Source organism: Leucopleurus acutus (genome assembly GCF_964270905.1).
Source record: "Leucopleurus acutus genome assembly, chromosome: 8".
Taxonomy (NCBI): domain Eukaryota; kingdom Metazoa; phylum Chordata; class Mammalia; order Artiodactyla; family Delphinidae; genus Leucopleurus; species Leucopleurus acutus.
This window is the reverse complement of record NC_139151.1, coordinates 93,838,369-94,126,726: the sequence shown is the minus strand read 5'-3', so window position 1 is coordinate 94,126,726 and position 288,358 is coordinate 93,838,369. Positions and strand designations below refer to the sequence as shown.

General features: G+C 47.6%; 2 protein-coding genes across 4 annotated transcripts; one reads left to right on the top strand and one right to left on the bottom strand.

The window, feature by feature from the left end:
* Nucleotides 1-98,032: 98,032 nt before the first annotated feature.
* ALX4 (ALX homeobox 4) lies at nt 98,033-138,039 on the top strand (the record flags this gene model as incomplete). Its single annotated transcript, XM_082843936.1, has 4 exons — nt 98,033-98,483; nt 128,951-129,261; nt 136,022-136,150; nt 137,716-138,039. The coding sequence occupies 4 exons, from the start codon at nt 98,033-98,035 to the stop codon at nt 138,037-138,039; spliced, it is 1,215 nt and encodes a 404-aa protein (XP_082700062.1).
* A 14,599-nt stretch (nt 138,040-152,638) lies between these two features.
* Nucleotides 152,639-287,692, bottom strand: EXT2 (exostosin glycosyltransferase 2). Of its 3 annotated transcripts, XM_082844361.1 has the most exons (15): nt 287,537-287,692; nt 277,025-277,590; nt 275,996-276,085; nt 270,550-270,666; nt 264,081-264,276; nt 262,127-262,266; nt 259,029-259,122; nt 228,649-228,780; nt 203,952-204,141; nt 196,401-196,567; nt 170,857-171,000; nt 169,067-169,195; nt 165,234-165,316; nt 153,857-153,960; nt 152,639-152,740 (listed from the first exon to the last, which is right to left on the bottom strand). In XM_082844361.1, the coding sequence occupies exons 2-14, from the start codon at nt 277,558-277,560 to the stop codon at nt 153,894-153,896; spliced, it is 2,085 nt and encodes a 694-aa protein (XP_082700487.1). In that variant the 5' UTR covers nt 277,561-277,590; nt 287,537-287,692; the 3' UTR covers nt 152,639-152,740; nt 153,857-153,893. The 3 variants fall into 3 exon arrangements, with proteins under 3 accessions (XP_082700487.1, XP_082700486.1, XP_082700488.1); XM_082844360.1 differs by lacking the exons at nt 152,639-152,740; nt 153,857-153,960 and adding an exon at nt 158,228-158,921; XM_082844362.1 differs by lacking the exons at nt 152,639-152,740; nt 153,857-153,960; nt 228,649-228,780 and adding an exon at nt 158,228-158,921.
* Between the last annotated feature and the right edge of the window lie 666 nt (nt 287,693-288,358).

The window sequence follows — 288,358 nt, the reverse complement described above, 5'->3', positions numbered from 1 at the left end:
GAGTGGATGGATGGATGGGTGGATGGATGAATGGATAGATGGATGGGTGAGTGGATGGGTGAGTGGATGGATGGATGGATGGATGGATGGTGGATGGATGATGGATAGATGGATGGGTGAGTGGATGGGTGAGTTGATGGATGGGTGGATGAGTGGATAGATGGATGGGTGAGTGGATGGGTGAGTGGATGGATGGATGGATGGAGGGATGGATGGATGGATGGATGGAGGGATGGATGGATGGATGGATGGATGGGTGAGTGGATAGGTGAGTGGATGGGTGAGTGGATGGATGGATGGATGGATGGATGGGTGGATGGATGGATGGATGGTTGGATGGATGAATGGATAGATGGATGGGTGAGTGGATGAGTGAGTGGATGGATGGGTGGATGAGTGGATAGATGGATGATGGATGGATGGATGAAAAAAGGAAAAAATAAATGAGTGAGTGGATGAACTTCCTGTCCCACTAAAGCTCCTGGGCAGGACAGGAGGCATGCCGAGGAAGGGCAGGAGGTCACAGAGGAGCCTGAGAACCTTGGCAAAGGCAGCAGATTAATGGCCATGAGATAAGTGGAAAAAAAAAAATGTGAAAAGAGAGACTGACAAACACAGCCTTCCAAGGGACCGAGAGGAGTGGGTTAATGAGCCCGTGTCTCTTGTCTCATCAGCTCGTAACCCGCTTGGTTTCCTGTCTTGAGGCGGGAGAATCCCAGGAAGAGGAATGTCCCTGTCATACTGGGGCGGTGGTGGTGGTGGTGGCTGCTTTTCTGGTGGGCAAGTGGCTTGGCACTGGGGTGTGCCTGACATGGCTTGGTTAACCATAAGGGTGTCTCCCCTTTGGGGCAGTCTCCCTCATTCATGCACCCCTCCCCCAACACACACAAACAGGGAATGGGAAGAGGTTTTCCTGGGCTCTTGGGCTAAGAGGTCAAACCCTCCTGAATTGTGAGTACTTAGCAAATTCCTCAACTTCTCTGGGACTCAGTCTCCCAGCTGTGGAATGGAGAGAGTGCCTTACCCCCTCCCTCTTCCTCCTCCCTTAGAGAGCAGTTCTGATCAAGAGGGAGAAAGCCCTGTACAAACTGTAAAGTGCTGCTCTAGTGTATCAAGACAATTGCTGTTATTCTACCTCTTCCTGGACTCTGAGGGCTTGGGGGGGAAGAAGAGGACAGAAGGAGAATGAGAGGGACACAAAGGCAATCAGGGACCATCCAACCACTGGCCACAAAAATCACTGCTTTTCTCCATGGGGCACCCAGCCCTCTCCCAACAGCAGCAAGGGCAACAATTTGATAATAGAAACCATCTAAGGCTTCCCCTTATCTCAAACTAAAGCTCCATTTCCTTAATCCAGCTTGTCAGATCTGTGGTGATCTGCTACCATTGACCTTGAACCTTCCTTACTCACCACCTCCCTGACCTTGAATCCTATAAAAACCACAGCCACCATTGACTTTCTCTGTGCCAGGCAAGAGATTTTATAAACATATCTTACCTAAACTCTCCTTTCCCCCCACACCAACTTTGAATTACTGCATTTTTTCTTTTTGAGACCTTGCTTAAGCGGCCCCTTCTCAGAGATGCCATCTAGCCTAGCCAAGGTAAGTCTCACTTGTTCACACTCCCGCAGCGCCCTGTTTGTTTCCCGCTTTGTCTGTGTCGCCACCTGTAATTACGTTATTGTTTACCTGTGCATTTTTGGTCTCTTTCCCCAAGCAGAATACAAGCTTCAGTGAGCTCTGTCTTCCTCAGCACATAGCCTGGGGCCCAACACTAAGGAGGAGCTCAACACCTGTCAGTTGAATGAGCGGCATCTTTCTGATATGATACCATCATCATCATCCCCAATTTTCAGATCAAAAAAGAACTGGGACTCAAAATGCAGGTCCTTTGCTGAAGACCACAGAGCTAATAAGTAGTAGACATTCTACATGACATCTCCTCGTGGTGGTCTGTCCTCAGGAGAGGATGGATGGCATTTCATACAGAGATGAACTCTATCATCACGTAGATACAATCTAAAGTCCCTTCGGTGGCTAGAAGGCTCTGCCGACCTCTCCCCTCTCTTTCCTCACCAGTTTCTCTTCACCCTGCTCCAGCCGCACTGCATCCTTGCTCTTCCTCAAATGCACCGAGCACACTTCCACTTCAGGGCCTTTGTACCTGCTGTTTCCTCTCCCAGGAATGCGTGCCCCAGACACCCACAGAGTTGTCATCAGCTGCTGTTTTATCAAAGGCCTCCCCGATCACCTGTGATATAAAGCAGCAGCCTTGTTCTCAAAACCCTTATCCTGCTTTATCGTCTTCACTGAACTTGACAATTTATCATACATTTATTTGTTCGTATGCCTACTGCTCCAGGAAGGCGGGGACTTTGTTTCTCCATTTTGTTCACTGATAGGTATTCCTTGTACATAGCCCCTGCCTGACTCATCATAAGTGTTTAGTAAATGCATAATGAATGAATCCATGAATGAATGAGCTGACTCGGGAGCAGGTAGCCAGACAAGACCAGGCCGATGGACGATGCAGGGAGAAGCTAAGCGGAGGGTTAGAGTGGCGGTGGGGACAGTGTGCAGGACGAGAGGGCAGAGCTGCAGAAGCAGGCAGGACTCAGAGACAGAAAATCCAGCAGAATTACAGCCAAAAGAATGAGGGAATTAAAAAATTCGCCCAATTCTTCTAGGCCTTCCTCCCCTTCTACTTAGCAGTTGTCTGGTGAGCAGCTCAAAAGGCTGGGGATCCACTTGGGTGCCCGGTTATGGAGACTGCCTAGGCCTTAGACATCCTTAGACATGTGGTCATCCTCTTGGTCCCAGCCAACCTCTGAAACTGCAGAGAAAGTCTTCGGGGGAGGGAGTGGATTACGTCACCAATCAGAGATTTGCAAAACAGTCTCAGCATCACGGAATTCAGGCAGGGAACTGTAGCCCCTTATTCATATGGCCATTAGAACCAAGCTCAATGAGGGCTGAACGGCATGCTGGTTGGACTCTTGACACGCATGGGTGTCTTGAAAGCCATCAAAGCTATCCCTCTGCTCCTGCAAAACTCCACCAAGAAGCACTTGAGGAATAATCCTTATGGCAAACATGCCCTAAAGTGACTCCCCCATGAGTCTTGTCCTTTTGTAATCCCCTCCCCTTGAGTGTGGGAAAGGACTTATTTCTAACCAATAGAATGTGGCAAAGGCAATGGGATATCACTTCCATGGTTACGATTCTTTAAAAAAGACTCCATCTTAGCGGATTACAGAAAGAGATGCTTTTGCTGCTTTGAAGAAGTAAATTGCTATGTTGCTGTGCAAGGGCCATGTAGAAGGAACTGTGGTGGCTTCTAGAAGCTGCCAGCAACCACCAGCTGACAGCCAGCAAGAAGATGGGCACTTCAGTCCTACAACCACAAGGAGATAGATGATCTCTGCCAACATCCTGAGTGCATTTGCAAGTGGATCTTTCCCCAGTCAAGCTTCTGATAAGACTTCAACCCCAGCCAACATCTGGATTAAAGCCTGAGCAGAGGAGTTAGCTAAGCTGTGCCTGGACTCCTGACCCACAGAAAACATGAGACGATAAATGTGTGTGTGTTTTTTAAGCTACTAAGTGTGTGGTCAATTGTTATGCAGGAATAGAAACCCAATAGAATCCTATTTTAACAGATCTCTAAGGAAAGCAACCCGATGCAATGCCCTTTCATCCTCATACCTTCACAACATTCCATTCTGTACTCAATTCCACCAATATTCATTTCTACCATGGCGCAAGACGCCACCATATTTTCACCTATAACGATGTCAAAAGTAAAGAATTCAGACTTTCACCTGGGCAACTTTAATTTAATTTAGAAGAAAGAAAGAGAGAGAGAGAGATGAGGAGAGAGAGAGATGTCCAGGTAGAAAACATGAAATACATACATATGTATACACACACACACACACACACACACACACACACACACACACACACACAGACACACACACATATATATATATATATGGAAGTATGCTAGTGTCTTCTTGAAAAGTTTTTCTCTCCCTGATAAAAGCCATGTTAGCAAGAGGAAAGATTCTTGCGTCCTTGCTTCTGAATGGAATCATGATGCAAAAGTCACTACAGCCATCTTGCCACCATAAGGCAACAAGCTCAAAGACAAAACTCCAGCACAGTAATACCAGAAGAATGATAAAAATCTGGTCTTTGATGATATTGTTTAGCTGTTACACCAAACTTAGAAATTTCCACTTCCAGATTTTTTTCCTTATGGGATATAATTAAATGTCTTTATTGTTGAAGTTCCTGTTAGGTGTGCATTCTATTACTCGCAGGTGAAAGCATTCCTAACAGAGACACAGTGTCATATGCGAGCCACTACGAAGGGCAGGGGAAAGTTGGGGAATGGAAATCTCTGCTAGAATCACATAGAACAGAGGGATAGAGATCCCCCAGAGGAAAAGAAAAGGGTGTCACCAGCAAAAGGGGAAATAAAAAGATGCTGAGCCCACAAGTCAGTAGCTGTCCATCTCCCACCCTGCCACCTGCCCATCCCCCCACTGCACCTCCCCAAAGGGGCTTCTTGGGGTACATGTTACTTACAGAGGGTCTAGAAAGAAGAGCAAGTCTGCATTCCCAGGTTATCACCTGGAAAGGAGACATGGTCCCTCCAGCTGGCCCCTTGCCCCTTATTCTCAACCCATGGGGGTGCCTCTGTGACCACAGCCAGGGCCTTCCCCGTTGGAGGTACCCGCGTTATCTCATGGTGCTCACCTGGACAGCAATGGCCAGGAAAGCAGCAGATCTGAGGTTTAAGTCTTGACTTTGCCGTTTGCCAGGTGTGATCTTGGACAAATAGCAGGGCTCAGTTTTTCTGCCTATAAAATGGGGCTACCCCATAATGAACAGGTTAAGTCATAGTAAACAAGTAGGTTAAGCAACAGGACGTACCTCATAGGGTTACTTTGAGGGTTACAGAGAATATCTGTAAGGCACTAGATGGGGCTGGCCTCGTCATGTTCTGGAAGGGAGTGCTATTATTATCCATTTCCAAGAGCCTGTGCAGTTCTGCACGTCGGAGACCCTGAGATTTCAAGTGAAGACCTGGGCTCCAGGGCCACCCCTTTTACAGCAGAGCAGATGGGCTCCCTCTGCCATCTTGGATTAGGGGCCCAGCTCATGCCGCTGGATGATGCCTCAGCCCATGGGTTTATTTTTCCAGCTGTGAGAGCTGCTCTGTTTAATAGCTCCCATCCAGCTTCCCTCCGTGATTGAACTTGAAAGAGTATGTTTGCTTAACACCCACAATGTTCCAGCTCCCATAAAACACAGAAAGAGCATGAGGCCTGCTTTGAGGGCTCTGCTCACTTCTGAAATTGAGCTGGACAATCATAATTTTGGTTTAACCGAAAGAACCGCAGGTTTCTCTCTCCCCATCCAACACCTTCTGAGGCCTCGCATCTCTGCATTGCCTTCCAGGCCCTCACCCCAGGCAGCTCTCTGGGGTGTGCTGGGGTTTGCTTCTCAGCTACTGTCTTTGAGTGATCAGAACTGCAATTACAGGAAGATGCGGCCCAATCCCAGATAGGCTGCCTGGGCAGCCTCCACTCCTACCCTGTTTAGGTTCTCCGTCTTTCTGGCTTTCTCTCCTCTATCTTTCTTTTTCTTCTTCTCTTATTCTGCCTCTGTTTCTCTGATATTTTCCCCCGACCCCTTTCTCTCTCTCTGACTCATTCTGTCTCACTCGCTGTCTCTCTGTATAACCATTTGTCTCTGTCTTTCTCTTTATATCTCTGGCTGTTTCTATCTCTCCTCTATCTCTATTTCCCTCTTTTTCTCTCTCCAAGGCAGAGCCCACAACTTCCGGCTTACACATGAGGTCCCATCCTCCTCCAGGAGGCTGTAGTCCATGACCACAGGAAGACCTGTGGTCTTCCCCAATAGCCACATTCAACTAATGATAAGTAAGGACTAGAACTCATCCTCAAGACACAGCTTTATTATCATGTTTTCCTACCTGCTATGGAGAGGCACCTCCTGAAGAATTCCCCTGGGACCTGGGAGCTGTGCTGCCGAAGCAAGGATGCTGAGTACCTCTTCATGGTCCACCCTGCCCTAACCCTGCCCTAACCAGACAAAAATTACATCAAAGTTCATGTGATTCATACCAAGAACCAGAAACACTTAGTTCAGCCTTTCCACTTTGCAGATGAAAATAAAACAGAAGTTAAAAAAAAAAAAAAAAAAAAACAGAAGTTCAGAGAGGTAAGCCTTTGTGACCCAGGTCACACAGAAGAGTGATGTCAGCTGTGTGACTGGAGAAGTGACAGGGCACAGAGTCTCTGTTTCTTCATCTGTAAAATGAGGACACCTATTGTGAAGATGAAATGAAACAATGCCCTTGTGTCAGGCACAGACCTGACACACAGTGAGCTCTCAGTATGAGCTATATTAATCGTTGTGATTGTTATTATATCTATCAGGGAGGGCAGAGCACAAGGTCCTGGTTCTTTCTCTGGCAGGTGTTTTGCAAACCAGAGCCCCTTCTTCACCTGACCTGGCAGAGAACTTTCCTTTGGGTCCTCACCACCAGCTCCTGCTTTCAGTTCACACCCCCAGACACATCTCAGAGCTCCCCCATCCCACTCCACTATGGCTTCCGCTTCTCCTGGACAAGAGGCCAGTTCAAAAGATTTCCCCATTCCTCCCGCCATGGACACAGTAGCCCATTCCCCCTGGTCCCTGAACTGGCAGAAGAAAGCACAGGCAGGAGATCAAACGTGGGCTGAATGGAAGACAGAAGAGACAGAATGAGGGGCGAGATGGGACAAAAAGAATAATGACTTCCATCCAAGTCTCTTCCCATAAACCCACAGCTCTTTGAAGCCAGCTTTCCTTTAATTAAATACATTGTTATTAATGACCCTTTCATTGGAAGAAATGGAAGCTTTCTGGGCAGGACAATGCCCAGCTCTCCGAGGCCTCCATGGGGCCTCATGCATGGGAAAGCACTCCATGGCCTGGCAGATACCTCCATGTGCCAAATGCCAGTGGGCATGTCAAAGGGGTTTGAGAGTGGGTGGTGACTGCACAGACACCCGCGGGTGCCCCCTGTATTTGGAGCTGCCTCTGTCGTCTCGCTAACAAGGCTCTTAGGCTGGGGCTGGAGTCAGCAGAGTCTGTACTGCTGCAGTCCAGTTGGTTCCTTTATTCCACAAATATTTATTGAGCACCTACTATGTGCCTGGCTCTGTGCAGAGTCTAAAGGGCAATTCAGACACAAATCCTGCCTTTGTAGAACACAAATCACAAAGCTTGTAGTCAGAACAGAAGAGACCATTTATAAGACAGAAGCCCGGGTGCTGAGAGGTATAGGGTCCCACATTCTAGACTTTATCTGACACTTTATATTCCCCTGGGAAGCTCCACAACTTTTCCTGGCCACCTCGTATCACGACGACGGTCTCCCTCACTGAACTCTCTCACGCGGTAGTCCAAACTCAAGGTCACTGATTATTTGTCACTTGCTGCAGCAGACCCTTGGCCTCCCTTCTGCCCACTCCCATCCACCCCCAACTAAAGGGATTGTCAAGTCACTACCTCTCTGCCGTCTCTGTGGCCAGCTGACTGGGGCAAGTGACTCCCCCAGAGAGTAAGAGAACGTCTTTTTTGGAAAGAAACAAATATTTTGCATTCTAATCCTGGAGGGAACTAGGAACTAGTGCCCATTCAATGCAGCAAATCAGAAGATGGAGGCCCCGGGCCACACAGCCTGCCTCTGACACACTGAACCTAAATGTAAGAACCTTTCTGATGGCTTGGAGGTGCTCAGCCCCGAGGGGACAGACACAGTGTCATGCGGGACTCATATTTGAGCCAAGGGAAGACTCTCCACGCTCCTCCCATGTTGCGGCCTTAAGCAAAAACACTTCCCTTCACTGAAGCTCTACTGGGGAAACGCTAGACCAGCCAGTGTGTGGTTACCACCTGCCGTGCGGGGGGGCACTCGACAAGCACCCTTGCTTAGTACAAGCACAGACATGGGCCGTGAGCCTTGTTTCTCCCCAATTACAGATGAGGAAACTGAGGTCCGGAGAGCTCAGGTATCTTGACAAGATCACACAGCACATGAATGGCAGGCCCGGGACCACGGCTGTACAGGATTCCCAGCACTGGGGTGAGAAGGAAGGTCAAGATTCTGGCCACCACCTCCGGGGAACTTGGGCTGGTCCCTGATCCTCCCTAGGCATCTCTTTCACCTTCTGTCAAAAGAGAGAATTGGACAATGAGGGGTCCATGGAAAGATTCTAGGGGGTTGGAATTCCTCTAAATCATATTAGAAGCTTTGAGGGTGTGTGGGTAGGAGTATGGACTGGAGAAAAGGACCAGAAACTTCATCAAGTTCTCCTAAAAGTGCCTGACTCGAGAGAGCTTAAGAACACAGAACTGGGTGATCTCCACGGGTCCTTTGTGTGTGCCGTTCTGTGATTCTGAATCCAAGGGTCGTCTTGTTCCTTCATTCACGCAAACCTTTATCAAGCTCTTACTTTGTGTCAGGCCCAGAGGGGCCCTTCTTATTCCCACATCCCCAGGATGGCCCTAGGAGTGGAAAAAGAAGGTAAAAACGTGAGCTGCCCATACATTTCTTCTGGTGAGAGCCCTCCCACTGGCCCACACCAGATCCCATCCCACGTCAATCACTTCCTCTGGGGCCTCCCCCTTATGGCGGCCTGTCCCTCCAGAGAAACCCTCCCCTCCCCTCGCACCTGTGCCCAGCTCCCAGATTCCTCCTCTAAGATGTGTTTTCTGAACGATAAGCTGCAGGACAGCGGGAGAAGAGTTGGTGTCTGTCCCAGCCCCACCAGCCTGGTCACAAGGGACTTTTGGAAATAATCAGTAACAGGCCAGAGACACCTCCCCAGCTCATTCATCCCACGGGGGTAGGGCTGGGGGCGGGGGGTTGGGGGTGGGGTCTGCAGAACAACGGGGTGAAGTGAGAAGGGAGAGAATGGAGCAACGAGGCCCCAGAAGGCCCTGCCTTGGCCCTTGATGTCCTGGTGGAGCATTTGAGCTCCAAGCTGCGGTCAAGGGGCAGATGCCAGCCTGGTACAGCCAGCGTTGGTGAGAGAGCCAGGAGCTGCCGGCCAACTTCCCAAGACGTCAGAGGCCAGCCTGGGCCAAACCTGCAGGGACAGAGAGGGAGCTCTGCACCCCGTTCCCTCCTGTCTACAGGGGTCCTGGTGCCATGGTTGGATGGATTGTCAGAGTGGAGGAGTGTCCCCGCGGAAAGCTGCCAGGAGCATATGAAGAGCAAAGCACTGGCTGCCCCCACATGGAAATAGTCCAAACCGCCAGCAGTGGAGACATGACTCATTATAGCTCCATCCACATGATGGAGTGCTACACAGTCCTTCAAAATGATGTCTGCAAGCCCTTTGTAGAGAAGCTGGGCTCCAGGCTAAATGGAAGAAGAATGGTGGACACATGTGATCTCTTTTTAGACACGTTTGCCTATAATTTATATTCAATCTGCATGGGAATTGCATTAAAAATCTTCAAGGACACTGACAAGGCCCCAAAGACTCTGACCCGGCTGCCCCTCTAGCCCCATCTCACATCATTCCTCTGTCCCCTTGCTCAGCTGTGTTCAGCCACAAAGGCCGCCTGTCAGCACCTCAACACACCCAAACCTCCTCCGAGTCCCTCCACTTTCTGCCTGACGCCCCTCCCCCACCCCTGCACTGCATCTTATTCATTGTCTTTCAGGTCTGGCTGAAATGTAACTTTCTCCTATTCTTTATGTTTATAAAGCTCCTGGCAACACATGATTATAAATTCAGTAGCATGTTATTTGGACCATGTGTGCCTCCACCCTCACCCCAAAGAGGCTGTAAGTTCCCCCAGGGAAGGCAACATGCTTGTTTTGTTCACCTCTGTATGCCTAGCTCCCCAGACAGCGCTTGGCACACAGTAAATGCTCAATAAATGTTAATCGAATGACTGAATGGGTTTGACACAATAGTGGCTAACATTTATTCAGCAGTTACCATGGGCCAGGTGCTTTATATGTAATAGGTCATGACATCCTTACAACCATTCTAAGAGGCAGGCACTATGGATGGGCTTTTCCCTTTACAGATTGGAAAACAGAAGAGTTAAGGAATTTGCCAAAACCATGCAGCTAGCAAGAGGCAGAGTCTGCATTTGAATTATAGCTGTCAGTCTGCAAAACCCATATTCTTAATCCCTCAATTCCCCAGGCTCTCCTAAGTGAACAAGGGAGGAGTAGGAAAGACAGGAAAGAAATATGGCAGCATGGAACCAGTGAGATCTCTGGGTGATGGGAAGGCCTTAATGATTTTATTGTTTTCTTTTCTACAACTGCATGTATTTTATTTAGTCAGAGACAACCAACAGTACAATAGTATTTCTTAACAAGAGATCAGCAAGCAGCCCTGATGGCATACTGTAAATTCTCCCAGAAGCCCCAGCAGCCCTATGGCCATGAGAAGACCATGTTGGAGCCCATCCCCTCCATGGGGCTGCCCAGGAGGCCACCCAACATCAGCGAAGTTCCCACTGGAAAAGTGGAGGATCCTTAGACCACCTGCGTGGCCTGCCCCCCCCCCCACTCTCCACCTCCTCACATTTCTCAAACTGAAGAAAAGGTGGCCGACAAGGAGAAGGCTGTCCTCTCCCTCACCTCCTCTCTCTCACCCACCCAGCTTGTCCTCCAGCCTTGACTTGTGGCCCCCCAGACTCGGGATGAGCAGCACAGCCCACCCCAAAGATCTTGCACATGATTCCGTTTTGCTTTATGCATCCCAAATGGTCTGTCCTTTACTGGCAGGGTTTGCAGCAAATTATTGCTGGTGAAAACAGGAGGCTGGGGTTTGGAAACCAGATGAAGCTTTTACTTTTACTGGCTATGGGGCCAGGGTGATTCCCAATAGGAAGCATCCTGTACAGACAAGCTCCATCCACTCATTCATTCATTTAACAGACACATGTTGAACATCTACTCAGTCCCAGGCACTGTGCCCAGCTGGGGAGCGTGAATGGGGAAGAGTGATGCAATCACGGTTCTCATGGAGCTGACGCTGTGGTCAGAGAGAAGAGACAAGATGCTAAGATGCAATATGAGGGTGGGGGAAGACTTGGAGAGGGTGGTGGAGGAAGCCCACCCTGGGATCTGAAGAGCAAGAGGAAGGGAGAGCTGGAAAGGTGGGGCGTGCCCATGGGGAGACAGCTGTGCCCGCGGGGAGACAGTTATGCCTGAGGTCCTGAGGGGCAAAGACACTGGTGTGTTCAAAGAACTGAGAGCAACCAAGCCTGCTTAGACCCCAATCAAGCCCACTTAGATCCATGCAATTGGCAAACATGAACGAGTCTGACCATATCAAATAAGGAAGGGGTCATAGACCATTCATATTTACAGTGGTAGACTTATGACTGGTACACTCATTCTGGAAAAGTTTGGCATTATCTCCTAAAGTTGAACATTTAAACCTATGATCCGGAATATTCAACTCCTGGTATACACACAAGAGAAACTCTGGCCACTGTATGGCAGGACGTACGTATGAGTGGTTCCACAGCAGCACTGGTCATGAGAGCAAAACCTCATAAGCAACCCAAGTGCTCAGCTATGGATGAAGCAACATAGTGAATTCAAAGAGTGGAATATCACCCGGTTGTCAAAATAAGTGAACCAGAGAGGAGCCATCACAGATGGGAGACTAAGGAGACATGACAACTAAATGCAGTGCTGTGTGCTAACTTAGATTATGGAACAGAAAAGCATCAGAGGAAAAACTGGTGAGATCAGAATAAAGTCTGTAGTTTCATTACTACTGTTGTACCAATGTTAACTTCTTAGTCTTGATAAATGTTCTGTGGTTACGTAAGACGTTACTATCAGGGGAAGCTGGGTGAAGGGTAGATGGAAGTTCTGTACACTTTTGCAACTTGTATGTAAGTCTAAAATTATTTCAAAATAAAAAGTTTAAATTTAAAAAAAATAAGTGAACCAGGGCAACACACAGTAATAGGGATGAATCTTAACAATAGAATATTGCCACGGTCTGAATGTTTGTGTCCCCCCCAAAATTCACATGTTGAAAACCTAATGCCCAAGGTGATGATATTAGGAGGCATGGCCTTTGGAAGGTGATTAGTGCCCTTATAAAAAGAGCTAGCTCACCCCTTCCACAGTGTGCGGACACAGCAAAAAGTCAGCAGTCTGCAACCAGGAAGAGGGCTCTCAAGAGAACCTGATCATGCTGTCACTCTTATCTTGGACTTCCAGCCTCGAGAGCTGTGAGAAACAATTTTCTGTTGTTTATAAGCTACCCAGTCTGTGGTATTTTGTTATAGCACCAAACAGAGTAAGGCAAATATTAAGTGAAAAGAGTAAGTTCCAAAAACGGTTACATTGCAGCATTATAACCATCTTTATAAAGATTAAAAAGAGATATAAGATAAAAATATATACAGGTCTGGTTCTGTGATGAATAAACTGTGTGCACCTGGGCAAGTTCTTCTGTTTCTCAGCTGGAAAGTGAGCTCACGACCCCACCTCTGCTTTGTTGGAAGTTATTAACCTGGTAGATTCTCCTTAACAGAGTTCCACTTGCCTGGTTCATGGGATGAGCCAGTGTTATCTCTGCTCTTGTAAACATCTGGGTGACGGGGGTGGCATGCTGAAGGTAAGTGACTGTGACTAACGTGTCCCTGAATTTCCTCCCCATCACTGACTTCCAGCCTTACCAGGAGGCAGTTGTGTGGTTACCACACCGGTCTGCGTATATCCCTTAAGCTCGATATCATGGACTTGAACTTAATATGAGGAAAATCATGAAATACAAGGATGAAACAAAATAATGTTAATATTTCTATGAATGCTTATTTGAACGTTTTGGAAATATTCAAAAAAAGGGTGAGTTCCCCTAAATCATGGCTTTCAAATTAGATATAAAGAAGATGACTGGGCTTCCCTGGTGGCGCAGTGGTTGAGAGTCCGCCTGCCGATGCAGGGAACACGGGTTCGTGCCCCGGTCCGGGAGGATCCCACATGCTGCGGAGCGGCTGGGCCCGTGAGCCATGGCCGCTGAGCCTGCGCGTCCGGAGCCTGTGCTCCACAGCGGGAGAGGCCACAGCAGTGAGAGGCCCGTGTACCGCAAAAATAAAAATAAATAAAAAAAAAAAAAAAAGAAGATGACTATAAAAGATGGACGTAGGGGATTATAAAAATCCAGGATTCTGCCATCATATTATTTCCAAATATCTGTAAGTTCTCTCTTCTTTTTAAAGAAATGGAGATGCTGCATCATGGGTGTACTTTATACAAGAAAGAGGAAAAGGATTCCAATAAGTAAACCTATATGCCAAGAAAACTCTTGGCCTCACATCAACATGGAGGCCCATTTGTAGTTTTAGCCAAGATAAAACGTGTATAACTGTTAGGATTCCCCTCTGACCAGCTGCTTTGATTTCCTAAAACGTTCTGGAAAGATGGTTTCAGGTGAGGCTTCTCTTCTAGAAAGAATTCTCTAGACAAAGCACCTACTATGCACCAGGTACTAGGTGCTTGACATGCAGCATTTACCATCTTTCCACTTAGTTACTAGTCATCCCATTTTATAGATGACAGAACCAAGGCTTAGCGTTCACAGTGACAATCCTCGTGCGGACAAAAATCATGGCGTGGGGTTACTTCCAGTCTCCCCCCAAGGGCAGTGGACAGAGACTTGGATTATAGCACTTGCTCTGCTCTCAACCACCATCTCTACAACCTTAGGTGGCTTCCTTTCTCTCTGGCCTTCGTGGTCTCCCGTGGAAAGTAGAAGGTTTGTACTTGTATTGGTCATCTACTGCTGCATAACATATGACCCCCCAAAACATAGTGGCTTAAAGCAACAGCACTTAATATCTTAAAGTTGCTGAGGGTCAGGAATTGGTCAAAGTTAATCTGAGTCCTCTGGCTCAGGGTCTCTCATAGGCTGCAGTCAAGCTGTCCTCCCGGGCGCAGTCATTCTCAAGGTTCATCTGGGGAAGGGTCTCCTTCCAAGCTCGCTCCCGTGGTAGTTGGCAGGGTTCAGTTTCTCCTTGCTGGGCAGCTCACAACATGGCGGCTGTCTTCGTTAGTGTGAGCCGGGGAGAGAGAGCAAGAGAATACCCGTAAGATGGAGGTCACAGTCTTTCCTAACCCAGTCACGGAGGAGACATCCCATCATTTCTTGCATATTCTATTCTTTAGCAGTAAGTCACCGGGGGTAGCCCACACTCAGGGGAGGGCATGACACAGGGTATGAATACCAGCAGGTAGGAATCTTTAGAAATCACCACAGTGGGGCTTCCCTGGTGGCGCAGTGGTTGAGAGTCCGCCTGCCGATGCAGGGGACACCTGCCAGCCTCTTCAAGTTTACGTTCTACCAGTTTAGCAATCGCAGAGGAAAGAAGGCTGCATAAATCCCAGCCAGGTTCCTCATTGGTCCAGCCTGGATCACATGACCGTCCCTGAACCAAGCACTTGGATAGAGAGTGGAGTGTGCTAGTTGGGCAGGCTGGATCACAGGCCCAGTCTTAGAACCCAAACAAAGTGAGGTCTATCTGAGCCTCAGGAGCCCATGGCTCCCCAGAGAAAAATCTCAAGCCTGTTCCCAGAAAGAAAGGGAGAGGAGAAAGACATGCAGGGCTGGGAAAACAAGGAACGCCCCCGACTTCTATACTGGGCGCTGGCATATGGCCGAGTGGGGTGAAGGCTCTGGAATGGCGGTTTGAGGCTCCCTGCCCTACTCTCACGCCCTCCGCCAAAGGATGACAGCGTATGGAGAATGATAGGAACAGTCAGGCTTGATTGGGGGCAAAGAGGGAAGAAAATGAAAGTGACACATCATATTAACCCTCACAACAGCCCTGAGAATTAGGTACTGTGATTATCCCCATTTTACAGATGAGGAAACTGAGGTTAAGAGAGATGAAGTCACTTGCCCAAGGTCATGAAGATAACAAGAGGCATAAAAGGGTAGGTGAGGTGTGTGCGTGTGTGTTGGAGGCTGTGGTAAATCAGCAGAGAGAAACTCATGTTTTGCAGGCTGTACCTTGGGATTCTGAAACCCAGAGTTTCAGAACTTTCTGGACTGTCCAACCATTATTCCAGGGAAGAGAACAGAGGTACTTGAAGAGAGGCTGGATCCCAGCCAGAGGGCTGCCGTAGGTTTCGGAGGCCTCAGTTCAGCTCTGCAGCATCACTGCAGTAGTTTGTAATTCGAGCCACCATCATTGGAACCAACAGAAGGAGAAAGCAGAACTGCCTCTTTCTCACTGTGGAACCCCTTGCACAGGGGGCTGGAGGGCAGCATAGATGAGAAGGATCTAGAACTCTGCGGGCACCTGTTCTGGGGCACATGGCCACTGGGAGCCTGGAGTCCAAGGGGAGGCGGGAGAGGGAAGATGGGCACTGATCGGGCAAGCAGACAGCCGTGGGCTTGCGTCTCAGCTCTGCACCTCCTGTCGGCGTGACCTTGAGGATCTTCCTTAGTGGCTCTATGCCTCAGTGTCCTCACAAAATGAGGATAACAGTAGTACCTATCTCAGAGTTCTTGATTAAATGTGATCTTGAATGTAATGTGCTTCATTTTCCTCCCGGAATCACCTGAGAATATCATGGGGCAGCTTTCAGAAGGTCCAGAACCTTCCATGGTCCTTTGCCGTGATAACTACTTTGGGACAGTTTCCTCAGCTGGCCCCTTGACCCAAAGGTCTCTTGCCCAACGAGCTTGGTAGGCAAAAAGCATGGGCCCCTGTTCGGTGGCAGCAAACATGGGCTCGTGGGTTTGCACTGACCCTTCGCCATGGGCCACACTTCAGGGTCCGTCCTACACTTGAGATTGGCCGTGAAGGTAATGAGGAAGGGGTCACTAGGGCCTCCCCACACTGCTTGGTTTCTGCCTCTGTTCTGTCCCAGGTGCCCCAGGTGCTGAGAGGGCAGCCGCCTGGAGTACAGGGTCAGGGCATGACCTGTGTCAGTGACCAGCCCTGCTTAGATACTCTATGGAAGCGCCCGCCCATTGCTCCTGTTGAAGGTAGGACGTTCGCTCGGGGCCCCATTTTTCCGCAGCTCATCCTAATGCGCAGCAGCCCGGCAGCTCCCATGCAAGGCTGGGTGGGGCAGCAGGGTGTGGGAAGGGGTCCCTGAAGTGTCACCTTGGTCTCCCGCCAGGCCCAGGCATCACAGAATGACAGCCGCTTCTGTTCCTTCTGGGGAGAAAGGAGTCCGGTTCCCCCTGCTGCTGCTCCCCGCCCGGCTGAGTGTGGTAAACACTTGTGCACCTTGGCGAGGTGGCCCCAACTAGCGAGGTTCCCATGGTGGGATCTGATGCCTGGAACTGACGAACCCCCGCCAAGACAGTGAGCTGCTCAGCAGCGCGGCCGAAAGCAGGAGGCTGGGGAGGGGCTGAGCCCCATCCAGGGAGCTCCAGCATGGGGGGGAGGGGACTTCCAGACAGTCAGAGCTACAGCCCTCCGCCCTACCTCCATGGGATGGGATTTCAAAGCCAAGACCCAGGAGGGGGTCCAGGGAGGAGGCCCACGCCTTCCATCAGGATTGCCTCATTAGCAGTTTTGCATTGTTGGAAATCTCTTCCTTGAGGGCCCAGGATTGCAGCAACGTGGGGTTTTAATCCAGGCTGGGCACAGGGACTTGTGGCCAGGAGCCCCAAAAGGAGGATCATTAATATCTGCAAAGCTGGTCCTTCTGATAGGCTCCGTTTCGCCTTACACCCCCCGAAGCAGGTCTCCTATGGCCCTGTCTGAACCACATGGCTCATGTTCTGAAAGGCTCACAGAGACGTTTCTCACAGCTTCTGCCTGTCTCAGCCTCTTTCACACCTGGAATCGTGAGGTCTCCATCACATGCTGAGGGGAAGCAGAATGCAAATTTGCTCACTGGACAGAATCTGGACACCATGGCACTCAGTGTGACCTTCGGCCTGCGAGCCCCAGACGGTCTCGCTCCTCACAGAAATCACTGCTCTGGGCCTCAGTTTCCTCAGGTACATATGAGGGGTTTGGAGCTAAGCCGTTGCTTTTCAGGGTTTTTGAGCCATGGATGCCTTTACCAGGGAAGTTGGACCTAGGACAGCGGATCCAATGGACCAGACCTGTGCTTCCACCTCCTTGAAATTCTTTCTCCTGGGCCTCAGGCCACCACCCTCACCCAGGTTTCACCTGACTTCACTGGATGCCCCTTCTTGGTCTCCTTTGCCACTTATCTTTAGCCTAACTGATTCCTGTCCTGCAGTCTCCTTCCTCTAAACCTCTCAAAGCAGCCCAACTGATCTTCCAAAAACTGTATATCCAATCGTGAAGCTCACCTGCTACTATGGACTGAATTGTGGTTCCAAAATTCATGTATGAAGCCCTAACCCCCAAGGCAATGATTTTTGGAGATGGAACCTTTGGGAGGTTTAGATGAAGTCATGAGGGTGGGACCCTCATAATGGGATTAGCACCCTTATAAGAAGAGACACCAGAGAGCTTCCTCTCTCTCTCTCTCTCTCTCTCTCTCTCAGCCATATGAGGGCACAGGAAAAAGTGCTCATCTGCAAACCAGAAAGAGAGGCCTCACCAGGAATTAAGTCCTCTGGCACCTGATCTTGTACGTCTCAGCGTCCAGAATGGTGAGAGATAAATGTCTGTTGTTCAAGCTACTTGGTCTATGGTATTTTATTATAATAGCCCAAGCCAAAAACCTTCCATGGGCTGAAAAACCTTCCATGGCTACTGCCTAATTCTCCAGGCCTCCACTCACACTCCCCCTCACACTCTTCATTCCAGCTTGGCTGGATATATATACACTCCAGTCAAATAATCCAGTCACACAGTCCAGGTGAAAGGTGCTTCTAAAATGGCTCCCAGTGATCAGGAACAGCTGTTTCCTTGGGACTCATACCCTTGTGGAATCCCCTCCCCTTGAGAGTGGGCCGGACCCAGGGACTCCCCTCTAACCACTTCTGACCAGCAAAAGTGACGGGTGTCACTTTTTGAGGTCAGGTCATGAAAGACTATGGCCTCTGTCCTGCTCTCACACCTGCTTGCTCTGATGAAGCCTCCCACCATATTAGAGTTGCTCTGTGGAGAAGCCCAACTGGGCCAACCCCTTGGGAAGAATGGAGGTCCTCAGTCCAACAGCTGAGGGAGAACTGAATCTGGCAAAAATCCAGTTGGTTGAGCTTGGAAGCAGGTCCACTCCCAGTTGAGCCTTAAGGTAACTGCAGCCCCAGCTGAGACCTTGACTGTAGCCTGTGAAAGATCCTGAGCCAGAGGACCCAGCTAAGCCATGTCCGGATTCTGGCCCACAGACACTGTGAGATGATAAGTATTGTTTTAAACCACTGACTTTGGGAGTTATTTGTTATGCAGCAATAGCTAACTAATACACCAAGCTTTGCACATGTTCTCCCCTCTGCCCAGGACACACTACTCTCCAGTCAGTTGCTTCCTCAACAGGATAGCTTAGTCTCCTCTGGCCATCAGGTGTCTCCTGAACCATCACTTTTTCAGTCCCCTAGACAGTAGTATCTGTTTTTCTTTTCCTAAATGCTCACCCTACTTGATTGTAACAACTTGTCCTTTAGATTCTAACTCCATGAAGACAGGGGCTACATCTGTCTTGTTCACTGCTACATCTCCAAGGTCTTGTATAATGTCAAGCACATAGTAAGTGCTCAGTAAACATGAGGAGTATGAATGAATGAGTGAAACTCGATGACAAAGATGCTGTTTTAAATGGGAGTGGAGCCTCCTCCTGGCCACTGAACCCCCTGAGTCCCTCACACAGCCCCAGATGTCCTCTCCTGGGCAGGCTTTTTAATTCAAGATTTGCCCTGCCCCTTTGGATAGAGACAAAGTCACAAAAAAACTGACAATCTCCCTGCCTTCCTGGAGCCTAGCAAGAAGAAGGCAGCCAAGAACAGAATAAAAAGAACATCCACTTACATACATGAGTTTATCTCCACGCCTTTCTAAAATGCCACTCAAACAGCAAGGGCAATGAGAATGGAAGAGGATAAACCACCAAAGATCAGAGGTAACAAATTTCTGGAAGATGGAAAGTGGAAGAAGGAGTGGGAACTGATTTTCTAGTCTGGAGAAACTGAAATCCAACTGCCAAGGGAAGTGCCTGAACAAGAAAAGCCAACATGAGCCACCAAATCCAGGAAAGGCCAGGAATTGGACACAGCAGATATGACTGAAGATGGGGGTGAACCAGAAAGACCCTGGACTTGGGGAGGCAAGAAGAAGGTTGAAGTGGAAGTGCACAGCCAGAAGGGGGAAGTTCCAGCTCCTTTTCCCCACTCAACTCTCAAAACCCAGGGACCCCAGTTTTTTCCCTCCCCACCAGCCAGGTGAAAGATTGGGTGATCCATCTCTGTAGGGACTTTCAGCCAAGGGTGGAGACCCAGAGATACTGATCTGGGGTACTCCCAATTAAAGGTCTGGGTCGCTCTCCAATAATACCACACAAACCCTGCCCATTCCCAGAGACTTCCAGTCCACTTTACAGAGTCTCACCCTTATACAGACAGCCACGATCACCAGGGACCTGAGAAATCCTCTAACATGAAAAGTAGACAACAAAACAAACAGAAGGAGAGGGGGCAGAGGAGGAGGAGAGGGAGGAGGAGAGGGGGGAGGAGAAAGGCAAACAGGGGAAGTGAGTAATTCATGGAGCAAAAGAAAATGTCAGAGAATTATCATTTCCATCCTCATAACATATGGGAAGATATTTCATCCATGAAACCATAGGCAGCTATAAAAAGGAACACATTTAGAAATAGCTCTTTGAAATTAAAAATGGGAGCTAAAATAAAATATTCAATAGGAGATAAAAATAAGGAAATAATTCAGAGAACAAAAAGACAAGAAAAGGTAGAAATTATGAGAGGAAACGAAGTAAAAATTAGTGGGTCAAACCAGGAATTTCTACAACCAACTCACAGGAATTCCAGAAAAAAGAGTGAAGAGAAAATCACCGTGTGGGAGCGGGTAGACGGCGAAGAGATAATACAAGAATGTTTCTTCAAACTGAAGCCCATAGATTATTAGGATAAATTTTGGGGAGAGCTATTATTTGCCCAGATAATAGATTAAAACAAAAATCACCAAGCGATGTCATCAGGAAATTTCAGAATCTCCATGATAAAGATATCCTAAAGACTTTTAGAAACAAAAAAATAAATGTATGCAAAGAATCAGAAGAGTATCAAACATCTCAATAGCAACCTAAATCTCTAGAAAACAATAGAGGAATGACCTAAAAATTCTGAAGAAAAGTTATTTCCAACCTAGAATGAAATTCCAGAAAAACTATCAATCAAACACAGGGTAGAATGATGACATTTTTAGGCATGCAAATACTTTTTAAACTATTTCCCATGCATCCTTTCTCAAGAAGCTACTGAAGGATGTACTCCACCAAAATGAAGGTGTAAACCAAGGGAGGGCAAACTATGGCCTGCAGGCCAAATTCAGCTTACCATCTGTCTTTGTAAATAAAGTTTTATTGAAAGATAGCTGTGCCCATTCATTTATATGATTTCTACTGCTGCTTTCACACTGCAATGGCAGAGTTGAATAGTTGCGAGAGACCATATGGCCAGCAGACTCAAAAATATTTATTATCTGACCTTTCACAGAAATGTTTGTCAGTCCTTGGATTAAACAACAAAAATAAAACTCCAACAAACAAACAAACCCCCCCACCCCCAAAACCCGAGATCTGGATCCAACATAGTAGATGGGAGGAAGACGTTTCTAGAAATACAGCTATGCTCAAAGAGCGAACAGCCCCCATTAAAGCAGAAGATAGGTGTGCTCCAGGAGCTATGTCTCCAGGAATTTAAAAACTAGAGGTGATAGACTACCTATACCGAGAGGAGTTTTAAATCTGTCAGAGAGTTTAGGAGAGAATTAATGATAGGCAAACAGAAAACTAAGAAAATGAGGAGGAAACCATAATTCAGAAAGATACATGCACCCCAATGTTCATTGCAGCACTATTTACAATAGCCAGGACATGGAAGCAACCTAAATGTCCATCAACAGGGGAATGGATAAAGAAGATGTGGTACATATATACAATGGAATATTACTCAGCCATAAAAGGAATGGAACTGTGCCATTTGCAGAGACATGGATAGACCTAGAGACTGTCATACAGAGTGAAGTAAGTCAGAAAGAACAAAACAAATATCTCTTATATGTGGAACCTAGAAAAATGCTACAGATGAACTTATGTGCAAAGCAGGAATAGAGACACAGATGTAGAGAATAAATGTATGGATACCAAGAGGGGAAGGGGGGTGGGATGAATTGGGAAACTGGGATTGACATATCTACACTATTTTATATTATGTATAAAATATATAACTAATGAGAACCTACCAGGTAGCACAGGGAACTCTCCTGAGTGTCCTGTGGTGATGTAAATGGGAAGAAAATCCAAAAAAGAGGGGATATACGTATAAGTATAGCTGATTCACTTTGCTGTACAGCAGAAACTAACACAACATTGTAAAGCAACTATATGCCAATAAAAATTAATTTAAAAAAAGAAAATGAACACAAGAAGCCATTTAATAATTCTCAGATCATTGCAGAAGAAACACAAAATTCTGCAAGAAAGAGAACAATGCTATTATTTCACATGGCTTATCTGTGAACAATATTTACATAGTAATGATCCTGAAGAGTTGAATAGTGAATTTTCCAAAAATTATGATAAATTATTCAAGGAGGATGGAGGGAAAGGACAACCCCGTGTATGCATACAACCATGTATGAGTATGTAAAAGTTGAACCATCAGTAGAAATACCATGAATTGTGAATAAAGTAGAAAAATCAAGGACTTCTAGTACAAGGATATTATTTAGAAATATAGCAGTAAATAGAAGCGGCAGCTAAAAGAACTAAAAATGCTTTGCCTCTGAGAAGCAGAGAGGAGGGGGGCAGGAGCTGCTGTATTTTATGTAACATTTATTTGAATGTGAACTTCTAAAGTCATGTACATATATTACTTTTTTACAAAACTAGACATTCCCTCTCAAAAAAGTAAATAAGAAAGAAAGAAAGAATTCCCTATCATCACACACCATAAAGAAAATAAAGCGAGTAATGAGAGTGACTAGTGATGGGGATGCTTCTTGAGATGAGTGGTCATTGAAGGCTTTTCTGAGGAAGTGATCTTTGACTCAGCCCTACATGAGAAGGTGTCAGCCATGAGAGGGTGTGGGGAAAGCATTCCAGACCCAGTGAACAGCACAGGCAAAGGCTCAGAGGTGAGACCAAGCTTGGATGTTCAAAGGACAGAAAAGACAGTGTGTGTGCACTGTGGAGAGCACAGAAAGGGGCTGGATTGAACTTGGAGAAGAGAAGGGGAGACTGGCTGCGGTGAGGTCAAAGGGGTTCTGGACTGGAAAGGTGGCCCAGAAGACATATCAGAGCTGGTAAGCCCACATGGGAAACTCAATTTGTAGATGGATGTTAAAAGTCACAGGACCAGAGATCAGCCGGGCAACGAGCAAACATCAGGTCTGCCTTGTGTACAAGAATTCCTGTAGGAAGCAAAAAAAATAAGTGGGGGTGGGGGGGGAAGAAAGAAAGAAATTCAGGCACAAGTGCCCTTTTTGCAACCTACAAAGATAAATATCAGAGAGAGAAGCTAACAGCCCCTAATGAAGAGTTCATCGATCCCTTAACACTGCAAACCTCTTCTACTTTTCGAAGCAATTCCCCATCTACTATCACTACTTCATTTCACTCAAAGAACGAACAGATTGAGATCAGAAATGTAACTAGAAACACAGCTCTTTTGCCAATTGTTAACCTGCCCAAGGGCCTTCGTTAGCTCCTCTGCCCAGCGCCCGCCCCGCAGGCTCAGCCTCCCTGATGACCCACTTCTTGGCCTCTTGGTCTCCTCTGGTTTTACTGATCTCTGCTCTAGGCTCTTTCTTTCTTCTGTGTTTTTGGTGAAACAGGCAGTTAGACACCGTTCCCTCTTGCTCCAACTCCAGCCTTCCCTGTCCCAAGGCTCAAATTCTGGCTCCCTGAATTTTCTACCCCTTCCCACCGAAACTCCACGACCACCGTCTGAGTCCTCAGCCCCGTCTGAGCCGGACATGGCTCAGACCTGCTCAGGGCAGGTGAACTACTTTGATAGAGAGAAGTGGGTTAAGGACAGAGACTGAGATCTGGGTGCTAATCCTACTCTACCACCCACTGGCTGGGGGACTCCTGTTGCCTTCCTCTTTACATTTAAAGGCATATTCTGATCCTAGGGGCCTATTCCAAGGAACAAGCTAGCATCAGCAAGCTAGCCTCTGGTTGCCACACAGTAATGGCTCAAAATGTTGTCCTGAATGAAAAAGTAAGAAAGCCTTGTTTTTGTCCTATGTTCAGAGATGGGGTGCCGAATGAATTTTATACTATGGTATATAAATGACTGATGTATTAGAGATTTTTCTTAAGTTTTGTGTCTTATTCTTTAAGGCCTCGCTCTGGGTCTGCCTCCTCTAGGAAGCCTCCCTTAACCACCCCAGCCCACAGGACTTCTCCTTTCTCTGAATTCAGATCTCTTGAGTGAGACAGTGTCTACACAACTTGTACAGCCCAATTTATTCTCACACACATTCAAAATAACAGACAACAGAAAACGGGGTAAAGTAAGCCTCGCTTTCTCAGCAGGACTAAAACTCCCAAAGGCAGGGACTATGTCTTCTGCTCTTTAATAATGCCCACTTTAAAATCAGAAGTCTTCATTTCAAATCCCAGGTCTGCCAGCTGCCTGTGTGGCCTTGGGCAAGCTGCTTATCCTCTCTGTTTCCTCACTGATGGAATGGAGAATCACTATTCTCTTCATGGGCTCCTCTTAGGAAGGACTGTATAGCTGCTTTGTAAACTGTCAAATGCTGAATAGATGTCAACTTACTAATTACGATTAATACACTATTCAGGTTGTTCAGAATTCTAAGTATTTAAATAAAGAGCTTCCAATGAGCTTAGGGCTGAGATTTCATCATGGAGGCTATATCACCCAAGGACGGTGGCCTAGAAAGAGGGGAGAGTTGAGGAAACCAAGGACCCCAGAGAGCATGTTGGCCTTGACCAAGGGTGGAGCTGGGAGCCATACCCAGACATCCCAACTCTGCACAGGCGGCGGGCCAGCAGGGAAAAGGCTCCTCTGATGTGGCTTGGGGTATTGTTCAGTCCGCGGGTTTTTGTTGTTTGGTGTTTTGTGTTTTCGTAGCTGTTGTTCTCTTTCTAATCCCAATAACAGAGGCAAGAAGCCCGGGCAGTAGAAAGGCATTATTTGGAAACTGGGAGCTCTAAAAACCCTACCGCATGGCTGGCAGGTCACTCCAACTTCTCCCTGGTGGAGACAGGAATGGTGTGGGGGACGGATCTTGGCCGGAAGCCTCCCGTGGAGGAGTCAGTCCTCTTGCCCACCCAGGAGAGGCTGGCCTGGGAGCCGGATGTCTCCTGGGGTTTATCGATCATCAATGCATGAGTTGTCGGGATGGAAGGCACCTTCACCAGCTCCCAGTCCAGCATTTCCCCAAAATGGGTTATTCAGGAACCAATTCTGCTGGATCTCAACACATGTTGTATGGAGGTAACATACCAGAGTCAAATGTATTTGAGAAATGCTCACAGTCAGGTATATTCTTTTTAAGTACAGGACTTCTCAGGACTTCAGTTTGCACATGTAATATTGTGACTGTCCAAGAAAAGCCCATGAGGTGTTATTGATTGAAAATTTATTTAACTTGATTCATATGATTTGTGTGTGTGAAGATCGTCCAGTAGCACTACTGTTCTAGGTGGAGCAAATTTGCCACAAACATGTAGTTTATTTCTCTAAAGCTACTCTAAATTTCCTTACGAGCTTGCACTGCATGGGTAGAAGGAAAGAAGGGAAGAAAAGAAGAAGTCAGAAAGGGGGGTGAGAGACAGAGGGAAGTTGAGTTTTGTCCAGTCTGGTTTACGACCCCCTCCAATCCAATCACTTTAACAATCTCTTTGCATCAGCTCATTCTGTTTACTGATGCTTCAATTCCTCCCCAGCTCTCCCTATTTCTCTTCAGATAGCGACTGGGTGTTTGGGGAAGGGGCTTGTGTAACCCCATGGCACACAGGGTGTGGGCAGTGAATGTGGAGCCAGACCCTTTGGGGGTGGGCTGGCTGATGCCCACCAAAGTCCTGTCCTTCTGGTGGCTGCCACTGGCTTTTCCAGTCAGTGGCCTCACAGTCACAGCATCACTTATTACCCCCCTTGAATCAACTCACAGATTATTAACATAAACACCTCTTTGAACCTTGTCTTCAGCATTAGTATCCTCAAAATTGCAGATTATGCAATTATTTTCATAATTATTTCATGCATTACTTTCTTCCAGGACCCATTTAAATCAATACATCAAAAGATGGCGGTGTGGGAAGATGCAGAGTTCACATCTCCCCACAACTAGGGTGTCTCCTGGATGCTGTTGGGGGACCCCAACGCCCAAGGAGATGGGAAGAACCCCCAAGAGAACCTCTGGGTGTCAGGCCGAAGCTCCTGTGGTGGGAGCTCCAAGTCCAAATCACTGGATTAACAGAGAACCTCAGACCCCAGGGAATATTCATCGGAGTGAGGTCTTCCAGAGGTCCTCATCTCAGCATCAAGATCCAGCTCTACCCAACAGCCTACAAACTCCAGTGTTAGAAGCCTCAGGCCAAACAACCAGTAAGATAGGGTCAAAATCCCACTCATAAAAATAAGGAAAAAAAAATGAGACCGCAAAAAAATATGTCACAGATGAAGGAGTAAGATAAAAACCTACAAGACCAAATAAATGAAGAGGAAATAGGCAGTCTACCTGAAAAAGAATTCAGAGTAATGATAGTAAAGATGATCCAGAATCTTGTAAATAAAATGGAAGCACGGATTGAGAAAATACAGAAATGTTTAACAAAGATCTAGAAGAACTAAAGAACAAACAAACAGAGATGAACAACACAATAACTGAAATGAAAAATACACTAGAAGGAAAAAAAAATACACTAGAAGGAACCAATAACAGAATAATTGAGGCAGAAGAACGAATAAGTGAGCTAGAAGACAAAATGGTGGAAATAACTGCCAAGGAGCAGAATAAAGAAAAAAGAATGAAAAGAATTGAGGACAATCTCAGAGACTCTGGGACAACACTAAACGCACCAACATTCGAATTATAGGGGTCCCAGAAGAAGAAGAGAAAAAGAAAGGGTCTGAGAAAATATTTGAAGAGATTATAGTAGAAAACTTCCCTAACATGGGAAAGAAAATAGTCAATCAAGTCCAGGAAGCACAGAGAGTACCATACAGGATAAACCCAAAGAGAAACATGCCGAGACACATATTAATCAAACTATCAACACTTAAATACAAAGAAAGGAAAAATGTTAAAAGCAGCAAGGGAAAAGCAACAAATAACATGTAAGGGAATCCGCATAAGGTTAACAGCTGATCTTTCAGCAGAAACTCTGCAAGCCAGGAGGAAGTGGCAAGACATATTTAAAATGATGAAAGGGAAAAACCTACAACCAAGATTACTCTATCCAGCAAGGATCTCATTCAGATTTGACAGAGAAATCAAAAGCTTTTCAGACAAGCAAAAGCTAACAGAATTCAGCACCATCAAACCAGCTTTACAACAAATGCTAAAGAAACTTCTCTAGGCAGGAAACACAAGAGAAGAAAAAGACCCACAAAAACAAACCCAAAACAATTAGAGAAAATAGTAATAGGAACATACAAATCGATAATAACCTTGAATGTAAATGGATTAAATGCCCCAACCAAAAGACACAGACTGGCTGAATGGATACAAAAACAAGACCCATATATATGCTGTCTACAAGAGACATACTTCAGATCTAGGGGCAAATATGACTGAAAGTGAAGGGATGGAAAAAGATATTCCGTGCAAATGGAAGTCAAAAGAAAGCTGGAGTAGCAATACTTGTAGCAGATATAATAGACTTTAAAATAAAGACTGTTACAAGAAATAAGGAAGGACACTACATAATGATCGAGGGATCAATCCAAGAAGAAGATATAACAATTATAAATGTTTATGCACCCAACATAGGAGCACCTCAATACATAAGGCAAATGTTAACAACCACGAAAGGGGAAATCGACAGTAACACAATAACAGTAGGGAACTTTAACACTCCAATTACACCAATGGATAGATCATCCAGGCAGAAAATAAATAAGGAAACACAAGCTTTAAATGACACAATAGACCAGATGGACTTAATCGATATTCATAGGACATTCCATCCAAAAACAACGGAATACACCTTCTTCTCAAGTGCATCCACAATATTCTCCAGGACAGATCATAACCTGGGTAACAAATCAAGCCTCAGAAAATTTAAGAAAATTGAAACCATATCAAGCATCTTTTCTGACCACAACACTATGAGACTGGAAATCAATGACAGGAAAAAAACTGTAAAAACCACAAATACATGGAGGCTAAACAGTGCGCTACTAAATAACCAAGAGATCACTGAAGAAATCAAAGAAGAAATAAAAAAATACATAGAAACAAATGACAATGAAACACAATGACCCAAAGTCTATGGGACGCAGCAAAAGCAGTTCTAAGAGGGAAGTTTATAACAATTCAATCTCACCTCAAGAAACAAGAAAAATCTCCAATAAACAATCTAACTCTACACCTAAAGCAACTAGAGAAAGAAGAACAAAGAAAACCCAAAGTCAGTAGAAGGAAACAAATCATAAAGATCAGAGCAGAAATAAATGAAATAGAAATGAAGAAAACAATAGCAAAGATCAATAAAACTAAAGGCTGGTTCTTTGAGAAGATAAACAAAATTGATAAACCATTAGCCAGGCTCATCAAGAAGAAAAGAGAGAGGACGCAAATCAATAAAATTAGAAATGAAAAAGGGGAAATCACAACTGACACCACAGAAATACAAAGGATTATAAGAGACTACTACAAACAACTATATGCCAATAAAATGGACGACCATGAAGAAATGGACAAATTCTTGGGAAGGTACAATTTTCCAAGACTGAACCAGGAAGAATTAGAAAGTATAAACAGACCTATCACAAGTAATGACATTGAAACTGTAATTAAAAATCTTCCAACAAACAAAAGTCCGGGACCAGATGGCTTCACAGGAAAATTCTATCAAACATTTAGAGAAAAGCTAACACCTATCCTTCTCAAACTCTTCCAAAAAATCGCAGAGGGAGGAACACACCCAACTTCATTCTACAAAGCCACCATCACCCTGATACCAAAACCAGAAAAAGATATCACAAAAAAAGAAAATTATAGACTAATATCACTGATGAACATAGATGCAAAAATCCTCAACAAAATACTAGCAAGCAGAATCCAACAGCATATTAAAAGGATCATACACCATGATCAAGTGGGATTTACCCCAGGAATGCAAGGATTCTTCAATATACGCAAATCAATCAATGTGATACATCATATTAACAAGTTAAGGAATAAAAACCATATAATCATCTCAACAGATGCAGAAAAAGATTTTGACAAAATTCAACTCCCATTTGTGATAAAAACTCTCCAGAAAATGGGCATAGAGGGAACCTACCTCAACATAATAAAGGCTATATATGACAAACCCACAGCAAACATCATTCTCAATGGTGAAAAACTGAAAGCATTTCCACTAAGATCAGGAACAAGACAAGGATGTCCACTCTCGCCACTCTTATTCAACATAGTTTTGGAAGTCCTAGCCATGGCAATCAGAGAAGAAAAAGAAATAAAAGGAATACAAATTGGAAAAGAAGTAAAACTGCCACTGTTTGCAGATGACATGATACTATACATAGAAAATCCTAAAGGTGCCACCAGAAAACTACTAGAACTAATCAATTAATGAACTGATGAACTAATGAATTTGGTAAGGCTGCAGGATACAAAATTAATGCATAGAAACCTCTGGCATTCCTATACACTAACAATGAAAAATCAGAAAGAGAAATTAAGGAAACAATCCCCTTTACCATGGCAACAAAAAGAATAAAATACCTAGGAATAAACCTACATAAGGAGGTGAAGGACTTGTACTCAGGAAACTATAAAACACTGATGAAAGAAATGAAAGACGACATAAACAGTTGGAGAGATATATCATGTTCTTGGAATGGAAGAATCAATATTGTGAAAATGACTATACTACCCAAAGCAAAAATCTACAGATTCAATGCAATCCCTATCAAATTACCAATGGCATTCTTCACAGAATTAGAACAAAAAATTTTACAATTTGTGTGGAAACACAAAAGACCTCGAATAGCCGAAGCAGTCTTGAGAAAGAAAAACGGAGCTGGAGGAATCAGGCTCTCTGACTTCAAACTACACTATAAAGCTACAGTAATCAAGACAGTATGGTACTGGCACAAAAACAGAAATATAGGTCAATGGTACAGGATAGAAAGCCCAGAGATAAACCCATGCACATATGGGCACCTAATTTATGACAAAGGAGGCAAGAACATACAATGGAGAAAAGACAGCCTCGTCAATAAGTGGTGCTAGGAAAACTCAACAACTACATGTAAAAGAATGAAATTAGAACACTACCTAACACCATACACAAAAGTAAACTCCAAATGGATTGAAGACCTAAATGTAAGACCAGACACTATAAAACTCTTAGAGGAAAACATAGGAAAAATACTCTTTGACATAAGCCACAGCAAGATCTTTTTTGACCCACCTCCTAAAGTAATGGAAATAAAAACAAAAATTTAAAAATGGGACCTAATGAAACTGAAAAGCTTTTGTACAGCAAAGGAAACCCTAAACAAGATGAAAAGAGAACCCTCAGAATGGGAGAAAATACTTGCAAATGAAACAACAGACAAAGGATTAATCTCCAAAATATACAAAGAGCTCATGGAGCTCAATATCAAAAAAACGAACAATTCAATTTAAAAATGGGCAGAAGACCTAAATAGACATTTCACCAAAGATGACATACAGATGGCCAAGAGGCACATGAAAAGATGCTCAACATCACTAATTATTAGAGAAATGTAAATCAAAACTACCATGAGGTATCACCTGACACCAGTCAGAATGGCCATTATCAAAAAAATCTAGAAACAAGAAATGCTGGAAAGAGTGTGGTGAAAAGGAAACTCTCCTGCACTGTTGGTGGGAATGTAAATTGATACAACTACTACAGAGAACAGCATGGAGGTTCTTTAAAAAACTAAAAATAGAACTACCATATGACCCAGCAATCCCACTACTGGGCATCTACCCTGAGAAAACCATAATTCAAAACAGAGACTTGTACCACAATGTTCATTGCAGCACTATTTACAATAGCCAGGACATGGAACCAACCTAAATGTCCATCGACAGATGAATGGATAAAGAAGATGTGGCACATATATACAATGGAATATTACTCAGCCATTAAAATAAATGAAATTGAGTTATTTGTAGTGAGGTGGATGGACCTAGAGTCTGTCATACAGAGTGAAGTAAGTCAGAAAGAGAAAAACAAATACCATATGCTAACATATATATATGGAATCTAGAAAAAAAATGTTACTGATGAACCTAGTGGCGGGGCAGGAATATAGACATAGAGAATGAACTTGAGGACACAGAGGGGGAAGGGGAAGCTGGGGTGAAGTGAGAGTAGCATTGACATATATACACTACCGTATATAAATTTGTTAGCTGGTGGGAAGCAGCAGCATAGCACAGGGAGATTGGCTCAGTGCTTTGCGATGACCTAGAGGGGTGGGATACGGAGGGTGGGAGGGAGGCTCAAGAGGGAGGAGATATGGGGACATATGTATGCATATGGCTGATTCACTTTGTTGTACAACAGAAACTAACACAGTATTGTGAAGCAATTATACTCCAATAAAGATCTATTAGGGCTTCCCTGGTGGCGCAGTGGTTGAGAGTCCGCCTGCTGATGCAGGGGACACGGGTTCGTGCCCCGGTCCGGGAAGATCCCACATGCCACAGAGCGGCTGGGCCCGTGAGCCATGGCCGCTGAGCCTGCGTGTGCGGAGCCTGTGCTCCACGACGGGAGAGGCCACAACAGTGAGAGGCCCGCGTACCGCAGAGAAAAAAAAAAAAAAAGATCTATTAAAAAAAAAAAAACAAATAGCATTCATAGTCTAAATAAATCACAATTCCCCTAAGTTCACCCAAATCATCTGTATCACTAATAATTCGTCCCCCACCCTCAGGCCAGCACCAGTCTGGACCAGTCTTGTAGTCTAGAAGCACCAGTCAATTCCAAGTGGGCCTGCGTCTGCGTAGGCACTTGCCCAAAAGAACTACTAATCTGACTCCAAAACTCTATGGTAGCCGCTGGAGCTTGACTGAAGCTTCTGCAGGGGCTCAGGGGAGGGGAAGTGCATGCAGTGAAACTTACTCGAAATCCTCCTTTCCCACCTCGCCCTCCCCCTGGTCCCACTTCCTGGCAGGTGTCAAATGTCTTCCTCAATTCCACCCAGTCCCCAAAAATAAGCCTCATTTTTTTTTTTAATTAAAGTTTTTGCAATCTCTCAGCCACACAGCTGCCCCTGGACAGAGCATTTTGATCCAGCTCTCCAGTCACCCGCCTCTGTCACAGCCTTCACATGTGTGGGAGCCCAGAGACAGAGACCCCTACTTGGAAGGTAAGAAAAGAAGGGAGGATGGCAAAACTCTTCTTTATTTTCAAATCCTTGTCACTCAGGAGACTGAGGCCTAGAGAAGGTAACAGAGCAGCCCCAAGGTCAGCCATAAACCGATGGCAAACCTGGGGCTGGAACCCTGGTGGCCAGATTCCAAGTCCATTTTCCCCAGTGGAGGCACTGAGCCCGGTCCCAGGCACGGCAGCAGGGAGAACCCAGGCCTTTCTCTCTAGGAAATGAAATGACCTCCTTTCTTTCCCCCCCACCCCAGTCCCTGCCTGAGCCCCACTCTAAGCCCCCCACCATAAGAAACAGGATTTACAAGCCAGCTGCTATAATCCCTTTAAAATGAGGTTTGGGGACTATAGGGACTCTTGGGGCATTTAATTTTTTCAAAACAATATTCCTGGCTCAAAAGCTAAGATTTCACCGTTCTCAGGGGAGTCAAGACAAAGATGGGCCAGGGTGGCCAGGGCCCCAGAGTCCCTTCAGGGGCGAGAGGACACCCCCTGAGTTTCTCCCGGGGCTCCCAGGGCAGGCTAAGTAGGAAGAGGTGCTATTGCTATGTGGGAATCCAGACATCTCTTTCCAGTGCCTGCCAGCAGGCACTGGAACAATTGCAACAATATCTCCGCCACCCCAAAAAAGCTCTCCCTTCCATGCTTAAAAATGAACTTCGGGCTTCCCTGGTGGCACAGTGGTTGAGAGTCCGTCTGCCGATGCAGGGGACACGGGTTCGAGCCCTGGCCTGGGAGGATCCCACATGCCGCGGAGCAGCTGGGCCCGTGAGCCATGGCCACTGAGCCTGCGCGTCCAGAGCCTGTGCTCCGCAACGGGAGAGGCCGCAACAGTGAGAGGCCCGCGTACCGCAAAAAAAAAAAAAAAAAATGAAGCTTCAAATGCACAGCTCACATACAGAAATTAGTTCTAAGGTGTTATAACTGACAGCTCATCCATCCTGACAGAGTCAGTCTTGATGGAGCAAGGGAGGCATGAGACCCCCCCAAAGATGGAAAATGATGGAAATAGGAATAACAGGAGATGGGCAGAGATGGAGAGGGAGGAGAGGGGGTGGGTGAGGCTGCCTAAGAGAAATACTGTGAAGCGCCCCCTCCGCAGGACTTGAAGACCCTGGCTCTCGTGGTTTGTGACCTGGGGCGAGTCACTTCAGCTGAGCAGTATTTTGGGAACCAGGCCTCTGCCTGCCAAGCCATCCCACTGGATAGCTATTATAGTGAACAACTTAGAATGACCAGCTCACTCGAGTTTGCCTAGGACTTTTCCGGTTGTAGTGCATCCCAGGGCAGCCCCTTAGTCCCAAGCAAACAGGATGAGTTGGTCGTCCTGAGCCACACTCACCTCCACTCTGGCCCCGCCCCCCTTCCCAGCTGGCCTGATGAGCCCTCACACAGCTCACCCCATCCTCTGCATGGCTGATTCAGCAGGTTTGGGGTGAAGCTCAGGGCTGTGCATTTTCATCAAGCTCCCCTGCCAGGAATTCAACTGGGGAAACACTAATTTAAAGGAGCCTCTAGCAAAACACTGAATAAATGCTGCCATTTACTGAGCAATGGCACGTGCCCAGCACCAGCCAGGCTGAGTGCTGTTCTCCTCTGTGCCCCACTGTGAGGTAGGTGTGGTTATCCCTATTTTACAGACGGGAAAACTGCCCAAGGTCACAGGGCTAGGAAGTGGTGTGTCCTCCCAGGTCTTTCTCATTCTGGAACCCACGTTCTTGTTTTCAGGGTATAAAGTAAAGCAGGGATTGGCAAACTTTTTTCTGTAAATATTTTTCAGTTTTCTGGGCCGTCAGACCTCTGTTGCAACTACTCCTCTCTGTGGTAATCGTGTGAAAGCTACCGTGGACAATACATACTGGAGTGGATGTGGCCATGTTCCAATAAAACTTTATTTATAAAAATAGGCATCAGGTGGGATTTGGCCCCCAGGCCGTAGTTTGCTGAGCCCTGGGGAAAGCACGCTCACAAGCTTGTCCACACCATCACCCACCACAGACACTCCTGAGAACAAGAACAGGAAGACAAATCCAGGTTGTCTCGCGGATCCCAGACCTGCCCAGATGGCCACAGTTGCCAACCCCCCCCACACACACCCCACTTTCTCCGCGTGGCCCTGAAGGTTTCCTTCTCTGAAGTGTTTAGACCCAGCCCCTGGGGGCAGACAGGCGCATATGCATGTCTTTCTGCTGGGCCCACTTCACTAGAGGATCAGGCTGTCCTGAGGTCAAAGATAGCTCTCTTAGCCTCCTGGAGTCCCCTGCACTCTGCCCCCAACGCACCCCAAACCCTGAAGGACTGGATTCTGGGACAGAGTCAGCCCAAAGACGCAAAAACTCAGGGCGCAGTAAACCCCACTAAGGCCACAGTCACTACGTGCAGGGGAGGTCTGGGGGAGCTTGCCTGGCCGTCACCATCGAGAGGCAGAAGGTTATGCCTCCGGAGCCCACTGCCTCCCCCGTTTATAGCCCAGGCTGCGGCAGCTGATGGTCTCATGGCCAAGAAGCTGTGACACAGTCCGTGTAAGGTTCCAAGCGTGGGACCTTTCAGCATCACTGTCCCCTCTAACCGCCTGCTAATGTGCTCCCAGGGTGGCAGGGTGCGGTAGCTTCAATCAGCCTGCTTAGTCCGGGGCTCACACTCCCCCTCCCAGGGGGCGGAGTAGGCACGGAGCTGCTGGAGGGCTATTTGCCCTCAGGTCCCGGGCCCACCTGGGAAGGCTCCCTTCTCCTCCCAGTACTCATTGCCCACCTCCCTTTCATCTGCAAGGCATCCTGTGGCCTGCCCCGTGGGCACCGATGCCAACCCCCAGCACACATTGGGGCCCGAGGAGAGCATTCATCACACTGCCACCCACCACACCCACATGCTGCTCGCACCCCTCTGAAGAGGCCTCACCGAAAAGGCCGGTGGAGGCGAGGAGTTGAGGTGCCAGAGGCTGCTGGGTCCTGGCGGGGCACACGTGCATCCGCGTCCCTGCGAGAGCCGCGTGTGTCGGTTGTGCCATCTGTGTGTCCAGGTGTGTGAACACATGTGCCTACGTGTGTGGTGTGTGTGTGGGTACGTTATGTGTGGGGACGTCCGTGTCTGCTGGGTGTGTGAACCGGCTCCTGGGGCCTGTGCGACAATACATGTTGCATATGGGGTGTGTAGGGGCCACGTGCACCTGTGTGCATCTAGATGTGTCTGAGCACCTCAGCTGGGTGCGTCTACATATGACTGTGTTAAGTGTGTGTGTGTGTGTGTGTGTGTGTGTGTGTGTGGTAGAGAGAGGTAGACCCCTGTGTTCACTCTCAAAGAAGCTCTGGCTTTAAAATAATTAAGTTCTGACTCAATGACCCACGGGCATCCGGTCTTATCTTGAAAATTCCTGGCTCATTCACAAATACATCGTTTCAGTCATAGCTTTTTCAGTCATAGCTTTTTCAAGTACTTCACATGGTGCCTTATTTCACCCCCCAAATGTGCTATGAGTTCAGTGATTGAATTCATGGCCCCAAGTAACGACCGGCCCTTTGCAATATAACTTTGTTTCAATTCCCATGCAGAGGTGGAGTCTATTTCACCTCCCCTTCATGTGGGCTAGTCTGGGACTCTTGCCTTGGCCAGTAGAATGGGGTGGAAGTGATGGAGTGCTAACTCTACACCTAGGCCTCTGGAGGCCTGGCAGCTTCCACTCGCTTGCGTGGAACTGTGTCGCAGCGCTGTGAAGAAGCCTGGGCCAGCCAGCTGGGGGATGGAGACATAGCTCTGCATGTGTGGTGTGCCAGGTGGCCTGTGCAGCATCTTCACATACGTGTGCCTGTAGCGACGTACCTGAAGGCAGCTGGGACCATTCCAGATCTGCCCATAGTCAGCTGACACCCAAGGACGTGAGGACCCAGCAGAGACGAGCAGAGCTGCCTGCTCAGCCCACAGCTGCCTGCCCCCCAGAATGTAGACTCATGAGCAGGAATCGATGCTCGTTGTCTTCAGCTGCTCGGCTGTGAGGTGGCAGCTCCTGAGGAGGCAGGTATCATTATTCTTCCCATTTCACAGATGAGAAAACTGAGAATAAGTTAAAACTTCCCAGGTTCTCATGGCTTAAATGTAAACAGAGGTAGGATTCAAACCCACCTCGTCTGGCCCCAGGGTTCAGGAGGGTCTTAGCCAGCCCAGGTTGCCAAATAAAACAGCACAGGCTGGTGGGACTTAAACAACAGAACTTGATTTTCTCACAGTTCTGGATGCTAGAAGTTCAAGATCAAAGTGCGATCAGAGTTGGCTTCTGGTGAGGCTTTTCTCCTGGGCTTGTGGACGCCACCTTCTCACTCTGTCCTCTCATGGTCTTTGAGCATGTGGAGAGAGATCTCTGGTGTCTCCTCCTCTTCTTAAAAGTTCACGAGGGCTTCCCTGGTGGCGCAGTGGTTGAGAGTCCGCCTGCCGATGCAGGGGACACGGGTTCGTGCCCCGGTCCAGGAAGATCCCACATGCCGCGGAGCGGCTGGGCCCGTGAGCCATGGCCACTGAGCCTGCGCGTCCGGAGCCTGTGCTCCGCAACGGGAGAGGCCACAACAGTGAGAGGCCCGCGTACCGCAAAAAAAAAAAAAAAGGACACGAACCCTATGGGAGTAGGGCCCCACATTTATAACCTCATTTAACCTTAAGGCTTTGTCTCCAAATTCAGTCACCTTGGAAGTTAGGGCTTCAACATATGAATTTGGGGGTGGGTGGGGTACAATTCAGTCTAGAACAAGGAGTGAACCCCTTTACCCAGCCACCTTCACAGCCACAGTGCAGGCCACAAGTAGGAATGATGACCTACATCTTACAAGGAACCTGAAGGCCCTAGAACTCAGCTCTGGGCCGCCGTGCGGGCGAGGAACACAGCGAGGATACCGCTCAGCCTGTGTGCTCACAGCAGCCACGCCAGTCCCAGCGTACAACATCCCTCTTCTGGTTCTCCTCGGGCAGAGAAGTCCTGAAGGACAAGGGGCTGCATCTCTGCACCCTCCATACTTGTGTTCTTGTGCCTGGCAGGAGCCTGGCCCGGGGTGGAAGCTTTGATCCAGAATCTGCCCCCTTCCCAGCCTTTCCCGGGGCATGTGCGACACTATTTCCCCAGATGAATTCAGTCCCAGTTGCCCATGGTAATCAGCTTGATAAGTCACCCTTTACCGGCTTCCTCCCCTTCCCTCTCTCAATTCCCCACTCCTCTGCTGGCGTTTCCTGGGATCACCCCATGCATCAACTACTCGCCGTGGACACCTCATCTCTGGGTCAGCTTCTGGAAGAACCTATACTTAGAGACCTCCAGAAAGGACATCTTTTCTCCCCTGAGAGCCTGGCAGGAACTGGTCCAGACCCTCATGTCTGAACTGATTCGAAGAATCCCAAGGTAGCATCCTCTAGAAGCTCCAGAGAGATGTGCTTCTGCTCACCCCCTTGACCAAGGCTGGAGACCCCCAAGCTGGGGGCAGCTTCATCTTGAGCCGGGGTCATTTCTCACGTCGGGATGTCCCACAAGAGGTCACACTTGTGGCCAGAATAGCTGGGAACAAGCACGAGCCAGTTGACCGTGCCAGAGGCCTCGTTCCTAAGACTTTCCTTTGCGTGTTGAGTGGCTCATACACAGGCCTGGACACAAGGCCACATCCGGACCAGCGCCTCTCTTGACCTGCCAGGTCCTGCCAGACAACGGGGCCCAGGGTTTCTCTCCCTGAAGGGAAAAGGAAAGTTCCAATGTTCTCTTGCTCTTCTCTCTCTCTGGGTCCTCCAGGGCCTTTCTGACCATTACCCAACAGATAAGGACTTTCTTACCTCAGAAACGCCCTCAGAATCAGCAAAACGCTGAGAACGTGCTGACCCCGAGCCCGCGCTGCTGGGCCCAGACCTCAGCCCGGGCTGCTCCCGGGAGCATCTCCTTTCTGTGGTGGCTGGATTTTCCCAGCCCTGCCAGGGATGGCCAGTAGATTTCTCGTAATCGGTTTCTCAGCCCATGTCCCTTTTTAACGTTATAAGTTTTTAAATGTTCTTTTAGTTTTTTAAAAAAGGGGGGGTGGAATAACAAGGGGAAAAACGGGCAACTATAAACAAAACATAAAAGTTGTTTAATGGACGACATAATGAGGCCGCCAAGAAACAGCTTGGCGTTGACTTTCCCTGGCATTTCACCTATTAAATTATGGACGAGCTCAGATTTTTTTCTTCTTCTTCAGTCCAGTAAGATACTTTAATGAAGAAAAAAGCTGCTGTTGTCTGTGCTCCGCATGGGCCCAAGTTCCTTGACAGGCAAATGGCGGTGCTTGGAGGGTGAGGGGGCCTGGAGGTATAAGATGCCTCCTGATTTGGGGACCTGGGGGTGAAGCCCAAGCCAGGACCTAACCCTGTAAGCCTCTGATGGGCTGTCTGGTTCTGTTTCTGAAGTCAAGGTCAGGAGCCTGGTAATGTGGGGGGAATCCTTTGGGTGGGGTTGCCATGAGAACACAGGAAGATCTAGAGCCAGCCAACTGCTTTCAGGAAAATCTAGGTTGGTAAGTCAAAATACAGGGTCTTGAAGTATAATTCACAAATCCTGGTACTAACCCTGTCAGGGAGGCAGTAGGATCCCCATTTAACAGATGAGGAAACTGAGGCTCTGAGACGTTAAATGACTTGCGGAAGGTCAAACATTGTGTTTAATTGGCAAAGACAGAATTCTCTTCCCATCCCAGATGCTTCCAAAGCCCACCTTCTTTTCATTACACGTGCTGCCACCATCTGCATGGCCCCAGGCACCAGGGAGCGGCAGGGCAGTGTGAGTAGCTGGCTCCACAGCGTGGGGCAGTGCCACGTGGAGGAGACGGCCACAGCCTCCCTGTCCTAAAAGTTCTCCCCATCCGTAGGGCGCAAACCCACTTCCTTTTATACCCAGTGCCCCCTTCTCTCCCTCTCTCATTTCCCTTATAAATCTTGTTTTCAGTGCCTTCATTTATAGAGAGGTGTCAACAGTTATTAACTGCTTAAAGTCAAACCTCTCCCAGGAGTATTTATATCTTGGAAAGGATGAAAGTCTAAAACTGAAGTCACAGAGCCGTGATATGGCGCTTCAAGCATGTGGCAGGCTTGGGAATAGACAACTTCAAGCCTTTTTGGCTGCTGAATAAGATACCATAGTTCTCTTGTGTAGGTCAGTCTGGGAGTGTGAGAGCCAAGGATGGTTACGGATCCCAGAAGGGGCAGCCTACGTTAGGTCTCCTGAGTCATTCTGCGCACATGCATGACTTTGACATGCGACTGACAGCGGGAGTAGGGGGAAGGGGGGGGGCACGCCCAGGCTCACGGACTCCAAGGAATCTGCTTCCCCCACCCTGACATATAGCTCCAATGGTAGGTATAGCCAGCGGGCCAGGACCATTCAAAGATTTTACCTACCCAAAGACGGAAGGATGGTCCTTCTGACGATCCAGGAATCGAAGCTTTGCCACTTCACCCTGAAAAGGACCTCACATGGACCAATAACCACCAAAAACCTCCAGACAGGTTAGAGCTGCCATGTGCCAGCCCCAGTGCCAGGTGCTCTACTTGCTTGATAGCACTGATGCCATTTATTCTTGACTTATAAATGGGGAAACTGAGCCACAGAGAGGTGAAAGAACTGGCCCAAGATCACACAGGCAGAGTGGGGACTTATTCTAGTTCTTCATGGTCTGTAACCCCAGACCTCTCCAGGAAGAGCAAGAATGCAGACTTGCCTTGCCCAGGAGGCCACACGGGCTTAGCTGAGGCTGCCCCTTGAGAGAAGGCTTTAGTCAGGAGGAAGTGGATCCCCCTTAGTAGGCTCCTGCTGTTTCCAGCAGTCCAGTTCTATGTCCCACTGTGATAACAGCACCACATTTTCCCCCTTTGACTCCCCAGCCCCTAATACGGGCACATGACCCAGGCCTGGCCAATCAGGTGACTTCATCTTCCCAGACCACAGTGATTGGTTCAGGAGACGGCATGTGGTAATTCAGGCCGATGAGAGTCAGGCCTGAAACTTTTGCTGGAGCGGCTGGGAAGGAGGTGTGCTCTCTTCCTGGGTTCGCTAGGCTGCTCGGAAGGAGATCCCGGAGCTGCTCGTGACTACCTTCATACTGTCTGGGAATGAAGCAAAACAGAGAAAAGCAGAGCCAGGAGACAGAGAAAGACAAATTCCTGATGGCATAATTAGAGCTCTGGGTAGGCTGCCCCCGACCCAACCGGGATCAGGTTCATTAGCCTGAATCAATGGGATGCTCACACTTACTTTCCCCGGACCTAAAATACAGGATTAAGATACAGGAAATTTGAATTTCAGATAAACAACAAAAATAATTTTTGGTATATCCCAGATATTGTATGAGATACACCTATACTAAAAAAAAGAAAAACAAATGTTATCTGAAATTCTGGGTTAACTGGGTGTGCTGTATTTTTATTTGCTAAATCTTGCAAACCCTCCCTGACCCCACAGGTAATAGTGCACTATGGGAGGCCCCATGCAGGCCGTCTCCTACCAAGGCCACTCTAGGGGACAGGGTTCATCTGTGTCCTCTGTCCCTCCTCCCCTGTGCCAGTCTTCCCGAGCATAGCTCCTGGAAGTGTTCTCCCTTCCCCCTTTCTCCCTCCACACAAGGATTATCAATAATTTGTTCAGTCCAGGGACGTAGATATTTATTTTCTTCCTTTTACAGATGAGAAAACTGAGGGTCAGAAAGGTTAACTAAGTTTAACAATTACAAGTAAATGGCAGAGTCCAAATACAGAATAAATGGCAGAATTCCATCACTGGCACTGAGATCTGCCCATTCCCTCATGGCTGCCTGAAAGCTTGGCCAAGACCTTGACACTCCCACCCTAACTCCACTGTATTGTCATCCACAGACACCGTAGCCCCAACAGGAGGCTCCCAGTGTCCTCTTCAGGCCAGTGACGTGATTGGAAGAGCCCTGGACCATGGATAAGGACATTGGGCTGAATTAGACTTTGCTTTTCAGCCCTAGGGTGACACCAGGCCAATCGCTTCCAGGGGTGGGCAGCCCTGGTTCATCTGCAGGAGCCCCCTGTCTATTAGAGCATCCTCACCACATTCCAAAGCACAGAGGGAAAAAAATCTCAGTGCCCTGCCTCTCCCCGGATGACCGAGGTGGGAACAGGATCCACACCTGCAAACCATGGAACCCCACCCTCCAGCCCACTGTGATTGGTCCAAGAATTGGGCTTTGCTACATGGATGCTGGCAGAGACCCATGTGAGTATCTCCTCCTCAGGATCCCAAGCTGTCAGCACCCTGCATGCCTCAGGCTTCCAGTGGGTATCTTTGCCACCACAGGGAGAAAGCTTACCTGAGAATGAAGCTACCCAGAGGAAAGCAGAGTCAAGAGGTGGAAGAGACAAAGACATAGAGCTCCTGGATCCAGCCGTGCCTGAAGACAGTGACCCCTGGACTTCCTGGTTACAGGTAAGCAGGGCAGTGTTTATATGGCCTCTGAAACCCAGACCTTAGGAGATCTAAGCCAGAGGCAAGGAATAACTGGACCTGACTGCTTTAGGGGGAATTTGAAAAAATAAAACTATAAAATCTTGATTTTCAAAATACCAATATATCACTTATTTTTTACTTCTCCAGCTGTGAATTTTGTCAAAAGCTGGGGTTTTGCGTATTTTTTAGTTTTGCAGCTTCTTTTCCTCAGTGTGGAGATATTTTGAAAGCCAATATTGAGGTAGATAAGAGTCCGGGGAAGGGAGATGAAGTAGAGAGCTACTCCAGGAAGAAAGGGGGTGCAATCCCCCAGACCTACCTGCCGCAGGCTAGGGGAAGCAGAATGCAGGGAAAAGATCCATGGAACACTGGAGACCATGTCCTTTACTCACGGCTCCTGGGTACCCAATGCCAGCTTAAGCTCCCCGAAAAACCTTCTCTCAGGAAAGGTTGGATCCCAGTTTTCAGCAATTTTGGATTAACTTTATTGTCATTAATATTAAAAATATTTTCACTAGTTTGGATTTAAGTGCAACAACCCAGCTCTCCTCTTCGCTAGGTATTCAGTCTGATCTCCAGCTGTAATAAAAGTGTTAGCACCTGGAAAAACAATATCAAGCCTCAGATTTGGTTGTGGGATTGTTTCTTTAGGATGAAGAGAACTTTCCTCCAGAATCCTTTGGGCCACTGTTTCTCAGGGTGTAGCCTGTGGACAGCCTGCAGCACAGTTACCTAGAGAGGCCTTAATTTCTAGGCAGATTCCTGGGCCCTACTTCAAACCTACTGAGTCAGAATCTTCCAGGAGAGGGCCCAGGAGTCTGCAGCATAATCATTGGTCCCCCTCCACCCTGACCCCTAGATGACTCTTTTTTTTTTTTGCTGTATGCAGACCTCTCACTGTTGTGCCCTCTCCCGTTGCAGAGCACAGGCTCCGGACGCGCAGGCTCAGTGGCCATGGCTCACGGGCCCAGCCGCTCCGCGGCATGTGAGATCCTCCCAGACTGGGGCACAAACCTGTGTCCCCTGCATCGGCAGGCGGACTTTCAACCACTGTACCACCAGGGAAGCCCCCTAGATGATTCTTAAGCAGAACAAAGTTTAAGACCTGCTAACAAAAGCCAAGAGGCAGCTGTCTCCCTGCCCAGGTCCACAGGACCCTGGCTGAGGTTAACATGGAGGATGGAAGTAAAAGGTGGAGTGACAGCCTGAGCATGTAATGCCTAGGAACCATGAGGCTGTCTTCCATCAGGATTGGAATCAGCCACATTCTCTCCACAGCACAGTTTTGCTTTGTTTTTTGGGTTTGTGTGTGTGTGTGTGTGTTTGTTGTTTTGGGGGTTTTTTTGTTTGTTTTGGGTTTTGGGGAGCTGCACCAAGTGGCTTGTGGGATCTTACTTCCCTGACCAGGGATCAAACCTGGGCCCTCAGCAGTGAAAGTGCAGAGTTCTAACCACTGGACCACAAGGGAATTCCCCATAGCACAGATTTAAGGTCACAATAGAGAACGTGCCTGATTGGAGTGATCCAGGAATGCAGTACCAGTGCCTGCTGGGCAGAGTCTGAGTTTGGTCCTGGCTCTGATACCTGCTAACTGTGTGGTCCTGGGCAAGTCACTTCCCCTTGCTGCACCTCCCTTCCCAGTTTGTCAGATGAGGAGGCTGGACTACGCTAGTCATTGTCAAAGGGTTTTCAAGCAGCAGAGCTTTTTCTCCAGTAAAGCCTGACATGGGCCCTGATAAGTGAAGAGGACCTACTCTGGTTGAGGCAAGCTGGGGAGCTGAATCAGTTAGAATGCAAATTCCCCTGATAGGAACCTATCTGTGTCTCTTTCTCTGTCTCTATCATCTCTATGTCTCCCTATCAGCTAAACGCGAGCATTCCAGGGCTAACTTGATGATTCCCAGTCTCCTTCTGCCGTGTTGCTCTGCCATCCCTAGGCAGCTGCCCTTGTCCTCATGGTCAAGACTGGATAACTAGCAGAAACTAACACACCATTGTAAAGCAATTATACTCCAATAAAGATGTTAAAAAAAAAAAAGACTGGATACCACCAGCAAGCTCAGATTCCAGCCAGTGAAGGGAAGGACATGCCCCTTCCTTTTAAAATCATGACCCATAATTGTACACATCATTTCTACTTATATCCCCCTTCTTTCTTCCTGGCAGGGCCCCATTTTATCAGGGGGTTATCTATCCCCTACAACTCAAACAAGCATGGCCCCATCTCCAGCTGCAAGGGTATATCCCCACGGGTCCAAGCCAACCACTGTAGTCCATTTCCCTGCCTGGGACTGATTTAGACATGTGCCCGTGACTCAATTCTGACCAGCAGGATTGAGGAGAAATATACTGGGGGTTTCTGGGAAGGATTTCTCCACTGCTTTACGAAAGACACCCTCTTATTCATCAGCAAGTGTCTTGTCTGCCTAGGGTGCCTGGAATTGCTACAGCTGCCTTGACCACCACGAGGGGAATTATCTGGAGAAGCCAACCCTCTGAGGATGCACAGCAAAGAGGTCTCAATCACTCCACTCCAAGGACTACCCTACCCCAGGGACTTTGCACATGCAGTGCCCACTGCCAAGAACACTTTCCCCAGATCTCTCTTCCAGCTCATTCCTGTACTTCATTCAGGTCTCTGCTCAAATGTCAGCTCCTCAGAAGGATTTCTCTGACTTCTTTCCCGTCCTTTACTCTCTTTTCCCGTGGCTTTTCTTTTTTGACATTATGTTATTTATATATATATTTTATATATATATATATATATAAAAAAAATATATATATACACAATGTGGGTATATAATATATATACACACACTCTGTTCATGTATATATATACACAATATATGATATATATTTATATAAATATAATACATATATATACACATTATATATGCACACTATATATTATACATGCACATTAAATATACATATACATATGTATGTATTGTATATATATGTATAATGCACACACACTATATATTAAACACACACACACACACACACACACACACTGTATGTTAATTATCAGTCCTTAACACAAGAATACAAGCTCCAAAAAGTCAAGGACCTTTTTTTCAGCACTGTAACCCCAGGGTTTAGGAGAGTACCTGGCATCTAGAAGGTACCCAGTAATATCTGATGGATGGAAAGCAGGAAGGGAGGAAGGAGACCTGTATTCTTGGTGACACTGTGGAGCCTCTAAATTAACCACCGTCAGGACGCCTGGTTGCTTGTAATGATAAATAGCCCTTACTAAATAAGCTGGTTGATTTGGGGGTTTTGGTCGCTGGCAGCTGAGAGCTCCCTATCGCAGGCGTCTGTAGAGCTCCCTCTGTCTGGGATGCCCTTCCCTAATGAGCCTCCCTGGCGGCACCTCCCCTTCCAGGTTTGGCTACCATTCTGTGTGCTCTCCAGGGTGCTCCGGTAGAAGTTGTCGCACAGGGGCTTTGGAAGCAGCAACATCAGGGGCAAATTCCATTTCCGCCACTCACCAGCTGGTGATCTCCGGCAAGTCACTTAGTTCTCTGAGCTTCAGTCCCCTTCAACTGTAAGAGGAAATTCAGTGAGGTACTGAGAGGGCCTCAGAGTCCAGTGGATCTGGGTAGAAGACCCCAGTGACCACTTTCGAGCAGTGCGGCCTGGAGCAGAGACTTCTCTCCATGCCCACTACTCCTGATCCATCAAATGGGGACAAAAACGGTGCTGACTTCAATGAATTAAATGAGGTGATGCGTAAGAACTGCTTAGCACAGTGCTTGGCACATAATAAGTGCCAAGTAAAAGATGAGGGCTTCCCTGGTGGCGCAGTGGTTAAGAATCCGCCTGCCAATGCAGGGAACACGGGTTCAGACCCTGGTCCAGGAAGATCCCACATGCTGCGGAGCAACTAAGCCCGTGAGCCACAACTAGTGAGCCCACGTGCCACAACTACTGAAGCCCGTGCGCCTAGAGCCTGTGCTCCGCAACAGGAGAAGCCACCGCAATGAGAAGCCTGCTCGCCTCAACTAGAGAAAGCCCATGCGCATCAACGAAGACCCAGCACAGCCAAAAATAAAAATAAATAAATAAAATAAATTTATTTTTAAAAAAGATGATTATTAGGTGTCCATAGGCACATCTGTAATCATCCCCTTTCAGGGAAAGAGGGACCAGAAGACGCAGCCCCTGCCTTCAAGAGGCCACAGAGGATGGAGCCGAAGAGGTAGGTAGGGCCAGCTCTTGTAGGATGTGCCCAGCATGGTCCCAGGAGACCTGGAGGGATTCATTTCTGACCCTCCCCAGGTGGGGTCAGCCTCCTCCCCGCCAAGGAGTCTGCACTAGGAGAGCACCTTACCCAGGTGGGCGGCCCAGAAGCCCCACCTGGCACTGACCTTGGGAAATTTCAGTCCCAGGTCAGCACCCTCCACCAGCCACAGGAAGTAGCCAGGGCCACTTGCTCATCCCTCCTCCAGGCTGGGTTTTAACTGAAGGCATTAGGTTTGCTAATCGCCTGTAATCACCTTGTTTGAATTAGCATGGCAAGTGCTTCCGACTAAACGGGTCTGTTATTCCGAATAACCCTCGGTGGTTTTAATTACGTTCCCTGGAATGCGCGGCCTCCTGGCCCTCGGCTTCATTAGGGAAAGGTCCTGTAAACCGCAGGATGGGGCGTGATTCCTGACCTCGCCTCTGCAGACCCGTAATAAAGAGAAGCAGGAGAAGGTATTTTACCCATCCAGACGTGGAATGCTCCCTCAGCTCTATTTTTAAACCCAACACAGGATGGAGGAGTTGACCCCACTGCCCATCCCCCAACCCACTCTTGGGTTCCATCTGCTTCCAGCAAGCAGCGGAGCTGTGGCCCACAGACCCGCAGAAAGCCCTCAGTCTGTTTCTGTTTGGCTTTGGACCAGGCCATCCCCATTCTCCCTCATTCCGTTTGGCTTATGCCAAGGCTGGAGAGCTCTTATTAACATCACCACGAGTTAGAGCTGCAGAGGAGAGGGCATGCAGTGGCGCGTGCGCCTCAAATTTGGGTGGTACAGAAGCACCTGGAGAGCTTGTTAAAATGCAGGTTTGGATGCAGTGGGTCTGGAATGATACCCAGGGATCCTGTTTCCAGCCAGCTTCCAGGTCTGAGGACCACACTTAGAGAAACAAGGTAGCTGTCACGCTGGATGAAGAAAAGGAAACTGACATGATGGAGTCCTCTCCCAGCCAGGCCCTGTGCCAGGCTCTTTACTGCGTTCACTCCCATTTCACGCCCTGGTCAACACCACTTGTCACCCTGGGACAGAGAAACGTTTATCCCCATTCCCGCTCCTGAGAAAGGTGAGGCTTCAAGAGCTGCGGGTGATTTTCCAGACTGGAGCCAGTAACGGGTAGGTTGGGGGCTCATGGCACACCCAGCCCCTGAGGTTGCTAGTGTGGGCATGGCGGAGGGGAGACCTTTCCTAAGACAGGAGAGCTGCCGGGATGCAAAACTCCGGCTCTTTCCCAGCCTTCTGACCCTGTGTCCCGTGCTCCATCCACAGTGTCTAACTAGCTTGCCAGAGATGCCCTTTACCAGAGCTCAGCTCTGCAAAAGTGGGGAGAGGAAGAAGAAAACATTCGTTCATTCACTGGCTGTTTCCTGGGCTCAGGGCCTAGCATAGAGGAGTGATTAAAGAAAGGAATAAGAAAGCCCCTTCTGTGTCCAGGACCTCAGCAAGATGCTGGACACACAGTGGTGAGCAGAGCAGACGCTGTGCCTGCCCCCATAGGGTTTACAGTCTGGGGAAAGGTGGGCAGAGTGCAGGGGCTAGAACTGAGGGCTTGCTACGTCCGGGCCATGTGCCCCTTGCCTTGCAGACCTCATCACATCAAATCCTCACAAGCACCAAGTGAAGTGAGTGTCAGCGTCCTCAGAATTGAAGAAACTGAGGGTCAGAGAGGGTGAGTCACTTGCTCAGGATCACACAGCTGCTCGTCCAATGGCAGAGACAGAGTCTGAAGCTGGGTACACCCCACAGCCTCTCCTCTCAGTGCAGCCATCAGAACCAGGCTGAGGAGGGAAGGATTCCAAAGTCTTCAGGGTAGAGCTGACCACAGAGGGATGGTTTTGCTTAATGGCATGGGAGTGGGGGAACATTTTCCCTGTCCCCACCCTGGCATCACGGTGAACCTTGAACTGCTAAATTGAGTGAGATGGGGCAGGGCGAAAGGTGACGGGAGCCTGCTCGCAGCCCACGGGGCTGGGGAAATGAGCTAATTAGGACCTTTCAGCTGTGCTGGCCCACAGCTGGGCAGCCCCAGCTGGTTCTGGGTGGACAGAGTCCTCCCTGCCCTGAGTTCAGAGGGTCAGCCCTGTCTGTCTGCTCCCCTGGGCCCACAGGTGCTGGGAAGAAGCTGGACCCACGCACCTCTGTGGAGAGATGGCTCGTTTTCATCCTTTTTCTTTGGAGATGCGTGTTCGTCGTGGGGATGGTGGGTTCCAGCAAGTGTCTGGTGGGGAGGCTTGTGCTCTCCTGCTCCCTGGTCTTGTTTTACCCTTGCCCATGAATCCACTGGCCCAGAGAGAGAGTTCCAGCGCTGCCAGGACATAAGGAAAGAGTCTGCCTGATTTACCACTGGCTCCCAGCACCCAACGTGGGGTCCAAATTGGGTGCTCAACAAATATATTTTGAATGAATTAAGAAAGAAACTAGCTGTGTAAATCACAAGGGTGTATACTAGCTTTTTCTGGGCAGTGTGGAAGTGACTTGGGTTTGGTTTTGCTTTGACAGGATTCATTCAACGAGCACTTACTGGTAATTATCTCTGTACCAGGCACTTGGAAGCCAAAGCTTCAGCGAGCCCCAAGGGAGCCACAGTCCAGTGATCAAGACTGTGCCTGTGTTCATAAGTATTTTCAGAGTTTTCAGTCTATTACAGAGAGTAAAGGAAGGCTTCTCAGAGGAGGTGGCCTTGGAGCACATCCTAAAGGGGGACTGAGGTTGATGGGATGGGGACATGGGATGGCCGTCAACTGCCAAGGCCTCAGCAGGAGCAAGGACACAGGGATCTTGTAGGTTTCAATCAGGAGAGAACATCCCTGCATGGCTCAAACCTCCGTAAAATGGACATGAAGTCTCCACTCTGTGGCCTCTGCTGCTATAGTCCCTGCTACACGGCTCTCAGGAGAGCAAGGGAACTTTTGATTTAATTCCGAAAAGAGACCCAAGGAGATGAGAATGAATGTTTATTAAGTACTTATCCAGGCCCTAGATCAACAGTGGGAGCGAAAACAGACCAGGCCTTGGCTTTCTGGGAGCTCTAGTGAGGAAGAATGATGTCAACCACTCACACAACACACAGTAGATACAAACTGGGTTGCTGTGAGGGGAAGACGCAGAGTGTGTCACAGAGGGAGCTGACCCAGTGGGGGCAGGGACATGGGAAAGACTTCTGGAAAAGCTGATGTTTGAGCTTCTCACGTTTACTTCTAGGCCTAGCAAAGCTCAACAAATGGGAGCAAATGCAATGTTCCTGAGAGCTCACTTCATCGAGACCACACCCAGGGAAGAAAGGCATCATGATGATGCCCATTTTACAGATGAGTAAAGTGAGGATCAGAATGTCCCACTGCAGGTGTGGGACAGATGGAGCTGGGATTTAAACAAGGGCAGTTTCCAAAACACACTGCCTCCTGTTTCCCCAAACGTTATTTTGGGAAAACGGATTAGATTTATCAATAGATCCATAAATTCTTTAAACAAGGCAATGCATAGGAAAGCTTCCAGCATAGGCCAAGCACAGGGAGACTGCCCAACAAATTTGAGGATCACAATTCTTGGGACCAGAAGGGCCCTTCAAGAGAAAGTGACTCAATGATGATTCTGGTTGTCTCTTGGGAACACTTTTCAGTTCTCTAAGGGAGTCACCATTCAAGGGGACAGGTAAGAGCACAGGTTAGAGCTTTTAAATGTTGTGATAGTCTTTAAATCATTACTGCGATTATTTGCAAACCCTTTGCTAAGTCTGGCTGAGAAAGAGCTGGGGATAGAAGCATGGAAAATGCTCAGGTCCTCAAGAAAATCATACCTCTAGCTAAGGAGACAAGACAGAAATGTCCGGATGTCTGAAAAATTAAATAATGCAAGAGAGAAGGGATGGTTCAATTTTTTTAAAAAGACAACAACCATTAATTGTAAAGAGAATGGTTCAGATTTAACCCTGGGGCTGGAGCCATCCCTGAGGGGTTGCGGGTGGAAGAGTTTCCCAAGGAAGGAAGGATGTTGCTAGGTCTTGAAGGATGGGGAAATCTGATTAGAGGGCTGGGTGGGGGGAGCCATCCTGTTCGCTTCTATCACCCTTGAAACAAATACCTTTGGCCGGCAGATCAAGCCACATCAGCTCTCCTTAAAAACAAGACGGTTTTTTATTAAGGAAAAAAAATCCAATTTGGGGTCATTGAGAAGAGAAGAGAAGGACAAGCAGAGAATGCCCTGTGCCTTCCTGGTCCATCCAGAAAATGACCCTTCCAGAGAAAGTGGTCCCCAACAGCAGGAAGGCTGAGCAGCCCCTTTGCTGACCAAGGAAAGATTTTTCCATTTTCCTAATGTTCTACAGGAAGCCTGGTCTCACAGAGAAGAAATGCCCCAAATTGGCCCAAAAAGTAAGAGTTTTCTGCTTAGAACAGCTCGAAAAACCTAGAACTTGGAGAGTAATGTGGCTCCCGTTGGGACTGGTTGATCATGCCTTATTATCATGCCCATGATAGGTAAAAATTACTCAGTTCACAGCTCTGATCATGACTTGAGCCCTCTGCCCCCCATAGGCCCCCCGCACCCCGGCTGCCAGGCCAAGGAATCCTGCTTTCCCTCCTTCAAGGTCTTATCTCAAGCTCAAGTCCCTTCATCAGGTGAGATGCATGCCAGGCTGAAAGCCCCCCTACCTACCAGGCTCCCCAGACACACCAACGCCCACCACAGACATGGGACCATGGGTGGGGGAGAAGAGAGCTGGCGGCCTGCCCTGCCCATCCCATCTCTGCAGCAATCAGTCCCAACAAGGCAGCGAGCAGGGGGCACAGAGTGACACTGGAGTCAAACCCTCACATATCAGTTTTGATTTCAGCTGGAATTACCTCCCTCAGCTGGATTTCAAAAGACAGCGTTACTAATGAGAAACACACAAGTTCTTGAAATGAAGTTAACTTCTTAAAAAAAGGGGGGGGCGCTTTTCTTTGGCTCTGTTGATATATATTAGAACCACATTGTCTAAGGGGGGAAAAAAAAAGCCGTTCTGCTTCTGAACAGAAATTCGGGAGTCCTATACTTGGGAAGATGCAGGAGGCTGGTGTCCCGGCCCATCGTATCTCTCAGGACTTGGAGGGTCATTTTTGGTTTTGGTTTTGGTTTTTCAGGGCGCTAGAGATTTGCAAGTTCCATTTAAAGCAGGAAAAAAAAAAAAGGAGGGAGGGTAGAGAGTGTCTGAAGTGGGCAAAAATGAATGCAAATGGAGTTAGGATTTTTAACGCACTAGTTTGATAACTGTTTTCGTGAGAAGCAGGCGGTGCAGAGTCAAGGGTGGATGGGTTGACAGCCTGCCCTGTCCCCTTCCGTTTGTGTACCGGGCAAGTCAGCGCACCCTGCGTACTTCTGTCTCCATCTTTCCACAGGACCGTGATAATACCTCCCTCACAGGGCCCCTCGGAGGACTTAAGGTGGCCCTTGAGGAAGTGCCCGGTGTGTGTGTGACGTTCCATCTGTGGCCAGGACATGGTACTTGGGTTGGGGATGTCATGGTCATGGGAGCTGTTGGACCCTGAGAGTGCTTTGGGGCTGTTTCCTTTGAGGACACCCTCATCTAGTTTTCTCTGGAACCCACTGGAGATGCGCGAAGCCCTTCAGCGGAGAAAGTTCTCCTGTTCAGAGCTGACAGAGCCCTTTCTCTTCCCAGAAGAGGAGGGGAGAAGGGCATTACCCCCTCTTCTTGAGCACAGCCAAGCCGAACAAGACTTGAGGAAGACAGGGACATCCTGCGTCTTCAGAAGCCGCAGCAGAGAGGCTGTTTCTGAATGTTCCAGGGGCTGGTTCCTCCCAAAACCTCCGACCAGGCCCCTGACTGTCCACTTCCTCCCTATCCACACCAGCTCGTCTCTGGAAAAGCAGTGTGGACTACTGGAAGGTTCTCCAGCCTGGGAGTCAGGAGCCCCACTCCAGCCCACACTCGGAAGTGCCTTCCCCTCTCTGGGCCTCAGTTTACCTGTCTGTGCTATAAGGGAGTTGGATGAGATGATGCCCAGGGTCTCTTCTAGAGCTGGTGGCTCACCAGTCTGTGAAGGGCTGAGATGCAGTCTGGCCTGCAAAGGCTTCCAGATGCCCAACAGGGGGACTTACAGGGTCTGGGCATCCCATCTGAGTCAGCTCACAACCTTCAGCATCTTCTGCAACTTCCTGATGTAGCTGGGCCCCTCGAAACACTGATGTAGTCAGGAGAGGGGTGACTCGGTCCCCATCCTGGGTGGGGGGGCCTTCCAGGGGATGAAAGATGCATTTGAGTGCATAGCTAATCAGAGATTCAATCCCAAGGAAAACCAAGCTTCCCAAGGGAAGAAAGTGGACTCTGTGTGTGTCCTAAAACACACTGCAGGGGCCCCTTTCCCTCTGGAGGGATGAAGACCAGTCGTGATGAAATCGGGCTTGGAAGAGGGAATGGGGGTCCCAGCATGATCGAGGGCCTGTTCTTGGTTCCATGTGGCTTTGATCTATTCCTTTAGCTTCCCTGGGGCCATAGTTCTAAGAAACAGGACCCTTGTCTTTTGTCAAAGTGACCTGAGGACAAATCACAGGCACTCTTCAACCCTCCGCTCTGCCCCTCCCTGCTTCGCTCCAGGCTGGGGCTCTTTTCAAGGTCTCTGGGCCTTTAGAGGTTTTCCTGGCATCTAGAAGGAAGTGGGGAGAGGCGATGTAAAGAGTTAGGGGTTTCTTCCCCTGGGATCAGAAATCTAGTCCCAGCCCTACTGCTTTCTCAGCCGAGTAGCGTAAGGTCTTAACCTTTCTGAACCTCAGTTTTCCCAGCTGTGAAATGAGAATGGCCACCTGTCAGGTCTATCCTGAGGACAAGTTCAGTGGCTGACTTTCTCTGATTGGGAGGGGCCCTTATTCAGATGCTTGTCAGATATTACACACTCTTTGCAAATCTGGAAATTGTCTAGTAGCAAAGTTAGGAGTCGAGTTAGGAGTTGCCCCAAGAAACCCATCTTAGCCTTCCCACCTTGGAAGGTTCTTCCATTTCTCAGGCTGGGCCCGGCATGTGTCATCTCTGGAGCAGGCTAGAATCCTCCAGCAGACCCCCCTTGTGCCCAAATGTAGTCTAGAGGCAGGCGGTGAGGAGGGGCTGGAATCTGCAAAGCGAGAGGAAGGCCACGGGCAGCACAGCACTGGCCCCAGGATCTCACAGCTGCCCCACCTCAGAGTCAGGGGTCTTTGGGAGTTGTCCGCCCCTGAGAGGGTCAGTCAGCTGGGCTGGCACCAGCCTCCTACCCAGCAGCTGTGCCACGCCTGGCGCCTCTGAATCTGGGGGACTTCTTTTCAGCCAAAGTCAGACCCTGACCCAACCAGCCCCAAACCCTTTCAGTCACCTTGAACGAGGAATGTTTTTTTCATTAACGTCTTCCTTCTCTGCTCCCCTCCCCAGCCCCCCAAAGAGGCCCCCAAGCTTGAGCTTCCTCTCCATGTCTCTGCAACTTCATAATATCCCCAGGCAGCTGGAAGGGAGAAGGCAGTGATCTCAGCTGACAGCCATGTGCTGCAGCCCCTGCCGCCCACCCCAACCCCTCAGCTAAAAAGCTGTTTTCCTTCCCTTCGCCCACAATGGAGACAGCTCTGCGCCCAGAAGACTTCCGCCCTGAGAGGGCTCCCGAAAGCTTCCACCCCAGAGATGGGCTCTGAGGCAGGAAAGGCAACCTCCGTCTTATCTGCCAGGCATGTTATGAGACACTGCCTTTTTTAATGCTCCTGTCCCCATTTGACAGATGGGGAAAGTGAGGTGTCTTGTTCTGACCTTCCTTCTGGAGTGTAGGCCTTTCTTGGTGGAGGTGGGGCTGGGCCTAGGCTCTCTGGGTACCGCCCTGGCTACTCCCAGGGGGCCGCGGCCTGTCCAGCTGCTCCGCGTCTGTGCTGACCCAGCACTTCATCCGCCTCTGCTCACCACCCCGTCTTCCTCTCTCCTCCCTTCAAAAATGCTGACTTTAGTCGACAACATAACTTTACTTTGGAGGAAACTAACAGGCCTGTGGCCTAAGGAGTCAGAAAAAAAAAAAAATGGAGAAACATAATTTGGCTTTAGAGTCTAATAGCCTTTGGTTCAGATTCGGGCTCTACCATTTACTGGCTCTGTGACTCCCCACAAGACACTTATCTTCTTCCAGTGTTGGTTCTCTCTCCTGTTAAATGAGTTTATTAGAAAAAGCACCTACATCCAAGGATTTGGGGGAGAATTAAGTGAGAATCTTAAGTGCTCAGAAAATGTTAGCTATGATGATGAAGGAAAAGAAAAAGGATGGAGAAGAGGAGGAAGAGGAATTTTTGAAGGCTCTGGATAATTATTGCAAATTGTAATCAACTACACTACATTGCTCTGAACTGCCTTCCCACCAACATCAGGAATGGAAAGAGGCAGCAAAGCCTGGTGGTTTAGAGCTGCACTGACCAACACAGTGGCCACTAGCCAATTTAGCCACTAAATTTAGCCACTAGCCACTAGCCAATTTAAATGGCTATTTAAATTAAAATTATGTTCAATCTAAAATCCAGTTCCTCAGTCACACGAGCTAGGTCTCAAGTGCTCAGAAGTCACATGTGGCTGGCGGATCCACGATTGGACAGCACAGAAAAGTCCTAAAGCACTGGTCTAAAACCTGGGCTCTGGAGCCAGGCTGCCCAGATTCAGACCTTGGCTTTGCCACTTAATAGCCATGTGACTCTGGGCAAGTTACTTCCTTTGCATCTACCTCAGTTTCTTCATCTGCAAAATGGGAGTGATAATAGTCCGTACCGCCTAGAGTTGTTATGAAGATTAAATAAATTAATATTTGTAAAGCACTTCATCAGCACCTGGCACAAAATAAGGGCTAGTCAATAAAACTGGATTACAAATTATGGAAGTTGGCACTGTGTCTCCATGTATAAATGTCAGAAGTATTGCTCTTCATACACACACACACACACACACACACACACACACACACACACACACACACACACACACCCCTCAGCACCTCTCAAATTCCATACCAAGTGAGTCATGCACATGTAATATTGCCTTTAATTTTAATGCTTGAACACAATTTAAGTGACAAATATTAAGGGAAAAGAAGAGGAAAACGTATCAGAAACCAGAGATCTGAAAGATACAGCAATTGAACGCTAGATCTTACCCAGAGCTTCCTGGTGGCCAAGGTGAAAAGGAAAACATGGCACATGGTTTTGTTCTTATTGTCTGATGATCGAATGAGCTCATGCGCTTTCTTTTATATAAGATCTGATCAAAAAGGAAATCTTGATATGTATGTGCATCAGTGTAGAATAAAAGTCTATGATTATACCTCTCTTCTGGCAAATTCCAGGGTTTCTCAGCTCCTACACACAAATAAGAGATACAAATCCCACTAGTGTGTGGCTTTGTCTCCCCATAACCTCTGCCCCAAAGAGGCAGAGTTTTTTAATAATCCCTGAAGTGTTTCCACCTGACCCTGATCCTACCCCCAAGCCCCTCTCTCACGAAATAAGCATAGTGTGTTTCAGCTGCATCAGAGCCTGGCACCATCTGTTCCAAGCACCATGGAGGAATCACCATAGAGCTTCTTTGTCATGCAATACAACAGGATCGTCCATTTCACAACCAGAGGAAATGGATTCACAGAGACTCAAGTTTCTTGCCCTCAGCAGGGAGCAAATCAGCTTCTGGACCTGTCAGAAATGGCAAGGACGCCCATGGCAGCATCTCTGAGGCCCAGAGATCTGTGCCAACCCTGGGCCTTTCTCATGTTTAGTCTGCCTTCTGCCTGGGAGTGGGCATCAAGCTCTGGGCAAGAGGGATGTAGAGGAGCCTCAGGAGATGCAGGATGTGGCTGCCAACAAGATAAGCCTCAAGCTCATGCCAACCTGCCCCAGTCTGTGGGAGGTCTGCCAGTATGCCTGTTTCACCAAAACAGTCTGCCCATCTTCTCCCCAATGCCCCACACACCCAGGCCTGGCAGCCTAGCGAGTGGGGAATGAGACTGACATTTACAGGCATCAAAGTCGGGTTTGAAAAGATCCTGCAGGAAATATCTGGGCCCAGGACCAGCCCAGGGAACACGTGTAGCACTCTGCCATCACTGGACATCCTCCCTGGCCAGTGAGCATCCCTGCTGGGTCTCTGTCCTCCATGAAGCCCATCCCAGTGACTTCAGCTAATCTCTGCTTTTACTTATGAGCTAGCTGATAAGAGGACAGCTCCACCCTAGAGACAGGCCCATTTGGAGAAGGAATTCTTAAAGCTCAAAACTCCTTCAAGGGCCAAAGCAAGGAAACTCTGCAGGTGAATGATGGGCAGGCAAGTTGCTTTGGTTCAAGACCCCTGTTATGGGCTGAATTGTGTCCCCACATGATTCATATATTGAAGTTCTAACCCCCAGTACCTCAGAATGTGACCATATATATATATGGAGGTCAGGCCTTTAAAGAGTTAATTAAGGTAAAATAAGGCTATATGGGGCTTCCCTGGTGGCGCAGTGGTTGAGAATCCGCCTGCCAATGCAGGGGACGTGGGTTCGTGCCCCAGTCTGGGAGGATCCCACGTGCCACGGAGCGGCTGGGCCCTTGAGCCATGGCCACTGAGCCTGTGCGTCCGGAGCCTGTGCTCCGCAACGGGAGAGACCACGACAGTGAGAGGCCCGCGTACTGCAAAAAAAAAAAAAAAAAAAAAAATGCCATATGGATGGGCCCTAATCCAATGACTGGTATCCTTATAAGAAGAGGCAATTAGGACACAGACATGCACAGAGGGGAGCCCACATGAAGACACGGAGAAGATGGTCATCTGCAAACTAAGGACAGAGGCCTCAGAAGAAACCAGCCCTCCTGACACCTTGATCTTGGACTTCCGGCCTCCAGAATTGTGAGAAGATAAATTTCTGCTGTTTAGGTCGCCCAGTCCGTGGTACTTTGTTCTGGCAGCACGAACAAACGAACACAGCTCCAGGTTAGTCTCCTGACCCTCTGCAGGCAATGGTCATTCCAGGGGGACGGGTCCCCAGCACATTTCCAGGGCAGCCCTCCCTTCAAGGAATGCTGAGGAGACAAGTTCACTTGCCTAATTGAAGCATACTTCTGAAATTAAATTTCTGGCATAAAGTGGCAATCAGGGGAAAATGCCCAAGATTTATTAAGTGGAAAAACATATTACCCAAGCAGGAGCACTGTAATGTCCACATTATGTTAAAAATCATCTTTGTATCATGTATATATACATATATATTAATATATTATAATGAACATTCATCCACCCTTCACTTGGTAACCATATCTTGATTTTTCTCTGGGAACACTCTCTTCCCCAGTCTCCAGCCAGGTACTTTTTAAATCTCAGTATAGCTTACATACAGTATGGTATAAATATGTTAAGGGTCAATTCAATGCATTTTTACATCTATCTATCTATCTATCTATCTATCTATCTATCTATCTATCTATAGATCTATCTATCTATCTATCTATATATACACATCTGCGTAGCTACCACCAGATCAAGATACAGAACATTTCCAGCCCTCCTGGAAGACACCCTGTGCCCTCTCTTAGTCAATCCCACCCCCCACCCCAGTTCCAGAGGTAACCACTTTTCTGACTTTCATCACAAAAATTTGCCCTTTACCAGGCCATATGCTCATATGCTCTGGGAAGAGTTGATGCCATGCCCCCTGTGGAGCACGTGACTCAGGCCTAGCCAATCAGAGCATCACATTCCCCTAACCACAACGATTGGTTCAGGGGTTGGCAGAAGGTGAGCAGGGCTGAAACTGACATGCCAGCAGTGGCAGGTACTCTTTTTCCCTGAGGTGCAGGTAGAAAGATAATGTATGAGCACCTGGTGCCACAGGAGGCCTCACATGGGGCCTCGAAAGAGTCAGCAGAGCAGATGACAAGGCTGAGAAATGGAGAGAAACTGGGTACATTGTTTGGGCCCCCAGTTCAAGCTGCAGCCATACGAGCCAATGCAACTATCTCTTTTGCTGAAGCCATCCCGCTACAGCATGAATTGATGCACGTGTGCACCAAGAAAAAGCAAAAAGAATATATAACAGGTGCAAGTTTAATCATACCCATCCTTACTTAAAGCAGTTTATGGCTTTCTTTGCTTTAGGACAAAGACCAAAAATTCTTACCATGGTCTTCACAAAACCCCAAATGCTTCTGCTGCTTCACCATAAACCAGTCCCTCCGGCCACAGTGATCGTCTCACTCGTGCCACAGTGCCTTTGCATGGACGTTTTTTCTTCCTTGACCACTCTTTCTTTCCATCTTCACATACTTAACAGATCCCAATTCCATCTTGACTCCCTCAGCAAAGTTTTCCCAGACCTCCTCATGAAAGTCCCTTCCCCCAATTTTGTGCTTTCATATCTCTTCTTTTCGATGCAAAACACAGTTTAATTTTTACAATGGTGCAATGATTTCCCCTCTTCCTTATTCAACTGTGAGTCCCATCAGGGCACAAATGTCATCTGTGTTTGTTCACTGTTGCCCTCCCAGTGCCTAGAATAGAACCTGACACTTAGTAGGTTTGAAAACAAATTAGAATTAACTGTGGTTGGTGGGAGGAGGACAGGGATAATATTGATATTCGCTTTCGAAGTCATGTACATTCCTATAAGTTCTACTTCTCCAGAAGTACCTATTACGTACTTTTGTAATCAGAGAACGAATTGAAGACATTTTTAAAGAGTGAAAACCAATGGTTCTTCTTCCCCCTATACATTGGCCAGATGTATTTGTTCCAGCATCAAAGCATATGAGAAATGGTCCTTTTAATTTTTTGTCATACTCACACACCTACACACACCCCATGAAACTAATGGACAGAATTATTTCCCTTTTCCATTTTGTTCCCACAGATTTTTCTAAACCTTCACTGCTTGCTGCTGTGTGTCTGCTAGGAGCACCTCCAGACAATAATATAAATGAACAAGTAGCCAATGGATATCAACTGAAAGACTCAAAAGAAAGTCAGTTTTGTGTGTTGAGATATTCCCACCGAGTATGTGTACTCGACGTTGTGATTTTTACTGCATGCATCTAGGAAGTCATGTCTTTGGCAAGTAAAATGATTCCTGATTTACAGATGGGATTAAAGCTTAGTGATCCCTGGAGCTTTTCCATGAGCTCCAGGACATCCAGGTGTTCGGCCACCTGGTCACAGCTGAGATGACGTGATGCTCTACCAAAACCAGAAAGGGGGGCTGGGCATCAGGAAATAGGCCCCGGGTGGGGGGTTGGGTCCCAGTCCTGTTGCCCTTTCACTCTGTGATCTTGGACAGGTACCGCTATCTCTGGGTCTCAGTTTACTCATCCTTAAAATGGGAAGGAGGTGTTTGATCAGACCAGCAGTTTCTAAATTTGATTTTGGATGGAAACCTTATTTCTTTTCAAACAAAATCAGGAGTAGAAGTTCAATATCTAAACAGGTAAAAGCGAACTGCTCTGCTTGAAGTGGGAGGGCGTCTGAGATCTGTCCATATGCCACTCCTTCCACCTCCCTGACCCCCAGACCCAACGCCTTGTGTGTGTGCACACACACTTGCACACATGTGCACATACACACAGGAGCACATGCTCACACATGTACACACACATTTGCAGCAGCGGCCTGTGGGACACCTCCACAGATTTCCCAGAATTCCCAGAGGCGCATTTCCAGGGCACCAGGGAGCACAGTCTGCAAGTTGTGGACTAGAGCATCTCTAAATGCCCTCCCAACTCTGACTTGCCACAGCATCTGTGATTTTGTTTATTTTCGTATTAACTGTGCCTGGTTCCTCTCTTTCTCCAACTGTTTTTTTTTTTTTTTTTGCTCATTTCCTCAGCAGCTATTTACTGAATCAGTGAAAAGGTGCATGTACCAGGCATTGTGCTGGGGATACAGCAGCACCCAAGAGGAGGTCCCCCCTGATGGAGCTCACAGTCTTCGGGGGAAATAAGTACGAAACCAGCAATGGCACGGATGGCACATGACTGTGGCAGCAAGCGCTATCAAGAGAAACTCCAAGGTCCTACAAGAACACACAACGCCAGGGCCAGGCTGAGCACAGGCAGAGAAGCGGCATTAAAGTACAGTTGTGGACTTCCCTGGTGGTGCAGTGGTTAGGAATCCGCCTGCCAATGCAGGGGACACGGGTTCAATCCCTGGTCCGGGAAGATCCCACATGCCGTGGAGCAACTAAGCTCGTGCACCACAACTACTGAACCTGCGCTCTTGAGCCTGCGAGCCACAACGACTGAGCCTGTGTGCCACAACTACTGAAACCCACCCGCCTAGAGCCAGTGCTCTGCAACAAGAGAAACCACTGCTATGAGAAGCCTGCACACCACAACGAACACCCAATGCAGCCAAAGATTAATTAATTAATCATTTTAAAAAGAAAGTAAAGTAGCGTCGTCCCTCAGTATCCACAGGGGATTGGTTCCGACCCCTGTGGATACCAAAATCCGTGGATGCTCAAGCCCCTTACATAAAATGGTGTGGTAGGGTCAGCCGTCTGTATCTGAGGGTGTGGAGCCCACAGATGCAGAGTGCCCACTGTACAGACCTGTAGGATGAGGAGGCCCAGGGGGGAGACAGAACATCAGGGAGAGGAAGTAGCATGTGCAAGGGCCCTGAGTCTGAATCTTAGCACATGTGGGAGCAAACCGAAGGGCAGGGCCTCGAGGGTGTGTTAAAGAGGCTGATCTCTATCCTAAGAGAAATGCGAAGCCTTGAAAGAAGTATGAACCTGGAGTTGACATGCATACATACAGCAACACTTATTGAGCTCCTACTGTGTGCAGCCACTGTTCTGCATCCTGGAGATAGAACAGTTTTTTAAAAAAGACAAAAGCCTCTGCCCTCATGGAGTTTACGTTTTAATGGCAGAGGAAGAGACGTAATAAAATAAAAGCAGGTAAGTTGTCAGATGTAGGACCAGGCTGCTCCAAGCTTTTGTGGGACCTGAGGCTTATACAATTTGGGGCGGAGGGTGGACTCCTTATGAAAAAATAATGAAAAGTTATAAATATCGACTTAGGTGTAGGGCCTTGGAACCTACTGACGAGGACCCGGAAGCTTCAGCGTCATTGGCTTCACGGAGAGTCCACCTCTCTCAGACGATGACCGCTATGATGAAGAAAACTCAAGCACGGGGGCGCAGGGGACTATCAGGGACGTTGGAGAAGGGGGCTGCCGTTTGCAATGGGGAGACAAACAAGGTCTGAGACGATGACCTTGGGAAAACCTAGAGGAGGTAAGGGAGCCACATAGATATTTGGGGGGAGAGCATTCCAGGCAGAGGTAAGAGCACATGCAAAGGCTGCTGAGCCTGAAACCTGCCTGGAGGAGGCCAGAGCAGAAACTCACGGGCAGGAGGAGAAGAGACAGTCCAGGAGATAGTTAAGGCCCATGGCATCAGACGGGCACTTTTCAAGGTCATCCTGGTCACTGTGTGGATCCCAGCAGGGCAGGAGGGTAAGCCCAGAGAGCAGGCAGCAGGCTCATCTCAGGGAGAGATGCCGACCGAGAGCCTGAAACAGGAAGACACAGGCGCATTTCAAGAGGCAGTAGACTCCGTGGGACATCTCAGCACAGCGAAGGGGGTGGCTGGGCGAGAATAAGGGAAGGGAGAAGCGGGAGAAAAAAGCTAGGAGAGCATGGAGAAGGGGGACAGACATCTTCCTGCATCATTTTACTCCCACCCCATAGGGTGAAGGGAAACAAAAATGTGTTTTGACAAGTTACATTGTGTCCTTCTGTCTGCCAACGGTTGTTTATCATCCTCCAAGGTGGCAGGACCACAAAAGGCCTTCCGTGCTCCTGCCCCAGCGACCCCCGAGGCCTGAAAAGCCCGCGTGGAGGGTAGCAGCCGATCCTTTCTGAAGAGGGCGAAGTAATCCCGACGCGGGCGTCGCCGCCCAGAACCCTGAGGCAGTGACCGGGCGCCTGGGCTGCCCCCCTGCCAGGGAAGGAGGAGGAAGGCCAGGGTGATGGGACGGGGCATGGGGCTGCTGACCTGAGGCTCGTGGTTTGGTGGCAGAACAGCCCGGGGGACTGAGTGGGACCGCGGAAGCTAATCAGTGCGGCCCGTGGGGAAGGCGGCCTCCGCCACAGCCCCGCGCGGTGATGCCCAGAGCGGGCCACCTTTCCTGAGCGTCACACCTTCCGAGCAGGCTGTGACGACCAGCCTGGCGAAGCAGCCAACCGTTCATGTCTTCCAGGGCTGCGATTGTTCCTCCCATTCCCTGTTCCAGATGGGGAAGGGATCCCGGGAGATTCGGGGTCACAGACCAAGTCAGAGGCAGAGGCGTCCCCGGGACACCAGCTTCCTCTCATTCCAACCTGTGCATCGTGTTTGGGGCAGAATAGATGGCTCACCACGGGGCCAGAGACCTGGCTTTGTGTCCCAGCTCTGCCACTACACGCTGTGTGACCTTGGGCATGTTACTGACCTCTCTGAGCCTCCATTTCCTCATCTATAAAACAGCGATAGTGCTATAAGGCCACGCCCCCAGGGCAGCAGTGAGGATTAAACAGGTGCCCGGACCACAAAGTTGAGTAAGTCAGTAAGTTGAGGCCAAAGTTATTATTTACAAACCAAAATTCAAGGCTGCTAGGCTGACACAGGGGCCGTGAAGCCGAGGATTTTAAACCGTAGCTGGAAACCCAGAGCGTTCAGGCACTCTACTCAGGCTCCAGCACGCTCTTCCAAAAACTGAAAACCCAAAGGCTGGGGGAACTCCTTGTGACCGCGGAGGGAAGTCAGCCTCCTCCAGCCCTGGGAAGATGGAAACGCATTGAGTCAGTTCAGAGGCAGGAGGTGACAGGCCTTGGCGGGCATGGGGAACACCCTTGGGGGATGACCAAAGGCTACTGTCCATTGCAGGAAGATGGCTGTGCTCAGAGATCAGGGTTTCTTCCAGCGTAAGTCAGGGCAGTTCAGGACTCCAGCTCAGATCGCCCATCAGGGAAACAGACTTGCCGTTAAAACTGACAGCAGTGACCGCGAGGCCAGTCCCCGTCTGGCTTCGAGAAGGACTCACTGAGTGAGCACAGGGCAAAGCATTGTGCTAACTTGGGAAGAACACGATTAATGAGGCACAGCCCGTCTTTGTAGAGCTCACAAAAACTAATGTATTCTGACCTTCTCTGTGAGCTTCTACAAACATTATCCCCTTTTGCATCCTCAGAACCTCCTTAGGAAGAGGCATGAGGAAATGGGGGTTCAGAAAAGTTAGGAGGGGTCCCCAGTCCCCCACAGGGGTCGGGCCGACAACTCCCAGCCCTACCCTTTCATCATGCTTTTCCCCCAAATCAACTCTCATGTGTCCGTGAAAAATCACGTCCAGGTGTGCTTGTGGTAGGTTTGAAGAGAGAAGAGGACCAGCGCCATGCCCCTGCCTCGGGCCTCAGCTGCTCACCCTGTCGCTGGGCCCAGGACCAGTCCCACCCAGGGGACACCCCCAAGTATCTCTCACTCAGACCCCAGGGGGACCCTGTGGAAGCCTAGCTCGGAGCCCCCAGGCCACCGCTGCCATCAAGCAGGCAAGTCGAACCCAACCATGACCCAAAACCACAGTGATTTTCTGAACCTTGAAATGAACACAAACTTTCCCGATTTCTAGAACCTCAAACCCAGTCGGAGGTTCACACCTCCTGCAGGCAAAGCCAGCCAACAAACACAAAACATGCAGACGGATCCAAGCCCAAACATGTGCTCCCAGAAACGACGTCAGGCCAAACCCATTGCCCCCAAACTTCTGGTCATGGTTTCGAGCTTTTGAGTATGAGAAGGAGGGTGCTGCGGAGTCAGACCAAACGGGGGCTGGGAGCAGAGCAGACAGGAGGAAGTAAAGATGAGGTGTGTTAGGGTGCAAAGACAAGGCCTCTCTCAGCCTCGGGGGTCTGTGGTAGAGATGAGGTGGGTCCTTCCGCTGGGAACCCACCAGTTACGCCCCAGAGCCCCTGGGGAGGGAGCAAGGGAGCAGCGGAGGCAGTGAGGAGGGTCTGTGGCTGAGGGCACTCCCTGGCCAGGCATGGGGGCATCTCACCACCAAGCCAGGGGCGTGGGGCTGGACCTGGGCCGCCATCTGGCAGCCCCTGGCTTCCTATCCCTCCCAGGCAGCAAAGGGAGCGGAGGTAGAGGTGCAGGTGCAGAGAGCCTTCCCCCAGGTGTCATGGAGGTCCTGCCCTTGAGGACTGCTGCCACATCTGGTCTAACTTGGACACCAGGTGAAATAGCCGTCTGGGAGATGGGAGAGGACGTGGACTCAGGCAAAGGGGGAACGTGGGCCCCTTGGAGGCTCCCCATGGTGAGGTGAAAGGGGGAACAGGCAGCATGATGCTGTGTGTGTTTCCCGTTCACGTTCAGCTCTGCGGGGACAGGTGCAGAATAGTGGAAGGGAGACGGGAGCAGGTGATGATTGAAGACACTGAAGTGGGTCTTTGCATCTCTGGAGCTGGGAGGCTGGGAGGTGAGGCCTGGCACACACAGAAGTTGCCAGGTGTGGAAATCACCAAGCCTTTCCCCAAAATGAGATGCCTTCCCCTCCCGGCCAGCACCCTGAGTTTATGGTTGAAAGCTGTGTGCACCTCAACCCTGAGTAGGGGGCTTTCTCAAGCCTGCCCCCTCCCTTCCTTTCCTGCTGGAGCCGTGTGGGAGGGGCAGGAGCTGGGGGCTCAGAAGCCACTGAAGGATGAGCTCCAGAGCATGGAGGTGGGCAAGGAGGTAGAGGGACAAGACCCCCTTCCATGGTAGCAGGAGGATAAGGCGGAGGGGCTTAAATCCTCAAGGGTTCCAGAAATGGGATGAGGCTGGTGGTCTCAACAACCGGACGCTGCCAACTTAGGTCACCTCAGTCAAGGCTCAGGCCTTTCTCTGGGACAATGAACCACTCTCTTGGTGAGAGAACCTTCTGGAAAGTTCTGGCATAAAGTAGGTGGTATAGAGCAGGCCACCAAGAGCCAGAGAGGGCTGTGTCCAAGTCCTCATTTTACTCCTGTGTGGTTTTGGCAAGTTACTTAACCTTTCAGTTCCTCAACGTCTCCGTCTGTAAAATGGGGATAATGAGAGCATTGGTGTGGGGACTAAATGATGTTGCACATGTAAGGTGCCAGGTACACAGCAGGTGCTCTAAATGTTTTATTTATAGGTCACTCCTGTAGTGGTTGGTTGCCCCAGGTGCCCAGAGGGGCTTGGCATCTTGAAACGCTTAACCCTCCAAAAGATTGCGGGTTGCCTCCTCAGCACAGGCTCTGAGCTCTGACATCTCCAGCCTTGCCCAGCGCCCAAGGCCAGTTTAAAGAAGGCAGTCGCCCAGTCCCCAGTTTGCACGCGCTGAGCCCCTCCATGGAAAAACTTGGATGGGCTGGAAAATCCCCACTACAGTTACATTTTCAAACCTTCTCACAATCCAAATGTCAACACCAATCGAAACAATATGTTTATTTGCAGACCTCCTGCCAGACCGGATTAATTTCTACAGGCTCAAAGCCCATTTTGGAACTGTAATGTCTCAATTTTACAGATGAGAAGAGGGAGGGGGAAGAAAAGCCAAACCTTCTTTGCCTTCTTGATCTGGGAAGTGTCGGGGGCAGGAAAGCACCGGGGGCAGGTTTCATGGTTGGCCCTGTCACCCCGAAGGCCCCATCGCTTAGAAATGGCATCTGGGGCCCCAATCACCCATGCGGCTCGCATCTGCAAACACATCTCTTCTCTTGGCTTCTACCTCACAGCTTCCTTCTCCCTCTGCTCTTATGGGTCACCAATTTCTCTGCCCGGTGGGGGTCTGGAGGCGTGGCCAGTGGGTATTCAGCCAGGGTGGAGAAGATGGAAGCCAAAGAGAGGGATGAAATGTCTCTGGAACCCCGGGGTTCACATGGGCCTCAGATGAGCTTGGACCTGGTGTGTGGCTTTGTAAAAAAGAGAAGGATGTCTTGAGTCCAGACACTGGGCCCTGCTGACAGAGGAGCCAGCCCTGCCTCAGACGTCCTGGCATAAGTGGCATTAAGTGGGTGCCTTGCCCCATCTACAGTCCTCAGAGCAGCTTGGCAAGATGGGCATTGCCATTATACCCATTTTGCTGATGAGGAAACTGAGGCTTGCACGAGATCTCCAACATGCATGTGACATAGTCAGGGATGGAGGTTGGCCTGTCCAAAGATCTTGTTCTTTCCAGCCCTGAGAATAGCAGCAATAGAAAACTGGAAGAGAGGTCTCCTGGGGAAAGCTCTCTCTGGAGTGGCTTTAAGCTCTCCCTACTTTGCAGGTGAAGAGGCAACCAGTTCCCCCAGGATGAGAGCAGAGGCAGGAGATTGGACGCTTCAATATTGTTTGGTTTTGTCCAGCACATTCCCCTCTGTTTACAACTGAACGTAGCTAAAAAATAAATTCAATCTAACCTTCCCTCAGCAGAAGTTGAATTCTAAGACTATTGTTAGAAATATGCAAACTCATACACATGGACGGGCTGTGAAAACTCCTAATCTTCCCTTCCCAGCTGCAAGCCTCACCGTGTCAGAGCTCCTATCCATCCTTCAAGAAGCCTCTCCTGCTTTCCCATGCTTTTACCTCTGGAAAGCATTTCTTCTGTTCTACCTGGTATCCTACGTAGAGGCTTATATGTCCGGAGCTCTTGTGAGGTCCAGTAAAGAGCTTGGCACATGAGGCCCTCAGAAAAATCTGTACTGAAGGAATGACTTAAGAATGAAGATATGTTAGCACCAGGAAGCAGGTACCCTTATTGCCCCCATTTCAGAGATAAAGAAACTGAGGCTCAGAAAGGGGAACTGACCTGCCCCACATTCCATAGCAACAGCACCTGGTTCATGGCCCAGGTCTCTTTGATTCCTCCAGACTTGTATACAGCGTTCGGAGCAGTCGGCTGTGCCCACTCAGGACCCTCTCCCAGGACCCTGCTCCACTGGTCACTACAGGGATCAGACTGGGCTTCCTGTAAGGCAGGAGGGAAAGCTGGAGAGCCGCTGGCCGGCCTGTTCACGTCTCAAAGGCACACCCAGAGGAGGCTACCGACAGGTCCAAAGGACCAAAGCCATGGGACTCAGGGGCTCAGGATGGACACGTAAGTAGATTCACTTCAAACGGGTCTCACCCTCCTTCCCTGATGGGGAGGTCAGGCCCAACCAGGCAGCCCCCCAGGCCCAGGCCAGCAGAGGGAGGAGGGTTTCTTCCCCTAGAGTGGTGGAGGCATATGGAAGCAGCAAAGCAAACAGTGAGAAGTGGGATGCATGTGTCGGACAGCCCCACAAACTTTATCCTGATTGGATCATCAGCCCAGGGGCCTGAGGGGAGTCCTGAAGCTACTGGGTGGAGCCAAATGCAGATCAGGGTTCAGCGTCAGCAACAGAGTGGCGGGTCCCAGAGAGCAAAGGGGAGGTTGTCTGGGCAAACTCCATGATGGGGATCTCAGGGCCCCAGCAGGGATGTCAGCTGTCTTAGAACACGTTTATATGAGAAGACCGGGGTCCATGTATTCATCCACTCATGTATTTCTTTATATGCACTCCTCTCTAACCAGTTTTTAGAATTATAGAAGGAGCGAACAGAAAGACAAAAAAATCCACCCACCCCACCTTTTGGAGATAATCACTGTTACACTTTGATATACCTGATTCCAGATGATTTTCTATGCATGTTTGTTTGTTTAAAAAATGGGATCATATTCTTCAAAGCTATTTTCTAACCTACTCTTTTCACTTTACGATGTAAAAATGATTGTGTGTACCCACACGCTTACATTAGCACACAAAATTTCTGGAAGAACATGCAAGGAAATATTAATCTGGTTGCTCTTGGAGAGGGAAACTGCAGATCTAGAGTGGGAGAAAGAGTGACTTCTAATTCCAAATATTTTTATTTAATAAGCGCTTCTGTGTTTATTATGTGCCAGGCACTTTTCTTCTAAGCACGATACAAATATAAATGTGTTTCATTTGCTTTAAAAATATTTCTGTAGAGTTTTTGTTTCTTACCAGACGAACGTGTTACTTTTGCAATTAAAAAATGAGTTTAGGCTTCCCTGGTGGCGCAGTGGTTGAGAGTCCGCCTGCCGATGCAGCGGACACGGGTTCGTGCCCCAGTCCGGGAGGATCCCACATGCCGCGGAGCGGCTGGGCCCGTGAGCCATGGCCGCTGAGCCTGCGCATCCGGAGCCTGTGCTCCGCGACGGGAGAGGCCACAGCAGTGAGAGGCCTGCGTACCGCAAAAAAAAAAAAAAAAATGAGTTTAAATTAGTGCATGTAGTGAACATCTCTCCACATCAAATAAAATCTATTTCTATATCACATCTCCCAGCCGGCTGCAGTTTTCCATTGCCCAGCAGCCTGGGCCCAGCCTATCTAAATGGCCAGCCCAGGGTGGAGAAGATGAGACTTATCAGCTCCCTTGAAAAGGAGCAGAAACCAAAAGAAATGACACCAGCATTGGGCAGCCGTGTCTGCACTTACTTTATAAACAGAAATTTTCTCTGTCCTTGAATCAAACTGGGTGGCAGATAAAAACCCAGACAAGCCACGCTGACTTGTTGAACCTCAAACCAAAATGACCCAAATCCTAATTTTTTTTTTAAACCAAACTGTCAGGGAATTCTCTGGCAGTCCAGTGGTTAGGACTCCGCGCTTTCACTGCTGAGGGCCTGGGTTTGATCCCTGGTCGGGGAACTAAGATCCCACAAGCTGTGAAGCCAAAAAATAAAATAAAATAAAATGTCCATGGAACCAGAGCTTCTTCCCGAAACCCCCAAGTGAGCCCACTCAGAGTGGCACCAGATATTTTTCACAAGCAGTTCAATCAGACCATTCCTCAAATCTTTTTCTGAGAAGCTCTGTTTCAGAATCTCAGGGCCCTGCATTTTTATCAGCTCAGTGACAGCATGGGGCATCCTTCACAGAGCTTAGGTTCAAGGTTCAGAATCAGAAAGGCCTGGGATTGGGGTGACATTGAATGGGTTATAAACAATTCTGGGCTCAAGTCCTACTTCCTACGACTGTTGTAGGAATGAATAGTCCTAGGAAGAGGGTCCCCAAGATGCTGTGGCCTTGGAGTGGACTCCAGGCCTTTGGTGAAGCCCCAGGTCATTCTGAGACAAAGCCACAAACCTGGCTAGAGTAGCCAAAGGCCTCAAAAGACAGCACGCCCAAAGATGTCCCACAGGCCTCTTCAAAGCCGTTCAGAAGCCAGGGCTCAGAGCCTAGATGCTGCTGCCTGGTTCCAGGCCCTGAAGGTCATGGGGCAGGAGGGAAAGCAGTGCCGACCCCAGCTGTCCTCCTTCCTGAGGTCACACCTGCCGTCCACAAGCTGCCCATTCAAGTTTCCAGGCTGGGGCTAGCTGACGCAGCATCAGGGCCACTTCGCAACCAGGAAAGAGGGTCCAACATGACAAAAACAGAGCCTGGGGTTTGGCCTGGGGGTGGGGCTGCCCCCCCCACTCCCCTTCACTCACACTCACACACTCCCCTGTCCCCAGCCCTATGCAGAGGGACCGCCTCCCACCGCTGAGCCCTCCAGCTGTCACCCAGCCCAGCTCTGTTTGCACCCGTCTCTCCCCGCTGACCAGGAGAAGAAGGGAGAGGGGCTGGAAATCTGTGCTCTGCGGCCCTGAACTCCCCTACGGGGAAGTGGTCCAGACCTTCCAGACGGGAGCAGAGGCTTCGAGGGAGGAGAGTTCCCAAAGCATATGCCCAGGAGGACTCATGAGAGACCCCAGCCCCCCACCACCGGGCCCCCCTGAGATGCTGGCGGCCCTCTGCCTCTCCTGGAGCCTCCCCAACCACAGGCTAAGGCAGACCCTGGGCAGCATATTCTGAAAAGCTATTTATTTTTAACAGGCTTTACTAATATCATGAGCCCGAGTAGCCCAGGACAACCTCACAGTAGAGACCTTTTCATAGGGGCAAGAGTGCCCCCACTTCCCTGGGAGGGGCCGCCAAACCAGAATCCAGGCCCAACTGTCTGCTTAGAAGGAAAAAAAACCAACTGTGCCACAAAATAAGCCAGCACCTCAGCCCTCCCGCCCCACCTCTTGTCACTGCTCACTTCTTTCCGTGTTCCTGATCTGTGCTGGGGATGCTGGCAGCTAGACATCAAAATGGGAGCTGACCCTGAGTTAGACCTGTCTCCCCATCCTAGCTGGGAGAGAGGGGCAGGCTGGGGCCCTCCAGTCTCAGGCACCAGGCCCCACCTCCCAGAACTATTGTGACAGCTCAGGAAAGCGACTGAAACACAGTCCCCATCATCAGGAAGGACTTTGATCACTGCAAACTCCCCATGAAAACCGTCTTTATACGCCCAGGAGACACCAGGTTCCCCATCAACCGACAGGAGACAGGCCCTCCAAGGAAGGTTCCAGAATGCTCCCACAGAGCCCCAGCTGGCAAGTAAGTTCCGGAGAAGCAGAGTCCACAGTTCCCGAAGGCATCCAGTGGTAACACCATCCCAGGAACCACCCCCCCACACACACCCATCCGAGCTTGGCCTGCAAATACCTCACATTCTTCCAAATTAGAAGGGCCAGTCCCTATTTCGAGGAAAACGCAATTTAAGACTAAAATCCCCCCAGTCAAAAGGAGGCACTAGGCCCCTTGGGAGCCGAGACTGTGCCTTGTCTGTCTTCCCTCTCCCCAGCTTCAGTCTGCTGGCCGTGACTGTGGCTGCCCATAAGTAATAATAGTAATCACCCAGAAAAGCTAATGCTACCTGGACATCGCTTACCAACCTGTAATTTAGGGTTGTTGATTTCTGCGCTAAGCAAACACAAAGAATGTCGCTTTGGCCTATGCCATTCATCTCCACAGCAGATGTGACTTTCGTTTCCAAACGTAAGTGAAAAAAAAAAAAACACTTCCATATCAAGCCAGGGATTGGGTCTGCTCTAAAATGCATACACAATTCATAATGATGCATTTGATTAATGGTAAATGAGCATGGAATACTGATGGCCAACCCATGTGACGGCCACATTAGCACCAGATGAAGCTGTCATGTGGGTGATGTGACAAAAAACCGAGAGCAAGGGACTGAGATTGGGGGACCAGGGCTGTGGGGCAGACGGAGGCCCAGTTTTCTGCAATTTCTTTTCTTTTTCTTTGTAAGGGGGGAAAGTTGAAGAATCCTCACAAACGAACGTCAAGGAAAATGAATCCAATTCACATTCAGAAGTTGCCATTGCAAATGAAAATGTGAGTGAGATTCAAACGTAAAAGGGTGAATTTCTTTTTTCTCTCCTATCAACACAGGTGAGCTGATAAATCCCCAAAGAGATCAAACCGGGAAAGCGGTCTCTTGTGATTCTCTGATAAGCTCAGATATTCCTGGTGGTCAGGAAAGCCATTTAAAAAAACAGAACTGTTAAAACCAGTTGGGCGTTTAAAACTGTGCTGAAAAACAAGGGAGACGGGGGACCGCGGAGAGCCAGGCAGCCGGCTGGCCTATGGCCGGCAGGCCAGCCCGGCACCCGCGGCCAGCGGGTCGGCATTTCAAATGCCTGTGCTTGGTTGGGCGTGGAATGTTTCAAACTTCAGCCCTGGCCAGTCTTATTGAAAACATTATCTTTTCCATCAATAATGCCTCTAGGTTCTTTATTAGCAAACTCCCTGGCAAAAGCTGACATATTTACAGCACGCAGTAAACTTTACGTATCTGCAACAATATTAGAGGAGAGAGGGAGAGAGCCCCACTCAGTGACCACGACAAATCATTCCGTCTTCAGATGATCAAGTGAGAGGCTAATTGTCCCGAAGAGAAGAACTCCTACGACTCCCATCCCATCCAGCGGCCAGAAGGAGCGTTAACAAAGATGAAAAAAGTATGTTTGAGGATTGGAAACATAAGAATACATATTTTTTAAAAAAGAAAGAAAAAAAGGAAAGAAAAGAAAAGAAAACCCAACTGATACCACCATCTAGGCTGAAGGAGAAACCCGATCTTGAGATGGAATGGTTAACATTTGGGGTTGTTTGGAGAGAATTGCTCCAAGCTGTTTTTGTTCAAAATGTATAGATTTAAGGTAAGAAGCTCTGTGTAGGTCAGAACCACTCTGGAAACAAGTCCCTCATTACTTTGCATCTGACAAAGGTAGGGACGAATTTTGCTTTTGCCTTTCTTTAACCGGGTAGCTTGGTCGGTTTTAACTTGGAAATGCGCTAGGAAAATATTTACTAGTCTTGTTATTTTTATCTGCCAGTGTTTTCTCCTTTGGGATCGTGGCTTTCTCTCAGCTCTGTCACCCCTTCCCCTCTTGCATTCGGGCCAATGAAGTGTCCACCCAGGGTCCTGACTCTACCCCAGCCCCCTAGAGAAAGAATGCCAACCTTCTAGAAATGCATGGAAAGGAAAATTATACATATATATATATATATATATATAGTCAAATCTCAAGGTTCCCAATGAAGGGTACTGGAGAAGCAAGGGGCCCCAGTCTGCAGAGAAAATTATTTGTTTTGATGAAAATAGGAATAGATGCATATTTACTGGGGAGGAATCCCATCAATGGTCTTATGGGAAGTATTTGATTTTTGAGTTGTTATTTGGCAGATCCAAAGAGGGAATTACGTAGCCATTTGAGGCTTCTGTTCACCATCCATTTTGTTAAATGAGTCTCTCTCCCCCCCTGAACTTTACATTAAACCGTTTTCCTCCAGGAAAAAAGAAAAAGAAAAAAGAAGAAAATGTATTTCCGACTCTATAAAAAGCATAAGTACTTCTTTAGAAGAAAATACCAAAGGTGTCTTAGGAAGGAAATGAAAATAATTATGTTATAGAAGGACAATTTTTTAAAAGGTTTTTGGACTCTGCATTTGAACAGAAAGATTTTGGAAACTTGCCTAAAGAACCGGCTTCCCCGGGGCTGTTCGTTTGTAAGAATCTGCTCCTGCAGCCAGCATTTTTAAACCCCGCTTCAAAATATATGCATTCTTCCCTAACTTCACAAATGAACTGTCACACACCTTCACCATTTACAAAAAAAAAAAAAAAGGAGAGTGGGATAAATTTAAATCAGAAAATTTATCTCCAGGTGAAAACTTTTGATAAAGAAATCTATATTAAGAGTTCTGTTTTTAAAGGCAGTGGTTGGGGCAGATTAAAACTCAAGTTGGTGACAATAAAATGTCATCAGATTCTTATACTTTTGCTGTACAGAATATCATCAAAGTCGCCCCATATGTTAACATGGTTTTTATATATCTTTTGTATGCGGCATCAATTTAATTTTTATCAACAATGACAGTCCCAATCTCCAAATATTTGTGTCAGGGGCAGGAAAGGGATACACACCCAAAACTACCCTCAAAATTATATACTGATGTCAACACCACTCTTTAGAGCTGTTTTGCTTTTGTGGTTTTGCTTTTGTAAAAACATCTCTTCCACGGGCTTTTTGTCCATACCATATCTATATAAGATTTTTTTTCTTGCAGTAATGGGGACCACAGCTTTAGGCAATATCTTTTAATTTGTTCTTTCAACCTCGGGGAAGCCATACTATTTCTTTCTTCGGTTGGTCTGGGCTGGAAATGAGTTCCACAATTTGCAGGGTCCCCGGCATCCCTTATCCCATAACAATACAAGATGTGGAAAATGTGCTTAAGATTGAAAATCGCATTTCAAAAATCCAACCGTTTCTCTTTCTAGACTTTTGCTAAGCAGCTTATTGTACAAATCCAGGTATTGCTTAAATATCTCTAGGGGTTAAAAAAAAAGAGCATGATGTACTATTTATTATATTTCATTAGCTAAACCTCAAAAAAGTAAACATTTTCTCCCCTCGACTCACCCACTGCCTGTTTCAGATTTTAATGCAATGATATGTTTTTTCAGGATCTCGAATATTTATATTTCAGAACTTAAATATCTTTATTTAAACCATACAGTCTCAATCTCCCAAACCCTGGATTTTTAATATTTTGGCGACTGAAATCTGGCATGTTTGAAGGTTTGCTTCTCCGCAGAAGTCTCTTGTTATCCAAAGTAGAAAAACAAACGAGGGACAGATTCTAAACTGCCCAACGCTGGCTGCTAGCACAGCAAAAACACTTCAGCCGACCCCTTTCACGCTCTGCCCCAGGGACAACTACTTTCTTAATAATAAATAAGGAAAATGTAAAATGTTTTCTTTAAATTAAAAATCGAAACGAATTGTTTTAATGAATATCTCTGGTTATGAGGGTAAAGCATGCCTTCGTGTGTACACTTTCTGAAGAAAAATTTCCTGTGTGGTTTTCCCTGTGAGATCAAAAGGAACTAATTAACTTTTCTATAAGGTAAACAAAACTTTAACTTGAAATATCCCCATGAAGTATGTGGGAAGTGAGCTTTTGTGTGAGTGAAAGCATGAGGTGGGGGGGGGGGGCGGCGGAGGCAGGAGGGAGTTGGATTTAATTTTATATTTGAAATCGTCTCATGCTCGGAAGGTATTGGAAACTCAGTGCTATCCAAGAGTCAGCCTTCTTTTTTTCTCCCCATTACCAAAATGATATTTAAATCAAAGGCTGAAATGTTGCCAAGTTCAAATCCCTCGTAAGATTAATAGGGCATTGTTCTGTTCATAGGAAATTCGTTCTTCTTAGAGCCCCTTTAAGAAGAACTGGGTGTGTGAAGGAGGCTGCAGGAAAGAGTGTGGGAAAGAGAGAAATCTGGAAAACCGGCCCGTGGCCTGAGTGGGAGGGTGGGACAGGGGGAGAATCTTCAAGAGGACGACAACCTCTCACCCCACCCCCAACTAGCAGTAATTGGGGTCAAGGGGACTGGGCCCCCAGCTGGAGCCCCATTTCCCCAGGACTTAGCTCATTTTCTCAGGTTTCTGGGACAAACGAACAGGAGGAGGAATCAGCTCTGAGGGGACCGAGAGGGTCTTTGGGGTTGTGCCCCTTCTGGGGTGCTGAGCCCTGGGCGGAGAGGGCTGTGCTGAGAGATGAGAGCCGTCCCCCCGCTGCCCCTCCCAGGAGGAGCAGCTGCAGCCCAGGGCCGGTCCCCTCCCAGGACAGAGAGTCCTTGGCCTGCTGTGGGCGAGCTGCCCGGGGCCGGGGCCCCCTGGCTGGGCCTCCTCTCTGCCCTTGCCAGGGAAGGGACAGGCGGCCAGCCCAGAGGACAGAGCTTGCAGGAGGCAGCCTGTGCGGGAGGAACAGGCTCCTTGCTGGAGGGCTCAGCGAGGCAGGAGACCGTGTCTGTACCTCCAGAGTCTGCCCCAGGGCCTCAGCGTCCCCAAAGCGGAGGCGTAGGTCACACACACCCTCCCACACTCACACAGGGACACACACCCCTGCTCACGAGCTCCTCCATCACCGTCTCCAGCCGCTCTGTGGATGCTAACTGTACTCATCATAGCTAACGTGTATTCAGAGCTTACTACGTGCCTGGCTCCGCGCTAAACGCTTGATCTAAAACTTCACAGCAAGGCAGAGGCAGTAATATTATCCCCATTTAACAGGTGAGGAAACTGAGGAAGAGAGAGCTGGAGTAACTTGCTCAGGGGCACCAGCAACTTACACAGGGCATCACTAAGCTACAAAGTGTAGCGGGATTTAATGACAAAGGGCCCTGCTCCACCACAGTGCCAGTTTATAGCCAAGGATCTAGGCAAACAGCCTGGTTTAGTTATTATAGGAAGCGTCTTTGACCAGGTTTGTCTGCCTAGACTCTCTGCCACTTAGCTGGGATTTGGGCAGGGGGCGGGTCACACCAGTGTGACCTGCAGGGACCTTCTGCTGAGGACATTCGCACCCCACCCCACTAGCACAGGCTCAGTCCACCTATGCAGGCCCATCTGGATCAGTCCCCAGGTGTGTACTGATTATGTTGTTAGTGATGAGGGACCTACTTTAAGTTCTTTTATTCATTTATCCAGCACCTAAGTTTGCAAACGATTTGCTTCTGTGCCAGCTAATAGGGACTAGAGGCCACCTCTACAAAACATCCCTCTGACTTACAACAGCATCCAGGGAGCTCTCTTGAAGGACCAGGAAGGGTACGCTTATGGGAGAAGAGGAGCATTGCAGGAAGCCCATATTGCCTTTTTTAATTTTTTTTTTTTTTTTTTTTTGGCTGCACTGGGTCTTCAATGCTGCACGCAGCCTTTCTCTAGTTGTGGCGAGTGGGGACTACTCTTCGTTGCGGTGCGCAGGCTTCTCATTGCAGTGGCTTCTCTTGTTGCAGAGCACGGGCTCTAGGCATGAGGGCTTCAGTAGTTGCGGCTCACGGGCTCTAGAGCGTGGGCTCAGTAGTTGTGACGCGTGGGCTTAGTGTCCCGTGGCATGTGTGATCTTCCCGGACCAGGGATCGAACCCGTGTCCCCTGCATTGGCAGGCAGATTCTTAACCACTGGACCACCAGGGAAGTCCTCATGTTGTCTTTGATGGAGCCCTTGGAAGAAGCCTTCCTAATGGTATACTAGAGGGCAAAAAAAAAAAAAAATTCCCAAAGTTTGAATACCCCAAATGTATTCTTTTATGCTCTGGAGAATAACTAAATCCTCACTGAAAAAGACAAAAAGGCGAGGTCAAGCAGGCAATACGTAGCTATTACCTAGATTCATTAGCAAGACCAGTATGGGAGTTGAGTCCCACCATTGTTGCCACATCCTGGCTGTGTGACCTTGAGCCAGTTTCTTTACCTCTCTGAACCTCAGTTTCCTCATCTGTTAAACAGAGATCGTTCCAGCTACTTAAGGTGTGTTCAGTCCCTAGTATCAATCTTCACAGGAGCTTAAAGAAAGATTGTTCCCTTCCCTCCCCTTCCCAGCCTCAACTGGAAATAATCTTCACCCCGAACTGCCCTCCTGTATCTAAAATCACTTACTGTGGTTAAGCTCTAGTCCTTTCAGAAATGTTTAGTTATTATAGGAAGTGTCCTTGACTGAAACCCCTTTGTCACAGGCAAATCTCGCTCATTTTCAGTTAACCCGGCAGCTGATTTCTGCCCCTTGCTGATTGCCCACCCTCCCTCTCCCTCAAGACACTGCATTGGCTTTAAGGTCGTAGCAGGAGAATTCCCTGTCCAGGAGCACAAAAACACTGTTCCTCTGTGCCTTCACAGTCCCTAAGCTCCAGGGCTCTGTACCCAGGCCCCTAAGTCATTCATTCTTTCACCAAACATCTGCGGAGTGCCTACTGCGTGCGTTTGGTGTGGTGGTTGCTGGGAATTCAGGTGTGAACAAGCCAGACAAGGGCCGCCCCCCTGGATCTCCTGTTCCGGTGGGTGGGGTCACACAAGGCCTGTAGCACATGGGGTCCTGGTCAAGGCTGGTGGCAAGCTGCAGCGTTTCTAAAGCAGGGAGTCTGCTGAGTTGGGGCGTGTGTGCAAAAGCCCCACCCCGCTGCCTGGCTGCCTTGGACACACCCCTCCACCTGTCTAAACCCCTGAGTTCCCGGCATTTTCTTAAGGGCCTCCTAGGAGGCAGGCTCTGTGCTGGGCTCTGACAGCAGAGCAGACAGAACCCAACAGCACCTTTGGAGTCTCGTGAAGGCAAGGGATGAAAGAACCACTTCGGTTGTGAGCGGAAGGATGACAGCACAGGGGCCCCCTCACCTAGCCCGGCACCATCGCGGAGAGACACGCCATCAAGGAGGAGGTGGGGCTGGTGGGGCGCGCAGGAGGCCTCCACAGTGGTGGCCGGTGCCAGGGAAGCATTCCATGCGCCTGTATCCAGGAGGAGATGCTCAGAGTGGGAGGGGGCAGGAACAGGTGGCCGTGCACCGCAGATGCTACTCTTCTCAAAAGGTGCTTCATTCCCTGTCCCCACCAAGATGGACACAGTGACAGCTTGGGGGACACTGACCAGAGGGGCTGGCAGCCCCAAGCTTCACTCCACTTACGTGAAAGGGGACCCAAGGCCTTCCTCCCGCACCTGCTGTCTGCCCAGCGCTGCCTTCTCCCTCGTTTGGGTGCCGGTGTCTACCTCCAGGCTTTGGTCTGTTCCCAGTCAGGGAATCTGGGGTACACTGTTTTCCAACAGCAATGCTCCCACACTGGCATCTAGATATTTGGCTGGCTTCTGGTATAATCAGCTACATGTATATATTATTTATGTACAAACACATATTCCTCTATATCTGCACACACACATACACACACACACACCCTGCATAGGGTGAACACTGAATAAATATTTGCTGCGTGGAATTGTTGAGGAGATATATATATGCATCTGTTATGAATATATAAGCATCCGACATGCATAAAGAGATAGACACATATGGTTTTGTATACAAGGTTAGAGATAAGTTTATATGAGTGTGTATACAAACATAACTTTATTTCCAGTTGGCATCAGGCAGTCAGCTGGCATCTGGTATAAACTAACTGTTCATACAGTTGGTCCAAACATGTAATCTGTGTGTGCCGAGTGAAAAGTATAGCTGTTTTTTTTTCCTTTTTCTTCAAAATGTTGAATATACAACTTGTGAGACTTCTGATAAAGATTACATAAATGTGATCAGCTTTTAACCTAATTGTTAACTTGGAATTTCCAAAATTAACCATAAAGGATAACATGCGGCTGTTGGGCCTTCCAAAAGGAACGATGGAGCCCAGCTCTGAAGAATCGCTGTACGTAAACATACCAGAGTCAAATTCCATGCCGTTTACTGAACCGCTTCGGCCTCGCAGACATTTCTTCTCATCCTCGTGACCCCCTCTGAACTAGGCATTATCACACTCGCTGTAAGGATGCTCAGCAAGGCTTGGAGCGGCTCGTGACCTACGCAAGTCAATCCAGCTCATAAGTGATGGCGCCTGTTTATCAGCTTCCTAGGGCTGCCGTAACAAAGTACCACAAGCTGGGTGGCTTGCAGCAATAGAAACTTACTCTCTTCCAGTTCTGGAGGCCCGGAGTCCAAACTCAAGGTGTCAGCAGGGCCATACTCTCTTCAAAGACTCTAAGGAAACGATATTTTTTGCCTCTTCTAGGTCCTGGTGTTCGCCAGCAGTCCCTGTGATTCTTTGGCTTATGGACCCATCACTTCCATCCTTGCCTCCATCTCCCAGGGCCTTCTCCCCTGTGTCTGTGTTCAGATTTCCCTCTTCTCGTAAGGATGCCAGGCATGGAATTAGAGCCCACCCTAATCCAGGCTGACCTCATCTTAACGAATTACACCTGCAAAGTTACACCTCTGTCCGAATAAGGTCACATTCATGAGTTCCGGGTGGAGGTGAATTTGGAGGGGACACTATTCAACCCAGTTCAGCTGGGATTTGAACCAGGTCTGTATGACTCTGGCATTCCTGCCCTTCCCAGTATAATGGGGCCCAGGTCCTCCATTTGCTGCAGTGCCGCCTGGCTGACCCTTCCTTTTCCCTGGAAGTCAGGGTTACACACAGCCAAGAGGAACACAGGCAGCTGTCTGCCCTTCCATGGAGTTGTGGCCGAACTGCACGGGAGGCATTTGCATGTGCCAAAGCTTGGGAGGTGAGGGGACAGGGAGGGAAGTGCTCCTGGCGGCAGCTGGTCTGGAGGCATCCTCCCAGAATTCTCCCATCATGTTCAGCCTCGGTCCGCTATCCCTGCAGGTCCCACGAAAACAGCTTCCTCTCCACACATCCTTCCTCATCCCCCTCCAGCTGCTCCCCTCTCCCCAGGACCACAGTCAGGAAGCTGCGGTAGAGGCCCCATAGCTTCGGGAATCAGGGGATCAGAGCTGGAGCAACAGCCAGGGACAGGCACCCCAAGTGGTCCTGGGTTCCTCTGGGGCTCCAGCCCCCGCTGCCACCTATGTAAAGCAGAAGAATGAAAGCCGGCAGAACTCATGCCCTGGGAAACACACGGGACTATCCTGGAGCTCCCTGCAGTCGCCAGTAGACCGACAGCCATTGGTCGCTGGGGGTGCCTATCCAACAGTTGCTCTATGTGTGGCGTCATCACATTTGAAATTAGTATCACTATTAGCCATGAAGAGCTGGGTGTCCTGGGGGCTGACTGGTGGGTCTGACAGCTTGACCTGGCACTTACCAGCTGGGTGAGTGTCAACAAGTTAGCTGACCTCTCTTTGCCTATGTCCTCCCCTATAAAGTGGGTGTAACAATGGTATCAACCTTATACAGTGATGAAAATTAAGCAAGTTTCTGCATGTAAAACACTTAGCATAACATCAGATACTTGGTAACATCCGTTAGCTGTCAGCAATTCTCATCATCAGCGTCGTCGTTACTATCATATAACAGTCCTTGTTACTGTAAATGAATTGCAGCAGGTTGGGGGAATGAGGCAGAGAGATTCTGGGTCACGGGCTTATCATGGTTTCCATACGTGGAATTGTTTTGCAGAATCAGATTTTTATAAAGTAGGAGACAATGTAATCCACTAACTCTCAACACCAGTGGTTCCAGGTCCTGCCCATGCCAGATCTCTTGCCTGAGCCTCTGTTTCCTCATCTGCAAAATGGGATAACAATTCACACACACACACACACACACACACACACACACACACACACACACACACACACACCCATAGGGTTGTTAGAAGAGTTAAAAACAGTGAACATGAGTGTCTGGCAAACGGCAGAAACACAATGTGTGGTGGTGAATGTTATTATTCAGGGTCTGCTCACCTTCCAAAGTAAAGCTGTGGAAGCTCCAGGTGATGGCCTCTGGGGAGGGGGATTCTAAGTAGCAGAGTTAAGGGGTGACTGCCACACACATCCGCCCCTCCCCTCTGCCCCTTCTGCCTCCTAGTGTGTGTGTAATGGGGAGATCAGGTGCGGAGCATCAAACTGGGAGTCACGGGCCAGGACCAGGCACTGACTGCAAGCCTGGGGCTTGATCTCTGGAAACCCTGAGGGCAAGTGCGGGGAGGCTGAGGAAGCAGCCCTCTAGAGGGGGGAGCGCTCATAAATTCACTGGCGAGTAATTTATGGCAGCCAAGTGTAACACCTAATGCCTGCCAGTGTGAGAGGTTAATGGGGAAGGTTAAGGGGCACAGGCCGGCTGATTTATGGGCCTGGCCAGTGGCTTTCATCCTTGCCAAGGCTCTGGCTCCAGAGACAGGGCTGGGGAAGAGGGAGGGGAAGGGGGCAGACCAGGTTGAAAGGGCGGTAGGGAGGGAATGATGGGGCAGAGGGAGGGTCTGAGGAGAAGCGTGATAGGAAAGGCGAGGGAACAACATAGAAAAAAGACAGAAAAGGATCAAGGAAAAGGGGTACCGTTATACACACCCCTGCAAGGCAGTAGTCATGGAAACCACTTGCTCCAAGGCTTGTCTCGCGTGTAACCATCAAATGATGGGTTTCAGAACAGTGTGCATCGATCAGCAGGACGAGAAAAACATAGTTTAACAAAGATGCTCAGTGGGTGAACTGAGGAATGATTCATGTTTGCAAAGAGTCAGGCGACTGACAACTCACTTCATCATCCACATAGTATTACAGTCTGTGGCCGGGACCAGACCAGGAGACAAAAGGCATTGAGTCCCATGTGCAGGTTTCCCACTTGCAGAGGTGAAATGCAAAAGCTGGGTCTGAAGGGACACCGAAGGCAGCCTTTTAAGTTAACACCAAAAAGAGCAGTGAGTAGCTGGCATAGGCATCAGTCATCCCTTGGCTCTGGGAGAGAGATCACAAGGTAGCTGAACAGGCACCCGGACCGGCCTCCTAAAAGAGACTGATTTTGTCAAATTCAAGATTAAATACAACGAATTTAAGGCTGAGAGGATTTTGGAAACAACCCTATAGGTGCCCTGCTTCCAGAACACCAGACCCAGAATTTCCAGAGAGCCCAGGGTAGGGTCAGAACTGGCGGTCACAGTAAGAAACCCAGATCCCAAACGCCAGCACCCCAGAGCTCACACAGCACCGCTCCACCCACAAGCCCATGCAGTCCTCCAGCCCCCAGGTGGCGCCACTGTGAGGAAGCTGGGATGAGGAGGCCAGGTGATTTGCCCAAGGTTGCACAGCTTGTTGGTGTGAGCAGAGCTAGGATGGTAACCGGGTTTCTTGGCTCTAAGTACAAAGGCTACTCCTGTGCTCAGCTCCTTGGCTGTAGAGCCCCATGCACGTTGCCATTGTTTCCCAGAGGCCCCAGAATCATTTGCTCCGGGTTGGTGTGAGTGGGAGGACCGGGGAAAGGCAAGGATGAGGACGGCCTTGCTGGACACACCTCACCACCTCTAGAGCATCCCCACTCCCACCCAAGGACCACCACCCCCTTGCCTGGGTCCTTCCCTCTCCGCTGTCTGCCTCTCTCTCCGCTAAATCCCCCTGGAGGCCTTTTTGTGTCCTCTGGCCCTGTGAGCCCATCCCCACACAGGCTGCTCTGTCTCCCACAGATGCCAATTCCCCCAAAATGGAGGTGGGGCACTCCTCCTGACTGAGACCTTCCCCCGCCACCTCCCCCGCCAGTCATCTGACGCCACTCCTGGGTGGCAGCTGTGCTCACAATTCGGAACTGGGCAGTGGGGATGGACAGGCCGTTCGTACCCTCTGCCACATACACATGCACACATGCCTTCAGTTAGAGCAAACTCCCACACACATGTGAACACACACATGTGCAGACATGTGCCCACATGTGGAGAACCACACAGACACATGGACCCATGAAAACTAGGCTAGCTCATAGCCTCTCTAGACACAGAGCCTCAATCCAAGAAACATCGGCCAGCGTCCAGAAGTAACTTGAAATTCTATTAAAATGTTGACTGCAGACCCACCAGAAATGGGGGATTATATTCCTAAAATATGACATGGAAAAACACCTTAAAGACTCTCACTCCCCCCTCTGCTCCCCCGCAGCTCCTAGACCCGGCAGCTTCCCTCCAAGTCTCCGTTCTCTGACTCCAAATCCCCAAAACCTCACTCTTGCAACCGCAGCCTGCACCTTCACCCTTTCTGTGCATATTCCTACATCCTGTGTCTCTGCAGTCTTTCCCATATAAATCCAGCCAGGTTTTCTAGCTTCTCTGCCCCTTGTCTTCCCTCCACAAATACTCGGATCCACAGTGGGGTGGGGTGGGGTGAGGCCTTAGTATTTTACACACACACACACACACACACACACACACACACACACACACAAACGCGCGCGCGCAAATGACCTTGTGAGTCTCCTTGACAGAGGCTCCATCACCTTTGGCCAATTCCCAACCCTCAAGGCAACCACACCATGTATTCAGTCAGGACCTTCATGCCTTCCTTCTGCCCACTGGGTTTCCAGGCTGTAATACTGAGTTGGGGGGAGGAGAACTGGGCATGGCCACCCAAGACCTGACCGTGTATCTGCTTTGTCACTTCCTGACTTTGTGAGTCCAGAGGGGTCACTCAGATTCCGCGGGAGGCCATGTGTCTGAGAGGTGAGATGAGCACGACCTTTCCAGCCAGATCCGACTCGAATGCCAGCTCCGTCACTTCCTCGCTGTGTGTCTTTAGGCAAGAGCACAACCTCTCGGAGCATCGGTACCTTCATTATAAAATGGTATAGAAGGATAGCAACCTGACTGATTTCTGTGAAAACTACAGAAAATGAGATATTGTAGGATCATGAATACAAATATTTGGGAAATGTTTCTTCAGACGCAAGGGACACAAGTTTCCATTTCTGACAAGGCCTTCTGTTCCCAACAGAGTACTCACCTATGGGATGCCAGGTGAGCGGGGTGAGGTGGTGTGGGGTAGAACAGCACAGATTTCAGTCAAACATTCCAGGATTGGAATCCCAGCTCTGCCCTTCTGGACTTTGTGTGCCTTTTGTCAAAGCTCCTGGCCTCTTCTCTGCCTCAGTTTTCTTATCTGTAAAATGCGGATAATTATAGTCCCCTCCCATAAGATTGATCTGAAGATTCTCCATTCATTCAGACAAAACACAAAATATTTTCTGAACACTGGTACTGTGCCAAGCGCTTCTCCAGGCCCTGGTATATGAACAAACAGACAAGGTTCCTGACATTATAAGAGGGGAGACAGACAGTAGACAAAGGAAACAAATAAATGAAACAGATCGTTACAGCTAGTGATAAGTGTTCTGAAGAATTAAAGCAGGTAAGGGACAGTGAGTCCCTGGGGAGGGAACTAACTTTGATTGGTGGCCCGGGAGAGGGAATCAATGGAACAAGCTGAGAAGTGGGTCTGACTCATAATAGGTGCCCAATAAATGGTGCTAACTGTCGATGACTACTACTGTAGGTCAGAAACACAGCTGGATCAGGAAGGGCCTCTGGGAGTTGACAGGAGTCCCCAGATGCAGCAGGTCTCACTGCCCTATTTGGGAAGGGAGAGATGTTTGCGGGATGGACCAGCTATAGGGGAAAGCTTCCTCCAGCTGCCATGATGTTTCTGGAAGCTCCTTCACCACCTCCCCCTTGAGCCCCATCAGGCTTTCATTTCCTCAGGCAGAGGCTGAGTGCCAGCGCCCTGCTGCCAGCCTGGATGGCGCAGCAGAGACCAAGACCATTTGCCGAGGGTTTCACGGGTGTAAAGTGACCAGCACCCATTAAAGCTAGAGGGGTTGCAGGGTCAGGGCTGGGATCCTGCTGAAAGGCTCAGAAATACTTTGGAAAGAGCCAAGATCAGCCCTGATGCCTGGCTTTGCCCTGGAGCTGTTTATCTCAGCTTGAAAAATGCTGTGGGCCAGGCTGAGGGTTTGTAAAAGGGAAAAATGCATGTGGTCCTCACGAAGCCAGGATGAGTGAGGTGATCTTCCTGAGAGCTCCCCGTTATGGGCAATGCAGCTTCCTGCCAGTCCATCCATCCACAGCAGCTAGTAGGCACTGTTTGTGTGGGGGCCCTAAGAGAGGCACCCAGAGCACCAGGTACTGTATCTGCTTGTCATCTACTTGGGGAAAGGATGGAAAGGAAAAACATTTGTCAAGTGCCTGCTGGGTATCAGGCCTTCCCATCATCTCCTTCAATCCTCAGAGCAATCCAGCCAGGTCAGTATTATCATCCTCATTGATCAAATAAGAAAACAGCCTCAGAGATGTTAAGTAATTCACCCGAAGTCAACCAGCAAATAAGTGGCAGAGGCAGCATTTGAACTCTTGAAGGAAGAACAGTTTTCCTCCATAGAGAAGGCAAAGTAAAGCAGCTTGGAAGAGGCTGTTCCTCCCTTCCGGGGAGGGCTGTGGGGTGGAGGTTGGGGAAGGAAGGGGACCCCAGCCCAGAGTTCAGGGGGTGACAGATATATAGCCAGGTCCTCTCCAATCTGGACAGTGAGAGTAAAGCACTTCCCATGAACTTTCTCAAATAATCGTACCCCCTCTCACGTCCCAGGACCCAATTACTAAGGTTATTCCCAGTTTACAGATGAGAAAACTGAGGCCTCATGCCAATAGGTGCAAATCATCTGACTCCGGGGTCTGATCCACCCACCACCTGTTCACAATCACTGAAACATACACATTAGGTGCCACTCTCCATGTCCCAGGCACTCTGCAGTTTACAAGCATTTTTTTTTCCATTCATTATCTCCACCGACAATTTGAGCAAGCCTCGGGAATAGCCAGGCTTTGATCAGTGGCCCCACGGGAAGACAAGCAGGGGGCGCTGTGAGGTCCTCAGAAGGAGAGGCTGCTGGTAGAAGCGTATTGGGGAAACCCCACAGCCAAGGCACAGGGAAGGTGAGCCTTAATCAGCTATCATTTAATGGGACCCTTAGCCTCAGCCTCCAGGAAGCAGCTCCCACATCTGTGACAGTTTGGACCAGCCTCCTATCTTTTGTTTCTATCTGGAGGCAAAAGAATAAACTAGAAGCCTCCCTTCTGACCTTAGGTGTAAGATGACTGGAATACAGCACCTTTGAAGGAAAACGGGTTGTGACCTGATTTCCACATGATTTTGAACTATTCAGATTCCTTTTTAAGGGAGAAAATAATTAACCATTCCCCAAAGAGCTGCCTTCATGGAGGTACCTCAGATGTAGTGAAACAGGATTCTCCAACCTACTTAAGTTCACTTGTTCGTTCATTCATTCATTCATTCAATATTCTTTTGCCTGAGCCCATACCAGCCAAAGATTCCACTACAGGTGCTAAGAGGATAAAATGAATACTCTTCAAGGGAGGGGCCCATAAGTGGTGGAGAAAGGATGTGGGGGAAATTCCAGAAGATGAGAACGCTGTGCTTCAGAAGCTGCGGGAGAAGAGAAAAGGGCACCCCAGGCTGAATGCATGGCATGAGCAAAGGAGACATTCCAGAAATCCTCTGGGGACCCACACTGGCAGGACCCAGCCAGGGCTTCACCCCAGCTACTTCCTAGAGCTGAGGCCACTGGTACTTCCTGATAAGGTGTCACGATTTCCCTCCTTCCTTTTCAAGTGTGGGCTCCCCAATTTGTGGGGACTTTTTATTAAAAACACACAGGTGATGGCTAGGAAAGAGGAGGCATTTTTTTTTGGCCTTCTCCCTCCCCACCCTGAGCCCCAACTCCGACTGGAATGTAGCCATCAAAATAAACATTAAATGCAAAATGCCAGAGCTAAGTTATTACTCGTGAGGGCGCTGGGAGAAAAATTTATAGCAACATGACGGTGTTTTGTTAGAAATCTCTTTAATGCGCCAAAATGGGAAGGTGTGTGTGTGTTTTATTAAAATGTTGCACTCTATAAATCCAATCTGCAGGAAGGACACAGGTGGCGACCCAGGGACTCAGCTGAGGAAGCTGTCACTTCTATCTTTGGAGCCACCCTGTTCCCTGGCTCGGGGAATATCCTCTCCCCAGCCCAGATCCCTCACCTCCACCTCCACACCTGCCTCCTTCCCTGGAGAAAAGCTTGCTCCTCCCTCACCACCCCAGAAAGAGAAGCCACAAAGGAGTGTGAAGATCTTTGTGAGACTTCCCTCAGGGTCTGACTAAAAGTTGCAATTTTCTTAAAAGACCTCTCTGAGCGGTAAAGCCCCTACAGGGCCTTTATGAGGTTTGCCTGACGGGCGAAATTTCCTGTTGGTCCATTTTCACAAATTTAGATCCTGGCTGATGCCGCATTTTTCAAGGCCTTCTTTGTAAAAAGGAAACCAGTTTCTGTCTCTAGAATGTTCTGGAATGTCCTTCCTCAAGCGGGTAGATGATATCACAGGGGCAGAATGGCCAGTTCATTTTCTCCTTTTAACCACATGTGGGCATGTCCTTCCTTAAAAAGAACCATGGAAACAGGGGTGATCTCTTTTCTCTCCACCTTTCTGACAGTGACATCAAAGGATTCCTTTGTGACATTCCATCAGAGATTTCTGATTTGACAGGAGTCTGGGAGCCCCTGAAGTTGTACATGAAATTGGGTGTATGCACATGTACCGGGGTTAAACCTCCAGGTCCTGGCTCCCAGTACCTGTGATTGTGAGCTTATTTGCATAAAGGATATTTGCAGCTAAATTAAGTAAAGGACCTCAAGAAGAGCTAATGCTGGGTTCTCCAGGTAGTCCCAATTGGAATGACGAGTGTCCTTACAAGAGACAAAAGAGAAGACACAGAAAGTTCATGAAGATAAAGGTGGAGATGGGAGAAGGAAAGCCACAGGGAAAGCCTGGAGCCACCAGAAGCTGGACAATGCAAGGAAGTACCCTCCCTGGAACCTGGCCCCTCTGATCCCTTGATTTCAGTCTTCTGGCCTCCAGAGCTGGGAGAGAATACATGTCTGTTCTTGTAAACCACCAAGTTTGTGGTCATTTGTTATAACCCTCAGGAACGAATACAGCATCTATCTGCATCTTTCCAGGAAGAGGGTCCTCGTCTTTCATCAGATGATCAAAGAAGTGGCTCCCCTAAAATGATTAAAAGCCACTGATGTAAATGCTTGTGCGGAATTAAATAGAGTCCTCACTCCTGCAGGATGAGAATTGTATGTATAGTTTTTGGATGGTCAGGGCCATCATAAACCCTCTACCTGGACCTGGTTCTCCAGTTCCCTGTCCCATAATCCCCCACCCCTACCCCATGCTCTCACACACACCCTGATCCCCATGGGTTCTGAATAAACACCCTACTCCCATCTCCTTGGCTCCCTGGTCCTCTGAGATCAACTTTGCAAATCGTTTGGGAAACAGAGCTCTTTTTCAAAGGCATTGAAAAGATGAGTTGCAAGGGCATGAAGTGCTGTTGTCTCGCTTGTCTGCCTGCACACAACTCAGCTCTGGAGAAAGCACTGAATAAGAAAAATAGGTCCTTTTGGGGAGATGGAAATGTTTTGGAACTAGACAGAGGTGGTGGTTGTGCAACACTGCAAATGTGCTAAATGTCGCTGAATCGTTCACGTTAAAATGGTTAATTTTTAAGGACTTCACCTTTAAAAAAAAGAAAAGAAAAAAGGCATCGATTGCTATTTTCGGCACAAAAATCAGCAATGCTCATTTTGCCCCCTACCTTCATCACCAAGAAATTGAAAGTGAGTCCAGTTAGCTTGGCAAGGGTAAGGACAAGACCGGTGAATTATTTTTAAAGGAGACTGATCCTGAAAGGACTCGATTGGCCGTCAAAGAGCGAGTCACGTGGCCCCCGGTTAGGAGCTCCGGAAACCTGATGAGGGGTAATCTGAACGCGACTGGACTCGAGATCAGGGTGGCCACAAGAACTGCTTGTTCCTCCACACCCCTGAAGATCTGCAACTGTCCCCCAAAAGAATAAGACCTGAATTTAAGGGAGCGCCTACCCACGTGATTTCTAATCCTCACAACTTTCGCAGGAGATCGGAATAATCATTGCCATTTGTACGCTGAGACACAGGAGGAGAATGACTTGCCCAAGCTCTCACAACCGCAGCTGGGGATTAGCACCCAGATCTGCCTGCCTCTACAGCTAGCCCGTTTTCAACTACCCGTTGAAAAACTCCTCTACAACCTGGAAACGAATTCAAGTTGGAGAAAGCAGCTAGGAGTTTCCGCGCTCCTGAAGATGGCAGAGCAGATGGGGATAATTGTCTGAGAGAGGAATCCCGGTGTCCAAGGCCCAACAGCGGGTCACTGCGCAGTTGCGGCAGGAGCGCAGGGGCTCCCGGCTCTCCAGCCATATGTTCCTTCCACCGCCACCTCTGGAAGGGTTGCATTTCCCTGGGTGTTTCCGGTGGGCAGCTCGTCTTCGTGGCCTGGCCCTGTCTCTTTCATTCTCCTAGCCCTTGGGTGAGGACCGAGGCGGGGTGCGCGTTGCGCGGATCAGCGGAGGTACTGGGGGCCCTGAAAGGGCACCCAATATACGCAGCGAAAGCGCCAGCTGCCGGGGATGTCCGCAGCCCGGTTCCTGGGGCCTCGTCTCTGCCCCTGGTGGCAGCCCGAGTCTGGAAGGAGACTACAGATTTGGTTTTCTTTTAACTCATCAGCTGCCTGTTTGATTTTCCAAGTCGATTCTCTCCGCTCCGGGGGCGAGCCGCGAGCCGCGAGCGCTCGCCGTAGGTTCCCACGAAGGCTCGGGGTTGGGGAAGCACACGGTTGCACTGCTTTTCTGCCCATAGCTTGGCAGTCAAGGCCCCTCCCCCGACCCCCACCCTTCTGCTCGGGGAGGAGAGGTCGACTCCAGAAGTGACCACAGTCTGCCCGCAGCTGTGCGCTCTGGGCCGGGCTCCGGGCAAGCCGGGAGCGCGGCGGCGAGGCCAGCTGTGCGCCCACAGGTCCCGAGGAGAGAAGGACCCCAGGCGAGGTGGAAGAGAGAGGGTGGAGGTTAAGCCACAGGCATCCTCAGATGGAGGGGGTTGCGGTGGCTGGGGGACTGCTAGTGAGAGCAGGAGGCAATAGAAATATAATAACCGCCACCATTTACTGAGCACCTACTATGTGCCAGGCACTGAGCCAAGCGCCATTTGTAGCAGTCCCTCCTTCTGTCTCGGGCATCTAAGGTTACTCAAGAAGTATCTCTCCCGCATTCCCCTCCCCCTCCCCTCCTCCCAGCCCTCCTCCCTGCCAATCACAAACTTCGGGATTATGTGGATCACAGTGTGTGCTCTGGCTGCCTCCTATGACAGGTGCTGGGGCGGGGACCTCTCTCTCTGGAGGCAGGTGGTGGGGCACGCGGGGGAGGAGGTACAGGCAGGGGATGCTGATGCCAGACCCCAAGCCCGTCCTTGAGGCCCCAGTGCACTGTGGACGCCGGGATAAAGATACCAGGCCTGGGAGCCATGAGACCCGAGCTCGAGGGTCATCCTGACCTCTTGCTACAGTGTGCTTTGGGCAAGGGGCGTCCATTTCCCTGCCTGTAAAGCAGGGACATAAACCCTCCTCCACAGGACAGTGGTGAGTTTACAGAGAATCAAGGTATGTGAAGGCGCTGCTGCTGAAAGTGCTGAGGTGGGACAGAGCCGGAGCTGGAGATCAGCAGCCACCCTTCTCCCCTATAACCTCCCCCCCAAAACACAACACACAGCCTCTACCTCACCTGTACCAGCTAACAGGAGGGGCTGGACCATGGGGCCTGAAAATTCCTTTGGCCTTTTCACTCCTGGTGCCTTAAAAGACCCTGACCAGGGAGGAGCTGTGGTCTGGAGGATGAATATGACCCATTTTCACAATGGTTGAAGGGTAGGAACCCCAACTGGTCATTTCTGGTTCTTTAAGGCTGGGCTATAATGTTTAAAATAGCAGAGTGTTCCATATGGAAAGGAAGTCATTATTGCTGATACCAGAAAACACCTAAAGTGAGCATGATCTTATTTAATGTATGCAGCTATTCTATGAAGTAGGTACTATTATTATCCCCATTTTACAGGAGAGGAAACTGAGGCCCATGAAAGAAGTCACAGAGCCCATGTTACACAGCCAAAAAGTGGCAGAAGTGGGATTCCAACTTGACTCTAAAGCTGGGCTCTTGACCACTAATGGAATGACTATCGGGACCCCTTGTTGCCTCCTCCCTCCTCCCACCTTTTCCAGCCCCAGAGGCCTCGCCACTGCCACAGACAGACTCCTGAGCCCAGCTCCGTCCTAGAGAGAATCCAGAAGCCCCCTCCCACCATCCATGAGAACGGCACTGGGGGGAGTGCTGGAATTGGAGTCAACACAGCTGCCACTGGCTGCCCACGAACTCTTGGGGCTGGGGGAGGGGACAAGTGGACAAATGAAACCTAAGGGGAGGAGGACTCTCAGGGCTGTGGAAGAAGAGAGAAGGGAATTAGGGGCCCCACTCTGCTCCCAGTGATGGCAACAGAGCATGCTCAGGGCACTGAGGGTGTGCGGATATGCCAACAGGCTCTGGGGATCGGTGGAGAGGAGAGGAGTGGGGAAAGGAGGGGCAGAGGGGAAGGGCCCCGGGCTGATTCCAAGGATCCCGGGAGAAGGAGAATCAAGAAACCTTTCCTGCCGCCACAGAAGCCTGCCCCATTCACCTCTCCCTCTCCCTCGCTCCATCTTGGTCTTCTGAGTGGCAGGTTGGGAAGACCACCCCTTACTAGACCTGGAAGAGACCCTCTAGGCCAGAGGTCCCCAACATTTTTAGCACCAGGGACCGGTTTCGTGGAAGACAATTTTTCCGTGGACGTGGGGGGGGCGGGTGGAAGGGGATGGTCCAGGCAGGAATGGAGTGATGGGGAGCAATGGAGAGCAGCAGACGAAGCTTCGCTCGCTTGCCTACTGCTGTCTGTGGACCAGTACCCGGTCTGCAGCCTGGGGGTTGGGGACCCCTGCTCTAGGCTGTCAGTTGGGCAGTCCCAGCCTGGACATTTAGGCCTCTCTGTTGCGGAGGGAAAGGGTATGTGGAGAGGAAGGGGGTAAAGTCCAGGTCTGAGGGAACAGAGAGGGCTTTGGAAAGAGCCCTGTTTTGTCCCAAGGGATCAGCTCTGCCCAAATGAGTGAAATTTAACCCTCTGGGGTCAGGATCCCCTTTGAGACTGTTGACAGTTTTGAACGCACTCCCCAGAAACCGGCACATGCAGACACACAGTGTGAGGGAGTCCTCAGATCCCGCTGGCCATCAACACTCCTTTCCCTCCATCACTGAAGCCTCCATCTCCCCAGCCGAGAAATGGATAGAAAGTTTCTATATGTTTCCTTAGAACTAAGGCTGAGCAAGGACACATCCACTCCACCCTGCAAGCACCCCAAGAAACTGAAGCTGCATTTCTGCCCACGAGGCGCCTCAGGACTCCTGTGTATGTGAGGTGGTGTGTTTTGGCCTCCACCTTCCCACGGCTGATCTTTCTGAAATCCTAGAGGGCCGGCTTCCAGGAGAGAAGGGACAGGGGAGAAGACAAGATGGGACAGGGGGCTTCGATACAAGCACCTGGCTGGGGTTTTGGCTAATTGTGTTTGGGAATTATCTGTGGATGTAAATTATCTGTGTTCTCCTGGGTTGTAACCGATATGCAAAGGGTGCACAGGCTCGGACCCCAGAGGAGGACTTCCGGTTCCAACTTCCTCTCCGGATCAAGGATTAAGGCGGTCGCCCCGGCTATGTGGAGGCCTCCCCTCACGAGCTTTCCAGCCAAGCCGGGTTTTCCAGGGGGCTCGCCAGACCCCAGTTTCGCCTGCTGTGGCCTCTGAGTTCTCTCTCCCTGCCCTGAGCGCTTTGCCTTGCCCTTGGGTTAAGTGGGGAACAGGGAACTAGGCTCCGTCGCGCGCCTGGACCGCGCCTTCGGACCGGAACCCCAGCCCTGCTCCGAAAGGTACCCGGTGCCCGCGGCGCCCGGAGATCGGGGAGGCAGATCCCGGCAGCGCATCGTGGGGCGGGGGAAGGGGGGTGGAGGTATGCGTTCCGGCGGGCGGGAGCGTCGGGGTTGGTCATTTTCAAAACCTTCATCCCTCCGGCTTTGTATTTCATTGACCCTCAAGACCGAACTGTGTGCGAGCGACTAGAACTCATTAGAACGCCTCGTTTAGCCGCATCTCGGGAGTTCGTGCTTTTCCCATATGAATGAAGACATACCCCTGCATGCAGACTTCCTTTTGACCCCCTTACTCCGCGGCCTTATTAAGCATAGAATGGCGGGGTGGGGTGGGCGCTGTCCCTCTCAGGCCTCTCCGCGTGCGCCAGCCCGGAGCCGACCGGGGGCCAGACTCCGCGAACGCTAAGCACCTAAACTCGGGGTACTGGTCCGAATGAGAGGTGGGGGCCGTGGGCAAGTACGAAAGGCGGACGACTCGGCGCTCCCGGGACCTGCTGTTCCCCTGCGAGGTCCTCCCTAGGCTCAAAACGCCTAAGCGACCCGCGCTCCTTCCGCGGGCAGCACTTGGGAGCGGACCTGCCAGGTGGTGCGTCCGCACTCGCCGCGGCCTCGGAGCCTTCGGAGAACCTGGGCGGGGAGTGCCTCCCTCCCGGGCTCCATCCCACAAGGGGCGCGGCCGCCCCGGGAGCTCCGCGGGTGCTGGAGCCAAACGCGGGAAGGTGCCTGGGTGCCCGCGTTCCGGGGAGATCGGGGCAGAGTCTTGAAGGCTGCGTGCCGGTGGTGAACGCTGGCGCGGACCTCGGGGCTACAACGTGGTCCTCCGCCCCAGGAGGGCACTGTGGGTCAGCGTATGCGGCCGAGGCTGGCGAGCGCCCCGAATCCCTCGCGCCCGCGACTGCGGCGCTGGAGAAGTGGGAGCTCCTCTGAGAGCCCTGCAGGCCGAGAGGAATCAGGAACCTTTCGACCCGCGGGGCCCCAGAGATGTCTGATAACGCGCAGCGGTGAGGAGCGTGGGTTCTGACGTCATATCACCTGAGTTCGAATCCCAAGTCGTCTGCTTTGCTGTGTGACCGTAAGCAATTGCTTCACTTCTCTGTGCTTCGATTTTTTAATCATTGTAAAATGAGGATAATAGTACCACCATAGGGCTGTTGCGGGGACTGCGAAGATCTCAATGTGCAAGAGCTGACGTGTAACAGTTGTCCGAAACACGATTGCTTATTTATGTTGTGTCGGGAGTGTGAGGTTTGGGTACTGGGGTCTGCAGAGCAGGAACGTTCCCGCCCAAGATTTATAAGATCCCTGGCCTTCCCCCTTCATCTCTTGACTCTTCCCGCCCCCTCTACAGGTGTTCAAAATGCCCATTCAGCAGCCCCAAAAGTCTGAGCAGTCTTTGTTACCTCCTGGCATTTACAGAGTGGCAACTGCAAACCAAGTAGTGTACACGACTCAGTGAGGTATGGTCCCTGTTTTACTCACACTGGAAGTCAAGACTTGGGGCAGTCAGAGGAAGTCACGTAACAGATAAGGGGGTCTGCTCTCCCTCCGCAGCTCCACTGTTTGTACAAGACAGAGAAAGTGCAGTGGGGGATGGGCTGGAGGGAGCCCAGACCAAAGGGGGTGGCTCCGAATCTGTCCTTCCCTTTGAAATAAAGGAGTGTCTGTTGTGCCTCTCCCTTCTCCATCAGGGACCTTCTAACCAACACAGTCCTACACCCCTGGCCTCAAGAGCTCCAGCCCTGAGCCACAGGGACTGAGCAGTTACTCTGCAACCCTAGGGCAATGCTCCTCCGATAGCCATTCGTTCATTCACTTATTTAATCATTTGCTCAGTAGATATTTACCGAGTAGTGCTATGTGCTGAGCACTGTATTTCCTACTGGGGAGAGAGTAGCCACGGACTCGCATTCCCATAGGAAGACAGACAATAAAACAAGTAAGCCAACAAATGTGGGAGACAATGTCAGCTAAGAATAGACGCTATGGAGGAAATAACCAGGCAGATGTGACAGAGCAGTAGCTAGGGGGCGAAGGAAGGCTTCCCAGAGGAGGTGATACTGGGCATTTGGCCTTGGCAAAGAAAGACTTTCTATCACCCTTCCCCCTTCCCAGGCTGTGTGCAGAGCCCACAGAAGGGGGAGTCTGCTTTCAGGAGGGTTAAGCGGGCCAATGCGAAAGCAAGAGAGAAGGGGCAGCCAGGGGTGTGTCTGCCAGGGGGTAGGGATGCAGGGCTTGAAGCAGAGGGGCCTGCCACCCCCAGCTGTTCTGGTACGGTGAAGTGACCGGAAGTGTAGAGATACTGCCTGGCGCTTCAATGGTGGAGGGACAAACAGCGAGCCAGGGAGAACCTTAGCTGAGAGAGAAATGACACACTGGGAGAGCAAAGGCGGGGCCAGAACTGGGCTTGAGGGGCGTCCATGTCACTTCTGGCTGAAAGGGTGCCCTGCACCCTTGCAGGGGAGCTGGGTGAGAGGGGGTCAGCTTTCAGCTATGGCAGAGGGATGGATGGATGGAGAGATGGATGGGCCGATGGAGCAGCAAATGATTGAACACACAGAGAAATAACCAGCTACACTTAGCGTCTCTGGGGAAAGACATGTGTGAACGGACTTAGGAGGGGGATCCGGAGCGATTTTTGTGAGGAAAACAACACACCCAGAATGTTCCCACGCAGTCACAGGCAAACCCACATGCACTTTCTCACTCGCAGGCACACGCTCCCTCTTTCTGAGTTCATCTCTAAGGTACCTCGTAGGAAGGTAGAAGGCCCCCCTGCTGGTTCCAAGGGCCAGGACCTCGGGGCACCAGGAGGGATTCCAGCTGAGGACACCAAAGTCTGCGCCCGAGGGCTCGGGTTTTGAAATTCTCCCCGGGGTGGCCAGGAAAAGGTTAAATAATGAGGCCATGATTAAACAGGTCATAAAAGCATGAGGTGGGTAGATGGCAAGAAGCAACGCTCAAAGAAAGCTTTCTGGAACGCGGCAGGGTTGTTTTTTGTTTTGTCTTTTTGCACTGAGAACAGCAATTTGCATTGAGAGCAGCTCAGAAGTTACTGGAGAATATTGTAATTGCCATTGTACCTGTCTTGGTGTTGACCCCCCGCCCCATGCATTTTGCTTCTCTTAGTTTCCTCCTTGTGTCTAAGCCTGGAATGGGAGGATGGGGGGAGAAGTAGAAGGATTGCAGACACCCTCTGGACGCTAGCAGGCAGCTTCAGGGCGCAGGGGACCAGAGTAGCCTGCTAGCTTGGAACAGCTCAGCAAAAATGCGCCTCTAAGACCCTGGACTGGACCACGTGGCATTTTCATTCATTCGTTCAGTGCACATTTTATGAGTGCCTAGGATGTGCCAAGCCCTGCGGTGAACAAGGCAGGCCTGGCCCCTACTCTGAGAGAACTCACTGTTCTTGTGCAGCCCGGGAGAGGCCAGCACGCACTTAATTTTGTCTCTTAATTCATGAAGAGGGGGAGGGAGAGCAACCGGTTGTCCTTGGCTAGAGGAAACCAAAGACTCTGGGAACTGCCTCACTGAGCAGTGGAAGGAACCCAGGCTTTACTATTTTATTCCATAAATATTTGTGGGGTGCCAGGCGGGGCAGAGGCTTCCCTCTCGAAACCTCGGACTACTGAGGTGGAGACGAACACCGAGCGGGCCACCAGACAACCATGAAGTCCAGGATGGAGATGCGGCCCCAACTGGGAGAGATGGGAAGTCTTTCTGGAGGAAGAGACTCTGCGCTGAACACCAAGTTATTGGCAAGACAAAAGCGCAGGGATGAGATTGGGGGATTCCAGAACTTGGCAGATGCTGAGAACTAAAACAAACTTGGGCCGAACAGGAGCATTTGGGATGATGGCAGGCTCACTCACTGTTTGCTCTCCTAGGTTGGAAAATTAGTTCGTTTCTTTGAGTTTCAGTCTACCCATCTGGGAAATGGGTATGACGAGGCCAGCGTCACCAGATAGTTGGGGCGGCCCAAGGGAATGACCTGTGGATGGCTTCTGGCACAACAGGCACTCAGTATCTATAAGATCCTCATTTGGCTTGGGTCTGCGAGCCAGAGAGGCGCGGGTCCCCATGGGCGGCGGGGGAAGGGTTCGGGCCTGCGCACCCCTGGCCGCGGTTTGCAGAATATCTTTATTAACGAGCACTTCAAGGTAAGCCGCGATGGAAACCAGATGTGGGATCGCGCAGTCGGCAGCAGAGCAAGGAGCAGAGATACCAAGGGAGAGGGGTGGGGGTGAGGATTAGCTAAGATGAGGTTGGGGGTAGAAGCACGACCCCCCCCCCCCAGATATTTTTTCTTAGGGAGACCTTTTAGGTGCAGAAGATTGACTTCTGACCCACATTCCCGGGTTCAGGGCGCTCAGGCCCTCTCTCATTTTACTCTGCCCCTTCACCTTTCACCCCACTCCCAGCCTCCCTTGAGATACGTCCTCTATCCACGGATTTTTCCCTGCAGTTTATCGAGGGCTGCTCTTACTGGTCTCCTTCAAACTGAGTCATTCCGCAGTCAGAGATCCGTTTCCTCTGTTCTGTGCGTTTTCGCTGTCAGCAACACCATCCCAGATCTGCCGACGGACTAACCTCAGCCTGGGTTTCAAGGCAGGCGCTGCTACTTCCCGGCTGTGTGACCTCAGCCAGGTGACCGCACCTCTCTGAGCCTCGGTTTGCTCATTGGAAAATTTGGGGACCCCGATTTCCACCACTCACGGTTGTTGTGAGGTGCAGTTGATGATTAGCCATGTGGAAAGGACTCGACGCGCTGTAAACGCTCTTTTCCCTGGGGCGCACACAACCCATCAAATCCAAGCCATTCGGTTTACAGTCGGGGACAGAGAGGCCAGAGATTAGAGACTGCCTCACCCCCCACCCGAGCAGTGAGCAGGTGACAGCGTGACGAGGCGCGGCCAGCTGGTCTCCCAGCTCTACATTCTCAGGTGTGCCAGGCAGAAAATCCCCTCGGCCGGGCAGAGACCAACCTGAGGCACACGCGGCTCCTTCCCAGGAGGGGAGAGGTGGGGGGAGGGGGCCGCGTTCTAAAGCTTCGGAAACTGTCCCAGCCTGGGGCTTCTCCAGTGTCTGAGTGAACACGGGCCCCTCCTCATCCCTACCCAGTGCCCTTACAGGAAAGGGAAATAGTTAACGAGACGTGAAAGTGGCCGTGCACAGGATGACTGCTGCGTGTGTGTGTGCTAATTTCATGGAGGAACCGAGAATAGGGAAAAGGGGTTGGAAACAGAGGAAAAGGCACCAGTGGGAAGACTCGCAGCTGCACCACCAAATTCGCACGCAAGAGTACGAACGACTTGCCTGCACCCGGCCGCTAGCGGCCCATCAGACTCCGAATGTCGAAACCTGTTAGGTTTTTGGTTTTGTTTTTTTATATTTTTTTTAATCTGTCACTAAAGTTTTGCATACCCCCCTCCCCTAGGCCAAAGCTTGGACCCACCAATTCTCAGCCTAGGCTCGGGAGCCCGGGGAGTCCAGACACCTCCCTGGCCCCGCCTTGAATCGAAAAGGCCTTTGGGCGGCTCTTGGTAGAATTCCCTCCGAGCGGCGAGCGAGCTAGTAGCATCTCCTTAAGTGGGGGGAGGGGTTAGTGGTGGAAGGAGAGTAGGGAGAGAGGAGAAGAGGGAGAGGAGGGGGAAAATAAGTCAAGAAAAAAAAATTCACTCTATTTTTCCGCTTCAAAATCGTAAGAGGGTTTGGGAGATCTGGTCAACTTTCCGAAACATCTGAATCTTTTTACAGTCCTCGGTTCTTTTCCTGGGCCAGCTGTGGGGAGGGAGAAGGGAGAGAGAGGAGGGGGTGAGAGCAGAGAGAGAGAGAGAGAGAGAGAGGGAGAGAGAGAGAGCGAGAGAGAGAGAGAGAGAGAGAGAGAGAGAGAGAGAGAGAGAGAGAGAGAGGCGTGGAGCGGAGGAGGGGGGAGAGCGAGCAGGCCGGCGCGGAGCGCACAGCCACCGCCTCCTTGCCTCTCCAAACTCCCAGCCAAGGCGCGCGGTGGCGTCCTCGCGCTCTCTCTCGCGCCCCCGCCCGTCGCCCGCCCAAGCCAGGCATGAATGCTGAGACTTGCGTCTCTTACTGCGAGTCGCCGGCTGCTGCCATGGACGCCTACTACAGCCCGGTGTCGCAGAGCCGGGAGGGCTCGTCGCCTTTTAGGGCATACCCCGGCGGTGATAAGTTCAGCACAACTTTCCTGTCGGCTGCCGCCAAAGGGCAGGGATTCGGGGACGCCAAGAGCCGCGCCCGCTACGGCGCGGGGCAGCAGGACCTGGCGGCACCCCTGGAGAGTGGCGCCGGAGCGCGGGGCTCCTTTAACAAGTTCCAGCCCCAGTCGCCGGCACCGCAGCCGCCGCCGCCGCAGCCGCAGCCGCCGCCGCAGCCACCCGCGCAGCAACCGCATCTCTACTTGCAGCGAGGCGCCTGCAAGACGCCCCCGGACGGCAGCCTCAAACTCCAGGAAGGCGGCGGCGGCCACAACGCGGCCTTGCAGGTCCCCTGCTACGGTGAGTGCACGTGCGAATCCCTCGGGCTGGGGTCCCCAGGACCCAGGGCTTCGGCACCTTCAAAACCCGTTCGGCTTGCGGGAGGCAGGAGTTGGCGGGCTGGGAGGCGCGGGGCCGAGCTGCGTGTGACTTCGGGTAGGAAAATGGGGATCGACCGCTCCGAGGAGACCAAGGGATACCTCCTGCCCCCTTCAGATCGCTCGGCGAAGGGTGCGGAGCGTCGGCTATTAAACTCAACCTGGAGTCTGTTTCTCCCCTCTTCGCCGTTCCCCCAAACCACTTGCTTTGCGCTGCCCGCCGGGCCGACTTTGAAGCGGATGCTTCGCACCGGCTCAAGGCGTGCGGCGGGAAACAGTCGCAGCGCAGCGCAGCGCTCGGACTTTAGGCTCCGGGGCTGCCGAGGCCTCGCTCCTCGCCGGCTAGGGGGCTCCTCGGGCGGCGCCGCAGGTGGGAGCGTCGCAGGTGCGGAGCCCGGCCGGGAGCCTGGAGCGCAGTCGGCGGAGCGCGCCCGGGATGCCGTGGAACCGGGGCGCCACACGCGTGCGGGTCCAGAGACGCCTGAGGCCGCGGAAGACCTGAGTCGAGGTGGTTCGCGGCGGGCAGGCGGGCCGACCAGAGTTCCCGAGCGTTTCTCCTTCGGCGATCCCCAGAGGCGGCGGCCTCGGAACAATGGTTTAGGACCGACCGGCTGGAACAGAGTTCCAGGCGGCACAGTGCTGGGCAAGAGGGAAGGCTCTGGGTCCTGATTTGGGCCCACGGGGAACCTGAGGCCTAAATGACCTCCAAGCCCCCTTGAAGGCGGCCTCAGGACGCAGGCCTGGGCCCCGAAGCGCCGCGACCGTAGTGGAGGAGAGAGCCTCTGAAGGGTGGCCTGAGGCCAGAGCAGCTGAGGAGCCTGGGCCTTCTCTCCCACAGAATCGGCATTGGTGAGCCCCAAGCTGGCAGGGAGAGAAACTGAGAAGGGAGGGAAAAACGCCTGGGCTAGGAGCCCTGGGTACACACTCTCCCCCTGCGGCCTTGGCCTTCAGCAGGGCCCCGGAAACGAGCTGGTTCTGACAGGACAACGGCTTTGGCTGCACTGATCCAGGCCCGATGGAGAGACACCAGGCCTGGGGACAGAGGTGGGACATGGTGGAGGCCTTGGCGACTGGGATAACCTTAGGAAGCAACGCATGGGAGACGCTTCCTTACACTCAGCCTCTATCTGGCTCCCCACAGGCTCAGAATTAGTCCACTAAGCGGTCGTTGACACGCACAAACGTTCACACATACACTTGACTACACCTGGACTCTACACACACACACACAACCACTTCCTCACGAGCAGCGCGCTCACACACACACCAAGTGCGCTCATGCGGCTTCGCACAGAGCCACACGCTCTCAAAGCCACAGGACAGACTGAGCAGATGTAGAGAGGTCCGGTGGCTTCCCCCACCTCCTCCACCCTTCCTCTCCACCTTCCTGTTGGAATGAGATCAGGCACTCGGATCACAGACACTCACAGCTCCACACAGGTGCTCCTTCCACACTCAGGCGGAGAGGGGCTCTCGCCCTGTCCACATGCACCAGCCTGCCAGCCCCGGGGATCAGGCTCCCTCCTCCTGGCCTCACCCAGGCCCCTCCTGGTCCCTGCCCTTTGGGAATGTTAGGTGTGAGCGAGTCGAGGACTGAGGGACCCGTGGAGGTTCGCTGTGCGGAGCCAGGGGACTCGCATGTTTTCTCTCCCACCGCACTGATTTTTCATGTGTTAGAGAAATTCACCAGTGAGGCTTCTGAGGAGGCTGAGTTAATTAGGCAAGGAGAGATCCTGAGCTGCTTTCAACCTCTCATTTGGAAATGTCTTCGGGTTCAGAGGGAAAAGGGAAAGAGCTAGACCCCTCTGAGCACTGCCTCTGAGCCCTGCTGGGCCCCCACTGCCAGCCTGCATAATGTATCCTCTGCAGGCAGTAGCCACTGGGGCAGCCCACACTGTGGCCTGAGCGTAAGAAATCCCTCTAAAGCCCTGTTTCCTCATCTGCATCACGAGGAGATAACAGTAAGGCCTCATGGGGTAGCAAACGTTCCCCCACCACAGAGCAGGAGTCTAGCCCCCCCCCGCTCCGCGTTCCCACCGTCGGCCTCTGTGCCGTTGGGACCTGTGGGCACCCAACTGTGAGGACAGGGCAGGCCCCCGGCCTTGCACTAGGCAAAGCCAAGAGCTACAGGTTGAGACAAAAGGCAGCTGGAAACACCAACAGGACCCCACTTCCCTGATGCCCGAGATGGAGGCCCTGCTCAGGGCAAAGCCACAAACAACAAACAGCTCTGCTTGTTCTTTCCCTTCTCTTAGCAGCTGCTGTTTCTCTGGCCAAGAGGAGATTTCTGGCTCCTGTAGAAAAACAGTTAGGCACATTAGTTCCAAGAGGAGGAAACCGAGGCACCAAGAGGTGAGGTTCTGATCTCTGTAGAGGCAGCTGGGAGGAGGGCCCCTGGAGCGGGCTCTCTAGATGGCCAGCAAGCAGGGAGACTGAAACACGCATTGACATGGTTGTCTCCCACACTTGTGAGAGCATGTACTCCAGAGCGGGGGAAATGGGTCTAAGGCAAAAACCCCGGATGTCCCCAGCAGCTTGGGGAAAGGCAGAGGCAGACACGGCTTTGGTGCCAGACTTGCAGCGGCTGATCTCGGCCCCCACCCAAGGGAGCTTTGACCTGGCAACCTCCTTCCCAGCTCTGTTGGTCCCCCCGGGCAGGAAGCCAGTTCCTCCGTCTGGGCAACTGCACCGAGCGGAGGAGAGGGTCCGAGGTCTCCTTTGGGACGTCAGCCCAGGGAGCCAGTCCTTGGGTCCAAGCGCTCCTTGGAAAGGTGCGGGTTTGGGGGCTGTGCTGGGGCCACGGCGAGAAAGCCTGGGGCAGGACAGCCGCCTCAGGTCTCCAGTGGCGGGGCTTCTCGGAGATGGGGAAAGAGGAGGTGAGCAGCCTTCCACGGCTGCAGACGTTCCCTAACTGCGACTCCGTTTCCCCATCAGTACTAAAAGGGCGACGAACCGCGTGACTCCACGGTCCCCCCGGGTGCAGAGACATTCGCGCTTATACTAAAGAGCCCCACTGTGTCCGCGCGTGTTGCAATCCCGACCCCGTCAGGCTCCGGGTTCCCACTCGGCCTTCCGAAGTCCCTGCCCGCTGGCCCATCCTAGGCCGCATGGGCCCCAGGAGACACGCCAGGCTGGAGACCGATGTTTCTCAGCCGGGCGAAGAGCCTCCTCGCCGCGGGAGTAGGGACCCCGGCACCTCGCTCCCAACGCGGACGACTCTCCAAGCCGCCTCTTGCGCGGCCCGCCAGGCCTTGGCGTTGCGCCCCGGAACGCTACCGAGAACGGCCCTGCTACCTCCTTCTCTTTCGCTTTCGATTCGGTGCACGCAGGTTTTCGTTGCTAGCCCACTGCTACCTTCCCATCCAGCCGTCCGCGAAGGCAGCGCTCTTAGCGCAGAGGTCTTGGGAGACGAGGGCAGGGCCGGAGACCCCTGGGGCACCGCCGAGGGGCTGGTCTTGATTTGGCGAATTAGACGCAGAGTTTGAATGCTAGAGATATTTATTTTCTCCCACCAGCACAATCCACACACCACAAAATGTGTAAACTCCTCCTGGGTCATAATCGACTTTACTCAAAGAACCGGGGTGTGTTTTGTGTAAGAGAGACACCCCCCCAAAAAAAGACAGCGAGAAACCGAGGCTTGCACATTAGCCGTAAGAGCCCGTGGGTGATTGTGGGATGTTGGAGGGAAAACTCAAGCCTGGGAGCTGTGACGTCGACCCCCGGTCAGTTTTGGGGGTGGGGGAGGAGAGGAAGAAAGATGCTTTTTATTTTTTACTTTGTTCATTTCTATAAGCTCCAGTCTGCTCTAACAGTCCAGGCTAAACACATACAATCTTAAATAGAAAAACAGAAGGCCTGGATTAAAGGTCTAGTATTATTTTAAATCAGTCGATGCGCACGAAGTTTTCTTTATTATAATCTATATACAGTGAAGTACACAGTTAAGTGGAAAGTTTGAAAAATTGTTATGTACGTGTTCGCTGTATAACGACCACTTGGATCAAGACACAGACCATTTACGTACTGTATCTGTAAACGAAAACTTTGGGTGGGGGGATTTTTTTTTAAATTGTTGTAAGGAAATTTCAGAAGAGACTTCAGGGAAGCCAGAGAGCCTGCCCTCCCCCCCGCCCCCCCCCCGCGCGCCCCCTGTTCGCGATAGCGGCGTTTCTTGAGTGGGCTGACCTTGTACTCCCGGATTTGCGCGGTCCCTACTCTTCGAGGGAACTAGGGGCTGCGCCGGGAACCTTGCTGCGCAAGGCTCTCATGAAGTCGCCGAAGCCCCGAGTGTTGCCCGCTGCAAAGAGGGGCCACAACAGGAAAACAAGTTAAATGTACCGTACATAAATTTTGGCCGTAGTCCCCGAGAACCTTCGTTTCAGAAAGCAGCCGGGCGCTCTTTTCCGTGGGCATACCTTTTCACCTTGGCCTCAGCTCCTTTCTCTCTTCCCGCAAGTCTGCCCTCGGCTTTGTTTTGGTGGCAAACTGAAATATGAAATGGAAATGTAAGGGCCTTTGCATGTTGGTGTGAAAGGAGGCTGGAGTCCCGGGGTCTGTGTGGGGTTCGGGCTTCTCCGCCGACCCCTGGACCAGGGTGCCCGGAGCAGCAGGCAGGGAAAGAATGTGAAAACTGTCGGGCGCCCGCGAGGCTCCGAGGGCCTGGGATGGAGAATGGGGAGGCTGAGCTGGAGTGGGTGTGCCTTTCACTGCAAGGAGAGGGGAGTTGGGGGCCGGATGCGAGAGCACGCTTGGCTGGAGAGAACTCTCAGCACCCGCAGCCTCAGCTCCCCCCGCCCCCAGGAAACCGAAGGACCTAGGAACAGGCACTGTTTTGGGTGAGGCGGTGAGATCGAGGCTCTGCATCGGGACCTCGCCTGCCAGGTGCCACCTGGCCACGTGCTCCCGCAGCTACGGGGCTTGCCAGGCGTTGTTGAGGCGACAAGGCAGGTCGTCAGATTCGAAAACCAAGACGGGGGGACTCAGCTATGGGCTGATTATCCCCCAGCAAGTTTAGAGTGAAAGACACTGCCCCACCCTCGCCCTTTGCTCCGGAGCTGTGGGTGCCACGGGCCAGCCTTCTGTTCAGACTGGACAGTGAGAAGAGGCCCTTTTTTCAAAACAGGGCTTTTCTGGAGAAAGAGGCGGCACTTCTGTGCGGCCACCAAAGCCTCCCAGCTGTAGGCTGGTGCTTCTGAGATCAGAGTTACTGGTGGCCCCCAGGGACCTTCCATCCAGAGGTGCAGCCCTGTGCCATCTTCCCTAGCCTACACATGTGCAGATGGGCGGCAACACCCCCAACTCCATTCAAGATGCTCCTTCTTCACCCAGTACAGGGGTGCGGGGTAGCCCGGGGCGGCTAATGCCATGCTGCCTGGAAGCTGGTCTCCCTACAAAGGCTGAGCTCAGTGGTGCGACAGAAGCCTCCAGTGTGTCCAGGGAGGTGTCGCGGGAGCTCCAAACGCACCCGCCCATCTCCAGTGCATTCTGCCACTGACCCTCTTCTCTACCCCATCCCACCCCAGACCAGCAGCACCAAGGAAGAGAGGGAGCGGTGGAAGGGGAGTTGAGGCTCAGTAGAGAGGAAAAGAGATACGCAAAGAGGATGCTCAGAGCAGCGAAAGGCTGGGGAATGGGTGGCGATTCTGAGCAGCGGGCAGTTTCGGGCAGCTAGAAGGGACAATGCGCGTGAGGAGAGGAGGGTTACTGGGAGATACCGGCGGGTAGATGGGGCGCTGAAAGGTACTTGCCTGCCAAGTACCTGTCTTTCCCGAGGACCACGCCGCGTGTACTGGGGACCACAGGATCGGGGCTGCTGGGTGCGGGCGACACTGCGCTTTGGAGAAAGAGAAGAAGCCGGCGTGCGTTTCATCGGATTCTTAAAGCAGATTGTCTCAGAGCGGATTCTGCTTCCAAACTGGGGGTCCCGAAGCCTGGGCGTCAGCCCCAAGCACCTCGCAGATGGACTGCTAGGGACCCAGGTCGGGGCAGAGCAGCAGGTTCTCCGAGCTCTCCAAGGGCCACGGCGGAGAAGATTGAGAGGCTGTGGAGGGTCTGGGCCGGGCGCAAGGTCCAGCTTGGCACCCGTGCAAGGCAGGGCACACATTCTGGGTTGAGGTGGCGGCGGGTCTCCACCACGGTGTTCTCTACTCCCTGCATGGCCTTGGGAAAATCCCTCCCCTTTCCCTTTCCCTTTTAGGTCCGAATTTTAGTTCTGTGAAATGCAGGAGTCTGGACGATTTCCAAAGGCCCTCTGTGCTGGGGTTACTGTGCTGGTAACCACAGCTGGGGTTACTGTGCTGGTACCAGTTTGGACCCCCCTCACCCTGTTTCCCTGCCCTCGTCACCCTTACATACATTTTTTTTTTTTTTTTTTTTTTTTTTTGTACAGGAGAAATCGGGGTTGAGTGTGCCGGGAAAGGCTTTCCTGGAAGTGGAAACATGTCCTGAGGGTTTCCTGGGGTGTGCTAAGGGGCGCAGGTGCCAAGTAGGCAGCAGTTCCAGGTCAGGTGGGCAGGCGGTCCTAGAGCATCGGAAGTTGAATGCAGGCTCTAGATTCCATCCAAGCTAGGGCTTCACTATGGAGAGGGGAGAGGGGCGGGTGTCTTTTTGCTCACGAGTGACCAGGCTCAAGTCGGGGGCTCAGGGGTTCCTGGCCCCTCCACTACTCCTGTCCCCTGTCTGCACCCATCTCCCCTATCTTGGCATTTACTGATCACCTACCATGTGCCAGACCTCCTAGAACACACCCAGCGAGCGGCTCCCTGCTATCCTATACCTTCTGTCCTTCCAGGTATATACATTTGGGCGTAGGAAATGTTTCCTGGCTGGAAGGATGAATGAAGAAGTGGTGTCTCATTTGGAGTGTTGCCGGAGTGTGGTTAAGTGCCCCGTGAGCATTTCCCAGTACCTTGGCTGGTGTGGGTGGAGGCCTGGGGGTTTGTGTGAGCGCATGTCCATCGTGAATGCGGAGCAGTGTGCCCCGCCCATACTCATCGGTCCGGTCCTGCTCCCAGGGTGATGCAGGGGACCGTGCATACTAATTTGTGTGCGCTCCTATATGGAAGGCATGCGTCCCCCAGAGTTTCCGAGGGTGCAGCCAGTGTAGGTGAGCCGTGTGCGGGCGAGGGTGAGCACCTGTGCAAATCCCGGACACCCCTCCCCTCTACGCACGCCCTGGGGACCGCGCGTGTTGTAGGCTCTGCCACCAGAGTCTCGGGCCAGGAGGCGGTGACGAAGAGCCTGTGTGTCATGGCCCGTGGCCTTCTCTGTCGCTGGTCGCGGCTTCTCAGGGAGGCTGACTCACCGAGTGGCAGGCAGAGTCCCCCTGTGGCCAGCTGGGGCTGGGGCGAGCCCAAGCGTCTTCCTGGGGCCCTCACCCAGCCCACCCACACTGCAGCGGGGCCTCCTCCTACCTCCAGCTCTTGAATGTGCCCGCGGTCCTGTGGGGCTAGCTGTGGAAGAGTCCGCACCATCTTTATGCACACTGCAGATCTCATTTAACAGATGAGCAAACTGAGGCCTAAAGAGAAGTGGATCCCCACAGACCAGTGGGAAGGGGGGAACCACTGCTGGGGGCAGGGGAAGAAGGAGTTGGGGAGTATCCGCCCCCCCGGCCCCGCCCACTGTCTCCCTTCGCTGTAACCCATCCAGTAAGCCGCAGTCTGTGCATCAAACAGGGTAGATGTTTGCAGTCTCCTCCTCCTTCAGAAATAAGGTGGGCTTCACCGTGAGCTCCTGGGGTTGCCGGGGCAACAGAAGAGCACCCGGTGGGATTGCAGGAACTCATCCCGAATGTGACCCAGTGGGGCAAGGACTTCTGCTCTCTGCTGGGCTCCCTAAACCAGGTTTTCTTTCCTAAGTGCATGGAAACCATGCAGTGAGAGCCCAAGGGGGGTTAGCTGAGGCCACATGACCGACTTCCTCCTCTGAGCTTGACCATCTGCCAGGCTGCGGACATCGGTTGGGTCTAGAAGCCTGGTACTCAGCCCTCCAACGTGATGGGTCATGGTGTCAGGGTGGGTGCCCCACCCGGTCCCAAATGCCCTGTTTCACAGGGAAGGGGACTGAAATGCCTAATTCCAGTTGCTCACCAGACTTTGCCTGTCCCTGTGCCAGGCCTCACGGGGGATTCTGTGAAGCCCTGGACGCAGCCCCTGTCTACAGGTTCAGAAGTCCTGCCTTCAGAAGACAGACTAGTGACTTGGCTCTTTGCAGTTCACAGGGGCGGTGCTGGGAAGGGGAAGCCCAGATTCAGGCTGGGCAGAGAGGGGCAGCTTGGCTCACCCCACTCCCCCTGGTGGGCGGAACCTCGCCCAGGAAGGTGAGGGCTCAGAGAGGTTGAGGGAAGTTGGGAGTTGCCACAGACCAGCTGGATCTCCTCTGCTGGCTGAAAAGCTGGCAACTTCTCTCTTTTCTCCTTTTCCCCCTCCATGCCTTCTCTGTAGGTCAAGAGATCTGGGTTCAAGTATTGGCTTTTCCCTGGAAATGGCCCTGTGCCTTTGGAACAGTCCCCTTATCTCCCGTTCCACTCAGTTTCTTCATTTGCAAAAGGGGATCTGTTTGGGCCTGCCCTACCTACGTGGGAAGGGAGTGTGAGGATGCAGAGAGGTAGTGTGCCTGCAGGTCCATCCTGCAAGGTCATGTTCTCCACCTGGGAGGACTAAGGGCCCCACCCCCTTAGTCATCTTGCGCGTACTAAGGTATTTTGAATGGGGGGGGGGCAGGGTTCCGATCAGGTTTCAGAACTTTGGTGCCTCCTAGTTTTGTGGGCCTCCCTGATATCCAGGGGTCTCCCTGGCCTTGTCTGCAGCCCCACCACTCAGCCACATGGGTTGACGCCTGGCTCACACCCCAGCACTGAGCTGGGATGGCTCCGCGGCCCCCCTTCAAGGAGCGAGCTCATCGAAGGGCAGAGTAGACAAGGATGCCCACGGTTCTATGCACAGATCTGCTTTCAGGGCCTCGCTCTCCCATCTGAAACCCCCTGCCTGGGGCTAGTTGATTTCTGAGGCCCTGGGGTTCTGCGCTCTTCAGGCCTCGTTGTACCAAGAGGTTCCTCGGTCCAGCCTGCCAAACAGGAAGAGTCTGGCGGTCTTGCCTGACGCCCTGCCTCAGGACAGGGACAGCGAGGAAGTGAGGCTGATGGAGTGTGAGGCAAAAGGAGGTTAGAGTTGGCAAGTAAGGCCTCTGCTGCTGAGGACCCCGTGTGACAGCTCATGTTTCCTGAGCACTCCTGCCTGTGCCAGTGTGCTTCCTGGGTGTGATTTCACAGAATCCCCATCTCAGCCCTGAGAGAGAGACCCTATTATCATCCCTATTTCAAGGATGAAAGCAGACTCGTAGAAGATGAGTAACTTGCCCAAGGTGGGACAGCTCGGAGGCGCAAAGGTAAGTACTTGACGCCCAAGGGCTCTGAGAACCCAGACGGCATCCTTTTGTGGGATGACCCTAATTAGATTTGAGGTCACTCTCATCCTATCCCAGATGATATGGGATTGAAAGACTGGGTTTTACAAATATGGCCCCCAAAGAGTTTCTCTCATCTTCCCATCTGCAGATGCAGTGGCACATGGGAGGTCAAGGATGGGCTTGGTGCCTGGCAGGTTGGAGTCTAGACCTGACCTTTGCCCTTGGGCCCAGCTTCTTCCCTGTTCAAGTGTCCTGCTGCGCTGCGGTGAGAACACGGGGCCAGGCACTGCGACGGGACCTCATAACTGTTTTGAGGGATTACTCCTTGAGTTCCCCGAGGCCCCAGGAACGTGCCAGAACCTCTGGTCAGGGCAGGGTGGAGCTGAGGACCCTGTTTGGGAGCAAACAATGGGGAAATACCTTCCTCCTGGGGAGGATGAGAGACTGCCGTGAGGCTTCTGTCTGTTTTGTTTCAAACTTTTCCCAGAGCCTGGAGAAGGGCTTGCTCTACATGGCAGGAGCTCAATGAACATTTGGTAGGGAAGGAAGGAAGGGAGGGAGGGAGGGAGGGAGGGAGGAATCAGGATGTGAAATGCTAGGAACTCTAAAAATCTTTCTATCTTCTCTTCCTTCCTCCATTTGAATCTGAGCCTGGATGAGAACCCAACTTGTTCTTGTACCCTGGTGGAAAATAATTTATTTCCCTCAGGGATCCCTCTGGGGAGTGGGAGTAGGGAAGTGTTGGGTCGCCCCGTTTTGCACAAGCCTGGAGTCCTCTCAGCCTCTGGCAGTTAGAGGAGCACCTTTTCCCCCCACTGTTCTCCTTCGCTGTCACCTCCAAGGCCGCAGCTAGGGTCTTGCTGCTTCCACCAGGCCAGCTCTAGTCAAATAGGCGTCCCTCTGCCCGCCTCCCCCCGCCACACGCACTCCTCTCAGGTCTCCCCCCTTCCCTGCAGTGAGTTCTGGGCTCCTGGTTCTTCCTGCTGTCTGCCTAGCGGGGCGGCCCCAGGGCGGAAGATGTTCCTCCCTGGGTACCCCATCCACTCAGCCCCGCCCCACCCCAGGATTCTGAGATTCCACACCCTCAAGGGATGCAGCACTGTGTTCCGGCCAGGATGCTGTCCTGAGTTTACAGCCCAGGTGAGAAGAAACATTTAGACCTGAGCCTGGGGTGGAGTCAGCACTCAGCAGGTGGTGGCCACCACTATGCAGTGAGCCAGGCGCTCTGGGAGGCGGATCAGAGAGGTGGAGGAGACTCTGATGGAGTCTGATGGAGTTCCTCCTGCCTCTTTAGAGAGGGTATTGGGCATAAACAAAGCTGTGAGAGGTGTCCTGCCAAAGGCTCCCCCTCCCATCCAACAGTTCCTGCCGGGTTGTGCCCCTGTGTCATCAGGCGTGGAGCACTTGGCAGTGAATGAGTTGATTCCCGCCCACGGGAATGTGAAGACATGGGAGTCCTCAGGAAAAGTGCGAATGGACTGAAACTTAGTGAGTACGGGCATTTGAGATGGGCCTTGGAGGTTGAATAGGAGCTCACCAACTGAACGAGCTGGGAACAGCACTCTAGACTCAGCAGATAGCACTTAGGTCAGGGAAGTACATGGAGTGTTTGGGAAAGAGCAGGTGTGTGGCTTGCTGGGGGCATGATGGACACAGGCAAGAATCTGCCTGAGGAATGACAGGGGCAAACCCGAGAGGGCCATTTACTTTCTGGTGAGGTATTCAGACTTCAGGGAAGCCCCTGGAGGCCTCTGAGCAGTGCAGTGAGAGGCTGAGACCCCAAGCTTAGTGTAGCCTCTTTTAAAATTCAAATCTTTATTTTAATTAGGGATAACTTTTATTGTGGTAAAATATACATAACATAAAATTTACCACTTCGAGGATTTTAAACGAACAATTCCCTGGCATCGAGTACATTCGTAGTGTTGTGTAACCGTCACCACTATTCCCAGAACCTTTTCATCATCCCAGATGGGCCCATTAAGCAATAACTCCCCATCTCCCTCTCTTCCCAGCCCCTGGAAACCTCTGTTCTACTTTCTGGCTCTGAATTTTCCTACTCCAGGCACCTCATAGAAATTGAATTATACAATATTTGTCCTTTTGTGTTTGGACACTTGTATATCGTTTTTTTTTTTTTTTTTTTTTGCGGTACGCGGGCCTCTCACTGTTGTGGCCTCTCCCGTTGCGGAGCACAGGCTCCGGACGCGCAGGCTCAGCGGCCATGGCTCACGGGCCCAGCCGCTCTGCGGCATGTGGGACCTTCCCGGACCAGGGCACGAACCCGCGTCCCCTGCATCGGCAGGCGGACTCTCAACCACTGCGCCACCAGGGAAGCCCCCATTTGTATGTCTTATTGGCCATTTGTCTTTCTCCTTTGGAGAAATGTCTATTCATGTGCCCATTTTTGAACTGAGTTGTTTGGCTTTCGTTGTTGAGTTGTAGGAGTTCTGTGTATATTCTGGATAGTAATCCTTTATCAGATATGTGAGTTGCAAATATTTTCTCCATTCTTGTCTTTTCGCTTTCTAGATGGTGTCCTTTGGATGCACGAAAGTTTTTAATTTTGATGAAATCCAATTTATCCATTTTTTCTTTTGTTGCCTGTGCTTTCATTGTCATATCCAAGAAATCATCGTTAACTCCAATGCCAGGAAGAATTTCCCTTATGTTTTCTTCTAAGAGCTTTATAGCTTTAGCTCTTAAGTTTAGGTCTTTGATCCACGTTAAGTTAGTTTTTGTAGATGGTGTAAGATAAGGGTCAAACTTTATTCTTTTGCATGTGGATATCCAGTTTTCCTAGTATCATTTGTTGAAAAGACTGTCCTTTCCCCATTGAATGGTCTTCGCAGCTTTGTGGAAAATCAATTGACCATAAGTTTGAGAGTTTACTTCTAGGCTTTCTATTCTGTACAGTTGGTCTGTCCCCGGCATGGCCTTCTGAGATGAAGGTCCAGAGTTGCAGAATATGGGGAACCGCATTAAGTCATCCTGTTCAGTCCCTCGCCTCCAGGCCAGAGCCTGACCAGCCAAAGAGATTCAGCTCCGGGACACACTTGTTTTCCAGGAAGCAGAGCTGGTGAGAAGGGGTGGTGGGCAGAGCTAGTGGTGAGGGTGCCAGAGCCACGACCTCCGCCTCTGAGTAGGCCCCTTGCTGTTTGGGAGCCCCCATGTCCTCCAGCTGACCCTCCTGTGAGGACATGGCCTTGGGGGAAATTCTCCTGTGCGCTCAGGGTCCCTACACCGCCTCCTGAGAGGACCAAATCTGAGACTACTCCTTTTGGTAAGGTGATCCCAGAGCGCTTTCCCCATGGAGCTGGGAGGAGCTCTAGGAGGGAGGTCCCCTGTGCACGCCCCCCTGCTCTGTACTGTTGGCCCTGTGAATATCTTGAAGATTTTCTATTTGATTCTCATAAGAGGCATTTGCTGCCCCCTGTCCTCTGCCCTCCATCCCAAGTGCTGTCCAGTGAGTGGCTCAGCCAGGGACTAGATAGTATTCTACACCCCTGGTAGGTGACCAAAGGCGAGGGGGGCTCTGCCCCCCACTATCACTGCCGGTGGAGCAGTGGGAGCCCCAAAGGGGGCTCTTGTGAGGCCGGTGCTTCCTGCCTTGGAATCCCCCAGCCCAGTTGAATAAACAGAGGCCTAGACTCCAAGCCAGGTGCCCAAAGGCAAGTAACAGGCACAGTGTCTAATGTTCTTGGAATCTTGTAGAAACTGGGTTCATCCTACAATTCAGCTGCACAGGCTGCCTGAAGCTTCCGATGCCTTGGATTCGGTGAGGCCAGTGTAGCCAGGACCTGGGAACAGATTTCAGCCTGTCTAGCTGAGTGACCTTGGGCAAATTAGTTGACCTCTTTGCCTCAATTTCCTTATCTGTAGAGTGGGTATATGAATAATATTGTGAGGATTAAGTAAGATGATATAGGTAAAGAGCTTAAAACAGTTCCTGGAACAGAGTAAGTACTCAATAAATAGTAGCTGTTATTTTTGATAGGATTTTGCTGGAACTTCGAGTAGGTGAAGCCGGAAACTTCGACAAAGGGTTATGGTTGAGTTGAAAGCATAAAATTGGAAAATGAGCAATTTATTACTGAGTCCACACTGTGTGGTTGACAAAATGTTTTAAAATACGGATGAGTGATGAAAGGGGTGTAGGCCGGCTGTCTGCCTAGCATGGGGTCAGGAGGGATCAAGGACGGGAGAAGGGTACCCCCGGGCCCCTCAGACCCTTCAGGCCACATCTCCCCAGGCTGCCGGGGAGTTTAGGCTCCCCTTCCCTAAACTCACGGTAACTGACTGCTCGTGGACCAGCCTCCTTGTTCGCTCAGCATCAGCTCTGCACCAGGGATCAGGGGCCGCCTTGGAGAAACACTGCCTGAGCCCAGGCAGGTGGACAGCCAGGGCCGGGCTTTACCTAATAAACTGTACAGGACTTAGCCCCTCAGAGGAGATTACACGAAGCCACTTTTGTGCTACACAAAGTACATTCTCACTGTTTCATGGGATGATTCATTTCCCTGAGAAGTACTAACAGAGTCCTGAAAAGAGATGTACTCATCACATATCCACTGAGGTTTTCTTGGTAGAAGGTACACACCGTACACTTTAAAGCAGAGACATATTTGACATTTTGTTCAGTCCGGATGAGCAGAAGGCAATGGAAGAATCATTCTTCACCAACATGTTTGTTGCAAATATTGGACTATTGAACATTGTTTATACTTATGACACGTGATGGGCAAAACACTTGGACCCCACCTACTCCAAATCCCAGCCATTTAGATGGAAACTCTAACAGCTTAGGTATAATTTTGTTCTAGAGATTTTGAATTTTTAACTATTTTATAATTTTAAAGATGGAATTTTGTTAAGTCAAGATTGAATAATCTTATCCAGCCTTATCAACCTCAGAAAACTTTAACTAGCAGCCTCACAATTAATTCAGCCATTATTTTTCCCTTCTTGTCCAAGGAGAGAAACATCTTCTTGCTTTTTTGGCTTGTAAATGATTCTTTAGGTTATGAACGCAGCATGAACACATCTGGAGGAAGAAAACACTTGATTTTGGTGGGGAAAAAAAAATTCTCTCTAGGCCGACGTGGTCATTCTGCAGGCTGAGACATTTAGTTGCTTAACGAGATTCATCTAATTCAGAGGGTGTTTGTTGGGTGCCAGATGTGGGGACCAGAGCTTGATAAGATGTTTTCCCTGTCCATGATGAAGATACTGTATAATGGTGGAGGCTGTCATGCATCCACACTTGCAATGCTTTGTGAAAAGTAATCTAATTATTAGGGGCCAATAGGGGAGTTCCGAGGAGGGCATGGCAGGAAATCCCCAAAGAGGAAGTGATCATAGACTCGGGCCTGGAAAGGTGACCTGGGGTTCGCTGGGCAGAAGGGACCCCAACATAGTCCCGAATCACCGAAGTTGGTTTCTAAATGACAGCTGCAGTGGTGGTGGCATCGGTTACCTTTCTGGAACGGTCCGTCTCTCCACTCCCCACCCCCAGAGAGCTTTCGGGTGGTATGATGGTTAGAGGGCAGCAGATGCTCCCACAGAGAGAATTCTTCCGGAGCCGTTAAATATTGGGGTACCTCCATAGGAAAGTGGTCCAGATGCTCCCAGAGTGTACGTGGGAGTGGGGTTTCTATAAGGAGCTCACGACTGCTCTGACCTTTGTCAACTGGTTTGTAAGCCACACTGTCTTCAATGCAGTGATTACAATTATAATTCTCGGGCTTCCCTGGTGGCGCAGTGGTTGAGAGTCCGCCTGCCGAGGCAGGGGACGCGGGTTCGTGCCCCGGCCCGTGAAGATCCCACATGCCGTGGAGCGGCTGGGCCCGTGAGCCATGGCCGCTGAGCCTGCGCGTCCGGAGCCTGTTGCTCCGCAACGGGAGAGGCCACAACAGTGAGAGGCCCGCGTACCGCAAAAAAAAAAAAAAAAAAAAAAAAAATTACAATTCTCATTTCGTGGCTATAGCTTCAAGTTGCAACCTAACAGGTTAAAAAGTATTTATGGAAGGGCCTTTCTTTAACATCAACTAGCAGTTTTAAATACGTATGTAACAAATGATAAACAAAATTGTGTCAAATATTTCACCCCATTTATCGTCTTTGTTATATGTATGTAAAATGGGCCCTGATTGGAAGGGGACTGGGTGGGGGGCTACTTGGGACAGGGGTTTGTGGCATGTTCTGGGCAGCTGGAGCTGGGGAAACTTGAGCTTAAAAGAGTACACCTGGGGCGGGGGGCGGGGAAGGATGAGACACTGCAGCCTGAGTGACTGACTTTGCTTCGCTCTTGCAGCTGCCCTGGCCTACCTTGCCTCCAAATATTAAGGGTATTAAGCTATCGTGGGGGATTCCCGTTGATAGAGCGTGTGCTGTGTATCAGGCAGAGATGTGCATTCTTGCACTTGACTTCATTGAGACCTCACAAACACGCTGGGATGTGGGTATCATCCGCCTCACTTTACAGATGAGAAAACCGAGGCACACAGAGGCCAAGTCACTTTGCCAAAGCATGAGTGGCTTGGAAGCCTCCTTAACAGTCTCCTTTAGAAATTTCCCCATTTCTTTAGTGGGGAAAACTGACACTTCCTTATCATGCATAAAGAGCTAGCTACTCAGCTTTAACACACCCCTCCAAGGAGATCGCTGCCTTGAAGCCGCTCCTATACAGAGATCTGGAGTGGTCCTGGAAATACTGCTTCCCCCGCCAGGCTGGCCTAGATGCCTCTGCTCTGTCCACCTCCCCGCACCATAATCACTGCCTCCCTCATGAAGGGGCACTTTTGGAAGGAAGGGGCCATGCTTTATTAGACTTCCTATTTCCATCACCTGGAACTTTGCCCAGCACATAGCTGGCGCTCCAGAAATGTTGCTGAATGAATGAATGCAGCAAATAAGTGGCAGAATCAGGAGTCCGACCCAAGTCTGTCCTGCTCCAAAGACTTCTCATTCATTTCACCTAGAGCAGGATTTAAGCTTCTCCATCTCGCCTCCCTTGGATCCAATGGCACTATTACAGTGTGTCTCCATGGGGATGGTTGGGAATGCACGTTTTCTCCCTGCTCTGAGGGATTAGGTGGGAGATATTTAGGGACATACCCAAAGCCACTTGGTTAGGTGAAGGTAGAGAGGGACAAGGGGCAGACAGACCACCAAGCTGATTTGAAACCGGCAGACACAGTCCTTCCACTGACAGGCCTTTTGGTCGGTCGCTCGGGGTCTCCGTATCCTTCCTGGAAGGTGAGTAGTGGCCCAGGGTGACCCCTGAGCTCTGGGACTTCTTGTTGGGGTTAAGGGAGAGTGTGGAGGTTCCTTCTGCTTCCGTGGCAGTGGACCCAGCCTGGGCCAGCGCCCCTGTCCCTGCGGGGTGCTAGGATCTCCTCCAGCCTCATGAGGCAGGGCTTGCGGATGAGACCTAGGCTGGACCAGGAAGGAAGGAGCCAGGGAACCTCAGTCTCCATGAGGATAGCAGCTCCCAGGGCTGGTTAGAGTCCCTGACTGAGGTCACGACCCAGCTCACCCCAGTAAGTATCAGGAGGTGATGTTCAAGTGTTCGATCATACATGGGGCTTCTCATGGTCACCTGAAAGTTCTGTTTAGATTAGTCCTCTGTGATGGAAACATCTCCAGTGGCTCAGTTGTGTCTCCCAATGACAAGACTAAGTCTGCCTGCAATCCCTTCAAGATTGCCCGTCTACGGAAGAGAGACAACACATCGTTGTGTGAGAGGCCATAGAAAGGACACTGGGCCTGGAGCTGGACCCTCTGGGTTCAAATCCCAGCTCTGCCCCTCCTAGCTATGTGACCTTGAGCAAGTTAAGCTTCTCTGGACCTCAGTTTCCTCATCAGTAAAATGGGGGTAAAAACACAGACCTCCTAGGGATCTGGGGAGGATCAAATAAGATAGTGGATGGGTCAGTACTACTCAAACGCGAGTGATTATGTGATTGTCCTTATTAGTGGCACCAGCCCTGTGGGGAGGCCCCTCAGGCTTCTCACTTAGTAATTTAGGACCAGCTCAGTAGGGAGTTGGGGTGTCCTGTTTTGCCGTAAAGTGTAGCGTGCCTTGCCAGGACCTCTGTAGTTTCCAATACTCAGTTCAAGGTCACGCTCTTGCTGAGGCCTCCCCGACCTTTTCAACAAGAACTGACTGCTCCTTCCTGTGGACATGCTGCGCCCAGGATGCAGGGCTCTTGCCATTGGGGCCCATAACACTTGACCACACTGTTACACGTCTGTCCCTTCCATGAGGCCATGACTAAGGGGAAGCTCTGGGGAGGTTATCGGTGAATGAACAAACAAGTAAACCAAGGAAGGAGCACAATGAATAGATGCAAACCAAGTCACATCATCAGGGAAAAGACAAAAAAAAGGAATTTGGGGCATAAGCTGGGGGACGGAGGGGACCTCGGGGGCTAAAGGCAGTGAAGGCCCTGAGGGACACAGGCTAGTGGGCTTTCTTTTCTTTTTTTCCAATTTTTTTTATTGTAGTAACATACAAGTAATAATAAAATTTACCATCTTAACCATTTTGGGGGGGGGGGTAGGTGGGCCTCTCACTGTTGTGGCCTCTCCCATTGAGGAGCACAGGCTCCAGACGCGCAGGCTCAGTGGCCATGGCTCATGGGCCCGGCCGCTCCGCGGCATGTGGGATCTTCCCAGACCGGGGCACGAACCTGTGTCCCCTGCATCGGCAGGCGGACTCCCAACCACTGCGCCACCAGGGAAGCCCCATCTTAACCATTTTTAAGTGTACAGTCCAGTGGTATGAAATACGTTCATAATGTTGTGCAACTGTCACCACCATCCATCCTCTTTTCATCTTGTAAAACTGAAACTCTGTCCCCATTAAACACTAACTCTACACCCCCGGGCTCCAGCCCCTGGCAACCATCGTTCTACTTCCTGTTTCTATAAACTTGACTACTCGAGGGACTCATATAAGTGCTATCATACAGTATTTGCCTTTTTGTGACTGGCTTGTGTCACTCAACATAGTGTCTTCAGGGCTCATCTGTGTTGTAGCAAGTGTCAGAATTTCCTTCCTTTTTGAGGCTGAATAATACTCCACCGTGTGGATGGACCAGTTTGCTTCTCCATTCATCTGCCGATGGACACTTAGGTCACTTCCATGGTCCAGCTATTGTCAGTGGGCTTTCTTTTTAAGCCCTTCTCTTTGGATACAAGGAAACCTCACTCACTGAGACTAATTGTAGGAGGACTGAAATTATAATAGGCTCAAACAATAAAAGGTACTTTTATTACTTTTAAGGTCCGAGAGTAATTTGACCTCAGCTAACAAAATACTGCTTCCTTCGGGCCTTGGAAGAGCATTTAGAAGAACCGCGTGCTTTAAGGGGGTCGCCAGTTACTTACGTGGATGGAAATGTGGGTTTCCGTAGGGCTGGGGAAGCAAGGTTTGTTCCTAGAGTTGGCTTCTGCCTTGTGATTTTGATTCCAGTGTGCAAGCTCATTTGCAGAGGCCGTGGACAGTCCTGGTGACGGGGAGGAGGGGAGGTTGCTAACTAAACCCCGGTCTGGGTCCTGTTCAAATTATGACAAATGCCGGCTTCAGAACTGGGATTCCTGGATAAAGTGGTTTCTTCCCGTTTGTCTGCATACTTCTTCTTTTTAAAAGCTTTTTGTTTTGACATATTTTCAGACATCAGAAAAGTTAAATGTAGAATACAAAGAATTCCCAGATCCCCCTGACACCGATTCCCCAAATCTTAATGTTTTACTATATTTGTGTTATCACTCTCAATCTCTCTTGTATATATGTATGTATCAATATACATACCTATACACAGATACGTATTCTTTCTTTCTGAACCGTTTAAGAGTAAGTTGCAGACATATGCCTCTTTACCTCGAAATACTTTGGTATTTAGCGGAGAACAAATGCAAATTGAGACCCGGTGTCCGAAAGAAAACAAGAAAGAATTAGCTGGGTGTAAGCTGGGGGATGGAGGGGACCCTGAAAACAAGGTCCCAGGAAAAGGCATGGGTCCACATTTGAGGTCCCAGATGGTCGATGAAGTTCTATCAGGACAGTTTCATCAGGGCCAGCACTGAAGGTCGGATATGATGGGGCAGACGTAGAGGCGTCAGAGAGGAGCCATTCTCCTGTGACTCCCACTTTTTCCCTTCCTCCCTGACCCTGTCTTCTGGCTGTCCCGTCCCAGCCCCAAACAGGGTATCCTCTCCAGGAGGGCCCAGAGGAACTGCCGCAGGCTTAGGGGTCAGACCTCAGCTCTGCCTCTCACCAGTTGTGTATTCTTAGACAAGTCCTTTACTCCTTCTGGCCTCAGTCTCTGGGGCTGTCAAATGGGCATATTTCACATGGTTGTTGTGAAGAGCAGCAGTGGTGGCATGACAGGTGTGCTAGTACTGGGTAAAGCATGAAGCATCCCAGTGCTAATTCCTTTTCCTTCCTTGGTTCTGGGAAGCGCCCTCCATCCTCTGGACCACAGGAAACCTCCCCACCTCAGTGTGTGGGGAGAACCAAGAGAGCTGTGTGAGAGTGGAGTGATGGAGGAGGGGGCTGCAGCCCCCGCCTCTGCTGATGCTTCCCTGGGGAAGAGCCCACAGAAGAGCTGGCAACAAATCCTCCAGCGGCATGGACAGCCACCTGGGCAAAACCTGGGTGTGGGTAGCATTTGCATGGCTCCCTTGTAAGTAGCTAGAAGACCGAGGATTCCCCAGAGTCTCCACGCAGGGAGGTGACTCTGGGGAATCAGGAGCTCAGGTCAGGCCTGGCACCCAGTGGTGGTGACATTCAGTGGATTCCTTCTCTCTGAGCCTCAGTTTGCCCATCTGTAAAACGAGGGTGCTGAAGAAAGCCACCGTGTGGGAATTCTGAAGTCAAGAATGTGAAAACCCTCAGAACCAGAGGAGGAAAGAGCTCTTTGGGGAAGGGCAGGGACCCACCTCGTCCACCCCTGTGTCCCTTGTAGGGCTGAGACAGCGGCAGACACATAGTAGGACTGAATAACTGCTTGTTTGGCCAACCCTCCCAGGGGTTGAGGTTGGAGAACCCTCATCTGAAGCCGGGACCCTGGGGCATCACCTCTGGCCCCGAGGAACTTAATTGGGACTGCAGTGCCTCCTGGTGGCCAGTGTGAGCCACTGCAGCCTTGATCATGCTGAATTGGGGTTGCGCCTAAAGCCTTTATGCAGGGACCCGGGAACCTGCCCTGTGGGTGCGCATGGCGTCCCAGGGCCCCGCGACTCCTCCTCAGTCTTGACTTCCTGTAGGGGCTGCGCCTTCTCCATAACCCCTTCTCTCCTCTCGCTGGCAGGAAATCCGGCAATACTTGTTGACATGAGGAAGCAGAGAAACTAAAAGGTTTGCCCAGGGCCCTGGCAGCAGCGGGGCCACCTTTGGCCCTTCATGCCCTGCCCCGTGGCTGGTTTCTCTGAGCCCCATAATCCCGCAAGGCCCACACACAGCAGTGTGTGCTGAGGGACCGAGGCCCCCCGGCTCCGGAGTTCAGCCCCGTGGCCTTGGGTCCCTTTCCTGTGGGCGCCCCATCACCTCAGCAGGGCGTGCAGAGCTGCCCCGGCGCTACCAAAGGCAGAAGGAGCCCGGGCCCAGCTCAGGACCCAGCTGTGCGTCAGGGAGGCCCTGCTCTGAACCGCTCACAGTGGAGTGGGAAGCAGGACCACACACCAGTGCTTTAGAGCAGAGAATCCAGTGTTTAAGAGGTAAGCCCAGCCCCCCGGCGTCAGGGAGGAAGAAGGGGTCGGCCTTGCACTGAACCTTGGAAGCCCAGTAGAAACAATTCGGCAAAGAAGAAATACAACAAACAAAAGGTTAACTTTACTAGTAATAAAAAAATGTAAATTCAAACAAGATTTCACTTTTATCCTTCACACTGGCAAAGATTTTAAAAAACAGTATAATGACTGGTATTGGCCCTGAAGCAGGTGGGCACACGGAGGAGATTGGCAGATTTCTAGAAGACACATTTATCAGAGCTCTTAAGGTGTGACCGTGATCTAACTCGGTATTTCTAGTTCCTGGAGCGTCTTCTAAGGTAATTACCATGGACGTATCAAGGGATTTAACTGAAACGATATTCATCCCAGGCCTGTTATCATTTCAAACCATCAGCGATCCACGTGCCCAACAGGAAAGGACTGATGAAATAAAATAGTTTGTCCACGTGGTGAAATACTATGCAGCCACTAAAAACGATGTAGTAGAAGAATATAGAATAGGATGGAAAGACATACAGGATAGTGTTAGGTTAAAAAAAAAAGACTTGTACCAAAAAAACATTATGTTGCCCTTTTGTGTTTGTGTGTTACCGTTTTCTTCTTTTGGTCTGTCTTGATTTGTTTTTTTAATTTCCATATAGAACATAGATAATTCTATGTAACGAGGGGGGGAAAAGCCACAAAATTTACAGAGGAAGATACGCAGGGAGAGGAGGAGTTAGCCAGATGCATGAGGGGCAGAAGGGCATTCCAGTTAGAAGGAAGAGCACATATGCAGGAATGGGGTAGCCTGAAGCCGCTCGAGCAGTGTACTGGAGGCATGAGGGCAGGTCTGTGGGACCGGAAGCGAGGTGCAGAGGTGGGGTGTGGAAAGATTTAAGTCTGTGGGGAAAACCAGTGTCAGTCCCGCCTGGGGAATCCTGAATGCCACAGTCAGCCTGACTTGAAGAGTTGGCAGATTTAGCAAAAAACTAACAACAAAACCAGGGCGCTCCATTTAATTTGAATTTCAAATAAATAATGAATAAGTTTTAGTATTAGTATGCCCCATCCAATATTCGGGACATACTTACACTTAAAAAATAACTGTTTCTCTGAAATTCTAATTTAACACCTGTATTTAAGCACCCTGTATTCTATCTGACCATCCTAATGAGGGCTCTGGGCACCAGTGGAGGGCCTCTAGACAGGCTCACACTAGATGGGATGTGTGCTTTAGACACTCTCTCTGGTTGTAGTTGAGGGCGGTGAGTCTGAGGGCAGAGAAACCAATGAGGTCCACGCTTAAGCCAGAGCTCTGGGAATCTCCAGTATCCAAGAGGCCTCAGAGTTAAGGGGCGGGGGCGGGGGGGGACAGCCCAGTTTGTGAGGACAGTGGCCGATCCCCACCGCGAAAGGGGCCTTTCGCTGAAGCATCCCTACCCTTCCTCCACCCGGCTCCCCCGTGGCGCTCACACCCACCTCCCACATCACACAGCCGAATCCAACACCTGCCAGAGCAGACATCACTCAGGATTCTACTCGCTGCTTCCACATAGCATTTTAAAATGATAAAAGCCATTTCTGGTCATGGTAAGACAAATAGAAAATTAAGTCAGACGAGAAAAAAAAAGGAACAAAACCCAGATACCAGTATTCTTACCTCTGGAAACCTCTAGTATTTTCTAAGGACAGGTACCCCACACCTACCTCCCCTTTTTTTCAAAATGAGATTGACTTACTATAACACGAACATCTTTCAGTTACCAAAATGCTGTTCTTTCACATCAGTTCCACTCCTTTTTCATCAAATGTTTATTGAACCCCTTCTGCATACCAGCCACGATACTAGGCATTAAACAAAAGGGCTAAACAAAACCAGTATATGCAGATATATTCCCTGTTTTATGGAAGGGAGAGAGAGAGACAATAAATAAAGGGAAAGCAAATAGATACAAAATAATGTGTGTTAAATGCCAAGAGAGAAACAGTCTGTAGAATAAAGAAAATCAGGAAGGATCTTCCAGTTCTGGAAATATCGTCCTTTATATAACCAATCTCCTATTATTGAATATTTTGGTTATTTTCAGTTTTTCCATATAATAATGCCATGATGAACTTTCTCTCTAGTTAATTCTTTGTGCCCATCCCTAATTCTGTCTTTAGTTAAATCCCTAGAAGTGAGATTTCTGGGTGAAGACATACAAACTTTTTACTTACTTAGTTTTTCTTTACTATATTTAAACCCAATTTTTAATTTTCTCTATAGTTTACATATTTTTTTAATTTTTAAAACAGCATGGTGTAAAATTAAAATGGGGGGGTATTATTTTATGAATTTGAACACATTCCTGTACAGACCCACGTACTCACCATCACAACTGGGATACGAGATAGGATAGTTCTGCAAACCAGCCCTTTGTGGTCTAAACCTGCCCCCTCCCCGGCCCTTGGCAACCAGTGATCTGTTCTCCATCCTAGTACTGTTACCTTCCCCAGAATACCATGTGATAAATAAGTAGAGTCATGCACTATATACATTTTGAGACTGGCTTCTTGTACAGACCATCATGCTGTCTTTGAGAGTCATCCATGCCATTGTTCGTATCACTAGTTTGCTCCTTTTACCTCTGTAGCATCCCACTGCATGGCTGTTCCACCTGTTAAAAGACATTTGGGTTGTTTCCAGTTTGGCGTGATTATGAGCAAAGCTGCCATATACATTTGCATACACGTTTGCAATGAAAATAAGTCTTTGTTTCTTTAGGGCAAATGCCTAGCAGTGGGATTTCTGGGTCTAGCCATACGAGTATGTTTAATTTTACAAGACAATGCCATGGTGTTTTCCCACCAGCGAAGAATGAGAGTTCCGGGTGCTTCATATCCTCGCTATCACTTGGTATCATCAGATTTTTTATTCCCATTGCAATAGGTGTGTAGCCATATCTCAAGGGGGGTTTAGTTTGAATATCCCTAGTGGATAATACACTGAGGGGGTCGTCATGCTGATTTCCATGTATATCTTCTTGGGTGAAATGTCCATCCAAATATTTTACCCATCTTTTTTTAGTTTTAACGTCACTGCTACCTAAGCTCCACATTTTAATCAGATTTCACTAGTTTTTCCCTAACGTCCTTTTACTGTTTCAAGACCCTGTCCTGGATACCGCATCACATTTAGTCCTCATGTCTCCTTAGCCTTCTGTGATCTGTGACAGTTTCTCGGACTTTCCTTGTTCTGAGAGGCACATTTAGGGCTTGGGTGAGTGCATGTTGGTGACAGGGGTGCCTAAGTCACCTCGTGGGTGGCTGGCCTGAGCCCTTGAGCTTCCTCTCTACAAACTGGCAGTTCCTCCAGGGCAGGAGCACCGTCCGTCTCTACTGGGTACGCGCTGATAGACTCCATGCATGTTTGCTGAAATGCCGCCCCAGTTACTGCTACCCCTTTGGTGTTATTTCTTGGGCCTGGAGCTAAAACTAGGGCCGTCTAAGCTGAACTCTGGACAGAGTCCAGCGGCAGATGAGGTAGGCTGGGGTTATAAGCCATGGCTCACCTTTAACCTCTGCCCCCACCCCCGCACGACTGTTTGGACAGCGGTGGGCTTAGTCAGTGCCCTTTAAATAGCATGAAAGGGCCTCACGCTGGCCTGTTTTGTTTAAGGAGGTTGCATCGGCTGCCACAGGGCATGTGGCCGGCTCACCCGAGAACAGAGTAAGCGGCATGTCCCCCACAAAGCAGATGTTTGGAGGAAAAATAGATGTAATCAAAAGCACGGAGGATAAAATTACTCAAACCCCTTAGACCCTCCATGTGCAAGGGTACACACACACACGCACACACACACGCACACACGCACGCACACACCACCCACATCCATACCCACCCGCGTGTATATACAGGGTCATGTTCACACCCACACCCACACGCAACAGCACATGTCCGCAGGCACACACGTGCCACTTGTGTGCCTGCCGTTGACCACACGAGCCTGCATGCTACACAGACCTATCCGCAGGCCACTACACATGTGTTCCCCGCACCCACGTGCAACTACAGGCTTCTGCCCCGTGCCCGAGGGCGCACATCCGTGCACGCGGGAGGGATACACACACAGAGGCCTGCAGCACCCTGTCCCCAAATGGCTTCAGAAGTTCATTCTCTCTAAATCACAGCCATAAAAAAAATTCTCTTGAAATCACAGTCATGAAAAAAAAAATCACGGTCACCTTTGGAAATCTTTCAAGGCCTTTCATGTCAAAAAAAGTTAGCCTAGAGTAGAGTGACACCCTAGGGTTGAACCGGGACGAGTGGCGAGAGGTTAAGGGAATGAAGAAAGGTTTCCCGTTCCTCGTTGGATTTCTTGAAATCCAACAGCCAGGGCTGTCCGGCAGCAGACCAGGTGGCTCCCAGAAGAGGCCAGGCCTCCTCCCCAGGGGAGTTCAGGCAGAGGCCCAAGGGCCTTCTGTGGCTCCTGATGGAGAACATAACCTCGAACTTCATCAGAAGTGGCCGATGGGAGTCTTTGCCTGGGGTTGTCTGAAGGGCCAGCGTCCCTGCCTCGGGGCAGGCAAGGATGACTCACGGCGTTCTGTGCACATTACTTGACTCCTCTGGGTAGCCTGGGACCTATTTCCAGATCAAGACATTCTCGGGGAAGCTGCAGCTTGCGATTACGTTGTCTTGGGCCACACAGCCTGGGACAAAGCCCGCCCGGGGATCCCTTCCCACTCTGGGCGGGGTGTCAGCATAGCACCAGGCCAGAGTCCACAGGGGGTTGCCCCAGGGAGGATGGGGGGAAGCCAGCCAGGGAGGCAGGTGGCCTGGAGCCAAAGGGGCTCTGTCGCTGCTCAGCTTCACGCCAGTGCCGGATGCTATTGGGCCTCAAGAAGGTGGGCCCAGCAGCGGGGCAAGCTGGGAGATCCCAGTGGCCTCTTCTCTGTCCCAGTATAGCAGCGCGATGGATGCAGAGCTGGTTCCTGGCAGATGCTGGACTGGGTTTCCCGGACATTTCAGTTCCGGAGCCGCGCTCCGTGAAGCCCATCTCTGTGTTTCTCCTTCTGCCTCCCTGACCCTCTTGCTTGCTGCGTGGAGACATCCTTCCATGTCTGCCTGGTCTTTCTCCTCTCCTTCCTTCTTCCCTTCCTCCTTCTGTCCTCCCATCTTTTCCTCTCTCCCTCGGTGATCTCACCTCCTCCTCCTGTTTCAGCTGTCAGCCTCTGATGGAAGTGTTCGTCACTATGTGCATTTTTCTCATGTATCATCGCCACCTTTCTCCTCAGTGTTTACGGGGATGTGTTCATTCAGCAAACGTCTCTGCACGTACCCTATAGGTACTGGCACGCAGTAGGTGCACAGAGGTAGCTGGACAGAGTGAGAGCTCAGTGATGTTTGTTTGTTAGAAATGGTTCGTTGATTCTTCAGTAACCTCTTCCTGCCTGTCTGCTGCCTGTCCCATCCTGGGCTGAGAAAGGACAAATGGCACGAGGTCCCAGTCCACAGGGAACTGATTCTCTAGGAGGCGCTGGACATTTGGGGTTTGATTATATACTAGTCCGAAAACACAGTCAGTAATTGGATGGCGGGGTCTGTATGACTGCCCCAGTCTGAGAGGGCTTCCTGGAGGAGCTGGTGCTTGATTGGACCTTAGAGGTCAGCTGGAAAAAAAGGGACATTCCAGGCAGGTGGACAGAGGTGGGGGTGAGGGAGACCAAGGAGGTCAGTGCTTTCCTTTGTTCAGGAGTAATTCAGCCTGAGTCTCGGGCCCTGTTCTCAGTGGCCATCTTGAGGAGGGAGTCACAGAGCGAGCTGGACCCTGACCAGCGCCAGGCCTCGTGCCACGGTACCAAGTCTCCACCCGGCCCCTCTGGATCATCTAGTTGCAAAGCGATCTGCTGGCTTTGCCCAGAGCCCAACACCATCACCCGTCCCATCCCTGGCACCCACCTGCCTCAGGCAGGCCTGTTAAACTCAGGACCTCCTGCAGAAGAGCGGTGGGAACTGTAATTATTTACTCAGGAGGATGGAAGACGAGAGGCGTGGCAGCCGTCTCCAGATGTCCGCAGGGCTGGCTTGGGAAAGGCCCCGGGAGGTTTTGAACCAGGACCAATGAGCCAGACCCTACAGGAGACGGGCTGGACCTAAGGCAGATGGTCCAGCTCTCCTGGGGGCACCAAAGCCTGGATGATAGCGCTTTGTAGAGATGCTGTCGGGTGGCAGCAGGTGGAAACTGATGCCCTGAGCACCTGAGAGGGACTTCCTTGGCTTGTCCTTCTGACCAGTTGGGTCAGAACCTTGGGGGATTTTCCTTTGTTGTCTAAACGAGGGGCCCAACCTCAGAATTTAAAGCAAGATGATCAGTGATCAAGACGGAGATTTGGAAGTTTCCTTCCCTCTTCAGGGACCAGAGAAACCTCAGTTTTGCCAGAATTCCTTCATCTCTAAGCCTTTCCAGTGAGCTGACATTTGCCTGGACAGACATGGCCCCATCCTCTCCCCTCTTCTCCCCACTCCAGATCCCAAGGGGAAGGTCCCACTGGTCCCTAAGACAGGAGGGCCAAAGCTGTGACACCAGACAGGGCGTGCCTGCTCCCGTGTGCAGATGAGGCTCTGGGACATAAAAGGCATCCTCTGAAGTCTCAGGCGGACTTTGGGAGAGCCGGGCCTGCGAACAGATCTCCCATCTCTCGGTCTGGTGCTCTTTGCACACGCCATGCTGTCTCCCCACTCCTGACCCACTCGCTCCCTCTCAGTGGGTGGCTGGAGGGGGGGAAACTGGATTCTTACTCCTCTTCTTGGAAGACTGGACATTCTGCCGCCTCCCCCCGAGCTGAGCCTGGAACCAGCCCACGCTGGGGAGCTTCTCCCAGAGGCCACATCCGCACTCTCTCCTCCTCTGGGGCTGGTCCTTCTGACCCCAGGATGCACAGACCGAGCCTCTTGGTTATGTGAGGCCCCTGGATTCCTTCTGGTCCTACCTCTCTCCCCAGGAGAGGCCGCGAGACCATGGGTAGGAGTAAAGGACCAACCAAGGGCTGAGAGGCTGCACCCTGTCGCTAATTAGAGCACATTTCCCGCTCTCTCTGGCCTCAGTTTCCCCTGACTTCACATGAGGAGTTTGGTCCCTACCAACACTTGCTTTTTATAACATGGAGTTTCCCCTGCATGGCCCAGCCCCTGCTGTTGTATGGGCTGGTCCCGATCCCAGACTGAAGGCCAGAGGATACGGCAAGGGTCTACGGGGTCATGGGATGGGGCCTGGGGAGCAGTGCCAGGGCAGAGGGGGCAGGGGCTGCCCCCCCTCCCCAGTCTAGCCTCCAGGAAGTTGCATAACAGAGATGTTTATTTTTGGTGAGGCTGGGTGGGATTTCTTCTCCTTAAAAAAAAAAACCCAAAACATAAAACTTATTTGTCTGCCAGGAAGATAAATATCTTTGCTGAAAGCTCTTGGCCCGGCTGCCAGCTGCAGCTTGCATGATGCTGTCACCAAAGCCGTGGCGGTCTGCCTGTGTCTGGGCTTACGTGGGTGTCATATGTGATGCCTGAGGGTCAGCCCCCCACCCTGCTGGTATCGACGCTGCCAGTGGCCCTCAGGAACAGCCTCCCGAAGCTGCTTCCAGGCCCACTCTGGGCATTCACCTCCACCCCAATTTCCTCAGCGCCTTGCAGAGGGAGGTGAGAATGACAGAGAGCAAAACGTCCCTCTCAGCTTCCCCAGCAGTAAGAGAGCCCCCAGTGTTCACAGAAAGCCAGGGGCGAGACTGAACCTGAAGCTTCAGCCCTAGGACCCGGACAGGGTTAAGAGACCCGGGCTAGAGGCATGGTCCTGACTTAATGCCCGCTGCTCAGATCTCTTCCTAGAAGAGGAGACCGAGGGTCAGAGTGGTTGGTGCTCACACCGACCACAAATCCTTGTCATAATCAGAGCTTGCGCGTGTGAAAGGTTTTGTCAAATGCTCCCCACACGTCTTATTAATCCTGTATGTTATTTCACTCTACAAGAGTCACAGTCAATGGAATTTGGCTCAGAGAGGTGCTCACACCCCTGTCTCCAGACACCAGTCCAGCGCCCTCCCCCCAGCATGCGCACACGCTCCTGTGCTTGGGGCCTCCAGGGAGGGCCTGCCCACTTGGAGGACTTCTCCAGGGTCAGAATCTTCTGCTCACAAGTCTAGACCAGAACTGGGAGTAACTTAATGATACGGGCAGAAGGCTGCCTCGCCGGGACCACGCTGAGTGCTCTGTGTGTCAGCCTTTTTAATCCCACAACTACCCTGTGAGGAAGATCCTACAGGATTCCGCATCCCCATTTTATAGAGGGGGAAACTGAGGCATAAAGAGGTTAGGTGAACTGTCCAAAGCACCCAGCTGGGACTCACACCCCTGGTGCCAGTTCCAGAGCCTGTGCTCTGACCCCTGCCCTGAGGCGAGTGTGTGCCCAGGGTGCTAACTGGGCTCTTTGGACTTGGACAAGCTACTTCCCGCTCCACCCTTGACCCTTGTGGGCTGACTGGTCCTTTGCAGCTCTGAGCATCCAGGAATCAGCGGGCAGAGCCCCGTTCTGTTAGCAGTGGCTGTGGGCCTGGGCCGTGAGCTTTGTGTAAGTCTGCTGGGTCCCCCGTGTCAGCATCCTGGGCGTGTCAGGGGGAGGTGCCCCACTTCCTTAGTAAACATGCCCCCCACCTGGAGGGGCAGGTCACCACTTGGACAATAGGTGAGACCGGTGTGGAGGGTGCCGGGACAGGACCCCTCAGCACTGGATTCTTGGGCAGAGTCTCCAGAGCCCCTGCTGAACCCCAAACAGGACCAGGCCAGGAAAGGCGGGGCCTCTCCTCCTCACTCCAAGCCCAGTTGGGCCAGATATGGCTGCTGACTGAGTTTTCCTTCCCACTCTGGGAGTCCGAGGCACTGAGTTAGCAACCTCGACGCCCGAAGAAGTGCTGGCAAAGGGAGTCCTTCTGGAGGGAGGAGCCCAGGGTCAGTGGGGTGGAGATTAAATGTTATCGAGGTCAGATTGGCTGACCCAGAGTCACACGACATTGGTGCGGAAAGGAGCCAATGCTGAGGTGAGGACAGAGAGGCTCAGAGACTCGCCCAAGGTCACACAGCATGTTAATGGCAAGCCAGGGTTAGAACCTGGGCCTGCTGACCTCTCAGCCAATACTTCCCTGAGAGGGCGAAGGCAAGGGATGGCTCCCCGGTCCCTCCCTCCTCTCATGCTTGGTTCAGCCACTGGTTTTTGACCTTCTTTCCTCCCCCCTCAGCCAAAGAGAGCTCCCTGGGTGAGCCAGAGTTGCCGCCCGACTCTGACACCGTGGGGATGGACAGCAGCTACCTCAGCGTGAAGGAGGCTGGGGTGAAGGGGCCCCAGGACCGGGCCAGCGCCGACCTCCCCAGCCCCCTGGAGAAGGCGGACTCCGAGAGCAACAAGGGCAAGAAGCGGCGGAACCGAACGACCTTCACCAGCTACCAGCTGGAGGAGCTGGAGAAAGTCTTCCAGAAGACCCACTACCCCGACGTGTACGCGCGGGAGCAGCTGGCCATGAGGACCGACCTCACCGAGGCCCGCGTGCAGGTCAGTGAGGGCGCCTGGGAGGGCGCGGGAGAGCAGGGCCTGCCCGTGGGATGGTGGCCGGAGCTGGGACCGCCTGACTGTCCCCGGTCGCGCCAGGGCTTTCTTCACCTCGGTGCAAGGAGCCCACCCCTCACGCCCCGGCTCCAACCAGAGCAAGTCGGCTTTCACTCACTTCACTGGCCTCTTGCTGTGGTTGGAGCTGGGGCGAAGCTCCCAGTGGACGGGCAGGACGCCTGTAAGCTGTACTTCTGAGTTCTATGTAGCGTGGGAGTCCAGGCCCTTTCATGAAGGAGATGGTGACTGGTCTCTGCTCTGGAAGGCCTATCTCTTAGAAAGGAAACAGGACGAACTTAAATACATCCATAGCAGCCCAGTGGGCAGAAACAGAGACAACCCAGATCTTCTTTTGGCCCAGGATGGCTGCCTCGTCCTCCATCTTGCAGGTTCCAACTCAGTATGCCTCCTCTGAGAAGTCTTCCCGACCACCATGGCTAAAGAAGGGGCCCCCACCATCACCCGACCACCAAAACACTCAACCCAGCACAACCCGACAGAGCTCAACACAGCTTAACACAGGCCAGCAGAGCCCAGCACAACACAACACAGCACAACCTAAACCAACACAGCTCAACACAGGCCAGCAGAACCCAAATCAACACAGCTCAATTCAACAGAACTCAACACAGCTCAACACAGGCCAGCAGAGCCCAACACAACACAACACAATATAACCTAAACCAGCACAGCTCAACATAGGCCAGCACAGCCCAACACAACACAACACAGCACAACCTAAACCAACACAGCTCAACCCAACACAGCTCAACACAACCCAGCATAACCCAAATCAACACAGCTCAACTCAACAGAGCTCAACACAGCTCAACACAGTACAACCCAGCACAGCACAACACAATATAACCTAAACCAACACAGCTCAACAGAACTCAACACAGCTCAACACAGCCTGTCAGAGCCCAACACAACACAGCATAACATAAACCAACAGAGCTCAACCCAACACAGCCCAACAGAGATCAGTGCAACCCAACAGAGGCCGACACAACACAACATAACCTAACCCAACACAGCTCAACACAACCCAACACAACATGACACAGCTCAACACAGTAACAGAACCCACCAAAACCGACACAACACAACAAAACCTAACACAGCTCAACCCAACCCAACATAACACAATAGAACCCAATACAGCTCAACCCAACCCAACACAACTCAACCCAAATTAACGCAAAACAACACAAGCAAACCAGGTCAGCTTCTACCACATTGTCCTATTTTATCTTTTTTATAGAATTTATGACGGCTTAAAATATTTTATCTGTTTGTCTCCTCTCACTGGAATATGAGCTCCTTGAGGGCAGGTACTGTCTGTTGTTCAACACTGTATTCCTACCAATTAGAGAAGGCCGAACTCAGAGCAACAAAGGCAAAAAATAAACATACGTGGACCAACTGACCTCCTTTGACCACAGAGGTGTGTCTTCCCTCCCTGCATGAAATTACAGCAGAGAAAGAACCAGAAAGGAATCAAAGTCCTCTAAGTACCCCAGACACAGCTTCAGCGTAACACAGAATAAACGTCATGTTCAGCCTGCCTTTCCAACCCAGAGCATGTTAGAAACAGCAAACCAGGTGTTGGCAGATAGCTATTTTCCCCCTCCTGTGGGCTGTGGAAATCAACAGCTTCAGAGCAAAGAGGAGTTTTTTTAAAACAAGCAGCACAGTTCAGATCAGCTCAGCACAGCTCTGCTCAGGTCTTTTCAGCACCAGGACAAAAAGCCCTGTTACTTCGCAGACCCCAAGGGCGCCTTCTCTTGCATTTGTTCACTAGAGAATCTTCAGCAGTGTTTCTAAGGCATCAATAAAAGGTTCATCAGTCTCCACCATGCTCTGTTTAAAAAGGCAGAGGCATTTGTAATATGGTCCAGAAACGTTTTCATCTAAAATGGCTAATGTGGGGGACTTCCCTGCTGGTCCAGTGGTTAAGACTCGACGCTTCCACTGCAGGGGGCTCGGGTTAGATCCCTGGTTGCGGAACTAAGATCCCACATGCCATGCAGCGCAGCCAAAACTTAAAAATAATAATAATAAAATAGAGTAAAATAAAATAAAATGGCTAATGTGAAAAGGGACTGGTAGTTGTCAGTGAATACACAGCCATCCAGAAACAGCAGGAACCCGAGGGCGTTCTGAACAGTCAGGTCGTTTATCTGTAAATTCCCCAAAACAAGCTTCCCGGTTTATTCCTCTCCAGTTCGCAGTAAGTGTTTGGGGAAGAAAGGCAGGGCAGCTGAGGCCTCACTGTGATTCCAGAAACCTTCTCACACCCATTGTCCCACCTGAGTCATGCGACTTCCTGGTGCCTCAAGAGTCTGGACACAGCATCTGGCCTCAGCTCAGCCAATGGATGTGGGAGGAGCTAAAGGAGTAGGTGGAGAGCGGGTGGCTGTTATGGGGCATTCCTGTCGATGCTGTGTTTGTGTGAAGCAAACCGTTCATTTTCTGTGCAGTACACATGTGTGCACATGTGTGTGCACGTGTGTGTCCCTAACAAATGGACAGGAGTGCCAAGAAGTAAAATTCACTTAGTATCAAAAGAAGGATGGTCCTTCTAGTACAACACATGGAAATGACACTGGGGTACGTTTTACATTTTTCAGGCACCACAATGGAGTGCTAAAATGGAGCACTCTCCCTGCATACACACACACAGACACACACTCACACACAAACACACACACACATTTATGCCTACTTCCAAAAAGGAGCTGGGGCAGCTTACAATTAAAGGTTTATTATTTTCATCTAAGAACAAGAACAAAGTCATGAAATGGGAAGGTATTTATGTCAAAGATCTAGACTAAGGATCATATTTGCCACTGAGCGCAAATTTCAACCCTGAGCTTCCTGGCAGCCAAGGCAGAAAGGGAAACTCTAATGTGTGCATATCTTATCATCTAAGGGAAGGGCCATAGAAGTATAGAATGCTAGTGCTGGAAAGGATCACCTGGTCCTCTCATTTGATATTTGATATCAAGGAAGAAGAGGCCCAGAGGCAGGAAGTGATCACCTGTGATCAGGTGACTCAGGAAAGGTGATTCAGTGGCAGTGCTGAGAATAGAACGTGGGACCCTGAGTTCCAGCCCAGTGCTTCTTTTACTTTAGTTTGCCGTAGCAGGACACATGCCAGGTTGTTCTGAGACTTTTCTTTGTATAAAGGCAGCAGGGCGGGTGGGACTGTCATGTATGTCAGACCTCTGGGTTGAGCCTGGCAGTGCCCCAGGGATGGGGGATGTGGGGATGGAACTCCCTGCTTGCCTCTTCTGAGTTTGTTTAGGGCCCGTACTCAGCTGGTGGGAAGCCAGGTGCCTGGCGTAGAGTGGCAGTGAGGACAGGGAGGGGGTGATGGGGGCCCCGAGATGGACCTTTCCTGGGAAGAAGCCCGGGGCTTGGCCCCGCTCCAGGGGGCTGCAGGGGCCTCTCCCTGCTGTCTGGGACTCCAGTCTCCGCAGCTGGTGTCTGAAGAAAATAAGACAGAGGCCTCCCTGCGCCGGGCCACCCCGCCCTGGCCCAACATGGGCTGCGGTTAGCAAGGACCCTGCCAAGATGGTTGGTTCCTCGGGGAGAGGCCCGTGCTGAGCGGGCCTGGGCTGGGGTGGGCTGGGAGCAGGGTGGTCCTGGGCCTTGCAGTCCCCCTTCCTTCTGGGGTTGCACAATGGAGACAGGCCTAGGGCCACAGAGCCTGAGGCACAGAGCACCTAAGGGGGCAGCTGTCACAGCCCCAGGCTCCAAGGGTCAGAAATGGAAGGATGCTCTGAGTCTCAGGACCCTTGGATGTGAGCACGGAAGGGGCCCGCGAGGATACCCCTGCCGCCACCCGATTGAGGTGTGAGGAGGCCGAGGACCAGGAGGCTGACTTAGCTGAAGCCTCGTCTGGGCAGAAAGCCTCCAGCCTCGTATGCAGGGTAAGGCCCAGGGAGGAAAGACCCGGAGGAGAGAGTGGAGGTGGGCAGCTCTTCTCCCATCGGCCTGCTCCATGCAGCTGTGCCGCCTCCCACGATCTCCATCTTTAGCCCTCAAATAAATCCCTCAGCCTGACCCTCTTCCACTCCCTCCCCAAGACAGTGCTCTCTCAGCTGCCTCTCCCCCGGGCTCATCTATCTTCCCGGAGAACCCAGGTCTCCCCTCTCCCCCGCCTCTTCCCCCGCGCTCACCTCCAGCCACCACCACGCACTCCGTCTCCCCCCACTCTGCTCCTCCCCTCAACCCCAGGCCCCCGTGCAGGATACTGGGCTGCCTCCTTCCCCATCCGTGTCCCTCCCAGCCCAGCCCACGCCTGCGTGTCACCTCCACCAGCACCTCTGGATCCCACCACGGGACCGAGTCCACAGAGACTCAACAGCAACCCCCCAGTGGCAGACACGTCACCTTTTTCTAGCCTTCTCCCCGGCCTCAAAGAAAGAAAGCAGTCATATATCTAGATGCCTCCAGTGGGCTTCTCCCCTCCCGCTGGCCTCCCCCTCAGAGAACCCTGGGGGGCTGAGGAAGGAGCGGAAAGACTGAGCTAAGCCTGCAGGAAATTAAACATGAAATGAAAACAAGCGCCTCTGATTCATTCTCTCATCCTGCCCCCAGCCCCCCATTCCAGACCACCGATAAAGGGGGATCCCGTTTCAGCGGCGCAGAGAGGAGACCCGATCTGCCCTTGGCTCCCAGTGGGCGGCCTGGGCCCGGACCCCAGGAGCCCCAGGAGGACAGGAAGCCCCGGGAGGCTGTGGGGCAGCGGCTGAGACTCCAGCCCAAGCGAGGGCCGGCTCCGGGGGTGGGGGTGGGGGACCCAGGAGAGTGCCTCTCCTACACAAGAGTCAAGACAGGAAACAGAGTGACGCTGAAAGAGATGCCAGCAGCGCTCTGTGTGTGTGTGTGTGTGTGTGTGTGTGTGTGTGTGTGACACTCATGCTTGTGTACTGGGAAGAGCTGCAGCCTCACCCTCCCTCCTCACCCCCACCCTCCGCACACTAACCTGGGCCACACCCCCCCCCCCCCCCCACTTCTTTTCTGACTTCTTTCTTCTAGCAAAAGACAGCAAGGAAGGTCAGGAGCTATAAGATAAACGAGTGTGAAGTACTCTAAAAACTCCGTGGCAGCATTTCCCATCTAGCTCACCTGCTGCCCTCAGAGGCACCACCCCTGGGAAGAGGTCAGCACAGATATTGGCCCCATTTTCCAGATGCAGAAACTGAGGCCAGTGGTTATGCCAGGCACCCCAGTGGGCACCCGTGGGCCCAGCAGCCTCTATGCTGCCGCATGGTGAATCCGTCCAGGCCTCAGGCCCAGCTCCCTCCCCCTCGTCCGAGGAAGCTCCATGCTCTCAGCAAGACTGCTGGCGGGGGCGGTGTGCTGATCGAGGTGTGCCCACGTGCACCTCAGTCAGCAGCGGGTAGGTGCACATCAAGCTGCCGGGAATCTCCCTCCACGGAGCTCAGAGGTCTGCCCTGGACTCAGCTTGAAGCCCTTTCTGGCTTGGAAGCTGAGCCCTGCTCACTCCCCCTCTCCCACCCTCCCCTGTCCCCGTCACCCCCTCCCCAGATCCCCAGTCACTGGCAGGAGTGACAGATCCCAAGGCGAGCTCCTGCCCGTGAGCCTTAGGAAAGTTCTCAGCCTGCCAGGAACTTTGCTCCTGCAAAAGGAAAAGGACCCACCCCACCTCCACCCCCATGGCCAGAGACCCTGGCTCACACACCTGACTCAGAGCCCACCCTCCCCATGCAGTACCTGGTCAGGTCACGCCAACACCCCACCCCCATGCTCAGTGACAGGTGGGCCTCCTCTCCTCCTCGGCACCAGGCTACTCTTCAGCCTGAGATTTTGCAGCAGCTGCCTCTCTTCGAGGCACCGTGGCGACCCCCTCCACCTGGCATTTGAGGCCCCCCACAATCTGGCTCCCACTTCCATGGTCCTTTCCCTCCCATCACTCCCCCAACTGGCAGCGTGGCCTCTCGAGGTCTCCTGAGTGTGCCCTGCTGTTTCTAAACTCGGCCTGGACTTCCGTCCCTCCAGCCAGCACTCGGAGCCCAGCCCCAGCCTTCCCTCTGCAAAGCCGTCCCTGACTGCCTCTGGAGCCCGACGGAACCCCTGTCCCCCAGAGAATCTTTAACCCAGGGTGTTCTGAGCCGGGAGACTCTTTCCGACAAAAGTCTGCACAGAGGATTCAGGAAGTGGGAATCCTGAACCTGGGCGGAGAGGTCCCAGGAAGCCCAGACCTTTTGGAAAATGATGGCAAACCACATGTGTGCGATCGTCCAAGAGAATGATTTTCTGGGTGAGCGCTCACAGCTCTTATCAGATTCTCCCCAGGAGTCTGTGGCCCCAGTGGATCAGGCCGCCCCCCATGCTGGGGTTGGTTAGATGACCGCTAAGATGACTAGTGGCGTGTGTTTTGTGTGTGTGACACTTGCCTGCTCTAGATTCTGAAGCTTAGAAAAAGGAAGCCACTGGCCCAAGATCAGGCCCACATGATAAGCTGGAATAAAGTGCCTTCCAGGCTCTCAACGTCTATCATTCTAGATTGTAAACTCTTGAGGATAAAGGCCGAGGCGGACACATTACCTGTAGCCCCATGGCCTCGACCCTACACTGCAACTGGTGAGACTCAAGGGAAAGGCTGGCACTGCCCGAAGGCAGGGCCTCCAGCTCCTGGCCTGACCCCCGTGACAACTGCTCTGTCCTGCAGGTCTGGTTCCAGAACCGGAGGGCCAAGTGGAGGAAGAGGGAGCGTTTTGGGCAGATGCAGCAGGTTCGAACCCACTTCTCCACGGCCTACGAGCTGCCCCTCCTCACCCGAGCGGAGAACTATGCCCAGGTAAGTGCCTGTCCCCAGCCCCTCACGCTCTGAGAAGGGGCGCCTTCCCCGGAAAGAGGACGCGGGGCCCATTCCGGGCGTGTGCGTTCCTCCAGAATGTGGGAGGCCCGGAGCTCCTTCTGTCCAACGTAAGTGTTGACCCAGCCTTGGCTGGACTTTAGGGAAGGAAGGCCGGAGTGGTGAGAGTGGCTTTTTCTTCTGCCACTTTGGCCACTTGTGCTATGAGCATCAGAACCGAGGAAGCTTTGCTGAAGGCCAGGGGGGCCTCTGGGCCCCCGGGAGCCACTCAGAGTGTTTCCTAGGAGAGGGGTCCTAAAGCCTGGAGGCCTTGAGGCAGGGCTGGAATGAACATGGAGTCCTTAGTCATCCCAGCTCCAGAGCTTTCTCACTACAGGCAAGTCACAAGCTCTCTGAGCCTCGGTTTCTTCACCTGTGAATTGGGCTTTAAAAAGCATCTGCCTCAACTCTTTTACGAGGTTGTTCGAAGGTCTAAATTAGATTGTGCAAAAGTGCTTTGTGACTTATCCAGTTTCAGAAAGGTTGTTTTGCGTGTTCACGGCTCTCCCAGGAGTCTGTCCCATCTTCTCCCATATTCCTCCATGGCTGTCAGTCATTCCCTCGTCCTGGGGCATCTGAGTCCTCAGTGGGATGCAAAGGGACGAGAAGTAGTGTGAGTAAAGTCAGGCAGCCTGGACACTTGGAGGGATGTAATTTTGGCTGAGTCCCCAGTTCTATCTCCCCGTAAACGCTGAGAGGAAAACGGGTCCAGAGGTGGAAGCTGGGGAGGGAAGGGACTACAGCTGCACAGATAGAAGACAACATGTCCAGGTCAACCCCACCTGCTGCCTGAACACCTTCCATGTGCCCCCCCACCTCACCCCACCCCCAGCCCGGCTCCATCCCTCCCCTCACCATCTCCTGAGGCAGCCCTTTCAGTCCCGGAAGTCACTTCTGAAGCCTCAAGGGCTCGAGCCCCTGGAAGCTCCACCACTACCCTTGACTTCTGAGAGAATTTAGGCCCCCGCTGTCCACCCCATCCCCTCCACACCACAGCCTGCAAGCCCACAGCCCATGTTCCCAGTGCCAGAGCTCTCTGGGTTCACGTCAGCTCCCGTCTATCATGTCTCGAGGGCCTGCCAGGCCTGGGGAAGAGCCAGAGACGAGTGAGACAGTCGCTGACCCTAGCGGTCCACGGATGCAGAGACAAAGTCTGCATCTGCCTTTAAGTTGCGGGCTGCCCTCAGCTGGTGAGCTGTGTCCCCAGGACAGCCCTTTCACTAGACGCTTGATGAAATTTCAAGTTTAAAACGGAACCTCTGTCTGCCGCTCGCTCGCCTGGCCCTGGGAACAGAGGGAGCCAGAGCCTAAAAGCCAAAGGCTCCTAAGGGGCTAGATGGCCATAAAGGTTTTGAGAGGCTCCCAAGCAAACGCTCCGGAATGGTTTCATCATCAGGGTGGGCTCGTAAGTGAGGAGAGGTCATCCGTGGGGGAGGGGAAAGCCCCGATGTTCTCCCCGCACCCCAGCCCCCGCCAGCCTGTGACATCCCTGCCTCCCCTCTCCCCAGATTCAGAACCCGTCCTGGATCAGCAACAACGGGGCTGCCTCACCAGTGCCAGCGTGCGTGGTCCCCTGTGACCCTGTGCCCGCCTGCATGTCCCCTCACCCCCCCGGCTCTGGGGCCAGCGGCGTCACCGACTTCCTGGGTGTCTCTGGGGCTGGCAGCCACGTGGGCCAGACGCACATGGGCAGCCTGTTTGGAGCCGCGGGCCTCAACCCGGGCCTCAACGGCTACGAGCTCAACGGTGAGCCAGACCGCAAGACATCGAGCATCGCGGCCCTCCGCATGAAGGCCAAGGAGCACAGCGCGGCCATCTCCTGGGCCACATGACAGAGCACCCCCGTCCCATCCCCGTGCCCTCCCCCATCTCGGGGCACTGGCCACGCCCATGCTTCCCCGGCCCCCAGCCCCCCATTCGACTTTCCTCTTAGGAACCTGGCCCGGGGCCGGGGGCCTGGCCCTCAGCACTTTCCGCCGCTCCAAGTCTGAGGCCCCGTGGACTGTTGGGAGGGAGGGGGCAGCAGACACTGAGGCCGAGCCCCCTGCTCCCGGCCAGAGGCAGTGGAGGAAGCCAGGCGGCCGAGTTTTGCAGCTTTGCATCCATTATAAGCTGAAGACCCTTTCTCCCCACTCCTGCTCCTCTGCCCTGCCCAGTTTGACCGTTGAGTCGAGGATAGACTCCCATGCAGACCCAGCAGTGGCCACAGTGCAGTCATGTCCGTCCTTCCCTCTGCTGTGTGGTCCCTTGGTCACCAGGCCAATGACTGTGTCTGAAGAACAGGCTGCCCTGCAGAGGCGGCCTCGGCCTTCCCATCTCCTTTTCTCTCCCTAAAAGCCCACGGAATCCCACCTCCTGGACCCAAGGCACCCGCCTTGCCTTCACCCTGGATGGCGAGGAGTCCCCGTCCTGCTGTCCCCTGTGCTGGGCACACCCGGTGGGATTGGGCAGAGAGAGAGACGAGCTGGAGCTGAAGGATCCTGCTGCCACCCAGCAACGCTGGCCCCGGAGGACGCACAGCCGCCCTCGCACCCCGAGACCCTGGATATGGGTGAACAGTGCAAGGGAGGATGCAGACCGCCCACGGTACCCATGAAGCTGGAAGGAAGCTTCCAGGAGCAGGGAGGGCTGCAGGGAGGTGTCCAGGGGAGTGGGGGGCAGGGTCTCGTGCACACAGGTCCGCTCTCCGGCCACCTGACATCCCGCTGCAGGCAGGATGACGGCGACAGTGGGCAGGTCTGGGTAGCTTTTTCTCCATCCATTCGAGCCCCTCCAGGAGGATCTGGAGGTGCTTGTCCCTCCCCATGTCCCATTCTGGTCACTCACTGGGGCTGCTGAGCAGTGTCCTGGTGTGGAAGGACTTACACCTCAGACACACCAGCTAAGCCGGCGGGCACGGCAGCAGAGGACCAAGAGCAGCTGCAGGACCTGCCAGAGGATGAGTGCACGCTCACTCGGGCTCCAGGCGGCAGGCCAGCCCCTACACGGCCTTAGGTGGCCCTCAGCAGTCTCCAGCGCCACCCCTGCCCAGAGCCTTCCACTCAGGCGGAGGCTCTGTGTTCCTCTGGGCGTAGGGCAGAGAGCGCCTGCCCTTGCACTTCTGCCCTAGGGGATGGGAGACCCCAGCCCCTCGCCCTGGCCTCCGGAAGGGCTCGTGGGGCTGAGCTCCTCTGGGTCACTTGCTCTGTTCCAGACACAGAGGTCAGGATGCCCTCTGGAAGCAGATTTCCCCGCCTGCAGGGAGGGGCCTCCTTCTGCAGGGGTGCCACCTCTGCCGATATGAGGCCTGCAGCTTGAGTTTAGGCTCCAGGGCCCAGCCGTCACCTAAGCTCGGGGCACAGGGTACCTGTCCTCCAAAGCAGGCCTTTCAGAGCCCTGGGAAGCCCCCTGGCAGGTAGCCCCTGGGGAGAAGGGCCTGCCTTTTCTCCTTTCTACCCCGATTCTGTCAGTGAGGAGGGCCAGGTCCACCAGGCCCAGAGGCCTGGACACAGGACAGCCTCTTGGGTGGTGGGCAGGGAGGAGTGAGACCCTCCCCCTTGAGCTGCTTAGGTTTTCGGGGACATCGTGGTCTCCACCTCTGTCTCACATTCTCATGTGCTCCAGAAACAAGACCGGGGAAGGAGCTGGCTTTGACTTCCCTTAACAAGAGTCAGACCTCTTTGTGAACCGTAGCTCTAGAGTTGACCTTCTAGAAGTGCAAAGGGTCTTGGATACTGAATTCAATGTTCTCGGAGGCTTGGCCTTAGCGTTTCGTACATTTGAGGATCTTGGACTGACTCTTAGGAAGCCTTTTCCAGTTCTGAGGTTGGCGGAAACAACTCAAACTCCCAGAATCTAGAAAGAGGAAGGCAGAAATGGCCTTAGGCTGGAGACAATGCCCCAGTTCCTCCTTAAATGCCCCACTGGCTGGGAAGGACATGAGAGGGACTTTCACCAGGGGTATGTGCTACCCTGGGAGAGAGTCAGACGGAGAGGAAGAACTAGGATAGCCGCAGAGGAGGAGGGAAGGGAGAAGGAGGGCCCTAAGTGGAATCTTCTGGAAGGGACCCCGGGCATCAATTCCTCTCTGTGTCTGCTTTCTGCCCGGGCCAGACCTAAGTCAGGCAACCCAAAGCTTGAGAAGAAAAAGCTTCCGATAGAAGAAGGCTGTGTGTCTCTGGCTGTCTGTCCCACCAACACAGTCAAGTATCTAGGATTAAAATGTTGGTGTAAAATGTCCCTATGCATCTCCCCACAGGTAGCTTCCCAGCCCCAGGCCTGTCCTCACCCTGTCCCAGCCCTCAAGGGCCTGCCTGACACTCCGAGAATCCCAGAATCGCCCAGTGGGGAGGGATTAGAAACCCTCTAGTTAGCCCAATCCCTTCACAGTGGAGATGACCCTGGCCCCCAGGGGGGGACGCGACCACCCTGAGCCGTGTTTCACCCGAGGCAGAGCTGAGCGAGGGGCTCTGATGGCCGGTGCTGCGCAGAGCTCCCCTGGTCAGGAGGCTGGGCCCAGGCCTTCTGCCTTGTCAGCTGCTGGGGCGGGACGTGCCCCTGCAGCCTCTCCCGTGACGACTAAGCAAGCTTGGGTGACTCTCTGGGGCTGGCGGCGTCCTCAGGAGTGAGGTTTCATGAAGGCAGGTGCAGAGGAGAGTGGACCCTCTCTGGGGGTCACTGCTAAGCCAGTAAGCTAAAAGAGGTGGGGTTTTCTTTGCTATTTGCCTAAGATCTCAACAGAGATGGCCACGCAAGCCGGAAGTGACGGGTGGCTGGCAGGCCCATGGGCAGCCTTCCCACACTGCCAGCCTCCTATCCCTGCTGGGAACCAGTCTCGGCAGCCAAGGCTTGACACTACTAAGCTGCTGCTACCACCCTCAGATGCCCTCACTGCTCCCAGGGCGTGGGAGGAGAGGGCTCTGGGGACACACAGAGAGGCTTGTCCCCAAGTCTTCAACGGCACTTGGAAGACATGGGCTTTGGAACTTTCCTTGAATTCGTTCAACTATACTTGATTCTCAGCTCTCACCACCATGCCTCCAGCTTGGGGGAACATGGTGGCCAAGTTAGTTCAAAGACACTGCAAGGGGGTGGGGTAGCAATCGTGAGGTGCGTTCCCAGCGCCCACGGCTGCAGCCACGCTGGGCCCAGTGACAGTGTCCCCTCCGCCCTCATTCCCGCTGGGTGGACAAGAGGAACTCTTCCAGGAAAAACCACCACAAATCCCGCTTCCGCAGCCATTCCCTCTCAGGGCTGGACGCTCTGGGGCTTTGGGTCTGCGTGATGGCCTGTCAGGTGCCAAAGCAAACAGGCCTAGCGGGAGTGAGGATGGCTGGCAACCAGGCCCCCAGGGTAATAATCCGTGATCATGAAAGAGAAAAACGGGAAGACAACAAACACCCAACTTCTCAAAGTCACTGGGAGCCCACGTGACTTCCCTGAGGATGCTGGAGGGAGGGGAAGGTGTTCCAGTGAACAAAACATTACCCGGCCTTGCCCTGCCCCTTCTTCCCCTTCACGTACATACACAGAGCTAGGCCTTTATACTACTGATTTTGAAGGACAGTTTTCAATGTCTAATAGTCTGTTTGGTGTGCAGTGGTTGAAAAGAGAGCTGAGTGCTGGAAGGAACATGAACCTCAATCAATACTGACTGTTCTCCTTGTAAGATACCGTAACCCTGTATAAATGCAACTTTTCTTTTAGCTTGATGGCCTGGGGTGGAATATTAAAAATATATATGAAAAAGACATTAAAACTTCAGAAAAATGTATAAAAAAATGAGGTCGGTTCCATAAAATTTTACTGCCTATACCACCATGTAACTACATTATAGCAAAAATATTAAAAGAAACGTTCTTGCCTTTTAAAGTAAGTTATTGCACTTACATCTTTGGGGGAGGGGAGGACTGTTGATGAGAAGAGGACGTAGGGGCCCAGGCACGGGGCCAAATGGAGCACTGATGCCGCTGCGCGCGCCCAGCGCACCCTTGGCTGGGCACAGCCCAAACTGTCTGTTTGGTTGTTGTTTGCAATAAACTCCTTCTCCTTCCTCCTCTCAACTGGAACCTGTCTGTTTTGTTCCTGACTTGTGACAGATGAAATGTGATCGGAGGGGCCTCTGAAATCTCACGTTAATTGAAGTGGGCAAAAAATACTAACAGTGCCCTTTTGAACTGCTGACACAGTACAGAATGGATTACCAGGGCTAGATTAACAACAGGTGGCCGGCTAGGGCTCCTGCACAAAGAGGGGTGCGTGGCCTGCGAGGGGCTGGAGCGCCACCCCCCTCATCCCAGAGGACCTGCTTGCACAGCAGGCAAGCAGCAGAGGGGGGAAGGGGGGAAACAGGGGCTGCCCCTGCATCTCCAGTGCGCTCATCATGGCCCCTCGATGTCACTGGTACCATCTGTGTTTCCAGGGTCTGCTCCGAAAGCAAGGGGCGAGCCAGGGCATGGAGGTCCAGGGTGGGGAGACCTGGCTGCTTGGCACAAAGAGTGCAGGACAGGCTTCCAGGAGAGGCAGGTCCCCGTCCTGGCTCTATGCTTAGTGGCTGAGAGAACTTGCAGGAGGTTTGTTTGGGGGATTTTTAAAGCAAAGCTCTAAATACAAATTATGGAGCAGGGGTGGGGGGCCCAGGTTCTGCTGTGGAATAGATGCTTCCTTGCTTTCCAGCATGAAGGTGACTCAAGGAAGAGGCAGTTACTCTCCAAGGGAGCCCCCCCCCCCGCTCCCCGTGCCGAGGGGGAGACACCTTCGTTCGCCAAATGACCTGACTGACCCTCAGCTCTCACATCAGAAGGAGGGGAAGAAGCCTGTCCCTGCCCAGTTCACCAATGCGGGGGGAGGATTAAATGGAGATGACACATGCATGGACTTTGTAAGCTGATGTGGCAATGGTGACATGAAGGACCACGATTACTCCCGGGAGAAAAGCATCTCCCTCCGACTACCAGCTCTGAGTCCGACAGGAGACTCCTTTTCATCTTTTTCCAACTATTTAAATGCTGCTTTCTTGAAGACACATCTCAGATTCGGTACCTGTAGGGTAAGTTCTCGTTCAATGTGGACCTAGATGGTTTTAGGTTGGCTTGAGCTGGGAACTTGTTTTTAAAAATGACCCTTTTCATCTGTTAGGGTCACGGCAGCTCTTGGGCTCTCCACACCAAGTCACTGCTAAGTCCCAGGGTGGGAACAGAAGCAGAGGGAGAAATGCCTTGTGCATGGGAAGCCGCCTGCCTTGCACCCCTGCTTAGCAACCCCAGTAACCTGGAGTCCAGATGAGTGCTACTGCCAAAGGGCAGGATGGCTCGACAGGGTCGTTTGGGCCTCCCTGGTGACTCACGTAACCCGTCCCTGGGACTTGCGCCTCCAAGGAGTGTCTCCGGGGAGGACCAGGCCAGCAGGGCTTCCTTGAATATCTACTATAGCTCAGCCGTTCCCTGTCTGGCCGCCAGGACCACTCATTGCTCCCCAAACCATCTGGGGCCTTTCACTTGGCCACAGTAGTGGACTTGCCATCTGTCTGCTTCGAATGCCTGTGCCCCGTCGCCAGCCCTCTCTACCGGGAAAACTCCTGCTCGTGCTCTGTGGCCCCCAAATGATAAGGTCCTCTGTGGAGATCTTTCTCAGCACCACGCCTCACCCCAACTTCCACCCCCAGGCCGGTGGTTGCTCCTTCTGTGCTCCCACAGAACTGTTCGTAATAGTGTCTCAGCACAGAACGCCGTGTGGTTTCCCTATGTATCTGCCTGACCAGCCCACGTGTCTACAAAGCTCCGAAAGAGGGCCAATTCCGTTCACGTCTGAACGCCTCAGAAAATAGTACGATGAGGAAGTGAGAGAACGAATGGGAAGGTGGGGCCGAGGGGAGGCTCTGTTTTGGTTTTGAATGGGAAGAGGAAGGCTAGAGCTGGGCCTGGAGTGAACTCAGAGCCTCTGCTTGGCCGTGGACCCTGCCCACCCTGCTCCTCGAGGGGCCATGTGCACCCCTGACGAGCCAAGCCCAGGACTGGGAGGCTGACCTCTTTGTTTCGTGTCCCCGGGGCTGGGCCGGCACAAGGCCAGCTCCCTAAAATGGCCCGAGAGGCCTCGTGTCTGAGAGTGCTCATCTCAGAGCTTTTCCACTTACCCTTGGGCTCAAACCCTTCCTCTCCCCAGCCATCCCTCCACCATCCTCACGCCCCTAAGCCTTCCACACCTCCACTCTACCTCAGGGGCGGTCTGTAGATAGCTTCTTTCCAACCTCCAGAGCAACTGCTCTTGCTGTCAGCTTCTCACCAATCCCATTGTCCCAGGTCTCGCTACAAGAACGACTGCCAACCTCAGGGCACCACAAGCTGGCTGGCCTGTGATTCGGCAGAAACCCTTGATTAGGCCGGGCGGGGTGATGCAGCAGTCGGGGTCTTTCTCCTCACACAGGCTCAGACTTGCATGCTCAGCTGCTCAGGAACAAGAGGCCCTCCACAAACAACCCATCCCTCAAAACAGGGCTCGGAAGTGAGAAGATGCGTGCCAGCTCCAGGGACGATGGGGTGTGAGAGTCGACATTTTCCCGGGAATCCTGTGATTCCATACAGATTTTGTTTTAGCTCCACACAGACCAACAGGCTTTAGGAAGGGCAAACTTCCAAAAGAAGCTTCAGTCGATGACCCTGTGCACACCACGTGTTAGGTGTTGCCTTAACTAGCTGGGAATAAACCCATGGTGGGGCCCACATGAGATGCCCCCAGAGCCTTGGTCGAGATGCAGTTCAGATAACCCAGGGGCTGCAGCGTTCTCGCCACACCTCCTGAGATTTCTCTTTTGGTTGCATCACAAGCCCCCCACCCCATCCCTGCTCTGTCCTCTACCCACAATGGAGCTCTGCCGTTTTTAGGCTCTGGGGGAAAAGGAAGAGCTCCCTGTTGTTATGACACTAAGGCCAAGCTACATTATGGAGAGAGAGAGAATGAATAAATGAGTGAGGGAGTGAGTATGTGTGTGTGTCGGGAGAACAAGGGAAGGAAGAGAAGAATGCCCAAAGGCTGCCCACATCTCCTCTCTGAGATAGGTTTGAACAGGAAGCTCTGTCCAGAGGAGGGCATAGCAAAGCACGGGCCGGGAAGCTGTGTGGTGAGCGAGAGACAGGAGAGCTGGATTTAAAAACTGACTTTTCAACTTATTAGCTTGGTTATCTTAGGCAAGCCATTAAAATCCTCTGATTTTCCATTTCTTCATCTGTAAAATGGGGAAAACCAACTCCTGCTTATCTCATAGGAAGTGAGATGAGTGGTTATGAAGTCCCAAAGAGTCAAAATACTTGAAAACAGTGAAGAGCTGTAGAGACAGGAGGAATCACGCACTCTGACGGTCGGGAAGGGCTAACAGGGTTGACTTCTATCCGAGTGGCTAAGGGCAGGATGCCAAAGGCTAAGGTTACCGTTTCACAAAGGTGTGTCACCAGAATATAAAGCCCTGAGATCCTCGATATTATATTTATGGGATGGGGAACGTGGGTGGTAAGCGATCTCGTGGTGAGTGGTGTATTGGTCTGCTTGGGCTGCCATAACAAAATAGCACCCATTGGGTGGCTTAGACCATAGATGTTTATTTTCTCACAGTTCTCGGAAGCTAGAAGCCCACGATCAATGTGCCTGCAGGTTTGTTTTCTAGTGAGGCCTCTCTTCCTGGCTTGTAGACAGCCACCTTCTCACTGTGTCCTTACATGGTCTTTGCTCATGCAGAAAGAAAGATCTGGTGTTTCTTCCTTTTCTTATGAGGATATCAGTCCTAATGAATTAAGATCCCACCCCATGAGCTCACTTAAACTTTACTACCTCCTTATAGGCCCTGTCTCCTAATCCAGTCACACTGGGGGGTTAGGGCTTCACTATATGAATTTTAGTGTGGGGTGGGGAGATACGATTTGATCCGTAACAAGCAGTGTGGCTGGTGTGTTTTATATGGGTGAAGTGGCTGTTCTTCTCAACCCCATATCCCAAAGGATTTCAACATTTCCCAGCAAGTTCCCCAGTGAGTCCAGCAACCACTCAGCTCAGTGCCTTGTCACTTACTACCTAGGCTACTGCGTAAGTAGTTACATCCCATTTCTGATCCCTCCCTGCTCCACTCCATCATTTGTGTCAACACGATGGTGTCAAAGACTATCTGATCACGTCCCCAAGCAGAACAATCATCTGAAAGGCCTTCACACTGTCCACAGACATTTCAGCTCTTTTGTTTAGCCCTAAACCACTCTCCAGCCTCATCATTTCTAATGTCCCAACCTGGAGTCAGTGCTCCTACAAATCTAGGATATCCAGTATACTTCCTCATCTTCTTGTTTCCTTTCACTCCCCCCAGGTCAAAGTGCCTGCCTGACCTCCCAGCACACCCCTATCCATATAGTGCCCATCTCCACCTATTAATTCTCCAAAGCCTATCTCAAGTCTCACCCTCTTCACCAAGTCAGAAGCGACCACAGCAGGGAGTGTGTGCAATTCACCCTTAATCGTTCAGTTGTGTACAGTAGACAGGACTATAAGGGTCTTATCTCCTGTATTAACTTGATTATAAGCTCCTCGAAGGCGGAAAGGCTATCTTCTTCACCTACTTACCTGTAACACCTGGTACAGTACTATAGCAAGCATTTAATAAACATCAGCTAGATGCCTGGCAAATCTGCCGTCTACATCAAGAACACAACAGAAAACACTAAACGGAGGCAATGGAACTGGAGGTAGCCTAGACCTGAGGCCTAAGCAAACGTCCAGGTAAAGGAGAAAGACGCTGGTCCATGACAAAGCCAAGGAACTGTGAAAGGTGACAGTTTTTAACGACTATTGAAAAAATAATCATCTTTGTTGAGGTATTACTTACATAAAATGCACCAATTTTACATGTAGAGTTGGATGTTTGGACACGTGACCATCACCACAATCAAAATATAGAACATTCTCCTCACCCCAAAAAGTTCCCCTGTGTCTCATCCCAGCCAATCCCCAGCAATAGATAATGTTGATCTACTTTCTGTCACTGTAGATTAGTTTTGCCTGTTGTAAAACTTCTAATACGTGGATTGTATTTTTATTCATAAGAGTACGTTTGTATGTATGTATAGTACGTATGTACAGTATGTACATTTTTGTGTCTGGCTTATTTGCTCGCCTATTTTGGTAAAGCAAAGCATCCATGTCGTGTCTCAGTTCATTATTTTTATTGCTTAGATGTATTCCATTTATGGATATACCACAATTTGCCTTTGCATTCATCTGTTGTTTAACATCTGAGTTTTTTCCAGGTTTTGGCTATTATGAATAAACCTGCCATGAACATCTGTGTACAAGTCTTTGTGTGGATATATATTTTCTATGTTTTTTTCTTTTTTTAACACAAGGGTCTTCTATGTTTATTTTTCACACAAAGCCTTCCTCTGAATTCTTCAAATATTTTTTAAATTAATTTTTATTGGAGTATAGTCGCTTTACAATGTTGTGATAGTTTCCGCTGTACAGCAAAGTGAATCAGTTATACATATACATATATCCACTTTTCTAGGTTCTATTCCCATATATGTCATTACAGAGCATTGAGTAGCGTTCCCTGCGCTATACGGAAGATTCTTTTTTGTTCTTTTAAAGACATTGATGAATGAGTGTTGAATTTTGTCAAATTATCTTTTCTATATCTATTGAGATGATCATATGGTTATTCTCCTTTATTCTATTGCTGTTGTAAATTATATTGATTTTCAAATATTAGACCAACCTTATATTCTTTAGTCATGTTGTATCATCCTTTCTGTATGTTGATTTGGCTTGCTAATTTTTTTTAAAAGAATTTTGTGTCTATGCTCAGGAGGGCTATTGGTCTGCAGTCTTCTTTTCTTGCAATGTTTTTGTCTGGCTTTGGTATCAGGGTAATAATGGCCACACAAAATGAGTTGCCACATATTTCTATCTTTTCTATTTTCTGAAAAGAGCTTGTGTAAGATTGGTATTATTTCTTAATATCTGATAGAATTTGCCAGTAAAACTATATGGACTTAGATTTTTCTTTGTGGAAAGTTTTAAACTACAAATTTGATTACTTTAACAGATATGTGGCTATCTAGATTTTCTATTTCTTCTTGAGGTAGTTTTTATCACTTTGTGTCTTTTGAAGTTTGTGTCCATTTCATCTATATTGTAGAATTTAACAGTATAAAGTTTTCATATGTATTTCCCTTTTCATATTTTTAGAATCTGTACCAATGCCCCCGTTTAATTTGTGATACTGGTAATTTATTCTTTTTTTCCTTGAACAGTCTAGTTATTGATCTTTTTAAAGAACCAGTTTTTGTTTAATTGATTTTTCTCCATTGTTTGTCCATTTCTATTTTATTTCCACGCTTATCTTTATTCTTTCTTCTACTCACTTTGTATTTAATTTGCTCTTTTCAATTTTCTTAAGGTAGTTGCTTAGATAATTGATTTTAGTTCTTTCTTTCTTTAAAAAATATTTATTTGGCTGCGTTGGGTCTTAGTTGTGGCACACGGGATCTTAGTTGCAGCACGTGGGATCTTTCGTTGTAGTGCAGGGGCGCTCTAGTTGTGGCATATGGGCTCCAGAGCACGTGGGCTCAATAGTTGTGGCACAAGGCTCTCTAGTTGTGGCACACGGGCTCCAGAGCACATGGGCTAAGTTGCCCCGTGGCATGGGGGATCTTAGTTCCCCGACCAGGGATCTAACTCATGTCCCCTGCGTTGGAAGGCAGATTCTTAACCCCTGGACCACCAGGGAAGTCCCTCTTCTTTTCTAATATTAGCACTTCAAGTATAGATCTCCAAGTACTCCACCTGACACATTTAAATACATTGCTTTCATTTTCATTCAGCTAAAAATATTTTCTAATTTATTTCTTTTTCTTTATTAACCTGTGCATTTAGAAATATGTTATTTCATTTCTAACTATTAGGGATTTCCACGATATCTGTTATTGACTTAATTCCACTGTGATCAGAGAACATACTTTTTGTGTGTGTGAGTACATTGGCATTTTGTTGATGGAAGATTAAAGCTTACAAAGATAGAGACAAGCCTAATCAAACTCCTTCGTTCTTAAAATTATTTAGATGAGAAAAACAAATACCACTGATTAAGTCATTTGCCTCAGGTCTTACGGTGAAAGGCACAAGCCTCTAACCTCTGAGGCTAGACCTCTTTCTAGTATACTTCACCATCTTCAAACCAGCATCAAGTGTTCGTGAATTATACATCTGTTTATACTTCATCCAAACTTATTGTTTGCTTTAAACATTGTCTTGTCAGGAAACCTTCTCAAAGTCTCATTTTATCTCAGCATATTTATCAAGGAATCTTTTATTCTAACCTAGGACTCGTTGGAATTCCACACACACTCCTCTCAACCTGAACTTTTTTTTAATTCCATTTTTATTGTATATATATATATTTAAATTTAATTTTATTCATTTATTTTTATACAGCAGGTTCTTATTAGTTATCTTTTATACATATTAGCATATATATGTCAATCCCAATCTCACAATTCATCCCACCACCCCCCACCTCCGCTTTCCCCCCTTGGTGTCCATACATTTGTTCGCTACATCTGTGTCTCTATTTCTGCCTTGCAAACCAGTTCATCTGTATCATTTTTCTACATTCCACATATATGCATTAATAGACAATATTTGTTTTTCTCTGACTTACTTCACTCTGTATGACAGTCTCTAGGTCCATCCACGTCTCTACAAATGACCCAGTTTCATTCCTTTTTATGGCGGAGTGATATTCCATTGTACATAGGTACCACATCTTCTTTATCCATTTGTCTGTCGATGGGCATTTAGGTTGCTTCCATGACCTGGCTATTGTAAATAGTGCTGCAATTAACAACAGGGTGTATGTGTTTTTTTGAATTATGGTTAGAGAACATACATTTTTTATGTTTTCATTTCCTCTAAAATTGAGATTCATTTTATGGTGCAACACATTGGTGGTGAATATTGTATGTGCACCTGAGAAGAATGTGTATTCAGTTATTGGTGGATGAAGTGTTCCATAACTGTCAATTAAGCCAAAGTGGTTGATAGTGTTATTCAGGTCATCTATAGCTTTCTGATTTTTCTATCAACTTGTTCTGTCAATTACTAAGAGAGGAGTGCTGAAATATCCAAATATAATTGTGGACTTTCTATTTCACTTTCAGTTGTCAGTTTTTTGCTTTATACATTTTGCAGCACTGTTATTTAGTTCCTACATACTTAGGATTACTTGTCTTCTTTATGAATTGACTCCTTTATCATTATATATTATTCCTCTTTCTCCCTGGAAATGTTCCTGTTTTGAAGTTTATTTTGTCCTTTATTGGTAAAATCACTTCCAGTTTCTTGTGATTCATATTTGTCTACTATAATTTTTTCTATTCTTTTATCTCAACTGTATTTTACAGTGTTTTCCTCATAGATAGCATTTGGAATGATAACCTCTGTCCTTTAAGTAGAATGTTTAGGCCATTTACATTTAATGTAATTATTGACATGTTGGGGTTTACGTCTACTGTCTTGCTTTTTGTGTGTTTCCCATCTGTTCTTTGTTTACCCTTTTCTCAATCAATTCAATCCTTTTTGATTGAATATTTTTATGGTATTCCATCTCCAATATTGCCTTATTAGCTATGCCTCTTTTAAAAATGTTTTTAGCTGTTGCTCCAGGGTTTACAATGTGTATCTCTAATTTATCACAGTCTATCTTACAGACATCTTCCTGGTTTTCTTCCTAACTCACTGGCAACTCCTCAGTCTCCTTTTCTGGTTCTTCCTTATCTTCTCTACCTGTAAATCAGGCCACAGTCCTTTTCTCTTCTCTACCTATTCTGACTCTCTGGGTAATCTCATCTAGTCCTATGGTTTTAAATCCCAGCTATATATTCAGCCTTGACTTTTCCCTTGAGCGTTAGACATCTAACTGCTTAAGTAACACTACCCCTAGATGTCCAAAAGACATCTCAAACTTAACACATCTAAAGTGGAGCTCTTGATTTTCCCTCTCATACTTCTCTGTCCTTACCCCTGCCCGGTCTGCCATATTTCACTTAATAGTATCGCTCAGTTGTAACAAAAACCTAGTAGTTAGCTGTGAATCCTCTATTGCTTTCATCTCCTATATCCAATTCATTAGTAAGTCCAATGGATTCTGCTCCCAGTATAACTCCTCACCATCTCTGTTGCTACCATCCTAGTCTAAGCCACTACCATCTCTCACTTGCACTCCTGAAATAGCTTCCTGATTTCCTTTCTTCCATTATTGTTCCCTCCTGCCTTTTCTCCACATAGTAGCTGAAAGGATCTTTGAACAAAAATCCCATCCCCACTCCACTCCTCTGCTTAAAGCCTTCCAGTGTCTTCCCATCACACTCACAATAAAAATCCAGAACTCTTTTGTCCAACATGATCCCAACAAAATTTGGTGCTGGCCTACTTTTCTGGCATCATCTCTACCATGCTCTCCACACACAATAAACTGCAGTCACACAGGAGTTCTTGCTGTTCTTAAAAACAAGCTGAGCTTTTTCCTGCCTGAGGGACTTTATGCTAGCTCTTCCCTCTGCCTGGTATCTCCATGGTCCACTCCTTCTCAACATTAAGATCTGTGTTTAAATGCCACTCCTGACCGACCCATCTTAAATACCTCCTCATGCCCAAGTCACTATCCATCTCCCCTTTACTCTGCTGTTTTCTTCATAGCATTTTTTACCATTTGAAATTCTATTCATTTACTCATTTTGGTTGTCTTCCTTCTTAGAATGTACCTTTGACAAGAGTAGGCACTTTGTTCAATGCAACATCTTCATATTGAGAACAGTATCTGGCACATAGTAAGTGCTCAATAAATATGAATCCATCACAATAGGCTTTTTATTTTTTAAAAGAAAAGAATCTTTAGGAGTCAACAGACTAAAAACATATGAGTGAAAATCTACTTTCTCCTGGTTCCTTGTCTGAAAACTGTTTGTTAGATATCACTCTTTTCATTAATAGACTACAGGTTCTGGTTTGTCCACAGAAAGATTCCTCTACTGAGTGACTTACTAGGCTAATCCATCCTGAGAAGCAGATAATGATCTTTAGCCCAAGATCTCATAGACAATGCTGTGTGCTGCTCAGTCTCATTGGATACTTTTGATGAACTGTCAAAGCCTGAAGGAGCCAGAAATCACTCCTTAGGAAATCCTAACTCGGAACACTTCCTATTTCCCAGACGTCCACATAGCATATAATACGCTGCACTGGGCTGCCAGATGTTTCCTTTCTATCTCACCATGTCCCAGGTCACCCTCTCCATTGAGATGGTGCAGCCATGGTACTAAAGGGAGCATCTATCTGTTATTAATGGATATTCATCTTATAACTTTTAAAGAAGGGCCAAGGTACAACTGGCAAATGGGAGATACTATGGGAAGAGGAAAAGAAATCCTTGCATCTTCCATGCTTTGGAGAAGATGGAGTCAATGGAATCTTCATTTGGTCAAGTTGTCAATATATCAAACCAATCTGGTGACAAGAACAAGGCTGTAAGGAGAGAAATCATTAGGACTATTAGGCCTATATCCAGAAAACAACAACAGAGATTGGGCACAGGGTAGGCAGAATGGAGGAGATGAAGGCAAGCCCCTCAGGATCTACTAGAGACAGACTCTATAGGAAATCCTATAGGAGCTGCTGCCACCAATACACAATTTTCGTTAATTACCTCAATTGTGGCTGTTATCCCCTGAATGAGAAACACGGCTTTACTTCTAAGCAGGCAGTAAGGCTGGCAGAAAGCTGAAACCTGAAAGTCAGCAGATACAGGGCTGCATACAGCCCTTACTATTGAAATTAAGCCACGTCCAAAACACAGCGGGAGGACTCCAAATAACTTCAGACAGCAGCCAGCCATGCAGGGCCCTCACCAGGCACCGGATGGACGCGCTCCGGACTTGTCAAGAGGCCCAAATCCCAAGTGCTCATTTCAATAACATAAGAAAATAAACATGGGGCTTATTTATAGCACAGGAAAGGGACTGGGGCAAAAGAACCACTCATTCAGTAATCCACCCTGACGGGGCCAGATAGGATCCAGACGCCCAAGCTCTCTGGCAACAGGGTGAGCAGAAATAGGGGCCGGAAAAAGGCTGGCTGCCAGCATCACCAGGTACAACCTGGCAAGGACCCTGGGTAAGGAGAGAGGAAGAGATCCATCATTGCATCTCACCCACCCAGGTCTAAGTGCTCTTGCCATCTCCAATTTCTGGTTGAGGAAACTAAGGCACAGGAGTGGACTCCCTCAAGGCCAAGGAAGGCCCAGGGTTCAACTCAGAGTAAGGTGCTATGAGACGAGGAAATAAAACAATGCTCGCATCCTCCAGGCACCGCAGAAGATGGTGTAAATGGAATCCTCATTTACAGTTGGGACTAAAATGTATGTTGTGGAGTCCTAGGCCACTGATGGACTCGCACCATCTCACAGAGCTAAGAACTCCCACTGGAACTGGAGCTCCTGGAGATCAAGATTGTGTCTTATTCCGTTCTATCTCCTGGACCCAGCATAGGGTCTGGCAAAGAGTACATTTTGATGAATCAATGATTCATCAATTTCTAATTGATGAAACAATTAGAAAACCGAATGACTGAATACTACCTTACCTGGGTCAGTAACTAGTTGGTTGTTCTTCAGCTGTGATTACCAGAAAACCAGACAGTCCTTGAGCTTCTTCTTAGGCATAGTAGTTAATGATAGAAGTTGGCAGCTGTAAATAAAAGCTCAAATAGATACACTGTGAGGGGAAGGCTCTGCAGAGTGGGTGGAGTGGATGGAGGCTTGGTTCCAAGACCCACGGATTCCGGTCCCTGCTCTGTTGGCAGCTGTCACTCTATGTGCAGCTCCTGAGACGCTGGAGACGAGCTGGTGCTTTGCTGAGGAAACCTCTAGCAGACACAGCTGCCTGGTACCTCTCAAGAGTGACCCAGACATCCTGCCCTTTCTTCGTCTTGGCCTGACAGCGCTGCGCCAGTCAGGAGGACTGGGAAGAAATGCAACCAGGGGCCCAACCAGTTGGGAGCTGAAGAAAGGAAAAAACTCTACCCTGAGAAGGCTGTAAATTTGAGGAAACCAAATGCCAGACACACGTGCTCGTGACTCAACAATTTCTTGAAAAGGAGAGAAGCCTGGAAAGCTGGGAGAGGGGGCCAAACTGCCCAGCCACCTTCCCCGTGTTGCCAGCAATGGTGAGCCTGACATTGAAAAGCCGAGGCCCAACACTGCCTGGACAGACCACACAACCCCTCCCTGGGAACCTGGACGTCACAAAGCCTGATGCGGGGAATCCCTTGACAGTCCATTTAACAGAGGTGCAAGAGAGGCTGTGAGTTTAGCTTAGGACGTTCCCACCCTAAAGAGGGGGAAAACCTTACAAGTGAGAGCAGAGTCCACCTGCCTACCTTTCCTCTGCCAGGAGCAGCTCAATGAGGCCTGTTCAGATCATCACACCAGGCCTACTTGGCAAATTGGAGCCAAAAGCTGCCCCCAGTTTTACTCAGAAGCAAACACTAGCCTAGGACAGGAGCCCCAGGGCTTGGGACAGAGCTCTCGGGTGAGACGAGCAGCCGGACCCCAGGGTTCATATGCCTCCGGGCCCTGAGTGGAAAGCTCAAGTCACTTCCAAAGCTTTCCTGGACAGCAGCCGCCTACCAACATGGCTGGCGCTCCTGTCAGGACTGCTCCTCAGGAAGTGGCTGAAGGGGTGAGGGCCCAGTGGGCATTCTCTGCCTCTGCCTCTCTGAGCCAGGGCGGCTCAGGAAATGGCCTGCTGTGGCTTCTGCTGCTGCAATAGAAGACGACCAAGAGAAATGGGAAAAGCAGCCTACCCCCAGAGATGCTACTGTCCCCAAAGCAAAGGAAACCCACCAGGCTCACGGTGGCTGGACGATGGGGAACCTCCAACACCCAAAACCTCCACCCTCTCGGCTGGGTTCCCCCGGGATCCTGGGACTGCAGAGCCAGGAAGAATCCCCCCAAAACTGAACCACTTCCCAACACGTCTCTGCTTCATCTTTTTCATCTTTTTTTTTTTAAAGATTTATTATTTATTTATTTAATTTTATTTAGTTTTGGCTGCTTTGGGTCTTAGTTGTGGCACGCGGGATCTTTCGTTGCGGCGTGGGCTTCTCTCTCGTTGTGACGTGCGGGTTTTCTCTTCTCTAGTTGTGGTGCGCAGCCTCTCTAGTTGAGGCGTGCAACCTCAGTAGTTGTGGCGTGCAGGTTCAGTTGCCCCATGGCATGTGGGATCTTAGTTCCCTGACCAGGGATCGAACCCGCGTCCTCTACATCGTAAGGCGGATTCTTTACCACTGGACCACCAGGGAAGTCCCTGCTTCACCTACTTCTCAATTCTACCATCAAAGGGTCTTGGACTTGAACCCAGCAATCAGACCTTTAGAACTCCGTGGCTAGAAGCCTGCCACCTTTCAGTGGCAAGGATCCACCAGTCAGGACTGTCCCAGGAGGAAGCCGGGATCACAGAGCTATTAGCAACCTCTTCAGCAAGTGACAGCACGGAGGCTGCTGGCCTCTTCCAGCTCCCAGTCCTGTCAGCACAGGCCAGGATGATGGTCACTTTTTCCACAGGCAGCAGAGAAACTCCTAAAAACCACAAGCTGGAAGCACGTAAGGCTTCAGCAGAGAAGCCAGAGTTCTGACCTTCATGACACTGAGTAAGGAGAGGAGACAGGATAGCATCATTTGCAGGAAAGAACCAGAGATTCTGAGAACAAAAGTTGGTATCTTCCTCCTTAATTTTCCCAGAAAAGGAGGTTTTTGCCTAAACCTGTGTGGGGCTTGATAAAATACACGAGATAAGAATATTAGCAGCTATCTAATGCTAACCAACAGAAGTGTTTCCAACCTTGGCGCTCCAAGTGGGCCAGCCCATCCTAATTAGATCCCTGGGGGCAAAGGCAAGTGACTTGGAGCACACATTCGGACAAAGGCCAGGGCCAACTCAGGTTCATCGTCTGTACAGGCCGGTAGGATGCAATTCCTTAAAAAAGATTTCTTAAATTTAAAACCAGCTGTTGTCTGTTGTAGGCCAGAACATGACATTTTAATTAGCATTCTTGTTCCACTTCTAAAACCAGGCCCTATGGCATCCCAAGGACAGAGGATCCCCGCCCAGGCTTATAGGTGAGGCTTGCTGCTGAGCAGTTCAGAAATTCACCAACACAGGGGTTGAGTCCCTAGTCTCTGAATCCATGAATCACGATCACTTCCTATATTCCTGTCCTGAATTTCTCCTGGTGACCTGCACCCCGTCTGTTCCTAGGAATAGAAGCTTTGAGGTTTGCTTCCAGTGCCTAGGATGTAATACTCATTCTATAATAAAAAGTCTTTTCTGCTGTGTTGCAAGATCTAGTCCCCAATATTTCTGGGGGTAGTAAGGTACTTGAGATAGAGTTTTAATGCCCTTAGAAGTCCAATAACTCCTAAGAAGGTGAAAAAGGCCCACTAACTCAGTCCCCTGGGGCTCCCAATGACTTCAGATTGAAGCATTTCTCTTCCATAATCAAAGGGAAAATCTCACCCTTTGAGAGTGAGAACTGGATTAGAAACCAGCCACTAAGGTAGTGCAGTCGGTGGTGTGAAAAGAGCAGACTGCTATACACTGAGGGTGAGATAACACACGTGCAATGTCAGCACAGTTCTTGGCTTTTAGCTGGGATTTAAATGTGAGGCCCTCCTCCCCTTCCACCTGCCCCAAATCTTGGAAAACAAGCTAGAGAACCCCTAGAAAGGTCAGAGGTACTCACTGTGTCAGCTACCAGTATCTGGGTGTACAAGAGAAAACCCTTCCTCTTGGTTTCTATCATACCAGCCCCAGTACTATGAATAGGAGGCCAAAATGCCTTCCCATATCCCCTGCTGACTAGTATCTAATTATTCAAATCATTAGTATTGATTTAAGCACGTGTGTTTGCAGCTGCAATACACGAATAAATCACAACTCCAGTGTCTGCATCTGCAAAATGAATGACCTGGAGATGCTATCTCATCCCTTCCACCTATAACAGTCCGTGATTCTATCGCTCCTTAATATGAAAGATGAGACTCTCAAGATTTCCACTCTCAATTTTGCTACTTCTGAAAGTTTTCTTTGGCCTCTCAAAGTCTATGAGAGCACATTTGAAGTGACTCGTTAAAACTGCAAGTTTGAAAACTACAGCAGGAGAACAGCTCACCTTCATGTCACTCGACGGAACAATGCGTGGTGGTTTAGTGACTTGGACTGGCACACAACTAGGTTTCAGTAATTATACCCATATTCCAAGCAAATTATTATGTATTTTGTGTTCTGGGGACATATGTTATGGCTAAAGCCCAAACTGTGGCTAATTTTAATATCAGAGCCACAGATAAATCTGTTTCGAATCCATAACGTCTAACATTCGCCAGGGTAGATTTGTCCATCAACTGGGCTTAAAGAGGTATAATTCACACATGTGCAGTATTACTAAATGCTGAAATGTAATGATTTAAATACACCAGCAACTATTGCAAAACAGTTGTTATAGCAGCATTTAACGTTAGCCAGAACCTCTCTGGCTAATGTTAGGTTTATACCAAGAGAATGAGGGAAATTTTGGCATCCCCTTGGGGTGAGGGTCACAACTGCCTCAACTTTTACAACATGGTACCAGCAGAGCGACTCAGTGTATGGCTATGAGAGGCCTTCTGTTTTTCCTGGAGAATATCTAGATCTAACCAGGAAGCATACAGATTCCTTTGGAGGTTTGGGGACACATCTCCTCTAAGAGTGTTTGTAGTCTGGGGCTCTTCCTCTGCTGGATGTACATGGCACTGGACACTCCTCCTGGCTACGTATCTTCCCAGACATGAGGAGGAGACTGGAGTTGAGGCCAGAAGATAGAGTTAAATACACACAAAAAGAAACAGAGTTCCATAACCAATATTTAAGACATAGTAGGAAATGGAATAAAAAATAATTTTAATCATATCAAAAAGCCAAACCAAAGAGAGACAGTTCATGGAACTTTTAGGTCCCATCTCGGCAGCCGGTGCTCTTCTCTGGACGAGGCCAGCGCCCCATTGTCCCAAGGCATCAAATGCCACTGAGATGTTTGGATTTTGCACCAAGTTCTGGGCATGGCTTCTCCTCTGAAGAACTCACTGATCTGAAGTAACGAAAAGTGAGAAACAGGTAGCTCTTACCTGATTCCCCAAATCTGAAATGGGCTGGAGGTTTCTCAGCTGTCTTACAGCCAGTGAAGTGTCCTCTTAGACCTTGTATTGAGCTACAAACAAAGGACGCCTGAGCTGGCCTTACCCCTGGAGCCTGCCCAAGGCTTCCATCTGGAGTTTTCAGAGAGAACCCATCGAGAGCATCAGAGGTTGCACGAGGTACTCAGATGTCCGCCCTGGGCTCTTGCTCTCGGGTAAGCAGGCTGGGCAGGGATGTGCCAAGCTCCCACTCTGGAATCTGGGCATCAGAGTGCTGGGGGGACGTGTTCTCTTCCTCCGCCCGGGATTAGTGTTCAGACCTCCACCAGCAGCACATTTCATAAGCTGCCGATGTTGGGGAAGCTCTTCAGTTTCTCAGGAAAGTCGTCCTTGTACAGGACGGGGTCGGCTCGGTGCTCCACCACCTTAAGAGGCATTGTCCCAAAGACAGAAGCAAACTTGTTGATGCACTCAGACCTGTGGGGTTTGGGGAGGGCAGTGGAGCAGATGAGAGGGACAGGGGGTGGGGAAAAGAGAAACCGTTCGAGAGGCTGAGAGATGAGAGCAAAATACCAATACATAGTCTTCAACATCTACAAGAGAAATGCAAGGTTCCCCAGCATGCTCCCAGGTTCTTAACGTGGTTGGGAGGGTGTGGATAAAGGACGTGATCTGGGGGTACTTCAACTACTAGTTCCTCGGGAGAAGGGGAACCAGGGATGCTGTTTGGAGGCCAGGGGCCTGCAGAGGTCAGAATATCTTTTCCCCTCCCCCTCAAATTCCAGTCATTCTTCCAGCTCGGTAGAAGCGGGCCTCAAACCAAGGTGGATTAGCTGCCAACAATCCTTAACCCCATCCCTGCCAGCTGAAGAGAAGACGAAGGGTGGAAAGGCAAAAGGCACTCGGATCTGAGCTTCAGCCCACTCAAGTTTAAAAGGGAGAAGGGAAGATCGTACACATGGAGCGATGGAAGGCGGAAGGAGGCAATGGGGCACTGAACCTCAGCTGCAAAGGACAAACACTTCAGTCAGTCAACCCACATCTACTGTGGGCCTGGGAATTATGGGTCAACTTCCATAAGCTCTTCCATGAAAGCTGAAGTTCACACAGGACAGCTTTCACAATTTTAGCCACTCCTGTGTTAGAACCGGCAGCAACAAAGCAACAAGCAACTTAGCACTGCTGGGGGGGGAGGTAGTTCAGCACACACACACACCCCCCGCCCCCGACACCGCCCCCAGCCTCGTGAGCAGCTCCTCAGAGGGGAGCAGGTCAGACACGCTGGCAGAAAATGGTTCTGGTCAATCAGGCCAGCTGAGTGTGCCAGCTGGCTAATGACACTTCAGCATCAGACCCGAGGGGGAAAACAAGCCCGTAAAAACCACTTTCGAAGCTAAGGGGCCCTCAAGGATGGATTTCAGAGAGGTCAGTATTCTCTCTCCTCAGTCAGGCCCATGGCACCTGAGAACGGGTTACCAGGTAGGGGCTGAATTCCAAGACACAGACCAGAAGGCTCTTCTGTCCTCAGAGATACTGTAAGCCTTGTTTCAACTTATTTTAATCAATAGCTTTTACTTGAGTCCTTTGAGCTTTAGCAAGAAACCAATAAGTAAAGAAGCCAGGTACTATCAATTCTTTTCTCTTGCTTCTTCTCTTGGTCAAAACGTGTTACTATTTCATTTTGAGCTCTTCCAGCTAATAAGATCACTGTGTCCATGACCACAAATCAACAGCAATTAACATTTATTCTCTGCTCCAGGCTGTGTTACAAGTGCTTGACATGTATTAGTAACTCACTTCACCCTCACAACAACCCTGTGAGGCAGGTCTACTATCCTTGCTACTGTACACTGGGAAGACAGAGAGGCTAAGAGACAGGACCACAGGCCAAATAACTAGTAAGAGGCAGAACCAAACCCAGGTGTTCTGGCTGCTGAGGCTAAAGTCTTCATTGTGAGATGATACACATTTATTTATTAACGTAATTCTAGGGTCTAAAGGGAGGAGCTGGAAATTAACAACCGTTGAGCACCTATGACGTGCCAGCTAATATACATACATGATCCCAGTGATTCCTTTAAATATCCACGTCCGTATGCCCAAGGATTGGCGTATAGTAGCTTCCTGTTATGGTTTGAGAAATTCAGGCTAAGAGAGGCTAAGGGACTGCCCAAGGACCCCGAGCTGGAAAGTGGTGGAGCTGGGTTTCAAACCCAGTCTTGCGCTGGCAATAGAGCCCTTGCTCTTTCTAGCAGACTCTACAATAACCCACAGGTCACTGAGTTTCCCTCCTGTTGGCAGTCTTTTGAGACTCAGGAGGTCGTAGTCCCAGGTACCAAATTGACAGGAGACTGGGGAAAAGACCGAGGGGTTTTAACAAAATGATATGAAGCAAGCACTGGACAACAGCCTTTCTCTCCTCAAATCATGAGGTCAAGGCAGTGGCAGACTAAGTCAAATTTCCCCAGGGTCTTACTTTTGACAGTTGTTCTGCCTATAAACATGTACCGATTCTCCTAGTTTCCAGTTATTCTGCCTGTAGACGCTGGCCAGCAAAGCCCAGCCGTGCCCAGCAGAGGTACCAGTGAGCGTGTACTAAAGAAGGATCATGGTTCTTGGCAGCGGACAGGGGCTCTAGGGCCCCCTGGAGAGCACCGAGGACAATGTCTCCTCTGTAACTAGACCTGCCAACAGGGCCGGGTCCCGGGCAAGAGGCCACTGGGGCTCAGGCCAGCTCGACTTGTTGACAGCTGCCCCGGCTAACCCAGGTTAGTGAGTCCTTCTTTCCCTCCACACAGCCTGCCCTGGAGAAGTGGCTGCTCATGCTGAATGGTAAAGGTCCTTAGCTCTCCTGACGGGTGCTGACTGTGTTTCCTACTTTATTTTCACGCAGGGGATCTGGGCTGGGCAACAGGTTAGGGTAGATTAAGAGTTTGGCTGATTGCTGGTGGCCCACCTGAGCTGTTCTGTCAGGGGTCCAGCTACCATGTCAGTAACTGTTCCCCTGGGTTGGTTTTCTAATCAAGTAACAGACAGGCTAAGAACTGCCAATGTCTATCTCCAAAGCGCTGGAAGTGTCTGGGGGAGAAAGGACTAACAGTTTTCAGTTTTCCTTTCAAACACATACAATTACCTAAAGTAACCAGGAGCCTTCAGGATCAGCGTTGGGGAAACTGGAAAGCGAACTAACCTCGCCAGGCCCCGTGCTACAGGCTTTCATGTATTATTACTCCTTTCATCTCCAGCATATAACACACTGTTTGGTACAAAGATGCTCAGTAAATATCTGTTGAACCCCTGAATGCAACATGATAGATAGTGAATGTATCTATTTTAAGAACTGAAAAGGTTGGAAATTCAGGATAAGGTAAGTCAATTTCCTCAAGTTGGACAGCTAATAAGTGGCTAATCATAATCTGAACAAAGCCTGGCCTGAATCAAAACACAATGTTTGTTTCTTAAACCAACACCGTCTGTCTGCTGTACCGTCTTGACCTGGGTAAAGCTATTGGCCAAAATGAACAGTCACAAATTCTTCTGCTCCTTAAAGAACTAACGGCAGGTCCTGGAAATGGATGCTGGGTAGTAAAAGCCATTCTCCTCCACGACTGAGGATTTTGATCCCAGACCCCAAATATAAGGATAAACAAGCTTACTGAACCACAAATCTCAACACAAGGTCATAACACGCAGAGTGGTTAACTCCTTTCACTGTTTTGTGCAAAAAATGTGGGTTCTGCAAAGGCAACTATTTAAAAAAAGAAAACAAATGAACAGTTGTGCAGTTGTAACTCCATCTCTTGGTCTACCCAACAGGGCTGAAATCACGTCTTCCTCCCTCCCCATCTAAGTGCCTTATTGAGTAATTCAGTCATTCATCCGAATAGTTTTGCTCTCAGTTTCTAATTAATTTCAAGATTGATTTCCTTCTGTTCCCTATCACATTTCTCAAAAGGGGAGCCTACATTCACTGACTCTACTTCCTCACTACTAGCTCACTCTTTAGCCCCATCAACCTACGACATCATTTTTCCCAGAGTCACCAATGACCGTTTTAATTCCAAGACCACTTCCTAGTCTGCATGTTCCTTGCTCCTCCCTGCTGCCGAGCACCGGAGACGCTGGCTCTCTCCTGGCCTCACCAGTGGCTGCTTCTCTCTTTTCAGTTACTCTTTCTGTCTCCTAAGTGTCCGAATTTCTCAAGATTCTGCCCTTGGCTTTTCTTCAGTCAGCTGCCATCTCTGGACAGATGTCTTCCAGATCTCCACCTTTGTTTTAATCTTTTTTCTAAAGTTCTAGTTCCATATTTCCAACTGCTTTCCCTGTATCTACACCTGCATAGACAGAGGGCAAGACCCAAAACTCACCCGCCTGATTGCTCTCCAACTTCACACATGATTAAATCTCCTGGCCTCATTAGTTATACTGTGAGGTCCAACATTCATCCCCTTCCCTCCCATAACTGGCATCCCTCCTAATTATATTATTTACACTGTTAAAGGTACTACCATTCTTCCTGACTGTCTTGATCAACTGCTTCTCCATAACCTCCCCATACCTATTCAGTTGGAAATCAAGAGCCAGCTCTTCTCCTTTGGGGGGAAAAAAAATCCCTTGCAATTTAATTCATCCCTTCTTCTCCACACTCAACTTAGTTCGGGCCTTCTAACTGTTCTTCTTTCTTCTGTCTCTTCACCTTCATTCCGTTCTATGCACCACTTCCAAATCAGCCTCAAAACAACACTTTGATCAAGCTACTTCCTATTCAAAACCTTCTATGGCTTACCAGAGCCTGGAGAAAAAAGCTCAGCTCCTTAATTGGGCATCCAGGGCTCTCTGCAGTTTGGCACTAATGGGCCACAAGGCTACGTTCTTGCCGAACTGGGTATCTTGACTGCTTGCCAAATGTACCTTGGACCATCCAGTTTCCCTGCCGAGGATCTCCTCTTCTTGCCCAGAGTTGCATCGGTTGGAATCCTAGTGACCTTTGAAGGCTCACTTCAAGTGCCACCTCTTACAAAATTATTCCTAATAACTGACCTAGCAAGAAGTCACTTCTCTTTCCTGCGATCAGGTATGACATTTTGAGCCTTCCTTATGACACTTACCACATATAGCTTTGGATTAAGTTTTACACACACACACACACACACACACACACACACACACACACACACGTATTAAATATATATACACACACGTGTGTGTACCTGTTATTGTTAATTATAAACTCTGATAAAATCGAGCCTACCAACATCTGGGCAGTTGCCTATTCTATTTTCAAAAGCCTCTTCCCACGAGGAAGTTTCCACATTTCCCATAGTTACTTTCTTCAGTGTTTAATAATAATTATATCTAACTTAAATCTTTCCCACTGCATTTGTTATGATCTCAGTGGTGTTACAGAGGAGTTGTTTAGCTTTAGCATGAACTTTAAGGGCCACTATTAGGTCAACTTTTCTCCATACAATTCCTTTCTTGGACCCTATAACCCCACCATTTTAACTCAGTCCAATCAATAACTAATTGCTTAATGCTATGAAATTCTTCCCAACACAGAATGGGGGTAGGTTTAAGTATCAAGTTCATGTGCTCTAATAGAACTATAACTGGGGTCTCTTCCAAATGTGCTATGACAGTTGATGTCACTGTCCTTGACTGGGTAATACCTGGTACCAGTGACAGATATTTCCAAAATCACAATAATATGTTATTTCATATTGATGGTTGGTAAAAGTCATGTCATTTGGGTAAGACATTTATATATGAAAGACATAAAGAGATTATTTAGAGAGTAAGAGTAAGAAGTAAGAGTAAGAAGGAGTAAAACATTATAGAAGACTCCAGGCCAAGTGAAACAACTCGCTGTACAAAACCATCCTCCAGGCTCGAAGGACTTTGATGTGGCTGACAGATTTCAGAAATGGATGCCGCAAGCAGATGCGTATGGGACCTGTGGAAACTTGAACTCGATATCTCATTCTAATGCCTTTCTCATGACATTCTCTGAATGCATGCTGGTCCCTTGACAACAGTGTTACTGGCTGTCAGAGCTTGCTGTCTCGTGTAAGGGGTTGCCTTTTGGAAGAATTCGGTTTGACTCAGGAGACTGGAAGCTTGGGGACCTTTGGGATACAAGTGAGAACTATTAGGTCTGCTCTGAGATTATAAAGGTCCTAAGGGAAGACAGGCCTCTCCCACTCCTTTTACACTCACCTGCAAGGCCCTGTATCACACCCACACAAAGGTGTGCTTACTGACCGACTGAATCAATATAAAGGGAGTATCTCAGAGCTGTCCTGCTTCTCTCTCTGTAATGTAAAGAGCTGTGCTTTCAATTCTGTTCTTGGTAGGTAGGTGTTTCAGTTGTGTCAGCAAAGGTAATTTGTCTCTAGTGGGTTTAGTTTAATTCTTTCCAATCAAACTTTCACTGTAACATGGAGCTATCACCCTGGAAAACAATCCAGGATTTCTTTGGAATTAACTCGCTTCCACTCGAATGACTGTGGATAGTTAACTGCCTAGTCCACACGGAGAATCTGGCTTCCGGAGCTTAAGGCCGGCTATATTTTTAAGACCCTTCCAACCATTACAAATTGAGTGAGTAGCATTCCAAATTAATTCTTTGGGTGACCTGGGCTTGAACTAACCCAATTCCCACGTGCAAAAGGAGGTGACTATGGCTACCAGCTGCTGTCCTTATATCTGCAACAAAGTCCCATAAACAGGCCCAAGGCAGGAAATGGGGATCAGAGACCAGGGCAGACTTTTGGTTAGAGGCTCACTCACCTCTCCACCATGTGTGTCTGGTCTAGCGAAAGCCCATCGATGGCCGTGCACTCAGGACACTTGAATTTCTTTCGTGGTGTTACCTGCCAGAAGAGCACAAAAATATACTTGGCTGTCAGTGCCAAGGACAATAAAATCACGCTCGTGACACCACTCTCTGCACACTTCCGTTCTATACGCTGAGATGCCCACTCCCACTGCAGGCACACATGCACACACACACATGCCTCACTATTCCTCCATTCAGTTCTGTCTGGCTCGGCCAACAGCAGAACTCACAAGGGCCCAATAAAAAAGGCTTGGAGGGCTTTTGCCTTCTGTAACTGGAAAGAAGTGGTGATGACAAGCTCCTTAATTCCTGTTTAATGACTGTTTTCTCACTGCCAAGGTCCTTGTATAAACACCATTTGTTCTTGCAGCCATAAGGGCGATGAAATACAGCTTCCCATAACTTTCACCGTAACCTTAGTTCCAATAGGTGCTCGTTCTCCTTCTTCCAGCTAATGGCAAATGCTATGAGCAGCACCATGCTCTTGAACATGCCAGGTTATTTTGCAATCCCGTTGAGTCAGGGAAAAAATTCCAGTGGTCCTTTGCCCTCTGAATCCTTTTCCCTGACTCTCCCCACCACCCTCCCAGATGTTAAACTTCTAATTTTTTTTTTAGCAAACTCAGGGGAGGCTGCTATCCTAACCTAGTGAAGATAAGTAACCAGTAGAGGGATGGGAGGGGAAGAAAGCTAGATAACTAAGACCAGGCTAAGAAGCATACAGACCCGAGGAATTACCGTCCAGAGTATGCAGGCACAGCTAAGAACATCTTGGAGCATGTCAAAAAGCAAATTTGGGTCTTCCCTGGTGGCGCAGTGGTTGGGAGTCCGCCTGCCGATGCAGGGGACACGGGTTCGTGCCCCGGTCCAGGAGGATCCCACATGCTCTGGAGCGGCTGGGCCCGTGAGCCATGGCCACTGGGCCTGCGTGTCTGGAGGCTGTGCTCCACAACGGGAGAGGCCACAAAAGTGAGAGGCCCACGTACCACAAAAAACAAACAAACAAAAAAGCAAATTTGGAAATAAGGGGAGTTCCTTTAAAACTAGTTTTGCAATTTATATTCTTTAATTTTCCCTGCAGTGAGCTGTTCACTGAGTAATTTAGAGAGCTGGGGGGTAGGGTAAGATTGGGTCAAGTCTGAACACACAGTGACTTTTCCTCTTTCCTTAGTCACTTTGGTTTAATCTAGCTTGTCTCATCAATTAATAGCATGAGGAATCATTTGGGGATGCCATACCATGCGTCCAACATAAGCTTCCAGTACAGGAATCTGGCCTAGAAGCACTGCCCATTTTCACATATGGAATTCTAATCCAGAAGGAAAGAAAGGTCAAGACGATTCCACTGTTACACAGAAGTGTACTCTCCCTGCATTCCTAGGGATCTGATTTGAGCAAGATCTACATTTCAGGAACAGACATCTATTACACATACAAAGATCCCCATGTGATCTCAGCTTTTAATATGTTACAGGAAAGGTACTGTTACAAACTGGTAATCGCTATCTTAAAATAATGTTTAGGACAACTACAGTTATAATTGTACAAAGTGTGCTATCTTCTCAGCGTCTATTAAAAAAAATCAGCTACCTTAAGAAAGATGTAAACTGCATTCTTTAACTAAAAGAACTAGATTCCAAGTCACGTTTGAGAATAAAATTATATTTTTTAAAAAACATGATTTGTAGATTGACCACCACAGCCTTTATCTCTGATACTGGAGGTTAAAAACTATAACTAAAAAAAAAAAAACAAAATTGTATATTCAGACTATACTACAAAGCTACAGTAATCAAGGCAGTATGGTGCTGGCACAAAAACAGAAATATAGATCAATGGAACAGGATAGAAAGCCCAGAGACAAACCCACACACATATGGTCACATTATCTTTGACAAAGGGGGCAAGAATATACAATGGAGAAAAGACATCCTCTTCGATAAGTGGTGCTGGGAAAACTGGACAGCTACATGTAAAAGAATGAAATCAGAACACTCCCTAACACCATACACAAAAATAAACTCAAAATGGGCCTTCCCTGGTGGCACAGTGGTTGAGAGTCTGCCTGCTAATGCAGGGGACACGGGTTCGAGCCCTGGTCTGGGAAGATCCCACATGCCGCGGAGCAACTAGGCCCATGAGCCACAACTGCTGGCCTGCGCGTCTGGAGCCTGTGTTCCGCAACAGGAGAGGCCGCGATAGTGGGAGGCCCGCGCACTGCGATGAAGAGTGGCCCCTGCTTGCCACAACTAGAGAAAGCCCTCGCACAGAGGCGAGGACCCATCACAACCAAAAAAAAAAACTCAAAATGGATTAACATAGGCAGAACACTCTATGACATAAATCACAGCAAGATCCTTTTTGACCCATCTCCTAGAGAAATGGAAATAAAAACAAAAATAAACAAATAGGACCTAATGAAACTTAAAAGCTTTTGCAAAGCAAAGGAAACCATAAACAAGATGAAAAGACATCCCTCAGAATGGAAGAAAATATTTGCAAACAAAGCAACGGACAAAGGATTAATCTCCAAAATATACAAGCAGTTCATGCAGCTCAATATCAAAAAAACAAACAACCCAATCCAAAAATGGGCAGAAGACCAAGTAGACATTCCTCCAAAGAAGACATACAGACAGCCAACAAACACATGAAAAGATGCTCAACATCACTAATCATCAGTGAAATGCAAATCAAAACCACAATGAGGTATCACCTCATGCCAGTCAGAATGGCCATCATCAAAAGATCTAGAAACAGTAAATGCTGGAGAGGGTGTGGAGAAAAGGGGACCCTCCTGCACTGTTGGTGGGAATGTAAATTGACACAGTCACTGTGGAGAACAGTACGGAGGCTCCTTAAAAAACTGAAAACAGAACTACCATACCACCCAGCAATCCCACTACTGGGCATATACCCTGAGAAAACCATAATTCAAAAAGGTACAGGTACCACAATGTTCATTGCAGCCCTATTTTCAATAGCCAGGACATGGAAGCAACCTAAATGTTCATTGACAGATGAATGGATAAAGATGATGTGGCACATATATACAATGGAATATTACTCAGCCATAGAAAGGAATGAAATTGAGTTATTTGTAGTGAGGTGGATGGACCTACAGTCTGTCATACCTAGTGAAGTAAGTCAGAAAGAGAAAAAAAATACCGGATGCTAATGCATATATATGGAATCTAAAAGAAATGATACGGATGAACCTAGTAGCAGGGCAGGAATAAAGACACAAACGTACAGAACGGACTTGAGGACACCAGAGGGGAAGGCGAAGCTGGGATGAAGTGAGAGAGTAGCACTGACATATATACAGTACCAAATGTAAAACAGATAGCTAGTGGGAAGCTGCTGCATAGCACAGGGAGATCAACTCGATGCTTTGTGACCACCTAGAGGGGTGGGATAGGGAGGGTGGGAGGGAGACGCAAGAGGGAGGGGATATGGGGATATATGTATACATATAGCTGATTCACTTTGTTGTACAGCAGAAACTAACACAACATTGTAAAGCAATTATACTTCAATAAAGATGTGAAAACAAAAAGAAAAAAAACCGTATAAAACATATGTTTAAATCATCAAAGCCTAGCTTCAATTTCACAATATGACAGCATCAATCATAGAATCTTAAAGCTAAAAGGGAGCTTAAAGTTCATCTATTCCAAGGCTTCATTTATAGTTATGAAAACTTCTGAGACTCAGAGAACCAGAAGCATGCCCCAGATCGCAAAGTAAGTTAGGGGCAGAGCCGGCCAAGGATGCCTCCTACCTTGATAACAGCTTTCCCCGTGACGTTAGCCACCAGGAAATTCATGGCAATATCTTCACAGTTCATATGAGCATCCACCCAGTTCTTGATGTCCCCAGGCATCTTGTAGGTATACAGGTAATTAAAATACTGCCAGGTGAGACAGAAAAGGAAACACATTCAAATAGCAGTTCCCTGTGGCTGATACACAAAGGGCAACTGAGCCATGGTAGGGGGACAAGCTTTCTCTCGTAAGATTAGTCACAAGCCTGGATCAATAGAAAGGGCAAAGGAAGTATTAGAATGGTTTTTGGTCAGGTGACCAAGTGTCTTTAACACTGTCATTCTTTAAAAAATCACTCATAGTAAACAGAGGTGTGTACCGTATGGTGTGAAGCCCTTGTAAGATGTAGGCCCTCTGGACTGATTAATATATCATATGTTTAATAAATATTGTTCAGAAACACACTACATACTGATCTTCACTAAATCCTTCCCCCGAGTCACAGTGTTCAACCCTGTTTTCCATATTCTTTCTATAGACTGCAGATAGAAACAGATATATTAATGGTGGATTGACATTGCAGACATGTCCTTTTTAAAGTGAAACAAAATGAGGCAATTCTGAAACTACATAACCTATATGTATGAAATAGTACAGAAATTTGTGGGCTAAAAAAAGGAATTTATCAGTCTACCACAAACCCCAAGAATTATAAACCTTATTTATTTATTTATTCTTTGCTAAGAACAAAAACTCATTTCTGGATCTAGAGCCCTGAAAAATATGAGGGCAGCAGTGCTGAGATAACAACACGCAATCAATATAAATACAGCGAAGTCAAATTAACTGTGCTGAGCTGCACAGATCTTTTTCCTGACATCAGTTCCTTATGCCACTGCTGACAATTGACAAGTTATTACTGTTTAATTAAGCCACACACTCCCAGGGAGCACTCCACCATCAAACAGAATATTCTAAAGTCCAATGCATACCCTTCAATCTCTCCCTTTAATAAAAAAAAAGAGTCAAAAACATAGTGACAATTCTAAGAGAAGAAATACAAAAGGCTAAAATATACACAAAAGGAATTTCAACCTCAATAGTTATCAAATCAAAGTGAAATCAGTAAGATCCACTTTCACTTATCAAAATAGCTAAGTCTGATTTTTTTAAAAATGTTTTTCATGCAAGGGAGGGTATGGTAAGATACTTTTGTATTTTGCTGGGAAGAATATAAATTGGCACAAACTATATTGAAAACAACCAACAAATATATATATATCAAAACCTCCCCCACATGTTCATAATTCTTCTTCTAGGAATCTATCATAATGATCCTAAGTACAAACGGGTATGAAAATGGATACTGGTCATTGTTTAAGCATTTGATATAAAGCATTATCTAGCAAAAAAATCAGATACAACCTAAATATATTAGATATAAAATAATATATTAGATACAAAAATTAGATACAACCTAAATGATAGAGAAACAGTTATATATGACTTATGGAATATTAATATAACGGTATATTAGCAATTACGTTAAGAAGTTGTTTATGAAGAAATGTTAAAGATATAAGAAAAAAGCTCACAATATAATGCATGCAAAAAGCAGGCTAATGAGAATATTTACAACTGTCTGTACGTGTGAATTAGTAAATCAAAGAGGCAAACTCGAAAAAAACATCTAAAGTAGAACATTTTTCCAAAACTCGTGAAAATTAAGTTGGGCCAAATAAAGCGAGTATCATACTCTTGGTATGTCAACTCAGCCCCACTTGCCCCAAGTCTGCCCCCGACTTACCTTGTGATAAAAAGCTGCCCCCGTGAGCACCATGGACACCTCATTGGTCCACTCAGACTCATACTTCCACTTACTCATCTCATGGTCCCAGAGATGCAGGCGACCTGGGTAACCCACCAACCGGTCAGGAAATTCTCGCCAGACCTGAGGACAGAAACACATCAGCAATCAACTCCCAGTTCAGACAACAACCAAGCACAGTGCTCAGTTCTTTAAACAGTATCGACAGAGTCCCCACATTCAAATCTTCACATACTAAGAGCAGAATAGGCTTCTGAAGATATCTGATCCAACAGATGCTAGTTCTTCTGCCAATATTCAAAGATAGATGTGATTCTAATTTCCTCCAAAACTTCCCCATGCTTGCTTGGAAATTTCGAGTAATGTAGAATAAGAGCTTCCTGAATTGGGCCAAGGTAGGTAATCTCTTAACATGTGATTAACGAAACAGGTTCCACTCTTAATGAACACACAAATGAAGACTAAATGGAACCCTGATTTATAACAAATGTTGATCACTGTGAAAACTTACAAAGTCTCTGTTTCTAAAAAACAAAAAAAAAATCTATCTGGAGCACAAAGACATTTTAATGACCTTTTGGAAGCCTCAAGTATACAGAATTTGTCTGATTCTATAATCTGTAACAAACTGAAAACAAAAACTTGATTTCCGCATTTGGAAAGGTTCTTAGATTTGGAAAGGTTCTTAGATACAGCTTTGTTAAACAGAATTTGGTATATGAGGGGTGGGGCACTTCCAATACCTCTCCCCACGTATTTCCGTACAACTTAGTTTATCCTTTAAACCATTAACCATTAGTGAATACTGACAATTTACCAGCTGTCCTGGTGCTGCTTCTCAGCACCACGAATCCTCATCCTTGACCAGGCCTCTAAACAGCGGGGTTCCAGAGGGCCTACTCCTGGCCCCTACTCTCTTCTTTCAACTCTCCCCTCTAAGTAACATCTAGTTTCAATCACTAAATACTGTCTCTACGCTGATGACCTCTAAACGTATGTCTGGCCCGGAACATTTCTGAGACTACCAACTACTTACTTAATATCTTCAACTGGATAAACAATAGGCACCTCAAACTTAACATGTCCAAAGCATAGCTCTTGATTCCATATCCTCAGAAAAGCCATTCTCTCTCAGGCTTTTCCATCTCAATACGTCATCTAATCCAACTGCTCAAGCCAAAAGCTAAGAGTCAGCCTTTATTCCTTCCTTTCCCTCTTTCCCCACATCCAGTCCATTACCAAGTCCTACTGGCTTTACTTCTGCCTCCCTCTTACCATTTCTACTACCACTCTCTCTAGCTCAAACCACCATCATTACTCATTACTAGATTAACGCAGGTTACTGGATTACTGTAACAGACTTCCAACTTATTTCTTGGCTTCCACTCTTGCCCCTCCAAACCATCATTTACAGAGCATCACTAAAAGGACCATTCTTAAAAGAGCAGTGGGGTATTCTATACCGGGTAATTCAATCAGTGGGCTCCATCCTATTAATTTATATATTTTTCATTATGTATTTTTTCATTATATATTTACCCAACACCCCAGTGTCACTAAGTCCAGGAAGGATGCTTCATTGCTTTCCCAAAGGCAGAGCCAGTATACTAACACTCCCCCTTTTTCAGTTTGCTAGGGCTACTGTAAAAAGTAACACAAACTGAGTGGCTAGAAATCTAGAAATCCAAAATCAAGGTGCTGGCAGGGCCATCGCACCCAGGGGAAGGAGCCTTCCTTGCCTCTTCCCAGCACCTGGGGGTTGGCTGTCAATCTCTGGCATTCCTTGGCCTGTAGATGCGTTGCTCCAAACCTCTGTCTTCACATAGTCTTCTTCCCTCTCTGTGTGTCTCTGTGCCCAAATTTCGCCTTTTTATAAAGATTCCAGTCAAACTGAGTTAGGGCCTACCCTAATGATCTCATTTTAACTTCATTACCTCTGAAAAGACCCTATTTCCAAATAAGGTTACTAAGGGTTAGGAATTTCGACATACCTGTTTTAGATATGTTCAATCCATAACATCCCCCCCCCCACACACAAAAATCTTTAAAAAACAAAAAATGGCTTCCTATTGACTAAGAATAATAACGAAACTCCTTAGCATGTTCTAAATGGCCTTCCTACTCTCCAATCTCTCTCGTACCACATTCTCCCACAATTCACTGGCTTCCCTGTTCTTTAACTGTGAGTAGACTAGACCTCAAGCCCCCTGCACCTGCTATTTCTTCAATGGAATGTTCCCCCAGCTCTTCAAAAGGCTGGTTCGTGCTCATCAGTCAGGTCTCTGCTTAAATGTCACCTGCTCTGAGAGGTCTTTCCAGACCTTCCCATCCAAGGTAAATGCCGTCCCCCAACCAGCCATTCTTCATCACGCCCCCTCACCCCATGCTTTTCTTCACCAAACTTCCATTTCTTGAAATTGCACTGGTTATTTACTGTCTACTCACTATCCCTTTTCCTCCCACAGAGTTTAAGCTCTATGAGGCAGAGACTCTGTCTTACTCATGCGGCCTCCCAGGCACAAAGCACAGGGTCGGCACATGAGAGCATTCCGTGCACACTTGTTGAATGCACCGGGGGGGGGTGTGTGTGTGTGTGTGTGTGTGCAAAATCTCGGCAGGCAGAAAGCTGAGTGTGAAAGAAGGGAACCAAAGATCCTTCCTCTCTTCTTCACAGCCAGAGCTAGTATACTTCTTAATTCAGAAAGGAAGTCTGCAACAGTACTGATCACCAGTTACCATTCATAATAATGTGATAGCCTTTGTGTGAGAAGATCACAGTAGTAACTCACCATCACTAAAGCACATGTTTTAAATTGCTTTTCCAGCAGCGGGTAAAGGGACATTTGCTGAGTCATTACACTCTCTTGCCCAGGCCTTGTGATCATCTACATGCTTTCATGGGCTGTCTGACCAGGGTCTTGAACGTGGTCCGGAGCTGTGAAAAGAGGTTTCCTTCGTGCGGAACCAGCTCACCTAACAGGCCTCTCCAACCCACAACCTTGGCCTCGTTAACACCATGTTGTAACCAACAGAGTTAATCGGCCACAGGCATCATCTTAATAGCTGTAGACAAATGAATCCATGTCAAACATTTCCTCAGATGTTTAATGCTGCTGCTGTGTTCTCTACTCTGGGGTTTGTATTTCAGCAGATTAAAATAATACGATACTATTACAGTTTTATAGAGCCCAGAGCAACAACATAGGCTGTGGGCCGTAACTTCTGTCTGGCCTGTGGGCCTGAACACACCCCACCAAGCGCACAGCCAGGTTCCTTTGCTTGGCACCAAGCACCTGCCTGTTCAAGTCACACCAGGACCACAACCACCAATCCATCCCAATGGAATTAAAGAGATTTCTGAAGGGCTCCAAGCGCAAGTAACTGCACTCAACACCAGTGATGGGCAAGGTGGAGGAGAGGAGAGGCGGGGCGGATGGGGGCATCCGTTCAGTTGGCACCTCTGCTGGATGGAAGCTGCATTCCCCCTCCCTGTATTTGAGTCAACACAGCTCTCTAATCCGCGCAAAGGAAGGTCAAATCACTTTCCCAAGGGGTTCTTTTCAAGCCCCCATCTGCAGCAATAATAATAACACTGGATCAGTTTTAGGGTCAAAGGCTGTTGAGATTTCAGTCCTCTTCCTGTTAGCTGAAGCCACTTACCAGACTCCTCTCCAGAGACACTTAATTTGGTAACACTGGGTCACAGAACGCTGAACTACGCTGCTCTGAAGGCATCAGAGGTGTCCCGAATCTCAGATGCCTTTGGAGCCTTCAGTGAGAGCTGTTCCTCAGGCGGGGCCTCTCTGCCCTTGACTTACTCCAGGCAGCTGGATGCAATCAGGATACCATCCTTGTCACTTCATCTATAACTCTGCAGCTGACTGCAGGATCAAAACGGAGTGGAGCAGAAGGGGATGGGCTTCTCTAGCCGAGCCCCGGTGTAGTACGAAGTCGATTATGTATATAGTAAAGCATTTTCCCAGCCAGAAGAGCAAGAACTCGACTTCGACCCCTCCCCTTCCCTCCTCGCTACCCATCTCCCACTCTAATTCAACTTTTTTCTTTTTACTTCAGGGAAATGCTCCGGGGTCAGCCTTTGGTCATTACTAACAGAGGCCTTTATATACTGTAGTGCAGGAATTTGAAACTTCACATTATATCCCTATAGTTCTAGTAACAGTGCTCCCAGAGCTATGTTCAAGTCACAACGCCATCATTCAATTGTTTGCCTATACTACTGAAGTCCTCCATGTATAGCGTCATCTATTTTTAATTGCACACATCTTTTAAGACAGAGGCCTACGTCTGTTATAACAAACTCCACGCCTCGGTTAGGGGCTTAGCAATCATTTGAATAGTGCTTACATTTGGGGCCTATCCTACATCACTATTCAAACAGAAATTGTAATAACCTAATACCATCCTAACTATTTCCTTCCCTTCTAATTTTTATAATCTTGGTCCCAACCACCTCTCACCTGGATTATGGAAATATCCTCCTCTCTGGACTCCCAGCTGTGCTCACTTCTCTATTTTCAGTTTTCTATCTACCCTTTTTTTTTTTTCTTTTTTAAGCTTCCTGAGGTCTTTTGCGGCTTCCCATTACTAGAGGATGAAACTAAGAGCTTCTACCTTTTTTTAAAAGGCACAGCGGCCAGCCTTGATTACTGCTTATAGAAAGTACACTGGGGACAAGGTTAACGTATATCCAGGCCTGGCTCTGCCACTGATGAGTTGTGCCCCAGACCTACTCAAGGTGCCCTGCTTCCATTCTGCCCTCTGCAAAAGGAGGGGCTGGATTAAATGACCTCTAATGAACTTTTAGGCCTAAATTCTTACATCTTCTTCCTCACTGACCTATTTCCAAGGAAACTAATTCAGCAACTGTGATCAGTTGCTGGCCTGCATTATTTCACTTTGTTTAAAATGCCACACCCATACGGGTACCCAATAAATGTTCCTGAAAAGAGGATAATGCACTATATTCTAAGCCAGCTTAGAGAGCGCATATTAAACTCAGGGTGTGTTGCTAACCACAGTCAGATTCAGGAAACAGACTGGGGGTGGGGTGGGGGAGGGAGAAGGTGAAACAACAGGTGGCGCCCATCTGGGATGTCCGATTAGGAGATCATGGGCTAGCTCCAGGAGGAAAGGAACTCTCTGAAGTGGCTGCTACAGTCATCACACTTTCAAAGGCATAGTTCCCACAGGGATATTGCTACTGGGTGAGAGGGATGCCACATGTATCAGGATTCATGAATCAAGAGATGGACTAAGAAGTGGTGAGGGAAAAGGGGGTGTGGGGTGGTGGAGAGGGGGCAGAACATGGACGCAAGGCACCCAGACTGCGCCAGGGTTCATCTCTCTCCTTGCACATGCCCCCTAGGTTTTGTTGATCCCTAACCATCAAAGTGGAACAGAATGCTATGACCCAGCCCAAGCCCTGTGGCCACATGCGAGGGTCAGTCGTGGCAGAGCGGCAAGGAACCCAGCTTGCAGACACCTTTGGATTAGTGGCCGTCCTTTCCGTCAGGACTGTCTTGCGTGCTGCCCAGATGGGAAAGGGGGAGCTGGCTGAGGTCCAATTTCTAGCTGGTTTCCACAGAGAAGCCAGTTATCGGATTCACTCTCAGCCCTCTGGGAACAAAGCTCACCTTTTATATTTGGAATTTCCTGAAATGAAGTGGAATGGAGGGACTGATTGGCTCCATTTTCAGCTCATGCTTTTAATTACAATGGTGGTTGGTAGTTTTTGTCAAGGGGGCGCTTTGCAAAAAGCCAAAGAGCTTTTACCCATGCCTGGGGCACAGTTAAATGCTAACGCTGGGCATCTAGAGCAAGGGAGCCCAGCGTTGTCATCTGGAGTGCCCTAACTGGTTTTGACAAATACATGTACACGCTGCATTATGTATTAAGATTTACCTGTTACATCACTTCAGTCTGCCCCAGAGACCTTTCCAACCCAAGGTGGGGTTCTGCTTAAAATTAGCCAGACAGGAAAAGCCCCATCATGGGAAGGCTCCTGGGGTTTTGGCAGCGACCCTGTTTGCCCCAGTCTGGCTGGAGGTTAGTGCCCTGGTGCTGGGGCACATGACTGCCACTCCTCTCAAGTCCTCTCTTCAGGCCTGGGGCCGTGATGAAGGTAGGGAGACAGACCAGGATTGGCCACAGCTGGTAGAGGAGCATGTGCGTTAAACCTTTCGTGGGTACCACTGTTAGGAAGACACCACTGAAGAGGTGGCTCTAAGACATCTGCCATCTCACCAGACGGCAGAACCACAGGCCTTCGGTGGATGGTTAAGAAGAGACTCACACTCCGGCAGTGTGAGCTGCGGACCGCTGCCCACGCCGACTCAGGGGTCACTTGGAAGGCGGAGATCATTTGGTTCAGTCCCCTCACTGGACAGATGGGAAAACTGAAGGCTGGACAAGAAGCGCTGTCCAGAGGTCACACTGCTAGGTCATGCCTAACTCCCCGTCCAGCCTCTGCTCACGAAGTCCTGCGATTTCCCGCTCTCCTGATTCTAAAACGCACTTCCTCTCCCCACACTCAGGCCCTCATTTGTCAAACAAAGAGGTCAGATGACGGGGTTTAAAGTCATACTCAGTGTCAGTGTTCTCAGCTGTGTGCAGTTGCTGGCAGAGATGGTTAAGGGTCCTACACACATGCGAATGACCGAGGTGGGGAACAGAATGGGGGAGCGAGAGGCAGCGGGGAAAACGACAAAACCTTTTGCTCCCCTCAGCATCCGTCCTCTGAAAGCCGAAGGCTCTTCATGAACGTGGTTTCCATTTAGCAGAGAAAGCCACGTGCTCGCACCGTTAAAAGAAGGAAGTCTCATCAGCTGTGTGGCAAACGAGTGAGACGCCACTTAGGACACCGAGGGCCTACTGGAACCTTGTAATCCGGGAGGCTCTGGGCCAGGGAAGGAAGGACAAGCAAAAAGCAGCTGAACAAAAGATTAAACTCAACTACTATTTTTCATGAGGCAATGAATCTCCTGAGAGATAATAAAGAAGGGAAGGAGAGACGTGAGTTTGAGGGGATGGGAGGAGGCAGAGATGGGTCAGGATCAGGTCACGGGCTTTCTAATTTCGTGCTCCTTAAGACCCGCTAAACGTGAAATCATTTTTATTTCCATAACCTCAACTCCAGTGGGGGTGATACTGTTTCTAAGTCTGGTCCCAGGGGATTGTTTAATGAAGTTAAAAGAAGAATAGTGACCATAAGGCAAATGGCTATTCCCTTTAAATCCTCACGAGGTGGAAACAGAGACTTCAGCTTTTATAAATAACCATTACTGAGCCTTCAAAATTTCAACTTGATCTTGGTGAGCCTTGATTTGACTGACTGGAGACCAAAGATATCAGCTCTGCCCAGCAGGGAGGAAGTCACTCTTCTTACTTCACATCACTGCTCTGCCCTATCACTCACAGATGCTACTGCAGAACTGGCCAGGTTTGTTTTCTTACTGTGCAAAGGGAGGAAATGGCATTGACCACAAACTGCAATCCTGGCTGACTCTGAAGCACAAATGTGGTTCCAAAACGATTCTTTAATGAGTTAATTAATCGGAGTGCCCTATATGTGTGCTTAAACTCCATAATCTCTTGGTGGAAAATCAAGAAGCAGAGGAACTCTTTTTAAGTCGCTTATTTATTTGTATCCCATCTACTTCAAAAAAAAGATTTGGGATGGCCTACAACAGAAGGCAAAAACTAGAATAAAGTCCAAACTATCAGAACAGATGATGCAAAAAAAGACAAAAAGCAGAAAACAGATGATGCCCTCAATAACATTTCTTTAAATATCCAGAGATTCCACCTATCTTAAAAATATTAACCCTGGACTTCCCTGGTGGCACAGTGGTTAAGAATCCGCCTGCCAATGCAGGGGACATGGGTTCGAGCCCTGGTCCGGGAAGATCCCACATGCCACGGAGCAACTAAGCCCGTGCGCCACAACTGCTGAGCCTGCGCTCTAGAGCCGGGGGGCCACAACTACTGAAGCCCGCATGCCTAGAGCCTGTGTTCCGCAACAAGAGAAGCCACCACAATGAGAAGCCCATGCACTGCAAGGAAGAGTAGCCCCCACTCGCCGCAACTAGAGAAGGTCCGCACGCAGCAATGAAGACCCAACGCAGCCATAAATAAATAAATTAATTTATTAAAAAAATATTAATCCTGCTATCAAGTTCTAGAAAGGCAACCCAACAGCAAGCTTAAGTCACAGTCTAGGGATGGAGAGATTTGGGTGTTCCTATTTATTAATTCATTTACACATTCAACTCTTAGATGCTTTCTGAGCTCCCACTATTTTTTTTTTTTTTTTTTTTTTTTTTTTTGCGGTACGCGGGCCTCTCACTGTTGTGGCCTCTCCCGTCGCAGAGCACAGGCTCCGGACGCGCAGGCTCAGCGGCCATGGCTCACGGGCCGAGCCGCTCCATGGCATGTGGGATCTTCCCGGACCGGGGCACAAACCCATGTCCCCTGCCTCAGCAGGCGGACTCTCAACCACTGCGCCACCAGGGAAGCCTCCACTATTTTTTAACTAAACATTTTATTTTGAGATAACTGTAGATTCAAAAGTAGTTGTAAGAAAGAATGCAGAGGGAGCCTGTGTACTCTTTACCCAGTTCCTCCCAATGGTAACATCTTACAAAACTATAGTGTGATGTAACAACATGATATTCACACTGACACAGTCAAGATTCAGAGCATTTCCATCAGCATGAGGGTCCCTCCTGCTGACCTTTTATAGACCTTCCCCATCCAGGTACCTTCTGACAACTGCTAATCTGTTCTCTATTTCTACAATTTCGTAATTTCAAGGCGGCTATGTTTCAATGGAATCATACAATACGTAACCTTTCGGGATTAGCTTTTTTCCACACAGCATAATTCCCCAGAGATTCATCTAAATTGCTCTGTATATCAATAGTTTGGTCCTTTTCATTGCTGAGTAATATTCCATGGTGTGGATGGACCAGTTTGTTTAACCATTTGCCCCCTAAAGGATATCTGGGCTAATTCATCTTCTGGCACTACAAACAAGGCTGCTACGAACATTCGCACACAGGCTTTTGCGTGGGCAGAAATTTTACTGCCTCTGGAATAAATGCCCGAGTGCAACTGCTTAGTTTTATAAGAAATGGCCCAAACTGTTTTTCCAGAGTGGCTCTACCATTTTACATTCCTACCAGTAATGTATGAGAGATCCAGTTTCTCTGCATCTTCACCAGCGTTTGGTGTTGTGACAATTTTTTTTAAAATTTTAGCCATTCTGATAGGTGTATATAATTCCAGTTTTAATCTTTAATGGTTAATGATGTCAAACATCTTTTCACGTGCTTTTCGCCATCTGTATATACTCTTTGGTGAAATAACTGCTCCTGTCCTTTGCGCATTTTCTAATTGGATTGTTTGTCTTTTGCTGTTGAGTTTTGAGAGTTATATATCCTAGGTGCTACTCCTTTGTTGGATACGTTGTTTGCAAATAGTTCCCCTCAGTCTGCAGCTTGTCTTTTAATCCTCTTCACAAGGCCTTTCACAGAGCATAAGTTTTCTTTGCAGTATGCAGTATGTGGTGGTCTCTCCTGTTGCGGAGCACAGGCTCCAGACGCACAGGCTCAGCGGCCATGGCTCACGGGCCCAGCCGCTCTGCGGCATGTGGGATCCTCCCGGACCGGGGCACGAACCCGCGTCCCCTGCATCGGCAGGCGGACTCTCAACCACTGCGCCACCAGGGAAGCCCCAGAGCGTAAGTTTTAAATGTTGATGAGGTCCAATTTATCAACTTTTCCTTGTATGAATCATGCTTCTCTTTGTCTAGCCCTAGATCCTGAAGAGTTTTCTCCTTAAGCTTTTTTCCTGAAAGTTTCATAGTTTTACATTTCATATGTTTAAGCCCATGATTCGCTTCCAGTTAATTTTTCTGTAAGGTGCGAGGTTTAGGTCAAGGTTAAACTTTTGCCTCTGGATGTCCAATTTGTCTAGAACCATTCATTAACAGAGCTGTCTTTCCTCCACTGTATTGCGTTTGCACCTCTGGTCAAAAATCAGTTGCCCCCAACTATTTTCTAGGGACTGCCTTATACTTCAAAGAGTGAATACAAAAATAAAGAATCTATCTTGTCACTAAGGAGCTTACCACTGAGAAAACCTAATGACATATGCATAGAAAGCTAGAGATGAAAGAAAGCAAGGATGCAGGAAAAAGTACAAAAGAAGAGTTAAGTCGGGGATGGGAAAGCAGGGAATAAGGAAAAAGCTTCATGGATTTCATTTTAAGAGGATAAAGGAAAAGGAAGTTCAATTACAAAGTTAGGGCTGAGATCCCTATTGCCCCCAACCAGGTAAATTATCAGTACAAAATTTTACTCTTTGCTCTCCGTTTAAGCAGGCCAGCCAGGAGAAAACCAGAGTTCTCCCACTGAATACAAAATACAGAATCATTTAAACTTTGAAAAACTCCTTCTAATTTCACTCATAGAAATTATATATAAAAAAATTCCATATCCAATCACATCACGTGCACTCTATCAGTAAATACTGACTGAGCACCCACTATGTGTCAAGCCCTAGGCACAGAGCAGTAGACCAGGCAAACACAATCCTGTCTGAATGGACCGAGCTAAAGAGGGGGGTTTGTCAATCCAGCCCCAGATCTACGCCACCGATGTGAATTAGTGGCCTCAGTTATAAGAAGTTAGCCCTTTCCTGCCCCTTCCAGGAGCAGAGTGTCAACATGTGATCAGGACCTCTGCCCCACCCCTCAAGTCTTCAGCCCCAACTCCAGAGGCTGGATGGGAACCTAGAAATTTTGCTTTTAAAGGTTGACAAGTTTTGATCTAAAGCAGCCAACAGATAGTAGCAAATATACTGCAATCACGATTAACCCTACGCACCAATTTTGGAGCAGCAAGAAATAAATCTGACCTAAGAGGTGAGTTGTAATTTTATCACACTGATTAGCTCACCTTGTTTTCTTGAGATTCATTCTCCCAGGTGTGACATTTTTAAGGTTTGGGGACTACTCCGTTCCTTTAAAGATTTCTTTCTTTCTATTCTTCCAAAACAGGGAATTGCTATGTCTAATGCGATAGCAACCACCAACCACTGTCTTAAACTCACGATTTTGCAAGCAATTTTACAAGTGGCAATGAACGGTGCGGCTTTACACTTGGGCAGCACACCACAGAATTCTGCTCCGAAAGCTGCAAGCTCTGCCCTCCTGAGAGAGCTGCGGGGGGAGTTCAGGGCCTGGATACGGCCAGGATGGCTTTCATTTCCCCTGGTCCCATGCCAAGTCCTGCCCACACGCCTCCTTTAAGCACCCCTATGAAAATCAAGGCAGATAAGCAGCCCATGCAAGACAAATTCCCCCTATTCCCAAATCATAAACCAAATCCTGAAGCTCTGGATTCCTGGAGCAGCCAAAGCCTGTAATCAATCCCAAAGAGGCAACAGGCAGGTTTTGGAACAATAACCCGTAAACATATGGATCCTCTCAGGGCTGGAATATCACGACAGTTATCTCCTTTTGAATGGGGGAGGGAAAGTATGCATTCTTTAAACCATCAAGTGTACCAACACCTCTTTAAAATAACTATCCCACATTACAAACATTCATTCTTGAGGCACAGAACTCCGGGGCCAGGTGGGCTTGCCGGTGCTGCGGACAAGAAAGATGGCGAGGTGTGGCCGGGGTGGGGGGCACGTGGGGCGGGGAGTGGGAAGGTCAGGAGAGCTCTTTCCTCACCGGCACTGCCCAACAAAATAAGCGCTTATGGAAAACTGCAAATCTAACTCACCTGACTTCCGTGGGATGGGAGTCTGTGAGGAGGAGACACCCTTCAACGGAGACACCTGATGTACCAGCGGGCAGCAGGCTCCCTCTCTGGGATAAGGAGCCCGAGTCCTACATTTGATGTTTCATTAACGGCTAGGCAAACAAATTCGGAGCTTGCTGTTTTAATTTGCTCAGTGGGGAAGGAAAAAGTGTCACTCTATTGTAATTCCCAACTGGGTGCTTTTTTAAACCATCAGATGTTATTTCAATGTTCAGCAGACATATTCGATTTCCTTTCCTTAATATTTGTTTGACTTACCCTCCGATGGGGACTGGGTGCTTTAGAAAAGCTCCGAGAGGTCAAACCTCACTGCAGCTTCTCTCAGCACCTCCGTGGGCCCCGGCCTGCCACTCGGGGTCCGCTTTCAGCAGCTCGTGCTCAGAGCGGCACACATGAACTATTCTCCCTCCAGGCCCCTCGAGTCTGCAAGCTGGTGATAGGACAGACCTATCAGAGGGTTCAGGTCTCCCACAGGCTGGAAACAGGGAGCCCGAAGTGATGTGAAGACCCCAGGGAGGTAATTCTCTAGGAAGAATGACTCCCCTCTGGCCTCAGTCTTCCTCATGCCTCCTGTGAGGGGAGCTCTGACTGTACCTCGTGGGCAAGGACACTCACAGCATGAGCCATCCGGCCTGCTCCCTCTTCTCAGAACATCAGTCTCTATAAAGGCAACTCTTCATGTACTTAAGAAAAGGGAGAAAAATGGAAGTAAAGAGAGACAGATGCCCTTTCAATAGTCCACACCATTGATCTGTATGATGGCCAGGCCCAGGAAGGAGACTCAGAGGGGAACTGTCACTCTCTCAGATGTAATACACAAGGCTCAAAGAGAGCTTCCAGCCATCAGCTTCTTCAATCCTAAAAGAAGAAGTCACCGCAAGCCCTAGACAATTTTTAGTGTTCAAAAAGCTCAGCTTTGACAAAATGGTTCTATAGCTACTGTAAAGCCTTAGCGCAGACCCAGCACAAACGCTGACCCCGAACAGCTCTGACAAGGTTTGATTTTGCGCACGCCCAAGACAGGCCCGGGCCCAAGACAGCCGGGCCAAGACAGCCGGGCCCAAGACAGGCCCGGCTCCTGGGGACAGCCGGTGCCTGCACTCATGGGGACCGACACCTGTGCTGGCTCCACGGTACACTGCTGCTGCAGTCCATCATCCAGAGAGGAGAAGGAAACACCCGAACTCCCAGTCTTTCCAGGCAGCCACTGGGTCAGGCCATGTGGAGGCTCAAGGACCTGAGTCAGCTGAGAGGCCAAGGAAAGGAAATCTATGGCACTGGGTCCCACTGAAGGCCAAGGCACTTCCAATAGTTAGGTTATCTGCTGCAGGGATGTCCCTTGCATTTGGGCCCTCCTTTAGGGACGTTTCATTTCTATCAGTGTTGGCTATGAGAACCCAGTTTCTCGGTGCTCTAGGTGAAACCAAAGAGTGTAAGCCTGTCATAGGGCCCATGGCAGGATGAGACAGGTGGTTCCACGTACCGTAAAGAAAACCCGCCCTGGATTCCCAACAACCCTGAGCACAATTTCAGATCTAGGACTCTGGGACTTAAATCTAGAGAGGAAAGCAGCCAATTCCCATCAGAAAGATCATAACCACAAGCCTGTGGGAAACAGTCTTGAGACCCAGACCAAGACCCGGTATCTGTGGGAAACAGTCTTGAGACCCAGTCCAAGACCCGGTATCTGTGGCACTTTACTGGCAGACGGCTCAGAGAGGGACAAACAGAAGGACAGAGACAACCTATTTTCTTTTTTAAAAGTTACCCACTAGCTTTTTAAAAAAGGTTATTATTAAGTCTAATTCTAAGACAGGTGTTTCCATCTTTCTGCTCTTCTAGTGAGGAGACAGAAAGTGGGATAGTTTATTTAGAATCACAGATACATCATCTCTCCCCCTCTCCCTGGATGAATACATTTAGCTCTAAATTTTACTAATTCTGTTTAAAAGTTAACTGTTATATAGAGTCTCAGCTCTGGAATTCTCCACTTAGCCAAGCTCCCTCGTTACCAATCAAATCTGAGCTATGACGGAGCCCACCCTTCCCTTCTCGGTTCTTCAATCCAGATGAACATTAAGCTTATAGGTTTTCCACTACCATTATCTAACTGGCTTTCCCTGTCTTCAGTCTGTCATCTCTAATTCATCCTGTGATCTGACTGCCTGGACCACATACCTCTTTGCAAACCTATGACACCTCTTCACCGCCTTTGACTTTTCAGCTGACCTCTTAGCCTGTCCATCAGCTGGCCCTATATGGCTGAACCGACCTAGCTTCCAACGTCAACCCAAACACAAGTTCCGCCTCCATCACTTCAACTGGCCTGTGACTCCCCCGTGCGACCACACGCACACCCAAGCTCGTTCTCACTTGGGTTGCCTTTCACCTTGGTGCTTCCTATAGCAGGAGAACGCACTCAGAGGTGGCTTCACGTTCTCATGAGAAAAAGTAAGGCATTCCACGCTATTCTGCTGTCTTCTCATGATCCTTTACTTGCCATTACCTTGGGGAGTTGTGAACAAAATAAAACAAATAAATTATCATAACTGATTAGCACCCAAGAGGTTTCACCAGCCGCTGCCACCTAGGGGACGCACAGGCAGTAAAAGAAAGGCATCAGCATTGTGTGCACCTAACAACATACAGTTGCTCTTAGTCAATTCCCATCCCCACATGAAGGACTGATTTTATAACCAGTATTATTAGCCAAGAGTGTTTCACATCTCTCAGGTGAAAAATGTTCAACACTTAAGGGCTACTAATAATTTTTTATGGTTGGAAATGAGGATCAAAGTACGAAAGGAAAAATAAATTCCCGGGTTCATACATCCAGCCAAGTCTGCATGGCTCATTTTCTGCCACATGTTTTAAACGGCCTCTCTTAAAGGCGGGGGAGGGGAGGAGGAACAAGTTGCATTTTATTTCCCAGCTCTTTAGGTCTGAAATAAAAGCAGACAGACTTGGGGGGAAAAAAATCAAACATTCAAGTAACACTATACACTGCTACTGTTCCCCCAGGAGCTCCTTGCAAATGAGTATCAAGAACTCAATAGATACTTTCCTGGTAAAATACATAAACAGATAAATAAATTATCCCAGGCTGAAAAGAATCTCCACATCTGGTAGCTCACTAGAGCTTGTCAAACAAGTCAGAAACACGCAGGGCCAGAGAAGATCATTCTTTCGCTCCTGATTTCGGGGCTGGCGAGGGAATGTAACATTTCCCAAAGCTCTTTGCCTTCCAACAGGGAATATGACCCATTTAAACAGGCAAATGACCCCTATGTTTTCTTCCAATTAAATAAATAATGATACCCAGGCATTAGGTCTTGAATCCACATGTCTGTGTCCTCAAGTCACAGACACTGGAAGAAAAAAGGCCTTTCCTACAGGGTCTGGCCTTTCATTCCCAACAACTTGCTAGGGCGTCCCTTAAAGGGTTATATTCAACGTACATTTAACACCTTACAGAAGTAACTTAACCTCCTCGCACCTCAGTTTTCTCAGCAATAAAGCATGAAGTGACAGGATGGTCTCCAAGGTCCCTTCCCGTTCTGATGCCGGGTTTCTTTAAAACAGAGTTTCTGCCTTGTCCGTGGACCCCAGTACAGTGTTAACGTTCCCTACATGTGCTATGGTTTTGCAGAGGCTGGCCGAGCACTGCCGTGGCTCCAGCAACTTCCTCCGGGAAAGGGATTCCGGAGGTCGTGACGGGTTTCAAGCTTACAGCCCAGGTAGACCTTCCCCCTTCATTCCTCTCTCATCTCTGGGCTCTGACGGGAGGCCACCCTTCTTTCTCATAGTTCGGGGAGGGTGCCGTCTGCGAGCTGCCTTCAGACTCTGCTCTGTGTCCCTTAAGCAAGCTGTGGAGCCTGCCGCTTTAAAATGGTTTCTGTAAAGTGATGCTTCCAACCCTCTAACTAAAGCTCTGCTTTACAATGCCCTCTCGTTGTGAGAAACATGTGTCAGGCCTCAGAAGAGGCATCAGCAGAAACGCCATCAGAACAGACCCTGGGTCACCACGCTCTCCTCCGCTGAGGCAACGGCTGTGCTCTCCCTTTCAATCCTAAAAAGCTGTTGGCATTGCCTCCAAATACCCCTGGATCCTCACACAAGCAATCTCTCTGGGTCTCACAGGAAAGCAAAGGAGTTTGACACTTTTTACGCATACAAGTTGGATTCTTTTTCACATGAACCCATACCTTATACATTTGCCTGTACTTCTGATCCCTTAGATTCATGACACCTGAGGGATTTTAGGAAGTCATCTGGTCTATTCTTCAGCTCCAGGAAGGACTAGTAAAACCACCTTAGATACCGGAGGACTGCTGGCTGCCCCTTCCTGAAAAATTCCCAAATGGGGAGACGCCTCTGTCTCTCCAGATTTCTCTAAAAATGCTTTGGAGCCACAGTGAGAAAGGTCTGCTGCATGGTTTCTCTTTGATTCTCACATATTAAATACTGTGTTTAAACGATTTTTTATTTAATCTAGGATAATGAATTTAACTACTACAAAACTAATAAAGGCTATAGACACACACACACACACACACACACACACACACACACACACACACACACAGCCAAACCAGAAGAAACGAAGATGCCTATTTCACAGAAGAATAAGCAGGGGAATATTTTGGTTGTACTAAAAGTGCCAATGTACCTAACGTTACCTAACTGACCTAGTAAGATCATTAACTCTACAACTGCAGAATGTAGACTCTTTTTAGGGGCACACAGAACATTAACCGAAATAGACCTTTTACTGAGCCATACAGTCTCAACACATTTCAAAATGATGAAATCATATGGAGTATATTTTCTGACCACAGTGGAATCAAATCAGAACTCAATAAGAAAAAGGTAACTTTAAAAACTGACAAAAGTAAGCGATATACTTTTATATAACTATGGGTCAAAGATGATATTACAAAAGAAATTAGAAAATATTTTAAACTTAAGGATAATGAAAATATGACAAATCAAAACTTGGGAAGGTACCTAAAGCAGTAATTAAGGAGAAATTTACAGCTTTAAATGCATATATTAGAAAAATAAATACTGAAATCACTGATCTAAGCTATCAAGTCAAAAGGTTAGAAAAATAACAGCCACTTAAACTCATGAAATTAGAGGAAGAGATTAATCAAGAAAAGAGTAGTTAATGAAATACAAAACAAATACACACTAAAGAAAAATCAACAAAATCAGAAGTTGATTCTTTGCAAAGAATATGACACTGATATACCTCTAACAAGGCTAAAGAAAAGGAGAGAAAACAAAAGCTTTCAATATCAGGAATGAAAAAGAGCACAGCAATCCAAATCTTATAGACTTTAAACAAAAACAAGATAATAGGATGGATCATTTTATAGCAATGCATTTCACAATTTAAATTAAACGAACAGAGTCCTTGAAAAACACAGCTTATCAAAACTAACACAGGAAGAGATAGAAAGCCTGAATAGTACTAGAGCCATTAAAGAAACTGGGTCTGTAATAAACATACTAGAGTGCTGGCTGAGGATAAAAGGATGTGGGATGAGCAGTGTAAAAAAGTCATAAATATCAACTATGGCTCAAGAGCAAGCTGCAGAAGAACGTAGCAGCCATGCAGTTTTCTCGATTCCTTACCATATACACAGCAATTTATTTGTCTCTTCTTTTCCAATTTGATATAAGAATTACAGCTATGATATATTCCATATATACAATGTATATAGTCTATATAACTTATTCTTCAGATGTCTGTAGTTTCCTCAGCCTCTTAAGTCTGTAAGTTTAATGACCTCTGGCAAATTTTGGAAGCTTTCAGCTATTTCTTTAAATATTTTTTTCTGCCCCATATTCTTTCTCTTCTCCTTCTGGGACTCTGATAACACAAATGTTATATCTTTTGTGATTGTCCCACAGGTCCCTGAGGCTCTGTGCATTTTTTTTTTCCCCAATCTATTTTCTCCGTGCTGTTTAGATTGGATAATTCCTATTGATTTATCCTCAAGGTCACCAGTTCTTCCCTGTTATCTCCATTCACCTATTGAGCCCACCCAGTGAGTTTCAAATTTTGGTTACTGCAATTTTCAGTACTGAAATTTCCATCTGGTTCTTCTTTGTATCTTCTGTTTCTTTGCTGAGACTTTCTATTTTTCCATTTGTTTCAACAGTGCTCATAATTACTTATTAGAGGATTTTTTATGATAGCAGTTTTAATATCCTGGTCGATAATCCCGACATCTGTGTCATTTTGGTGTTGGCAACTGTTGATTATCTTTTCTCATTAAAGTTGCAATTTTCCTGGTTCTTGGTATGATGAGTAATTTTGGATTGTTTCCTGAACATGCTGAGTGTTACTGTGAGATGGTGCTGCCTTTCACATTTTCTGTTTTAGCAGGGAGCTTAGGTTCAGAGTGCATGTCCGGATCCACTTTGTGGGCTCTGGATTGAATATCAATTGAATTTTCAAAGACTGTATCGTGCTATTCTGGTCTGCCTAATTTGTGTGCTACCCAGAGGCTAATTTGAAACCTGGGCAGTATTCTACACTACAGTTTCTTTCTCAAAGCCTTTGCTGTGTTGATTCTAGTCAGTTTCATGCATGGGCTGATCTCAAGGGAGAGGGGTGACAGTGTGCCCAGGAGGAATCCCTCCTTTCCATAACCTTCCCTCCGCTCTCGAGTTGGGAACGGATGAGGTAGTGTCTCTTTGCTGTCTGTTGCTTGGTGCAGGCTGGGGATGGTGGACAGGACACCGCCCCCCAGCCCCCAGTCTCTGCAGCTGCGTCTTCGCTAACATTCACTTCAGGGAGGACATGGAAGGTCAACTGAGTTCCACCCCACAGTCTCCAGAGTGGAGAGGGGACAGGGGAGGAGTGCCGTCTCTGCTCTTGCCTCCTGGTAGTGCAGGGTGGGAACGGTCAGCAGGGCTCTGAACGACAATCCCCCCAGTCACAGCATCTAGTTGGCAGGGGTACATACGGCTTCTTTCATGGTGTTTGCCTGGTGTAGAGTAGGTACAGTCAAAAGCGTTCCATCAGCAGGGCTGCCCTCTTCCCAGTCCTTACAAGAGAAAGCGGGTTTTTCTTTTTCTTTTTCTGCGTTTGTATGCTCGTTATCTGTGCCTGAGTGTCACGGCCTTCTGCAGCACTGAGGCTGGGGTATACAGGAGGGAGGGAAGGAGGGAGGAAGGAAGGAAAACAAAAATCCAAGGGAACTCACTGCTGGAGTATCCCTTAGGTCCTGAGGACCCCCGCCAGTCTGTCTTCTTTTTCTAGGAATAGGGTGGAATGTGCTTGCTTGTCCAGAATTGGAGGCCTATAATTTAGTCATTAAGTTACAGAATACTAAGTAGAATTGTGACAAAATTAAAGAAAGAATAAATAACTAACCAGAGACTGATATTATGACTACTGGGACTCTGTCTCACCTTCTAGGGGAGGGAATGCAAGGCCTGTATATGTATAAAGGACAGCTGCTGCATCCTTCTTAGTGAAAAGAATACAGTTGTTACTGTCGCTGCATGAAGTTCAGATACGTGTAGAAGGGTCTGTATGGATGCTCCGGGGTAGCCAAAGGGGTAGACTGCACTGGTTATAAAGCTACTGACTTGTAGCCCCAAGCCCTGCTTCTAAATTCTGCCTTGTGATGCCTGGGCTGAGACTCTGCAAACATCTCACCTTTGCTAGGTGGTCTACCAACAGGGTGCACTAGAGAGAGACTGGAAAACTAGAGAAATGGAGAAGGGAATTACTTCTTGTTGTGCCTGCTTTTCCCGACAGTGTGGCATTTCACCCCAGCAGCAGAATGTGGTTCTAGCCTCTTCCGGCAGAGCCAGCCTTACCCTGAACCCTCAGAAGTACTAGCAATAGCCAGCCGGGGGCCCCTCCTCAGAGGTTTAAGGCCCAGCCCCGGGGGTGAGGGGGTGGGGTGGGGGGGGTCTCTTCCAAGCTTCTAGGTCCTAACGAACCCAGCCTCTTCCCTCTCTTCCTTTGTTCCTCCCACCCTAGGGGTAGTGGACGCCCCCTGGAGTTATTCTCTCTTTATACTTTCAGTAGCCCCTGTTTGCCCTCTCAGCTCTCTAATACCTCTATTAGAAAATTTCACATACTAAATCCATTCTGTTGAAACAATTATAGATTCTGTTTTCCTGACTGATACGGATTCTTATTTGTTAATATTGGAATAGGAAACAAAATGTTCAGGTGTTTTTACCTTCACCAAAGAGAGGTTTCAAACAAATGGGTCTGAATAGCACAGAGGCAGAAATAGGACAGTTACATAATAAAATCTTCCCAGGTGGCATGGTATGGGGAAAATAGCACCAAAATGAGTTGTATGCCCTTATTAAGTGCCACTTACTAACTGGGTGATATTGGATAAGTCATTTATGGGCTTCATATAGTTTATGGATGGGCCTTACCTATAATTAAAAGTGAGCAAGCTAGATTATCTCTAAGTTTATCTCCAACCTGAAACTATCACTTTATTTTCAAGAAATCACCAGTAAAACCATCTGGGCCTGGATTTTTCCTTGTAGGAAAATTTTGATAACAACTTGAATTTCTTTAATAGAGGGTACATATTCTGTTTAATTTTACATAAGTTGTAATTTTCAAAGAATTTTTACATTTCATATAAATTTTCATAATATTCTTTTAATGCCTGTAGGATCTATGGTGACAACACTTCCTTAATTCCTTTTCATTCCTGATAGTGAAATTTGTGGGGATTTTTTTGTTGTTTGTTTATTCTGTTTTAAAAAATTTTTTTTAACATCTTTATTGGAGTATAATTGCTTTACAGTGGTCTGTTAGTTTCTGCTTTATAACAAAGTGAATCAGCTATACATATACATATATCCCCATATCTCCTCCCTCTTGCATCTCCCTCCCACCCTCTCCCTCCCACCCCTCTAGGTGGTCCCAAAGCACCCAGCTGATCGCCCTGTGCTATGCGGCTGCTTCCCACTAGCCATCTATTTTACATTTGGTAGCATATGTAATTCCATACACATACGTTTTTATTTCTTTTGGAAGCTGGGTCATATGAAAAGTATGACTTTTTTTAACTTTATGAGAACCTGCCAAACATTTTCCCAACCTGGTTGTACCATTTAGCATTTTAACCAATATGTATGAGAGTTCTAAGTTGCTCCACAGTCTAACCAACATGTGGCACTATCAGTATTTTAAATTTTATTTCATCATTCTAGTGGGTATATAGTGGTAACTCATCATGCTTCTACTTTAGAATTGCCCTAATGACTATGAGGTGGAGAGTTTTTTCATATGTTAGTTTACATCTCTATATCTTCTTTTATGAAGTAACTGTTCAAATCTTCTGCCCATTTTTTACTGACTTGTTTTCTTATTATAGAGGTATGAGAGTTCTTTATATATTTTGAAAATATTTTTCCCAGTCTATGACTTGTCTTTTTATCTTCTTAGAAGTGTCTTTTTAAAAAGTGTTAATTTTGATGAAGTCCAATTTGGTTTCTTTTATATACTGTGCTATTTGTCTCTTACTTAAAGGAAAAAAAACAAACATTGCTTGGCTCAGGTACACTAGAACTTTTTCCACTGTCTTCTTTAAGAAGCTTTATAATTTTAGTTCCTGCATTTAGGGCTAGGATCCATTCTGAACTGACATATGGATATCAAATTACTCCAGCACCGTTTAGTGAAAAGCCTGTCCCACCGCTATTGAACTGACTTGGGTCTTTTGCTGAAAACTGATTGATGACACGTGTGGTCTATTTCTGGCCTCTATTCTATTTCATTGATCTACACGTCTAAGTTTACACCAGTACCACAGAGTCCTGATTACTGTAGCTTTATAGAAGTCTTAAAATAAGGTAGTCCCGCAATTTTGTCCTTCTTTCTTAAAATTGCTTTGGCTTTTCCAGGCCCATTGTGTTTCCATTTCAACTTTAGAACTAGCTTGTCAATTTTAACTTTTTAAAAAGCCTTCTGGGATTCTGACTGGGCTTGCTTTGAATCTATAAATCAGTTTGGGGAGAACTTACACCTTAATGATAGTGAGTCTTTGGATTCAGACGTATGATACATCTTTCCATTTATGAAGTTGTTCAATTTCTCTCAGCAATGTTTTGTGGTTTGCAATGAACCTATATGGCCCCCCTTTTTAATACATTTTTCAAGCTGACCCTCCCTACCCCTTCTCCAGGCAACCACCGATCTCTTGATCACTAAAGATTAGTTTGTGTTTTCTATAAATGAAATCATAAAATATGTTCTCTTTTTCATCTTGCTTCACTCACTCGGCATAATTATTTTTCAATACAACCATGTTGTCGTATGCATCAAGAGCTCATCAATTTATTACTGAGTAGTATTCTATTGTATGGATATACCACAATTAGTTCATTCATTCAACTTTTGATAAGACTTTTTCTTTTTCCCCTCCAGATTTTGGCTTTTACAAATAAAAGCTGCAAGTACAAATACTAATACTTGTATTAGCGTACAAATATTTGTGTATACTTATGCTCTTATTTCTCTAGGGTGAATCTCTGTGAGGAGAATGGCGGGGTCACATGGTAGATATATGTTTAACATTTTAAACTCCAAACTGCTTTCTAAAATGGCTGTATCCAGATTGTGGATCACAGCGAAGTGGAAAGGCACGCAGGCCAGAATAATCTCTCTCCTGTCTGTCATATGCAGGCTGGTAATGAAGATTTATTCATTCATCAAATATTACTGAATATCTGATGAACGGGCTGAATTGGGTTAGGCAAAGAGGATACAGCAATGAACAAGACAGCCGTGGTTCGGTCCCTATGGGGCTTACATTCTAGAAGAAAAGCAGACACTAAACAACACACTTCACAATTATTTGCTCACAAAGAGGTAGAGTGCTCTAGTCTGGAGACTTTCTGAAAGCTTCTTTTGATCTGAGCGCTGAAGGATGAAGAGCAGTCAACAAGATAGATACAGTCCTAACACACTGTGATAACTGTGACGAAGAAGTAGTTCTGGGCTCCAACATAACTCTCCTAGGACATAAATTTTTGTTAACTGATTTGTTTATTCATTTAATCCGTCAAGCTTGCATGAGAGTAATCCCAGCCTTTGGCATAAAAAACAGGATTTAGGAGCACCATCTTCTGTCTTCCGATTCAACACAAAACTGGGTACCCTCTCCAGAAGAGAACTGTCCCTTCTGAATGATGGAAACAACCATCAACCTTCCTCATGAATCAGCGGAATCATGAGAATGACAGCAGCAGTCGTGGCAGCAGCTGCTAATGTGGTATATCTCATAAAGAGCAGAAGAGCACGCTGCCCACCACCCAGAACGGGTACTTCCCGAGCGCTGTCCACGTGGTGGTGCTACACAATCTTATCTAATGTACGCGACAACCCAATGAAGCAGATACTGTTAGTGCCATTTTATATAAGAATAAACTACAACCCAGAGAGATTACATAAGTTGTCCATGGTGACAGAGTAGAAACTTGGGCCCAGTACTGTCCTAACTTTGTTCATTATATTAATTACTATACAAGAAATAACTTTACAAAGTTACCCTAAAGCACTAGTGGCAGGGATGCCTGAAAAATATTAGTTTTCCTTAGCAGCAAGGTAAGTTAGTGATGGACAAGGGATATGCTGATGGTTCTGAGGACTACTTTTGAGGACCAGTAGTCTCTGACACGGTAAAAATCCTCAGGGAAGACAGTATAGTGTCACACAAACTTGAATTTAAACCCCAACTCTTCCACTTATTTACCTGTGTGACTGCAGGCAAGTTATCTAACCTTGCTTAGTCTCAGTAAAGAAGGTGAAAAACAAGAACTGCCTTGCAGGTTTGGGAAAAGATCATTAATGTATGTAAACACCCAGTAAATTGATAGGAACATAGTAAGTTGTATATAGATAGTAGTTAGGAAAGTTGTTCCTTTCATAGCATCTGGAGAAGATCCCAATTACTGGAGATGAGGCGTTTCCCTGCCCCCTACTCCTCTGATACACATTACTTCTTTAGAGGTAATGTGGAGTAAACACAGGGCATCAGAGGGAAGAGGTGAAGATTCAAGCTCAGTCCCTCCGGGTTTTGCACTTCCTCTCATCAACACATTTTTTGCTGCTTGAAACGAACTCAAGGTTGAAAGAGATCCCAGGTTTCAATATTCATGAGATCCCAAGATTTCAACTCAAGGTTGAAAGGAATTCATCTAGTCTAACTTCCTTTTATTAGACTTCATTTAGACCAACTGAAATATCAAAGAGGTAGCACTCTGTTCATCTTGGCTACACCATTTGGAATGTTCCCTTTTTCAACCTTCCTTTTACCACAAAAATAAACACATGGGTATAGTCTGAAGCCATTACATGCACTGGAGAGAAAATACTGGCAGAAAAACTGGTTTTACCATGAGTTGCCTACTTATTACTTAGAGGAAGAAGTAGGTGATTTGCTTTTTGAAAAAATGGGAATGATAGTGTATGAAACATCATCCAACACCCTAGACGTGACGATCCGAAAGAAAGACACCAATATGAATAGAAATAAATCCAGAAAGATGAGTGTACGTTTTCCTAGCTAGTCTCATGCCTTTCACTGGCCAGTAATGACATCGACCAAGGTATCACACATCAGTCTATTTCACAATTGCTTTTATACGCAATGGATATATAAATATATTTTATATATATAGTAAAAACCTGGGAAAACTTGAGCTTTTAATTTTTGGTGGTGGCAGTGGTAGGGGGATTCCTATTTCTTCCCCTTAAAATCCACTTCTAATTTAAGGCTTAGAAAGTAAATTTCTATAATAAATATATGTATCACATATTGCTTCATTAGATAAAATTTCATGATTTCTTAGAACCTCAAATTTAACAAATCCTAAAAATGGTTACCTCTCTCCCAAAGACAGGATGACTACGGGGGATAAACTTCCCCCGCTCTCCCCTGTGCCAGCTGTAGCTAATTGATTTGTACACTCTGTTTTGCTTGGGTCTGATACCACCATTACACCCCCGCAGCCGCAGGCCTCAGCCTGTCGCCATCATGCATCTCGTGTACATCCTCCCTGACAGGACTCATCAATTCCTACTGCTTTTCACCAGGCCTCAGCTCTGGCACTTTCCCCGGGGGAGACCTTTACTGGTCTCCATACTTAACCCCTGAACCCAGTCTAATCCATCAGCCACATCGAATGAATGGTGATAGAGAATGTTTCTCCCCAAAGACAGGCAGCCAGCCTCTCCACTTAAAACTCAGAAAGAAAGCCATCAACAGGGTCTGCTTTCTGTTTGTCAGTGTCGCCAGCTTCTTCGCTTATTGATGTTTTTATTGTTGCTGTGCCCAGCTGCTCGAGTCGGGGAAGTGGTATTCAAGGAGACATCAATTAAAGTGCTTGTTAAACGTCATAGATGCTCTTTTGAAAATGTCCCCGGGGACTCTCCCTGGGAGTTCCCCAAACTGGTGGATGGCACAGCTGTCATTTTGGAACAGGGTTTCCCCAAAGTTCTAAAGAACAGCTTCATAACCTACACTCCTACGCACAGCTTTTGGACGCTACTAGAATTTAGAAATTAAGACTTTACAGATTGAAATATAACACTCTTTAGTAGGAAAGACAAGCAGTAATGGGCAATAACTATCAAAAATGTAAATTTGAGGTTTGAAACCTCCTTACCTCATAACCGAACTGCAGCTCATCAGAGGTCAGCATAATGATATCGTCGTCAATGGCCAGAACGGCCTCCGTCTCGATTTCATCGTAAGGGAAGAAACGGTTACTCAACTTGTTTTCAGCAGTTCTTACAACTTTTAAAGGAACCCGGATTTTGGGCCACAGAGAATCTGGAAAAAGAAAAACCAAGGTATTTATTACTCTCCTAACTTCTGTGAGGAGACAAACTGGTGAAAGCATCGCATCACAAATGAGATGGAAGAATCAACTCACATCTATGACTCTCATGAAATCCACACGCGCAGCTGTGCAAGGAGAAACTCATAGGTGCGTTTTTATAATATCCCACATTGTAAATACTTCTATCCTCTCTACATCCGTACAACACTACTGATTCTCAATGTTGTCTTAACCAGAATCCACAGAGTGGCTTCAACTCACAACTGAGAGACAGAGGAGCAAAACGACTTGATGAAGGTCACGGTGATGAGAGGACGAATGGGCTCTGGACCGCCTCACGCTCAGGCCCGTGGTTTGAACACCAGGACACTACCACCTCTGCGCAATCCTTCCAGGTAGGTACACCCTAGCTCAAAACCTGCTGGCAGCTCTGCTGGGAAATACATGTGCTGAACACAAAAGCGCCTGCCCCCATCACGCCATCGCCAACAGCTCCCAAGGCTGCCAAATCCACCCTCACAGAACTGTGGCCCTGAGGGAGTTCAGCTTTCCTAACTTAGCACCTTACCGCTTCGACAGCCCTGCTCTCCTGACTCACTGGGCTTGGTTTCTCATTATGATCAATTTACAGAGTAAATATCGAATATCTAGGTCCAATTACATGGGATTTTCTGGCATACTGAAGAAACACAAACTCATGACTTGCCTTACATTTTTCCCATTCTACTTTGAAATGACTGAAGCCATTTAACCTCAGGTTCCTTATTTTAAAGTGCTGTGTTTAGCACAGCATGAAATTAATACTTGTTTCAATACAGGACCCACGTCCACAGACCTCAGCGTTCTCTACAGAGGGCAGTTTGTTCTTCACGCAACATTTGTCAAACGAGAATAGAAAAGGTATCATACTGCTTCCAAAAACCCAACACGTAATTGTGGGAAGGTCTAGTTTTTGTGATTCTTGAAGCCCCAAAATGCCTGTGGCCACTGCAGAGTCACCATACTGAAGGAGAAGTGTGACAGAGGGAAAATCAGGAGGGAAAAAAACCTGTCTTGACTGACTGCAGATAAAATCTCCTACGCATAATTTACAATACGTCCATGTAACACGTTGGGGTGCTCCAAGGGTCTTAGAGGGGGCACCCCCAAGGGCAGCTTCCCAGCAGGTTCTGCAGATACCTTCAACAGCAACTCAGTGAACTGAAGCCCTCGACAGTACCCCGGCTGGCCTGATAACACCCCCTGGACAACTTCCTGCTGAATTCCGCGGGTATCCAAGGCGGCTGCTGGTTTCTTGTTTGCCAGTCTTGGCCTGTGGCACCTGAGAACCTTCACCATGCAGTGGGCTGCAGCCACCCTGTCTCCAGCCAGGTCTGAATCTCAGACCTAGCTGGGGAAGAGGCTCTCCCAAGTTTATTTCCTGTAATCCTTAGAGAGCTCTTTTTTTTACCGTTTAGTCACCAATCTCCTATTCCTAGTTAGTAATTCTTTATATTAAACTTTTCCTGTTCAAGTTACCGTGTGGTTTCTGTCTCCCACCTGGACCTTGACTAACACACTAGGGATATCAGACGGATTATCAGATGAAAGGGGAATTGTTTTCTATGGCCTCTGAAGTTAGAACCATGACCAATGGCTGGGTGGAAGTTACAGGGAAATTGATTTAAACTCTAAATAGGTAAGAATTTTCTGATGCAATGAAATGCCTTCGGCAACACAATGTGCACTTCTATTTGAAATGCACTAACTTTCGAGACCAAACAAGATGCCTCTGAGGTCCTAGGACTGTATGGACAGTAACACTGCACAGAAAGAACAGTCTCTGGAAAGAGCTTCAAATCTCAGGTGTATCCATTACCAGCTATGTGATCCTGAACAAGTCAATCACTTTCTGCCTGTTTCTTTGACTGTGAAGATGGAAGAGGAACACCACCTTCACACGTGAGAAGGTGTGAGGATGAACGGTAACGCATTTAGCAGCATGGTGCCCGGCACCTAGCAGACATCCACTAAGTGTCAGCTGTGCTTTCCCTTGAAAGTCTGAGTCTATTTACAGACCAAAGGATATTTTTGAACCTTAGATAGCGGTGGCAAAGTGGTACATGTCAGATCTGGTATATTACTCTGACAAGCCAGGGGCATGTCCTCAGCATGTATCTTCAATGTCTACTTTGAGAGGAACAGAATCCCTGCCACTAATCCTCTGGAACTGAGAAAACCTAACACACTAGTGGAACAAAAGAACGTGGAACTTTTGCCATGTTAACTTCACAAGGCAACAAACAGCCCCTCTTTCTGCAGTACCTACAGAAAACAGGCTAGCTGCTTGGGTTAAGTGTAGACGTGCCTCCGCCCTGGATGAGATCGGGACTTGCACTCGGGGAGTGTGCACAGCATGTTCGACAGCTTTCCACATTCTTCGCCTGCATATATCCTAAAATTACTTGAGACAATGTCCATAAAGAACTAACCTGCCTCTAGAAAGTCTTTGATGGGGAAGTTTTAGAAGGTGATGAAGGCCAAAGAGGATGATACGGGGTGCAGATGGGAATGCAGAATGAATCATGGCTTTTTTGGAAATGCGATTACCTCTTCCTGTTCTGGGCTGGGCCTGGACAGCCAAAGGCAGCTTTGGCAAAAGGAGTCTCCATCCCAATGGTCCAGCTGTCTATGAACCATCGTTACTACAAGACAGGACTTCAAGCAGAATTCCCAGTTTCTTGTTTTCACTTTTTTTTTTTTTTTGCAGTACGCGGGCCTCTCACTGTTGTGGCCTCTCCCGTTGCGGAGCACAGGCTCCGGACGCACAGGCTCAGCGGCCACAGCTCATGGGCCCAGCCGCTCCGCGGCATGTGGGATCCTCCCGGACCGGGACACAAACCCGTGTCCCCTGCATCGGCAGGCGGATTCTCAACCACTGCGCTACCAGGGAAGCCCTTGTTTTCACATTTTCAAATAAAATAGGCCTCTCAGAAAGGGAACTACCTTTCTCTCGGGCTTTAGCATCCCTTCCGTGGAATACAGAGATAAGAGGGCAGCAATCAAAGAATAAGCATTGTAATTACTCCCTGCCCTAAAGCAGATAATGTTGATATGGGATTTTGATTCTGTTTAAAAAAATAGGGGGCCCTCCCTGGTGGCTCAGTGGCTAAGAATCCGCCTGCCAATGCAGGGGACATGGGGTCGAACCCTGGTCCAGGAAGATCCCACATGCCGCAGAGCAACTAAGCCTGTGCGCCACAACTACTGAGCCTGCGCTCTTGAGTCCGTGAGCCACAACTACTGAGCCCCCGTGCCACAACTACTGAAGCCCGCGCGCCTAGAGCCCATGCTCCGCAACAAGAGAAGCCACCGAAATGAGAAGCCCGCGCACCGCAACAAAGAGTAGCTCCCGCTCGCCACAACTAGAGAAAGCCTGCACATCGCAACGAAGACCCCATGCAGCCAATAAATAAATTAATTAATTAATTAAAAAATAGGACAGGAGCATGAGGTAGGAAAGAAAAATATAGGTGAGAAAGAATAGAGGTTTTTTTTTTCTTTCTTTCTTTCTTTCCATTTTTTCAAAAGAATAGATTTACTCTTCTGCCTCTCCTTGAGCCCCTGATAAGGACCTGGTTCATCTGCATAATCCCAAATTAGAGAACTGACAAAGCATGACGATTTTCTGAGTGCTAATTGGCAATCTGAATAGATACAGTGGGGCCTAGTGCGCGGCGCATGAGCTTTGGATCCAGAGAGACCTGTGTTCACGTCTGGCTCTGCCATTTTGCAGCTCTGTGATTGAGGCAAATTACTCAACTAATCTGAGCTTCACTTTTGTAAAATGGGAAGAATAACAGCTTCCTTGCAGGTCTGTCATAAGGAGTGGAGATAATACGTGTAAAGCCCTTAGCACAGTTCCTATTCCTTGGATATAAAAGGTACTCAGTGCATGGTTATAATAACGCTACATCATTCTCATCTTCACAGATGGATTCTTGTAAAGTCTAGGAACTTCACCTCCCCTCTGACAACTTGAAGAGGTGTAGACAGAAGAATATGGGGTGACTCCTTAGGGTGCAGAAGCAAACAGTGTCACAGCTAGAAACCTTCAGCCTCTTGCTACACTGCTTATCCCAGATGGGCTCTTTTTCTTTACTTCTTGAAATTCTAAATGGAACCACATGAATTATAGCTTGTGTCTCATCCTGTGAATCTGTAGCTGGCAAACAGAAATGTCACCTTCCATTCACACCAAGTAGTCTGAAAAATAAGATTTCTCAAACACATTGCCAAATTTATGAAAAGCAAACAGCTGAGCCAGCTGACCTGATAACTTTACAGTTTTGAGCTTTAGTCCAGCTTGAAGAAGAAAAAGAACTCCTCGTGTTAAGGATTTTTTAAAAATGTGTACCGATTAACAGTTTTCTCCAAATTGGATGCCAAGAGCCACGTGAGCAAGAATTCTCCGACTTTGCAAAGGCACTACACAATGTTCAGGTTGCCTGACGATGACCCAAAGCCCATCCTGGCGATCACTGTCGCAAACACAACCACAGATCCACAAACTAAATGATCAGATTATCTCCATACAAATCTTGAGTCCCCTCCAGGAGTGCTAGAGCTGCCTGGTGTACAGCCGGTCCCCATGCCCCTCACTCCCCAGGTCCCAGAATTCAGCTCGAAGGAAGAGAGCTGCTGCTTCTACTTCTCGCTTGCCTCTTCCGAGGTGACCATCCTGAAATGCTCAGCCAATTCCATCCTGCCTATTAAGAACTATGAGAGTCCCAATCTGAAGCTGGGGTCAGGATGGGGGGTTCCTTGAGATCAACTCAAATTTAAAACTGAAATCAATTAAAACAGAAGGCTGAGTTAAACCTATCTGAAATGTACAATGTAACAGCTTCCTTCAGACAGGGGCCAGGGGCCAAGCCTAACAACCTTTATATCCATCAAGCCTGGAAACTAAAGAGCCGGGGAGAAGGAAGGCAGTGGCTTGCCTTTTCTTCTGACAGAGCTCAAAACCAACGTGACGAAAGCTCGCTGGAAATTTCTATTGCCTAGTCTAAGTATTTACTTAAACTTCAAATCCAGCAATTTAGACTTAAATGTAACCAAAAAGAAAAAAGTATTTGGTTGGGTCGCAGAGTGAAAAAAAAAAGGTTCGGGGGGGGGGGAAGGGGGCAATTTCTGCCTACACTAACCCTCCCAGCAGCAGGCATGTTAGCCACAGTATTTATTCTAGTAAATGTAGAGAGAGCGGAAAACATCACTTTTGCCTCTAATATTTCAAAGCCTTGGACTTGCTTTTTAAAAAATATATATGTTACTAATGCCGTACATGAAAAATCAGATGCCTCTGCTGGCACGAGGGCCAGAGCCGACAGCCGCATTCACCAACTGAACCAACACCCCACAGAAGATTAAACATGGTTCATGTTCTCCCTTGACAACCACGTCACCAGAGCTGGAGCCCTGACCTAAAAACCACTGTTAGAAAAAAGCTGGTCCAGTCCCTAACCGTGTCAAAATTAGGGCCTCATCAGTTGAGGGCTGCCTTTCCTCTCTAGAGCCAAAATATTTCAAAAATAAACTAAAGTCTTGGTCACAGAATTAACCACTGCACTTTACTAGGGTGTACCAAAAATTAAAACTGAACACCCAGCTCCAAAACCTAGGTTTGTGCTCTTGCTTTTAGTTATGCCACCGTAGGGGCTTAGACCAAGGAGGAAGAAAAAGATTTCTCCTTTCTCGTAGTTTGTCATGATACTTGCCCCAAAGAGGTGACTCAAATTTACAATAAATGATTCACCTTAAGCCCGAAGTGGCTAATGAAGTTTTCTAAGGACAGAACTTCCTATCTGGGCAGGAGGGCGAGGTGAAGGTGGAGGCTCTCTGAAAGCTGGTGGCCTCCGCGTGCGTGCAGGAGCGTGACTGCAGCATGACACAGAGTTGTTCCGCGTCCCACGAGGGACACGGGACACGCAGCCTTGCTTCTGAAAACACGACCTCTCCTTTATAAATGAAGAGACGAATGAGCAACGCAGTACCTCCGATCCCCCTCACTCTGGTGGACCAGGGTCTCCCATGACCACCCCTGCGCTGCTCCTTTTGTCCCGTCCTCCTCCCTTTCTCCCTCTCAGATGGTACCTGGTGCCAACACCTTCCGCTTTCTTCTACCCCTTCCCTCCTCCTTTACTGAGAGTCAAAAAAAAATCCAGAAATGTTGGGAGGAAAAAAACTTGGCATAAAAGATAGTTAATAATAATAATACAAAAGGCAGTGTGCTTCAGGGCGTACTATGGGCATGCTACTCATTTAAAACAGCTACTTTGTTTACTAAACTGTGGCTCTCTGAATATAGAAAGTAAGTATTGATTCTCTCAGAGAACAAAAGTCCCACCAAGTAAAAATGTTTAAATGTCTCAGGAGGACATTGAAATCCCGATTCGCCTCACAGACAGAAGTACGTTCTTCTCCCAGCCTAGACTACGGATCTGCTACCGGGAGTTTCCAGGGTTGACTATCCTGACTTCAGTATAACCAATTAAACAAGAACAGCCATAAAAAGTGCAGATACTACTGTCACGCAATAAACTAGACCTTATCGGTGATAGTGGTGCACATTACAAACTTCAAACTCATTCCTTGCTCTAATCCATCAGAAACTTCCTGGCTTCAATAGGCTATAAAGGGCAGGAGCTTTGAAGTCCCTGGGATTAGGATCAGTAATAGACGGACTGAATGAGAAACAAAATGCAGGTGGAACGTACTCTATGCGTCCTGAATTAAAAACAAATCCAGTGAATCAAACAGCCCTCAACCCTAGCTTCCAGATTACGGGGGTGGCCAAGGCAAGCAACAGAGCCATTAAGGATGAGCCGGTGGGAACTTCCAGAGAGGGCTCACTCTAAGGAACTGATTCAAGCCTGGGAGGGCGTGCCTTGCTAACTTTCCCCGTCGGAGGTGAGGCTGTTCTTTTTGAAGAAGAGCACAGTATCAGAGCAGAGATAAGGAAGGAGAAAACTAATGCCTTTTAAACTGAGTTTTCATGTAAACACATCAGCTGAGATGGCCGAGGGAAGCTGAGATCTGTTTTCCCAAGGCTGATGGCCTTTGATCCTACTGATTCCTAAGCCCTCAAACACTTGTGGCTACAGAGCAGGCCGTGGGCTTAGAGTTAAACGGGCCACCCTAGAACAAGGATGGGATGACTGAGAAAACCGGGGTCATGCCGTCTCAGAAATGGCATTACTGTTGACAGAGCAGGAAAATTCATTCTAAACCAAAGGATGCAAATCATTTGGCCATCCAAATATTGACCCAGCTGAGGGGTTCGCTAACGCCCAAACCAGGCCTTTCCTGGATGCACGGTCTCCCCTCCCTTCTTACCTTCTGGGGGGTTTTTATTCTGATTATTCCAGACGACCAGCAGCTTGGATAAACTGGGCACCTTGGACACTTCAGTGATGACCCGGAAGAGGCTCTCCACTCGGTCGTAGGTGAGGACGATGGCCGTGAAACCTTGAGACTGTGGCGGTATCAGTGGCAGGAAGAGCGGGTTGCTCACACTGCCCCATTTCTGCAAGAGAGCACATGAATGTGGGTCAGAGAGGGATCTAGTAACAATGAGGCTGATCTCTTTCCCAGCGTCACCAATAAACCTGAACATGGGAGATCTGATGGCCTTTCCCACGACCAATCCAAGGGCCAAGCAACTGTTCAAAGTCTTTCCCTCAAAATCTGTGCTGATGCTCTTTAATTAAGTTTGGTTCTGATACCCCTGAACAAGGGGCAGAGAAGTTTTGCAGCTGAGGAGAGATTTCTAGTCAAACATGGCAGATTAAACACATGCATTTATCTTCATTCCCTCCCCAAACCCACTAAAGTGGGTTAATAGATATATATAGATACACATATAAAAGTGCAGTTAATAGATATAAATCTACCCAGACAACGAAATGGGAGCAGAGACAGCAGCTGATGAGCAGCGTGAATGTGTTTCTGAAAGATGGAAAGGGGCTGGAGAAGTGATGACAGCACAGGAGAGGGAGAGCTGAAACCCAAGTACCAAAAGGTGGGCGGAGGGTAGGGGGAGCAACAAGGCAAGCAAGCCCCAACTGTAGCCCCACAAAGGCTCAGGGCTATGCTCAGTGGACCCTTGTGAGTAAGAGGAGGGGGCTGCAAACAGGAGGACTGGTTAAAATATGTGTAAGGAGCAGCGACGGACACAGGGCATAGGCCTCCCCATCACCTACCCACTCAGCCAGAAAACTACTCTTCTTCCCTGCCCGAGCTAGAGAAGGGAGATTTATCCTCTGAGGAAACTGAAGCTCTAGACTTGGAAACACAGGCACAGATGAGAGGAAAATGCAATTAAAGCCTATATATCTGCCTTCCTCCAGATCCCAAAACATCGGCAGTCATGTGGTTTACTTGCCACTCCACCACCTTACAGCGAAGCTCCATCACCTTACAGCGAAGCTCCACCACCTTACAGTGAAGCTCCATCACCTTACAGCGAAGCTCCACCATCTTACAGCGAAGCTCCACCATCTTACAGTGAAGCTCCACCACCTTACAGCGAAGCTCCATCACCTTACAGCGAAGCTCCATCACCTTACAGCGAAGCTCCACCATCTTACAGCGAAGCTCCATCACCTTACAGCGAAGTTCCACCACCTTACAGCGAAGCTCCATCACCTTACAGCGAAGCTCCATCACCTTACAGCGAAGCTCCACCATCTTACAGCGAAGCTCCACCATCTTACAGCGAAGCTCCACCATCTTACAGCGAAGCTCCACCACCTTACAGTGAAGCTCCACCATCTTACAGTGAAGCTCCATCACCTTACAGCGAAGCTCCATCACCTTACAGCGAAGCTCCATCACCTTACAGTGAAGCTCCATCACCTTACAGTGAAGCCCTCGGGCAACAAGCTTCCCTTAAACAAAAAACTTCTGATCATGTGTCCAGGTGAACTGCTGTGCCAGTGCACACGCTCGCCTTCTCCGTCTGACACACCCTGACGTGCACTGTCGCCCTGGGCCTTCCCCACCCTGTCCCTTGCACCCTAGAAGACCTCAGTCTGACCTAGAAACCACCTCGGATCCCATAGGAGAAGAGAACATGGCAATACCCTCTCAGTGAGATTTGAGTGTGAACGACAACAGTACTTGACCATTCAGCTTGCCCTTCCCCTGCTTAGATTTTTTTTGTTACAATCAGATAGTTGGCCTCTTTGGGAAAAGAGACCCCTAGATTACTTGTCTTTAGATTTCTGACACCTAGCTTTGTTCTTGTCACACGTTTATTAAATGGATGAACTGTGAAAAACAAACAAACAAACAAAGAAAAAAACAAAAAAAAACTTCTGATCAGGTTTTTAGTGCTTCCCTCTTAATCACAAACAGATCCTAGAATCAGACATTTCAAGAATATCTTCAGCATGAACAACAGAAACCAAATGAACAAAGAGAAAAACAGGAACTCAGAGGAAACAGAGACAACAGAAGAAGCAGAAGGAAATTTAAACAACATCATATCCTCTGAGACTTTTTCACCCATGAAATAAGAATAAATTGCTATTTTTATTTTAAAAGGTCTATCAAAGATAGGAAAGAACCCTTGAACGTTAAAAATATGATAGCTTAATTTTTTTTTTAAGGCGGTATTGAAAGATAAAGATGATGACGTATTGTAGTCTGGTGAACAAAAAGAGATGAAAAACAGGACAGAAAAGATGAGAGAAAATCCAGGAGGTCCAACATCCATCTAATAGGAGGCTCCTGAAAAAGAAAACACAGAATATGGAAGAAACAAAACTATCAAAGAAATTAAGTTCTAAGAACAGAAGATATGAGATGCAAATTTTCAGATTGAAAGGACCAAATAAGTAATGAGTACACTGAATTTTAAAAACATAAAAAGATAAAACAACAGCAACTAAAAAAACCAATGAAACAAAAACCATATCAAAGCACATCACTTCTGAACACTGGGAATAAAGAGTCAATGAAATGTGTGAATCTAGGTGATGAGCATGTGAGTTCACTGTACAATTCTCACAACTTATCTGTAAGTCTAAATTTTGTTCAAAATAAGGTTTAAAAAGTAATGAATAAAATTCAATTTCTTTGCTACCATTAAAATATTGTTATTTTTATTTATTTATTTTTTTTTTGCGGTACGCGGGCCTCTCACTGTTGTGGCCTCTCCCGTTGTGGAGCACAGGCTCCGGACGCGCAGGCTCAGCGGCCATGGCTCACGGGCCCAGCCGCTCTGCGGCATGTGGGATTTTCCCAGTCCGGGGCACGAACCCGCGTCCCCTGCATCGGCAGGCGGACACTCAACCACTGCGCCACCAGGGAAGCCCAATATTGTCATTTTTAATGCAGCAATGTAAACAAAATATTTTTGTATTGATAATAGGGAACGACTTGTTAAAGCATTCTTATATTTTCAATCTGCTTTATTGAGATATAATTAAGTCTACAATGGATTTTGGTATATTACACTGTTAAATTTTAAAAACTGGTAAAATATAATATGAAATTTGCCATTTTAACCATCTCTAAGTGTACAATTCAGTGGCATTAACTACAGTCACATTCATATGTGAAAAGCCCAGGACCTAACTTCATCGTCCCCAAGAGGAGGCTGAATATGAAACGACCTATCTGTTATTCTGGCTGCTTACACTCCCTAGAGTCTTTCATACTCTGGGATTCCCAAGGTCCCCCCACTAACCTCATCCATATCACTGATGGACACCCATCACCACGTATATGACAACAGCTGTGTGCCAGATGTAACAGTGTGGGACAGGAAATGTACACAAACACATGGAATACACATGGATGGGAACTCAAGGAGACTGAACGGGATTCCTGGAGTCCTAATGTAATCAGGATATTAAAGCCAAAATGTCCACAACAGGCCATAATTAGATTTCACAACCAAGAGACACAATAGGAAAGGCTATCTTCTTAACGCTGACTTTTTGTTTCCATGACATCATGCTTTGGCGTTAAGCTGTAGTCTTAGTTAGGTGCCCGGATTTTAGTGTTTGTAGCCTGCATCTAATTACCTTTGTAGGAACACCTTTTCATTTTATACTCCTATCTTATTCTTCATAGCTTCCTGACTTGCATGGAAACTGAGGTCAGGAAGTAGCCCTGTGCTTAAGTCACAATTACTCCCTAAGGTTCATGGTCTCTCTGCTATCACCATCCCAGCCCACTCATCTACTCCTCCCAACATAATACTCGTATGCTTGAAAATCACCATTTTAAATGGAAAAGAAAAAAAAAGATTTTTTAAAGAAGCGTGTAAAATAATTTAATGTGTGATGTCGAAACAGTCAAGATTTACTGAGTACTGAACTGTTAGGCACTGTGCTTCACATAAATTATCTCATTTGAGCCTCACAGCAATCCCAAGATAGATAGCTATTATTCTCATTTTACAGATGATGAAACTGTAGGACTAGAAATAGTGAATGATGTCTAATCATGTGCTTTACCAGTCCAAAAAGGAAGGAAGAAATAGTGAATGACGCTCAAGGTTACATAACCTGCTAGTGACAGAAGTGGGAAAGAGCCCAGGCCATCTGGCTCCAGAACACCAGGATGTGGTGGTTCTCGGCCCTTCCTCCAACTCTGAGTCCGGGGTAAGCATCACCACTTATAGACTCTGGAAACTGGAACTGTGGGAAACTCCAGAGCTTATTACTTCCAGCTCTCTCTGAGACAAAAATGCTGGAGGTTTTCTTTATCCTTGATAATTAAATCTGGGCCAATATGTAAGGGCCCACCCAAACACTATGATTTCACAGGGTACATGGAATAAAAAAACACACCAAATATATAACACTGACACAAAGGGAACACATAAATTTAAAATGGTAAATACACCTCTTACACAGAAGGAAAAACTATTAAACCCCCAACAAAATGAAGTCTGTTCTTTGGGAGAAGTGGGGAATGCCAGCACACTTGCATGACTCTATGACATTAAAAGGAGAGGAAAATTCCCTGAGAGATGCAAAGCTTGGTTTCAGAAAATGAATCCCTTGGAATTTAAACGGAGGCACCCCCGCTGAAAGGCATCACAGCTCTGGTTTCAAGGCGCTGCCAGGGAGAAGGAACAGGGTCTCTGGCAAGACAACAGATCTGGTCTCATCCCTTATGCCAGCTCCCTTCGGGAAATGGATGGTTATGGGTTGGGGGAGGAGACAAAGGAACGGGTGGGTGGGAAACAGACAGTAACTTGTCTTCGGTGCTCAATTTTTCCACACCACTCACTTGCATACCAAACAGGGCTTGAAGACTGGAGAAGCAGAAAAGGCAGCATACTGGGGAGACAGGGCATGTAAAGGAACATAACAAGTTCTGAAATCTTGCCAACACTTTCCCATAAAAAACAGGCTTTGAGATGAACATGGAGGCAACACAGAAGCTGCTGAGCAAACATTTACTATGTTACAAGCTCGACACTTTACTGTAGGCTATGCCACCAAGGTGGATGCAAAAGACTTCAAAAGTGAATCAGCACATTTGGGGTCAGTTTCAGAGTCACACGTCCTTAATCTGAACCCAGGTTCTTTCACTTGCCAGCTGTGTGACCTGGGTAAATTACTTAACCTCTCTTGCACCTCAGTTTCTGAATCTATAAGATCATGATAATAATACTACTTTTCTAGGTAGTATTACTTAACACAATAATTACTTATTAACCTGTCTTCATTATTTCTTAACAATCTAAATGTTGTTAATGCAAGTAAATAGGTAATAAATGTGAAGTACCTGACACATACAAACATTTGGTAAAGGCAGCCATAGATGACCTTGTGGGAAGAGCGATTTCTCTGGGATTTCCTTTTTGCAGTCTCAAAAGCGGGGTGGGGGTAGGCTAAGCGATCATGAGGTATCTTCCAGCACCAAGATTTTAAATGAAACCCTTCTTCCTCTCTACCTTTACCTTACCATGCTCTGGGGTCCTGGTTTACCTGGATTCTCTACCTCTGCTTCTTCCTTTCCAAATATACTGTTTTTATTTTCACAATTTTCTCTTTTCCTTCCTATTCATTATATTTTAACTGTCTTGAAAGCTCCGTGAAAAAAGGAGCCATAACTGTTATTAACACCCAGCATCTAGCACGGTGCTTGGTGCGACTGAAGAAAAACTTGTTTGAAAATGATTCAGTTAAGCCCAAATGATCCGGGTCGCGTTCTTTCTGTCCTCTTTGTGTATGGGTGTGAACAGTTAATGTACATTCAAATGAGTGACGTCATGAGCTCTGAAATGATTTCCAACTTAGTTCATTCATTTAAAAATACTCACCAACCATCTTATTGTGCTAAGTATTCTGAAGAAGTGTAGGATTAGAATATTTAATAGAGGGTTGGGATCTGGATGCCGCCATTTACTGTGGTGTGTAAAGCCTCTTCTGTGAGTATTAGCTTCCTCACCCGTAAAATGAAGAGCATGACAGTACCTGCCTCTTAAGGTGATGACGATTAAATGAGATTATGCACGTAAGCACTCAGCGGAGGGCTCAACACAGAAATCCATGAATGGTAGTTGAAAGCAAACACAAAAAACTTCTAGCTCGCTCCAATTCATATTCCTGTCTGCTGAAACAATGGTATTTAGCAGCTCAGCAATCATTCCCACCAATATGGTTTCTGGTGCTCATTCATTCAGTCAACATTTCCTGAGCACAAACTATAAGCCTAGAATAGTGTTAAAGATGCAAAGATGAACAAACTCCTTCCCCTCAAACAGTTCATCATCTGGTAGGGAAGACAGCTAGGTAAAAAGACAAATTATAACGCAAATAACAAGTACTAAAACAAGGTCCTAAAGTCCCGTGGGCACACGAAGGTCCATACTGTCACCTCCATCTCCCTGGAGGAGGTGAGGAGGACACCAAGTAGGAGAGTGCTGGCCAAAGAAGCCGAAGGGCAAACTGAGCAGCACGTCCTAAGACCTGCTTCCAAGACCGGGACAGATTCCACCAGGGCCAGGGCTGGGAGGAGGAAGGAAGGAGAGCAGAGACGAGGGACCTCGGAGTCAGGCAGGCTAAAGCCACAGCATGAAAAGACCATATGACAGAAGTTTCTTTTTAAGTCTCATGATTGGCCTTCTGTTGATTTCTTTTGAAACTTTCTTTTTCCTGAGTATTGTTTTACTGATAAATTAACACAGCTACCTTCATGTTCTATCTCAGAAGGTCAGAAATAGGAAACGCTGATCTGCAGCTGGGCTTCTGTGCCGGGTGCTTCTCCCTCTGCAAACATAATCCCGTTTGCCTTTGGAGCCCAGGGACAGCGTGGAGAAAGGCAGCTTTAATTGGGGTGCACGCCTTCATGCAGACACTCCACTCCGCTGGGGTAAGGTCAACAAACCAACTCCCAGGAAAAAAAAAAAAAAAAAAAAAAAAAACATACTGGAGAAGGACATTTCAAAAACAGCATTTAGTCACCTCTGAAATACCTTTAAGAACTGACCCCCTGCTGGCTGACCAAAGAGAGTGTCTACAGTCTGGGACCTTCTGACCCCACTTTCTGCAGGAAATCAAGCACATTTAAACCTCCATAATTTACTCAAGACTCTGACTTCTGCCAGGGAAAAAGCAAACGATGCTGGCAATTAACTCTGTTGCCTGATTAAATCTGCATCATGGCAAGATGGGGCATGAAACCAGGCACCCGGCAATAGAGACCAGAGGAAAAGGCAAAGCCCAGCTAGCGCAGCCGTACCTCGGAACGCTGGTTCTCAGATACGCTCAGTGAAACTGTTCACTCCAAGGTGAGAGGAGATACCAAGAGGAGAAGCGTGTGTCATTCTGACAGAGCACCAGCATTGAGCCCAAATACCTCCGTCATCTCGCGCCCCCCCCTTCCTCGCTTCACTCCTCACTCTTCAAACAAGTACTCATCACGGAAGCTGAGTGATCCAGACTGTTAACGTAATCCACGAGAGCCACGACAACCGTCACGCCACCATGCCTGCTTTCCAGAAGTTCTCTCCTATCACATCACTTATTCTGGAAGGCCCTGGTGAATGAACTAGTAGTGAACAAACAAACCAGCAAGACGGAGATGTGGGTTCAGGTGTCAGGATCCCCTGAAAGAGAAGTCTTGGGAAACCAGGCTTAAAGTCAACTACCAGTTCGAAGGGGACTTCTCCTTCAAGAAAGGGGTTCAAACTCAACTAACTAGGAGTGCCTTTGGCAATCTCACACAGAGGAAGCTGTCTGGGCCCTTCCTGCAATCCTGTTTTGCTTCCTTAGTAGAAAGGCCATGGGAGTCATAGATGAGCCTAACCAAAACCATTCCAGTCAAGGTTACCTACCATACAGAAAGCGGAGGAAGCTAGTGAGCACATGGCTAACCATTCCGAAATGTTCTTGCTGGAACTACTGGAAGATTATAAAATCAAGAGTGAGGAAGACCACATTCTAGTACCAACGAAAGGACTCTTTCAACCTAAACCAACCAAATTCCAGACAGGCGGAATCAAGCTCAAAGCAGCATAATCCAAAATTTAATCCCTATTACTCACTATGTACAACTTCACGTGACAAGAAGAGAATGAAGCAGATATTTGATGTAAATGAAGGTATAATGCCAGAGCAGAAAAGTGAGAAGTCAGAGGAGAAAGGAAAAGAGGAGAGGACAGGCTTGTTATACAGAAGCTCTCGCGCTCCTGGCTATGAGTAGCCTTACCTATCCCTACCTTGACAGCAAAGGCAGTTTTCTTGGTTGTTTTGAAGTTATCAACTCTTACCTCAATGTGGTTTCAATTATGAATTACCAGACTAAAAGGGGGGGGGAAGCTTTGATTTATTCTTTTTTGCTCCAATTATGCATGATGTGTTTCCACTGAAGACTTTGAAAAGTATTTCATCATGCCTCTCATCCTGAAGCGGTCAAAGGGCAAAACCAAAAGGAGTTAACCCTTTCATTTCTCCTCTAGGTTCAAACAGACTCCCTATCAATGGATTAGGGCCAGGCCTTTGAAGCAGAGAGAGCAATGGAAGGGTTGAGCATTAGCATCATATTACTAACGTGCATGAGGGTGGTGTCCCCTGTCCAGAGCGGTGAGATGATATTTATGTTAATGGGTGCTGGGAGATCTGAAAGGGGCAATCAGTAACGTGGCCCAAGTTGCCTGAACCATTAAACCTCTCCAGCTCCACTCTGCAGCACAGCACTCCACTGGGCGTGCACTGACTCGGAAAGCCGGAGAAATACAGAGACCTACGGATGTCTTCCAGCAGGCTCTCTTACATTGCGAGAGAAAAGATCTGGGGACGAGCCTGAAGTCTACTTGCCGCGCTGTGTCTTTGATTCATCCCACCCATAAAAAATAACTGATTGTTCCGAAAAACAAGGAGAACACTGATGGCTAAATCTCACTGGCTTTACATTAAACAGACACAGGAAAGATGAAGAAAATCGAAGGCTAGCAATCTCCTTAGTGCTGTAGACACAACCAAGGAAGACAGTAAATTAAAAACTTAGAATTCCTACAATTTATTTACAGTAAGGTACTGGTAAATAAGTTTTCTACATGGTGGCACTGGAATGCGTCTAACCACATCTGGGTGGACTGGAGTAACAGGTATGGTGACTCTGTAACATCCAAAGAAACTGAGCCACAAAGACTAACTCAGGGTCACAGAAGCAAGCCAAATCTTTTCTTACTGTTGGTCTCTTTTTCCTCCAGATGTGTTTAAGATCTCCTTTTTCTTTGCTGCACTGCAGTTTCATTATGACTTTCCTGCTTGTGGTGTGTTGGTCTTCTTCGATCTGAGGGCTGGTATCACTCAACAGTTCTGGAAAAGTCTTAGCTATTATTCTTTCAGCAGGGCCTGTTTCCATTCACTCTCTCTCCTCCTTCTGCAACTGTGATTAGACGTATGTTGTACCTTGGTCCTCTGTTCTCCATGTCACTACTCTTTCATATTTTCCACCTCTTTGGGCTGCATTCTGAACAATTGCTTTGAATCTAATAATCTAATCTAATCTAATAATCTGAAGTTCTTGCAGCTGTGTTTCTGCTGGTTCTCACTCTGATGTAGTAAAAAACTATGGTTTTTTACTGTGAGCTGCTCATTTTCCGTAGACACTTTATTTTTCAGAATTATTTGAGACCTGGATTGAAGATGAGCTCCTCCAGAGAGGATGTGTGTCTACTTCTGCTGGTCCCTATCAACTCAGGGCCACCTTCAACAAAATTCTCCTCTTAAGGTTTATTCAGACCACGCTTGTAGTACGAACTTGGACCACAAACCATGTGAAGGTGGCTTATGAATTCAGTGCTCAACACCAGGGTCAATACAGACTTCTTATTCTTTACCCTTACACTGAAGAGGCTCTTTTAGTTTCCTGGCTTCATCCAGGAAGCTCCTGACAGATTCTCCAACGTGCACAGGCCACAGGCTTTCAATCCTGCTCCCTTATCCCCTATTTCAGACAGTTACCAGGCAGGGAGCTCCAGGTCATCAAACTCTGCAAAATCTCTGCAGCAAAAGCCAGCTTTGGCCCCCACTCACCTTCCAGGATACCTAGTTTCACTTTGTTTAGGGTCGACAAATACCTTACTTTTATACCAGCTTAGCAACAGGCTCTATCATACTTTATTCAGTATTTTCGTTGTTCAGTTGGGAAGGTCATTTAGCATATCTAATCCACCATGAAGCCAGTGACAGAAGTCTTTCTATATTTACACTAATAATCTAATTAGGTGCTATTGTGTTTCCTGTTTAATTTGAGGGCCAAGTCTGTGTGCAAGACAAAAATAATTATTGTGAAAACATGGCAGTGTATTATAATAGATGGAATGATGGACCGAGAATCTCTGCATCAGGCAAGGCACCACACTTCTTCAGACCTCCATTTCCTCATCTATAAAATGGGATGATGGGGACACAGATCTTAAAAATAAATACGACTCACTTTCTTCATCTGTAAGAATGGAGCCAACAGAATGCTGCTTTGGGGTTGTAAGGATTAAACGACAGAAAACACACAATAGAGCCTATCTATCTATCTAAAAAATCACCCCCTGTAAATTTCAATTTTCCCCTCCAAAGTCCCATCCAATCCTAGAATGTATGTTTCCATGTGAAAAAGCATTACACTAGCAGCATTACATTAATGCCACTTACAAAGTGCTTCCACATATATTATTTCATTAATATCTCATAATAATCCTGTGAAATAAGTAATATTCCATTTTACAGATAAGGATAACAAATTTCAAAGAGATAAGAAAGCACAATGTTAAGCTAATAAACGGTCTTGAACTCAGGTTGATTCCAAAATGTCCTTTTCAATGACCCTGATTAGCAATTGGTAATCGACCACTAACTGCTATACTATTCTTTTGAAGCTATTAATATCCCTAAACCCAGTCCTACAGATGAGCAAATTGCTGCAAAGAGAGATTCGGTAAGTAACCTCAATTTACTCGGATCATCACCAGGAAAGAAGGGATTAAAACTTGCAGTTCAGGAATTTCTCAGCTACAGTTTTCTGAAGGCTCACAGGTTAAACCCATCTGAATGCCTCTCTGAAAATTCCAGTTACTATCTGAGTTTTAGCTTCTTAACTTTTTTCTTTATATAGCACCAAAATTCACATTTGGCCTGGTGCCCACCCTTCTTCTATAAAGCCAAACTACTGTCAAGAAGAGCAGGAAGGGTTGCCCCTGATTGCTTTTCAGGTGGTAGAGGAAAAGTTGACATTTCATCCTCCTCTTGCTTGGAAAGGAAGCCAATCATTTATAAGAACCCTCGTCTGGCTGTGGCTTCCATCAGTGGGATGGACAGAAGCCAGTTAAATGGCTCAGCCTAAGCCATATTGAAAGGAGCTGGAATGAGGAATGAGTGGATTCCATATGTTGATGCTTTTAATAATTCATGAGTTATATCAGTCTGCAAGTAATAAATTTCACTAAACATATCTATGGTAAGATGGTTTAAGATACTGTCAAATCAATTAAATGGGTGAATATAATAAAGTAGGCGCAAATGTAACACATCATTGATTTTACTGGTTCATAATTTTGTATGTTAAAAGTAACGGTTCAGCTGTTTGATAGCAAAAAATGTGGATTATCCTTAGACACAGTCTTCAAACACACACTCCTCACCCCTGGATCTGTTACTTAATAAGTACACTGAAAACACTTAAAAGAAACACTTCAATGAAAAAACTAGAAACTCACCTGATTCAAGTCAACAAGGCTAATCTATAATCCAAAGTGTTCAAGAATGCTAATGGCGGCTCAAACTCCTACTTCTCATGAGAGGTGAAACAGATCTACGGTTTCATCCGACTATCCCATACCTGAAACATTCACAGTTTGAAAGAGAGGCCCGTTCCCTGGCCTGGGCATAAAAATGTTTGCTGGCGGCCCACTGACTGTATTTTAGCGGTCAGCTATGGTATGGAGGAAGACTTCACTAGCTTGGTAAACAGAAACTCTTGGGAAAGGTTAAGTTACAGCTGTGGCATCCGAGCACAAAGCACCCACACACTTAAGACCAAGGAAACCAAAGCTTTCATACAGTTTTGAGCTGACAGGAGTGTAACACCACCATTAAAGTTGATACAAAGTGGGAAGAGCAACCTCTAAAATGCAGTCATTTCTTAATTCTTAACTTCTCTGCAATTCCAATAAGGTACATGTTTTGTCTACTATGTTTTATCTCTGCTTCCTCCTGGGCCGGGGCTGGGGGAGGGCATATGAACCCACAGGGCAGAAAGAATAGGCAAGGAGACACCGGTGGACAGGAGTTCAATACATCTGGGGAGGTGAAACAGATGCAGCCTCTTGCTAGACGACACACAGAAATGTAGAATAAAATATAACAAAAGTCTTCTTCAATATTCAGGAAATGGGAAATCGCCAGGAACCAAAAATGAAGAAAAACTACGAATGAGAGCTGAAGGCCCAGGGGCTTGTTGACACCGCGGTGCCCTGGGGAGGGCAGAGGCTGTTGCTGTGCTTAGTAATGCAGGGGTGTGGGTTTTCACACCCATACCGGAAGAGGGACATGGCTTTGGGCATAGGAAGGAAGGAAACTAGCAATGAGACTTACACATCAAGCCAGAATCCTTCAAGGCCTGCACAGTCAGTGAGAAGGTAGTCCAGAAAGTCACCCCTAGTATGTGGAGACAACAGAAGAACATTTATCCTTTTCAACCTGAGTTTGGGCACAGTGGGTGCTTTCCATAGAGGCTAGCCCTCATGTAGGTTTAGGGTCTAAACGGACTTTCCCTGTGTAGTATGGAAACCTCTTACCAAGAAATTAATGTTAAAAAGTGATTTATCTCTGCAATACTTCTGGAACACCTGGCAGAAGCAAAAAAAAAAAAAAACCAAGAACAAACAAACTCTCTGGAGAAATACCCCCTTACCCCGGGTGGCAAAGATTTCCTCAGAAAATCTTACCAGAGATGAACTCACATTCCAAAATTATAAAACATATAAGGAAACAATGCAACAAGAGCAACAGACAAATGACAGGATTAGACCTTACAAGAAATTTTAAAATTGGATTACGGGAGAATATAAAGTGAGTATCTCAAATAATTAAGGTATAAAAGAGTGAACTGAAAACATATGTGGAAAAAAAGAGACACTATGAAAAAAAGATCAGACGGATTTCAAAAATAATTATAGCTTCTAGAAATAACTATTGAAATTTAAATCTCAATGGATGGGTAAAAAAACCACATTGGACACAGCTAAAGAAAAGAGCAAAATAGATGTGAAAAAATTATCCAGCATGCAGCACAAAGAGTTAAGATGTGTAAAACATGAGGGGAAAAAACAAACCAACCAACCAACCTGAGAGACACAACACAGAATGAAAGAGGCCTAACATACATTTAATAGGATTCCAAGAGGAAGGACTGGCGAGAATGACAGATATGTAATATTCAAAGAGAAAATGACTCAATTTTCCAACACTGATTAAAGACACGAACTCCAGGTTAAAGAAGAAAAATCACTCTCAAAAGCAGACAGAGAATGGGAATAGAAAATCACCATTTGGCAACCATTATACCAACAGATTCAGGCAAGAAATCATCAGTGGATGCTAAAACTAGTAGGTGCAAGTTTGAGGAGTAACAGGATATTTACAGAGTCTCAAAGTATTCCCCCACAAGACACGTTAAAAGAAAGGGGTAACTTCCCATTGGAGAAACCTGTGAGCGAAGTTATCATCACTACTGACGGGACAAATTGACATCATGTGTCCTCCAATGTGATACGCTGAGAACCAACGTTACTTCTGTGATATTCCTGTCAAAAATGCATCGCTTAAATTTCTATAATTTGGAACATGATGCATAATTTGACACAAAAGCATCAGACAAACCCAAATCAAGGGACATATTCTAAAGTAACTGACACGTTCTCTTTGAAAAGGCCAACGCCAGGCAAGACAAAGAAAAGACTTGAGAAACGGTTCCAAAGGAGGCTAAAAAGACATGACAACTGAGCGCAATGCATGGTCTGGAATCCTCCTTTGCTGTAACGGATGTTATGAGAATAACTAGCAAAACTCCACATAAGGTCTATAAATTAAATAAGAATGTTGTATCACTGTTTATTTCCAAATGATTTTGGTTAACTGTACTGTGATTCCATGAGAAATATTTAGGGGTAAAGGGACATCATACCTGCACCTTCCAAATGGTTCAGGAAAAGACATATATGAATGTGGATACACACACACAGAGAAAAGGATAAAGGGAGTGTGGTAAAACATTAACATCTGAGGAATGTGGGTGAAGGGTGCACAGAAACTCTGTACTATTTGGGGAATTTTAAGTCTGAAATTATGTCACAATAAAAAGTTAAAAAAAACCAGAGAATTTTAGGTCTGTTTAAGCAAACAAAAGGCAGACAGGGGAACGTAAGGTACCTAGCAAAACATAAGAAGCTAAACCTTCCAAGGATGATGATAAGAAGATTCAGAAATTGGAGGTACTAGGTGTCCAGGAAGGACGGACTCTAAAAACAAAATAAGAAACAGTTGGTTCCACGATCCCTTAAACTTATACGCACAGGCAGGCCCACCCCCTACCTGTCCTCCCTACCCTCTGCCACTTTAGCAGGAGAAGGATGTTTATTCTCTGGGGAAAATGAATTAGAGAGATTCCATACTCAGCGACATGAGGCACGGAAGGCAGGGTAAGGCACCACACTGAATACAGCAGATGAAGTGATCACCTATCAAGTGAAGGATGAGAACCCTTCTCCTTCCCCCACTCAGCTCCCCACATGCATGCAGCCCAGACTTATCCATCCTCTCCCTACTCCCAAGGGCAGAAAGATTATTCGCTGGATCAGTGAACCAATCCAACAGAAATAACCCATGAATACCAACCATCAGGTCCCCATCCTCATAACTTCAGTAAAAGCCCATAAGGCGACAGACCTATCCATGTATGCAGAGCTTCCAATCAGCTTTCAGTGCCTCTATCTTAAATAAGAGCAGACTGCTGAAAGCCAGCAGGTATTTGAAGAAAGTTTCCAATATGAAAGATAGAAAATAAAGACCTGAAAAAGGAGTTCAAAGGAAACAAACAATACGGGGAGCTAAAGACAAATAAAAACAAAACCACAAATATCTTCAGAGAGAAAGTACAGTATCCTTAAAACAAGAATAGGAAGATATAAAAAAAGATTAATTAGAAGTCAAGAAAAAAACTCTAAGAAATTAAAAGTGAACAAAACGTTAAAAATCAAAAGAAAGGTTAGAAGATAAAATTGAGAAAATACCTAAGAAATTAAAACAAAGGTCCATTAAACCAGAAAGAAATGATAAACAGGAAAGCAAAGGTAAGAAAAATAAGTATCAGTCTAGCATATTCATCATCTAGGTACCCAAGTTCCATAAAGAAGAAAAAGAAAACAGAGGAAAAAAAGAATCAAAGATATTAAGCATGAAAATTTCCTTATAAAGGGCCCAAACCAGTATCCAGTGAACAAAAAAAACACTCATACCAAGGCACACCATCATAAAGTTTCAGAACACAGGATTTCCCAAGAAGATAAAACATTTCACATAAAAGGATCAGGAATTAGAATGACACCTCAGTTTTTTGAGATTAAAACGGGAAGCTTAGAGAACAATGAAGCAATGTCTTCAAAATTCTGAAGAAAAGCTACCACAACCAGAATTTTACACTAGCCCAACTATTAATCAATGTGAAATAGAATAAATGCACTTTCAGACATGCAAGGTGACAGCAAATTTATCCCCCAACAGTCCCCTTTCTGGGGAAGCTACTGGAAAAAATAACCCCAAAAAGAGAAAGATGTTAGAACTTGGAAACAAAGAATCCAACAAAGAAGAGAAAAGAAGGGAATTCCAAGCATCATGGTGAACAGAGAATTTAGGCTGACCTCTGCACAGGAGACCTAGAGAGCAATCAATCCACTCTGGAGCTGAAGGTGCAGGGCTATGGGAAAGAGGGGTGGAGGGAGGCAGGGAGGGAAAAAATGGGGAAGGAGGGAAGAAATCCTATAGTTTACTTGTGCTTGATCATTTCACTCTTTTGGTGGAAGATTCAGTAACAACCAGTGATAGGAACGTGGAAAACTAAGAGGGGGGAAGAAAAAGGCAGTTGTGTATTTACTTCCCGGAAAATAAAAAGTTATACATAATCATGTTTTACTACTTGGTTCCGTTGACAGCAACATTTATATAGTCCTAATAATGCAACAATAAACACTGCTTTAATGAAAAATGATGATACCGCCCCACTGGTAAGATGAGAAAGAAAAGAAATGTGCAGAGGAAGAGGCAAGAACAGGAAACAAAGCACTAACTCTAAGGAAGTAAAAAGATAATGTCTGTGATTGAGAAATCAAAAATAGCACTATCAGCATTTTATGAGGCGACAGGAAAATAAGTATCAGAGGCAAGCTGACAGGGCCGACAGGAAAATAAGAATCAGAGGCAAGCTGACAGAGCTGAAAGAAGTTGCCCCCTGGGAACAGGCCTTAATTTTAGTTACGCTTTATGTTACTATCTGAATTTTTAAACCATACGTGTGTTAAGCCGTACTATTTTTTTTAAGTATTTACCAAATTAAGTGATACAGCTGAGATACAAAAGAGAACCAAAAATCAAGAATCAACTCCAGCTAGAGCAGTGTGGAAATTTTTCTCCTCTGCAGCTACAATGACCCATTTATTAGAAAACTGCACTCAAATATTAATTGATAGGTATGTAAACAGTATAGGATATTAGAAACGGAAACAGAATGCATTATCCTGATGTGATACACAACAACTCATTTCCCTGGTAACCTCTTAAGCAGATTCTCAGGAGAACGGAAGTGGCCCCTGGAACGAGGGGAAAGGGAATCTGGTGTGCTACTAAGCGACAGCTGGGGCGTGAAGGATGACGTGGCCCAAACACTCAGTATGTCCTCAGTTCATCTATGGCCACACCAAGCTCCCACAGACTTCGAGAAACTACTCCCCTCGCTGCCCTCCTACATGTGACATAAGGAAGCAGTCAGCTGCTGACTCACGAAAGCCAGAGTCATAAAAGTGAACTCTGCAAAAACCGCAGATGTAGGCCCGCATCCAGGGAAACCGTGCGTGTGGCTCACCCACTGCCACGGCTGGAGTCGCCGTGCAGGTGTGTGCTGCTCAGGTACACTACTCTCCCTCTACGAGGAAGGACGCTCTGATTGACACGATCCTCTCTGCAACACCCCCGCGTCTGTCTCTTCATGTGCCTTACTTATCCTCCCCCACCTGGATCTGACTTGCGACCTCATCTTCTCCATTTTCTATCTGACCATCAGAACTGGCCAAGTTCTTGGCTTGGGGTCCCGGGTCCAGCTCTTGGGATCTTCCTGCGTCTCCCCATTCACAGACCCAACTCAGCTTTCTTTACTCCATGACCTGAGACTTTCTAGCTTGTTTCCAGAGAAGTAACTACAGATACAAAACAATTCAATGGCAAAGGCTGCTCAAGGAAAGGCTTGGAGTTGAGGGCAGTAGAGTGGACCGCTTGTGCGACTGTGATCCTGTAAATGTGGTGCCTCTAAAAACAAAAGGCTCCGAAAGCTTAAACTTACTTAAAATTCAAGCTAAGATTTCTAAATTCCATACATACTTTAGTCATATCTGGGCAGTGGGAGGAAGAAGGGGAGAATAGGCCAAGAGGGCCTCCTGGGGGGCAGGAGAGGCATTCAAATTCCAGAGAAACATTCCACAACCTGGAAGTTAAAGGGCATGGGGCTGAGTTAAACAGACTGCTAACCGGGTATCTTCTCAACTCAGAGCTCCGTTTCGTGCGTCTGACCTGGCACTTCTTCGGCCTGCAGAGTGATTTATAGCTTGTTAGTATTTACAGCTGAGTGATGTTTTCAGCGGCTGGTACAACCACAACCTTTGTGAATGAGGGCCGCCGTCTGAACTTCTAAGTACCGGTAGCCCTGAGTTCTTCATGTAGCTGAGACAGATGTGGGCTGAACCCCGGCCCTGGATGCTTCTAACCCAAGCCCCAGGGGGACAGAAGAGGAACTGGATGGGGAGAGAGGGAGAGCTTTCTCCAGGCAGTGAGTCAGGACACACCCTGTGAATCAACCCCACATCAATGTATGGTTCCCTGGACCAGCAGCATGAACACTGCTTGGGAACTTGCTAGAAACGCACATTCTAGGACCTCACCGAGACTTACCCGGAAACTAGGTGTGGAGTGGCAGCCACCTGTGTTTTCGTGAGCCCTTCAGGAGCTTCTGATGCATACTGATACTGGAGAACCACTTCCCCGAGAACTAGGGGCTACAGCAAGCTCTGCTGCACTGTGCCCACAGCCCTGAGCCCTGCTCCTCATGGGTGATGAGTGCCAGTCAGGTAAGTGCTGGCACACAACCCTCCCACTTACCAAGCCTTCCCTGCCGGCCTCCAAAAGCTGGGCTCGGACTGATGCTGACAGGACGTCTAGGTAAGTATATAATCCTCGTCTGAGGCCCTGCTTGCAGCTAAGTCACCGTTCTGGCTAGATTTCATAGGAACAAACTTATTTTCAACCTCATTCTTATGCTAGGTTCGACAATCCATTTTAAGTTACTTCTCCATTTTTCTCATCAATTTTTGTCAACAGCCATGGGACCCCAGCTGTCTCTCCTCCCTGTTCTAGGTCTGGTATGGCCAATGCCGAAAAGAAAAAAAATCTGCGGTATCTTTACTAGTGTTATCTATGAGAGCAAATGTGAACAAAACTGTCTGTCAAAAGGGACTGGGTAAATAAAATTAGGACATACTGATAAGGTGGAGTATAATCTCTCTAATCACACTGTAGAAAAATAACATGGGAAACTACTTCACTCTACAACATGATTTTAGGACTACATTACGTTTAGTTTTTTAAAAATTGACACTGAGGGCTTCCCTGGTGGCGCAGTGGTTCAGAGTCCGCCTGCCGATGCAGGGGACGCGGGTTCATGCCCCGGTCCAGGAAGATCCCACGTGGCGCAGAGTGGCTGGGCCCGTGAGCCATGGCCGCTGAGCCTGCGCGTCCGGAGCCTGTGCTCCGCAACGGGAGAGGCCACGACAGTGAGAGGCCCGCGTACCGTGACACTGAGAGGATACGGTTTTGTTGGCACATGCCAGAAATCCAAAACTTCACAGCTCTCGGCCCACTCCATCCCCGCATCACATTTAACGCTCACTTGCTTCAGTCTCTGTCCTCCAGACATGCTCACATCTGGCAGAGAACCAGAGGTAAGGTGGGGGAGGGTGCCCGAGGAGAGCCCCAGCCACACAGGCTAGGCCCAGATGTAGGGACCAGGCCTGCCAAGGGGCAAGACCAGAAATGACACAGACATTCAGAAGCAATACAGGTGTGAGTATTTGCGGGGATGATAAAGTTCTGCTGATATTTGCAAGAAAAGGGAGAAAAATGAAAGCATGGAGAGACTAAGAAGATAGTAAAATGCAGGCATCCTTGACAGGAGGAGCTAAGAAAATTAACGATAAAAACAAACATGTCATCCCTCATAAAGAACCTTAATTTGGTGAGAAATTCCTTCCAAAGAGAAGATTCAAAACAAAGGGCTAATCTCTCCAGACCTGACAGCCATGCAACTTTAAAGTTGTGCTCCAGAGTTACTTTCTCAAACTTGTTCAAGTTCTGAGAGTGCAGCGCGACGCGGATAACGTAATTTGTCCCCTCTCTGGTTACAGAAAATGGCAAAGCATCTGCCGACACCAGCAACCCCTCGCTGTCTCCACCATTCACACACGTAGGCCCTTTTTTTTTTTTTAACGTTGAACTAAGGCAGCGGCATCAGGCCAAAACAGGGCTCTCTACTCTCACCCCTCCTCTCCAGCTAAGCAAGCTCAGCGCATGGCTGGAGGCCCTGACAGCAGATCTTTGAAAGAACCAGATCATCCCTTGATTTACTGACCAAGATCCACACCTACTCCCACCTTGGGGTGTCTGATATTGTAATTTGATGGAATCTAGAGGGGAGACTTCCCTGAAGGTTGGGCTCATAGTAATCACATCTAGGGTAGGTTAAGTATTTCTGAAAGGGAGGGGGAAAGTTAACTGTAAATAAATCAGCGTTACTCAGGCTGCCTGTCAGTTGCTTTCACTAAAGATGCAGAGATGTACAACCCACAGCTTTAAATCAGGGCTCTCATCACCTGAGCTCCTAGAAATGTGGTAAACACTAAATTTCCCTAAAAAGGATTAAGAGTTAAAGGAAAAAATTAAGAAGATATTTTCCAGTTGCATATCCAGATCTATGCTTTTTATACTTCTGTTCTTTCCCAAATTAGAGTCCAGCACTTTGATCGTTCTGTCCTAAATTAAAATACAGCTATTTCAAAACTACAGAATTTCATATACTATTTTCTCCTAGTCTATATTCTTATGAAAGACAGAGACCAAAATCCCAGCCATTTATTCTTATACACTTTTCTTAGAGCTTTAGCTCAAAGTACAGAATAAAGTCCTACTGTTTCCACATTTTCTGGCTGCGCCATGACCATCCCACCTGTATGAATTCTCCTGCAGAGGAACAGATGTGATATTCTTTGTCTCAAGCTTGTACCATATACTCACAAGAGTGGAAATGTTTCAGCCCACAGGAGGCTTAATGGCTCCCATAAAACTCTGTAAGTAACTCAAGGTACTCTGCAGGTAGAAGACCTGGGTTCTTGCTTGTTTACACAACTTGCCCATTATATGACCTCGGACAAGTCATCAGGCTCTGTGAACCTCATTGTGTCTGCTTTAGAGATGAGCAAGAATCTATCACTTTCCCCACCTTCCCAACAGGGTGAAGGTCAAATAAAATAATGGCTGTCACAACAGCATGTGAGTGAGCCTTGATGGCTCAAGCCCTGGGGGCCCGATCTTCCTTCCTCCCTCCCTCCTTCCTTCATGTATCAAGGGCTCCCTGTCTGAATTAAATGGTCCTAGGTATTATGAGGAATACCAAGATAACTCAGAAATTCCCCTAAGAAGCTTAAAACTTTACAGGAAATTATACTTCTATGCATGTGAAGTGATAGTGAAGAAACAGATAATATGCTTTAAGAGTTACAAGAAGGAAAGATTACTTCGTGCTTAGTTAGGGGTATAGGAAAACCTCATGGAGGAAGGGGTATGTAAGCAGGCCCCTGCTATCCAGATAAAATGTGGATGACCAGAGACAATGGTAAAGAGAGGCATCTCAGTGAAAGGACTAACAGTCACAAGGGCACAGGGAAGGAAAAGCATGGAGCAAACACAGAAAGGACAAAGTTGTGCTGCCAGAGATCTAGTGCTCCCTGAAAGGCAACAGAAGGAAATAAAGCTAGAAAGGCAGCCTGGAGCTGGACTGTGGCAGGCCCTGCAGTCAGGCTGCGCTTGGATGCCAACACCGCCTTCGCCCACGACGCCCATGCACCCGCACTCCATATCTGGATAAACGACACCATGTTCCTCACTCTTCCTGAACTCCCCCCCACCAGCTAGTCAGTGATCCCTAATATCACTCACATTTGTCCTGCATTAATTCTCACCTGGGTTCCTGAAAGAGCCTCCTGCCTCTAGGTTCAACCTCCTACAACGGATCCATCCTCCACACTGATGGCAGACTGACCCGAAACGCAATCTCACCACATGATTCCTGTGTAAATACTTCAGTGATCTCCCATCACCCACAGATAACATTCCAGAACCTTCCATAAGATGCCAGGTGTGGGCTTCCCTGGTGGCACAGTGGTTAAAGAATCTGCCTGCTAATGCAGGGGACGCAGGTTGGAGCCCTGGTCCGGGAAGATCCCACATGCCGCGGAGCAACTATGCCCGCACGTCACAGCTAATGAGCCTGCGCTCTAGAGGTCACGAGCCACAACTACTGAGTCCCCGTGACACAACTACTGAAGCCCACACGCCTAGAGCCCGTGCTCCACAACAAGAGAAGCCACCGCAATGAGAAGCCCACGCACCACGACAAAGAGTAGCAACCGCTCGCCACAACTAGAGAATGCTCGCGTGCAGCAACGAAGACCCAACGCAGCCAAAAATTAAAAAAAAAAAAAAAAAGAAAAAGATGCCAGGTGTTTGGTGTCCTGGGCCCTCTGTAGGCTCCACCTTCTGCTTCTCCCTCACAAGCCCCCTTCACTCCTGCCACACTGACCCCCTCGAAGTTCCTGAAACCGCCATGCTCTCTTGTCCCTCTGACTTCTGAATTTGCCGGTCCTTCTGGATGGAACCTAACTTCCCCCCTTTCCCTGACTAGAAACACCTGCCCTTCTCCTTTTAACACTCAGATAATCATTTACCTTTGTTCTGGAACTACTAGCCAAGGTAATTAGATCAAAGATAATAAAAGGTTCAAATATTGAAAAAAGGAAGCAAAATTAGCATTTGTAAATATGATTGCATATCTAGAAGACACAAGAGAATCAACGTTTAAAAAGTGAAACAATTACAGAACTCAGTAAAAGAGTATTTCAAAATTTATGTTCAGAAGCCAGTAATACGTCTTCACACAAAAGTTAGAAACGACAATGTCAGAGAGTACATATTCCTTTATCAGAGTATAAGAAAGATAAAATACCTAAGAAAAAAATTTTCAGGACTTGTGAAGGACCTATATAAAGAAAACTTTAAAATTCTACCAGAAAGACAAACCTTGCTTCCAGATAGCAAGATCTACTGCAATGTAAATCCCCAAGGCATGGATTTTCCTCTGCTTTGTTGACTGACATATTCCAAGTACCAAGAACACTGCCTGGAACATATCAGGCACTCAGTAAGTACCCACTGAATGAATAAATGCCTAAAACTATCTAAAAATTCAATGTGACCAATCGAAGTACAAATAGGATTTATATTTGTATTCTGGGAGAAACTGACAGAGATGTCAACCTCCACTTGAGCAAAAATTCAAGTACTCAGGGTTACTGAAGGCATGGAGAACCAGAATAACCAAGATGCTTCTGGAGGAACTATAAACTGGTACAGTCTTCTGAAAGGGCCATTTGTTAATATCTATCAACATTCAAAATGTGTTTATTCCTTCAGCAATTTCTCAGCTGGAATTAATTCTGTAGATACACTCACACATTTATGTGCAAACACATATGAAAGGATGTCCCTTGTGTTACTGTTAGAAAATAGATTTGCATGTAAGATACACCTGAACAATGGAATAGTATACAGCCATCCTTAAACCTGAAGTATACCTATACAGAATGAAATGGAAGTAAGCCCATGATCTATTAGTAAAGTGAAAAAGGCAAGGCACAGAATACTATGTATAGCATGATCCCATTTGTGTTCTAAGATTATACAGTTAGGTTTATATAGGAATAGAAACCCTCTGGAAGGTTACCTTTGGCAACAGATTCAAGGGAAGAGACAGACAGAAGGAAACTTTACCTCAAGCAAGACAGAAAGGTGTCTGCTGTTGTTGCGCTTGATGTTACCGTTTTACTTCCTCTCGGGCACCCTCGCTTCAGGAAGTGTCCTGCCCACCGCCATCCAGGAGCGCTGCCCGCCCCACCCCATACACTAGGGCGCACAGGACTACTCATACAACACCCTTCCTCGCTGGCTTCCCAAGTTAGTGGAGAGCTCCTTTGAGGGCAGGGCCTGCTTTCCTTTTCTGCTTTCTCAGCACATGGCACAGTGCCTGGCACAGAGGAACCACTTAATAAAGGCGGGAGGAAGGAAGGCAGAAAGGAAGGAGGGAGGGAAGGAGGGCCCTACATGAAGATTAACCAGGTGGCAGCACGCAGGACTATCTGGAGAAGGTAGAGTCAGGAGACAAGGCCGGCCGGCCGGAAAGAGAGTAACGATTCAGTCTGACATGGAGAAGACCCTAGTGCTCTCAGGTGGAGGCCTCAGGGTCTGTGAGCCAGACGGCAGGTGTTCTCCAGCTTCAGGCACTTTCAGTGAGAAAGAAGCCGTGGCCGCTGACACACTCCCTGCGAGGCCACAAGTGCCTCGTGACTCCTGCAAGCAAGGGCGAAGCCCTGTGAGCAGCTTCTGACCACACCATCTCGCTGCTGGGAGTACCCAGGGGCCTCAGCCAAAGTCCTGAGCGATCCCTAACGCCTCTCAATCACTTTTGCTGAGGATGTTCCTCACAAGGGGTCTGAATGTTAACCGACATAACCCGTGGAAAGCACTTAGCATAAAGCACAAGGGGAAGTGCTCAAAATATAAGCTGTTATTAAGTTGCTTACAGAATCCTTTCAAGAGTTCAAAGCACCACGACTGCATAAGTCATCAGAAGTCTTCCATTTCCAACAAGACCCAGGCCTCCCCATTTATTTCTGTCATAAATAAACATACTGTCTTCCTAAGCACATTTAAAATAAACTGGAAGCTGCTGCTTCGGTATTTCTTACTTTTGTCATCATTTCAAAATTAAGCTGGTCCTATCGGTCCCAAGTCTGACAGCAAACTCTCATCTTAGAAAGCTCGAATTTGAATAACCTTGACAAATTCAGTACATTTCCCATCACCCCATCCTGATAGCCGGCCCAGGCCTGATGTGGCTCGCCCCAGAATTCATTTACCACGGAGGGAGGGTCATTCCAGTCTTCGTAGGAGATGGCAGCGTATGGATAGATCCGGTCATTGATGATCTGCAGGGTGGCCAGGGCAATGGCTTTGATTGACTGGAAGTACGCTTCCCAGAACCACCGTGCCTGTGAAGAAAACCACACTGTGTGAAGTGAGCAAAGAGAGTGAAGAACTAGATGCTCCGTCACAGCCAACTCTGGGTCTGGGTAATTGCCTTATTCCCGAAGAAGAGGGAGACCAAGGCAAAGGCTCCCTGCTGTTCAAGGCCAGCTCCATCAGAGTGGGCATTTAACCAAGGCAGTCAAAATAGCACGTGAGCACGTGAAACGCACACTGGATTCAATTTAGGTTTAAGAGAAACTACATGATACTTAAGACGAAATATCAGGGTGTTTAACCAGAGCAAGTTTAGAGTCTTTTTTGATATAACATACATAAAGTGCACAGATCTTAAGGGTACAACTCAATGAATTTCTACCTTCAGTACTCTTATAACTACTTCCCAGATAAAGATATAGAACATTCCAGCACCCCAGTCAGAACCTCACCCCTCCAAAAGTAATCATTATTCTGATTTCTATTAGCCCACTACTGAATTTCATATGAATGGCATCAAACAGTGTTTACTCTTTTGCTCAACACTGTAATACTAAAATCAGATTTTGGTGTCAAGTTATGCTGGCCTCATAGAAGGAGTTGAAAAAGTTCTATTCCTTGACAAATTTTATGCAAGGTTGGCATTATTTCTTCCTTGAAAGACTGAGAATTCATCAAAAAAAACCATCTGGGCTAGGTGTTTTTTTGGTGTGTAAAGGTTTTAAATCATGGATTAATTTTCTTTCATACCCATAAGATTACGCACATTTTCATGTCAGTTTTGCAGGTAGTATTTTCCAAGGAATGTGTTCACTTTACCTAAATTGTTAAATTTATTGGACTAAATGTGCGTCAATGCCTATTTAATGCCTATAGAACCTGTAGTAATACACCTCTTTTCATTCCTGATATTGATAATCTGTGTTTTCTCTTTGTACTTGATCAGTCTTACTGGATGTTTATCAATTTTATTATCTTTTCAAAAAACCAATGTTTGGTTTTGCTGATTTTCTTTATCTTACATTTTTTTTCTATTTTGTTCCTTTCTGCTCTTATTTTTACTTTCTTCTGTTTTGGGGGATTTTAATTCATCCTGCATTTAGCTTTTTGAGGTTGAAGTTTAGATATTTCAATCCTTCTTTTTTAATACATACATGTAAAGCTATAAATTTACTTCTATGCACTATTTTAAATGCATCCCACACATTTATATATCATTTTCATTATAATTTAGGTGAAAAATGTTTTTAATTTCCTTTGTGATACTTTCTTTAACCCATGGGTCATTTAGAAGTATGCTGTTTAATTTCCAAACATTTTGGGATTTTCTATTTATCTTTCTGTTACTGATTTCTACTTTGCACTGTAGTCAGAAAACACACGTTATTTCAAAAACTTGGCAATTTATTTAAACTTGATTTATGGCCCAGTACATAGCTTATTTTTGTAAATGATCTATGTGCACTTTAAAAAAAAGAGAATTTTGCCGTTGATGAGATGTTTTACCACTGTCAAGTACAGTAAGTTGATTTTAAGTACTGTTGCAATATTCTTTATCTTTATTGATTCTTCTCTGCCTGTGCGCGTGTGCATGTACATGTGTGTGCGTGTGTTTACTTCCAAAACTTTTACTTTCAAATTTGTGCCCTCAAAGCTTGTCTCAGGATTGTCTCTTATAAAAAGGATATAAATGGCTTTTAATATTTTATCCAATTCAAAAATCTTTGGCTTCCAATTGTATATATAGTCCATTTACGCTTAATGTAATTTCTGATACGGCTGAGTTTAAGTGTATGCTCATTCTATTTGTTTCATCGAGGTTCACAGATATACCTCAGTGTGGCCCTTTGTGTTTATCCCACCTAGGATTGGAGAGCTTCTCCAATCTATGATTTGATGTCTCTCCCTGTTTTTAGAAAACTCTCAGTCAATATTTTTTAAAATATTGCTTCTGTCACACTCCTCTTCTTCTAGGACTCCAAATACACATGTACGTAAAATGTTTTCACCATGTCCCATATGTCTCTTATTCTCTTCTCTGTATTTCTCCCCTCTGTGCTTCAATCTGGGTATTTTCTACTACTTTTTCTTCCGGTCCAATAATCCTTTATCGTTTTTGTGTGTGTGTGTCTAAACTGCTATTAAACCAATTGTACTGAATTCTTACTTTCCCTTCTTATATTTTTCAGTTGCAGAATTTCCATTTGACTTTTTAAAAGAAGATTTCAAAACTTTGTGGAAATCCTCCTTCTCTTCTTCTATATTATTGAACATTGTTCGTTCCCGACTGATAACCCCAATATCTGAATAACCTGTAAGTCTTTTTCTATCATCTTTTTACTCTCCATTTTGTTCATTTGGTTTCAACTTCTAGCGTGCATCTTAATTTTTTATTGGATGCCAACATTCTGTATTAAAAAACTGTAGAGGTTCTGGATGATCCAGATTATCTTCCTCCTAAGAATGTAACATATTCTTCTGGCAGGTACAGAGAATGCAGTCCACTATAAGCCTGTCAGGGGTTGGTTTCAAGTTTTGTCAGGGCCACCTTTTTTCAGCTTGCCCTTACTCTGAAGGTGTGGCCTTCTGGGCCTTCAATTAAAGCCTGGGGTATTTACCAGGACCCCTCCATCTTGGCCAGCCTTGAACACTGATCTTTATCTCATCAGTACTATACACGGTTGCTGAAATAGCTACAGAGCTTGTTAGGCTCCCAGCTGTTTCTTTCTGCAGGGATTCTCAGAGTTTTGTTCTGATCGTGTGCACCTCAGAAGGTGGCAAACACCTTAAGGGAAGATTGCACGCCCATTTTTTGCTATATCCCCGTGGTTCCCTTTCTCCTGGGATTTTGTTCTTCAAATCCCAGATACTTTGGAAGCCCCTAACTCCAACCTGTCAGCCCTGTGGGACTGCTGCTTTCTGCAAAGCCTCCATACCCTGGGCTGTGAATTAGGAAGCACCCTCGGGGAAGGAGCCAGAGTGAACAAGTAGCTCACCTCAGTGTGCTCCTGTCTCTCAGGAATTGTCTCTCAAGTCCTGACTGCATGGGCTGCTCCCTGAACTGTTGTTTCATCTACTTCAATAAGCTCTTATACTTCTTTTTCTTTTATTGACAGGAGGGTTACTCCCAAACCAGCTACTGTGTCAGAGCCTTCTGAAAGAAGACAGTTTCTTATCCAAGCAGAGTTTAACCTCGGTTCCTAATGAAAGCAGGATGCTGGTGTAGACGACCTCGCCAGCTTCATTCAGCCTACGAGTCCACTCAAAATCAGAGACTGTTAGGACTTACACAAGGGGGCGAACATTTCCAAGTTTAGCATGAGAAACTGGAAGCGTAACCGAAATAGGTGGAGGAAAAAGACGCTTTCTAGTCCAGACTTACTGACTTTGGTTCTGTTTCCTGGGCAAGTCCTCTATTCATTAGTTAAAGCCAAGGATAACTTCTGAGTTATATGATGACTGTTGTTTCCACTAACATTAAGAAGGCGGCAAAGCATCCCAATGAGAATTTCTCCTACTCAAAGAAAATCAGAAACAGATTTAGCTTCCAAGGCCATCTGACTTAAGCTGTCCTGTGGTCGGCCATCTGGGTACAGCCTGGGGGCCTGCTGGTTGCCTGCTGCTGCTTCTTAGATACACTCCACTCACTCCAATCTCCTTCCTGCTCAGTCATCTTGCTGCTTTCCCTCCCATCATCCAGACAAAATACCTACAGTTCATGAGACCTAAAAGAATCCATCTTCTCTGTGAGAACTTTACTGAGGTTGAGCGCCCCCAACATCAACAATCTTCTCTTACTGTGAAACACCACAGCATTTACAGCCTTTATCTTATAGGTCAGGTGTCTTACATTCTGTTCTATCACTGTTTTGCTGCTATTTCGGATGATCGCATTTCTCTCTCCAGCTAGACTGAATTCCTTTGGTGTGGAAACTGGCATTCTTTTATTAGTATCCTTGCAAATGTTAGAATGTTTTCCCTGTTGCAAAGCACTTTTGTATCCATGGTCTCATTTGCTCTTTATTATCAGTTTGTCACTTATTTGGGGCAGATGCAAATCTCATTTTATATGTGAGGAAACTGAGACACAAAGCTGTTAAGTGGCAGTGTCACCACTCATGAATCCTAACTCTAAAGTCAGACCTTTCCCTACCCCATTCTAGAGTATTAAGAGTACCAGCACACAGTAAGTTTCAGGAAACGGTCCTCTACCAAGGAACTGAAAGGAGTAAAAATTCACGGAGAAGCGTGAGCCCCACACATAAACACACACAGCTTAAATATTTACCTCCTTTTCTACCCAAATGGGTCCATCTTCGTAGGTTCTTTTATTTTAAATCACACCACACTCAAACTTAAGCATTCCAAAGCTTTACGTTCACATTGAATCACAGCAGAGACAGCAGCATTTGGGATTTATAGGAAACAATGATTGGTAACAAATCCACCTAGAAAACAGCCAACTGCACAAGTGTAGGACAGAGCTGCTGATTTAAGGTGTCTCAAATCATCTAGCCCTGTCCACCAAATTACAATTTCTCTCAGAAGGGAAGCAAGCTTTGCCAATAATCATAGTTCAAGTGTCTCAGCCTGAGGATAAGTGAACTTTGCAGGCTTAATTATTTCTGCAGGACCTCTTTAACACCTTGAAGTGTTTAGAAGGCATAATTTACAGCCCCTCCAGGACTCAGCGTCAGCCACTTTTCGGCAGAGAGGAAGGAGTTTTCAGCTATGCTGGCAATACATGAAAGCACCAGTGTTCCCATCCAGTGAGCAAATGCAAATGCTTATTATGTTTTGAGGGTTTTTCCCCCCAGAACAGGGGCCACGCTTATCCCTATCTGAAAAGTTTAAATGAGGGACTCTTCCACAGCTCTGCAAATTCCCTAGGCACTCTACACTGTGGATCTACACAACCGAAAGGCAAGTCACATATGAAACGGTCAGAACAATAACGTTCGACAAAGCATTTAGCTTTTCTTCATTAAACAGGTACCATGGTAATTTTGTAGAACGTGCACATTTCAAAGCATAAGAACTACAAAGTTCCTATGATGCTTTCAAATATTAGAATCATAAAGCAAAGGGCAAGGATTGGGTCAACTTAAAACTAACTTAAGCAAATAAATACTTCAAATTGAAACTGCTACTTTGGTTTAATTTCTTTGATTTTCAGTAACATAAAGCCAACAGGATTAGCAATAACAAGTGTTTAAAGGAAGTCCGCACAGCATGGTAGAAAGAACCATGGCGATGAGTACCTTGCACAATTTTAAGTGACTTAACCCCTCTGTTTTTTGAAGTATATGAGATGGAGACCACACCACCTTTCTCGTGGAGCTGAAGATCCAGTGAGATGAGGGTTGTAAAGCTCCCTGCCCAGTGCCAGTGCAGAACAGATAATCAGAACATGTTAGCTCTCTGCTCAACCCTTGCATCCATCCTGTCCCCTCAGGGTCTCTGTCACTTATGTTAGAATACACTCAGCACTGTTTTGGGGTGGGAAGGGAGGAAGGGGTAGAGGAGAGACAGAATGGGATCTCAACATTACACTCCATTCATCTCAATTCTTGAAGCCAGTAAAGAAATCCAACTGGTCACAGAACAGAGTTAGATATAATAAAAATAAATCAAGTACGAGTGTGACAGACCTTTATACTGAAAAGTACAGCAACCAATGACATGCCCCTTCTACCTGAATCTCTAAGCTTCCAAGGAAGAGGCCAGCACTCCTCTGGAAACTGTGAGGGTGGGAACACATCTGGTTTTGCTCACGACTGGTCTTGCAGCCCCTAGCACAGTGCCTGTCAAGGAGTGGGCAGTCAAACATTTGTTGAAAGAACAAATCCATCTCCCTCACAGGCATCACATGCATCTCACGGGACTTTCCAAATCTTCTAAGTACCAGCCCATGACCTTAAAGGGGGAAGACCATCATTTAATAATAATGACCGCATCTTGTATACAGAATTTTAAAAGGTAAAAGATGGAGGAAATGGATTTGAGGGGAAAAAAAGGAAAATTTGTTTCTGGGTGAAACAGCAAGGCAGCAATGGGCTTATAAGTTGCCCTTATATTACACATGTAAAGACCACGAGAGAGAGAAACGGTTGTTAAAACTATGCCATGCAAGTCTGTTCCTAGTGGACAGGCTATCCAACCATTCAAAGACTATACAGAAGGACAAGAACCCCAGGATCCCTAGCGGTCCAAGAGCATCTGCCTCCCAAAGCAGTGACGGCTTTCCAGTGCCCTTCAGTCAGCAGCCGACTGTGCAATATGCCCTTCCCATCAGAACCTCCTGAATGTGACCCACGTCGACAGGCTTCATTTTAGTGCATTAAAGGACTTTCCTAATGAAAACCACAAAATAAACTGATAAACCAGCCAGCTAAGCCTCTGTCCCAAATCCCAAGAGGTAGCACCGTCCAAACACCCGACAACGACATGCAGCCGTGGATCAGTAGGTGCCCCAATTCTGCTCTGTCTCCCCACCCCCCACTCACTGGTTGGTCACAACATAAAAGATCTGCTTCTGCTTAGGATGCAGAAAGCCACAAGGGAACATGGAATCCACCATAACAATGAGAAAACGGCACCAGATACCCCACTAACACCATAACGTGTCTTGGGCCAATCGGAGAGCTATGGTCATAAGGCAATCAGGGAAACCAAACTCCAAAGAGTGACATCCAGGAGCAATGGGACACTCAAACTATTTCAGCTTTGGAAAAGCACAGAAGGTAGGGGTGGCTACTGTAAAAGCGGCCTCAAAACACAGCTGGAGTTTTAACCAATTCCTCAAACTGAGTGTGGGCTAGTAGGGCAGTTTGGAAGTTCCAGACATAAGCAGGACACCCCCCCACCAGCAACTCAGAGGGACGCTGCCCTGGTAGAAGGGGCAGACGCAAGAGCCATCTGCCCCTGAAGGACAACCAGGTGAACTCGCTCACATCAGGCTCCTACACGGATACAGCGCACAGGTCAGCTACCACCACGGGAGGGGCAGGAAACTCCCTCCAACCTCAGACGCCCACAGACAGAGGGCAGACTCTAGCTGCCCAGGGGGAGGAGCAAGAATGCTGAGAAAGCCCCACCTCCAAGGTCCCGGCAAGCAAGCCTGCCAGACTGCGGCTGGACCAGGGGAACAGAATCCTGCTGCTCCACCACGAGCCCGGCACCACACACAAGCAAGGTTAAGTCGACCCACGGACAGGAGCAAGGCCTCCTGTGTGGCACCGGCAGGCAGGGCCTGCTGAAAGTGGAGGGTGAGGCTGGAACTCTGAGAAAAACCTTAGTACCTTGTGCCCCACACAGGAACAAGGTGACCACCAACAGCATCTGAAGTGTGTGGTGCTGGAGGTAAGTCTAGCAATGGACAAACCCAAACCCACCTTGATTACACACTAGACTGAGTCAACCTCCCATGCTAACAGCTCACAGAAGAAGAGGTCTGCCCATTTCTGGACATGACATTTACTTTAGGTCTCTTGTTTTTCTAACACACAATGTCCATCATTCAGTCAACATTTATCGGAAACAAAATGCGAAAGAAAACAATCCACCGTCAAAACATAAAGCCACCAGCAGAACCAGACCCAAAGATGACCAAGATGTTGGAACTACTAGATGGGGGCCTTAAACTAACTATAATTAATATGTTGAAGGAACTAGTAAAAAAGGCAGACCGCTTACATGAACAGATGGCAGACGGGAGTATTCAGTAGAGAGATGAAAACTATAAGAAAAAGAGCCAAATGAAAATGCTAGAAGTAAAAAACATAGTATCATAGAATTTCTTCAATTGGTTTATCAGCACAGTAGATATGGCAAAGGAAAGAAATACTGTAGTGAACTTGAAAATAAAAAAGAAATTATCCAAACCAAAATGCAAAGAGAAAGAGTGTAAGAAAACAGAACAGAGCACCCAAGAACTGTAGAACCATAGCTAATGTTCTTACAGTAGCTGTAACTGGAGTTCCAGAAGAGGGGTAGGAAACAAGGCAACAGATACATCTAAAGAAATAATGGCTAAGAATTTTCCAAAATTAATGAAAAACAATAAAACAGACTGAATAAGTGCAGAGAGCCAAGACAGAGTAAATAAAGCATTCGCCTTCTCCCTCAGGAAGTTTAAGAAACAGCTGCGTCGTTAAAGATGCAAAAGCACTTCTGCCTCTGAGCAACCTGGGAGATTCAAGGGATCTGAGTACAGGAGATTTTCTCTCAGCTTACGACACTGACAGAACCATATATCTCAGGTGAAGGGCTGGAAAATATTTCCACGCCTCATGGATTAATTTTTCAAAGCTGTGTCTGAAGATGAATCTGAAAACTTCCAAAGGGATTCTAAGCCTTTCCAAGCACCAGTGCACCACAGGCTGATGAGTTCCTTTTCATTTGTTTGCTGTGACAAATGGAACCAATGAGCATTCCTACTATTGCTCCAAAGCCTCCTATGCAGCAAACGCTGCAGGGTTACACTGGCTCTCTTCCTCGCTACCTTCCCGTACAGATGAGAGGGCAAGAGCAGGGAGCCCAGCGCCCTTCTTGCCTAACCTCACACCAGCCTGGAGGCAGCAGAGACAGGCTCGAACAACCTCCACCTGGCAGCCAAAGCCACGCACTGGTGAGGTCAAATGATAATCCAAGCATCCTGATTCCTAGTTGAGAACTACTGCAAGACTGCCTTTTTGTTTATTCTTTTGCTTATCCCATTTTTATAAACGTAACAGTTACAAGACAACGTACTTAAAATTAGGGGAAAAAAATACCAACAAAACCCCTCAGGGGCACTTCTCATGGACTGAAGGTTTTATAAAAACGTACTAGGCCTGTGTTGTCAGTTCTTCTAGAGGAGAAGAGGAAGTTCACTAACATTTGATACCTTTACTCAATGATTCAACAAACAACAATAAAAAGGATTTACCGCCTTTAAAATAGAGATTTCTGAAGCAGAAAAGGTTAATATATCAGGAATTTATCAGCACTGCAGTTTTTTCTTTACTTAAAATATTTATTTTGTAATTACATTTACAACACCTCACTCCACAAAATCTGAGAGTGCTTTTCTTCATTCCTGTACTCATGAAGCTACTTTACTCGCCCTCTCCACGCGCATCTTCCACCTAAAAGTCCCTGGTGCCCCTGGAGGCACTTTTCCATCATCTAGCGCAGTGTTCCCAGGCCCACCATCTCAATTACTTGATCACAGCCCCTGAGGAAGCCACATATCCCACTCACTGAACTTTCCTCAAAGCCAGAGACATCTGTTCACGTAACAGTAGCAGAGTTCATTCCACAAGTTTTTGGTAGGTGTAAATTTTTTTTATTTCTTTACCATGCAAACTTGCAATTGCTTTCTTTTTAACTTTTCATTTTGAAATAATTTTAGAGAACAGTTGCAATGGTAGTACAGAGAGTTCCCGAATACCCTCACCCAGCTTCTCCCAATGTTAACATCCTGTATCACCACGGTACAACGATCAAAACCAAGACGTTAACATTTAGTTAATTCTATTAACTCAGTTACAGACTTCTGTTTTCTTTTTGGATTTTCCCAGTTTTCTTCTAAGGTCACTTTTCTGTTCCAAGATTTAATCTAGGACACTGCATTGCATTTGGTTGTCATGCTTCCTTAGTTTCCTCCCATCTGCGACAGTTTCTCCATCTTTCCTTGTAGTTCATGACCTTGACACTTTTGCCTAGTGTGGTCAGGAATTTTGCAGAATGTCCCTCAATCTGGGTTGGTTTATTAGACTGGGGTTATGGATTTTGGAGAATACTACAGAGCTGATGTGCTTTTCTCTTTACTTCATATCGGGGGACACATGGTATCACCGTGACTTATTACAGGGGAAGTTCACCTTGATCCCCTGGTTAAGGTGGGGTTTGCCAGGTTTCTCCACTGTAAAGCTACCATCCCCATTTCATACTCTATGCGTTAGAAGCAAGTCACTATATTCGGACTGTATTCAAAGGGAGGATAGATAATTAAGCTCCACCTCCTGGAAGAGGGAGTATCAAAGAATTTAGCACAGCATTTTTAGTGTTGTTTAAAAGGATTAAAAACTATGAAATTCTATTCACCGAGTATTATATATATGTTAGCTACTCTATGTATACACAGTATAGGATTTTATTAAAATCCTTAAGCCTATGGGGTTTTGTGGCTTATGGAAATATTAAAACTTTTCTTTCCTCAATAATTTCACTAAATAAAAAATCTGACATTTGCCTTAAATGTTAAGTTGAAGACTGATAACACATCTCATCTATTGAAAAAAGAAAAGCATATAGCCAGCTTTTATTAAAAATCTTAAGAGATTGGGTTTCTCTCGTGGCGCAGTGGTTAAGAATCCACCTGCCAATGCAGGGGACACGGGTTCGAGCCCTGGTCCAGGAAGATCCCACATGCCGCGGAGCAACTAAGCCCGTGCGCCACAACTACAGAGCCTGCGCTCTACAGCATGCGTGTCACAACTACGGAAGCCTGCGCTCCTAGAGCCCGTGCTCCACAACGAGAAGCCACCACAATGAGAAGCCCGCGCACCGCAACGAAGAGTAGCCCCCGCTCGCGACAACTAGAGAAAGCCCACCGCAGCAACGAAGACCAAACGCAGCCAAAAAAATAATAAAATAAATAAAAAATTAATAAAAAAACAACAATTAAAAAAATCTTAAGAGATGAAATCTACTGAGACCTCAAATATTTCCAAATTTCAATTGCTTCTAGTCTCATATTTTAACTTTACTCTGATATATACACAGAATTACCATCCAAAAATAAAGTAAGCACCCAATTTGATAATTTGGAAAAGAATGAAGGAAACATAAGGAAACTGGTAGAAGCAATAAGAAAACAGAAAAAGAAAGGAATTTGAAAAGAAATCCAAGAGCTTTCCATTGATTAGCTATTAAGAAAATCCTAGAGAATCAACTAAAAACCTATCAGAGCAAATAAGGAAGTTCAGTTAAGTGGCCAGCTACAAAATAGTGTTTAAAATAAATAAAACAAAAAACCAAAACTCTTGTATCCCAGCAATACCCAGTGAGATTGTGTACACACACACACACGCACGCACACACATGCGCGCGCGCGCGCGCACACACACACACACAATTAATGACAAAGTTCATCCCACTACCCCAACTTCTCACAGTCCAGATTACTATTAGTCCTGACAGATGTTAGATGCCTCCCCAGCATCCATTACCTTCCTTATCTTTACTAACAAAACCAGCTTAAAATACTAAATTTTCCACCCTCTTGTGCAGCAATGGATGACCGTGTGACACAGTACTGGTACAGCCCCTGGGTATGTGAGTTTTCCTAACTAAAAAGATGAAGTCTTTTAAGGGTAAGCCTTTTGGTTTTCTCCCTTGGTCTTCTCCCTCTGCTTGCCCGGAATGCAGACATGATTGGCTGGAATTGAAGCAGACGTATTGTAAATGAAAAGACAAAGCCAGCATGCTGATGGTGATGGAGCAGAAACAGAGAAAGAAGCCTGCTTCTCTGATGGCATCACTGAATCACTACACTTGCCCTGGATGGATTGCCTACTTCCAGATTTCTTTTAATGTGAGACATACAAACCCTGACTTCTTTAGCTATGGTTAGTGGAGTTTTCTTCTATATTTAGTTACATATCCTCCTGATACTGTTCTCTTATGTGAAGACCATAATATAGCCTTCATTTCCCTAAACACAAAAGCAATCATTATTTGCAGATGATAGGATTTTATATCTGGAAGACTCAAGAGAATCAGCTAGAAATATGCGAACTAATTACAGAATCCAGGAAGGTGGATAATTGCAAAATACACATAATAAAATTAGTTTAATTCCATCTCTAGTTATGTTACAGAAGGTCGCAAAAGACCACCAGACCACCACGTGTCTCATGACAAAAAAACGAGACAAAGTGTTTCAACTAAAATTCAAATTTTCTTCAGACCCAAAGAGTTTGTATTCTAACCTTGCTATAACATCTCTTATAGTTTAGTAGTTTGTAGATTCCTTTGGCTTTTCTGAATACACAATCATGTCATCTCCAAATGAAGACAGTTTTTCTTTTCCAATTTTTATGCCTTTATTTTTCTTTTGCACTGTCTAGGACCTTCAGTACAATGCTGGGCACAAGTGGAGAGAGCAGACATCCTTGACATGATCCCAATTTTAAGAGAAGGCGTTCAGTACTTAACCAGTACGTATAATGTTAGCTCTAAGTTTTTCATAAATATCCTTTATCATGTTACAGGAGTTCCTTTCTATTCCTCATTTAGCTGAGAGTTCTTCTCAAGAATGATTGCGGAATTTTATCAAATGATTTTTTCCTACCTTTTTAAGATGATCAGGTAGGTTTTTCTCCTTCATTTTGTTAATGTGAGAAGGTACATTAATTAAATTTTTAATGTTAAACCAATCTTATATTCCTGACCTCATCTAGTTATGATAGGTATCTCTTTTTATATACTGCTAGGTTCGATTTATATTTTTTTGTTTAGGATTTACGCAGTCCCATTAATGTGGGATAGCTGCCTGACACAAATGATTGTAAGATGCACCATTATTTTATATAACACTAAGAAAGAAAAAGCTTCCAATTAAGATATGATACAATGCTAAAACAATATCAATTTTAACACAATCTGACATCAAAGATTTTGAAGTATGAAAAAATAAGGGTCTGAGAATCAGTTAAACATGGTATATATTTTTTCACTTGACCCTCACAACAATCCTATATGAAAAGAGATAATCCTACAGACAAGAAAACCAGGCTCAGAAAGGTTAACAGTAACTTGCTCATGGTCCCAAAGTGGATAACTGAAGATCCAGAACACGAAGCCATTTTGTCTAGCTCTGAAGTCCATGTTCTTTTCATCATTTTTAATGGTCTAAGTACATCAATTAAAAGCTTGTCAGAGTGGATCAAAAAACAAGACCCAACTATACGTTGTCTGTAAGAAACCCACTTTAAATACAAAGACACATATAAACTAAAAGTAAAGGGATGGAGAAAGATATAGCATGCTAACACTAATCCAAAGACAGTGGGAGTAGCTATATTAATTTCAGACGGGGCAGACTTCAGAACAAGGAAAATTACAAGGCATCAAGAGTGGCATTACATAATGATAAAAAGGCCAGTACTCCAAGAAGACATAACAATCCTCAATGTGTACGCAGCCAACAAAAGAGCATCAAAATACATGAGGCAAAAACTGACAGAACCTCCAAGAGAAAGAGATGAATCCACTACTAGATCTGGAGATTTCAACACCCATCTATCAGAAGTGGACAGATCCAGCAGGCAGAAAATCAGTAAGGACATAGTTGAACTTATTAACAGCACCAAATAATCGACATCTATAGACTATTTCATCCAACAATAGCAGATTATACATTCTTCTCAAGCTCACACGTAACATTCACCAAGACAGACCTCATTTTGGGCCATAAAACATACTTGAACAAACGTGAAAGAATAGAAATCATATGAGGTATGCACTCAGACCACAATGGAATTAAATTAGAAACAGTGACATGGGGCTTCCCTGGTGGAGCAGTGGTTAAGAACCCGCCTGCCAATGCAGGGGACACGGGTTCGAGCCCTGGTCTGGGAAGGTCCCACATGCCGCGGAGCAACTAAGCCCGTGAGCCACAACTACTGAGCCTGTGCTCTAGAGCCCGCGAGCCACAACTACTGAGCCTGCGCACCACAACTACTGAAGCCCGCGCGCCTAGAGCCCGTGCTCCGCAACAAGAGAAGCCACTGCAATGAGAAGCCCGTGCACCGCAAGGAAGAGCAGCCCCTGCTCGACGTAACTAAAGAAAGCCGCGTGTAGCAACGAAGACCCAATGCAGCCAAAAATAAATAAATAAATAAATAAATATTTTTTAAAAAAAGAAATAGTGACATGGAGGAAATAAGTCATTATACATTTGTTAAAACCCATAGAATGTACAACATCAAGAGGGAACCCTAATGTAGACTATGGACTTTGAGAGATAAGGATGTGTCAGTATAGGTTCAACCGTAACAAATGAACCACTGTGGTGCATTGTTATGGGGGAGGCTGTGGGAACAGGGGGTATGGGGAACTCTCTCTACATTTTGCTTAATTTTGCTGTGAACCTAAAACTGCTCTGAAAAATAAAATTTAGTAATTAAAAAAAAATCATACCTGTACTTCATTTAATCTCAAAATTACACTGAGGCCCTTTATAAAATTCATCTGACAATTTTTACACAAGAGTTAGCGTCTATTCTCTGCCCTACTGATATCTCATGGGGGCAAAAAACCCATCTTCCCAGCTAGATTAAAAACTCTCTGATGGCCCACAGTACAAAGCAAAACTTACCAGGCCCCACTCAAGGGCAAGGATTCAAAAACTCAGTCCCTAAATACTACAGATTTAGGGCAGTGCGTTTCTGCGGGTTCTCACCGCCTCTTTCCACTGGTATCCTGCAGTTCCTCTAGCGTAAGGCCCAACTATCTTGGGAAACTGGAACAGACTAAGGCGACAGATCACCATCCTCAGTGTTTCATTTTACCCAACAGCAGCAACAAAGCAGGACTAGACTTGGCTTAACCAGTAGGGCCTCTATTTTCAGCTGTGTGGCTGCAGGGGAACAGCTGAGAACATTTTGAACGTTCAGTGCAGCCAATGCCCAGTGCAAGATCTAATGTGTCACACCTAATGAACAAATTTTTGCTCTTCTCCTAGGATCTCACATAGAGCCCGATAATTCTTGCTAGGAATTCATCTCTCCTAGGATTTAATCTCAATTTTATTTTTACCTTATCCCATATTCCCAGCCTTCTAAAAATATAATAGAATTGGGAATCCACAGTAGGTTTGTTGTTGTTTTGTCTTGTTTAAAATAGTCTCTACCCAGCTGGCACATAGGTGGTGAAAAGAAAAATAAAATCACCTTAATACTAGCGACTGTGGTTCTAAGACTCTGCCACACAACATGGGCCCTTTCTTCTCCTTCTCACCCTTCTCGGGACTTTGAGAACTGGCTCACAGCCTTTGCCCTAGGCTGGCTGTAGAGTACTTGCTCCTTTAAATCTAGCTTTCTCCACTCCTAGCATTTTTGTTAACCATCCCTCAACTTCCCCCAATTTAATCCCATTTTCCTGGCGCTGAGATGAAGTGGTCTTTACACAGTCTTCCAGGCCACGTCCCCCCAGCACGCTCCCAAGAACTGCTGAAGACCTCTCAACACCAGCAGCAGCCCCAGCCCCATAGGAATAGTTGTTGAATACATAACAACTTCCATTTGTGCAGCTGATTTCTAGGAGTTCTAGACCTTATTCTTACATCTAAAACCACGAGTCACTCAAAGCTTAGGAAAACAAGCAAGTACATGGACCAGTACTCAAATCCTATTCTGAGACAGAGCTGGCCGGAAAATTCCCAAAAGCCCATATGTAAGCCCATGTCATCCATTTCGAAGCAAAGATTTCCTTCTATTCATCTCCATCCTCAGTATTTATATTTATGGGGAGTGATTAAAGAATTAACATGCAGTCAGTTCCACGTGTAGTTACCGGAGAAAATGGCTCTGGCCGTTTTTGATCCTTAAGAATCAAGAAAATGTAAGGAGGCGGTCTGAACGATGAGGCCCAAGACATCTGATGGCAAGATAGTGTGCTCGGTTAAGTTCACAACAGTCTTTAATTAGACAAGGTGTTTTCTTCCAAAGACTAATACATATTTACAGGTTCTTTATAAGCTCACGTGGCATCATGTGATATGGTTGATTCCTATGAAGAGTTTAAAAACCTGAGCTGCCGTCAGGGGAAGGATACAGAGAAAGAATTAGAACATGGGGCAGAGAGAGGCGAGTGAAGAATGGGGATTTCAAATTCCTTCCTCTCTCAAAGTCATGCAATAAATAGGATTTAGAATGGGAGAAGTAAATTTGCAATTAGGTGGAAAACAGAGACTAAAGGCAAAGAGAAGCAACCTATAAACCATCACCAATACACGAATGTCCCAAAAGACATACTTATCTCAGTGTAAAAGGGAAATGCCCCTGGAGACAAGGTGAGAAAAGTGAACTTCTTAATCATATGCCACAAATTCTTCCCAGTCCCAAGCCTGCCACTAAAGCTTTGTGACTACAGGCCATCTACCAGCCTCTAAGGTTCACTGTCCCCCTTCATAAAATGAGAATAACAACTACCTCATCCGGTTCTCATGAGGAAGTTCCTAACACAGTACCAGACACAGCAGTTAACATAAATATTAACTCTCCCCTTCCCTTGGTCAACTGGAAAGTGTAAGCTCATGACCATACTCACGACCAAAGAAAGAACTAGACAGTAGTAAAACCAGGCCTGTCTCTTCTGATACCTGGGTACCTGCTAAAAACTCAACCTTTACTCTGAAGCAGAAAGAGACCCTGCCAGTGTCCTTTCTGCTAAGGATTATCAGTAACGTTCTACTTGAATTCTAGAAAAGCAGAGGAACTCAACAGAGATCATTTGCTCCTTTTCTAAGCTAAAGGCATCTTAAGTAGAAGGCATTTTCTACTCAATATTCTTAGAATGAGTGGTTTGATTTCTTGCCGAAGAAGCTATATTGAAGTCATCTAATATTCACAGGTCCCTGGATTTGCCTCTCAACACTAAAGCTTTCACTCTTGTTCCTTAGTCTGGAAGCCAAGCAGATGTGGGAGAGCAATCCGTGCCACTTCTATCTCTTTTTGGAAGATCTACTTCTTCCAGAAGATAGAACGGATCAAGAAGACAGGGAAGAGTGCAGCTGGGCTATCTTAAAAGTAGGGCTCATCCAACCTGGACGCACTGGAGCTGAACACGGAAGCCCTGTGATACTTTCCCTAGACCACCTTCCCCGTTGATTCAGCTCCCAGACACCAAAGATGGCTTAATTTGCGTGTTTTGGCCTTATCTGAAAGAAAAATTCTTTCAAAAATAGATGCTACTTGGGGCAAGCCGGGAAGAGAAAGGGGCAAAAGAGCTTGAAAGTAGGGAAGGACTCCGCGAATACTTGTGGGGTGTGCTCAAATGTTACGATCTCCTGCCCTATGGGAAGCAAGAAGGGACAGAGGAGGAAAAGGGGGCAGCCTGAGTTGTGTTTCTTGACGTGTGACAGGCAGCTCCTGAAATAGAAAGCCATAGGTTTCAAGTCTCAGGGGTATCACCTTCAAATATGTCAGGGTTCTAAGGGTGGATCAGTTTTCCCAACTGCTGACACCCTGCTGTGAGGAGAGATCCCAAGCAAAACACAAGCCTCTGACTGGGAGCCTTTGAGGTGGCAGGAGCCATGAGGAGTTCAAAGGCAAGGCCGGCCAATGGCTTGTACCTCCAAGAGCCGTGGGGGTGAAAGGTTACTAAAGCAGGAGCCACTGACCAATAAAACTGTGTTTGGTCAAACCTTCTCAGCAAAGGGACTAGAGATTCATTTCTCCCGTGCCCCGTTTCAGAGTTATCCATGCCTCTGAATCCCACTGTTCCCTAGGTCAGATCAGGGAGCTTCTTTAGTGATTAGCAGCTGACAAGCCCTGCCTCCTGGTTGGGTCCGTGGACTAGCTAAAAGGTGGGTTGGAAACCTTTAATCAGGATCTGTCATCAAAAATAAATAAATAAGAGCACGACTTGGGTCAACTAGTTGTAAAGGAATCTGCCTGGGGTGACATTTCCCGTGTTTGCTATGCTAAAATCAGGAGAAAGCATAAGTTTGTTTGATCAGCGAAGGTAAATATAAAGCAAGTCTCACTGCAACAGACACACTTGAAAGGCCTCTACCCCTTTTAATTAAGACACACACACAAATACAATGTGTGAAGGGACTGAGGACGGGACTTGAGGGCTCGTTTCATCCCATGTCATGCCACATTAGGGCCATGTTCCCTCTTCCATCTGCTTCCCATGTAGTAACCATTCCAGAGACGGCCGAGGAGCTAGTTTCTGGCAGGTTCTTTTTTTCTGGCTGTGGATACTAACTCACTCAGCAGTCAGGTCCCATGGGAGCCCTTCCACTGTCCCCACACACTCCCAATGTTGTGAAGAGGAGTTGAGAAGCCTGTGGGCCCAATGCCTCTTATCACTGTGCCAGCTGACCAGGGGCACGTGGGCCCCTATAAGCCGCTTGCGTCTGGGACCCTCCTTCTTCTGATCACATGTTATTAAGACAAACTCTCCTGTTGATCCTGAGTGGAAACTCCAATGTACATTCCGTAAATTGGGACTCTGAACAGAGGGAGAAGTTTGAAATAGCTACACCTGCTATGTCAGTGGTTCTCCCTTTTGTTTCCCCTGCTCTTTCTTACCTGGATGATGACATACACCTATGAGTAAGAATAACTGAGGTTCATCATGGCAAGGACTCTCAAGAGAAATTCATGTCCCCATCCCCCACCCCAGAAAACATTTAAGAATCTGAGTGGGAGCAAGAGGGTTGAGAGAACTCAACCCTCAGTCTGCAGCTTCAAACAAAAACTCAAAGATCCCTCTAAAATACAAATGATATAAGATCATCAAAACCTGGCCAAATTAACATGGAAATTAAAAATACTTCAATACATATATGGACTTCAAATACTTGAAGACAAACCACTTGCTCTGTTTAATAAAAAGTATTGGATTCTGAAAGATAATAAGTGACCTGCTCACCTCCTATTAAAGCTTTATCAAAATGGGAAATAAGTGCACATTTAAACACAACAAATTAGCCTTTAAGTTACAAGGAGAGAACTGTATCGCCAGAAATGGTTTATATGGAGCTACTTCTGTGCCAATCCTGGTCTGATCCAGTACTAAAGGTCTTTAAGTCAAATTGAATGTAATAAATATACATGATTGTTGTCTTACATTCCGAAGAACAGTAGCATGGAATTACAAGGTTAATCGTGTTATTGTAAAGTAATCATGCAACTCCAAACTCTCTCAACCTCTTCAATGCTGAGGGAGATAGAAAAATATATAATAATCTACATTGAGATGTATACATATAGACAGAAATCTAATGGATCAGTTTGACCCTTACTGAAGACCTGACAGTAGTGAATTCTTTACCAAATGTATCAACACTTGATAATTTACAAGTTACTGTTTTGTAAACAAACCTAGATATTTTTCTAAGTAGGTATATAATGAATTCAAACCTGCACTATGTTTCCTGTAATGAGCAATTATTTCTCGGGAATGCTTCACAAATAGTCCCACCCTGTAGGAAACCAGCCCCAAAGAGTCAGACAATCCTTATACAGGCTGAAAATTAATATTTAACACTTTTATTAGCGAGGCCATTTCCGGAAGCAATGCCCCATATCGTGGACTCGTTACAAGGGATTAACCAACCCATGGTTAATTCTAGAGACGGTTCTCCAACCGGTGCCCAAAGAGGAAACTGACCATTCCACATACCCACACCCCTTGCAAAGGCTGTAAGATGAAGACTGTTCATCATCATATATTTACTGAGAACTTCCAATATATTACTTGTTAGATATTTTTAGTAAGCTTATTAAAACTGTACCATAAGCAATAACATCCAGTCCAGTAAACTTCTTAACTAACTCTAGGGTATCAATTTGTCAGAAATGTACAAAACAGTAGTTCCGTTGCTTTGGAGTTTGGGGCACTTTGTTTTGTTTTATTGCTTGTTTGGTTTTTATACCTAATTGCTCTCCCCACAGGAGCTGCCTGAGTAATGAAACAAACCAGTGTTCGTCCTGTTTGCTCAATGAAAATCACCAGCCCTAGGCCAACAGCTGTGTCATGTGACCAACTTACTGCAAAAATTCCTTGCTCTTGCCCCAGCCTCAAGTTAAACGACTACTTTACCTTGAGCACACTTGCAAAAGCACGCATGTCCAAAACTATTCGGAAAAGGGAAAATAATGTGTTTGTGCCAAAAGGGTGCCGAGCAGTTAAAAATATATGTCCACTGGATTTTGCTTATCTCTACTACCCTCTTCCTAAAAGCTTTAGTTAGGAGAAGAAGAGCAGACAGATATAAAGTAGATTCTTGGGGCATAATGCACCCAGCCAGCCGTCTGGAATCAAGGCTGGAAGGCTGAAAGCAGAAGGAGGGTGAGGATGTACTTTTTGAAACGCCTGGAAAAACATTCTGGTCAGGAGATGCCAGCGATTTTGAGGCTCCATCAAGCCACTGGCCTGGATCCAGGTAATGGTTTTTCCTTGCCCTCAGCTGTCTGCTGCTAGAGTTTTCCAGCGAAGAGAGAAAGGAAAAGTGGTGGAAGAGAGGGAGGAGCAGCTTCCAGTCCACCTCTCTGTAACCGAGAGGGTAAGAAGGGCCAAGCACTGCGGGCTGACATTTATAGAGGGCCTGGCGCTTCCACAAAGCAGTCTGGGAGGATTACTGGGGGTTAGCAACCTGGTCTAAAAGGGGCAGTGAAGCAGACTGATGAAAGTCCCTTTGAATTCGCTAACAGTGACGCCGTGGGCACAGAGACAGCGAGCTGGAGCTGGCAGAGACGCGTGAGCAGAGGTCTAGCCAGTCAGATGGCCTTTAGGGAAAAAGCTACGTTGTAAAGCTTGCTCCCTTAGCCCTTCAGGGCTGCCCAGCTCGCCTGCTGAAGCCTGAAAGCGCAGACTACCAGCCGAACGGCATTTCTCATCAGGGGATAAAAATAAAAGCCCTCGGAAAACCCTCCCTTGCCTAACCCTGGCTGCCCTGCCCCCACCAACCAGGAGCCAGGTATCCGGCCAAGGGCGAAGTTCCGGACCTGCAGAGGTTAATCATCTTGCTAGACTTTTCCCTCCAGATCACCGCTGTGCTACCCAATCCCTTCTGCCTGGCATTTTTCTTCCATTTTAATATCAGAAGTTTCACACGCCTGCCAGAGCTCCTGGACTCGGCAAAAGGGCCCATATACCTGTCAGCAAACTGATAAGAACTTAAAAATGACTCCGCAGGGCCTCTTTATAAAGAAGAGCCAAAGAAGCCCATAAAGAAAGAGGGCAGGGGCCACGGAGACCAGCCGCTCACACTGTCTTAACGTGGCATTAAAATGAGCTGCAGATTTATGGCAGTGTTTTAGCCCCTGGCCCAAGTCATCTGGGGATGAAGCGCTCGTCTCCGCTCTCCAGCGGGATTTCAAATATGGGATGGAGCTGACTGGAAAGGGATGGGGGAAGGGCGGCAGAGGCAGCAGGAGGAGGAGAGGGGAAGGGAAGCAGCAGAGAACAAGGAAAACCATATTCTTTCATTCTCCTTTCAGTAGGAGGTGAACAACAGCTATTCCTAAGAGGTATCTGACCGGTCCTCTTAAATTCACATAAAAATTTCCTTTATGTTTAGTACGTACCTAGTAAAACTCTAGTTCTTCAACTGTTCACCACCCAAATGTCAATTCTGATTTTGACTTTTCTCTTTAAGCTTATTTTTTAATCTTCTAGTTCAAAAAATGAATAAATGATCTAGCAGAGAACATGCTAAAAGGGGGGGTAGTAGGGTGGGCAGAGACTCGGTACGAAAACTTTTCTCATTGGAAAGGGGAAAAAGTAATAGTACTTTATCCAAATGTGCCAATGAATTTTTTTTCTTTAAGGCCAGGTAGAGAACCACTGATTTTCATAAGCCATCCTGATCCTAACAGAAAAACAGAGAGGTGACCCTCCCTCCACGCCAAGATGAAGAAAGTACACCAGACCCACAGGAAAAAGTTCTGTTTCAAGTTTCCAAGCCCAGAAGCAAATGCATAATACATCCACGTTGGTAACTCACTGTGGTTCCTGAAGACCAAGCTCCATACCAGGAGGCTCCTGCCAGCCTCAAACACAGACCCAGGCGGAGCGCTCCCAGATGACGGCCAGCAGGCAGACCAAAATCTAGATGCTTTAAGTCAGTGATTTCACTTAATCAACACAATTGCTCTATCGTGTTATTATCCCCAGGTCTGAGATAAGAAAATTGATGCTTGGCAAAGCTAGGTAATTTGCCCACACTCACGAAGTTGATAGACAAGACACCACAGCTTGGGATGCAAATTCAGGTCTCTCCGAGTCAATAGCCCATGTGGTTCCCACTACCAACACTTCTCAAACTTTCTGGACTGGGACCCACACTAAGAAACATACAAATACATTTTATACTGCAACTCACCATGCGCATTCATACAAAAGAAACAAAGGTTTCAGGAAATATTTACCCTTGCTATGTCATAGTTTAGTATCTTTCTATTATCTTTCATTTTTAAAAAATAAAATGCCAGTCAAGACCCACTGAACTGACTTCATGATCCACTAATGAATCATGAGACCCTCAGTCTGGAAAATACTGCAGTACCCAATGTCCCCCTTTCCCCCAAAAAATCATCGGCTGGGATCAGAAAACCTGGGTTCAAGGGTAGGCTCAGCTCTGACCCTAGCAATTCATTCTCAAGATCACTTGAACTCTAGGGTTTATACATCATTTATAAAACATGAGAAAGGGGTTGAATAATTTCTAAGGTCCCTTCCAGCTCTTTGATTTTTTCCCTCAATCTCCTTAATTGATACTGCTTTCCCCTCTCATCACACATCCTTTCATTACTCTCCACTTGTCACTGACCTTCCCTTCCTTCTAACTCCCTGCAAAGTTCTCTGCTCCTGGGATTCCAATCCCCCCCTCGGGCTGCTCCATCTGACCTACCGAGTCTTTCCCACAGAAGCCAACCTCTGGGAGAAGGTCAGTACCTCTCAGAGCACCCTCTCTCCCTATTCGAGGCCAGCCAGTCGTGAGGCCCCCTTCACCTCCTGATCCGTTCCTGACTCTCCACAGTACGACTGAGTGACAGCACTTCTGGCCTCTTCATTCATACACTACTGAAAGTACTCTCCCCAGCACCGTGATGGCCTTTCTTACAGACAGGATCTGTGTCCCTCCCTCCCTCCCTTTTCAAAAATCTCCCTCAGTGTGCCCATACCATTCTAGGAACAAAGCAGGTACTCAATACATATTTATTTGACGGGTTTGCACTATGAAATCAAGGACTCTAATTCTCCTAGATTTAGAGAATATTTAGGTGGGCTGCTCTAGGAAAAGTCGCCAAACCAATTAAAATTGGCATCACAATACAATAAGCGAGCATTTACAGACAGAGCTCCATCTACTACCCGTGATGCTCGCCACGGACAAGGGATGCCCAGGTTGCCAAGGAAAGCAGCTTTATGGTCTCTCCATCTGGACTGTAAGGATTTAAATCTCAGAACCTATACAAAATAACTGCAAATCAGCCCATACCTTAAAGACAGGGAAATTTATTTACAGGCCCTAGTGCACTATAAATTTGAGACAGTTCTATTAAAATGCTTTTCTTGGCTTCCCATCAGATACTTGGCAAGAGTCTTTTTCCAATAAGGTTCTTAATACTGAAGTTGAAAAAAAAGGTAAGTTAAACACATAAAAATACTCTTCCTTAAGAGTTTCGATTAAATGAGTCCTTGTTTTATCCTACTTTAAACATACATTGACCGGTCTCCTTCACAACATGGATTTATACGTTCAGGAAAACTCCAACAGAGTATACAGTGCTACTGAAACAAAATTATGAAACTCAAAATATCCCTTAATCACACTCTTCCCCAAGGCTCTCCCACCGGCCAAAGAGCCTGCCTTTGTATCAGACCATGGTTGTCTGTTTCACAGGGAGAACTCCAGGGATCAGGTCAGTGTGTTTGTTGAAGGGTAAGTGATCCAGTAGCTTTTTTTAGGGCAAGTACAAAAGTAGGGATGGGGAAATAGAGCTTGGAGTGGCATGTTGGGACTGGAGAGCGGGGGGGGGGGGGGGGGGGGGGGGGGGGCGGGGGGGAGAGGAAGGGAAGCAGGGAACACTTGGCGTTTTTTAAAAGCCCTGAGAGTTCAGTTTATATATATTAGAAAATTTTCAGTTTCACAGTGGGGGGGATAAGAGTGACAGACATTATAATACTGATCCTGGAAATGAGAAGTGAAATCTTTTCCACATCCTTCATAACATATTTCCAGGGATGTGTCCAGTCCCAAGTGCCTCAAGCAACCACGTTTTGGGGAAGACTATCCCATAAGCAGTTAGCCTGAATTACTGGGAAGGGCATCCTGATTTTCAGCCTCGATCCAGGCCACAAAGCTCTATAATTTGAATAAAGTTGTGGGCAGCAAAAGAGTATGTTCCCTGTCTGTCCCTTACATATTGTGTGGTCTCGGGAGGATCACTTTACATCTCTTCTCTTCAGTTTCCTCACATTAAAAAATTCGGATTACTCCTCTCGCTGCCTATCTCACTACTCTGTTTACAGAGTTTGCTTTGTAAACTGTGTGTGTGTTGGCGTGGGGGGGAGCAGGGGGAGGGAGGGAGGGAGAAATGGACACAGACTGCTAGGTAGCCATCAATGGACACAACAGTCAAGCCACCAGCATAGGGAACCCTCAGAGAACACATCCCTCTGGACTGCTGAGGCTTCTAGATACCCGAGGGTTTACACCTTTAAGTGAATCACAAAACCTTTTTAAAAAATAAAAACAAATATTTTAGATAGAAAACTTTATAAAATATTTTACATGAAAGCCAATATTTTTAAAAAATATATATATGCTAAACAAAATTTAAACCCTCACTTAAAGACTGCAGGGCATCACCAAGAAGAGCCATTTCTGTATCTCCTCAGTTTGAAGATGCCCATCAGTAACATCTTCAAGGGGATGAAACAGAAACTATATTCACTGTTCAAAGTGATGGGAAGACTCATTTGGATGCCAGAAATCCAAAAGATGAAAAACAAACAAACACACGCATACTTCTTTGAACCGAGGAATTCCGCCATCTTACAATGACACGCCCATATCGTGAAGCGCACACGGCGGTCTGCATACATCCAAAGTGCTGAGAGTTCTATTTCTAAAATAGCTTTTCCGTCTTCTCTATTCATGCCTGACTGGCAGATGACCCATCTCACATACCCTCAGGTGTAGTCTTTCTCTCTTTCAAATTTGTCACTTTTAGACTACTATGGCTATGGAAAGCGAATAATCTAATGTGCTGAAATCGTAGCCTCCTGTCGGGGCTCTCCCCTGAATAAAATGCATGAGCTCTGGTGGACACACACGCACTTACTGTTCTGTGGTCTCTTCTGCTCTCTCCTCTGGCACAGCCACACCTAACTACAGTCCTGCTAGGTGAGGGTACCACAGTTTCTTCGATGGAAGTGTTCTTTTTCCTAATCAGCCCATTATACCTTCAAGTACTCCTCCATGGCACAAATATTTGGTAGGCTTAGTAGGAAAATATGAAGGCAGACTGAGATGGGTCAGTGTAATAGACTGAAAAGAAACGGATATTTTAACTTAGCCAAGCATTAAAGGAGAGATAGAGCAAAGAAGATGCTGAATGTTTCTGCCACCTCAAAGGCTCCTAGTCAATTGAGTACAAAGAAGAGTTCAAAGGCAAGGCAGGCTCCTGACTTCCACCTCCTAGTGTGGCTGAGGTTAGAGGTCACTGCTGGTGGAGCCACTGACCAATAAAAGAATGTTTGGAAACTCCGCTCAACAGATAAACTGGGGATCCGTTTACGCCTTCCCCCCTATCCACACAAACAGTTCTAACTCTACAGTCCAGTGTCTATTCAGCCCTCCAATATCCCAGATTGCTTTCTTTTCCATTGTGAGTCAAAGGGAGACTGGGGATGTGAATGTTCCATACGACTATAGAAAAATACTTCTTCCTGGTTTCCAGTGTGAGAGAGAGGGTTGACGGGACTCCCCATCTTTAAGGCTTACATCAAATGCTACCTCCCCAATAAAGCTGTCCCTAACAGCTTTAACCCGTACTTCCTCCCATGTCAGACCCCTGACATCCTTTGGGAAACGTGCACCATCTTCTCAGCTTTCTTCAGGCTTATTCCCACATATCCCCAAGATGGCTGTCAGGCCTCTGTGGGTGGGGATCACAGGCTGCTTATCATCTCCCATCATCTCCCCTTGGGCGAAAAACATAATTAGGGCTGCACTGAATTAATTAACTAGTTAATTTAGCTCATAGGACAATTAAAGGCTGACTGGTGAGTTGGCTTTATACGGCTGTAACTATTAACCTCTCATTGAAGGAACTGGTTTTTAACTTAACCACAAAAAACCCCATAAGCCACCCCAGCTCTTTCAATGCCATATATGCCAGTACTGCTGGCTGTTCGCCTTTAGGGGTAGATAACACAGATGCAGGTTGTACTTCAAAAATCTTAGCTTGACCCCAGCTCTTACTTCAGGGTCTAGCCCTGCATTTAACGTTATGGCTGCTTCACTAGCGCATCTAAGGTCAGGTGGAAAACTTAATTAGGTTTCCTTGTCAGGCAGAATATCCTTCTCTCTTGGTACATCCTAACTCCCGAGTCATGTCAAGGATTTTCACCATGTATTCATCGATCAGATTATAGCCCCTGAACTCTTAAGCTGCAAAAAGGTACTGCAATACCTTCGTCACCAAGATCCCACCCCGCATCTCTGGGGTCAATTCAGAAACTCTGGCTCTATTCCATCACAGGAGAGCAGAATCCTGTGCTAAGTGCAGGAAGGAGCGGGTCTCGAGAGAGCGGCTCTGAGGACAATGTCAACGTAGCTCACAGCACTTAGGACTTCTTGGAAACTAATACTCAAAAGGAAAATCAGTCACTTAAAAGTGGATGGAGCCCTCTGCTGGCTACAACTGTCCACGCAGGCCCTTGAGCCAGTTCTGAGTTGCTGAGCAAGAAAATCAGACCCTCTGTTCCTCGGTCTCAGCTCATTCTAACATGATCAACCAGGGGTTCCAAGGTATCAGCTACCGATGCAACAGGTTTTCCCCTAAAAGTTTATGCCTGTCTTACAAAAAGACTCAAATTTGACCTCCCTAAAGAGAATTCACGAAGGTGTAAAAACTTTCCAGAACCAAGTGTGTGCTATTTTTTCAGTTACTCCTGCCAAGGTCAGATTAAATCAATGGAGGGTATACAGAAGGCAAAATGACAACATATTCGGGAAAGGACAAAAGAGAGAGATGATTAACTATCAATAGAAAAGTGGTTCCCAATCACAGAAATTTTGCTCCATGGGGGGCATTTGGTAACGTCTAGAGACATTGCCAGTTGTCACAACTTGGGAGACAGCTGTACTGCTGGCATCTGGCAGCTGAACTTATTCATCCTTTATAACTATCTGGGAATTGCTTCAACCAGATAATCTCACCTTTAGTTGAGATCAGTCCAGTCTAGAAATGTGAGGTTGGGAGAAGAAAAAAGGTCGTTTTGGAGATGTAGAATATTCAGAGAAAGGGGAGCAGGACTAAACGGGGCATGGCAGCAGAGTGCCAGAAGGTCTGAAAACAGCACAGAGAAAAGGCGCATCAGCAAGCAGAGGGAGATTTAGAAACGGGAGGCAGGAAAGTACCAAGACTGCCTTTATCCTCCAAGTTGACATAATGTAGGTTATTCACCACCAGAGACAGTAACAGGCCCTCATGACAGGAGGTGGTCATGGGAAAGAGATGACCACTTTATTATTAATGTTGTCAAGGACAAGAGTTTCACAGCGTTTTTTAACAGCTGAATGGAACATGAGAGATGTTCTAGCCAACGCCTTGATTTCATAAATGAGGAAAGGAAAGTCCAAGGAGCTTTGGTAACTTGTCATGGTTGTATAATTAATCAGGGACAGACCCAGGGCTCAAACTCGAGTCTTTTGACTCCAAGTGTGTCTCTTTGAACCAAAATAACCTAAAAGTACACTGTTTTAAGTAACCTTTAGTCATTCCATCTCAACAGTTCTATGATTCCAAGCCTGTCACCGAAAAGGCCGGCCAGGCTCGTCTCAGACCTATGGTTCCCAAACCAAGCTCCCGGAAAACAAGGGCATTCTGTGAGCTGACAGTGGGAGCTCTGCTTGGGAACTAAGTGATTCTCTTTCCAACACGAAGGTGGCCGGGGGGAGAAAGTAACTGGACAGAACTTGCTCATTTTTACCTACCCAGTGTTTTCTTAGCCTTTTAGACTAAATCTAGAAAAAGATGATATCTGATTTAGCAGATGATTTTCTATTTAATTATGCTAACAAATCAAGATGCCATAAAAAGAAACACAAAGAGCATAAATACCAGCACCCTTCAAGGAGCATTTTCTTCTACATGAGTTGTAAGAATCACAGGTTTAGATCAAGAACATAGAGATCTCTAGACTGACTTTCTAATTCACTAAAACTCAGATGAGGTCAGGAGTTAAGTAACACACGGGGAAGCCCAGAAACTTAAAACGAACATGGGTGTGCTATGAAAAACCTTCAGGGAGGCTAAACTCAACCTGTGATTTGTTTTCAAATCAGAACACCAAAATGTTTTACAGATGAGGCTACTGAGGGCCAGAGAAGGCAGATCCTTGGCCAAGGGCACAGAGTTAGTAACTGGGCAAGCTGGCATTCAACACAGGCAGGCTGGGGTAAGAACCTACAGACTTCATTACTGTGTGATGTGTCATCTCTTTGGTTTAAGAAACTCGGTACCAAATTAAAGAGGGGGACTGACCACATTCACTAACTCCCTCCTAAAACCCTAAAATGACAATTAAGGGGAATTTTTAAAAATTAAGGCATAATCACTGCAAGATAAAGAGAACGGGGGAGGAGATAACAGCAACAAAATGTGGAAGCGGAAAAGCAGAAGGAAAGGTGGTAGCTGACGCTATAGGCCCAAGAGAGCGCATCCTAGATCAGCTGAGAAAAATCTGGGTTCCGCTGCAGAGACTCAGGGGAAAAGGCAGTGCTCAGGGCAGGAGGACAGATGGAAAATGTATTTAAGAAGCAGTTAGAAGCCCAGAATTCCTCCCCATTCCACACACAGCTGGGTGACTGCCCTGCCCTAGCCCACACAGAGGCTTGAGGCTCGTTCCTGGGACAAGGTTAGACACAGGGGTGCACGGGGCAGTTACATCCTCAACGCTGAGAGCCCTCCAAACCTCTTCTCCAGCTCAGCACCTACATAGATAATTTTGATAGAAATAAAAACTTGTTAAAATCCATTAAAAAAAAAAAAAAAAGAACTAGAGAAAACTATAATCTGAAAGGATACGTACACCCCAGTATTCACTGCGGCTCTGTTTACAATAGTCAAGACATGGAAGTAACCTAAATGTCCATCAACAGATGAACGGATGAAGAAGATGTGGTGCATATATACAATGGAATATTACTGAGCCATAAAAAAGAATGAAGTAATGCCATTTGCAGCAACATGGATGGACCCAGAGATTATCATACTAAGTGAAGTAAGTCAGACAGAGAAAGACAAATATCATATGATATCACTTATATGTAGAATCTTAAAAAAATGGTACAAATGAACTTATTTACAAAACAGAAACAGAGGGACTTCGCTGGCGGTCCAGTGGTTAAGACCCTGCGCTTCCAATGCAGGGGGCGTTCGGTCCCTGGTTAGGGAACTAAGATCCCACATGCTGCGCTGCGTGCCGCACAGCACGGCCAAAAAAATAAATAAATAGAGTGGATATATGTATGTGTATAACTGATTCACTGTACAGTAGAAACTAACACAACACTGTAAATCAACTATGCGCCAATAAAAATTTTTTTAAAAAAAGAAAGGAAAAAAAGAAATAGAGACAACATGCACAGTACCAATACTGGGATAGTCTTTTTTCAGTTTTTAACTTGTTTCACATTTAAGCCCAACTAAACTTCTTTTGGGAGAGAGAAACGGCAGAAGGACTAAACAGGACACGTGGTGGATGCGTTAGACAGTGGAGAGCAGCCCAGGGGAAGGGGCATCAGAAGGTAGACGAGAGACCTGGGAGGGGAAGAGGGAGGGTGTATGTGTTCTGGGGAGAGGAGGGCACCTCCTAATCACGAGGGCCGCTGAAGGGGGGATCCAGGCCAGCTGACACCAAGACACTCTCGGGGTCAAGGCTCCTCAGAAGCATCACCCTGAAACGTGCTGGCTTCCACAGCCACCTCAGTCACCAGAACCCTCACCTGCCGTGTAAACCACCTTCCAGAGAGGGGCAGCTCTGCCTCCTGAGCATACCGCTGGGTGTGACCCTAGCATCACAGCACGCTTACCTCAGGAGCATTTCTGAATCTCTGATAGTTATTATTCCAAACCTTACCTGATGCAACTCCCTAACACTGCTTTCCTCTTTTAAGTTTGGCTGGTCAATGTAGTGGAGGAAATAAATCCCACTCCCGCACTCAGCAGCCATCGCTCTGTACCCAAGCAGCCGGGGCTGCCCTTCCACGTCACCCACGCCCCCTCCCCAACAGGGCTGCCTGGCCCCTTACCTGTCTCTGCATTTCTTCAATCTGTCTTTGGGGGATGGTCTGCAGAATACTGTACACATCTGACATCTTTTCTTCTGGCACAGCCACAGATGCTCTAGGGACAAGAGCAAAACAACTGATGGACGCGCAGCCCTGTACACAAAGCACTGCTACGTACGTTTCTTATTTAATTCTCACAAGCAGAAGCAACAACACCCCAAACTACCCTCAGCCCCACAGTCCTGGCAGTGAGCAGTCCCTCTTCCTTGCCCCTTTCTCAGGGCTGACCAGCTCAAAGGAGCTCCCACCAGCTCCCTCTCTCAGCTCCCCAGCACCGCTCCATTCATCTCCCGTCCTCTGTCCACTCCCCAACTGTGCTTCAGCCACACAGGTACCCTCTCAGTCTCCTGAACATACCACACTCTGCCTAACCACAGGGGCTTTGCGTGTCCAATTCTGCCTGCCTGGTCCTCTTCTTCACTCCTCACTGCCCGCTCTGAATTAACAATGACTCTTCTCCTTCAGCTACATTCCCCAATCCATTCATTTACTCAGCATGTATTTATGGAGCCCCTACTATGTGCTAGGTCCTGGCAATACCACAGTGAACAAATCAGACATGGAAGGAAGGCCAGGGAGTGAGAGGACCAGGGGGATACCCGAGGGAGAGCGTTCCAGGAGGAACAATAAACAAAAGGCCCTGAGGAAGCAGGGTGTCGGGAACGTTCCAGCAACAGCAAGGAGGCCAGTGTGGCAGGAGCACAGTAAAGGAGGTGGAGAATACCAGGCAATGAAGAGAAACAGGGGAGGGAGGGTCACAGCAAAGCCTCTGGGGCCTCCCTGGCCATTTAAGGACTTACGCTTTCACTGAGATAGAAAACCACAGAAGGGGTCAGGAAAGCACGGCATGATCTGGTTAGGTTCCAACAGGATCATTCTGCCTGAAGAGTTAGAACAAACTACAGAAAGCAGGAGCGGAAGCAGGGAGAACAGCTGGGGCCCCTTGCACGGTCCAGGCAAGGAATGCTGAGAGAGGAAGTGATGAAAGTGATGAGGGAGCAGAGCCAGCAGGACGTGCCACCAGATTAGAGATGCTGGGTAAGGGAGAGAGGGCTCGATGACGACTTACCCTTCATGGATTCAGCAGAGTTGGTCATTACATTCGTCTAGGTTAATTTATTAAAACCTGAGACCCCCTCGGCCCACTAGCCTAGTCCATTAGGATGGAACCACGTCTGGTCCCAATCACCAGCATACCCGAGCACCTGGCATATTGCCTAGCACAACTGCGCTTAATAAATACTTGTTAAATAAGTAAATGATTTCTACCATACAGATGGGAAAACTGAGGCTCAAAAAGGTTAAATGATTGGCGAGATCACAAAGCTAGCCAGTAATAGAGCTGGTTATCTGAACCCCAGCCTGCTGTCTTCAAATCCAGAGCCCTTCCACCACTTATCCCTAATTACAACTACCCAAGCACATCTAGATCCTCGTAGGAATGAATATCTTCTCAGACTCAGCTCAGGGTCACTGCCTCTGAGAAGCCCTACCCGACCCCACAGCCAGCAAGGGTATGTGTCTCTTCCTCCCCCTCCAAGCATCCCATCCAGCCAGGGCTGCATCTCAGCTCTGCATCTGGTAATCACTGGCTTACTTGTCTATCTCCCACCACTGGACTAAGAGCTTCTCAGAGGCAAGACCTGACCTTGATCATCTTTGTATCCCCATATGCAACACAGTACCTGGCAAAGAGAGGGTGCTCAATACATGTTTCCACAGATGAATAAGTGACTGGAAGTGGCTCATCACTTCTCCAGGACACAGAGAATCACACACCCTCCTCCTCCAGGCTGAACTGGGCTCCCTCCCTGTTCTGGGTTTCCAAAGCACCCCCTGCATGCATCTGTTACAGCGTTTATCATACAATACTATAATTGTGGGTTTGTCTTCCCCACTGGATTCTCACCTCCTTAAGAGCAGAGCCTGTATTATTCACGGTAGGCTTTCCAGTAAACGTGAGATAAATGAATGTACACATGAATGAATGTTACTTAAATTGTTCAAATACCTGTGGAGACCAGGCTTGAACAGGGTATCAAAAAAGGTGGGAGGGGCTTCCCTGGTGGCGCAGTGGTTGAGAGTCCGCCTGCCGATGCAGGGGACACGGGTTCGTGCCCCGGTCCGGGAAGATCCCACATGCCGCGGAGCGGCTGGGCCCGTGAGCCGTGGCCGCTGAGCCTGCGCGTCCGGAGCCTGTGCTCCGCAACGGGAGAGGCCACAACAGTGAGAGGCCCGCATACCGCAAAAAAAAAAAAAAAAAAAAGGTGGGAGAGGAGAAAGCAATTAAGCATTTGAGGCAAAGACAAGCCTGAGAGGTATGTACAAAAGGAACTCGTTTTCAAAAACCTTTAACCTCCAAAGTCCTGGGGAAATGAAACAACAAGAGACGAGCAGACTACTCCATGAAGCACAGCACTGACAGTCACGTCCAGGCAGGACCCACGCGTGTCCAGCCATCCACTGGGAGTGTTTCTAAGCTTTCACCCGCGTGCAGGCGCTCTGCCTCCAGCCAGCACTTCACGCAAATTCAACAGACTCTAGAGCAGTGGTTCTCAACGGTGGCTACAAATCAGAATTGCCCATGGAGCTTCAAAAGTCCTGAGGACAAGGCCCAGGTATGTGTTTAAAAGTTCTTCAGGTGAGTACACTCTACAGTCACAGCTGAGAACCACTGCTCTAGGTCAAGGGTAAACGGCCAGATGGTAAATATTTTAGGTTTTGCAAGCCACGTAATCTCTGTCATTTTAAACTACAGTACTCAACTCTGCCACTGTCACTCAAAAACAGACGAAGATCATGTGTAAATGAATGGGTATGCTGTGATTCAACAAAACTTTATTTACAAACACTGGCAGCCTGCCATATTTGGCCCAAAGGCCTGTTGGCCAACCTCGGCTCCAGGCCAACGGACTAACTCTCCTTATGGAAAATATAGCAAAAACAGTCTGAAGGAGTAGTTCTCCAACCTAGCTATGCATTACAATTGCTGGGGGGACTTTTAAAATCTAATCCATGCAGGACTCCTGGTGTAAAGTTTATCAGAAGGTAACACCCACCTCTTCCAGTCAAGAACTTCAGAGAAAGGCAAAATGTAGGAGTCTGCAATGATAACTGGGATACAGCCGGCCCGCAACACGTCACTCAACACCGCCTGGCCCAGCCGAGCTCCTCGAAGGACCACACAAAAAGTAGCCTCCTGCAGGAATACAGGCAGAGGGAGGGATTACATACCAATTTCACTGATCCACTTACTCTGATCCCGGCAGACCATGAAGTTCTCTCAAGGGCTGAAGCCAAGCAACACCAAAAATGCTGAAAGGTAACAGGTCACACCAGTAAGACTGAAAAGCTTAAGTGGCTGCAATGTTCTGGTTTTCCACTCTTCAGTGTCAGTGCAATGCCTCCACTGCTGGCATTCTGAAAATGTTCAGAACCCACGTCTACGCCTTCCTCTGGACACTCAACAACGTGACTTTGCAAGGGCTGGATTCTTTCAGTCCTAGTGTGCTGTGTACACACACTGTGGCACAGTGGCTGCACAGCGCTCAGAACACTTACCTCCGCCTACCTTGTTATAGAATTATTTGATCTGGGCCTATCAGTCTCCCTAGAGGACCCCCTAAATAGAAAGTATCAAATCTCCTTTTATCTTTCTACTCCCTATGGCATCTAGAAGTGTGCTTTGCATATAGAAGACATTCACTTCATGAATGCAATGCCTTAGAAAACATAGTAAGATAGATATGTTCTATTGAGAAACAATCCATCGAACAAAAAGCAAAACCTCAAAAAATTTCTTCCTCGTTCACTGCCTCAAACTTGTACTCGATGTAGGACACGTTTGGGAAAGTGAGAGATGTACACCAGAAGAAACAGCTGCAATAAGTCAACCAAAATAAGAAAAGACCCCATCTCTAATACTCAGTTTCTCCCAGTTTTTGCCTCTTCAGGAGGAAAAAAAGTTAAAAAACAAAACACTGTTTAATCTTTAAAGCTAGAGAAAGGAAAGTTCAGAAAAAATATGAAGAAACTCAACATGCCAAATTCCTCCGGGGATAAACCAGAAAACAGCAAGAGTGGAAAAAGGGCATCAGTCATGGTGGAGGCGCAGGTGGACAGCTCAGCTGGCCCCAAAGAGTCGGTGTCCAGATGTGCACACACGTGCTGATAACCATTTTTCCTGTCTAGACAAAGGTTACTATAAATACTCCTGCTCACATCACCACTGTTATCAGTCAGACATTCCAGAGGAGATGCAGCACTTTTTGAAAGAAAGTATTTTAACAATCTCAGCATGGGCCAGTACTCTTTGGAGATTAAAAAAAAAAAAAAAAAAAAAAAATCACACCAGCTCCTTGATATTTCTCCTTGAACTAACCTGTCTGTATTTTAAATATTTAAGTGAACAAAACTCAATTTCTCCTTTCCTAGCCTCCAGGCCCTTGCAGTGTGAAATATCCTGCTTATAAAACATCCCCAAAAGGACTACTCTGCTTCTAGTTATGGAAGCCCTGCCACTTCCACAATACCAGTAGGACATGCTAAGGGTGGCAAAAACACCAAGAGACAAAAACGGTAACAAAAAATAAAAGCCTCCCACTCAGGAAAAGCTGACCATGGCCTTGCGGTTGGCACAGTCAGAGGATACAAGCTGCACCTTAGAGAAGGAGGTTTCTCTGGGCTGGATTATGAATACAGTGATAAAAGCAAAATACATATGCCTGCTTTGTCTATGTGGCTTTTCTGTAAATCTGTGGGATTTGTGCTTTTGCAGTAAGATGAAGATCTGAAAGGAGTAGGAACGCTCATAGGCCAAGCAGCTTTGCACAAACAGTACACAGATGCCAAAGCTCCTGGAGGTCCATGGCTGCAGTGAAGAGCAGTCTGTCTTCCTCTCCCCTTGGGCAGTTCTGCTAGCTGAATGTGGGAAACACCTGTCTGCTGGGGTCAGTTTCACCTTGCGGATGTGACCTGTGCCGAGCCCCGAGAGAGGAGCCGGGTGGCACTCACCTGCAGCACCTGTGGGTAATCGAAGACCTGGTGCTTGTGGCAACGCTTTCGGGCAGCGGGGATGCCCTCGGAGAGGTTGGTGCACTTGTCCAGGACTAACGCCGCTTCTCCGTGTCTGGCCTGGAGGGCGGCCAGCTCCTCTCTGTACTCGGGATGCAGAGCCATCTGGGACGACAGGAGGAAGTACCGCCGTGGCCTACGAAGGACAAAACGAGGGACTGGGACCTTGCAGCCACTGTGCGAGTCAAGGTGAGACCAACTTTGATATTAAACTTAATGGCAACAAGCATTTTCTCACCCTTCTTTATTCACATCCTTGACTTTTTGGGAAATTATACTCTGCGGCATTGCTGAATATCTAAAATATTATACAATCTAAGAAAGCAATCTGTGTCTCATTCACATGCTGAAGCGTCATGCCGTCATTAAAGATTTCATTTGGGAAAAGTTCTTAATGTTTTGAGGAAATGCTTATAATATGCCGAGCTAAGGGAACATGCTTTATGTGTGTGCGTATGTATATGTGTAAAGACAGAAACGGACTGACTGGTTGATTATTTGGAAGAACATCAAATGTTACCATTAGTTCTATATGAGCTCTCTGCTCTGAAAAGGAACTGAGAGCGGGCTGCATCCTTCAAACAGGAAAACAAGGGGTCTTAATGGACAGCAGTGGCTGTGAAAGCAGAATAGGTGAAAGACTGCTTCCGGCTGTTGGGTGGCACTCTATGCCACTCAACATCCCCATCCTCAAGGCCACAGGGACTCGGGAAGACCAGACTGGGCACTGAGAACAAGTGGAAAAAACCATCTTCACCAAGGGATAGAACCAGTCTTAACATCTGGATAGCAGGGATGCTTACAAGAAAATGGAGTGAAAGGAGGACTTCCAAGAAGCTAGCGCCATTTAAATCTCCACGAGAGACAAAACGTGAGCACAAAGTGAGTAAGCCAGGAGTTGGGGGAAGACTCTGGGGAGACCAGATGGTAAGTCATTCCCTCCCGCAGGCAGACAGGTTACAGAGCATAAACACGACATGGGCTGAGGGACCAGCAGGGATCACTGTAGAAGAAAGGAAGAATATAAAGCAGGTTCCAGAGGAAATGAAACCCCCATCAGACCTAGAAGCAGGACTCACTCAAATCTACCTCAAACTGGTACAGACCAGGGAAAATACTGAACGTACACCTCTCTAGGTACTGCCACCAGGGAAGATAACAGGAAGCGATGCATGAGGAACAACCCAAAGGCCACAGTCTGAACCCCACTCCCCACCCCACCGCTTTCCTTCTTGCTTTGGGAGAAAGAAAGGGTAATGGCTTTGTTTTTCCACGGTTTCTCAGGCTTATCTGGAGGGTCCAGCTGGAGAACACCGTATGCATCCACCCATGGCCAAAGAATAATAATTCTCTAACGGAGAAGGTGGCACCTTCCCAAGCATTACGCTTCATGCCCACAAGACCCAGAGCAGTGACTGAGAAGGTGAACACCCTCCCTGCCAGCAATTCAGCTCAACAGAGCAGCAGTCACCATAGCTGTGCATGGCTCTCAAATCCTCAGAGCCATTTCTTCTGGTCATTTCTTTCTACAGCTGAACTAAAAGCAAAGGGTATTGCCCACATCACAGGGAGGAAAGAAAGGGACAAGCAGATTCCCTAGAACTTCACTGCCCAACAGCAGTTAGCCACGTGAGACCATTTAAATCTATTAAAATTTAAAATCCAGTTCCGCAGTCACATTAGCCACATTTCAACTGCTCAACAGCCATATGTGGCCAGTGGGCACCTGACAGCACGAATACAGATCATCTCCTCGCTGAAAGTTCTATTTGAGAAAACTGCCCTGGACGGTAGTGCAGACCCAGAGCCCGGGGTAGAGGCAAGCAGAGGTAAGAGAGACGTGGAACAGCAGCCCGTCAGGGAGATAGTGCGGATCAGCTGTAGCGACTGGTTTCTCTCATCCTGGGCAACTTCCCCCTAAGTCACGTTTTATTGAACAATACACTGTATATTTACAGCCCAAAGTATTCCTTCTAGCCACTGAAACAGACTCTTGAATTCTACTCCCAGCCCTGAGCCTCAATTATTTTTCTTTTGTAAAAGCAATTTTAATTTTCAGAGGGATGACTTATGATGGGAAGATCACATACGGGGAGCACTCTCAGATCATCCCAAAGTGAAGACCGCCTCCATTCAAAGTATTTCTGTAATCAAACTTCTCTGTTTAAACAGGAGGAAGATTTACAGTCAAACTCTCAAGACAAGCATGGAAACCACCTTAACAATTAAAGCCATTTGAATATGAAATGAACTGTCTTGTGAGGTGCTGAGTCCTTTTTATGACAAATCAGAAAACTTTTCATTAAGAAGTAATAGCAAAAGGTATACATTAAGCTAGAGCTGAACGGCCTCTAAAGGTCTTTCCAATTCCCAAGACACTGGTTCTACGGTGGATGTCCTGGAGCCCTGGGACTCGCTGGAGATTTCCGGAGATTTTCTATTTAAGTAACATAAAACTGGTGTTCCGGGCTGCTAAGAACAAGAATAGACATGCTGGTATCCAAGGGGGTGTCCATGCAGGAGGAGGTAAAGTGCTGGAGTCCTGGAGGGAAGAGGGTGCTTCTGCACAGCGGGGTGGCCCGCCCACAGGGAATGCTGAAGTCTTAGTGGAGGGAGAGCTTCTACTTGGGGGAAGAGCAGGGAGGTGGCCTGGCACAGAGTACGAGATCCCTAAAAGAGTGACAGGGGAAGGGGTAGAGGTAGTTATGGCCCCCCAGCATGGGATGCTGAGACCAGGTGAGGTTAGGAGGGCATCCGGGCAGCCCAGGAGACTGTTAGAGGCCCGGCAGGCTGAAAGCATGGGGAAGGGTGATGGCAAGAGTAGCATCACTCCAGTGCGGGGGTGGGGGGAGGGTTGGGGGCAAGGGAGGGGCGGCGGTCAGACTCAAGAAGGGTGAGGAGGGTATCTGTCCTGGGGTGATGGGGAGAGCAGGCGCGCTACATGAGGGTCAGAGTCTGAGTGGGCGTGGAGAGGGTATCTGTGCAGGGAGGGGGCAGCGGCAACAACGCAACGGAATTCTGGTCCCATACAAGAGGGCTGATCAGATAAGACACTGAGGATAAGGGGAGCCAGATTTCTCACTGTCAGAGAAGGGAATCACAAATATGTAGAGAGGGAATTCCCTGGCGGTCCAGTGGTTAGGACTCCACGCTTTCACTGCCGACGGACCAGGTTCGATACCTGGTTGGGGAACTAGGATCCCGCAAGAGGCACAGTGAAAAAAAAAAAAAAAAAATATATATATATATATATATATACATATGGAAAGAGAGAAAAACCAGAATGCCCCTGCAGTGTTGGATGGAATTGAAGATACCGATATGAACGCATGGTTTTCAATACACATAGACACAGAGAGAGAGAGCGAGAGAGAGAGGGAGAGAGAGAGAGAAAGAAAGAGAGAGAGAGAGATCCATCTATATAGACAGAGAAATAAATACAGATGCTAACATGTGGTGCTCAAAGAAACTCTTGAGTAAAGAAAGGCTCTGGGTTGGATTTCACTGTTAAGAACACAGTTCTGTTTTTAGACACTCAGCCACCAGGCTCCTTGGGTCCCCACCTACCACTACCATTTTCTACATAAATGTGCAGATGTGAACAAGAGTCTAAAAATGTTCCCCCTGCCTGCATGCTGGCTCTCCCTGACCCGGCAGATGGCTGGTCGATGGAGTAGGCCCATTTTAGTTTTAAGCAAACAAAATCTTAAGGTGGATTTGTTTTTCTTTCAAGGACTAAAATTACCAGCTATGACTTTCATGTTTCCTCCCAGCAGTGCTGATATCGAAGTTTAAGTAAAATCATGCTGAGAACTCGAAGTCTCCCTCAATAGTAACAGTTGTAAACTCCCAATTTAGTTCCTTTTAGAGAGAAAATGACAAGAATTCCAGCTGAGGCCAACACAGCTGTGAGAAGAAGCTATCAGTAGCAGCAGTCCTCAGCTTCCCATTGAAAAATATTGAGAGAGATTTAAAATAAAAACAAGGCTCTTACTACTCTATGCAGCCCTCAAGAGGTGTGGGAATTCCCTTAAAAAGCAACTCTCACAAAGAGCAACAGATCCCAAATGTTGCCACGAGGTCACCCACACTGCCTCCTCCCAAGTCCCTGGAAAGTGTGATGAGTCTGGAGCCTGTCTTTGCTTTGCTTTGCTTTGCTTTTTTCCCCCTTTTTTTCAGAGGGAGAGGAGTGTTGTTTGTAAAAGAAACACAACTGCAGGGCCAGACTGCAAAACCGGTGGGGAAATGGAGAGGGCGGGTCTAAGTCGGGCTGTAGAAATCCACCCCTTGGCCAGCAGGGGGAGGACCACGCCCATCGCAGCCTTTAGTGTCCTTCTGCTGCTCTTGAAGGTAGAGCGCTACTCTATCTAGTTACTGAACATCAGAAGTTTAGAAATCAACTGCAGCCTTAAGCCATCAAAAGATCTTAATTTCAGCCTGTTATACACAAAAATTAGAGATTAAGTTACCAGAAAAACACCACCAAGAAAACAGCCTGTAAATCTTTGAAACTACTCTTTGAAGGTAATTACTGTTCGGAGTGGTTTGCTCTCCTTTGTTTCAGCTTCACTGAATCTTTTCCTTTCGGTATGTTTTTTTCCCTGGATTAAGTCTAAAGGGAAGTGACAGTCCTAAACCAATGTAAGAGAGCTAGGGACGTCCCTGGTAGCGCAGTGGTTAACAATCCGCCTGCCAATGCAGGGGGCACGGGTTTGAGCCCTGGTCCGGGAAGATCCCACATGCCGCGGAGCAACTAAGCCCGTGCGCCACAACTACTGAGCCTGCGCTCTAGAGCCCGCCAGCTTCGACTACTGAGCCCGCACACCACAACTACTGAAGCCCGCGCACCTAGAGCCCGTGCTGCGCAACAAGAGAAGCCACCGCAACGAGAAGCCCGCGCACCGCAACAAAGAGTAGCCTCCGCTCACCGCAACTAGAGAAAGCCCGTGCGCAGCAATGAAGACACAACACAGCCAAAAATAAATAAATAAATTTATTTTAGAAAAAAGAGAGAGAGCTAGATTATACTCAAGAGATTACACGATAAAGAGAGTTTCATCCGAGCAGTCTTAAGAAAGAGGCCCAGAGGCAGCTGAGCCGGCCTGCCAGACTCGCTCCTCACCTGCTCACACCCTGTCTTGCCCAGGCTTTCTCGGCCGCAGCACTGCCGACACTTGGACCCAATGAGTCTTTGTAGTGAGGGCTGCCCTGGGCATCAGAGAGATTTAGCGGCATCGCCGGCCTCCACCCACTAGATGCCTGCAGCACCTTGTGCAGAACAGAGTTAACGCAGACTGACGGCTCTCCTTTTCGAAAGGCCGGCCCTTGGCTGGTGCAGGGAACTTCGATTTGGGGGGAGAACTGTAAGAATGGCTCACCGGGCCCAAACTGTACAGACAACAGGGTTTATACTGAACACCTGCTTTCCTTCTGGGAGCCTGGAATTACGCACAGCACGTGCTACGCAGAGACTGCCCATGTGATTCGTTCCCAAAAAAACCCTGGGCGCTGAATCTCTAACGAGCTTAGCTGGTGGGCGGCATTTCACACGGTTGTCACAACTTGGTGCTGGGGGAAGTAAGCCCCTCCTGTGTGATGCCAAGGGGAGAGCACCCTTGGAAGCTTTGCCCCTGGTGTCCCCGGACGTCACCCCATGTGCCTTTGCTCTCTCGGAACTGTGATTTACATCCTTTTGCTGTAATAAAACATAGCCACGAGTATGACTACACACTGAGTCCTGTGGGTCCTCCTGCAAATCATCAAAATTGGAGGTGGTCTTGGGGATGGACAATGGACAGGAGCAGGTCATTAGTCTGATGAAAATGAGGAAAAGGATTTCCAGACAATGTTTACAGCCCAGAAAAACTGAGAGAGCATAGCTTATTCTAAGGAAAAAAAAAAAAAAAAAAAAAAAGCTAGAGATGGAGACAGTGGTCATGTAGTCGAGGGTCTTGAAAGACATTTTAAGGAGTCTGGGCTTCCCAAGAACAACGTGATGCCAACCGTCAAACTGGAGAACTGCAAGACCAGAGGCAGAAGACCACAGAGGAAGCCATTTCAGCAATCCAAAGGAAGGACGACAGTCACCTGGCGCAGGGTGGGTGCAGAGAGACGGAGAGGTAGACAGAGCTAGAAAAGATTGAATACGTAGGATGCAGAATCAATAGGACTTCTTATTCTGATACAGGAAGTGAGGGAGAGGAAAGAGTTGACGACACCACATAGATTTCTGATTTGGGAAGCCTGGTAGACAGCACTCAAAACTGACTGAGCGAGAGAGAGGACTGAAGGATCAGTAAAGTTGGGGTGAGGCAGGGAAATGGTAGACTCAAAGACCCTGGCCTGTAATCGATGCTTTGGCCCTCGCCGGCATCTCCCAGCACACCCTGTTGTGCCGAACGCTCCTCACCCTGGTCCTTTCTCTGGAAGGTCCACCTCGGCTGACAGCGGACTATAGACAGGAATGCTGACATCGTAGCCTTGCCGGTAAGTCCATGTAGAAAAGCCACCACCAGCCAACAGAGCCCTGAAAGCAAAGGATTTTGTCAAATGATGAGAAAGAGAGAAGGTCTTCATTCTGATAAGCTCTGTGGAAAGGGGTAATTGAATATTCATAATAATATCAACCACAGCTAATGTTTACTAAGTCCGTTTTCTACAAAGACACTGTGCTCAATGTTGTACAATCACACCTCCTGGACATCAGCTGCATCCTATTCCTGAGTCACCACCCTTCCTCTGGGGTCCTAAGTAGTCTTTCCCTACTTTCCATGTTTTAAAATACATCACAGCCAGGAGGACTCCCTTTGAACAGCCCCTCTGTCACCTCATTCAGATCCCATTCACCTCTCCCAAAAGTCATACCCAACTCTTAAACACACTTACAATAACAGCAATAATAATAGGTCTGTACAGGACAACTGGCTGGGGAAGTCAGTTACCAACCCCACTGACTGGAATCTCAGGGGACAATGGACAAAGAAAGCAGTGGTGACAGCAAAGTATCACATCTCATGTTGCCCACACCCCAGCCTCTCTCCAATTCCCGCCCCGAGCAGTTCTTTCCACTGTCATCCCAGAGCTCCGTGTGCATCACGTAACCTCTACCAGCTCTCACCATCCATTCCAGCTACTCAGTCTTATTAACGCAATTCCGTCTACAGGAAGCAGAATCCAGAACTGGACATTTAGTGCTTCTCTTGCAGTCTGTATGCATGAGCTTTTATTCTCCTTAGTTAGAAAGCCAAGAAGACTCTGTTTTAATTGGATCCAGCAAGTAGTACAATGACACTTCATCAGAAACGAAGCAGGTGTATATATCACACCAACTTTTACAGTTATTCTGCCCCTGGAGCTGCAAACCCATCAAATCACTTACTGGGGCAGAGTGATGCCAGTTCCATGCACTGCACAGTCTGAGCCAAAGTGTATGAACTGAAAAGCCACATTCTGTGCCATCTTGATTGCTACCAATCCCCTCCCTGCCCTGATGACAGCCTACATTCCCTTCTAACATGACCAGTTTAAGTTCAAAGATTTTCAAACCACCCCTGGAAATCCCAATGTGTTTTTTTAAGCTTTAGGAAACCAAGAATTGGTCAGGGAGGTAACGAGCAGGCTAAAAACCTCTCCAGCTGCCAGTCCTCTATGTAAGACTCAGTAACTAGCCTTCGTATCAACATACGGTCTCATTTTTCTTGAGTGGCATTCAGCAATGAATCCATCCAACATGAATCTGGGTGGGTTCCATGACCATGATGGCAAGCAGACTGCATGGGTCCCCACAACCTATGTGCAGAGAAGCAAACACTGATCCGACATACAGGCACCAAGCAGTCCAGGTGAGCCAGGGTAGTGGGTGATGAGGTAATGACACCCACACCCCAGAGGACAGGAGCATGTGTATGTAGTGAGAAAGGAAGCAGGTGTACATGATGCCAACTTTTACTGTTACTCTGTACCTGGAGCCCCGGGGGTAAGGGAGGGGGTTAAGCACTGGTAGGAGGAAAGCATGCAACCCGAAGCATGTCTCCTGCCACAGATCACACATGTGCAATCTGGTGTGTGATCTTAGGAAGAGTCACCACTGCAATTAGCCAAACAAGCCGCACACCGGCCCTGCTGCTAAGACTTCAACTCGAAGTCACTGTATCTTCTTCTGCCAAGCTTTCCCTAACATTATAATGGAGAAAAAATTGTAAGCCTCCCTTGTTTTACAGAACACGTGTTTTACATGGACTGAAAAGTAAATTTCTGAGAAGCACATTCTGTTTTCCCATTAGGTATCCCCAAATCAGAGATCCGTTCCAAAGCCGCAAGAGACTGAATACAAACCTTGCAGCTAAGAAAGCATTACTATGATGACCACACTCACACCAGGCGTTCTATCACCGGAAGTGTCACCAGAATCTTCAGCACTTCCCGGGACTTCCTGACTCAGGGACATCACCGACCCTCCTCCTCTCAGCCTGGCCTCGTGGACCCAGCATCCCTACCCTGAGTCTTTCCCAGACGCTCTCACAGCTCGCCTCCTCCCATGTGAGTATTCACAGAGCCTGAACACAGTTCGTCTGCAAGTGTATCTTTTGCTTCCTTTTAATCAGGCCTGCAAATTCCTCAAATACAAAGCTTCACATTTTAGGTTTTTCAAAAAGAGAAACTGACCAATTCTATTGATTATTGTTGTTTGTTTACTGACTCAAACTGTAAAAAAAAAAAAAAATTATGAGACAACTACATTTGAGCAATGGCTAGATATTTGGTGAATATCTGGTGGTATTAAAGAACTACTGTTAATTTTTTTAGGTATGATAATAGTATTGTAGTTATATATATATATATTTTGGCTGCATTGGGTCTTCGTTGCTGTGCATGGGCTTACTCTAGTTGTGGTGCTATTCTTCGCTGCGGTGTGCGGGCTTCTCATTGTGGTGGCTTCTCTTGTTGTGGAGCACGGGCTCTAGGTGCGCGGGCTTCAGTAGTTGTAGCATGTGGGCTCAGCAGTTGTGGCTCGCGGGCTCTAGAGCGCAGGCTCAGTAGTGGTGGCGCACGGGCTTAGTTGCTCCGCGGCATGTGGGATCTTCCCGGACCAGGGCTCGAACCCGTGTCCCCTGCATTGGCAAGCGGATTCTTAACCACTGCGCTATCAGGGAAGCCCCTGTAGTTACATTTTTTAAAAAGCTCTTATGCAGAGCCTCAAATGAAATGTTTACAGATGTAATGATATAACATCTGGGATTTGCTTCTAGATAATCTAGCAAGGAGCAGGTAGGAATACAGATAAATCAAGTTGACGACATCACAGCTGGACAGTGGGTGTGCGGGGCTCACCGTACTGGTTTCTCTTCTTTTATATAAGTTTAAAAGTTTCCGTAAGAAGTTTAAATAAATATACATCCATACGAAAGTAGAAATTTGTGAGAGATACGTGCAAAGAAAGGATAACAAAAATCTAAGGTAGTAATAAAATTACAGAATGTGTCTGAGAAAACAAAGATCAGTAAAGTCAGACATTGAAGAGGTACAATTTGCTGTCATTTGACTTAAAATAACATGGGTATGTGAATATATACATGTGTGTGTTTGACTACAAATCCATCAAATAAAGCCTCGAAAAACACACAGTGTTTGATAACAGTGATTACCTCTCAGTAAGAGAGTAAAAAGAGGAGGATTTGAAAGCATACTTCTACTCTTTGTACCCTTGCATATTGTTCTAATCTTGTACCAAGAAGGTATATGTGTATCATGCATAGGATTTTTAAAACCTGAAAGAGAAAAACAGATTCAAACAGCATGAAAGATGTATTTTCTGAGCTGACATTTGCTTCAGTCCTGGTCCTTGCATTTCCCTGAGTCAAGTAATTCTTAAATAATCACACCTAGGACTTTGGATTTCAGGGGAATCTTAGAAACAGTCTAATCTAGCCTGTCTGTTTTCTAATTTCTGAATAATCAGATGTGCAGCTCCTGCTAAAACCATTCTACACTCATGGCTCTTGCCTCCTCTGAATCCAGAAGCAAGGACAAAGGATAAGAAAAATTAACAAACAAATCTACTATCCTTACCCCACCCACAAGACTACCTAGGCTTCAAAATGATATTTCTCCCATGGAAAGATAAAGGAGGACTATATGATGATTCATTACTTGCTACAGGATTGTCTATAATCACTTACAAAAAACACATGCACAGGGAAAATGATTTAACCTTCCTGACCCTTAACACCTAAGTACCAACAAGGACTTACACTCTCTCCTGATTACTTGACACTTTGCTGCAGAGAAATGAAACCCCTTTTAACGTGTGCACTTGATAAAAATAAAATACTTCTCCCATGCAGATACATATACCAAAATGTCAGCAAAAGTGAAATGTCCCAAACAGAAATAAGCCCTTCTCAAAACAAACCCAGAGGGGCTTCCCTGGTGGTGCAGTGGTTGAGAGTCCGCCTGCCGATGCAGGGGACACGGGTTCGTGCCCCGGTCCGGGAAGATCCCACATGCCACAGAGCGGCTGGACCCATGAGCCATGGCCGCTGAGCCTGCGCGTCCGGAGCCTGTGCTCCATGATGGGAGAGGCCACAGCAGTGAGAGGCCCGCATACCGAAGGAAAAAAAAACAGAACCGCAGGTGAAGACATTGCATTCCTAACAGCTCTTTCCCTTCCCTTCTCTACCCTCTAAAGTATTTCACTTTCCCAGAACAACCAAACGCATAGAACAGCAGCCCACTCAGGAACACTGGGGCTGAGAGCCAAATCAGGGATCACCTTGCGTTTAGATGGTTTCTACACAATTTGTGTGGCCTGACTGCCCTCTATCGTCCAAAATGGTTTCTACACCAAAGTTGAGGAATGGTCCTGGGGTGTGTCTTTTCTAGTGATAATTGTATTTCCAGATAGAAACTCAATACTGACTCTAGAAAATCACTTAAAGCAAAGAGGGCTTAGATTTAATCTTCTGGGGAAAAGCAGTACTAAGTGTAGATTTTCATAAATGACAGTGCTGGCCTCCCACAGCTGGCCTCACCTTTTTCAGTAACAGTGATCTTTTAAGAGTTAAACATCAACTGTAATAACTGTAAGCTAGTTATAAATGAGTTCGTATATGAACTTACAATAATCCTCTACCTTGAGTGTTGCCCCGGACCCACATGTTGGGCCCAAACTTTCTGCTCTCTTCAGACCCTCGAACCCAGTGATGGAAGAGGAACCTTAAGCGGCACCTCCCTCCTGAGTTTTCCAGGAGCTGGTGCAGTCAATGCACAAAAGGGCCAAAACACAGTAAGCGAGCTCCAACTGCAGCCGTGACGTCATGGCCGCCCCACACCGGATCTGCCTGTTCGGAAGTGTTATTAGGAAGGAAGGAAAGAAGCCCACTGACTGAAACAACAGAGAGTAAATGGTACTCAGAGTGCCCTCATTCCCCGGATGTTACCGGCTCCAATTACACAGCCACGCCCTCTCCCCTCAGTAGCTGCGACTCTACCTCTGGCAAATGCTCCCAAATGCAGAGAAAGCTGACACAAGCCAGTGAGGAACCAGACCGTGCGGGGGCTGGAGGAGAGGTTACGCTCAGGAGAGCACAACCCAGACTAGGAAGACAAGACAAACTTTTAAGATGCCCCACTGGGACCTAAGCTCCAACTGGTTTTCCCCAACAGACTTAGGCAGGTCTGATGCTTCTAGGTTTTGAGGAGGAAAAGGCCTAGGACAATTCTCCACTTTAACAAACAATTCTGGTTACAAAGTACGTCCCAGTGGGCTGAGAAATATGATTTCTCATGAACGAAAGGGTCTTGCATTTACTTAATCCTCAGAACCCTATCACGGGGACAGCCCCAAATACACCTACCTGTCTCTGGGGACATCCAGGGCCGTGTTATAATCTGGGGGACCTCCAGGCAACATGTTGAACAGGAGGTGATTGGTTCCTCGATCCCACCTATTAAGAAATTAAACATGTAGGAGAATTCACACATCAACTATGAAGAAACAAAGACAAGTCAGCTTCTGGATGACAAGTAGTCTCCCCAACCCATAACAGGGCCTCTTCTCAGGAGTGCCTGGAGATCCCAACAGTGCATCAGGCACTGGCCTGGCTCCTTGAAAGTAAAGCTGGGGGATGTGCACTCCAAGCTTGTGCACTACAGAACTGCTGATGCTAATGAAAACCTGAACGCTACCTGAGTGTTCACCATTTGGTTACAGAAACAAAAAATAAATAAACAGAAGGCCAGTTAAATACATTAGGGAACATGTACAAAATGGAATACTATACAGCCCTTAAAGTCATGTGGAACCGACAGATGAAGATGAAATTATCTGGAAATACATTCATGATAAATGAAGGGAAAAAGGCAGCAAGAGAACGTGTTTTGCTGTGTGATCCCATTCTGGACAAAAATGTTACATACACATGCATATGTGTATATACTTTATACAAAAATGTATACATACATGCCTATGTTTTATACAAAAATGACTGAAAAGTAACAGCAAAATATTAATGATCATCTCTTAGAGGCAGGCTTATGGAATGAACCTTACTTTCTTCCTTTTGCTTACCTGTATTTTCAGACTTTTTATAGTGAATGTATATTATGTGAGTAATAAAGAAGGAAAAAAGTGCTTAAATTTCAAAGGAAAAGCATGGGAAGCATCCTTAGCTTCTAAACGTTAAGAGGCTGGGAACCCACAGCAGTGGCACGGGAGGGTGGTACAGAGGCCAGGTGCCCAAAGCACCGGTCCTCCTCCAAGTCAGTCGCTCATCCACTCACCCCCATATGAGATAAGAGACAAGCACGCAGCCGGACACCAGCTCAAGAGAACCACGGGCTCTGCCCCTCCTTCCCTCTAGTTCCTGGAAGACCTGCTGTGATACCTGGAGAGCTGGGCTAGCGCCTGCGCCGTCTCCTTCACGCGGAGCGCGTTCTGGTTGAGCAGGTCGATGGACGGGATGAACAGGCAGGCCCGGGCGATGTCCTCGGTGTAGTAGTCGCTGTCTGCGACGGCCGTGAGCAGCTCGTTGTACTCCTGGGAGATGGTGCTGCTCACTGGGACACCCGCTTCATCCACATACTTTTTCAGAGAGTAAATGTACACCTTGATCTTGTTCTTGGGGTTGAAGCCACAGCGGTAGACGTCGAAACATGTGTGCATTCTGCAGCTGAGGTCGCCACGCTCGGGGACGGGGCTGTTGGCCGGCAGCCTGACCACCGGCACATCGCGGATGCTGCGCTTCTGCACGCTCCAGTCGCTCGAGGACTCGATGGAGTGTGGCCAGAACTGAAACATGCCCGTGGCGATGAGGCCCAACAGGACGATGGAGAAGAGGGTGATGTAGTAGATGCGGTGCTTGGTCTTCATTCTCGGGATGAGGGCAGGACCCCGGATGTTGTACTTGACCGAGGCACACATAATGACCCAGAGAGCCTCTTCCTCACACTCCTGGTTACCAGGGGAGAAGAGAGAAAAGTGAAGTTTTTAGGGTGACAGATGACACTTGAAAGGACTGTTCAACTTTGAATCTACCTCTTTTCCTTAAGTGGTCTGATGAAATAACGAAAAGGGATTTTTGACCTGTCTTATAAATAAATAAATGTGTACATATGAGAATATGATGTATTTAATATTACATACTTAATATAAATACTGTTAACATAATGTAAAAATATTACTGTATTCTATAGATATATATTCTCTGAAAGCATAAGCCGGTAAATGCGTGGGACCTAGGAAGAGGCGTACTGACCAAGGAAGAAAAGTCAAAAGTGCAACAGCTGAAGACAGTTGCTTTATTTTGCTTTCAAATACTTGCCTAACATAAACTGATGCTTCATCTGGACAAACTGAGGTTTCGTTCATTGTACTAAGGCCTGTTTTCATTCATTCATTCAACCCTCACAGAGGACCTAAACAAAGAAGAAAGTGGAAACCTACCTTAGAGGAATTTATATGCTAATGAGACACAAAACCGTAACAAAATGCGGAATGTAAAAACACCACTAAGAAAATATCAAGAAAAGGCCAAGGGGTATTAGAGAAGATTAATCTTTAAATAAGATATATACCGATGTTTTATAATAAAGGGATAGTTGACACATTTAGATGGAAGGGAGAAATGAAGAAACAGGGAAGGAGGAAAGGAGAGGTGGAGGGAGGAAAGGAGAGGTGGAGGGAGGAAAAGAAAGGCCAATGAGGTCAATCCATTTCTAGAGATTGATGCCAACACTTCTTCCCACTGGTGAAGGTGCACGCCACCCGTCCAACCAAAAGGTGGAATCTCTTTCCCTTCCCCCTGAATTCGGGCTAGCCTTGTGACCTGTTTGACCAAAAGAACGTGGCCGAAGTGAGATTCTGGGGCTTCTGAGTCCAAGACTTAAGAGACCCTGTAGCCGATGGAAGCCAGCCGCCACGTTATAAGGAAGCTGAGCTCCCAGCTTAGGGCAACCTCAGGAAGACCCCAGGGGAAACTATGTGAAGCAAACACGAACCAGCCCCGCCAAGCTCTGTAGAGATGGCAGAATCCCGAGCAAATACATCATGGCTGTTGCTGTGGCTGTCTGTAAGTTCTGAGGTGGTTTGTTATGTAGCAATAGATAAAGAGCCAATAAGCATCACTGACAAATACAAAGAAAATCCTTAGTCCTCAGCTGAAAATGCAGAGTCCCCCTGTAGACCACAAATTAAGATCCTTACCGAACAAGCCCGACACCTGATGCCTAGCTACCGTGTGGGGAGGGTAAATCCTTGAGTGTGACTGCATCATCTGGCACAGACACGTTACTGCAACAAGAGACTTTAGGACTTCAGCATTCCACGTGTCAAAATCCCGATCTTCAAAATGGCCTCATTCGGAAAAGCTATTAATATAAAGGGAAATAACTGAAAAGCTCATAGAGGTCTATCTTAAGGTTTATCAACCATTTGCACTATAGCTAAACGGAGTTCTCCCCAATCATGTCCACACTGTAAGACTGCTTCCTTCCTAGCCAGCAGGGTCTCGTCAAGCCTTGAATGTTGCAATCATTATCAGCTTTTTGGGTAAAATGTGCTGAATGGTCATGAATGATTTCAACTTGTATCTCTGAGACCATGATCTGGAACATATCAAGAAACGTGCTTGTGGGCTTCCCTGGTGGCGCACTGGTTGAGAGTCCGCCTGCCGATGCAGGGGACACGGGTTCGTGCCCCGGTCCAGGAAGATCCTACATGCCGCGGAGCGGCTGGGCCCGTGAGCCATGGCCGCTGAGCCTGCGCGTCCGGAGCCTGTGCTCCGCAATGGGAGAGGCTACAACAGTGAGAGGCCCGCGTACCACCAAAAAAAAAAAAAAAGAAAAGAAATGTGCTTGTCATGGACTAATATATGGAAGTTCATACATTTCAAGCTTAAAGATTATCATCTTTGGGGTATATACATTAGCCATTCAATATATACTAATGGATTCCATGCCAGAAATGCAGGCACAAGAGCTATTTCACTTTTTCTGTCATTCTAACGATGAACAGGACGTTCCTAGCCTGCCCCCAACCCCTACTTACCACCAGGCCCACCCTATTGTTTTCCTTCTCTCCATGTATCTCTCCTGGAGCTAGAAAAGAGGTCTTGGGACAAATGCACGCAAGGAGCTGCACTCTCTATATACCACATGCCAGAACCGCCCAACAGGCTCTCAAGGTGTGTCCATATCCTGAATCAGCGGTTCTCAAACACCCAAATGATAAGAAGCACACAGGGAGAGCTTGTTAAAACACAGAGTCCTTAGTCCCAGCACTGGAGGGTTGTATTAGTAGGTCTAAAATAAGGTCAAAGAATCTACCGATTTAGCAAGCCCCTTGCATGTTTATTTTATGCAGCTAGGTTTGAAATCTTCACTAATGTTAGACAAACTACCATTTAACATAGTAGCTTTTTTCTTTTTAAATTTATTTATTTATTTTTGGCTGTGTTGGGTCTTTGTTGCTGCATGCGGACTTTATCTAGTTGCAGTGAGCAGTGGCTACTCTACATTGCAGTGCGGTGGCTTCTCTTGTTGCGGAGCACGGGCTCTAGGCGTGTGGGCTTCACTAGTGTGGCACGCAGACTCAGTAGTTGTGGCGCACGGGCTTAGCTGCTCCACAGCATGTGCCATCTTCCCAGACCAGGGCTCGAACCTGTGTCCCCTGCACTGGCAGGCGGATTCTTAACCACTGCGACACCAGGGCACAGTAGCTTTTAAAACGTTTTTAAACTAAAACCTATAAGACAACATTTTATATTATGACCCAATACAGACATAGATGTGTATGTATAATATCTGAAATAAAACAAATATTTCACAAAACACTATTTTCACAAAACAATGTTTAACCTTAGTACATACTATTAGCCACAGAACATGTGATGAACACTGTGTTCTTCTATTATCCTATTGCTTCTTAAAAATACTGGCCATAACCTACTAGAGCAATAATCCACCAAGGTAGTATCCACATATGACCTTTACAATTTTCATGAGCTCCAGATTATAAAAAAAGACATTACCACAACAAAATAAATCCAAAGATAATAGAAGGAATTAAGTAATAAATAAAAGCACAGAAATTAATTAATTAAAACCCAAATAGGATCAACAAAGCTAAACTTTTTTTTAAAAAGACTAAAGAAATTGACATTTGGCCTTCCCTGGTGGCGCAGTGGTTGAGAATCTGCCTGCCAATGCAGGGGACACGGGTTTGAGCCCTGGTCTGGGAGGATCCCACATGCCGCAGAGCAACTAGGCCCGTGAGCCACAACTACTGAGCCTACGTGTCTGGAGCCTGTGCTCCGCAACAAAAGAGGCCACGATAGTGAGAGGCCCGCGCACCGTGATGAAGAATGGCCCCCGTTTGCCACAACTAGAGAAAGCCCTTGCACAGAAACGAAGACCCAACACAGCAAAAAATAAATAAATAAATAAACTCCTACCTCCAACATCTTCTTTAAAAAAAAAAGAAAGAAATTGACATTTGACATAATTCTGGTAAGATTAATCAAGATAAAGAGAAAATAAAGCACAAATAAATACTAGAATGAAAAGGGGCCCATAACTCTAAATACTGCATGTATTTAAAAGATGAGATGGTATCAATGAACTTATACCAAAATATTTGAAAATTTAAATGAAATGGAGAGACTCTTTAAAAATATACCTTATTAAAACAGTCTCAAGGAGAAACAGCAAACCTGGAAAGCTCTATAACATTAAAGAAACTGAATCAAAAGTTTAAAAAATCTTCCTATAAAGAAAATTCCAGATCCAAAAGATTTTCCAAGTTCTACCAAACAGTCAAGAAACAATAATTCCAATTTTACACAAAGTTTGGAAAAAAGAAGAAACATTTCCTGACCTACTTTAGGAGGCTAGTATAACACTAATACCAAAAATCTTAGACCAGTGATTCTCAAAATACAGTCTAGGGGCTCCAGGGGGTCCCCAAGACCCCTTCAAAGGATCTGAACTATTTTTATAATAACACTGACATTATTTTTTCACCTTCCATTTGCCAGAGGCTACATGATGTGTGATAATGCAAAGACTGAAGGCAGAAGTAGACACAAAAATCCAGCTGTCAAGTTCTCCCAAACATAATGAAATATATCAACTCACAGATTCAAGATGCTCAACTCCAAGTACAATATATACAAAAAAACCAAAAACAAGACAAAAACCAACTAGATATGTCAAAGTAAAACCACTAAAAAGAAAGCCAAAGAAAAATATTAAAAGCAGCCAGAGGGGAGGAAATCTATTCAAGGCAGATTAAAGAGCTATACGTAACAGGCAAAACTGTAAGATATTTAGAACACAAAAGAGAATATCTGTGAATTCCAGGCAGAGAATGATTTCCAAAATGAAATGCAAAAAATGCAAATCACAAAAAGATAAAATAATAAATTCAGTGTTACAATTAGGAATTTTTATTCATCAAAAGACATCATAAGGAAGTAAAAAGACAGGCTATAAACTAGAAGATATTTGCAATACAGGTAACCAATAAGGACTAACTAGCAACCAGAATAAAGAGCTCCTACAAAGTAATAAGAAACAAACAAAAAAGCCAAAACAAACAAACAACAGAAAACTAAAGACTTAAACAAGAATGTCACAGAAGAGGCCACAAAATGGCACATAAACATCTGAAAAGATGTTTAGTCTAATTAATGGACAGGAAAAGTATGGCAATAAAACAGCAAGGCATCTTCTACCCACCAGCATGGCAGAATGTCAGCATCAAACACCACCAAGTGCTGGTGGTGACCTGGAGCCACAGGAACTCCAAGAGTAGGAGCGTGACCTGGCTCCACAGTCCCAAGGGGGCATCAGGAGGGCTGGAAAGAAGAGAGGCTGACACCCACTATGTTAGAGTCCTAGGCATCACACTTTGCTTCCTACCTGTCACAGTTTGAGTCCCCCCCATCATTAACCCCCCCAAAAGAACCAGAGACGAGGATGGGGGTGCAGGCAGTTTTACTTGGGAGCTAGAGAACAGAGCAAGAAGAGAGACAGGGAACCAGGGAAAGCCAGTAGGAGTGTGTTATTAAGCTGGGTAACAGGGGCTCTTTAGGAACCCTCTGAAGAACCATGCAAACTACACCATGCCCCTCAGAAGGAGGAGAGGCCAGGTCATTTATCTGCAAACTCCTATCCACCATTGCTTGCAGGTTGCCTGGTATTATTATCAGCTCTGACCCTGTACTTAACAGCCCTCAGAAGGTCTGGATATTCTCCTTTCCTTGATGTACCACAAGTCTGATAAAGACCTACAGTTCCCTTGAGGAAGGACTCGGGAAACATCTGTCTATACTTTCAGGGATGTTGCAAAGTTCTTCTCCAAAGAGATCCAGCCTCCCCCTCAATCCACGGGATACAGGTCTGAGAGCTGGCTCACATCTGAAAACTAGGTGATAGTGATTCTTCCACTGCAGCAGCTGACATCAGCCTTCTACTTGTCATCTGTTGATTTTTTTTTTCTGGTTATACAGTGAAACAATACCCTAGTTGGCTGCCCATCTATACCCTCTATAGGAATGCCAGGCTCTCTTAGCATCACAGTGGGTCCAGACACACTGGTTTCGAGTCAAGCCTCACTGCTTATTATGGATATTGTGTCTACCTTGCCTCTGATGGTTAGTGCCACCACCTGGCTTCTGCCATTTCAGAATCCTATCATCCTCACTGATACTTGGGAACCCAGCTCCATGGTCAAATCTCATAAGGTCAATCCTGGCCTATGGAGGAGAATCAACGCTGAGCTTCTCAAACGTGCTGGTCCCCTCCCTGCGGTTCCATATTACCAGAGGGAAGGGAGAACGCCCTCCTGGGAACATGGGCAGGAAATGCACCTCTGGCCTCAAGTAATAAATCTATTTCAAATCTCCACCTCCCTGAACCTTCTGACCCCCACCTTAATATTCTGCCAACACAGCTCTGGCACCTTTACCTCATTTACTCCAGACTAGGGTTTCTCAAGCTCAGAACTAGTGACATTTTGGGCCAAACGATTCTTTTCTGTGGGGAGCTGTTCTGTACAATGCAGAACGTTGAGCAGCATCCCTGGTCTCTAATCAAGAGAAGCCAGAAGCAACCCCTAGTTGTGACAACTAAAAATACACCCAGACATTGCCAAATACCCCCTGGGGAGGCAAACGGGCCCTCAGTTGAGAACCAACGCTATGACAGTCATATCCAAGGTTCCAGGAGCCTGCCCAGCAGCACATCAGGACCAGCTTGTCCCTGCAAGGCCACGAAACCCTGAATCAGGAGAGAATCCTCCCAAGAGTCACTCCCACTTGGCTTCACAGTCCACCGCTACCCCACTTTTGGTCTGACACCCTCAAGATTCATTCCCGTGTGTCCCTCCAGTTCCTGCTGGTCCACACGAGCCAGGTCCTACAGCTCTTCCAGTACAACAGCTATCACCCCAGCAGCAGGGGCTGTACTTCCCCACTTAGGCAGTGCTGAGATCTGAGGGCAGTGATGGGCAATGTTGACGAGGAGAAGCACTACCTTGCAAAGTATCCACCTCCAGGGAAGGCTCTGCATAGTGTCAGGTAAGGAGCGCTTCTTCTCAGCAATGGAGAGAGAGACTTCTGCTGGCCCAGAGGATCTAGGAAATCTGGGAGTTCAGTCCTCAGCGCCTCCACCCAAAATCTCCATCCTAAGACTCACGGTCCCACTTCTTCCCCATCATGGTCCTGACTTCAGCAGAAGCAGCCTGTCAAGGCCGTGCACTCAGCTTCCTTTGCAGTTCAGCCATAATTACGATGAAATTCTGGGCCTGATTTTCAACACAGTCTGCCCTCCAGCTGCAGGAAACGCTGCCATGGAGTTCTATCTTTCACAATGCGTCCCGAGTTGATATCTGGCTAATCTGAGCCTGATCGCACCTAAGGCCTCTAAGGGGATAACAAGAGCCAACCAATTCTACCAAGCGTCATCATGACCACGGTCCACACACTGCTCGAGCGCTAGAGTTCCTGTGCCAGCCAATGCTTTTCTTTCTACCTGAACCTCATTCCAACCCTCCACTGGTCAGCCTGACTACTCAGTGACGCTAGAGGGCACCAGGGGTTATCAACGCCTCACCTACCCCCAGCAAAGGGGTCCTGGTTGCCACCTGAGGGTGAGCGATTCCAGTCTCACAACACTACTCCCAGGACCTGCTTTCTAGAGCCACTTCCAGTACCAACCGCCTTAGTTTATGTTCTGCCAAACTGAAAATGGCTTGGGTGCAAGCAGCTTGCAGAAGACGAATCCAGAAAGCCAGAGGGAGGGAGTAAGGAGAGGAGTTGGAGAAGAACGGAAAGCCACGAGGGGGCATTACCGTGCTGGCTGCCATACTGAGCTGGGCAGATGGGGCTCAACCCTTCTAGGGTCCCTCTGAAAAATGCACCTGAGAACTGTCCCTTTCAAGGACATTCATCCGCGAAGCCTATCCATCCCGTGCCTCCCCCACCCCCACCCCCCACCTGAGGGCTGTTCCCAGGGATATAAACTCACATTTCTGAGGTTTGCCTACACTGGCTAAGTGAGCGTCCACAGGTCTGTGCTGAACAGCTGAGAGAGATGGCGAGCACTTGAGGTGGAGTAAAAACTCTTAGTAAAAAAAGAAATGAGGGGAAAAGCCTTAAGTGAAAAAGAAACCAGCCCCTAACTAAGTCGAGCTTTAGAGACCGAGAACTCTCGGTGAACATCCTTGTACCTTTTACAGGCTTCATTACAGCACTTGCCAGATTGTAGTAATTGGTTATGTAATTGCAAGTCTCTCTTCTACTGGTCGTCATTTTCTTGTAATCAGAGTTTTTCATCTCTGCTCAGTATTCCCAGCATCTAATATCATGTCTAGAACACACTCCATGTAAACATAAATGTTTGTTGAATGAAGGAGTGTCTGTATACTTCCCAGTTCCGTCAGCACACACACTGTTCAAGGCCCAAGTTTTGAGTAATTATATGGTGATGAACTCTGATCATTTTCTTTCTTGAATTAGAGTTTCCAAAGGGGGGGGGCGGAAATAGACAGGTAATTTCACAGATGGAATTTTCTGTACCTACCCTTGACCACCCTCCTCTCCCCTAACACTGAGCTTCCCCAAGAGGACAAACCGAAAGGAATCTTCTATTAATGAACGTTTTTCCATATAATACCACAACCTGGGTCAAAATAAGAATTTCACAACAAGCCCTACAAACTTTAGCCTCCTCAAAGCACATCAAATCTGTCCCTGCAAAACACTGGAATCATCCGGCTAGATGTCAGGCACTGAATCACTGGAAAAATCTTTCAACCTCACTCTACTGTCAAGATGAGATGCATTTTCTGTTCCTGGAATTAGTTATTCCTAAATCTTGCCTGAATAACCTTTCCTTAGTGCTTCAGGCTATGTCCAATCCACTTAGTCCAAAGTTTTCAGTCCCAAACTCTCATCTTCTTAACCTTTTTACAGAAGCCCTCACAGATGAACTCTTGGGGCCGCTGCTACCCTGGAACTTAACTCACCTGTTCCTGAAAACAAAGGAACCAAATATTAACCGAAACAGGAAAATCTGCAATTCACTGCCTTACCTGATAGGATCCTTTACAATTAAAGTTATGTTATAGCGAACCACCCCTAAAAATGATTCCAAATTTAAAAAACAAAAACCTGTGCCCCTTTGTGGGAATTATACTATAATTAACACAGTGCATATAACTAAGGAACTACTGACAATAACTAAACTTTACTGCAGACCCACTACATGCCAGGATCTGTTTTAAGCACTCTGCGTTAACCTAATCTTCCTAACAGTGCCCTGTGACAATCTATGATTATCCTCATTTTACAGGCAGGGAAAGTAACAAGGAAGGCTAAGCAATTTGCCCAATGTCACACAACTAGAAAATGCCAATGCTAGGATCTGGAGAATGGCAGCCTGGCTCCGGAGCCTGCGCTCTCTAACCCCCATGTGAAGCTGCCTCCCCTAATCACTCTTAAAAGCCTGAATTAGATACACCTTTTTCAGTCCTCAATTAACCAGCATAATTTGACAGACGCAAATCTATCCATTTACACCAGCATTTGCAACCAGATGGCTTAAGTCAGCGGCAGTGAGGAGTGACAGAAATTGAGTCATGTATTTTATTACTGTAAATAGCCTGTGAGCTCTGAAATTTACAAACTAAGTCCAGTTTAAGTCCTCAGGGCACTCAATTAACTTAGAAGAAGAATTTAAATTTCTATTTCAAGACATCTTCAGACAGATAAATCAAGGACCCTTCCAGATTAGCACTTCCCAATAAGTTACACCAAATAATTTTAACCTCAAAACTGTATACATAGATCTGGTTCCCGCCGCCAGTAAGTAAAACTCCAAGTGCCTCTGAGCTTCAAGTAGATGCCTAGAGCCCGGACACCGCTGGCCACCCTCCTCACCAGAGCATCCGGTCCTGCCCAGGGCATCTGGTACCGCACGGGACGCCACTGGCCAAGGCAGAACCCAGAGCTGAAAAATCCCAGTGGGAGAAAGCAGATCCCTGTGGCTCGCGGGAAGGAGCTGGCAGCAGAGAGAGGTCAGGGCAGAGGGTGGGGCCTTCGGAAAAGGAAGCCACAGGATCCCGGGAAAAAGGAAAGGTGCGGACGGGGAACAGAAGTGGGCAAGGAAACAGGTGGGAAACCAAAGTGCTAGGCGGGTCGGGTGACGAAGGAGAAGGCGGGGAGGAAATCAAAGCGCACCCAAAGCGGGAATTCACAGGGAGTGGCGCCGGCCTCTTGCAGCCCTCGGACCTCCGCGCAGTCCGCGCTTCCCCGGCGATTCGGCCCCGACTCCGCCGCGGCCCGGGGAGGCCCGAGCCCTCACCGGGGGCCCGCCCGGCCCTTCCGCGCCGCGCTTACCTCGGCCACGGTTGCCTCCTGCTCGGCCCCGCGCTCGGTCACCGGCTCATGCCGCGGGGCACTGGCCACAGCCGCCTGGGTGGGATCGCACGAAGCTGCTGGTCGCCGCCGCCTGCGCCGGGTCTGCGGTAGCTAGCGGGGAGCACTGGGCCGGCTGCGCTCGGCGGCCTGACACCCAGCGCACTGCGCATGCGCGAGCGGCCCCTACCCGCGCCTCCTGCTGGACAGGAGGAGTCAAGGCACCGCTTAGGGTTTCTCCCAGGTAGGCGGGCGAAACTCAGGCTCCACAGAGAAATCCATAGACACGCAGCCTCGTTCGTAATTAAAGAAATTAATTAAAGTTAAGCCCCATGCTTAACTTACAAAACTGTTTATAAAACTGACAAAAATGTAAACGTTTTAGTATAATCGGTATTCATGCGCGTGCAACATTCCTGAAAGGGAATTTGGCAGTTATCCATTAAACGTAAAATGCAGGTAACTTTCCCCAACAATCCCTCTGTATGGAGTTTACCCTATGGATACTCTCAACGACGTTTATCAAAAATATTCATTACAGTACTGTTTCTAATAATAGCGAAAACCCGGACACAACCAAAATAAACTATGGAAAATTTGATATTAATCAAAATAAATTATTAGAATGTAATAATGAGAGAATGAATATGTATGTTGGTATGGAAAAATGTCAGACATGTTAATATGAAAACATGGTTTAAAACAGTAGACGAGTATGATCCTTTTTATGTAATAAAATATACATATATATGTATGCAGAAACAAGACAAAATATATATGTAGATGCTTAGATTCAGGCACTTA

Excerpts from the sequence above, each read along its gene's own strand:
- EXT2 (XM_082844360.1), bottom strand. The coding sequence starts at position 277,560 with ATGTGTGCCTCGGTCAAGTACAACATCCGGGGTCCTGCCCTCATCCCG. Across the intron at positions 270,667-275,995 it reads CTGGATGTCCCCAGAGACAG|GGCTCTGTTGGCTGGTGGTG; the intron begins GTAGGTGTATTT and ends CTTTGCTTTCAG. Across the intron at positions 171,001-196,400 it reads AGCTGCAGTTCGGTTATGAG|GTCTGGCGAGAATTTCCTGA; the intron begins GTAAGGAGGTTT and ends TTCTGTCCTCAG.